This window comes from Balaenoptera musculus, chromosome 10 (genome assembly GCF_009873245.2).
Source record: "Balaenoptera musculus isolate JJ_BM4_2016_0621 chromosome 10, mBalMus1.pri.v3, whole genome shotgun sequence".
Classification (NCBI taxonomy): Eukaryota; Metazoa; Chordata; class Mammalia; order Artiodactyla; family Balaenopteridae; genus Balaenoptera; species Balaenoptera musculus.
This window is the reverse complement of record NC_045794.1, coordinates 34,299,433-34,561,647: the sequence shown is the minus strand read 5'-3', so window position 1 is coordinate 34,561,647 and position 262,215 is coordinate 34,299,433. Positions and strand designations below refer to the sequence as shown.

General features: G+C 36.3%; 1 protein-coding gene across 1 annotated transcript; it reads left to right on the top strand.

Annotated features, from left to right (window-relative positions):
- The first annotated feature begins 18,919 nt into the window (after positions 1-18,919).
- Positions 18,920-219,043, top strand: ADAMTS20 (ADAM metallopeptidase with thrombospondin type 1 motif 20). Its single transcript, XM_036866768.1, has 39 exons — positions 18,920-19,084; positions 19,660-20,021; positions 36,725-36,887; positions 75,329-75,588; positions 89,931-90,014; positions 90,538-90,662; positions 91,997-92,037; positions 105,551-105,656; positions 107,499-107,645; positions 109,501-109,642; positions 111,234-111,338; positions 115,926-116,071; positions 117,270-117,451; positions 117,550-117,686; positions 119,777-119,894; positions 122,231-122,326; positions 125,484-125,650; positions 125,806-125,935; positions 130,652-130,778; positions 132,638-132,848; positions 132,981-133,145; positions 133,646-133,810; positions 134,799-134,918; positions 135,657-135,764; positions 136,830-136,994; positions 137,090-137,380; positions 138,230-138,391; positions 139,836-140,012; positions 165,365-165,532; positions 175,149-175,322; positions 175,398-175,568; positions 182,808-183,008; positions 183,707-183,836; positions 184,049-184,143; positions 184,231-184,325; positions 184,868-185,001; positions 190,857-190,948; positions 215,080-215,184; positions 217,592-219,043. The coding sequence occupies exons 1-39, from the start codon at positions 18,994-18,996 to the stop codon at positions 217,679-217,681; spliced, it is 5,748 nt and encodes a 1,915-aa protein (XP_036722663.1). The 5' UTR covers positions 18,920-18,993; the 3' UTR covers positions 217,682-219,043.
- The last annotated feature ends 43,172 nt before the right edge of the window (positions 219,044-262,215 follow it).

The window sequence follows — 262,215 nt, the reverse complement described above, 5'->3', positions numbered from 1 at the left end:
TCACAACATGGTAACTGGTTTCCACTGGAGCGAGTAAGACAGCAAGAGAGGATGAGAGAGGAAAACAGAATCTTTTGTAATCTAATCACAGAGGATTAATCTATTTAAATCCTTTAAAGTGATAGGATATATCGCTTTTGCTGTATTCTGTTTGTGAGAAGCAAGTCACTAGGCTCAGCCCACATTCAGATGGAGGAGATTATCCAAGGCCTGGAACGCCCAGGCTGGGGTCACTGAGAATGCTCTGTGGTTGGCCGGTGGAGGCAATAACTCCACCCATAACTGGTTTGTATGTCCAGACTGATGACGCCACACATGCACCAAGATGGTACAACAGTATTTATTACTCACATAATGGGTCTTTCTGAAGAAAGTAGGGCAGGCATAAAAGCCAGTCTGGAATGTCTTGAGAGAAGAGAGAAGCCAGTGGCTTTAGCTTTTATTGTGGTGAGGAGGTGGGGCCTTGGTGTGGGTTCCCACGGGAATGGGGTTTGGATGGTCTAAACTTTTCCACCAGCACCAATGGATGGAGCCCCAAGGCTTTCTCACTGTCTTGGTCTGATATGGGGAAAAAGGAAAGGGGGAGTATAGGGCATGAGTGCTGTCAGGGGTCAACCAGCAAAATGAAATTGGAGTCAGACTCCTTGTTACAAGGGGCTATTTTAGAGGCGGTCTACCATATTCACTGTCATATAATTGCTTATTTACTTGTTTGCCTTTTACAAGATGAAGAATGTATTTTAATTTATCTTTATGCTCTCAGCCCTTAGTGCAGTGCCTGACATATCATGGTCACTCAATAAATGTTGGCTGAATGAATAACTGAATGACTGACTAGATGGTCTCTCCCTCCCCTCTTGATCATTATTTATCCCCTGTTGTATACCTATTGATTTGTCCTAGAACTGACACACTAAGTGGCATTTATTTCTTTTCAGAACTGTATCCTTTACTAGTCTGAAAGTTCACTGAAAACAAGAATTTGTCTTGTTATAAACATTTGTACCCTCAGTATCTAGTATGATATCACACACAAATGTTCAGTTACTGTTGCATGAAGAGTTCAGTCAATTCTACTAAGGAGAAAGGAGTAAGAAAAAGCTGAAAACAGAGTGAATATTTTAATCTGGATCTTGAAGAATAAATAAAAGCTTGACAGGAAGGGACACAGGGTTGGGGAGGCTTTAGACAGAGAATAATCTATACACACTAAGTAGCAGTAGCAAAGACAATGAGTTACAAAAAATCATGGTGTAGTAGTAAGGTTGAGCTGGTTGTAGATGTGGCTAAAAAGGAGGTTCACATCCAGGTTGTGAAACTTTGTAGGCTAGATTAAGTAGGGTGGAATGTCTCTCTAAGATAACGGGGAGTAATTTAAGATGTTTTAAAACTTGGGTGCAGTTTTTATTTTATTAAAAAAATTTTTTTTAATTAATTAATTTATTTATTATTGGCTGTATTGGATCTTCGTTGCTGCGCGGGCTTTTCTCTAGTTGTGGCGAGTGGGGGCTGCTCTTCCTTGCAGTGCGCGGGCTTCTCATTGCGGTGGCTTCTCTCGTTGCGGAGCACGGGCTCTAGGCGCATGGGCTTCAGTAGTTGTGGCACGTGGGCTCAGTAGTTGTGGCTCACGGGCCCTAGAGCGCAGGCTCAGTAGTTGTGGCGCACGGGCTTAGTTGCTCCGCGGCATGTAGGATCTTCCCGGACCAGGGCTTGAACCTGTGTCCCCTGCATTGGCAGGCGGATTCTTAACCACTGCACCACCCGGGAAGTCCCTGAAGTTTTTAATGTAAGCAAATCTATTTTAGAAAACAATTCTGATGGCGGAGTAGAATGGATTTGAGTAGGGAGTGATCTGGAATCAATCAGGGGTGGGAAATGGGTGGTTTCATTGGGACAAAATGAACTCTACCTGGAAGAAATCAGAGTGTAGGTAGAAGGTAAGCATCAGCATTCTGAGTGATGCTGAGAGGAATCCAGAGCGCTGAGATTTGCAAGGTATGGAAAGCTGAGAAAATTCCATTGAAAGGACTGTGAGGATATATAGACAATAGAGATAAAGACAATGGAAGAATCAACCAAAGAAAGACAGATTAACTCTGATTATCTTGATAATTGATCAGTTGGTATCCCCAATAAGAACTTTAGCTCACTTTCAGTTTTGGACACATATAAGACTAATGAAAGAAAAAAAAAAGCGAGAAAAAAAATACCATGCCCAAAGCATTACAATGGATACAGAAAATAGTTTTTCCTGTGTCTATGAGACTAACTTCATAGACGTATATTATCTCTCCAATACTCTTTCTTTTATTCTAAAGGAATTTTTTCATATTTCTCATGTGAAGTCTCAAAACTATTTTCTAATATGGAATTTCATAGCCTAAGCTTTGTGTTCAAAGAAGAATGTTGCAGTTGTTACAGGCTAGATTATTTTCCTGGGTAATTCTGAAAAGGAGAACTAGACATGTTTCCTGTCTTTGGTGTTCCTAGCTTAAGTTGGAGTCTGAAAGCATTGTGGTTAGAATCTGCGGTCCTATACACAGTAAGGGTCACCTTTGACTAGTGAGGCAGAAAACAGGCCACAGGACAAAGAGGTGCCCATAAGCTCTGTTTTTACATTACTACAGCCCTTCCAAAGAGCAGCCTAAGAATTCTGCATGGAATTTGTTTTCCACAGATGTTTAGTGTTTTAGAGCTGGCATAATTTCATATTTCACCATTTTAGTAGGACCTCTCACATAATTTCAGTTGTAATTTTATTATTGGATGATTAATATTACAAATGCTTTTCTGAATTCAGTAAGCCTTTTAAATGAATTTATATTTTATTAAGAGCAATAGTATCTGAACACATTTGAAGCATTAGTATCACATGTGTTAGTAGTATTTACTCAGTTGTACATATGATTTATCTGAATCTTTTTAGTAACTCCATTACCCTGAATAGGTTTTTGACCCACAGGTTAGAAACTGATTTGATCCCACTTCCTTACTTCACAGATGAGGGGACAAATGATTTAGAACAGGTCATTTACATGAATTGCTTAAGGTTACAAAGGGTTCTAAGGTCGGGGTAGAACCTATAACTCCTGACCTTTAGACCAATTAATATGAGTCCAAAATAGCCAAAAGCATTAGACTTATTAACACAAAGGCAAAATTCAGTTATAATGTGTATGCTAAATGGCCTGATGTATCAATTCTAATCTTCAGAAGGTGCTCCCAGACTCTGAATTTCCTGGCATATATGACATATCATATTGGGCCCTATATTGCTATTGAAAGTTAAAAATTATTTTCCTGATTTTCATTATTTGAAACAAACTACACACGGAGTTTAAAAATCTAGGTATGAGAGAGTCTATCTGCTTATCTATATATGCCCAAGCACTTGGTACTGTGGTTCAGTTTCTTTCACATTCATTTTTTCCCTTTGAGAGTAGGAAAGAGGGAATAAAAAAAGTAAAAGCCAGAATGGCTCAGCTTGCAGGAAGAGGAGCTAAAAAGGGTCAGAAGGGTAGACGTTTGAGATGCTCAACGTGTGTGCGGATAGCTGTGTCCCACTGATTCCGCTGGAGGAGTGTATTTGAAGTGGCATAATAATTAGGCTCAAAAATTTACCCTTAGTGTGTCCTTTAAAGAAAAGGCTTGGGTTGAACCTTGGGATAGTTCATTTCAATGATTTTTAGGCCTCTGTAGAATGCAGCTGCAGAAGAGAAAATCTCAAGAAAACTGGTTTCTCCCTTTTGAGACCTAAAATGCATATTTTCTGATTAACCAGAGTGTTGGTGAAAACCACTTCCCTTTAAATTTCATATCAGTTATTTATGCTTTATGATTAAACCATTACTATCAAAACCACAGCATAAAATTATAATTAGGCCTCATTTTTCTGAACTTACGCATGTCTTATATTATTATAAAATATAGTATCTGCAGACAGAAATGAAAGTTATCATACCCAGATTCTAAACTCTGTGTTATTTCTTTCAAATAACAAAAACCAGGAAACTGATAATGACATTGCAGAATTAAAAACAGATAGTTATCACTTCTTTCATTAAATATATCAAATATTTTTCTTGATTTGTGGATGGGTTTTGCAATAAGTATAAGTTTGATTCCGAAGAAATAAATGTTTGGATGCTATTTCTTTAGAGCAACATTAACATATAATCTAACGTATAACAGACACTCAGTACTGTCAATCAAAAAGATCTTAAATATTTTTAAGGGAGATGGATTTCAACAAACAGTCACTTGCTGACACTTAAGCACTTTAGAAGTGTATGAGAGTATAATGTTATGTTTTGGTATGGAGCCAGAATGTTTTATTTTCTTACCAACATTTTATTTCCCTGAACTCTAAAAGAAGTGACAGGTTATTTTGTCTGTAATGGTGGTTATTTTCAACTTCAAAAACTTTTCTGTGATCTTAAAACCTTATAATTTGTTCACAGTTACAAGTTAATACAGGCACGGAGCAGCATCTGTATGTAATTTTAGCTGAGAGAGTGGGAACTTTTAGTCCTTCCAAACTTATTTCATTAGACATGCATTGTCTAGGACAAGTCTGCTGCAAGCGTAATACTAAGTTAGCTTAAGTCCGATTTGTTGGAAATGTGGACATTTATGCATCTTTAGGAGGTGTCTTAGTGGTGTCCCCCATCAGGCTTGTTCTCTGTTATATGGACAACCAGGAATGAGGGCAGAAAGGAAGGAAACACTGTACAAAAGCTCCTTCTGCCAGGCTCTGTAGTAGTGCTTTCTCCTATTCTACATCGCTTAAGTCTGCAGAAAAACTCACCTCTCCACTACAACTTTTCAGGTATTCCTTTGCTGGGCATTGCCATGATACTCCGTTTTTGGGTCTACCCTTCCTAGACAGTGACTGGCCCACTCCGGCTTTCTCTCTTCCTCTCTCTCCCTTCAGGCATTTTCCAGCAGCTTATCTGTGGCTTTCTGGAGATGCAGGACTTAACAGAAAGTAGTCTGAGGAAAGAAAAAAAAAAAAAAGAGTATTGTGGGCAAGGTTCTTCAAATCACACAGAGACTAGTTCTGCTTTCATGTAAGAAATAAATCCCATGGATAGTCCTGTGGAAGTGAGGGGTAAAAAAATTTCAAAAAGAAAACAAAAAGGAGTTTATTTGAAAAGAAGGGAAAGAAGAAAAGGAGTGACTGCAGTGTTTTGTTGAAGTCTCAATTATAAAATATATGGAGTTAGGAGGCATCAAATTTTGTAATAAAGTTAAATTTGGAGACAGTCTATTATTTACATGATCTTAGGATAAATGTGGGCAATGTCAATTTAAAGACTACAAATTGGAGAGAAATGTAGGAATTGTATCCAGTTTTTAAAACTATTTGCCTTATTATATCCAGTCTTTACATTTGCAATTGTGCCCAACTTAAAAAAAAAAAATAAAGCAAGTCTTCCCTGATAGATGATTAGACAAATTGATTAGGTAAAACTTTGGATGGAGTAGCTTCTCTGTAGACGTCTAAAAGTGAGTCTTTATCTCTTAAAAACAAAACTAGGGACTCTGCATTTTATTTTCCATACAAGGTTCTTATCCTGGCAGTGAGGACAGGGACGGCGGTGCTTTCTGGTGGCAGCAGAAGGCTGGCAGTGAAAAATATGTAACAATGCCTCTGTTATCTGTTTCCAATTCTTGCAGCATAGAGCTGGAATCCAGAAAATGTGCCGCCTTGAATAATTCAACTTTCAAATCTCTTGGTGTTCATGACAATTTTGATTTACTTTTCCTTAACATTTTATTCTTTGCTTAGTTTTCATCCCCAGTTTTTCTTTTTTTTTTTTTTTCTTAAATTCCTCTGCCTTAAGTTCTTTGATTTTAAGAATCAGTATGATGATCTCCTTTAAAATATTAAGCAAGGCTATCTAGTCAGAAACAGGATATACAAGAAAGATAGATGAGAAAAATCAAAAACAACTTCTAAAATAAGAAGTCAGCCTGAATTTACAAAACTTTATGATTTTATAATGACTCTCTTACTCCACTCTAATGTTCTAGGAGAGCTTTAGAGCTCACTTCTTACCCGGAATCTCCTTTGTAGATAACAAGCTTGACATGCTTTAAATATTTATAGTGGGACCCCAGAGTGTTACAGAAAACAATGCAGCTTCCAGCATATGGACTAGGAAGCCAGAATCTTCATTAGTGTCACACATGGTGATAGAGTGGAAATAAACAGTCTAAAACAGGCAAGTCTGGCGGGGCTGGATCAGCTAAAAGATGATAAACATTCACATGTGTCCTCCCAATATGTGTTTGTGTTTTCTTCTGATTTAAAAAAATAATTTTTGTTTAAACAGCAGGAAAATGTTAATAAAGAAAATGTACACTGAAAAGTATAATTACTACCTTCCTAATAAAGCTTGTATTTTCTTTCTCTACTCTCTGTCTGCCTCTCTCTCTCTCTCTCTCTCTCTCACACACACACACACACACACACACACACACACACACACACATCCCCGAGCTTGTCTTTGCTGGCCTTCCTTCTCTCCTCCTCCCCACTGGCTTTGTCCACACGACCGTGATCATGGCTGGGAGCAGCAGCTCCAATGTTGTAAACATGGTAGTTTCATCACCGTGAGGAAAGACAGGGTCCCTGCTTCTCTATATAACATGTCTGTGGAAAAATGCTGATTAACCAGAGTTTGAGTCTTGTGCCAATCCTTCGCACCAGTCCCTGTTGCTAAAACAATGGGACCATTTGAATGGCAAGCCTGGTTCATGTGACCATGACTGGCAACCTCACTCATGTCAAAAGTTAGAGCAGGGGAGGACCAGGTCTGCCAAAGAAGAGGTTGCATTTACTAGAGGAAGGGAAAGGGGCATATTCAACCGACAGAGATACAGGTGTCTACTCTATGGAAATTAAGAATACAGTGAGAATCGCCAGACACACTGTTTTGCAAGAACTGATGAGGAGATCTTCCTCAGAAGACGGCAACGTCAGTATTGATGCAATAGACATTTATTAAGTGTCTCCAACTGTAACCCTTGACATGCAGTTTCTCCTGTCCTGGGACATAGGAGTGAGAAGTAGGTGATACTCAAATCCAAACCCCTTTCCCTGGTGGAGTGGTTTACATATGCTTCTTGTGACTTTAGAGTGTCCCCCTGCAGCCACAAGAGGTTGTTTCTCTAACTCCAAATTAATTCTCTAATTCGTCAGAGGCCACTGCTACTGACACTACACAATATCACAGTCAGGGCTGCCCTGCTGATCTCCTTTCCTCTGTGCCTGTGCACACACTGAGCCCACACACTTTGTTACCTGGCCTCTCACCACACCCATATGGACAGACCGAATCATGACTCAGGGTTTGTCATCTTCCCTCTGATACCATGCCCATATCCTCATGCTTGTCAATACTTTCTTTTTTTTTCCCCATCACTTTCATCTTCAGCTGAGGTAAGAAATAGCCTTCTTCCCTCCAATGAAATAACTCTTAACTGTCTCCGAAGTAGCATCCTTTGTACTACTCTAGAGATAAAAACCCTTTCTTAGGCTCAATGTCTTAAAATTCTTCACCTGAGGCTTCTAAACTCAGTTGTTGGGAACTGGTGCTGCTTACTATGAATCCCTCAAGTTCTGTCCCTGGCGCGCTTCTGCTGGTGCCTCAGGACTGAGTCCTACCACCTCTACCCTGCTCACTCAGGTTCAACTAAAGACCATACTCCTCATAGGTCAGGACGTTTGCTTGATCCTGGACTTGTTCAAGGGTCTCAGTCACTTCTCTTTCAGGCAGACTCCTTGAACTTGCATGCAACTAGCATCTTCCAAGTCCTTCTTGTTTTATTTCTTGATATATTGAAATTGAGAGTGGATGTACATTTTGGCCTTTTGTCATGCACCCTTGCTACATGGCTAACTATAATATGAAACAGAATGAAATAAGATCAAAACCAAAAGAATACAGAAAAGGTCAGGAGAATATAGACCAAGGACTAACTGATTCCAACTGGGGGAATCAGGTAACAATTTAAGAAGACGTGATATTTGAGCTGAGCTTTGAAGGGTGGGTTGGATTTTGATTGGGGATATGGAAGCATTTCAGCTTGAGAGACAGAGTTGTGACATCCATAGTGAGTTTAGGGAAATGAAAGTACACATCCACAGAACTTTGGGGGACTAAAATGTATTCTCAGAAATCAATTAAATTTTTTCCCTCCATAGTGGGTCCAAATATAAGTCAAACCACTCATATGTTGGAAAATGAATACAGAAAAAAGATGATTGAATCCCTTCCAGGAATACTGAAGAGTTCAGTCTTAACTGGGAGGGAGTGAGTATTATGAAAGGGCCAGAGCAAGGAAGTAATATTTTTTTGAAAAATATTTTTGAAAGCAATATTTTTGAAAGCAATGTAAATGTTGGATAAAGAACTGCTAGACTGAAGATAAGGTGACCAGTTAAGAAACTACTGTGGATTGAGAGTGACCAGTTTATTAAGTAGCCTGAATTCAGAGGGAATAAATCAGGAAATAATTTTGGAGGTCAGGGAGAGGGAAAGGGCTGCTCTTCCTTGACTGATGCCGCTGTTGTTACCTTGGCAGCTGGTGCTTCCTATAGGGCAGATGCCTGAATGCTTCTCTTCCTATTGGAGGCTCTTCTGTGGCTCCTCTGAGACCCACCCGACAAAGGTCTCAGGACCTCCATATTGTACCATCCCCTGTCATGGGTGATACTTTCTCCAGCTTACCCTTCAGGGCAACCTTCAGCTTTTCAAGCTTCTGTTCTGGAGGTAGACAACCCCCCCCCCCATAGTCTTTTCTGCTGGATCCTCTTCCCCCACCAGACAACTCTCTTAGGCTAGGATCTGGCTTACTTCAGTGACATTTGCTTGGCCCACCAGAACTGGGTTCTGCCTCCAGGTTCTGCCAAACTCTGGAAATGCAAGCTGCTTTTCCCACTACCCCTCCCTCTTCTCTCTACTCACCTAGCCGCCAAAGGCAACTGCAGCCAGACGCCACCTCCAAACTGTTCCAGGTGCATCTCATACCTAGACTCTCTGCCCTCCAAACACCAGGGGTTCATTAGGTTCTCTCAAGGACTCTTCTACTTCACTCCTGTATTATCCCTGGATGAGCCAAGGGGTTTATCCAGTTTATCCACTTAGAAAGAAGCATCCAGTTGGAGAATGAGATGCCTGTTGACTTTCCCTATGAGTATGCCACCCCCACCAATCTATCCAAAGATTCCTCTTTGCCCCATCACTAGGAATTCATTCTAATAACCCCCTTAGAGGGAACTTCTCTCTAATGAATCTCTATCCTTATCTTCCATAGACTATTGGAAGTGATGGCTTCTGGAACAGTTGGTAAGTCCTGATATGATAGGTCCTTTATAGAGGCCCTATTTAACATTCTTTTATATTCATAAATGTGAATACGAATGAAAGGTTCTCAGTAGGAATTGCCAAGATCCAAATTTGGAGTCTGCCATTTCCTAGATATATGATAGGAACACTCAGTACTTCACTTCCCTGAACTGGAAAAATGGGGTGCTAATTGTACCTATCTTCTGTGATACAATACTGTGAAAATTAAATGAATAATAAATCTAAAGAGCTTAGGTTATGGCTTGACCATAGTCTTATACAGCCTTTGCTTCTTGTTGCTCTCACATCACAATAGTGGGGTAATAGTGAAGATTCTTATGACAGGATTTCTCTCAAATATCTGAGTTAAAAATATGTTCTCTATTTAAGTGATGAGTTACAATATATCCACTTTAGTTTGGTTAAAAGTGTTAAGATAAAAAATGGATCCAGTCACTCAGCTAAGGGCAAATTTTGTTCATTGAGTCAATGAACAGGAGTCAGGTAAATTTTCAAATACTAGGAATTAATGTATCAGGGCTTATGGCTTTGAAGAATGGGTAACAGATTATTGGGCTGGAGATGAAGAGACCTGAGTTCTACTCATGGATCAACAATTAACAGTGTGTGAATACAGACAACTCACTTAATTCCCTGGGCCTTGGTTTTCACATTTGACAAATGAAGGGTTGCACTGGATGGGAAGATAGCACGGTGAAGAGAGTGGACTCTGGTGACAGAGAGAACTAAACCCATATGAGCTCTGCCGCTTACCAGATCTGTACTCATGAGCAAATTATTTCACCTCTCTAAGTGTTGTTCCTCTATGTGCAAAAAGAGGATGTTAATAGTGCCCATCTCCCAGGGTTGTCGTGAAGATTAGAGAATTCATCTAAGTGCTAAGCCCAGAACATGGCACAGAATAAGCATCCCAGAATATTATTTTAATAATGACTACCTACTATTATTTCTGGTTTCATGATTAAGTCCATGGATCATCAACTGAGGCTATGAAATTTGTATCTGTACTGACTATGTTTCCTGAGGTCAGCCTTCTGTCATTTGGCTACTGTCTCCTTCTACTGTTCTCCTGACACATGAATTAAATACAATGATCTCCTTTTAGTAAGTGTACTTGGGTCTCTTTTAAATACATAGTCTTTAGTAATAAACTAAAAGTACATTTATGTCTTTCCATATGCAATTTGCCAGTAAGCAATCTACCTTTCTTTTACTTTATACTGATTTCTTTTGGTCTGGAGGACAAGTGGCCAGTGTTTTATTTTCACAGTAGACTGAAGAAATCCATCCATTTAGCATTGATTTCAGTAAATATTTATCAACATTTATTGTCTGCTATGTGCTTGGCCCTGTTAGGTCCTTGGGACACAATGTCAGAAAGGCATGATCTCTGGCCTCAAATAGGTTTACAGTGATTAATACCTAGAAATATGACAGATCTTGGGTGCCCTGTGGAAGCTTGAGTATGCATGTATTTAAATTGGTCTTTAAGGCTGGCAAAAGTAATTTCTACTAGGTGGTGTAGTCTTAGGAATACTTTAGAAGGCTATTTTATTTTCCCTCAATATTTCTTCTACTAGGTGACTAGTAGGTCCTGCTGAAGAAAATGGGCTAAACATGGGTCTGGTGCCACTACAAACTCTCCAACCTTAGGTGGCTTCTCAATGCTTCTTGGCCATCCTTCAGTATTTCCCCCAGCATCTCCCTTTGTGGCTTCATCAGGACCAAAACCTTCCTTTCAGACCTTCTCAACTTACCTGACACCTCTCATCCGCTGCCCTGTCCTTCCTTTTCAGAAAGTGACTTACTTACCTCACAGAGAAAGTCGAAATCTGAAAGTGTAATTCCTCAACTTCCTGCCACTACACTGACATATTAACCTGGGTTGTAACCCACCCTTTAGCAGCCGGGTATCTCTTTCTGCCCAAGGCCAGGCCATCCACTGCTTCACAGGATCCCATCCTTGCCTCCTCTTTCTTCTCTCAATCTTCAACTGTTCACTGTCTCCCGGCTCCATCCTATCAGGTTTTAAATGTGCTCAAGACACTTGTCTTTAAAAAGTTTAGAAAACACAAGCCCTTTTCAAACATGCGTCTCTCAGATGCCACTCTCTCTTCATAACGAAGCTGTCTGAACTTCATTCTGAGCTCACTGTCTGCGCCCCCTCCCCGCTGGTTCACATTCATCCTACTCCCGTTTCATACCAATAGCTCCATGAAGGTTGTCGATGATTTCGTTTTTGTGAAATCCAATAGATACTTAACACTCATTTTATTTGACTTTCTCCCCTTCTTACTTGACTACACCTGTCTTTCTGGAAATACTTTGGTTCTTAAGTAATCTAATTTTGATTCATATTTCAACATTCTTTCTTGATTCTTTAAGACAGCATCTTGAAATGAACCATCCTAATAGCTCTTTTTCCAATTCCAGCTGTGACTAACCAATCCCACAGAGGTGGGCATATCTCTATCCTTGTTTCTATATTAAAAAGAGACATGGTGCAGAGGAGAGAGATTGAAAGAGAGAGACTGAAAGAGAGAGAGGGGAGAGAGAGAGAGAGAGAGGGAACGAGAGAGAGATGATAGATGTTTCCAATATGCTTTGAGAAATGCTGGGCCAAGTTTTGAGAGGAGAGGCTGGGGGGTATCTGTGGTTACATAGCACTCAGGGACTACTTCTGGAAAAAATAAAACCCTGAGTATTGTTTTAACGCAAAATAGAGACAAAGTGAGAGGGGATTTGAATAAGTTCACATGTGGGGCTTTGTCATAATAAGTGCAGAACGGTGCTTGCCAGTTCTCACTGATTAGTCATAGATGTGGTTTCCATTGTGATTTCACACATAGGCTTAGCTCCCCATCCTGCTCCTCCTACCTTCACTGTAGCTTACATTAGGTGAGACAAACCACTAACAAGAACAATTAATAAATATTTCAATGCTTTAAGGTCTGATCCAGATCCTGGAAAGCTACTGTCAAAAATAGATAACTTAGCTTACCATTCCTTATTTTGTATTCACTCAAGGAAATGGGGATCTAGGTATTTTCCAGATTTCCAACTTCGTATGGCTCATGTTCAGTGGGCATGTTAGAATTTTTGTTTCCTTCTGGAAGAATGGAGAAAACATGACAGTAAGAGATGATATCTGGTCCGCATTTCAGCAACTTTTCTATGTTGGATACTACAAATTTTGTGTGTTCTCAGCATCACCTCAAAGGTAGAGGAAAGTTAGAATGGCACCTATTGTATTTATCTAAGACCACATAAGTGAAAAAAGGCTATGTAAGGCATTCCTTAGGCAGATGTAGTATACGTTCAAAGTGATTTCTAAGAGTTCACTTAATTTAGCTATGCCAGACTGAAGATGGTTTTATCTTTTAATTATATACATTGAATAATTTTGGTCAAGCAAATCATGTGGTAGATAGATGGTTAGATAGAGAGGTTATGCTCACAGTTCCAAAAATAAGAATATTTTCATTTATAATATTAATTAAACAAAACAGTATATTTGTTTTACTGTACTGTGTGACAGGGACCATTACTTTTTCTTAAAACAGATTGAAATTCTTTTTAAGAATTTTTCTTAGAGTCACTAAAAAAAAAAAATTTAAGGTCCTCAGTGGAGACCTTGAAATGTATTTGAGTTTTGAATACATTCACTACGCAACTGAGAGTAAGTCTGCTAAATAAATATGCAGCTTGGGCAATGGGTTAACAAAAAGTATGCAGCAATAAAATAGGTAAAATGATTTTCTCATATGGCTTATAATTGGGCTCTGAAACACACTTTTCCAACCATTTTTCCTGCACCTGCAAATAAAATTAGGAAAAAGCAAACAATCGAAAAACAATATAAAATTATGCTTGCTTCAAAGTGTCTTTCTTACTTTAATTTTCTGTAAAAACTACATGCCTTTACATGAAATATATTTTTGGTCTCAGTTTACACAGTGAGTATATGAAGTAATGGAGACCCTGCATTTCTGTTGAGTTCATTTCAGTTTTTATCACCCTAATAGTTAAGGAATTCTTCCTATATTTGTGTGCAATGTAAAAGGATGGAACTAAAAAAATCAGTGTCCATAAATCTTACCTCTATAGAATATCTCAAAAATGGCCGTGCAATGCCTACTTTTCTCTCTAACCTGTTTGTGAAACTTGGTTGACTACATGCAATTCATTCGAGCTGCATAGATCTCCACTGGATGCCAAAATATTGATTTCAGCTTTTGGTTCCCACCCTATTTTGTCTCATAAAGGAATAAAGAATTTCTTCAAATTCCTGTATTACATCCCAAAGTGCATTGTCCATTTTTGCTACCCTCCCTTTAAAATGAAGATCCAATATCCATATTGACCTTTTTCAGTCCACAAGCTCTTCCACTCCCCGGTGATTGTGTGTTTTTTATACTTTATTTCAAATCATAAAATTACAGAGACATAAAATGTTAGGCTTGTAAATGGTCACAGAAATTATCCAGTCCAGTCTTCATAATTTATCAGTAAGAAAACACATTGAGACCTCAAAAGGCTAAGTAAGAGATTTGACGTATTTGTTTTTTGGTTGTGACAATGTCCTTGAGTATCAGTCTAACTAGTCCATATTTTTATAAAATAAATGGTTATAATATTTGAAAAATGTAATGTATGTGAAACCAAACAGCACAGGTGAATTTTTGTTGGTGTCATATTCTCCTGAGTGAAGGCACTTACTGGGCTCTTTGCAAACCACACCAGTAGAGGTCTTATATTTAAACCGCTCAGTCATCATCATGTTAGCCAGGGACCTCCCCAGCTAGAACAGAGTTGTATTATTAGCTCCTCCCATTGCTTCCAGAGTTTTGTAATTCAGCTGGACTGGGAAAGAGTACTCCTTTCTTCTTCTGTCTTGGGATGATGCCATCCTTCCCTTCATTGTTTGCTGAGGCTCCTTGCCCTTATTTTCACCCCATCCTGGTGGCATTCCCACCTTATTTCGCATTCAATCATGTCACTGGGGTAAACTTCCAAGAACTGGCTCCTGTGTTTTCTGATCTTCTGCCATTTTTTTGTTTCCTGGCGTAAAACTCTACTGGTTATATGCCACAGTGTCCAGTTCCAATTTAACACCCACCTTAGAGGAAGTTATTCTTGCTTTTTCTAAATGTATTATATCTTTGCCTTAGTGTAGAATTTTAAATAAATCTTAGTGATAATAATTTTTCCTGACCTTTCTATCCCTTAATACATTGCTAGAATTTTGTCTCATTAGCAAAATGAAATGAACAATATATTACTTATTTAATACTTTGTCTAGAAGGAAGCATTTTGTCTATATGGATCTTAGACCATAAACGATTCAAGAACTTCTTTTCAAGAATAGTTGATCAGAAAACCAATTTTCAGGAGCAAGACACATCAGTTCATTATATTTTGCAGAATTCCAAATATAAAGGCCATTTAAACAGAAACAATTGTGTAAATGTTTGGAAAACTTACATCCTTTTAAAGCAGTGATACTTCCAATTATATTTCATTTTTCATGGACTATTATCATTACTCTCTATGGAAACTCAATTGATGTATTCATTGTGAATCCATTGTGTCAAAAATACTTCTATCAAATAATCCTATAATATTTGTACAACCAACAGGTTATGAACCTTAATATGCAGATAGTATAAAAGGTAAAAAGTAACATTTAGATGTAAAATAATGATTAGATCCATCAGAATTCTACATTCTCTTGGGTAAACTTAGTACATCATGGTTTTAAAGAAACCTGTGAATTATTTACGAATTCCTCAAAATCAGAGGAAAGTTATAGATTTCCTTTTTTTTCCCTTCCCTCGGCCCCCCCCTCACTTCTCCATTTCTTTCTTTCTTCCCTTCTTCCTTCTCTTCTTTCTTTCTTTTCTCTGTTTTTCTTTATTTCTTTCTTTTCTCTTCTTATCTTTCTTTCTTTATTTCTTCTCTTTCTTTCTTCTTCTTCTTTTTTCTTTCTCCTTTCCTTCCTTCCTTCCTTCCTTCCTCCTTCCTTCCCTTCCCTCCTCTCCCTCCCTCCTTCCTTCTTCCTTCTTCTCCTTTCTTCTCTCTCTCTTTCTTTCTTTCTCTTCTTCTTTCTTTCTTCTCTTCTTCTCTTCTTTCTTCTTTCTTTCTTCTTTCTTTCTTTCTTTTCTTTCTTTCTTTCTTTCTTTCTTCTTTCTTTCTCTCCTTCTTTCTTTCCCTCCTTTCTTCCTTTTCTAAGTCATGAGTTAAATACCATGCAGTTAGCAATGTTTTAATAAATAAAAATGTTCTTCGGAAGGATGTATACCCCTCTTCCTTCCTTTTTTGTTGTTGTGTTGAACCTTTCTTTCCTTTCTTATTTTTAAAAGAAAAATCGAATAAGTAGTTAAGTGACTGACAATAGCCATGGAAGATATTTTGTTAGAATTTTCTTGACATTTTTGGCTCGTGAGATTCTAGTTATAGGTTCTGGTTATTGGATTAAATTGTGTCTGGAAATAAATATTTACCTCAAAAGATTATTTTAATATTTAATACCTGAAGTTCTCTTAAACTTTTTCCATATAGTAAAGAAATAGTGGTGTTTTTTTATAGCAAATATTTTACTTAAAAAGTTTATTATATTATTACATGCACATATACACAGAAAAATGATACATATCATTATGATATGAAAATACACAAGACTGCAGATGTAAGAAATTTCACATACCACCTCTTCAACTAGAACATAGATCGAGAAACAAAATGGTATCAGCATCTTAGAAGCTCACTCATATTTATTCCAATCTCTATTCTCCCCACACTAAGAATTAGCCACTTCTAATAAAATTGAGCAGTTTTGCCTGCTTTTGTATATTGCATATAGATTGAGTCATTTTATATGCACTATATTTGGGGGGGGCTCTAAGTCTTTCTCTAAATAATATTTTTTTGTGAGATTCATTTATGTTGTTGCATGCGGCTGTAGATTATATGTTCTCAGTCTGTCTAGCATTTCACTGTGTGCATATATCACAATCTATTGATCTATTTTACTGTTGATTGATGATTACGACTGTAATGAGATTTGAGCTAGTTTGAAGAATACAATCTACTCTTAAAAGTATGGAATTTGAGACCAAAGAGATTTGAGTCTAACTTGATGTGTGATCTGGGGTGATTTACTTAATTTCTCTGGGGGAATGCATAAATTAAACGAGGTACCTTTCTAAAGTCCCTTGTACAGTGCCTGGTATGTCAAAGGAATCCCATAAGTGGTAGCTATAATTACCCATGTGGAGAAATGCTTGATTTAAATGGCATAGATTAGCTTATTCATGACATTTTCACTTGGTAGGGAAGCAGAAAGGAAGAGAAACAAATAATGTGAATATCGTAATGGGCCTTAGTCTAGTATAATGAAAAAACTTGGTGTCAGAAAGGGTTTGTAGATATCCAGTTAGTTACTTAGATACTGGTAACATTTACCTTCTATAAAATGAAGGAAATAATGTTCTTTACTGAACACTGTAAAGATTATAATGACATAAAATACATATCCCGTACATTTTCCCGCTTCTTTAAAACAGGAAAAAACAGCCCTATTCTTAGACCATTGTTTCCAAAAAGAGCAGGTTGAAAATCAAATATCACATTGCAAATACTACTTTGAGTGACAAACATTCTGTGATGGAAATGAAGTATCTACTTTGCCTGCAGTCGGCAGTCAGATAGCCAGTTAAACAGGTGCAGATCTATTTTCTGTTATTTGTATGAAGGTAGGCATAGCTCCTAAGGTAAGGATGCATTCAGAGCTGCAGTGTAATTGGAATGACTCTAAATTACCGTGTACTGAAGGTAACCACTAAACAGACAAGTGTGGGTCAAGTCCATTTTTGTTTTGCTTAGAGTAACAGTAGGATTAATTTAGAAAAACAACATGAGAAGTTTGTAATTCTGTGATGAATAAAATGACACTTGTGAGCAAGGGGTACAAAAGAAGGGGATAGATTGTGGAAGAATTACCATTACAGAGCTGGGTAATTTCCTTGGCAAAAGTAAGAAACTCTCCTTCCTTGGACAAGACTGTTCCACATTTGATACAAAAGTAAGGCGGTCTGTCATGAGAGGTCAACTCAAAGCAAACAGAATTTTCATTGTTGTGAGCTCAGAGGAGAAAGGGCAGCCAGGGACTAAATTGAGAGTGTATTCCTTTGTGTTTGTGAAGAGTTACTCATATATTTCCTTTACTTCTTATACTCATATTCTTTCTCTCTCTTGGTTGGATTTCAACAATATCTGACCACTTCCACTTCATTTTTTGTTCATACTGGTTATAGGGAGAAACAATTATGGAACCTGCAAATCAAACAGGTGGATTTGGGAAATGAGAAAGGAGTTCTGAAATGATGACTGCTTTCTGCTGCTATTGAGGTTTATCCAATTTAACAGACACAAGATGACTCAACTGGATTCAGAGCTACAATAATTGCTGAGGAAGATAACTGTGGATACATGGGGTCATTTGGATATTATAAACAAAGGGACATATGAATACTGTGAAACTACCAGCAGAAAGTCTCATAAAAACAATGACCCACAGGCAGGGGCAGATCCAAGTTTTGTGGGGCTTGACATTTATATAATTTTGGGGGGCTCTTTATACAAAATTAAGTACAAAAATGAGTATTAAAATGAAAAAAAGTCACAGTAAGTTACTGGAACTTTGGAGACTGAGATCCTTTTTTCTCTGGCAACTGCCAGAAATTCTCACCCAGAAGTGTTTGCTGACTGCAAACTCACCTTTGCTTTCCCCTCCAACACTGAAACTCACAACAACCCCTCGGGTGCACAGGGGTCCTTGCAAATGAGGCCTGCCATCCTCTGCCTACAAGAATTTCCCGCTGTAGCTTACTTTATCTCGTTTGAGAAGTCTAAAATTACCGTGAAACATAAATAACAGAAACTTTCCTTCTGATGCTTGCCATTTCATTGTAAGAACTAAAACCTCACACACCTACCTATCCCCTATCTGGACCTCGGCCGCGCAGCTTGTATCAGTCCCAGGTTTTACGGGTACCGGGAGGGTGTCCAACTGGGCCTCGGGCTACTCACCACGCTGCACGCCCACAGCGGGAGCCTGCAGCGACCGCACTCCGCTTGCGGCTAGGGGCTGGGGGCGGGCAGCGCGCCGGAGGGCGAGCCCGGGCCGCGCCTCCAGCTGATTGGCCGGGCCCGGCCCCTGGGGGCGGGCTCTCCCCCCAGCTCGCCAGGCCCGGGGTGGCTATATTGGCACCGTTCCTGCTAGGTCGGGTCGCTTCCTCGCGCTAGGCTGGACGCAGGGAGAGGGCTTCTGAGGGCTGTGCGGGCGCAGGAAGCGGAGCGAGGCTGCCGACTGCGAGCCGGAGGCTGCGGGGCTGCAGTGCGATGAAGCAGTGGCTCAGCGAGCGGAGGCTGGCGGTGTGGCGCGACGGGCCGGCCCGGGGCCGGGGCTGCTGCTCCGGAGGCTGCTGAGGCGCCGCGGCTGCCGGCGCGGAGAGCGGCGGGCGAGAGGGAGGAGAGGCAGCGGAGCGCGGGGAAGCCGGCGGGGCGGCGGGCGTCTCTGGTTGGCCTCCCCGGTCGGAATCCCCCCGGTGGAACCATGCGGGTGGCCAAGTGGCTGACGGGGCTGCTCTACCAGCTCTCGCTCTTCATCACCAGGTCTTGGGAAGTTTACTTCCACCCCAGGCAGGGTAAGGTCACCGCGGGGCGCCTTCAGCAGCGAGGTGGGACGCGGGCCCGAGTGGGACGGGCGGACGGAGGCGAGGGGAGCCGCTCTGCCCGCTGGGGGACCCTGGCCCTGCCGGGGCTCTCGGGACTCCGGAATCAGTCAGCCCCAAGCATCCCCGGAGGTTGCGGCTGCGCGGTGTTTCGAGGAATCGCGCGCGGGGCACACGTCTCCCTCCGGGGACCACGCGGCGGGGACGCGTGGGGCAGGGTGGCGCGGGCGCCCGCGGGGCACGAGTTGGCGGCAGGGAGGCGAAGAGGGGCGCGAGAAGGAGGTGCTGCTGAGGGCCCTGAGTGTCAGGGTCCCTGCTTGGGGAGGGTGGAGCGAATCGGGGGTGTGGGAAAGCAGGCAGGCACACTCACAGAGCGCACGTGTGTTGTGCGCGCGCCGCTCGACAGCGTGTGTTCTTTCGTCGCGCCCGCCGGGGGTATGGGGACCTGGGGCCTCGGCCCTCTGGCTGGGACGTTTGGTTGAAGAAGTTCGGCGCTGGGGAGTTGGAAACGGGGTAGGGGCTCAACGGCCGTATCGCTGTGGTTGCAGAAGCCTTGGTGAGGACACTGGCCTCCTACGAAGTGGTGACCCCCGCGCGGGTCAATGAGTTCGGCGAAGTGTTCCCAAAGAGCCACCACTTCAGCCGGAGGAAGCGCAGCGCCGAGGCGCTGGAGCCCACGCCGTTCAGGACCCACTACCGAATCCGCGCCTACGGGCAGGTCTTCCAGCTGAACCTGAGCGCCGACGCGGCCTTCCTGGCTGCCGGCTACACAGAGGTGCACTTGGGAGCCCCTGCGCTCCGGGCTGAGGAGCGCCGCACGGCGCCCCCAGACCTGCGCCACTGCTTCTACCGCGGCCAGGTCAATGCTCGGGAGGATCACACAGCCGTCTTCAGCCTTTGTGGAGGCTTGGTAAGCGCCCTCGGGTCCCTTGGCATTTTCTGGGATCCGTCCTTGCTCGTTCAGGGAGCCGGGCATTGGCTTTTGCCGAATGGGCGGTTGGTTGACCCAAGAGATCAGAGTGGGCCACCAGAGGGATTAACACCTAGATGAACCCAAGCCAGAGGCCACTCCTTCCTTGCACTGGGAGAGAAGGGTTTGGAGGATCAGCGTGTCTCTCCCTGCTGGGCCAAATTGACCCTTCTGTGCAAGCTGCGAGAAAGAGTGTCAGATGCTGAGCTACTCAGGGAGGTGGGCAGTGGCTTTCTGCTACACAGGAAGTGTGATTCCAGCAGGATGACAGGCTCCTTCATTCAGACACACCCATTCTGGACCATCTATTAAGGCAGACTCCCCTGAATTACTTAAATTTCATTCCTTGAATGAAGAATGATAGAATGAAAAGAGAATGAATATACATAAAATGAAAAGGTTTGAAAAGAAGAGTTTTTGTGTTTTTTTGTGTTTTTTTTTTTTTTGCTACTATGGGGATGGCCATTAATCTGTGAAGTACAAGATAGGGAAAAGGTTGAATATGCCAGTTTTAAATGCACTGCACTTAAAATGTAGAGCATCTACAAAGATCTGGTGCCAGCAAATGAGAAATGATCATTAGAGTGACAAGAGTAAAAGATGTGGATTTTGTAAAAACCTCATTGCGGAGAGAGGAAATGAAATAAAATATTGGGTTCTATGTGTTTTATTTGTTTCTCTCCCTCTAAAACAGAGGTTCTAAACGTGTTTTTTTGTTTTTTTTTTTTTTGCCATCAACTTTTCAGCATTCTAGGGGAAACCCAGGACCTCTTCTCAGCATGATTTGAATGTGTAAAATAGCATACATGTTATTTAATTGGCTTCCTTTTAAATACTAACAGTAATCAAAATGTTACAAGTATTAGAATTTGTGGTGTCATAATACATCCTTTATTAATGTGTTAATATCTATTGGGGAGGGGACTACTTACTTCTATACTTCTGTAGTGGCAATGAGAATAAACAATCCAGATAGTTTTGTGTTACATTACATTAGAGTTGAAGTAGCTATTATTTTATTGCTAACAAAGTCACAATGTCTGTGGTTTTACCTACAATCATAATTGAAGGAAATGTTACGTATCAGAGGTTAGGGAAAATAAAGATGTCTTTCTCATCCAAGTTCATGGAACCTCTGGTTGAGAACACTTATGTTAAAACATACATGAACTCACTTCATCATTAACTCCTTGATAAATACGTGTTCAAGAAGAAACAACTAAGAATTTGGCTACAGGGTTCTTTCCAAGTATTCTAGCTTTTGTTGGGCAAATTTAGATGAGTTTCAGAACATCAACATTGTTTACTCTTTGATGAAGTAGAAAATTGATAACAGTTCTCTCTAGGCCAAATGTAATACTTCCTTTCAGGGTAATTGATGTAAGATGTCTTCCTGGGTGTGAGTATTGGTCATTACTAAGTAGATTTGGAACATCTCTTTATTCTTTTTTCTGCTATTATCTTGATATATATATGTACGTATACATATATATATATATATGCCTTGGACAGTTTTCTTTTTGGCTGTAGCTAAATGTAAAATACAACATCAGAATGGCAGAAACACACTAATATTTACACAGCCATCTACACATCAAAGGAAAGAAAAATATTCTCTTTTCTAGAACCTTTCAAAATGTTTAGTTTGTCTAGAAAATTCTAGATTTACTACCACAAATTTGTCATGGTCAGTATGTTTTCGTCATTTAGTATTTAAGGCATGGAAAAAATTCCAGATGGGAAGCATTAGGAGTGATGTTTCTGATCATGTTGACTCATAAGTTTTGTGCAGTTCAAATTATTATTCAATATCTCCTTTTTGAAATCAGAAAACAGTTGGAAATGTTTGTTTGTTTGTTTTTTTCCTAAGTATTTGTTTTATTGTATTTATTCATGGCTGTGTTGGGTCTTCATTTCTATGCGAGGGCTTCCTCTAGTTGTGGCAAGCGGGGGCCACTCTTCATCACGGTGTGCGGGCCTCTCACTGTCGCGGCCTCTCTTGTTGCGGAGCACAGGCTCCAGATGCGCATGCTCAATAGTTGTGGCGCACGGGCCTAGTTGCTCCGTGGCATGTGGGATCTTCCCAGACCAGGGCTCGAACCCATGTCCCCTGCATTGGCAGGCAGATTCTCAACCACTGCGCCACCAGGGAAGCCCCTGGAAATGTTTTTAAGTCATAACAGGAGTTCATCCTTTCCTGTCGCTGTGTCAATTTGGATATAATTGTCTAGTTATAATGCATTATTATGCATTATCATGCATAAGTCCATTTGATTTATGTATGTACTTTGCTTTTGATAGACTTACTGATATTATCAGAGTTTGATTTAACATCAAAAAAACATATTTTCATACCTATGTAACTCAGCTTTATCTCCATTTCTCTGTATGTGTAGGGCTGCGTTGAGGACATCAGTCACGGCAGAGATAGAAAGTTTCCCGTAATACAGCACATAGCTAGAGGTACCAGGATCTAAAAATCTTGTAGAAGTATGATCAGGACCAATTATAAGTCTAAATCACTGATGAGATTAGTGACATTTCTTTGATTTTTCTCCCTTGTGATATTAGCACTATAACGGATATTAGCTGTATATTTATGATTGTTTTATTTCTACCTCGACTCTATCCTTAGCACTCTTTAGAATAATAGTTTCATCAAATGGTGGAACTTCTGGTAGGTTTTAGAGTCCATTTATTATTATATCAGATTCCTGTTTTTTAGTCTCAGATTAATCTTTAGATCCACATAAAGTTGTGTTACCCACAACCTGGACCAGTTGAGTTTTTGGAGATCCTCCTTGATACAATGCCCAAGATGTCAGTAATGCTCACCTCCAGCCCTGCTCCTGCTACTTCCCAACTCATCTTCGTGACTTTGCATGTGTGCGGCTGTGGTGATTCAGCTTTGATTTTTGTCAGTCCATTAAACACTAAAGTTGAGATTTACTGAAGGATTTTTAGAGCCAGTCTTATTGAAGTTCTCTTTTGCTAGTTGCTCTTTGCTTTTAGTTTTGCTTTGAATCATGAATGAATGTTGTACTTAATCAAATGCTTTTCCCGAATATATTGAATGAGTGTGTGACTTCCTCATTTTTTTTCTGCTAATGTTCATTGTCATGGCTGGATTCAAGCAAATGTTGACCATTGATGAAAACTGACCTCATACAGGGCAGTAAAGTGTTCTGAGGCCTCTGTATTGTTTGGGAGGAAGGTGGGGAAATCATACTGTCCCTCAGTTTCTCTAGCCTCCGATGTCCTTTGTGCCTCAGTCTCCTTGCATTTTTTTGGCACCAGCCGCTGAATTCTGGGCCTGAGAACTTGTGGCTTTTCTTTGCTCAGTTGGGGCTCTCTGACTCTTTCCTACCTGGGCTCTCTCTGTTGCTGCGTATCCCTCTGAGTTCTGGATGCAGCACCTATTTGGCTTCTTGTCTGTCTGATGCATGTGCAGCCTTCAACACAGGGTCACTTAGCTCCTGCTGCAGTGCTCTCTCCACATAAGGTGGTTTGGTGATGCCATTGGTAATCTTCCAGACCCCTCTAAGGCTCTGAGACCCTCCATGGCATATGAAAGTCTAGGGGGACTTGATTCCTCCCTTCACCAAACTCTGCCACACCTCTTATTTCAGTGAGTGCATGTGTGTGTGTGGGGGGGGCGGGGCTTGTAGAGGTCCCTCCCTTGAGTCCCACATAGCATGCTAAAGCACTTCTCTTGGCAAGTCCTCCTAAACTATGTAACATGCCTTCTGCCTCCAGGGCCTTAAACCCCCAGTGGAGAAGTCAGTGCACATACATCTTCCCAGCCGTATCCTTTGCCTCCATCGTTCTTTTCTTCCTGGAATCCACTAAGTTCCCCTTTCACATCTCATTCATTTGAGCTGTTCCCCTTCCATCTTCCCATTTGAGGTAGCATCTACCTTTCCTTTCTCTGGTGGCTACTGAGGAATGTGACTTTTAAAGGTAGGGAATACAAACCAAGTTACTACTTTCCAAATATCTCTGTACATACAACCCTTTAAAAAAATTGACATCACAACATACTTATGATTTCATTCAGTTGCTAGTGTTGCATTAACCTCAAACATATAAACTAACGTTTTCTTTTAATTTCTACACAGCTCCTTTTTTTTTTTTAATTAATTAATTAATTTATTTATTTTTGGCTGTGTTGGGTCTTCGTTTCTGTGCGAGGGCTTTCTCTAGTTGCGGCAAGCGGGGGCCAGTCTTCATCGCGGTGCGCGGGCCTCTCACTATCGTGGCCTCTCTTGTTGCGGACCACAGGCTCCAGACGCGCATGCTCAGTAGTTGTGGCTCACGGGCCTAGTTGCTCCGTGGCATGTGGGATCTTCCCAGACCAGGGCTCGAACCCGTGTCCCCTCCATTGGCAGGCAGATTCTCAACCACTGCCCCACCAGGGAAGCCCTACACAGCTATTTTTTTTCCCCACTTCTAGACGTCTTAGTATTTACGTGTTTTTCTCTTTCACTAAACCACTGAACCATGACTTGTATTGTTTAGTTTTCTAAAGTGTTTTGGGCCCAAGAATCAGAGGGGCTATGAGCCTGCCAGAAAGTTTCTTTGTTTCATGTGGGTATAACTTTTGCTTTTCTAATCTTTCCTCCTCTAATTTTTCTTTCTTCTAAGTGTAAGTATTTATCACATAATTCAAACATTTCTGATTATTTATTTTGACATTTCTAAAATCTATATTAGATATGAAAATAGAGCCAAATCATAAAATTACCTATATGTAATATAATGGCTAATCAAACTCTGTTTTTAGTTCATTGATAAAGTCACAGAATATAGAGTTATCAGGTGTTAATATCTCTAGATTCAACTCTAAACTTTGTTTTCATGGTCATATTATCTATTTTCTCATGATGTTGATACACTCTTGCCAAAGTAGAGGTCAGTATTCCATAAGTTGTAATATTTGGGGCATATCCTTGTCAGAATGGCATGTGTAAATTGTATAGAGGCTATTCTCAACAACCCCTGTCCCTCTGTCAGCTCTCTTACATTACCTGGTGCGTTCCCTTCTTCCAAAGGCCCTCAGGGACTAACCCGACCGCCTAGACAATTAGCTTCACTGTTTCTTGGTGGGATTTGAATCAATGCAGTCTTTTTGGTTGAAAGAAACAGTTTCCAGATGTCATAAAACCAGACATTGCATCTGGCTTGTACAGTATTCTCACGGAGTAGCTTGCAGTGGCCGTGTGTACTTTTTTGAAGTTTCTCATGTGAACCATTCTGTGGCATGTCAGGCACTAAGGCCCTCTGATGACTGATTATTGACGTGCTGTAGTACCTCCATGTTCAGAAAGGAAATAAATGTATGGAAACTATCAATAGTGTCTTTACCGGTTTTTGTCTTCTTGGAAAACTTTATTTTTTAAACTTCCTATTTGCTCAGAAGTCACACAGCCTCAGGTCATTACACATGCCATTCTGTATTCATATTTTTTTGTTGGAAAATTCATAAGGACCCCTTTTAGTTACTCCTATACTTAGTCAAATACTCAGACAACACTAGGGAGAATTTCTTATGCCTCTACCTTTAACATTTCGAGTGTTAGCCTAGGTCCTCCACAAAGCAGATGGCAAGGTGGGATTAAATGTGCAGAGTTTAATAGGGGAAGTGTCTGTGTTAGAAAAAAGGAGCGAGCAGAGGAGTCTGAAACAGGTGAAGAGAGGATGAAAATGTTGGGTAGAAGCATCCCAGGCTGCTGGGCAGTCTAAGCAAGGTTCAGCAAAGCCCCCCTCAAACCAGATTTGCCTGGGAGAACGGTCCCTTGCCTCCTAAGAATGAATTTCCTCTTCATATCCTTGCCACACTCAGTTACTGGCTGGAGTGGTGCATGGGAGATATGGCTGGGGCACAAGCACAGATGGATCTCAAAGCCTGGAGTGGGGGTCCTTGGTCAATTATGCTCAGCATTCTCAGGGCCACCACATAGTGACACCAGGCACACGTACACACACTCAATGAAAATAGTCTGTTAAATACAGTTAACAGAGGAGTACAAGGAGTGCTGGGTGAACTTTGAGGAAGGAGGGAGTAAGAGTGTTATGAGACCTGGGCTGGAGGAGACTTCTCAGCTGGACTTTGAGGGATGAATAAACATTTGGGGATGTGAAAATTCAAGGGCTTCTTGTGGGTCTCTGCAGCTGAAGAGTAGGGTGGATTAGGAGGTGAGGGTGAAAGGTAAGGTTGAAGTCAGATTAAGGCCTGGAATGTACTGTGGAGGCATGAAGGCTTAGACTGTAGATGGTGGGTTAGTTTGATGTGTTGGGAGGGGTCTGCCCTTATGCACCACTGTGCCAGGAGCAGGGGAGGCAGTGAGGCACTGAGAAGACCACCACTGCAGTAAGGAAGACCACTGTAAAGGTAGGGAATGGGAGCCGCAGGAAGTAATGTGGTTGCAGTGGCGAGAAGAGTGCACCTGTGGAAGGTGCACTATGAGACCAGTGGTTCTCAACTGGGGCAGTTTTGTCCCCCGGGGAACATTTGGCAGAGTCTGGGGACACTCGGTTGTCACAGCTGTGCAGAGGGCAAGGGAAGCTACTGGCATCTGGTGGGTAGAGGCCAGGGATGTTGCTAAACATCCAACAGTGCCCAGAATAGCCTTCTACAATGAAGAATTATCAAAATGTCAGTAGTGCTGAAGTTAAGCCACCTTGTAGGAGAACCATTAGAATTTTGGACCAGAAGAGCAGACAACCAAAATGGTTCTAATGACTCTGACTTAAATGACTGAGTGATCCTGTAGCCATTAACCAGGAAAGTTAATAACAGGAGAGGTGGCAAGAAAGAGATACTTATTCTAGAAACATTTGTTTGATTCTGTCATAGGTTTACTTTAATCTTCATGATGGTTTGAATTTATATTTACTCTTCTTTTTGTCTAGAATGTCCTTTGCCTTAAACTCCTACTCATCTTTCCAGATCCATCCTGAGCCTTCCTTTCTTTGCCCCATCTTCTCTAGAAAGAGCTGACCAGGTCGTATACATATATCTTTGTTAAGTAATATTGCTTTATAACATTTTGACAATATATCATGAACATCTTTCCATTATCTACCTACAGAGTAGTTCTTTGTCATTTCTTACTGTTTTAAATTTCTAATTGTTATAATGACTTTGGGCTTTATGTCTTCGCAGACATTTTAGTAAGAGGATAGCAGAGGCTGTCCTGAGAACCACGACCTGGACCCCACCAGAGCGTGGCCATTTCTTTGACAGTTCTCTCCACTTTTAGTGAGTTCATGTGACTTCAAACATACCTCAGTGCCTACAAAAAAGAGAAATGTTACAGAATTTACTCCTTGTTAGTGATGTTGCGGGGACACTACTATTTATGTAGCTGAGTCATTTGGCTGCATGAATCTCGGGTAGATGAGTCCAGAGTCTGTCTTATTTTCTTGATCATCATGGGTAGGGACGTGGTGAGAGAGCAGTGTCTTTTTAGGCGAGTATCAGCAATGTTGCCTCTGGAAACATTTATACTGGAGATCTGGAATTGCCCTGTGGAATGGGGAATAAAGAATGCTACTAGAGGAGAGAAGACTCTCTTTTCAAAAACTTTGCAATGAATCTTCTGCTTTAGGCTTCTGCGGCCAATTACATATTCTTCATATCATCGATTCATTCGTTCAATGTGTGCTTATGTATAATACGCTATTTCCTAGGTATGATCAGTGGTGTTAAAATGAGGAGCTGTCAGGGGAAAAAATCTTTTGCATTGAACAGAGTACCCCAAAATAAAGATGAATCTCAGAGTTAATCTTCATGATCTTTTATTACATAACACTTACACTCTGCTTAGGGTAAAAAAGGGTAGCTGTAACATTTGTGTTTTTAGTGGAGACTCTTCCATCCTATATCAAAATATACTCACTTTCAAAACAGTTACTGACATCATTTTAACACACATTGTCTTTCTAAGGAAGTTAGGTAGATAGAATTATTTGTTTTGCTTTATAAGTCATGGAACTGAGGTTTGAGATATGAAGTGGCTTGCCCAAGATTCCATGAGTGCAGACCCAGGACTCATAGTCAGGCTTTCTTATTACAAATAGCATCAAACTGATTCTAATATGACTTATGATTAAAGATTGAGAAACTAAACATTTTAGTCTTCATGGTAGTAATTACCAGTGATTCAGGCCTTAAACGAAAATCCAACTTTATTAATAGTTGAGAGCAATCTGTTACTAAAATAAATTCTCAGTATTGGCTCTAATTAATTGCCTTGTTTAATAGTACCTTTATTTTGAACCAGTTCTATAGCTGCCAGTGCTAATGTGATAACTGTACATGATTTGGGAGAAGAGTCCAAATGGTTTACATTTTGTGCTTGTTGTTTTTACCCTTTAATAAAATCTGAGAGTACATTATTATTTGTGGCTATAATACATGTGTTTGCCATGTATTTAGGGAACAAATATATGAATGAATGTCAACATACTGAAATAAGAACATTTTGGAAAAACTATTGTATAGAAATTCTCTAAACATAAAAATTTTGACCTATGAGAGTAAATTGGAACCAGTTGCATAATCACTGGCTGCCTTGGCAAATAGAAGATCATTGCTTCAAGTAATTGGGAACCCCTTGCCCAAGTGAAAACTAGTTATGCTACTTTTAATAGTCATCAAAAGAAAGGCTTTGGAATTTGATTGGCATTTCTCATGAATCAAATTGCAGTGCCCCTCCGCAGATAGGCAGGTTGCTAAAAATATGGCATGATCTAAATATAATTCTACGAACCACCTGTTTTATTAAGTCCTCCGATGCCTTACGAGGTTCCTTTCCAAGTTGAAAAAAAAAATTAAGTGCTTCCTTAGGAGCCTTTAGGCAAAGCTCTAATATTTTTACTTTTTGAAGAGAAAGTCCTCTGCAGTGGGGTGGCTTATAGAAAAATTGCTGGAAGCAAAATGTTTTTAAGTCCTTCATTGATAAATACGGGCAAACCCCTTTGAGGACAAATTATTTTTTCTTGAAGTTACTCTTTTAAGCATAAGGTTTTGTTGAAGAAAAGGCCTCTGAGTTATAAAGGCAGTATTATTAGCAGGCTAGAGTGTTCTAGCATGACTAAAGTTAGTGCTGATGGACTCGATACAACTATATTCATCTTTCACATGAGAGTGCCGGTTGGACCCATGTGTGGGTTTATTGGAACATTATCATAGAAGTACCCCATAGTCAGATTTTCATCCAAAAGGTATATAAAAAAAGTTTCCCAAACAATACTGTAAATATCCATACCTTGAAGTGTGTGACATTTTTCAAAATACTTTTGGGATGAGTAACAAGCTGCCTAATTCCTATTTGTATCTTTTACCAGGATGCTATCACATTTCTTCTGCTCAGCATGCTTTTTAAAAAAGGTAGAAAGTGATTTTTTCCCATGGGTCCATTTACTCAGGTTTCAAAAGTAGTCTTTGTTACCTCTAAGTATAGTTAATTATTTTTTCTGGGAACGCAAAGAAAGCTGGAATTTTGGTATGTATTGAAAATAAGTGATTTGTAGTTATATTTGGAAAATAAGCACTGGTAGAATGAATGAAATATGCTAGAGTATAGTATACTAGAAAAGTATCTAAGAAATAGATGAATTCTTTATAAATTCTTCTATTTTACAGACTAGAATTTCAGTATATCTGATGGAATTTCCTTAATTTTTAGGCCTTTTAAAAATGTGTAATCCTAATATACTAGTACATTATGTAACCAAGAGCACCTACACATTTTACTTTTCAGCATTAAAAGAAAACAAAATCATGTAACTATATCTCAGACAAGTCCCTAAACTATTGTAACTTAAGAATATTAGAGGAAAAAAAATAAAGGATTACTAAAGGGTATATGGGGGGAAAATCAGGTACTTTACCATGTTACAAAAATGTTTATTTCGGGCTTCCCTGGTGGCGCAGTGGTTAAGAATCTGCCTGCCAATGCAGGGGACATGGGCTTGAGCCCTGGTCCGGGAAGATCCCACATGCCGCGGAGCAACTAAGCCCGTGAGCCACAACTACTGAAGCCCGTGTGCCTAGAGCCCGGGCTCCGCAACAAGAGAAACCACGGCAATAAGAAACCAGCGCACCGCAACGAAGAGTAGCCCCCGCTCGCCGCAACTAGAGAAAGCCCGCGTGCAGCAACGAAGACCCAACGCAGCCAAAAATAAAATAAATAGATAAATTTATTTAAAAAAATGTTTATTTCTACAGATATGTGTTGAGTGCCTGCTATGTCTCAGGCAATGTTTTAGGTTTAGGAACTGTAAAAATAGTAAAGGCTTTGGTACCTTTAAGGAGAGGTTGATGTGGTAATAATTATGAATGTAAAGAAGAATTTATGAGTATAATTGCCCTAATCATTTAAACAGCTTGCAGTGACTGTTCAGTTAAAATGGTGATTTACATATGCTCTTTACAATGGAATTTAAAGCAACAATTTCAAAGTTATTATCCCTAAATAATTTAAAGATAAGAAATGAAAATGAAGCCTCATTCACTAAAACTGTACTTATCATAGCATCCATAATTTAGTTATTCATTTCTGAATTGCTTTTTCACAGAAATATGCTTTTCTAAGTGGAAACTTGCCAAGTTTTACATGTAGGTAAATGTACATTTGTGTATTCGGAGGCGTGATGAGTGCTTTTCAGTGTCATGCATAATGAGAGCAGCCTGCCCCTACCTGCTGAGCTTCTGCTGCGTATCCCCTTGTTGGCAAAGTTTCAGCCTCACTGTTCTCTGTCACTTGAACCTGCCAAGCTTTTCCCCGTCACTGGGCTTTTCAGTCACCGCTCTTCTGTTTGCAGTGTTCTCCCAGAGTTTTCCATGGATACCCCCTCGTTATTCTAGCCTCAGCCTAGAGTGCCTCCCCCCACCCTCTGGGATTCTCTGTCTCCTTGCCTTATTTTATTTTCTTTATGGTACTTGTTACCACCAGGCATATTACATCTTTATTATCTGTCTTTTCCCATATAAGTATGAATTCTTTGAAGGCAGGGATTTCGTCATGCTCACCTCTGTATCTCTAGCCCCTAGAACTCTGCCTGCTCATTAAATATTTGTCAGCTGTCTTGTAGGATTTATCAGAATTGGTGTATGATCACTAGCACAGTGCATTGGGTTAAGGCACGAACTGTGGAGCCCGCCTAACTGGGTTCACATCTTGGTCCTGTCACTTACTAGGTGTAAGACTTGGACAAGGTACTTAACCTCACTGTTCCTCATTCATCTCACCTGTAAAGTGGGGATAATAATAACTTACCTCAGTTATTATTAGATGGAAATAAATTATAAGTGTATATGAATGATGTCTGCTGTATAGATCCGAGTTAGCTATTGAAATTATGATAAATGCCTACCCTCGATGATTTAGCCTCACCAAACTAGAGAAAGAGATTTATTGATCAGAGCTGACCATTCGAGGGATTCTTTCCACTCTCTTGACTACCAGTGGGTGCAAGTTCTTTCTGTTTCATCCCTTGCTGTCTTGGCAGCTGCACAAAGATATTATTGAATCTTCTGAAGTTATTGCTTTGACTCTCCTTCCTCCTCCCATTTCTCATCAAACCTGTTGATAATTCACCAATGGAGCCCTTCTCAGAATGTTTTCAAGTGCCTAAGATAAATTACAAAATAAACCAATTTTACTGAAATACAGTTATCAGGATATTAAAAAGTTATGTAAAATTTTACCTATTACCACATTAAATAAGATCTAATGGCAGATCTAATAACACAGTTGTTGAGCATAAACAATATTTTGAGACCTCAAACATCTTCATGTGATGAAAATATCTGCTCTCCACTGGCAACATCACTGGGATTTGTTTGCCTACATTCACAGTTGAAGAAAACTCTAACTTTCAGTTACAGGTTCACGGTAATAAAAATGCAATTTTTTTCTCACCTGCTTATGGACTCTTTTTATTATAACATCCCTACATTCAAGAGTTCATATTCTAGCTCCAGCTTGCGTGTCCAGATTTGTCCTACTTCTGCTCAACATAAGCTGAGTTTACAAAAAGTAGGAAATAATCTCTTCCTTGGTGTAACAGATATTTACTGTGTACCACGCTGGCTGTGAGTCAGATACTGTATAAGGCAATGTAAATTCAGGGCTAGGTCTGTTCCTGTATGAAGCCTGTCTGATGAGGGAGAACAGTTATACATAGCAAACGAATATATAAATACAACATCCTAAGTGCTCTGAAGAAATCAAACAGTAGTAAACTCTAAAAAAGTAATATATTTTCAGGATTGGGGTAGGGATGCGGTTACCTAGTTAGCTGGTAAAGGAAAAACTTTCTGGGTAGTTGCTATTTGAAGCTGAGACTTGAACGATGAGATGGAGTCCACCAGGCACAGGACTGTGGCAGGAATATGAGGTGAAGGGTGGGAATTGGGAACAGCGTATATGAAGTACCTGAAGTGAAAAGGACGCTATACCTCGTCCATCCTGAATCCATCTGCTTTCTCCCACCTCTACCTGTACTGTTTCTAATGAATCCTTCTAGCATTTCTTTAGTAGCAACCAGTGAAATAGAAATATTTAGTTTTCTTTCCTTCCTTTATTACACAAATGGTAGTATACTATACATCCTGTTTTACAGTTTTATATTTTGGTATAATAATTGTATTGGAGGTCTTTCCATATCACTACATAAAATGTTTATTCTTTTTTGTCTGTAACCACAAGATATTCCATTATATGGTTATACCATAGTTTATGTAAATATACTTTAACAGTGGACTTTTGAATTGGTTCCCATATTTTGCTGTTAAAAACAGTGCTGTAGTTAGTAACCTTAATTATGTTAGCTCAACATGTGTGGAAATGTACAATACCTGTAGGATAAATTTTCCAAAGGGGAATTGCTGTGTTAAAGAACAAACACATTTGTAATTGCAATAGATATTGCTAAATGCTTTGCATTGTGATTGCACTAATTTACATTTTCAACAGCTGTGTGTCAGAGTGCCCATTTTTCCACAGACACATTTGAAGTATGTTATAAAACTTTTAGAATTTTGCCAGTCTCATAGGTGAAAATGGTTTCTCAGTTTAGTATTAATTTCTGTTCTTCCTGAGTGAAGTTTAACATTTTTTTAATGGGTTTTGAGTCATGGTTAGAATGACCTTCCCTATTCCAAAGTTAAAGGGGTATTCTCTCATGTTACCTTCCAGTGCTGTTACAGTTTTATTTCAAAAGTTTACATCACTGACCCTTTGGAATTTATTCTGTGTGGGATGTATCCAAATTATTTTGTCCAGATGTCTGCCCACATGTCGCAATCTATTTATTAAATATACTCTTTCTTCATTGATTTGAGATGCAGTCTATGTACTAGTAATACTAAGTCCTATGGTTTAGGATTTATTGCTTGCCTTTCTTTTCAGTTCATTGGTCCGTTGGTCTCCTCATATGCCAGCATTGGAGTATTTAACTAATGTGGCTTTATAATATTTTAATATCTTGTAGTCTTAGTCCCACCTCACTGTTTTCTTATAATTATCTTGGTTATTTCTTTTTTCTGTATGTACTTTGGAAGCAGTTTACATGTTAAAAAATCTGTTGGTATTTTTTTGAGATCTTGTTATATTGAGGAACATGGCAAGTGGTTTCTAAGTTCTCTTCCTTTGTTCTCCAGTAGACCTTTGACATTTTACAGGAATCTGACAAATTTGTTTTATTCCTGGGCATTTAACATTTTTGTTGTAAATTGGATTGCTTCTTCCATAGTATCTTCTCACTGTTTTTTATACACATGAATATTATTGAAGCCTGTCTATTTTCTCACTGAATTCACTTAGTTTTTATAGTAGTTTTTCAGTTAGTTCTTATTTGTTAAGGTATACACTGATGTTACCTATGAAGATGAAAGTTTTAACTCTTCCTTTCCAATTTTATGTTTCTAATCTTTTATCTAATTCTGTTGTCTAGGACAGGTGATACTGGGCATCCTTATATTCCTGATCTAAGTGGGAATGCCTTGCATGTATCTTTGTTATGCATGATACTGTCTTTGGGCTGTGATAGAGTTTATCTTGTTAAGGGAGCATCTACCTATTTATATTTTATTGATGTTTTTAAGATCAAGAATGTTTGGTGATTTTTTTCAAAAGGAATGTGATTTTTTTTCCATTTGTGTAAGTGGTTATGATGAATTAAGATTTCCAATACTGAGCCATAGTTACATTCTTATGATAAACTCCATCTCGTCATGTATTTTTCACACATTACTGACTTTTGTTTGTTAATACAGTTTTGGACTTTTAGCTTGATATTCACATGTGAACTTGTCCTGTATTTGTTTTGTTTTACTGGGTTGTTGTTTTGTTTTGTGCTGTCTTTACCAGGCTTTGCTATATGTTTGCACTAGCTTCATAAAAATAACTTGGATTTTTTTCCATTTTTGGGAACAGTTCAAATAACAATGGAATTATCTGCTCTTTCAAGGTTTGGTGGAATTCCTCTATGAAATCATCAAGGCCAGGAGTTTTTGTGATGTAACTCTGACATCTTTTTCTGTTGTTTGGTAGAAAAGGGGTCTGTTTGGATTTTTAACATTTCTGGAGTCATTTTGGTAAATAATATTTTCCCAGAAAATTATCTCTATCATAAGTTCTCCCTCTCACTGTCTGTTTTTCTGCTTTCCTCAGGCATTCGCATCTTGTAATCTTTCTCTTCCAACTGCTATACCATCACTGTCACCATAATTCAGGTTTTGTTACCTCTCTTCTGGGCTATAGCCTCTATCTTATAACTGCTAGTATTCTACCATAGTGTCACTAGATTAAATTCCATGTCTTACAGTCTTATTCATTCCTTTAATATGTGTTATCCAATATCCGCTATGTGGTAGGCATGACAGGCATGCAGAGAAGAATACAGGCAAAGCTCTCCTCTAATGGACTTATATTTTAGTGGATGGTATCAGACAAGAAACAAATATAAATAATAATCTATCAGGTAGTGATAAGCGTTATGGAGAAAAATGAAACTGGATAGTGGGGATAGACGTAGGAGGCTGGGTAACATTTTTTTTTTTAACATCTTTATTGGAGTATAATTGCTTTACAATGGTGTGTTAGTTTCTGCTTTATAACAAAGTGAATCAGTAATACATATGCATATGTTCCCATATCTCTTCCCTCTTGCATCTCCCTCCCTCCCACCCTCCCTATCCCACCCCTCTAGGTGGTCACAAAGCACAGAGCTGATCTCCCTGTGCTATGCGGTTGCTTCCCACTGGCTATCTATTTTACGTTTGGTAGTGTATATATGTCCATGCCACTCTCTCACTTTGTCACATCTTACCCTTCCCCCTCCCTGTATCCTCAAGTCCATTCTCTAGTAGGCCTGTGTCTTTATTCCCATCTTGCCACTAGGTTCTTCATGACCTTTTTTTTAAATAGGGTCATGAATGTTGAGTAGGGACCTGAAACAAGTGATAGTGGGAGCGAGCAGGGAAAAGTGCTTGAGGCAGGTTTAGAAAGTGCAAAGGTCCTGAGGTGAGAGAATATTTGTCATGTTTGAGGAATAGCAAAGACATCAGGAATGGAGCTGTAGAATGAGCCAAGGTAGAATGGGAGAAGGTGAAGTCAGAACTGTTGGTCATCTGTGTGCTTGGAGGGACCGGGTGGTGCAAAGGGGTGGGCAGATCACGCAGGACATTGTGGACCATGGTAAGGAATTTGAATCTTACTGAATGACGTGAAAAGTCATGTTACTTTTTTGTTTTTGTTTGTTTTTTTTTTGATTTGAGAGCAACGTGATCTAGACTTAAAAATTACTGTGACTCCTCTGTAGAGACAATAGAGGGCTATTGATTTAGTTCAGAAAGGAGAGAAAGTTATGTTAGATCATGGATGTAGTGATAAAATTTGGGAGAAGTGGTTGGATTTCAGTTATACCTTGAAGGTTGAGCCATTTACATTTGCAGATGAATTGAATGTGGGATTTGAGAGAGACCCATCCTTGGTTTCTCTCTAAGGATTTTTGTCCTAAGCTATCTGAATAATACTGTTGCCATTTACTGAAAGAGGGAGCATTGAAGAAATAGCAGGTTTGGACTAAAAAGAAAGAGTTTGGCTTTGGACATGTTGAGGTTGAGAATGCTACTAGGAAGTGTCAAAAAGCAAGTTGGATGTTGGATTCTGGAATTCAGGAGACAGGTCTTTGAGAAAACTCTTCAATGGCTCTCCATTGCTTACAAATTCTAAATTGCTAGCGTCACATTCAAGATCTTTTATCTGACCCCAGCCTTCTTTTTAAGTCTTGTCTCACTCTATTACCTTACATAGACCAAGCCAAAGAGGCTTTCTTACTTCTAGAATATGCTAAGCTTTTGGCCATTTTAATGCCTTTGCCTATGCTATTCTTTATACCTGGAATACCTGTCATTTCACCTTGGTTTATTGGAATATTATCCAGTCTCCATGACTTTATACATAAGAGGGAGAAGTGAGCCAGGAAAGAAACATTATGTTTAGTTGATGGAGTTTAGTGAATGAACCCCTAGCTGTCTTGTTTCTGTGCGCTCATTTTAACCTGTGGCACAGCGTGCTTTCTCTGCTTAGTGACAGAAGAAAATTAATTTTTATTTTCTTTATTTCCAGATGGGAACATTTAAAGCACATGATGGTGAATATTTCTTAGAACCTATAATGAAGGCAGATGGGAGTGAACATGAAGATGATCATAACAAGCCACATCTTATATACAGACAGGAATTAAAGAGGAACTATTTTCTGCAGTCTCACAAGCCTTGTGAAGTTTCAGGTAAACTATGAAGTAAAACTCTTTACGGTAAAAATATGACACTATTTAAATCTTTTTCAGGTTAGAATTTACATATTTTCCTTAAATATTGATATATATGATATTTTAAATAAATTTTCTTGACCTGTAAGGATCCATTAGAAATTATCTGTAGGCAATTTTGTTGTAGACTAAATTTGAATCCAAAAATGTAATCAGTAGAGTTGACCCTTGAACAGCATGGTGGATAGGGGCACTGACACCCGCACAATTGAAAATACATGTATAACTTTACAGTCAGCCCTCCTTATATTCAGTTCTCCATCCATGGATTCAAACAACCATGATTGTGTAGTACTGTAGTACAAATTTAGTGAAAAAAACTCACATAAGTGGACCCGTGCAGTTCTAACCTGTGCTGTTCAAGGGTCCACTGTATACGAGATTTGTAGCAAAGAATCAGAAAACTTTTATTTCAGTCTGTTAGTCACAGTAGTATGATTTTTCTCAGCAGAATTTTACATGATTAAAAAATACTGAACCTAAGTAACAATAACATGTTGCTCGATTTTGCATGCTTTTAAATTTGCATGAAGTAAGCATTGCAGATCATCTTCTGGGACTTTTTTGCTTAGCATTGTTCCTGAGGTTCATCGACGTGGGTACATGTAGCAGCTGTTCATTTTCATTGCTCAGTATATCACAGTTCACATATCCATTTTCCTGTTGATGAGCTTTTGGGTTATTTGCAGTTTTTTGCTATTATAAACAATGCTGCTGTGAAATTTTTTGTCCTCATCTCCTGTGTTTGAGTTTTTCCAAAGTATACACATAGATACTAGAGAATTACACATTGTTTTGCAAAGTGGTTTTTTTTTTAACACTTTTTAAAAAAAATTACTTATTTATGTATTTATTTATGGCTGTGTTGGGTCTTCGTTTCTGTGCGAGGGCTTTCTCTAGTTGCGGCAAGCGGGGGGCCACCCTTCATCGCGGTGCGCGGGCCTCTCACTATCGCGGCCTCTCTTGTTGCGGAGCACAGGCTCCAGACGCGCAGGCTCAGTAACTGTGGCTCACGGGCCCAGTTGCTCCATGGCATGTGGGATCCTCCCAGACCAGGACTCGAACCCGCGTCCCCTGCATTGGCAGGCAGACTCTCAACCACTGCGCCACCAAGGAAGCCCGCAAAGTGGTTTTTATCAGTTTATATTTTCAGCAATATATGAGAGAGCTGTGTTTTTTTTCATTATTTCCTATAAAATTCAGACTAATGATTTATCATAGATTAGAACCTAGGAATTGCCAGTTTCTATAAAGTGTAAGTTTGTTGCTAGTAGAATACTTGTACATTGCATAGAAGTTGTATTAAGAGTTGTGTCCATATATGTACATGAATCTTCACTATATCATTTTGTCACTCTGTCACTCTATGAAGAATGGAGAAAAGAACCTGCAGTTATCATCAAAGTACAAAATCTAGACAAAAGAGTGGGATTAGAAAGGATTTATTTGAGATTGTAGGTGTCCATGAACTATAGTTCCAAACACTGCGATGCCATCTGTTTTGGGATATAATGATATGTAGGCCTTTGAAGGTTTTCCCTGGGAATGCACTTCTTAACCTTTGCTATTATAAGAGTGCCATTTTGGAGTGGTTCTCACTGTGTCTAAGGCCGTGTTTTAAATCTATTGACACAATAGATGCCTTTCTTATGCTTTTAATATGAGCATAAGGGTTTCATTTTTGTGGCTTCAAAGAAAACACAAATGGGTACAGCTCCACAATAGAACTCTACAGAAGGCAGCTTATGCTTGTTCTGATCTACCATTCAGGAGCAGCTTGTTTAATGAATTGTTTAGCTTCTTAAGAAGAAAGCCACCAAGTAGACACTCTGAATGCATAAATGTTTCACATAATGATATGCAAGGTTTTGCATTCACAATCAGTGTTCATTATCAGAAAGAGAATGGTTTAAGAAAAGCCAGGCCCTTTTGTTTAAAAAAACAAAAAACTTATACTAAGTTAGATTTATTATAAAGCTACAAATAACAAGCAAGTAGAAAGCTATGGGATTTACTTTTAATCGTGATATTATTTCCCACAACATTTATCTACTAAAATGTTAAAAGTAGTATCATTCTTTTCAGTTCTTAAATTACCTACATTTTTAGGTATAATTAACATGCATATTTTTAATCACTAAAAAAGGCAATCAATTAGTGGCCTAAATACTTAGCTGTTAATCATCATCTTGTTAGTAAAAATGGAGAGTTATAAATGTAATTAGTAAAATGTTATCAAAGGCTTTTTTCCTCTTCCCCAGTTCACACATTGTTGTTCAGAAATACTTGCAGAATCTTACATATTCTAAAGGTAAACCTTCACTCAGGAGAATTCTTCAAATAGGTAGGCCTAAAGATTTAGCGTGTGAACCAAAAGGATTAATTGGAAAAGGAAAGGTCATTTCCCCCCATATTTCTATTGATTTTAATTCATTACAACCCTAAAATGTGTAATTCATAATGACTTCAGCCTTGATGAATTAGATTAAGTTGTTTTTAACATCGGATTTCACCACATGCCTTGAGGCCATACGAATTATATTTGGTAGCCAAACCTAAGCCATTGTGGATGCCAGGTTCCCAGGTAGACATCAGGCTTAGTCTAAGTAAAATCCTGTGGAAATAGCAAAACAAGCCCATAAAACCCATGAAATGAACACACAACCACATAGTAACAAAATTAAAACCCAAGGGAGAGGGAAGCCCTGAAAAGCCTGACGGGAATGAAAATAAACCTCTGGATTCTGTTAAGTGTGGTTCTGCTGTTGTTTATCCCCCAAGGCGGATCAGAGCGGGTCTGTGTTCTTCAGGGGACCTGGTGAGCCTTGCTCCCTGTCTCCCATTGCAAATTTATTCACTGAGTCCTTAATATATATAAAGGAGGGAACTGGGTAAGACTTGAGTGCTTCTCTTCATTTAGGTTCTCCAAGCCCAATGGGTACAAATGAACACAAAAACAGAAAAATTGCAAAACTGAGTGAAGGCTGCCCTACCTGTATTAGGAGCAGATCAAGCGGCTGAGCAACAAAAACTGCCCTGGGTGTCACCAAGGAGGTGGCATTTAAACCATTTAATCTTCACTGTGAAGGATTTATCGGTATGGTCTAAGGAAAAAAAAAAAAGGAGGATGGTCTTATATTAAAACATCTGCGGGATTAGTTTTAGTTAAGTATGCTAAGAAGATAGACATAGAGATAACTGCCTTTGAAAGAAGAGTTTATTACTTACAGTCCCCAAGAGATGGGGACATGCCCCCCTGGGTCTCATGGAGAAGCACCCAGCTTGGTCAGGAGGCGAAGGAGGGAGGGAAAAGCATGGGCAAGGGCTTTGTTTCTGCAGTGATGGGAAGTTGTTACACAGGGTGTCTCCTGTTGGGCAGGAAGTGAAACATTGATCACAATTTTTGGTTTGCGGTCGGAAGGTTCGTAATACGGTTTCAGTGTGCTTGTTGAAAGCTGGACTGTGGGGGACATATAAACAACTTTGGCTGTTAGTTTGGTCCTGTGATTAATGCCATCTCATCAGTTACAAAAACTACAGCAGTTGGTTAGGACAGACCTCTAGATAAGGGGGAATAATATTTGTGTCTTCAGCGTCCTGATGTGTGTGAAGAAGGGTGTAGGAGGTAAGGGAAGATGAGGCCGTGAAGGCACACAGGCCGACCGGAAAGGGCTCCAAGGGTCTTGTAGGCTATTCCATGAGCCCTGGGGAAATGAAGAACTTCCAACACAGACACATCCTCTCTTATAACGTATTACTCAGCTGGCAGATTATTTTTAAAGATAACTTTGGATTTGAATAAGAAGAGACTGAAGGCAGAAAGACCGAATCCAAGAAAGCAGCTATCTTGTCAACAAAGGACATGTCAAACAAGTAAAGTGCACATAAAGAATAAATTAAAGATGATTTCCTTAAAGCATTTCCCTCAATTTTTTTTTTAATTAATTAATTAATTAATTTATTTATTTATTTATGGCTGTGTTGGGTCTCTGTTTCTGTGCGAGGGCTTTCTCTGGTTGCAGCAAGTGGGGGCCACTCTTCATCGCGGTGCGCGGGCCTCTCACTATCGCGGCCTCTCTGGCTGCAGAGCACAGGCTCCAGACGCGCAGGCTCAGCAATTGTGGCTCATGGGCCCAGTCGCTCCGCGGCATGTGGGATCTTCCCAGACCAGGGCTCGAACCCGTGTCCTCTGCATTGGCAGGCAGACTCTCAACCACTGCGCCACCAGGGAAGCCCTCCCTCAATTTTGATGATATAGTAAAGGTTTTTTTTTTTTTCTGTGAGTGATCAATTTGGATATTTCTGTGAATGTGTGAGAATTGTCTTCTTAATAAAATTATATTTAGATACAGATTATTTCCCTTTCCTTTAAAGATAATTAATCAGCATGTGTTTGGGGAAACCCAGAGGTCTTTAGTGTCAGCAGAAGCCACGGTTCACTTAGTAAGCTGGGAGTCAGGGAACAGAGTTCTACTTCTGGTTCTCTAACTGACTTTGAGACCTTAACCTCTCTGGGTCTTAACCTAGAGTAGGTAGTGAATGGCTAATGAATTTAATGGTTCCTATTTAAGTCAAGTTTAGGAGTTTCTATCTTAGATACCTCACAGATGCGGGGAACGCAGTTACCAGAAATGAGTGAAGTGAGGTGTCATTAGGATGTTGAGGTGTCCTTAGGGCAGTGGAATAGACATGCTTCTTGCAAAAGGTGCATTGGAAGTGTGGGACCATTATTACCAGATCCTTTGTATCTTACAGAGAAGCTGAAAATCTAAGATTTTTTTTAAGTGGGGGAAAAAGAAACATGAGAGCTGAATATGGCCTGTTGGCTGCCAGTTTGCAATCTTTTAATGATTTCTAAGGTTCCTGACATTTATTACATTTTATAAATTTGTGAGTAGAGAAGGAAATACCATTAATCTAGGAAGAGAGGATTGTAAATATGGCCATGACCATGGCCAATATTTTGAACTAATAACTTGTTAATGGTATTTTTAAGAGTCAGCTCAAGCTTCTAAATATTTATAGAAATGACTATAGAGATGTCACTCATTTGCCCACCCTTTATTAAAACTACTCTCTCAAAGATCTCTTATGAGCTTCTACTGGCCAAAAGCAGTCATCTCTCTCAGGCTTACTGTTACATCATTTGGGGGGATTATTTCTCACTCTTGATCAACTTTGGCTTCTCTGACACACTTTGCGTCCATCTTTGCTGCTTTTCTTTCTTACCTTTCTTCCCATTTCAGTTCCTGGTTGTTGTTACTTTACCATCTTCTAAGTTAAACATTTTTTAAAAGTGCTCTTCTTGGCCACCAGTTTACACCATTTCTTATATAGTCTGTGATTTTTTGTACTTCTCTAATTTTAACTACTAACTTAAATGTTAGAGAAGTTAAAAATGTTTATATTCAGCTTGTCTTGAGATGAAATCTCAGGTTTACAACTGCCTGATGCCGATGTTTTCTTGGATGTCCCAGTGGCATCTTTAGACTCAATACATCTAAATCCGAAGCCATTCTCTCTTCTATCTCGCTCTTCGCCTGCACCCCCAAAAGACACCTTTATTCTTTTGGTGTCCAAATTTATGTCTAAATCAAGCACATGCTATAGTGGAAACTTAACAAGTATTGCTTTTTAAAGCCTTAGTCAATTAACTAGAAAAGACTGATTTATATTTGAATAACAAATTATTTGCCTCACCCACTCAGGTTTTCCTGTTTTGCTTTATTTGTTCATCAGTATTCTAAAGTGCGTGAAAGTAGGTTATTATTTTCCTAAGTGGCTATTCTTCAGTCTTACTGTACTAGTAATGTTCTTAAGTTAAATTTCATCCCAAACCGAAGAAAAATCCTAAACTGTGAAATTTGACCTGTTAAGATTTTGAGACTGTTAATGCTATGGAATGGAAGATACATATATCTGGTTCTGTGCTTTTCAAAGCACTCTTCATAGTCATATGTCACTGATCCTTAGAGTAATTCTGAGCTATAATCATCCTCAACTTATGCATGTTTTCTGTGAGGGGAAGACCTTGTGGTGCTGTGACAATTGTTTGTTCCACACGTACAGGTTTATTTTATTAGCTGACCTGTTTTGCCAGTTGTGTGCTCTGCTTTGCCATAATTGTGAAATGTGCGTGTGTTTAAGAATGCATTCCAAAGAGAAGAATCAGTCTGCTATACTTGATGCTTATTTTGTGTTGCATTATTAGGCCTGTGGCAATTCCCAGAGCTTTGAAGTCCTATTTTATTTGTGAAGTCTTGTATTGTCTAGTTTTACTTATAGTGAAGTTAATGATTCCCACATTGGGTGAATTTTGTGAAATGGGCAAATGAGGAAGGGAACCAATAATGTTAGGAACCAGAAGGTATGTTTATCCAGTCTGTCAGGTGTATTTTGAAATGTATATATCACGATAGGTAACTGAAATCCTCTATATTTTAACTGTGGTAACAATAGTTCTTTCCAGGAAGGACTACCCGAAAACTACATACTCTTTAGAATTAAACAGTTTTTAAAAATCTTCCTTTCTCTGTATTGGGATTACATATTTCAAACTATATCCTTAAACTGGAGAATGTCTTTCTGGTAGAAATAATGATTCATTCTTCTAGTTTTGAAGCATTGTTTTTTTTTTCCTGATGTTGTTTCTGTACTAGCTTGGGAATGAATAGGGAGAATTGTGAATCTTGAGGTAGAAGAGAAACTATTATAGTTATAACCCCTGATTGGCGAGTAAGCTACATCAGAGTCTTAAATATAATAGTGCCAAACCACTTCTCATATTTCTGTTAAGATTTGATTACATCTCACTGTAAAATTTGAGCTTCTTGTTTGTTGCTAGGAATCCTGATGTCAACTTGTTCTGGTTCATGTGTTCATGAAATCTACTGTTGAGGTGGGAATGAGATTATTAATCCTTCTTTGAAATGTACTGTGTGTGTGTGTTTCCCTTCCACCTCCATTAAGAACTTTTCCGTCTTTGCTTTAGATTGGTCTACTTCTTGTTTTGAAATTCCTTGTAGGGATTTTAGTCACTTTGCAACTTGGTAAAGTTTCTATGTGTTTTAACTTGACAGTAATATAAGCCTCACTGCTAGAATTGGATACATCTCCATTTTCCCTTTCTTACAGCAGTGCTTGTTCTTCAGTGATCTGTCTACCACCTTGTATTTTCTTTGGCTTCTTTCATACTTAATCACTTGTTCTTTAAGAAGTTTTCTCCTTAATGTTTCCTCTACAATGAGATGTGTCTCCTCAAATTTTTTTTAAAAAATCCCTTTGCTCTAAGTAGAAGTTTATTTAGATGCTCTTCACTTACAGAGATAAAAATGTGAATGGAGTCATTAGTTTTTAGCTCTTTTACTAATTGTATCTTATTACAGGTTCTTGCTTTACTAAAAATTGCTATTCATTTTACTTATAATTAACATCTTATTCATTCTCCTGTGGTTAATGTACTACCTACTCATGATTTTGTAAGACTAAGAACACAGGCTTTTGAATGTCCCATAGAATGTCTCACAATTCAGGGGCTACTCTATTTATTCTGCACATAATTAACACTGTCTTGCATTGTTTTAAAATTTCTTATGTGCTCTGTTATCCTACCTCTCAGTTTTAAGATTCTTTGTTTATGCTCCATAAAGTAAAAGGTTACATTTTATTTCCTTATTTACATTCCTCACACAGCAACTAATACTATTGAAATATGTTATACATATAATAAATGCTGTGTAAATAGTTGAGGAATTGTTAATACTAAAATAACCGCTTACAGGTAGGCGTGTAAGATGAAGTTCATTCAGAAGATGATTTGGGGCCTCATAGAAAGAGAACCTAACTCAGATATGGAAGTCATAGAAGCTTACTGGAGAAAATAACTCATTATCTGAGACTCAAAAGAAGAGTAGGGATTAGTCAGGGAGAGAGTGAGAAGTATTTCATATGGAAGCAACAGCATGTATAAACACCTGGAGATGAGGCAGTACTAGAACCATGTGGGAACTAAAAGTAATTAGTAAAAACTGTGGGATGCCAGGAGATGGTGAGATGACCTGATGCTGGGGAGGTCAGCAGGGGAAAGCTCGTGAAGGTCAGGGTAAACCTGGATTAGGTGTTTGGGCTTTAACTCAGCACCCATCCATAGATATTGGGAGTCGTCTCCCCCAGTAGTTCAAACAAAGGTCCTGGTATAGGGTCTGATTATTTTGTTTGACTTGACTTGGCCTGAGTTAATTGCTGTTATTGGAGACAGAGATGTAATCAGCCACACCCACCCTGCTTGTGGGGTCAGATCACTGTAGCTGGAACTATAGACTAAGTGGATAGACAGGGATAGATACCCAAAGAGAAACTGGGGACTATTGTAAGAAGTTAGGTGAATAAATGCTGGGTAGAGAAAACCATAACATGCAGAAACATAGGATGGACAGTTGTGACACTGGGGTTAGAAAAATTGTGTTTGAAGCGCTTTTGAGCACTGCAAAAGGAGATGCCAGCAATTGATAAGTACAGAATGAAGGGGTTATTTCTGACATTAATAGGTTAGTAGCTGAACTTCATGTTGAAAGACATGGAATGGGTAGAGGACTGAGTTATTAATAGCTAAAATACAGGCTATGGTATAAGAAAGAGAACTGGTAATATTATTCTCAGTGTAACACTGTCCAGAATTTTCAGTTAACTCATTTTTTCCACTGTCAGAAAATTCAATAATTTCACATATATTCTAGCAAACTTGGATTATCTGACCACACCTCTGTTTTTTATTTTGGGGTTGGAGAGAATGCAAATAGAAAGACTAAGCTAATATCCAGGTTGTGACTTTCAAAATTTGTGCAACAAGAAAATAGAAGAAATTTCTGAATTCTTTATCTTTTACTGTAGTAGTATATCCACTGCTAGCCCTAGAGAACTCGGTTTATAGTTCAGCTGGAAAGAGAAAATGTATGGTGTAGGGTCAATAAATAAAAAGCCGGCCCTTTCTGTTTCCCATCTCGTGGTGTGCCAGGAGAAGAAAGGACAATGAAAAAGCAAGAAAAGTGTAGTGGTGAAGTGTGTGTGGGCAGGTTTTCCCTGCTCCACGTTCTGGGGTGGGGTTGAATTTAATAAGTGGAGAAGAAGGCGACTGCTAAGAGGAGACTCTGGTCCTTGTTCTACAGCAATAACTCTGGAGGATGAGGTCTCAGTTTTACCCTACACATGGGTTTGTTTATTCATTTATTCATTCATTTATAAAATATTTATTGAGTACCTCCTTCACTGAAGCTGCAAAGGTTCTGGGGCTGCATAACACGTACCATGACCAGCCTGTACAAGTACAGTTGCTGTGAGGGAGGGGGAGACGGTAGTAGGAGATGAAGTCAGCATGGTAGTGGGAGGCTAGATCCTATAGTTGTAGGTGGATCCAGGTTGTGGGGCCTGAAGATTAAACAAAGGGCGGGGGGGCTTCTTTAAGAAAAATAATAGAGAAATTATGAATACAAAATTTCTAGGGTTCCTTCAAGGTCTTTGAAAGGGACTTTGTAAGTGAGAGATCAGAAGTTAACCTGTTTTAGGTTCATGGTGAACCCACCTCAACCCATAGAACATTGTAAGTCACAGTAATGGCTTTGGCTATAACTTTAACACTGGAAACCATTGTAGGAGTTTGAACGTAGGAGTGACCTGACCAGCCTACATTTTAAAGGGATCACTCAGATTGTTGTAAGGAATACTGTAAGGCTAACAGAAGGGCAGAAGCAAAGAGGGTTAGAGGCTATTGCAGTAATCATGTTGATAAATGATGTCTTGAATTAGGGTGATAGCCATGAAGTTAGTGAGAAGTGGCCACATACTCTGTACCTTTTATTTAATTTATTAATTAATTTATTTATTAAACATCTTTATTGGAGTATAATTGCTTTACAATGGTGTGTTAGTTTCTGCTTTATAACAAAGTGAATCAGCTATGCATATACATATATCCCCATATCCCCTCCCTCTTGCATCTCTCTCTCCCTCCCACCCTCCCTATCCCACCCCTCTAGGTGGTCATAAAGCACCGAGCTGATCCCCCTGTGTTATGCGGCTGCTTCCCACTAGCTATCGATTTTACATTTGGTAGTGAAAATATGTCCATGCCACTCTCACTTTCTCCCAGCTTACCCTTCCTCCTCCCCGTGTCCTCAAGTCCATTCTCTAGTAGGCATGCGTCTTTATTCCCATCCTGCCCCTAGGTTCTTCGTGACCATTTTTTTTTTTTTTTTAGATTCCATATATATGTGTTAGCATACGGTATTTGTTTTTCTCTTTCTGACTTAACTTCACTCTGTATGACAGACTCTAGGTCCATCCACCTCACTACCGATAACTCAGTTTTGTTTCTTTTTATGGCTGAGTAATATTCCATTGTATACATGTGCCACATCTTCTTTATCCATTCATCTGTTGATGGACACTTAGGTTTCTTCCATGTCCTGGCTATTGTAAATAGAGCTGCAGTGAACACTGTGGTACGTGACTCTTTTTGAATTATGGTTTTCTCAGGGTATATGCCCAGTACTGGGATTGCTGGGTCGTATGGTAGTTCTATTTTTAATTTTTTAAGGAACCTCCATACTGTTCTCCATAGTGGCTGTATCAATTTACATTCCCACCAACAGTGCAAGAGGATTCCCTTTTCTCCACACCCTCTCCAGCATTTATTGTCTGTAGATTCTTTGATGATAGCCATTCTGACTGGTGTGAGATGATACCTCATTGAGTTTTGATTTGCTTTTCTCTAATGATTAATGCTGTTGAACATTCTTTCATGTGTTTATTGGCAATCTGTATATCTTCTTTGGAGAAATGTCTATTTACAACTTCTGCCCATTTTTGGATTGGGTTGTTTGTTTTTTGGATATTGAGCTGAATGAGCTGCTTGTAAATTTTGGATATTAATCCTTTGTCAGTTGCTTCATTTGCAAATATTTTCTCCCATTCTGAGGGTTGTCTTTTCATCTTGTTTATGGTTTCCTTTGCCGTGCAAAAGCTTTTAAGTTTCATTAGGTCCCATTTGTTTATTTTTGGTTTTATTTCCATTTCTGTAGGAGGTGGGTCAAAAAGGATCTTGCTGTGATTTATGTCATAGAGTGTTTTGCCTATGTTTTCCTCTAAGAGTTTGATAGTGTCTGGCCTTACATTTAGGTCTTTAATCCATTTTGAGTTTATTTTTGTGTATGGTGTTAGGGAGTGTTCTAATTTCATTCTTTTACATGAAGCCGTCCAGTTTTCACAGCACCACTTATTAAAGAGGCTGTCTTTTCTCCATTGTATATTCTTGCCTCCTTTATCAAAGATAAGGTGACCATATTTGCGTGGGTATATCTCTGGGCTTTCTATCCTGTTCCATTGATCTATATTTCTGTTTTTGTGCCAATACCATACTGTCTGGATTACTGTAGTTTTGTAGTATACTCTGAAGTCAGGGAGCCTGATTCCTCCAGCTCCGTTTTTCTTTCTCAAGATTGCTTTGGCTATTTGGGGTCTTTTGTGTTTCCATACAAATTGTGAAGTTTTTTGTTCTAGTTCTGAGAAAAATGCCAGTGGTAGTTTGATAGGGATTGCAATGAATCTGTAGATTGCTTTGGGTAGTATAGCCATTTTCACAATGTTGATTCTTCCAATCCAAGAACATGATATATCTCTCCATTTGTATCATCTTTAATTTCTTTCATCAGTGTCTTATAGTTTTCTGCATACAGGTCTTTTGTCTCCTTAGGTAGGTTTATTCCTAGGTATTTTATTCTTTTTGTTGCAATGGTAAATGGGAGTGTTTCCTTAATTTCACTTTCAGATTTTTCATCATTAGTGTATAGGAATGCAAGAGATTTCTGTGCATTAATTTTGTATCCTGCTACTTTACCAAATTCATTGATTAACTCTAGTAGATTTCTGGTAGCATCTTTAGGATTCTCTATGTATATCATGTCATCTGCAAACAGTGACAGCTTTACTTATTCTTTTTTGATTTGGATTCCTTTTATTTCTTTGTCTTCTCTGATTGCTGTGGCTAAAACTTCGAAACTATGTTGAATAATAGTGGTGAGAGTGGGCAGCCTTGTCTTGTTCCTGATCTTAGTGGAAATGGTTTCAGTTTTTCACCATTGAGGACAATGTTGGCTGTAGGTTTGTCATATATGGCCTTTATTATGTTGAGGTAACTTCCCTCTATGTCTACTTTCTGGAGGACTTTTATCATAAATCGGTGTTGAATTTTGTCGAAAGCTTTTTCTGCATCTATTGAGATGATCATATGGTTTTTATTCTTCAGTTTGTTAATATGGTGTATCACAATGATTGATTTACGTATATTGAAGAATCCTTGCATTCCTGGGATAAACCCCACTTGATTATGTTATGTGATACTTTTAATGTGCTATTGGATTCTGTTTGCTAGTATTTTGTTGAGGATTTTTGCATCTATGTTCATCAGTGATGTTGGCCTGTAGTTTTCTTTCTTTGTGACATCTTTATCTGGTTTTGGTATCAGGGTGGCCTCGTAGAATGACTTTGAGAGTGTTCCTCCCTCTGCTATATTTTGGAAGAGTTTGAGAAAGATAGGTGTTAGCTCTTCTCTAAATGTTTGATAGAATTTGCCTGTGAAACCATCTGGTCCTGGGCTTTTGTTTGTTGGAAGGTTTTTAATCACAGTTTCAATTTCAGTGCTTGTGATTGGTCTGTTTATATTTTCATTTCTTCCTGGCTCAGTCTCAGAAGGTTGTGCTTTTCTAAGAATTTGTCCATTTCTTCCAGGTTGTCCATTTTATTGGCATAGAGTTGCTTGTAGTAATCTCTCATGATCCTTTGTGTTTCTGACATGTCAGTTGTTACTTCTCCTTTTTCATTTCTAATTCTATTGATTTGAGTCTTCTCCTTTTTTTCTTGATGAGTCTGGTTAATGGTTTATCAACTTTGTTTATCTTCTCAAAGAACCAGCTTTTAGTTTTATTGATCTTTGCTATTGTTTCCTTCATTTCTTTTTCATTTATTTCTGCTCTGATCTTTATAATTTCTTTCCTTGTGCTAACTTTGGGGGGTTTTTTGTTTTTCTTTCTCTAATTGCTTTAGGTGTAAGGTTAGGTTGTTTATTTGAGATTTTTCTTGTTTCTTGAAGTACGATTGTATTTCTATAAACTTCCCTCATAGAACTGCTTTTGCTGCATCCCATAGGTTTTGGGTCGTTGTGTTTTCATTGTCATTTGTTTATAGGTATTTTTTGATTACCTCTTTGATTTCTTCAGTGATCTCTTGGTTATGAAGTAGTGTATTGTTTAGCCTCCATGTGTTTGTATTTTTTACAGATTTTTTTCCTGTAATTGATATTTAGTCTCATATCGTTGTGGTCGGAAGAGTTACTTGATACAATTTCAATTTTCTTAAATTTACCAAGGCTTGATTTGTGACCCAAGATATGATCTATCCCGGAGAATGTTCCATGAGCACTTGAGAAGAAAGTGTATTCTGTTGTTGTTGGATGGAGTGTCCTGTAAATATCAATTAAGTCCATCTTGTTTAATGTATCATTTAAAGCTTGTGTTTCCTTATTTATTTTCATTTTGGATGATCTGTCCATTGGTGAAAGTGGGGTGTTTAAAGTCCCCTACTATGACCGTGTTACTGTCGATTTCCCCTTTTATGGCTGTTAGCATTTGCCTTATGTATTGAGGTGCTCCTATGTTGGGAGCATAAATATTTACAATTGTTATATCTTCTTCTTGGATTGATCCCTTGATCATTATGTAGTTTCCTTCTTTTTCTCTTGTAATAGTCTTTGTTTTGAAGTCTATTTTGTCAGATATGAGAATTGCTACTCCAGGTTTCTTTTGATTTCCATTTGCATGGAATATCTTTTTTCATCCCCTCACTTTCAGTCTGTATGTGTCCCTATATCTGAAGTGGGTCTCTTGTAGACAGCATATATATGGGTATTGTTTTTGTATCCATTCAGCCAGTCTATGTCTTTTGGTTGGAACATTTAATCCATTTACATTTAAGGTAATTATTGATATGTATGTTCTTATTACCATTTTCTTAATTGTTTTGGGTTTGTTAATGTAGGTGTTTTCCTTCTCTTGTGTTTCCTGCCTAGAGTATTTCCTTTAGCATTTGTTGTAGAGCTGGTTTGGTGGTACTGAATTCTCTTAGCTTTTGCTGGTCTGTAAAGGTTTTAATTTCTCCGTCGAATCTGAATGAGTTCCTTGCTGGGTAGAGTAATCTTGGTTGTAGTTTTTTTCCTTTCATCCCTTTAAATATGTCCTGCCACTCCCTTCTGGCTTGCAGAGTTTCTGCTGAAAGATCAGCTGTTAACCTTATGGGGATTCCCTTGTATGTTATTTGTTGTTTTTCCCTTGCTGCTTTTAATATTTTTTCTTTCTGTTTAATTTTTGATAGTTTGATTAATATGTGTCTTGGCGTGTTTCTCCTTGGATTTATCCTGTATGGGACTCTCTGCACTTCCTGGACTTGATTAACTATTTCCTTTCCCATATTAGGGAAGTTTTCAACTCTAATTTCTTCAAATATTTTCTCATTCTCTTTGTTTTTCTCTTCTGGGACCCCTATGATTCGAATGTTGATGTGTTTAATATTGTCCCAGAATTCTCTGAGACTGTCCTCAATTCTTTTCATTCTTTTTTCTTTATTTTGCTCTGCAGTAGTTATTTCCACTATTTTTTCTTCCTAGTCACTTATCCATTTTTCTGCCTCAGTTATTCTGCTATTGATTCCTTCTAGAGAATTTTTAATTTCATTTATTGTGTTGTTCATCATTGTTTGCTCTTTAGTTCTTCTAGGTCCTTGTTAAACGTTTCTTGTATTTTCTCCATTCTGTTTCCAAGATTTTGGATCATCTTTACTATCATTACTCTGAATTCTTTTTCAGGTAGACTGCCTATTTCCTCTTCATTTGTTTGGTCTGGTGGGTTTTTACCTTGCTCCTTCATCTGCTGTGTGTTTCTCTGTCTTCTTATTTTGCTTAACATACTGTGTTTGGGGTCTCCTTTGCGCAGGCTGCAGGTTTGTAGTTCCCGTTGTTTTTGGTGTCTGCCCCCAGTGGCTAAGGTTGGTTCATTGGGTTGTATAGGCTTCTTGGTGGAGGGGACTAGTGCATGTGTTCTGGTGGATGAGGCTGGATCTTGTCTTTGTGGTGGGCAGGTCTGCGTCCAGTGGTGTGTTGTGTGGTGTCTGTGACCTTATTATGATTTTAGGCAGCCTTTGTTCTAATGGGTTGTGTTGTGTTCCTTTCTTGCTAGTTGTGTGTCAGTGCTTGCTAGTGTCCAGCATTGTAGCTTGCTGGTCATTGATTGGAGCTGGGTCTTGTTGTTGAGATGGAGATCTCTGGGAGATTTTCGCTGTTTGATATTACGTGGAGCCGGGAGGTCTCTGGTGGACCACTGTCCTGAACTCGGCTTTCCTACCTCAGAGGCACAGGCCTGACATTTGGCCGTAGCACCAAGACCCTGTCATCCACACAGCTCAGAATAAAAGGGAGAAAAAAAGAAATAAATAAAATAAAGTTATTAAAATAAAAAATAATTATTAAAAATTAAAAAATTAAAAAGTAAAAAAAAAAAAGAAAGAAAGAAGAGACCAACCAAACCAAAAAACAAATACAGCAATGATAACAAGCGCTAAAAACTATACAAAAAAAATAAAATAAAACGGACACTCAGAACCCTAAGACACATGGTAAAAGCAAAGCTATACAGACAAAATCACACAAAGAAGCATACACATACACACTCACAAAAAGAGAAAAAGGAAAAAAAAAATGTATATATCGTTGCTCCCAAATTCCACCACCTTAATTTGGGATTATTCATTGCGTATTCAGGTATTCCACAGATGGCAGGGTGCATCAAGTTGATTGTGGAGACTTAATCCACTGCTCCTGAGGCTGCTGGGAGAGATTTCCCTTTCCCTTCTTAGTTCACAGAGCTCCTGGGGTTCCGCTTTGGATTTGGTCCCTCCTCTGCGTGTAGGTCGCCTGAGGGTGTCTGTTCTTCACTCAGACAGGACGTGGTTAAAGGAGCAGCTGATTCGGGGGCTCTGGCTCACTCAGGCCGGGGGGAGGGAGGGGTACGGATGTGGGGCGAGCCTGCAGCAGCATAGGCTGGCGTGACGTTGCACCAGCCTGAGGCGTGCTGTGTGTTCTCCTGGGGAAGTTGTCCCCGGATCCCGGGACCCTGGCAGTGGCAGGCTGCACAGGCTCCCGGGAGGGGAGTTGTGGAGAGTGACCTGTGCTCGCACACAGGCTTCTTGGTGGCTGCAGCAGCAGCCTTAGTGTCTCATGCCTATCTCTGGGGTCCGCGCTGATAGCCGTGGCTCTCACCCATCTCTGGAGCTCCTTTAAGCGGCGCTCTTAATCCCCTCTCCTCGCGCACCAGAAAACAAAGAGGGAAGAAAAAGTCTCTTGCCTCTTCTGCAGTTCCGGACTTTTTCCCGGACTCCCTCCAGGCTAGCTGTGGCGCACTAGCCCCTTCAGGCTGTGTTCATGCAGCCAACCCCAGTCCTCTCGCTGCCATCCGACTGAAGCCCGAGCCTCAGCTCCCAGCCCCCGCCCGCCCCAGCGGGTGAGCAGACAAGCCTCTCCGGCTGGTGAGTGCTGGTTAGCAGCGATTCTCTGTGCAGGAATCTCTCCGCTTTGCCCTCTGCACCCCTGTTGCTGCACTCTTCTCCATGGCTCTGAAGCTTCCCCCCCAACTCCCTGTCTCCACCCGCGAAGGGGCTTCCTAGTGTGTGGAAACCTTTCCTCCTTCACAGCTCCCTCCCACTGGTGCAGGGCCCGTCCCTATTCTTTTGTCTTTGTTTTTTCTTTTTTCTTTTGCCCTACCCAGGTACGTGGGGAGTTTCTTGCCTTTTGGGATGTCTGAGTTCTTCTGCCAGCGTTCAGTAGGTGTTCTGTAGGAGTTGTTCCACATGCAGATGTATTTCTGATGTATTTGTGGGGAGGAAGGCGATCTCCACGTCTTACTCGTCCACCATCTTGAAGGTCTCACTCTGTAAATTTTAATTGTCAAGCTGATAGGTGGGTTGAGGGTGAGGGTTGACAGTAAAAATTGTCACAGATAATTCGAAGTTTTGTTTTGTTTTAAATGAAAGCTTCTTTCTTTCTTTCTTCTTTCTTTCTTTTTGGCTGTGTTGGGTCTTCGTTTTCTGTGCGAGGGCTTTCTCTAGTTGCGGCGAGCGGGGGCCACTCTTCATCGCAGTGCATGGGCCTCTCACTGTCATGGCCGCTCTTGTTGCAGAGCACAAGCTCCAGACGCACAGGCTCAGTAGTTGTGGGCCCAGTTGCACCGCGGCATGCGGGATCTTCCCAGACTAGGGCTCGAAGCCGTGTCCTCTGCATTGGCAGGCAGATTCTCAATCACTGTGCCACCAGGGAAGCCCCTAATTCTAAGTTTTATGTTTGTTTGTTTGTTTTGCCTGAACAAATGGAAGTTGTCACTTGCTAAGATGGGGAAGTCTGAAGGAACCACAGGTTAGGAGGGAATAACAGGAATTAGGTTTTAGACATTTTGAATTTAAGGTGCCAATTAGGTATCCAAAGGGAGAATAGTCAGGTAGGCAATAGAAAATATGAGTTGGGAGCTCAGTAGGGGAGTCTGAGCTTGGGATAATAATTTGGGAGTCAGACCGTAAGTGATATTTAAAGATAAGTTTGTATGAAATTGCATAGGGAATGGATTAGATAGAGAAGAGAAAACGTCCGAGGACTGTACTATGGGGCATGTCGATTTTTAACAGTTGGGGAGATGAGGAGAAAACTAGGAAGACTGAAAAGTAGAGGCCAGGGTGATAATTAAAGAGAACGCTGAGGAATGTGTACCCCAAAGCCAAGTGAAAAAAATTTTCAAAAAGGTAGGACTGATTAATTAGCTAAATGATGCTGAGAATTCAAAGAACATGAAGATTTAGAATTGATTATTGGATTTTGCAAAGTAGAGATGATTGGTGACCCTAACTGTTATGCTGACTGGAATGGGTTCCAGAATATTTTCAGGAATAAAACTCATAAAATTAAGGTATTATAAAGGAGACTTAGATGAACTATCTTTAGGCTTTCCTTGTTGAGGACTAATCCTGTCAATGGTGAAAACCTTCATAGAAAAGATGATATATTAAACTTTGGAATGTAGCATAAAATAAAATAAAAAATAAAATAAAATAAAATAAATCTTTGAAATTAAGAGCTCAATCTATCAATTTCAAATTTTGATTTATTCCTTTTGTCAAAATCCAGAAATAGTGGACTTACTAAAACTACGAAAAGCAGTGTAAATAAGTTTATTTTGTGTAAAAGTTAATTGAGGTATTTCATAGAAATTGAAAACATTTAGCATAACATTTATTCTGAAAAGTGTCCTTATATGTCGATCTGTTTCGCATAGTATTTTTTCTTTCATTGATCTATATATCTGTCGTTGTGCCAACACCAAAAACAATGTTGCTAAAAATAGTCCTAAAAATATTATAACTCTATTATAAGTCTTGAAATGTGGTAGGACAAGTCCTTGATATATGTAAATGACCCTTTACATTTACATATATGTATTTTAGAATCAACTTGTTGGTTTCCACAAAAGGAAAAAAAGGGATTTTGATTGGATTTAATTGCATCAGTAGATCAATTTGGAGCAGTGACATCTTTCTAATATCGTCTTCTATTCCATCAGTATGGCATATCCATATATTCTTGCTTAATTTCCCATTTAATATTTTATAGATTTCTTTGTAGAGGTCTTGTATCTTTGTTTTCTTCCTGGGTATTTGGTCAGTTTTGACACTATTGTAAATGGTATAATTTAAAAATTTTCATCTTTTAATTATTGTACATAAAAATACAGGCAAAGTTTATATTGATCTTTTTTTTATTTTTGAAATTTATTTTATTTTTGGCTGCGTTGGGTCTTTGTTGCTGCGTGTGGGGTTTCTCTAGTTGCGGCAAGTGGGGGCTGCTCTTCATTGCGGTGCGTGGGCTTCTCATTGTGGTGGCTTCTCTTGTTGCGGAGCATGGGTTCTAGACATGTGGGCTTCAGTAGTTGTGGCACGTGGGCTCAGTAGTTGTGGCTTGTAGGCTCTGGAGCACAGGCTCAGTAGTTGTGGCACACAGGCTTAGTTGCTCCACGGCATGTAGGATCTTCCCGGACCAGGGCTTGGACCCATGTCCCCTGCATTGGCAGGTGGATTCTTAACCACTGTGCCATGGGGGAAGTCCCTATATCGATCTTATATTTAGCAACTGTGCTCATATATTCTAATAGTTTATCTGTTCATACTTTTGGATTTTGTACATGAACAGTCATTTAAGACAGGCTTATTTCTTCCTTTGAAAGATTATTTCAACATTTTATTTCTTTTCTTGCTTCAATGCACTGGCTAGGATTTCTAGAACAGTGTTGAATGGAAATGGCAATGATGAAAATCCTTGCCTCATCACCAATTTTGGAATGAAAGCTTTTGACCTGTTCTGATGTGTACAGTGTCTACAACAAAATGTTGTATGTTTTTCTTAGGAAGAAAAATCAATTTTTATCTGATTAAGAAAGTTACCCTGAACACCTGCTTTATTAAGAACTTTTATTATGAATTGATATTGAATTTTATCAAAACATTTTATGCTGCATGTACCAAGGTGATCATATTTCCCCCCTTTGTTCAGTTATTTGATTCTCAAATGGCAAGTCTGGCTTGGGTTCTTATCAGACTAGGTTTGCTAATATTTTCTTTAGACTTTCTACATCTATGTTCATGAATGAATGTGGTTTGTAATTTTTTCCATTTTTGCATAGAAAAGAGCAAGGAATATGAGGGCCTATTGAAAAGAATGATTAAAATGATGGACCATGGAATATGAGCTGTATAATCATTTTTGTTTTATACACTTGATATTCTTTTAGATTTACTCAGCAGGTAAAGAGAGAAGTCAGTAAGTCAATAGGTTTGTGGAGAGCAATAAGTGTAAAATTTTCTATCTAAAGTATTAGATTACTAATCAGCCAGGTAGCTCATTTTACAGTTTTCTTTTGGTCTACCAAACACATGACTTAACTGCAAATGCTTAGTGAAGTAAATTTTTATCTTTGGCTTGCTACTGTTGAGTCACATTATGCTTTCCTCATGAAGAGGCTGCAAGATTCTAATTATTTGCAATTAAAATCCAATTCAGAATTGCAGCATTCAAAAGCAGCCCTGATTAAAGACATTGAGACATGAGACTGGGCTGCTCTCACAATGAGTACAAATGTAGGGGAAAATTGCACAAGGATGGGCCATGTTCTTGGCTGGTCTCAGCCTGTGTTCCACTATTTGTGAAGATCATTACTGCCGGAGTGAAAGTTGGGCCAATGGCCAGGTCAGTGACAGATACACTGTTACATGTGGAGAACATCCAGATCTCTGGATCTACCCCAAGAAGGCTTCTTCCTTGGGCTTTTCTTCCTTGGAAGAGAGCCAGAAAACTGAAGAGAAAAACTCCCTTCCCACTCTGATCTGTCGGGCTGCAGTTTGCAACTTCTTTTGCATAAATACAAATGTACCTGGATGTTACAGTCACTTCCTGGTGTAAGATTGATGGAAACATTCTTTCAGAAAGTGGTGATTTGTTAAATTCTGAGGTGTAGCATAAAATAAAATACCTGCTTGAAAATATGAGTTCAATCTATCTAATTTCAAAGTTGGATTTTTTTCCCACTTTTGTCAAAAACTAAAAATACTGGACTTAATAGAAGCTTTTACAAAAGCAATGTGAATAAGAACTGATTCCATAATATCTATTAAGATATCACATAAAATTTTAATTTTTAACATTTTATATTCATTTAATGACTATCTTTTAATTATATCTCTAAGTTTTTCAGTGTTATATTTACTTTGGAAAACACCTTTAATAGTCCTTATTTTAAAAAATCTTTCAAGCAAATATTAAAGGTTCAAAGAATATTTCATATAAGAATTCTATTTTCAGTCAAAGCTGTTTCAGGAATTTTAGTCAGGAGAAGTAGATATATATTTTAAGAAATAAACTGTAATGACCAGAGTAGCACTGGAATAAAGAATGAGTTAAAGTATAACCTTAGATTACATTTTAGATTTTTATGAGTTATAACTTTATTTTCCAAAAATATCCAAGACATAAATTATAGTTAATAACACAAAAGGAAGTGCTCATCTAAGATTTTAATGAGTTATTTAGTAATAGTGTAGAAAATAGTGTTATATCAATACTTGAATTGATAGAGCAAATAGGGCGTAATGCTTATATAAGTGCCTACTTTGAACTAACTTTGCACTTTGGGAGGTGTTTTAGAATGCTTAGTACTTAAAATTACCCCAAGGCAGTTCTGGAATGATTCCACATGAACCAGATTGTCAGATAATGTGGGAAAACCGAGCTCTAGGAGCAACTCATGCAAAGTTTGAAAAACAGAGGGAGTTATGTTATCTACTGTTAAATAATAGTAAGTGGATGTGGTTTAGGAGTGGCTTGCCATGAAGGCTCATCTGAAAACAAGAAGATAAGATTGATAAGGTAGAATTCCGTACTGGTGTCCATTTTAATAGCGTTATGCTATATTCTAATTTTAGCAGCCCTGCACCCTTGCTAAATAAGCTCACTACATATCAATGTGATATGTAGTGTTCAGCATGAATTCTGAATAACTAATTTTTCTTTAAAGAATGAAGTGATACATTTCATTTACATGTTCAGTTCCTAGGGTATAAATTTAACTCACTGATAAGATTTTCAAACACCTTTTCAAGCAGTAATGGAGTAGTAGTTTGGAATATCACATTGTTATATATGTAATTGTCCATCTAAATTCTTCTGATATTTGTGTTGGTTGGTTAGTTTGTCTTAGTCTCACTTTGCTTAGAATTTCTGATAAGGGATAGGATTTGAAGATGCGAAAAGGCATAAAATGCAAAGGGCAATACGAGTGTTCCTCTTTTATAACCATCAAGTGTAGAGGTTGGGATGCCAAAAGCTGAAAAGAGACAACTGGTGTGTATTCCTTTCCATTAAAAAAAACTTAAAGGTTTTGAATTTATGAATGAATATGTGCCTGTTTTCAACTCTTTAAAAAAAAATTATTTATTTATTTGACTGCACCAGGTCTTAGTTGCAGCATGTGGGATCTTTAGTTGCAGCATATGGGATCTTTAGTTGCAGCATGTGCAGGATCTTTAGCTGTGGAATGCGAACTCTTAGTTGCAGCATGTGGGATCTAATTCCCTGACCAGGGATTGAACCTGGGCCCCCTGCATTGGGAGTGCCAAGTCTTAGCCACTGGACCACCAGGGAAGTCCCTCAGCTCTTGATCTATGCAAGAATCCTTGATCAGCTTGTTAGGGAAATTGTCTTCTACACCTTTAGAGTAAGCCCCTAGGGTTGACTTCTTGAGAATATGGAAGAAGAAAGGGTATTTACTCTGTAATATTTGACCACTGTGCCCTTTGCCCTGTCAGCACACATAGCAGAAGGAACTAGAATTTCTTGCTGGATATAGGATTAATGGGAGTAATTTGGGGGTTTCTAGTGCCCTCTTTTCTTCTCTCTGAGGGCCAGTAGAGTAAGATGACAGTACCATGTCTGTCTCAAGTCTATGCAAGGTCGAGGTGAATCCCTTTATATCCAAATCTTGGCTCAACTCTATGATTCTGTAATGCAAAGAAGACTAGACCCCATATTTTCATTAATATGACTAGCTAGTTCCTCTTTTAATTTTGTAGGAGGCAGGATTTTCCATTATGACCTTGGTTACTAAATTCTTAACATTCTGCATGTATTACCCACATATGACTTTTAGAAGAGTCATGTGATGTGGAATTCAGATGTAATAATTGATATTGAGGAAATATGAATTCATCTCTTTGTTATGCCACTGATTTAGTTGGTGGCTGTTGAAATTTTATGTAACCTGTGTCACATCTCTGTCTTAAAAAGTGTACTGTAATAGTAGCTGATTCAGGGATGCAATGAGGACTAATGACGTAATGATTCTTTTATATTTCAGGTTTCAGCTGGCCACAGGCAAGTCCATAATCTTCTGCATATTTATTACTAGTAGGTGGCGTTCTAATTATTAACTTGTGAACTGCTTTTAAATAAAGCACTATAAAATATTTCATAATCTAAGTGCCATAATTCTATAATAGTGGTTGAGATTTCTAATATTGACAAATCAGAGAACTATAGATTTTTATAAGTTTTTATGTTATGGAATTACTAGTAGGTGGAGTTCTAATTATTAACTTGTGAACTGTTTTGAAATAAAGCACTATAAAATATTTCATAATCTAAGTGCCACAATTCTATAATAGTGGTTGAGATTTCTAATATTGACAAATCAGAGAGCTATAGATTTTTATAACTTTTTATGTTATGGAATACTACTATTAAAAAATATGTTCTGGAATTATATTTATAAGCTATGTTAGCCTGGGCAGTTTACTTGACCCTCCTGTTCCTCACTTTCTTCATATATAAAGTGAAGATAATCACAATACCTACCTTATAAAGTTATTGTTAATAATAAGATAATTTATGTGAAATGTATAAGTACCTGGTACATTGTAAGCAGTCATTGAGTATTATGTTTGCCATTATTGCTGCTAGTAGTATTAATAAGAAAACTCAATAGGGTTGCAACATAGGACATTTAATAGATCCAGAAAACAGTTTAAACCATGAGAAAATATAATTTAGATTTCACAGCATACCTGCTATGGTCATCCTTTATTTCAAGGCACACCCAGTTCTTTGAGCTGGGAGTGCTACTGGGTATTTAACAGGTAGTTTGAAATGTTGATGGTCTAGAATAAGCTTCATTTGATTTCATGCCATCATGTTTTAAATGGATGGTTAGGTGCTATTGGAGAAGTGTAAGATTTGTTTACTCATCTGGTCAAATACAGAGCATGAGTATCAATTCCAGCCTCAGCACAGAGACTGGAGTGAATGTTGTACTTGATATTAGGAAAGTCAAAGGCAATCCCTCTTGTCTTTGAATAGCTGCTGCTGTACATCATGATTATTATTACCCCTTCTCTGATGTTCTGGTCTGATAAATCTTTTGTCTTGTTCCTCAGCGTATTCCTTTCTTCTGTCTCTCTCCTTCTGTCTTCCTTTTTTCCATCTCACCCCCAACTTTCTATCATCCTCATTTTCTTTCTCCTAATCCTTTTCCCTTCTTTCCATGAACATTTGTTGAGCACATACAAAGGGCAGAACACATTACCCAGCAGTGTTCCCAGGCTTTAGGGAGGGTATAGCTTGATGATAGTGGGGATGACGGTGTTTAGTGGTAGGCTGATGGCGAGGGGCTTGGACTTCATCTTATGGGCGTTGAGGATCCATTGTAATTCCTTGAATAAGGGTGAGATAAAAGAGATGTTTCTAAAAATTAATCTTTTTGGATACCACTGAAGGATGAATGGGAGGGAGAAGAGATTGAAGATGGTGGGACCATTTGGAGACTCTTTGATTCTTATTTTGCATTTATGATTCCAGCAGTGTTGCTCTAAAGTGAGAAAGAACTGAATGAAGTTAGAGGCAACAATATTGTTGCCAACAGGAGCAATACAGGGAGCGTTTTGAAGGAGAAGTGGCAAAACTTGGTGACCAGATGCAAAGGGTAAAGGAAGGATAGGAAGAGCGCAATGGTGGTGTACAGTTTAGCGTCAGTATAGTATTTGGAAGTTATTGCTCACATTAATACAAATGGGGAAACCAGGAATGGGAAAAGAATATTAACTCATTTTTATATATTTTGAGTATGAGGTGCCAGTAAGACATTCAAGTCAAATTATGGGCTTCTAATTTCATTATTGTTTGACAAATTTTTTAGTAGTTTATATTCTTATAGATTATAACTTAATCTCCTTGCATTCTAGAATACACTATGCTGTTTTAAGGGTTATATTTACTGATGTAATTTTAAGTATTTTATGTTCTAGTAAGTAGATTATCATTGTTGGATGATGTTTGAGATGTGGTGGTTTGGTCTAAATTAGTTTTGGGTCACAATACACTTGTTATTAATAAAAGACAAGACATTGTTTAAACATTTGAGTCAATGGAACATAGATGAGCATTGCATAGAAATGATGTAATTGAATTGGCAAATGAGCTTTGAATAATGCCCATTTATTTAGGGTATTTGGAAAAGTTACATTATCATTGTTTGTTATACTGCTTAAGTATAAATATCAGAAAAAAGGTAATGAGATAAAACATTTAGCCTATAAAATAGTTACAGATACTGTTTTAAAAATAATATTGTAATTAAAATAAACAGTAAACAAATTCATTGTAATGATTTAAAGGGCACTGAGATTTAATGAAAGAATTTGATAGTTGTTCAGTCACACCTATCCAGATGACCAGTGCTAAAAGTTTGAGGTATATACTTCCATATCTTTTTGGCTCATTTTATAAAATTTTATGAGTATATATCAATATTTTGTGAAAGTTTGTTTTCACAGAAATGAGAACATACTATTCATATTGTTCTGCCACTTACACTTTTTACTTAAAAATGCATCATGAACATCCTTCCTTATAAAACCACATAGACCTCATTCTTTTTTTTTTTCACATCTGCATAACATTCTGTTGTTGAATTATTCCTGTGCTGAGGATTCTTGGTTTTAAAAGTTTTAAGTTGTGTCTCTTGGTTTTTTTAGTTACCAAAGCCATTTGTCTTTGCAAAATTATATTTGCAAAATCAAATCAAAACAATAGTGAAGAAAACTTTCTCCCTAATATTCATTCTGTATATTTCATTTTATTGTCTTACTGCTTTAGCATTACCGAAACAATACTGTATGATAGTGATGAGAGCTGTCCTATTATTTTAATGGCAGTTAGTTTTGTAAATTACTGTTTGTTAAGAACTTGTTAATAATATAATGCAAGTCATGAAGATATGAACCAATACGAAATATAGGACTTGCATAACAACTCATACATGGCCACACAGTTCCGCTGTCACCCACCCTCTCATTCATCCACCTACCTCCCCTCACTTGAGGCATCGTTCTGAATGTCATGTTTGTCATTGCTTTGCTTTTAATGTAGTGTTATTACATCCATAGATATTTCTTAAAGTATATATCTTTTAGCTTTTAAGCTATATAAAAACACGTTGTATTTAATTTTTTCCACTTTTCTCACTTATAGTGACAAAATAGATTCATACTGTTGTGTGTTGAACTATGAAATTAGATTTCTTCTAAATTATACAATGATTTTGACAGAGTCCTCTAGAATATTCTTTTTTTTCATTTTTGGACACAATTTACATTTTTTTAAAAATTTTATTTATTTATTTATTTATGGCTGTGTTGGGTCTTCGTTTCTGTGCGAGGGCTTCCTCTAGTTGCGGCAAGCGGGGGCCGCTCTTCATCACGGTGCGCGGGCCTCTCACTATCGCGGCCTCTCCCGTTGCAGAGCACAGGCTCCAGACGCGCAGGCTCAGTAGTTGTGGCTCACAGGCCCAGTTGCTCCGCGGCATGTGGGATCCTCCCAGACCAGGGCCCGAACCCGTGTCCCCTGCATCGGCAGGCAGATTCTCAACCACTGCGCCACCAGGGAAGCCCTAGAATATTCTTATCATTATTTCATTTGCTATAGAGATTAAACTCTTGAGATCTGTACTGATAACACTGTATTTGTTGTTCAATTATGGTTTTCTTTCTCTTTTCCTTTAACCTTCATCATCAAGCAGTATGTTTTAGTGGTTAAAACCGCTGACTCTAGAGCCAGATCCCCAGGATTTAAATCTTAGATGTGCTACTTATTAGTTAACATACGGCTGGATTTTACTAACCCAATTCTATAAAGCTTTTGCTTTTTGATAGGCAAATTTAAACTACCTTTAGTATGATATGAACTATTTAGTTAGTTTTATCTGTTTTCATTTTCAGCTTCATCAATGATTAACTGTATATGTGAGTTCTGTAATCTGTTTATATTGTAGATTCCTCATTTATAAAATGGGATTAACAATAGTACTTATTTTGTATGCCACTGTTAAATTAGTTAATACAAATAAATTTGTCAGAAATGTACAGCTGATCCTTGAACAAGGCGGGGGTTTGGGGTGCTGACCCCCACTCAGTGGAAAATCCGCATGTATCTTTATAGTTGGCTCTCCATATCTGTGGTTCTGCACCCATGGATTCAACCAACTGCAGGTCATAGTACTATAGTACCTATTTATTGAAAAACATCCACGTATAAGTGGACCCACACAGCTCATACCCATGTTGTTCAAGGGTCATCTGTACTCGGCTTATAATAACCAATGTATTGTGTTATTTGTATTTCATATTAATGATATTCTGATTTCTTTTTTCTCCATTTCCTTACTTTTGCTGAGTTTCCTTTTCTTAAGTCATCCCCCACCCTTTTGAAATTAGAAGTTCTACTGAGTATCTTTTTCCTTTGGTAATGTGGTTATTTTAACAGTTGTATATACACACACCTGATACTTGCTGATATTAAAAGTAAATAATAATTATATCCTTTTTTGCATGAAGCTATGTGACCTATCCCAGTTCCTTCTTGCCCCACTGAAATTTTCCAAAGTGAATATGCCACTTTTCACTGTCTCCAGCAGTATACGAGAGGTTCATGGTAATAACATTATATTACCATGCCTTGTTATTTTCAGTATTTTTCATTTTAGCCATTTGGGAGGGTAAATAGTCAAGTTTCATTGTGTTTTAATGTGCATTTCCCTGATTATCGATAATTTTTTGGCACTGTTTTCATATATTTATTGCCTTTGACTTTTGTCTTTTGTGAGATATTCAAGTCTCCCTTATTTTTGTCTTATTTCTTCTTTGCAGTGGTTAATTATATAATCTGCATATAAGCCCTTTATTTATTTTTAATAGATCTTTATTAGAGTATAATTGCTTTGCAATACTGTGTTAGCTTCTGTTGTACAACAAAGTGAATCAGCTATATGTATACTTATATCCCCATATCCCCTCCCTCTTGAGCGTCCCTCCCACCCTCCCTGTCCCACCCCTCTAGGTCATTGCAAAGCACCAATCTGATTTCCCTGTGCTATGCTGCTGCTTCCCACTAGCTAACTATTTTACATTTGGTAGTGTATATATGTCGATGCTACTCTCATTTTGCCCCAGCTTCCCCCTCCTCCCCTGTGTCCTCAGTCCATTCTCTATGTCTATGTCTTTATTCCTGTCCTGCCCCTAGGTTCTTCAGAACCATTTTTTTTTTTAGATTCCATATATATGTGTTAGCATATGGTATTCGTTTTTCTCTTTCTGACTTACTTCACTCTGTATGACAGAATCTAAGTACATCCACCTCACTACAAATAACTCAATTTTGTTTCTTTTTATGGCTGAGTAATATTCCATTGTATGTATGTGCCACATCTTCTTTATCCATTCATCTGTAGATGGACATTTAGGTTGCTTCCATGTCCTGGCTATTGTCAATAGTGCTGCAGTGAATATTGTGGTACATGTCTCTTTTTGAATTATGGTTATCTCAGGGTATATGCCCAGTAGTGGGATTGCTGGGTCCTATGGTAGTTCTATTTTTAGTTTTTTAAGGCACCTCCATACTGTTCTCCATAGTGGTTGTATCATTTTACATTCCCACCAACAGTCCAGGAGGGTTCCTTTTTTCACCACACCTTTTCCAGCATTTATTTTTTCTAGATTTTTTGATAATGGCCATTCTGACCGGTGTGAGGTGATACCTCATTGTAGTTTTGATTTGCATTTCTCTGATAATTAGTGATGTTGAGCATCTTTTCATGTGCCTCTTGGCCATCTGTATGTCTTCCTTGGTGAAATGTCTATTTAGGTCTTCCACCCATTTTTTAATTGAATTGTTTGTTTTTTTGATATTGAGCTCCATGAGCTGTTTGTATATTTTGGAGATTAATCCTTTGTCCGTTGTTTCATTTGCAAATATTTTCTCCCATTCTGAGGGTTGTCTTTTCATCTTGTTTATGGTTTCCTTTGCAGTGCAAAAGCTTTGAAGTTTCATTAGGTCCCATTTGTTTATTTTTGTTTTTATTTCCATTACTCTCGAAGGTGGGTCAAAAAAAATCTTGCTGTGGTTTATGTCAAAGAGTGTTTTTCCTATGTTTTTCTCTGAGGTTTATAGTGTCTGGCCTTACATTTAGGTCTGTAATCCATTTGGAGTTTATTTTTGTGTATGGTGTTAGGTAGTGTTCTAATTTCATTCTTTTACATGTAGCTGTCCAGTTTTCCCAGCACCAATTATTGAAGAGTCTGTCTTTTCTCCTTTGTATGTTCTTGCCTCCTTGTCATATATTAGGTGACCATATATGCGTAGGTTTATCTCTGGGCTTTCTATCCTGTACAATTGATCTATATTTCTGTTTTTGTGCCAGTACCATATTGTCTTGATTACTGTAGCTTTGTAGTATAGTTTGAGGTTGGGGAGCTTGATTCCTCCAGCTCCATTTTTCTTTATCAAAATTGTTTTGGCTATTCGGGGTCTTTTTTGTTTCCATACAAATTGTAAAATTTTTTGTTCTAGTCCTGTGAAAAATGCCGTTGGTAGTTTGATAGGGATTGCATTGAATCTGTAGATTGCTTTGGGTTGTATAGGGATTTTCACAATGTTGATTCTTCCAATCCAAGAACATGGTATATTTTTCCATCTGTTTATGTCATCTGGTGATTTCTTTCATCAGTGTTTTAGAGTTTTCTGAGTACAAGTCTTTCGCCTCCTTAGGTAGGTTTATTCCTAGGTATTTTATTATTTTTGTTGCAATGTTAAATGAGATTGTTTCCTTAATTTCTTTTTCTGATTTTTCATCATTAGTGTATAGGAATGCCAGAGATTTCTATGCATTAATTTTGTATCCTGAAACCTTATCAAATTCATTGTTTAGTTCTAGTAGTTTTCTGGTGGCATTGTTAAGATTATCCATGTATAATATCATGTCATCTGTGAACAGTGATAATTTTACTTCTTCTCTTCCAATTTGTATTCCTTTTATTTCTTTTTCTTCTCTGATTGCCATGGCTAGGACTTCCAAAACTATGTTGAATAAGAGTGGGGAGAGTGGACCTCCTTGTCTTCTTCCTGACCTTAGTGGAAATACTTTCAGTCTTTCACCATTGAGTATGGTGTTTGCTGTGGGTTTGTCATATATTGCCTTTATTATGTTGAGGTAGGTTCCCTCTGTGCCCATTTTCTGGAGAGTTTTTATCATAAATGGGTGTTGAATTTTGTCAAAAGCTTTGTCTGCATCTATTGAGATGATCATATTTTTTTTCCCTTAATTTGTTGATATGGTGTATCACATTGATCGATTTGCGTATACTGAAGAATCCTTGCATTCCTGGGATAAATCCCACTTGATCATGGTGTATGATCCTTTTAATATGTTGTTGGATTCTGTTTGCTAATATTTTGTTCAGGATTTTTGCGTCTATGTTCATAAGTGATATTGGTCTACAATTTTCTTTTTTTGTGATATCTTTTTCTGGTTTTGGTATCAGGGTGATGGTGGCTTCTTAGAATGAATTTGGGAGTGTTCCTCCCTCTGCAATTTTTGGAAGAGTTTGAGAGGGATCAGTGTTAGCTCTTCTCTAAATGTTTGATAGAATCCACCTGTGAAGCCATCTGGTCCTGGGAATAATTTTAATTACAGTTTCAATTTCATTACTTTTGATAGGTCTGTTTATATTTTCTAATTCTTCCTGGTTCAGTCTTGGAAAATTGTACCTTTCCAAGAATTTGTCCATTTCTTTGTGGTTGTCCATTTTATTGGCATGTAGTTGTTTGTAGTAGTCTCTTATAATCCTTTGTATTTCTGCGGTGTCAGTTGTGATTTCTCCTTTTCATTTCTAATTTTATTGATTTGTTCTCCCTTTTTTTCTTGATGAGTCTGGCTAAGGGTTTATCAATTTTTTTTATCTTCTCAAAGGACCAGCTTTTAGTTTTATTGATCTTTGCTATTGTTTTCTTTGTTTCTATTTCATTTATTCCTGCTCTGATCTTTATGATTTCTTTCCTTCTACTGACTTTGTGTTTTGTTTGTTCTTCTTTCTCTAGTTGCTTTAAGTGTAAGGTTAGATTGTTTATTTGAGATTTTTCTTGTTTCTTGTTGTGAGATTGAATTGCTATAAACTTCCCTCTTAGAACTGCTTTTGCTGTGTCTCATAGGTTTTGGGTCGTTGTGTTTTTGTTTCATTTGTTTCTAGGTATTTTTTTATTTCTTCTTTGATTTCTTCAGTGATCTCTTGGTTATTTAGTGGTGCACTGTTTAACCTCCATGTATTTGTGGTTTTTACAGTGTTTTTCCTCTAATTAATTTCAAATCTCATAGCGTTGTGGTCAGAAAAGATGCTTGATATGATTTCAATTTTCTTAAATTTTTCAGGGCTTGATTTGTGGCCTAAGATATGATCTATCCTGGAGAATGTTCCATGAGCACTTGAGAAGAAAGTGTATTCTGTTGTTTTTGGATGGAATGTCCTATAAATATCAATTAAGTCCATCTGGTCTAATGTGTCACTTAAAGCTTGTGTTTCCTTATTTATTTTCTGTTTGGATGATCTGCACGTTGGTGAAAGTGGGGTGTTAAAGTCCCCTACTATTATTGTGTTACTGTCGATTTCCCCTTTCATGGTTGTTAGCATTTGCCTTATGTTGAGGTGCTCCTATGTTGGGTGCATAAACACTTATTACTGTTATATCTTCTTCTTGGATTGATCCCTTGATCATTATGTAGTGTCCTTTCTTATCTCTTATAATATTGTAAAGTCTATTTTATCTGATATGAGTATTGCTACTGCAGCTTTCTTTTGATTTCCATTTGCATGGAATATCTTTTTCCATCCTTTCACTTTGAAGTGGGTCTCTTGTAGACAGCATATATGTGGGTCTTCTTTTTGTATCCATTCAGCTAGTCTGTGTCTTTTGGTTGGGGCATTTAATCCGTTTACATTCAAGGTTATTATCAATATGTATGTTCCTCTTTCCATTTTCTTGATTGTTTTGGGTTTGTTTTTGTGAGTCTTTTTCTTCTCTTATGTTTCCCGCCTAGAGAAGTTTCTTTAGCATTTGTTGTAAAGCTGGTTTGGTGGTGCTGAATTCTCTTAACTTTTGCTTGTCTGAAAATCTTTTGCTTTCTCCGTCGAATCTGAGTGAGATTCTTGACGGGTAGAGTAATATTGGTTGTAGGTTTTTTCCCTTTCATCACTTTAAGTATATCCTGCCACTCCCTTCTGGCCTGCAGAGTTTCTTCTGAAAAATCAGCTGATACCTTATGGGGATTCTCTTGTATGTTATTTTTTGTTTTTCCCTTGCTGCTTTTAATATTTTTTCTTTTAATTTAATTTTTGTTAGTTTGATTAATATGTGCTTTGGTGTGTTTCTCCTAGGGTTTATCCTGTATGGGACTCTCTGTGTTTCCTGCACTTGGGTGACTATTTCCTTTCCCATGTTAGGGAAGTTTTCTACTATAATCTCTTCAAATATTTTCTCAGGCCCTTTCTTTTTCTCTTCTTCTTCTGGGACCCCATAATTCGAATGTTGGTGCGTTTAGTGTTGTCCCAGAGGTCTCTGAGATTGTCTTCAATTCTTTCTCTTTTTTTCTTTGTTCTGCTCCTCACCAGATATTTCCACCATTTTGTCTTCCAGCTCACTTATTCGTTCTTCTGCCTCAGTTATTCTGTTATTGATTCCTTCTAGTGTATTTTTCATTTCAGTTATTGTGTTGTTCATCTCTGTTTGCTTGTTCTTTAGTTCTTCTAGATCTTTGTTAAACATTTCTTGTATTTTCTCAATCCGTGCCTTCATTCTTTTTCCGAGATTCTGGATCATCTTTACTATCATTACTCTGAATTCTTTTTCAGGCAGATTGCCTATTTCTTCTTCATTTATTTTGTCTTGCAGATTTTTACCTTGCTCCTTCATCTGTGACATATTTTTTTGCTGTCTAATTTTATTTTTTTCCTTTTTTTTATGAGTGGGATTGTGTTCCTGTCCTAATGGTTGTTTGGCCTGAGGCTTCGAACCCTGGAGTGTGTAGGCTGTTGGGTAGAGCTGGATCTTGGTGCTGAGATGAGGACCTCCAGGAGACCTCACTCCGATGAATATTCCCTGGGATCTGAGGTTCTCTGGTAGTCCAGTGGTTTGGACTTGGAGCTCCCACCACAGGAGCTTCTGCCTGACCCCCAGCTCATGAATCAAGATCCCACAAGCCACGCGGGGGTGCAAAAAAATACCCAGCTATGTTAGAAAAAATATAAAAATAAAAATATAGATGAAACAACAATTGGAAGGTAAAACAGAACCGCAATAGTAAAAAAGAAGAGGAGGAAAATGAAAAAGTCAAAAAGGCCTTGGCTGTGGAGGGCAGGGCCTAAGCAGGGGTGAGGTTTGGGCAGTGGGCGGGGCATATGCTTAGTACCCACAAGGCTGGAAATGGCAGGGGTGGGTTGGGGTGTGGGGGGTGGGGCTTAGGCTCAACAGAACAGAAGAGGCCCAGGTGTGCCCCCCACCTCTGGTCTCAGAGGGTGGGGGACCCCACCAGGGAGCTCAGTAGGCTTCCTGGGCTCGAGTGGGTGGGGCAAATGCCCTCCGCTCCTTTCCTGCTCCTCTGGTTCTGGAGGGCCCCTCCCTCCTGCCTCTCCTGTTCTCTCCTGTCCTCCCTTCTATGCCCCCAGGACCAACCCAGGCCGGAGGGGACCTCTGAGGGCGTAGGGCCAGGCCCGAGAGCTGGGCAGACTTCCCCAGCCGATTGGGCAGGGGAGACGCCTGGTCTGTTCCCCCCAATCCGAGCCCCTGAGGGTCCCTCCAGGCGTGGGAACCCCTCCCCCCTCTCAGTCACCCCTCAGAGGCACCGGTTCTGTCCAGCCTCCACTTCTCCTCCCTGCTCAGTGCCCCCACGTCCTATCAGTTTGCTTGGGGGTTCTTCCTGTCTCTTTGGGCGTTGGGGTCCCCTACCAGCATCCGGCAGGCACCCTAATTGTGGGGAGATACAAACTCTGCGTCTTTCCACACTGCCATCTTGACTCCTCAAGCCCTTTATTTATATTTATTGCAGATACCTTCTCCTACTCCCATAGTGGTAAACACAAATTCAAAGTCTTACTCAGATGAATAGTCTTTATGGTTAATATTTTTTGTGTCCTAAAGAGTCCTTTTTTAAAAATAAAAACCAAGATCTTGAAGATATTCCGATATATCGTAATTTAAAATCCTCATAAAACAAGTTTGGGATCTTTCTCCCTTTTTTTTTTAATTCTTAGAAAAATATTTGAGAAAGTAGAGCTATTTCTTCTTTAAATGTTTAATCATATTTACTGGTGAAGTCCTTTGAGACTGGATATTGATTAGAGTTCAATTTTTTTAACTTATGTGGCTATTAGGCTTTCTAATTCTTTATGGGTCAGTTTTGATAAGTTGTACTTTTTTCAGAAATGTTCTAGAAAACATTTCTGAATTTTTTTGCATCAAGTTGTTTATAATATCTTCTTAATGTTTATAGGATCCTGATATTGGCTATTTTTTCCTTTTTTAATTGATTAATTACTCCAGAATTGAATTTAAATTAAAATTTATATATTCTTTTGTTCTAGAGACTTTTTTTTTTCTGTGCTATATTACTATATCCAGTGTTTTCATTCCAGTTTGGAATTCTATTTGTTTCTTTCATTATTTCAGCCTGCACAGACCACCTATTCTAACTTACTATCAGTCTGACTCCTTCAAGACATAGTGCTTCATCAAATGTGTTGTTTAACTTACTATTAGCCAGTGAGATGTTTGATTTCTTAGCACCCAGGCTGGACAGACTTTGGGAGCTATCTCAGGTAGTGAGATATTGACAGGGCCTGGTAACTAACCATTCAACTTTGTTTCTATGATTTTGACTATTTTAGATACCTTGTAAGTGGAATTATACAGGATTTATATTTTTGTGACTGGCTCATTTTTAGTTAGCATACTATCCTCAAGGTTCATCCATGTCAGAGCATGAAATAATTTCCTTTTTTAAGGCTGAATAATCCATTTTATACATATACCACATTTCATTTATGCATTTATCTATCAATAGGTATTTGGGTTGCTTCCACCCTTTGGCTGTTGTGAATAATGCTGCAATGAACATGGATGTGCAACTGTTACTTCAAGACCCTGCTTTTAATTTGTTTGGATATATACTGAGATGTAGAATTGCTGGATCATATGGTAGTTCTATATGTAAAATTTTTAGGTACTTTTATACTGTTACCCATAGCGGTTGCACCATTTTATAATCTTACCAACAGTTCACAAAGGTTCCAATTTCTCCATATCCTCACTGACACTTATTTTCTTTTTTTTTTTAATAGTTGCCATCCTAATGGGGTGTGAAATGATATCTGTTTGTAGTTTTGATTTGCATTTCTCTAATGATAAGTGATGTTGAGCATCTCTTTTTGTATGCTTGTTGTCCATTTTTATATTCTCTTCAGTAAAATGTCTGTTCAAGTCCTTTTACCATTCAAGAAATCAGGTTATTTTTATTGAGTTGTAAGAGTTTATATATATATATATATTTTTTTTTTCTGTATATTACCTGCTTAACTCCTTATCAGATATGATTTGCAAATATCTTCTCCCATTCAATAGGTTGCATTTTCACTCTGTGGATTGTGTTCTTTAATGCACATACATTTTTAAGTTTGTAGTCACATTTGTCTATTTTTTGCATTTATTGCCTGTGCTTTGGTGTCACATCCAAATCATCATTGCCAAACCCACTGTCATGAAGCTTTTCCTCTGTTTTCTTTTAGGAGTTTCAAAGTTTTAGGTCTTTCTTTTAGATCTTAATCCATTCTGAGTTAATTTTTATATATGTTGTAAGATAAGGTCAAATTTCATTCTTCTGCATGGAGATATCTAGTTTTCCCAACACCATTTGTTGAGGAGCCTGTTCTTTCCCCATGGAGTGTCCTTGGCACCCTTGTCAAAGATCATTTGACCATATATGTGAGGGTTTATTTCTTGGTTCTTTATTCTGTTCCATTGGTCTCTATGCTGGTCATGCTATGGACATTCTTATACAAGTGTTTTGTGGACATATATTTTCCTTCTCTTAGGTATGTATCTAGGATTGTAATTGCAGGGCCGTGGGGTACACGTGTAACTTAACTTAGAAATTGCCAGATCGTTTTCCAAAGTGGCTGTACCAACACTTGGTATTATCAGTCTTTTAAGTTTTAGCCATTTTGGTAAGGTTGAGTCACTTTTTTTGTCTTTTGGCTGAATTGTTATTTAAAAACAAATTTGAGGTAACTTTAAGTGCTTCAATATGTGTTCATTAATTTTTTTCTCTTCCCACGAGAGTATAAGCCTTATTAGATGCTGTTTGCTCCTCAGTTTCTAAATGTTTGCTGACATAGAGTAGGTACTCAATGAAAGTTTATTTTGAATGGATGAAAAAATAAATCAAAACATGAATATTTAGCTTCTTTCTGATAAATCTGAGATTTGTATTCATCAGATATATCTGGTATCTTCTCCAGGGTCTAATAATTAGTCATGGATATTTTGGTGGTTAAATCTCCCTAGGAAAAATATGGCAGGGCAAAGTTTTAGGAATGTATCTTCAGTTTACCAGGTTCCCACAATCTCCCATTGAGATAAATTTTAAAACTTAAGAGCATAGTAACATTAAAAGGCAGGATGGTTTTAAGAATTAGAAAAAGTAGTTCATCTGTGGAAACACTGTTCAAGGACTTTTGTTTCTTTTTTTTTTTTAATTTAATAATTTATTTTTTATGGCTGTGTTGGGTCTTCGTTTCTATGCGAGGGCTTTCTTTAGTTGCGGCAAGCGGGGGTCACTCTTCATCGCGGTGCGTGGGCCTCTCACTATGGCGGCCTCTCTTGTTGCGGAGCACAAGCTCCAGATGCGCAGGCTCAGTAGTTGTGGCTCATGGACCTAGTTGCTCCGCGGCATGTGGGATCTTCCCAGACCAGGGCTCGAACCTGTGTCCCCTGCATCGGCAGGCAGACTCCCAACCACTGCGCCACCAGGGAAGCCCCTTTTGTTTCTTTTTTTACAACCATAGGAGTGCTGCTAATTTTAAGTGAAATGAATTATTTCTGTAATATAGTTGTTTTTTTTAAAATTTTATCTATTTATTTATTTATTTGTGGCTGTGTTGGGTCTTCGTTTCTGTGTGAGGGCTTTCTCTAGTTGCGGCAAGTGGGGGCCACTCTTCATCGTGGTGTGCGGGCCTCTCACTATCGCGGCCTCTCTTGTTGCGGAGCACAGGCTCTATATGCGCAGGCTCAGTAATTGTGGCTCATGGGCCTAGTTGCTCCGTGGCATGTGGGATCTTCCCAGACCAGGGCTCGAACCCGTGTCCCCTAGCATTGGGAGGCAGATTCTCAACCACTGTGCCACCAGGGAAGCCCCTGTAATTTAGTTTTATATTTTGTATAATCTTTATAATACAACTACATCTTGATTGTTGTGGTATTGATGATTTTCCTTATGAGCTATTCAGGACCTTTTATTTCTTCTTACCTGATTTCTTTGGTCCACTTTTCTGTTCTAAATAGTTTCACTAAACAATTATCAGAGAAAAATAAGAAAGAGAGTAGAGGAATAAATTTAAAGAGAAGGAAATAGGACAAACACTCATGCTGCCCATGAATTTTTTTCCATTAGCACAAGTAAAAATTTAGAAGTGACTTTTATAAATGCATAGGACTTCAAGTAGTTGCCATTATAATCCCTAATGTTTCAGCAGTTTTAATACTGTATTTATATATAAACAAATGTAATAAAAGTAATCAGGTATCTTATATAATCAAGTATTATACAATTTATATCAACATTTGACTTTCTGGGTTTGAAAAGCCGTCTATTGTTATATGGGTTCATTTTCTGTTGGTGCTCTTCACATGTTGTATAAAAAAAAATGTTTCTTTTCTGTATTTTATGAAGTTTCATCCTACAAAATATTTCTCTGTAATGAGATTAGATGCAATCAATGGCTTGAGGACCCAATTTACCTACTGAAAAAAACATAAGTTCTCCTTGATTTGTTTTTATTTTCTGCCCAGTGGTTAATATATGTTTTGAATAGTCATAGCTGTTAAAATAAGACTTATAAACAGTTTTGTTAGTGCAATCTATGAAAATGTGAACATTATAGTACTGTGAGTAGTAATGCTTATGATAATATGGTATAACACTTAAAAATAATTTCTTTTTGTCCTTTTATTTCATATTGGAAGCAGGTGTGTAAGTATTCAATATTTTTGGTTATTCTATTCTGTGTAGTATTTTGAGTCACCTCCAACTTAATGACTCCACGTTATTGTATTCTTCCCCCACCAGAAAGTCAACTAAAGAAAACCACTTTACCCTTTCATAACTACAGCGACATGAATGAAGATCTTAATATAAAGGAGGAAATAGTTTTAGGATACTCTTCAAAAAATATATCATTGGAAGATGAAAGAAGTCAATTACATTCCAGGAAAAAACGTTTTTTATCGTATCCAAGATACGTGGAAGTTATGGTTACAGCTGATGCTAAAATGGTTCATCATCATGGACAAAATTTGCAGCACTACGTACTAACTCTAATGTCAATTGTAAGTAAACTTAACAGGTCCTTTGTATTTCCTAAAATGTTTAACATAATATTTTTCACATTTAATTAAAATGTTTCCCCAAACTTTAGATGTAAGCAAATTGTCTATATTTAAGCCAAAAATATTTCATTGAAATTTAGTTTAAATAGATGTATATAGCAAGTATCCCATTCTGTTACTTGGACAGTTTTCTAAAAAATCTAAAATCTTTGAAACAAACCACTTACAGAAATTGCTTGAATCTTAACTTCATCACATGAATGGCTTCTGCCCCCTAGTGACAGGGAAGATCTTAGTGGAATTGATCTTTTGCCCTTTGAATCTGAATTTTTAAACCTTATCTTATTTATGCACAGAAGGAGGGGATACTAATTTTACTACTACTGCATTTGCCAAATCAAATTGGGACACATGATATTTTAAGTTATAAAAGTATTTATGGCAATAAAAGGATAACCTATTACTAATAGAGCTGCTTTAGCAAATTTAGGGTGTAAGATCACAGTAGCTATAAGAGCTTTTGAGCTGATGTTAATATCTCTGAGCAATGGTGGTGCCAGTATCATTAGAACAGAATTCTAGTGCCAGTAAAGAACACCGGTTCTGTGTTAGTGGTAGCACTCTATGTCCTATACATGCATGTATATAGGCACCCATATACATATATACACACATATACCTACTGTCTGGGACATTGCTGGATTAAGTCCTGCTGTTTTGAAGTAATTACTAAAAGTACCTCTTTCATTCTCAGGAGTATCTTGGTTTAGTTGATGAATTATATGTCCCCTATTTATACACATCCAGGATATTGGGACATATCTCATGGCTAGAAGTATCTCTATTCACAGGTAGGGAATTCAGGCCTACTTGGTGGAAAAAACTTGACCAGGACGCATATATAGGCTATTATAAATTTCCTTTAACAAGAACTCGCCAGTTAAGTTCATTGTGACTTAAAGATCCTAAGACCTTATTTTCCTTACGTGTAACATTTCATCTTAAATTCTTATAAGTGCTAAGAATACATGATCTCTGCTGCCTAAACACAGTATCTGGTATGAAATGGGCACTCATTAGTTAGTTAAAGAATGAGTAAATAAGTGATTAAAGTAATACTTTTTTCGGAATAAATGACATTGTAACAGACAAAAACCAGAGATGATCCAAAATGATTTTCCTAAATTTGTACAGTATAGATGTCTTTTGTTTACTTGAATTGGATTTTTTAAATGGCAACAGAGCTATACATACAGATTTATTCTGATGACTTTTTAACTTCCGAATCTGAAGTAATTATCTAGATGTATAATTATCTAGATATGGGTGTGGCATGCTCATTATGAAGGGATTCTAATGAGAACATTGACATGGAGGATGTCCATTGATATGTAGGAAATTATATCAATTATATGGAACAGTGTGGGATAAGCTTGGCAATTTTAAATGGTTAAAGGAGATACTCATTAAGAAAACTGGGGAGGGGATAGAGATACTGAAGGAAAATATTAGATTTTATAAATGCAACAGGTTTTGTAGCATGTTAAGTGACAACTCTCATATCAGTGCTTTGGAAGTAATGACTAGAAGAAGTCAAGGAACACAAGAGTAATTTTCAAATAGCTCTCAGTAATACAGTTTTGGTGATGATGCCATCCTCTGAAAAGTTTTGTCATCTTTATTTTATATAAAAATCAATGTAATCACTATTTAGAAGTTATTGTGATGTACCTTGTGTCCATGGGAGTTTTAAAGCCAGAGTTCATCAAGGACAAAGCCGACCTTCTGACTTCATGGAAAGTAAATCTGCTTCTGAGATTGCTTGAAACAGAAGACCAGTGCATGCACATACCATTTCCTAGATTTTTAGACCCACTAGGAGAGCCAATTTCAGTTAAGACGAGATGTTTGTAGATGTAGTCAGTTGGTTTGTGTTAAGCTTTCATTCACAGGGAGATACTGCGACAGGTTGAGGAATAGAGGAACATTCCAAGTACAGATGGGGCAGGAGGAAAAATTCAGGAGGGTAAATCTCTCTTTTGAGGTAGTCTTGGTTTTATACATACTTTCTTTCCTCCTCAGAGGCCGAATTTCAAATGACTTCAAATTACCTGGGGTTTTTGCTCTCTTTATTCTTTTTCTCTTTTGTTGAATGTTTAGATAAGGATGCAGGAAAGCAGACTTTATGGTTCTGGAGAGTTATTGTTATTTTATTAGTGAAAAAACGTGGTCATAACTATATTTGTAGATGTAAACCATGTTAAAGGTGAATGGAAACTTGGAGAAAGAGTCGACAGACTCTTGTTTTGCCTGGGACTTTCTTAGTTTTAGTATTAAAAGTCTCATGTCTCTGGAAATCCCTTAGTCCTGAGCAAACTGGGACAGTTGGTCACACTACATAGAGATTGTCAAATCTAATCCAACTTGTTTTATCTCCACTTGTGAAGTCCATTTCCAAAATTGCTCTAAAGAAGTAAGAGGAATACTATCTCCACATAAATGTCCCCAGATGTTTCCAGTTGAAGAAGAAGGCATTCAAGTTTTGCATTTTTTTTTTTTTTTTTAGTTTTTTAAATTATTTATTTATTTTATTTATGTTTTGGCTGTGTTGGGTCTTCCTATCTATGCGAGGGCTTTCTCTAGTTACAGCAAGCGGGGGCCACTCTTCATCGCGGTGCGTGGGCCTCTTACTATTGTGGCCTCTCTTGTTGAGGAACACAGGCTCCAGACGTGCAGGCTCAGTAGTTGTGGCTCACGGGCCTAGTTGCTCCGCGGCATGTGGGATCTTCCCAGACCAGGGCTCAAACCCGTGTCCCCTGCATTGGCAGGCAGATTCTCAACCACTGCACCACCAGGGAAGCCCCTGTCCTAATTTTTAAAAAGGCATTAACTTCATTTCAAGCACACACTCGAGATATTGGTAATATTTTTTGGTCATAGTAATTTAAGAAAAAGACATGAATATGTGATTTGGACTTGGAATATGATTGAGTGCCATTTAAAGAGAAGTTCAAAGTGATGAAAGAGTTTCTGTGTTGAGCTCCAGATATAGTGGGGGAAACTGCTGAATGCTTTCAGCATTGAGCAGATGGATTATATACATAATTTAGAAAGAGCATTACCTACACTTACTCATCCTGTACAAAGTAAACAATTATGCTCTCAAACTTTTCCTTTGCTTTCAACAGTTTAACAATATCTGAGTGCAGTGATATAGAAATAATGTGTGTGATTTAATTCACCTTTTAGAGTGCTTTACTCATGTTGTAAAAATAGCTTAGTGATCTCTATTCAAAGAGTTTCTGGAAATAACATTAAAATTAGCTGGGAAGAGCACATATGTGGTATATAGTATATCTAATGAAAAAAGTGTGTGTTAAATGAGCAGAGATGTTCAATTATTTGCTATTCCAAAACTTTTATCCTTAGAGAATTTGGGTGACATGATCAGGTTAAAATGTAATTTTACATGCATTATTATTTTTTCAACAGATTTATTTTGATATGCAATGACTTACTGTTTAATTAATCTTGGAAATACTTACTGTGTCAGAAAGCTCCACATTCCTTTGGGTTTACAAAGGTTTGACTTGTTGCTATTCACCTTGCTACAGATTTAATAATGTAAATTTCAAGAGCATCATTTGGTTCTCAGGAATTAGCCCTATTTATTAAAACACAGTTGCTATTAGAGACACTTATCAACTAGAAAGCCTAACCTACATTACACTGACTTAATATCATTGCTTTCAATTCTTTGAGTTGCTTTTACTGATGTTATTTAGGATGGGGAAAATTTTCGACCACACTAAAATAAAAACTAATGATTTACTTTCGTACTTTATGTTCAACCATTTATGTTACCTTTCCCTTCAACTCAGTGCTCTACCTGTTCTTAATTCTTTGCACATGTTTACTTTGTGCATATGCAGAATGTCATTTTCTAACTTAAAATCGAAAACATCTTTCTGGTAAGAGTAATGGTCTCTGCAAGCAAAATGTGTTCACTTTGTTAAAATCAGTTCTTTACAGATGACTTTGAAGGTGAAGGTGGTCAGAGGGTACAAATATACAGTTATAAGATAAATTACTCCTGGGGATGTAATGTACAGCATGGTGACTACAGTTAACAATACTGTATTGTATTTTTGAAAGTTGCTAAGAGAGTAGATCTGAAAAGTTATCATAACAAAAAAAATTGCAACTATATATGGTGATAGATGTTAACCAAACTTATTGTAGTGGTTATTTTGCAATATGTACATATAGCAAATCATTGTACACCTAAAACTAATACAATGATATATGTCAATTATCTTAATTTTAAAAAATGGCTAAAATAATAAAGAAGGTGGTCTCTAAACATGCCATGTATGAACATTTGCTGAAGCACTATTTGGAAATTATTTCAAAATAGTTGGTCAGTTACTAGCGACATAATTTGTTTCATGCTTTGCATGAGCTTTATTTTGCCTAGGATTTTCTTAAACTATTTAAACAATTCATACCATTTCTTTTCCTTTTGCTAATTATCTATGAAGTAATGTTTACTATTTTATGAGACCTACGGTAAAGCAATATGAATTCTATATGCCAGGGAAACAAATGCTTAAAGAATAAAAGATTGGGGGATTGGTTCAAGATGTCGGAGTAGAAGGATGTGCGCTCACTCCCTCTTGTGGGAGCACTAGAATCACAACTAACTGCTGAACAATCATCGACAGGAAGACACTGGAACTCACCAAAAGAGATATGCCACATCCAAAGACAAAGGAGAAGCCACAATGAGACAGTAAAAGGGGCACAATCAAAATAAAACTGCTGGGTGGGTGACTCACAAACTGGAGAACACTTATACCACAGAAGTCCACCAACTGGAGTCAAGGCTCTGAGCCCCACATCAGGCTTCCCAACCTGGGGGTCTGGAAATGGGAGAAGAATTCCTAGAGAATCAGACTTTGAAGCCTAGTGGGATTTGATTGCAGGACTGTGACAGGACTGGGGAAAACAGAGACTCCACTCTTGGAAAGCACACACAAAGTAGTGTGCACATCGGGACCCAGGGGAAGGAGCAGTGACCCCAGGGGAGACTGAACTAGACCTACCTGCTAGTGTTGGAGGGTCTCCTGCAGAGGTGGTGGTTGGCTGTGGCTCACCATGAGGACAAGGACACTGGCAACAGAAGTTCTGGGAAGTACTCCTTGGCGTGAGCCCACCCAGAGTCCGCCATTAGCCCCACCAAAGAGCCGGGTAGGCTCCAGTGTTGGGTCGCCTCAGGCCAAACAACCAACAGGGAGGGAACCCAGCCCCACCCATCAGCAGACAAGCGGATTAAACTTTTACTGAGCTCCACCCACCAGAGCAACAGCCAGCTCTACCCACCACCAGTAGCTCCCATCAGGAAACTTGGACAAGCCTCTTAGATAGCCTCATCCACCAGAGGGCAGACAGCAGAAGCAAGAAGAACTACAGTCCTGCAGCATGTGGAACAAAAACCACATTCATAAAAAGATAGACAAGATGAAAAGGCAGAGGGCTACGTACCAGACAAAGGAACAAGATGAAACTCCAGAAAAACAACTAAATGGAGTGGAGATAGGCAACCTTCCAGAAAAAGAATTCAGAATAATGATAGTCAAGATGATCCAGGACCTCGGAAAAAGAATGGAGGCAAAGATCGAGAAGATGCAAGAAATGTTTAACAAAGACCTAGAAGAATTAAAGAACAAACGCCTAGAAGAATTAAAGAACAAACAAACAGAGATGAACAATACAATAACTGAAATGAAAACTACACTAGAAGGAATCAATAGCAGAATAACTGAGGCAGAAGAACGGAGAAGTGACCTGGAAGGCAAAATGGTGGAATTCACTGCCGCGGAACAGAATAAGGAAAAAAGAATGAAAAGAAATGAAGACAGCCTAAGAGACCTTTGGGACAACATTAAACGCAACAACATTCGCATTATAGGGGTCCCAGAAGGAGAAGAGAGAGAGAAAGGACCCGAGAAAATATTTGAAGAGATTATAGTTGAAAACTTTCCTAACGTGGGAAAGGAAATAGCCACCGAAGTCCTGGAAGTGCAGAGAGTCCCAGGCAGGATAAACCCAGGGAGAAACACACGGAGACACATAGTAATCAAATTGACAGAAATTAAAGACAAAGAAAAATTATTCAAAGCAACAAGGGAAAAATGACAAATAACATACAAGGGAACTCCTATAAAATTAACAGCTGATTTCTCAGCAGAAACTCTACAAGCCAGAAGGGAGTGGCATGATATATTTAAAATGATGAAAGGGAAGAACGTACAACCGAGGTTACTCTACCCGGCAAGGACCTCATTCAGATTCGACAGAGAAATCAAAAGCTTTACAGACAAGCAAAAGCTAAGAGAATTCAGCACCACCAAACCAGCTCTACAACAAATGCTAAAGGAACTTCTGTAAGTGGGAAACACAAGAGAAGAAAAGGACCTACAAAAACAAACCCATAACAATTAAGAAAATGGTCATAGGAACATACATGTCGATAATTACCTTAAACATGAATGGATTAAGTGCTCCAACCAAAAGACACAGACTCGCTGAATGGATACACAAACAAGACCCATATATATGCTGTCTACAAGAGACCCACTTCAGACCTAGGGACGCATACAGACTGAAAGTGAGGGGATGGAAAAAGATATTCCATGCAAATGGAAATCAAAAGAAACCTGGAGTAGCAATACTCATGTCAGATAAAATCGACTTTAAAATAAAGAATGTTACAAGAGACAAGGAAGGACACTACATAATGATCAAGAGATCAATCCAAGAAGAAGATATAACAATTATAAATATATATGCACCCAACATAGGAGCACCTCAATACATAAGGCAACTGCTAACAGCTATAAAAGAGGAAATCGACAGTAACACAATAATAGTGGGGGACTTAAACACCTCACTTACACCAGTGGACAGATCATCCAAACAGAAAATTAATAAGGAAACACAAGCTTTAAATGACACAATAGATCAGCTAGATGTAATTGATATTTATAGGACATTCCATCCAAAAACAGCAGATTACATTTTCTTTTCAAGTGCACATGGAACATTCTCCAGGATAGATCACATCTCGGATCACAAATCAAACCTCAGTAAATTAAGAAAACTGAAATCATATCAAGCATCTTTTCGGACCACAACACTCTGAGATTAGAAATGAATTACAGGGAAAAAAAACGTAAAAAAACATAAAGACATGGAGGCTAAACAGTACGTTACTAAATACCCAAGCTCACTGAAGAAATCAAAGAGGAAATAAAAAAATACCTGGAGACAAATTACAATGAAAACACGATGATCCAAAACCTATGGGATGCAGCAAAAACAGTTCTAAGAGGGAAGTTTATAGCAATAGAAGCCTACCTCAAGAAACAAGAAAAATCTCAAACAATCTAACCTTACACCTAAAGGAACTAGAGAAAGAAGAACAAACAAAACCCAAAGTTAGCTGAAGGAAAGAAATCATAAAGATCAGAGCAGAAATAAATGAAATAGAAACAAAGAAAACAATAGATCAATAAAACTAAAAGCTTGTTCTTGGAGAAGATAAACAAAATTGATAAACCCTTAGCCAGACTCATCAAGAAAAAGAGGGAGAGGACTCAAATCAAGAAAATTAGAAATGAAAAGGAGAAGTTACAACAGACACCACAGAAATACAAACCATCCTGAGACTACTACAAGCAACTCTATGCCAATAAAATGGACAACCTGGAAGAAATGGACAAATTCTTAGAGGGGTATAACCTTCCAAGACTGAACCAGGAAGAAATAGAAAATATGAACAGACCAATCACCAGTAATGAAATTGAAACTGTGATTAAAAATCTTCCAACAAACAAAAGTCCAGGACCAGTTGACTTCACAGGTGACTTCTATCAAACATTTAGAGAAGAGCTAACACCTATCTTTCTCAAACTCTTCCAAAATATAACAGAGGGAGGAACACTCCCAAACTCATTCTACGAGGCCACCCTGATACCAAAACCAGACAAAGATGTCACAAAGAAAGAAAACTACAGGCCAACATCACTGATGAACATAGATGCAAAAATCCTCAACAAAATACTAGCAAACAGAATACAACAGCACATTAAAAGGATCACATACCATGATCAAGTGGGGTTTATCCCAGGAATGCAAGAATTCTTCAATATATGCAAATCAATCATTGTGATACACCATATTAACAAACTGAAGAATAAAAACCATATGATCATCTCAATAGATGCAGAAAAAGCTTTGGACAAAATTCAACACCGATTTATGATAAAAACCCTCCAGAAAGTAGACATAGAGGGAAGTTACCTCAACATATTAAAGGCCGTGTACGACAAACCCACAGCCAACATCATTCTCAATGGTGAAAAACTGAAAACATTTCCTTGAAGATCAGTAACAAGGCAAAGGTGCCCACTCTCACCACTATTATTCAACATAGTTTTGGAAGTTTTAGCCACAGCAATCAGAGAAGAAAAAGAAATAAAAGGAATACAAATTGGAAAAGAAGAAGGAAAACTGTCACTGTTTGCAGATGACATGATACTATACATAGAGAATCCGAAAGATGCCACCAGAAAACTACTAGAGCTAATCAATGAATTTGGTAAAGTTGCAGGATACAAAATTAATGCACAGAAATAAATCTCTTGCATTCCTATACACAAATGGTGAAAAATCTGAAAGAGAAATTAAGGAAACACTCCCATTTACCATTGCAACAAAAAGAATAAAATACCTAGGAATAAACCTACCTACAGAGACAAAAGACCTGTATGCAGAAAACTATAAGACACTGATGAAAGAAATTAAAGATGATACAAACAGATGGACAGATATACCATGTTCTTGGATTGGAAGAATCAATACTGTGAAAATGACTATACTACCCAAAGCAGTCTACAGATTCAATGCAATCCCTATCAAATTACCAATGGCATTTTTTACAGAACTAGAACAAAAAATCTTAAAATTTGTATCGAGACACAAAAGACCCCGAATAGCCAAAGCAGTCTTGAGGGGAAAAAACGGAGCTGGGGGATCATACTCCCTGACTTCAGACTATACTACAAAGCTACAGTGATCAAGACAATATGGTACTGGCACAAAAACAGAAATATAGATTATTGGAACAGGATAGAAAGCCCAGAGAGAAACCCACGCTCCTATGGTCAACTAATCTATGACAAAGGAGGCAAGGATATACAATGGAGAAAAGACAGTCTCTTCAATAAGTGGTGCCGGGTGTTAGAACACTCCCTAACACCATACACAAAAATAAACTCAAAATGGATTCGAGACCTAAATGTAAGAATGGATAGTATAAAACTCTTAAAGGAAAACATAGGAAGAACACTCTTTGACATAAATCACAGCAAGGTCTTTTTTTTGATCCACCAGCTAGAGTAATGGAAATAAAAGCAAAAATAAACAAATGGGATCTAATGATACTTAAAGGCTTTTACACAGCAAAGGAAACCATAAACAAGATGAAAAGACAACCCTCAGAATGGGAGAAAATATTTGCAGACGAATCAACAGACAAAATATATAAACAGCTCATGCAGTTCAAACAACCCAGTCAAAAAATGGACAGAAGACCTAAATAGACATTTCTCCAAAGAAGACATACAGATGGCCAAGAAGCACATGAAAACCTGCTCAACATCACTAATTATTAGAGAAATGCAAATCAAAACTACAGGGAGGTATCACCTCACACCAGTTAGAATGGGCATCATCAGAAAATCTACAAACAACAAATGCTGGAGAGGGTGTGGGGAAAAGGGAACCCTCTTGCACTGTTGGTGAGAAAGTAAATTGATACAGCCACTATGGAGAACAGTATGGAGGTTCCTTAAAAAACTAAAAATAGAATTACCATATGACCCAGCAATCCCACTACTGGGCATATACCCAGAAAAAACCATAATTCAAAAAGACACATGCACCCCAATGTTCATTGCAGCACTATTGACAATAGCCAGGTCATGGAAACAACCTAAGTGTCCATCGACAGATGAATGGATACGGAAGATGTGGTACATATATACAATGGAATATTACTCAGCCAAAAAAAACAGAACGAAACTGGGTCATTTGTAGAGATGTGGATGGATCTAGAGACTATCATGCAGAGTGAAGTAAGTCAGAAAGAGAAAAACAAATATCGTATATTAACGCATATATGTGGAACCTATAGAAAAATAGAACCTATAGAAAAATGGTACAGATGAACTGGTTTGCAGGACAGAAATAGAGACACAGATGTAGAGAACAAAAGTATGGACACCAAGGGGGGGAAAGTGGCGGTGGGGGTGGTGGTGGGATGAATTGGGAGATTGGGATTGACATATATACACTAATATGTATAAAATGGATAACTAATAAGGACCTGCTGTATAAAAAATAAATAAAATTTTTAAAAAAGATAAAAAAAGAATAAAAGATTGAATACATTTTAACTGGATCAATAAAAGTTCTAATATATAGCACTCTAAAGTGGAGTGATTACAGTAATATTTAACAACATTACATGGTTTTATAAAGCAGAAAGGGTACCTTAGAAATCTAATCTAGCAGTTCCTACAGTGTAGTCTGGGATGGGATACTCGTCCCTTGGCATGTTCCATGAAGGGGAAAAGAGGACTTGGCCAAGTAGTTGTGTGAGATGTTGCATGTAATACCTCTCTTGTAGATTTAATATTTGTGCGTATATGTTAGCCTATTCAAGACTCCATGAAGGCATCTGTTTAATTTTTTTACTCAACTTTTCTCAAACTGTGGAATGATTTTGTTCTTTAAAACCAATGTTCTCACACCCCTTCCCCAACAACATCTGGTAAATACTAATCCAGCACACCAGGGCACTGTGACCAAGGTTGCTCAATGCCTCAATGTTGTTGTGGTATTGAGACAAAAAGTAGATACATCCATTTCTAGAGTTAGACAACTGGCTTGTAACTAGTAAGAGCTAGAACTAAAACCCAGGTCTCCTGACTGTGTAGGACTTCTGAGGCCATGCTCAAGTGACTATAGCAGGACAGTGTCAGGGGCTAGGGCATGAACCACATCAGGGTTCTGAAATAACTTTTGTACCAAGAGCTAATTAGGAAATACTTAGGGTAGAATGCTGAAGTTCTATAAGATCAGATAAAGTAATCAGAGCTGAAGCTAGACTGCCTTGGATGGAAATTGTTCCGTTGCTTACCAGCCACCTAACCTTGAATGTGTTACTTAACTTCTCTGTACCTTAGTTTTCTCATCTGTAAAATGGATACAATAGTTTCTAGCTCATAGGATTTGTTGTGAGAATTACTAAATGAATTAATACATTTAAACTTAGATCACATCACACACATAGTAAACATTCAATAAATATTATTTCTAGTTATGTATTTATAAGGAAGTAGCAAACATGGATACTCTACTATTATGGTGACCTAATATGGTGTCATAGTTTTAGGGATAAGAGAAGCATGTTGTGCATGCTAATTGGAAAATCCTCTGAAGTAACAAGTGGGCCTTCTGGTCATTCATCTGCTTGATTCACAATTCAGCTTAATTGAATAGTTATTCAATAACAGCACCTCTAAATATCCAAATATTGTAAAAGGTATGTATGTATAGAGTGTGAGCACATAGATTATAAAGGTCAATACATAAAACAATAGGAGGTGCATACAATTAAATGAGCAACATGACCTTATTGAAGACACAAGCCATTTTAGGGTAAAAGCAAAATACCAACCTGAGGGGCTTTTTTGGGTGTATATGAATAATTATTTAAACTGAGCCATCTGTTTTTATACCTTTTACCCCTGGAAGACTGAATTTTTTAAGGGTAGAGATGATGCTCTTTATTCATTTGTGCATTAGGCAAGCAACACAGTATTTGACAGGCAACAGATAATTCAATAAATATTGAAAGAAAGTATGAAACTGTGCTCTTGGATCCTTTGTTTTCAGTTTGCCATTCTATGATAACTATTGAAATTTGAAACAAATGAACTAGAATTAGCATTATATGTAACATATGCCTTTTCTTCTGAAAGTAGTAATAATAGCTATCATAGATCACTATGACCCAGGCCCTGATCTAAATGCTTTTTGTACACCATCTCATTTAATCTTTATAGCAGCTTGGTAAGTAGGTGTTATCAACAAGTGGCAGTTAGAATTTGAACCTGGGCCTGTTTAATTTGAAGGACCCTGCTTCATAACATTGCCCATCTTACAAAATAATTTGAATTATCTTTTCCCTAATGTTACATTTTAAAGAAATTTTGTTGTAGTAATATATTTAAAAACATACTGTCAGAACACTGGGAGGATATGTTTCCAAATTCCAGCTGGTAGGTTGGTCACTTTTCAATAAAGGTGCCATGTCTGTTTCCTTCTGAAACTGAAAACATTTTTGTGGTTATATATTTTATAGCTAATATTACAATATCCAGATTGTCATTTGTAGTCAACATATTTCAGGCAATGAGTAGAGAAATTAGCCATTTAGATACTTTATAGCACCCAAGCTCTTTTCTCTGAGCTACTGGCAATGCGTGATGGCCTGTGACAAGTCTTCACAACTGGTTTTCATTTTTAGAGGAAAAGAGCCTTTGTGCATACCTTTGAGGTACTTTGTTTACCTTGTAATTTGACTTGGTTAAAGCATCTACTGTTAACTTCACATGATCAGAGGATAACTCTGAAGTCACAAATATGGGTGTACTTTGTTTTCTACAATATATTTTCATTTTCCATGCAACTTTTAAAGTATATATTAATCAATTCAGCCAAAGATTTCCACAGCTCTGATTTTAAAGTGAGCAATACTGCAGTGCTGGCAGACCAGCTTGAAATGGCCAGTCATCTGCCTGTCCCTGTCTTAACTGTACTTACTCTCAACTCCACTGTGGTGACCATCACTCTTGCCAAAAAATGCTAGAACCAAAGGCATCACTGCAGATAAAGACAGCAAACCTGTATTTGTGGCTGCACAGCTAAAACAATAGGAAAGGTGCTGGAATGTGTATTTAAGTTCACGCTGACCCTATAGGGTCAGAGATGCTTTTGGCTCTGGTTCTGGTGCTTCTCCATGTGGCATTAGAATCAACAGTAGCAGTCATATTATTCATTGTGTTGAAGCAACTTTGGCTGATAGGGTGATGGCTCCACTGGTACTTCTAGGAAACTTAAGCTCCACAAGGTCAGGGACCATGTCCTCTTCCCTATCTCTGGGTCTATAGCCAGCGAAGGAAGGAATAGTTGCTGAACATTATTTAAATAAACGAGAGAAGTAGCACCTCCAATTCTGCTGTCTTGGTTTGGGCAGTGGTTCAGGAGACGGTGATCCACATTTCAGAAGCAATTTTCATGGCATAGGTGGCCCAGGTCCAGAAGGTTATATCTAAAGGATATAAGGAGTGCAAGACAGAGGTGTTGGCCATGGAATACACTCCTGTTATCTGGAAGCCTCTATGGTGGCTACAAGATGAGGATATCAATTAGTGAATTGGATGGCACCTTCACTATAAACCCATGCAGAGTGCCTCCTAGAATTGCATTCTCCAGTTTTGGAGAATGAAAGACCAGATTGTGATGCATGACCTCTCATATGGCTCTTTGTGTGATTCTGGATGAATTTGTCTCCATGGATTCTAGTGTGCTAAACAATTAAAAACCATAAGCATATTCAGAGTTGAAAATATGCAATCATGTCAGAAAGATTAGGTAAAACTGCCAGAAAAGAACAGGTAAACCTTATATATTTATTTTTATGGTGTATTGTGGACACATAAATTGTGGATTGTGACACAGAATGTAGTGAATTTTTTGCTGAATCATCTAGAACAGTATTTTCCAAGCTCTAATGCGTGTTCAGATCACTTGAGGATCTTGTTAAAATATAGATTCTGACTCACCAGTCCAGGGTGAGGCCTGAGATTCCTTATTTCTAATCAGCTCTAGGTGATACGGATGCTGCTGATGAATGAGTGAATCTCAGTAGCAAGATTTAGGATACTATTTCTCAAACTTGGCTTCACATTGGAATCATTAAAAAGCCAGGAAATTTTAAAAGATGCTGATGCCTGGGTCTCAACCCTTCAGATTCTGATTTAATTGATAAGGGATGTGGCCTGAGCTTAGGGATTTGTGAAAAGCTCCCTAGGAGATTCCAGTGTGCAGCTAAATTGGAGAATTGATGCTCTGGCTCAGACTAGTTTCAATCTACTTTTGAGAAAAGGTATTCATTTTAGGCATCTAATCTTAAATTTTTTTCCTTGCAGGTTGCAGCAATCTACAAGGACTCAAGTATTGGAAATCTTATAAACATAGTAATTGTAAAATTAGTTATAATTCATGATGAACAGGTAAGAAACAGTTCTAAAAGTAGTAATCCTAGCTGTAGTAGGCTCTTAGCGGGAATATAGAGAGAGATCATGAAACTCTTATTAGAAATGAGATATTTTAAAAATGTATATTACAAAACTTGATTTGAAAAGGAGTGAGGTTAACTTTTTCTGTCGTGATGGAAACAAAATGGAATGACAACAGAGGAAGTAACAAAAATTAATAAACAATTAAAAAATTTAAGGTTGAAAACATTCAGGTATTCACTTTTATAATCCTACTGTTGAAAGATTGAAAATATAGTAATTTTCAGAAGTTAGTTTTTCAATGCCAAATACCGGAAGGTCTAGTTTGATTCTGTTTTGATCCCAGTGTTTTAAGTATTGCTGAAATATGTTTTAGATATGAGGGGGAGATGATACCACTTCTTCATTTGCCTGTGAAAATGCTATTTAATGAATTGCATAAACATTGACAGGCTTGGAAGGAAAAAGGCCATGAATGTTTTGACGTAATGTTGAATTGCTGATTTTTTGTGTGTAGGAAGGACCAGTCATCAGTTTTAATGCAGCTACCACGTTACGCAACTTCTGTTTATGGCAGCAAACTCAGAATGTTCTTGACGATGCCCACCCATCCCACCATGATACTGCTGTTCTTATCACTAGGTATGGTTCTAGAAATAACCCTTGCAATGCAATTGTTTACCCTTTATCTCCTGCGTGATCACCAGTACTTATTCTTACATTAATTCTTTATCGATAATACATAGAAATGTTCTATGAGAACTTGTATTACAAAAGATACCATTGAATGAAAGCATTCTTCTGTTTTTTTCAGACCAGAACACTGGCCTGATTCCTTAGGAAATTAGCAATGTTAGGTTGCTAAGTAATGGTTTGACATAAACAAGATAATTTCCTTATTATATTAGTGACAGAGTAAGAATTAGGAAGATTACTTGGAAATTAATATAGTTATGGAACTGAGAACACGTTTTGTTTCTTCCCTAACTTGACCTTTCAATCGCTTGGAAAAGAAAGCCTTTGAATTTATTTTGGACTCGCTATACTTAAAAATATCTATCTGCTCCTTGTTTTGATGCTAAATGCATGACTTAATTACTGGGCTGCTTTTGCTAGGGTTTTTCTCAAACCTATTTATTTATATGCAGCTGCTGCTATTATAAAATGAGTATCCACTTTACATGTACCACTATACATTGTTAATTCACATCTTTGTTTCAGCAGCAGTCATGCTACCAGAATATTTAGATCCTGAGTTTGTTGTTTGTTTTGGTTGGTTGCTTGGCCAAGGGGGAAAAATCTTTTGCTTGAGGGTCAGACTCAGAGAAATTTTGGCTTTCTAGAACCCTGAAATGAAAACCTTTAGTCCATATGCACAGCTGGCATATAGTCCATGTGCTTTATTTCTTTCCTAAACTAAAACAGAATTGACTCAAATTTATACAGAGTATTCTATTACCAATCCACGGTTCTGCCCTGGGTTATAGTTAGAGGCCAAGCAGCAAAGACTGAAGATAACAGATAAATGATGGGAGGGAGGAAAAGGGCTGTAAGAGGAGACCATGAGGAAGGAGACTAGAGAACTGTCATATTGAATGTTTAGGGACTAAGTAATTTAAGAAGGAAAAAATTTAAGCAACTTGGTAACATCTGAGAACATCATTATTTTGCAGCTGAGAATAATAGCTGAAGTTCATAAAGGCATTGAAACATCAAGAGTATATTACATATACTACTGCATAAATAAAGGCAGAGAGGAGAAAAATACACTTAGAAAACTTTTCATTGAACTTGGTTAAGCTTCAGCTGTTCACAGCAATCACTTTTATATAGCACCTATTGCTTATTGATATGCAAAAATGGTGCATTACTCTAGGTTTAGGGTAATAGTCATGTCATAGTTAAAGCTTCTTTATCTCTGTTTTGCATGTTGCAAAAATATTTTCTGAAAATGCTTCAAAATCTTTTGTTTTAAGGGAAGACATTTGTGGAGCTAGAGAGAAATGTGACACATTAGGTAAGTTATTTGGTAAATAAAATATAGCTTATATAATTGTTTATTGAATTATTTAAAATGATGTTTTGATTATCTTCCTTTTAATTTACACATTAATCATTTTGATTATTAATTAATGGGTAGTGTCAGTATTATTTGATTCTGCTGTAAGTTTTAAAGAATAATAAGAACTAATATTTATGTACCAATTAATTTCTAAATATCAAGTGCTATGCAGAGCTTGACATATTTAAAGTGTTTTATTGTGTAATATTTGATCCATACAAAATAGTACATAAAAACTTATATGCAAATTTAAAGCAAAAAAAAAAAAAAAAAGAGTAGTCATGAATCCACCACCTGATTTAAGAATGAGAAATTTATCGGTACTGTTCTATGGCCTGTGCTAAGTCCTTATTCTCTTCCTTGCGCTTCCCCAAGAGGTAACCAATAGCATAAATTTTGTGGCAGTTCCTTCCATCTTTTGAAAAATAGTTTTATTGTATATGTATATATTCCTAAAAGAAATTGCTTGATTATGCTTATTTTTGAGCTTTAGTTCATGCATTTTCACTGCTGTACAATATTTCATCCACAGTTCACATATCTATATCCTGTCAGTGAATATTTGGGCTGATTCCAGCTGTTTTCTATTATGAACTTTATTATAAGAGCTAAGGTATATTCCTACGGTTAGAATTGCATGCCATTACATGTGCCCATGTTTAACTTTATAAGATATACCAAATTATTTTCTAAAGTGGTACCAATTTATACCTTTAATCAATAGTGTATAAGCATTCATTTTTATTATATCACTATTAATACCAGGATCTTCAAATTTCTCATTTTTGCCAATCTAAATTTAATATATTTCATTATAGCAATAATTTTCAGTTCCCTGGTCACTAATGAGTTTGGACATCTTTTTATATATTTACCGGCCATTTATATTTCCTTTTTGGAGAGGAATGAAATAAATGAAAAAAACATTGCCTATTTTTCTGCTGTGGTATTTTTCATTTTCTTACTGCCTTTTAGTGTTCTTATAACTTCTTGAAACCAAACCCTTTTTGGTTTATATGTATTGTAAATATCTGTTAATAATTTGTTCCTTAGTGTTAATTGTTTTGTGTGTGTGAAAATGTATGCTGTAGCTGAGTTTATAATTTTAGGTTTAGCAATTTTGTATCTTATTAAAGAAATTATAGCCTTCTGAGCCTTCTGTAGCTCAAAAGTCTGAGTGTATTATCCTGTTTTCTTGTAAATATTTAAAAATTTGTCTTTTCACATTTAAATCTCTAAACCATTTGGCATAATTTTTTTGATGTGGTATCAAATAGGGGTCTAATTTTGTAAGTTCCTTTTCTCTGGATGTCCACTTTCCTCAGATCACACATTGACTAGTTCACCTCCTTTCATTAGAATCTGCAATGCCATATATAAAGTTTCTGTTTGCACTGGCACGTGCAAATCATCCCGCTGCTTCATTAATCAATACTTTTTATTTAGTCCATGTACCAATTTCATATTAGTTCAAATTTTATAGCTATATAATAAATCATCATAATTCATAGGATATATAACTCCATCCAGTTTTCTTCAAGAGTATTTTGGCTATTCTTGGACCTTTGCTCTTCCATAAAAATTTTAGACCAGCATGTCAAGTCATTATAAAACAATTATCTGTCTATTTATGAAGGTCTTTTTAAAATTTCTTTCAGTAGTATATAATATTTTCTTTCAAAGCTGATCATGCACAACTTTCATTTACCTCTTTTATTAGTGTATGGTCTGTGATGTTGATTGATAGAAATGCATTAGATTATTTGGATTATTGATTTTAAATCTAGCCACCTGATTCATTACTCTAATTAATCCTTATAATCTACCTGTGGATGTTTATATCACTTGTGAATTATGGCTATTATTCTTCCTCTTCTTCAATCCTTATAACTTTCTTTCATTTTTCTCTTTTTCTTTCTTTTGTCTTAAAGCAAGACAAAAACCTTGTTGAATGTTGAATAGAAATGATGATGGTAGCCTTTTTTCCTGGATTTTAAAAGGAATACTTGTGCAGTTTCACCATTAGGAATAATATTTGACATAGATTCTTGGCAGATAAACTTATCATCATAGTTTTCTGAGACTTAAAAAATGTATGCTTTTTTATTTAAAAAATTTTGCGGATATTGAAATGATCATACGATTAATTTAATCCTGTGAATTCCTTTTATGAGTTTTGTAACACTAAACCAAACTTGATCAAGGTTTTTCCTTTTTTTTTTTAAACACACTGCTAGATTCCATTCCATGCATATATTTTCAAGAGTGAAATGATCTTCCTTTGATTATATTTGTCTAATTTTGATACCAAGGTTTTATTCACCATACAGAATTTGTTGGAAGTGTATTATTTCTTTTCCCATTCTCTGGAAGATTTTATATAATGTTGGAATGATCTATATCTTGAAAGCATGGGAGATCCCACCTAGAAAAACATCTGGGTTTCATCTTTCCTTTGTGGAAAGATATTTAACTATTTAATTTTTCCAACGGTAATCAGACTTCTAAAAAAATCTTTTTGAAGGTATTTTAAAAAGTGTGTTTCTCTAGATATCTGACCATTTCTTTTAGTAGTAGTAAAATTAATTAGCTTAAATTATTCTCATAGCATTTTCTTTTAAGTTCTGTCAATAGCTATACTTCTGCCTTGTTTTATTTCTGATATTATCTATTTGCACTTCTTTATAATGGCCCAGTTTCACTGGAATATTGTCTATTGCATTTGTCTTTTTAAAGGATCAACTCTTTGCTTTCAATCTCATTTTTATTTCATTAATTTCTGCTCTCTCTCTCCTTTTCTTTCCAATTTACTCATGCTGTTCTATTTATAATGTAAACTGACTGCTAGCTCAATAACATCCAGGATTTTTTCTTTTCTAATTTTATTGTTTAAGACTATCGATTTACTTCAAGGTATCATTTTATTGTGTCCCACAAATTTTGATAGTTATTTTTCATGTCATTTAAAGTTCTAAATTCTAAGTATGTATAAATTCATCATGATTTCTTTTTTGACTTATTAATTTAGAAATGCATTTAAAATTTTATGAATATATTGAGACTTACTGTTTTTTGTTTATTAAATTCTAATTTAATTTCACTGTAGTTGGAGAACATGATCTATACAATACCCATTCTTTGAAATCTTTTGGTATTACCTGTATGGTCTATTATGTTAAAAAAAGTGTTTCATGTATGTTTAAACAGAATGTATATTCATTAACTATGGTATACAGGTTTCTATATGCCTGTTAAATCAAACTTGCCAATTATGTTGCTCAAATCAACTATATATTTACTAATTTTTTGCTTACTAGGTCACTTACTTGAAACATGAATATATCTGTCACTCTCTCCATTTTCAATTTTACATTATAATTTTTACAATTACAGTATTCAAATTTTTTGTTTCATCTATTTTCAGTCTAACTTATTAGGCATATATAAGTTTGAATTGAACCTTTTACAATTGTGTAGTGACTTTTTTTTATCTCTAATAATGCTTTTTAAAGAAAATAAAGTCAGTATAGCTTTATGTTTAAAGTACTGTGTCTGGCAATACTATAGCTAGCCCAGCTTTTTCTTGTTTAGTATTTGCTGGATATCTTTTCCTTCAATTTTCCAATGTCCTGTTACTTCAGGTGTTTTTATTGGAAAGAACATATAATTGGATTTTAAAAGTAACATCCATAGTAATCTCTGCTTAACTACCAAAGTTAGTCCATGTACATTTATTATAATTGTTTTCCATGCTTTTATTTCTTTTTATCTTCATGCTTTATTCAAGCAGCTCTAACATGCATTTTATTATTTTTCTCTTTGGCTGCATCTAATCTGATATTTCACCTGTCCTCTGAATTTTCCAGTTCAACATATGTTTTTCAATTTAAAATATCCTAGTTAGTTCTTATTCAAAATCTGTGTGTTCATTTTGTTTACATTCTTTTTATATTTGCTTATATTTGTAATTGCCTTTCATGTTTACTGACACATTTCATTTGGAGTAATTTTATATATCATCTTTGACACTTCCCATATCCTAAATATTTGATAGCCAAATATGTGGTTTCTGCTAACTTTCTCATATGCTGACTTGTTGGTTTGTATGTTTGGTGACCTCTGATCATAAGCTCATGTTTACTTAATATTAATCCATAAGATTAGTGGTGGACCACTTAAAAAGTGTGTTCTTTCCTCTAGAGAGGATTTTCAGTTGTTTTTGCTGTAATCCAAAGGGTGTTACTAACCAAGGTCCCTGACTTAAGGCAGAGAATTCAGAATCAGATCCTCTACCTTGAAACTTCCTATAGGAAGCTCTGGATCATATTGCTTTTATCAGTATTTTCCCTCAGAGTAATTCTTATCCCTACTATTCATTGCTTACCAATTAGAATTTAGCCCATGGTATAAATGTTTATATGTATGCGTGCATGCATGCATAGGTATGAGACGGGCAGGAAGAGAATATATGTTAGGTTTTGGAGGTGTGGGGATTTGATAGTTCTTGTACACTGTGAGGTCAGTATTCATTAAAAAAGTACTTTTTAATACTGGTCTAGTTTCTTTGTGGTAGGAGGACTGTCTAGAAACTCTAATCTTCCACAAATGTGGAAACAGACACCTGCTACTCTAATTTTTACAACAGACCCCATTCTCTTCTCCTTGCAAACTATTCTCTGACTTTGTAGACATATTTTATGAGTCAATCATCTAAGAAGAATCCATTGAATATGTTATATTTCTTACATTATCTATGCCTTGTTGTCACATCTTTATACTAAAAGTTAAGTATGAATATGTCAGCCATATCTTACTATTTTGTAATGATTTAATGCTAGATATTCGGGGCTATTCATGTAGAAGTGGGTGGTCTCCTGGTCCCCATTCTTTTTTTGCAGTTTTCAGCCACTCCTGTGCACATAAATCATAGTGATATCTAGAAACATAGACTGTGAAAATAAAAGTATTCCTATTATCCTTTAAGTCAAGAGTAATGGTGATGATAATGATAGCTGATATATTTGAGTGCCTACTATGTATCATACACTATATTAAGGTTAACATTATTGGACTTATTTAATCTTCACAACAAACCTATGAAGTAAGACCTATAATTTCAATTTTATAAATGAGGATAAATAATTTGCCCAAGGCTACATAGTGTGTATTAATACAAGATTTAGTATTTTATTTTCCCATCTAAAATATGTGGAAAAAAATAAACTAAGAATAGTTTTTTTTTAACATCCTTATTGTAATATAATTTCTTTACAATGTTGTGTTAGTTTCTGCTGTATACAAAGTGAATCAGCTATATGTATACATATATCCCCATTTCCTCTCCTTCTTGCATCTCTCTCCCACCCTCCCTATCCCACCCCACCAGGTGGTCACAAAACATCGAGCTGATCTCCCTGTGCAATGCAGCTGCTTCCCACTAGCTATCTATTTTACATTGGGTAGTGTATATATGTCAATGCTACTCTCTCACTTCATCCCAGCTTACCCTACCCACTCGCTGTGTCCTCAAGTCCATTCTCTACGTCTGCATCTTTATGCCTGTCCTGCCTCTAGGTACATCAGAACCATTTTTTTTTTTTTTTTAGATTCCATATATATGTGTTAGCATATGGTATTTGTTTTTCTCTTTCTGACTTACTTCACTCTGTATGACAGACTCTAGGTCCATCCACCTCACTACAAATAACTCAATTTCGTTTCTTTTATGGCTGAGTAATATTCCATTGTGAATATGTGCCGCATCTTCTTTATCCATTCATCTGTCGATGGACACTCAGGTTGCTTCCATGTATTGGCTATTGTAGATAGTGCTTCAGTGAACATTGGGGTACATGTCTCTTTTGGAATTATGGTTTTCTCAGGGTATATGCCCAGTAGTGGGATTGCTGGGTCATATGGTAATTCTATTTTTAGTTTTTTAAGGAACCTCCATACTGTTCTCCATAGTGGCTGTATCAATTTACATTCCCACCAACAGTACAAGAGGGTTGCCTTTTCTCCACACCCTCTGCAGCATTTATTGTTTGTAGATTTTTTGATAATGGCCATTCTGACCAGTGTGAGGTGATACCTCATTGTAGTTTTGATTTGCATTTCTCTAATGATTAGTGATGTTGAGCATCTTTTCATGTGTTTGTTGGCAATCTGTATATCTTCTTTGGGGAAATGTATATTTAGGTCTTCTGCCCATTTTGGATTGTGTTTTTTTTTTTGATATTGAGCTGCATGAGCTGCTTGTATATTTTGGAGATTAATCCTTTGTCAGTTGCTTCATTTCCAAATATTTTCTCCCATTCTGAGATTTGTCTTTTGGTCTTTTTTATGGTTTCCTTTGCTGTGCAAAACTTTTTTTTTTTTTTAATATTTTAATGAGATTCTTGTCTGCTTACATTCTTTTTTTTAATTTATGTATGTATGTGTGTATGTATGGCTGTGTTGGGTCTTTGTTTCTGTGCGAGGGCTCTCTCCAGTTGCGGCAAGCGGGGGCCACTCTTCATCGCGGTGCGCGGGCCTCTCACTATCGCGGCCTCTCATTGCGGAGCACAGGCTCCAGACGCGCAGGCTCAGTAATTGTGGCTCACGGGCCGAGTTGCTCCGCGACATGTGGGATCCTCCCAGACCAGGGCTCAAACCCGCGTCCCCTGCATTGGCAGGCAGATTCTCAACCACTGCGCCACCAGGGAAGCCCTGTGCAAAACTTTTAAGTTTCATTAGGTCCCATTTGTTTATTTTTGTTTTTATTTCCATTTCTCTAGGAGGTGGGTCAAAAAGAATCTTGCTGTGATTTATGTCATAGAGTGTTCTGCCTGTGTTTCCTCTAAGAGTTTGATAGTGTCTGGCCTTACATTTAGGTCTTTAATCCATTTTGAGTTTATTTTTGTATATGGTGTTAGGGAGTGTTCTAATTTCATTCTTTTACATGTAGCTGTCCAGTTTTCCCAGCACCATGTATTGAAGAGGCTATCTTTTCTCCACTGTATATTCTTGCCTCCTTTATCAAAGATAAGGTGACCATATGTGCGTGGGGTTATCTCTGGGCTTTCTATCCTGTTCCATTGATCTATATTTCTATTTTTGTGCTGGTACCATACTGTCTTGATTACTGTCTCTTTGTAGTATAGTCTGAAGTCAGGGAGCCTGAATCCTCCCGCTCCGTTTTTCTTTCTCAAGATTGCTTTGGCTATTCGCAGTCTTTTGTGTTTTCATACAAATTGTGAAATTTATTGTTCTAGTTCTGTGAAAAATGCCATTGGTAGTTTGATAGGGATTGAGTTGAATCTGTAGATTGCTATGGGTACTGTAGTCATTTTCACAATGTTGATTCTTCCAATCCAAGAACATGGTATATCTCTCCATCTGTTTGTATCGTGTTTAATTTCTTTCTTCAGTGTCTTATAGTTTTCTGCATACAGGTCTTTTGTCTCCTTAGGTAGGTTTATTTCTAGGTATTTTATTCTTTTGTTGCAGTGGTAAATGGGAGTGTTCCCTTAATTTCACTTTCAGATTTTTTATCATTAGTGTATAGGAATGCAAGAGATTTCTGTGCATTAATTTTGTATCCCGCTACTTTACCAAATTCATTGATTAGCTCTAGTAGTTTTCTGGTAGCATCTTTAGGATTCTCTATGTATAGTATTATGTCATTTGCAAACAGTGACAGTTTTACTTCTTCTTTTCTGATTTGGATTCCTTTTATTTCTTTTTCTTCTCTGATTGCTGCTGCTAAAACTTCCAAACTATGTTGAATAATATTTCTGAGAGTGGGCAACCTAGTTTTGTTGCTGATCTTAGAGGAAATGGTTTCAGTTTTTCACCATTGTGAACAATGTTGGCTGTGGGTTTGTCATATATGGCCTTTATTATGTTGAGGTGGGTTCCCTCTATGCCTACTTTCTGGAGAGTTTTTATCATAAATGGTTGTTGAATTTTGTCAAAAGCTTTTTCTGCATCTATTGAGATTATCATATATTTTTTAGCATCTTTATTGGAGTGTAATTGCTTTACAATGGTGTGTTATTTTCTTTTATGGTTTTTATCCTTCAATTTGTCAATATGGTGTATCACGTTGATTGATTTGCGTATATTGAAGAATCCTGCCTTCCTGGGATAAACCCCACTTGATCATTATGTATGATCCTTTTAATGTGCTGTTGGATTCTGTTTGCTAGTATTTTGTTGAGAATTTTTGCATCTATGTTCATCAGTGATATTGGCCTGTAGTTTTCTTTTTTTGTGACATCTTTGTCTGGTTTTGATATCAGGATGATGTTGGCCTTGTAGAACGAGTTTGGGAGTGTTCCTTCCTCTGCTATATTTTGGAAGAGATTGAGAATGATAGGTGTTAGCTCTTCTCTAAATGTTTGATAGAATTCGCCTGTGAAGCCATCTGGTCCTGGGCTTTTGTTTGTTGGAAGATTTTTAATCACAGTTTCAATTTCAGTGCTTGTGATTGGTCTCGTTATAGTTTCTATTTCTTCCTGGTTCAGTCTCAGAAGGTTGTGCTTTTCTAAGGATTTGTCTGTTTCTTCCAGGTTGTCCATTTTATTGGCATATAGTTGCTGGTGGTAATTTCTCATGATCCTTTGTATTTGTGCAGTGTCAGTTGCTACTTCTTTTTCATTTCTAATTCTGTTCATTTGAGTCTTCTCCCTTTTTTTCTTGATGAGTCTGGCTAATGGTTTATCAAGTTTGTTTATCTTCTCAAAGAACCAGCTTTTAGTTTTATTGATCTTTGCTATTGTTTCCTTCATTTCTTTTTCATTTATTTCTGATCTGATCTTTATGATTTCTTTCCTTGTGCTAACTTTGGGGTTTTTTTTGTTCTTCTTTCTCTAATTGCTTTAGGTGTAAGGTTAGGTTGTTTATTTGAGATTTTTCTTGTTTCTTGAAGTACGATTGTATTTCTATAAACTTCTCTCTTAGAACTGCTTTTGCTGCATCCTATAGGTTTTGGGTCCTCGTGTTTTCATTGTCATTTGTTTCTAGGTATTTTTTGATTTCCTCTTTGATTTCTTCAGTGATCTCTTGGTTATTTAATAGCATATCATTTAGCCTCCACGTGTTTGTGTTTTTTACAGTTTTTTTCCTGTGATTAATATCTAGTCTCATAGTGTTGTGGTTGGAAAAGGTAGTTGGTATGATTTCAGTTTTTTAAAATTCATCAAGGCTTGATTTGTGACCCAGGATATGATCTATCCTAGAGAATGTTCCATGAGCACTTGAATAGAAAGTGTATTCTGTTGTTTTTGGATGGAATGTCCTATTAATATCAATTAAGCCCATCTTGTTTAATGTGTCATTTAAAGCTTGTGTTTCCTTATTTATTTTCCTTTTGGATGATCTGTCCTTGGTGAAAGTGGGGTGTTAAAGTCCCCTACTATTATTGTGTTACTGTCGATTTCCTCTTTTATGGCTGTTAGCATTTGCCTTATGTATTGAGGTGCTCCTATGTTGAGTGCATAAATATTTACAATTGTTATATCTTCTCTTGGATTGATCCCTTGATCATTATGTAGTGTCCTTCTTTGTCTCTTATTATAGTCTTTACTTAAAGTTGACTTTGTCTGATATGAGAATTGCTACTCACGCTTTCTTTTGATTTCAATTTGCATGGAATATATTTTTCCATCCCCTCACTTTCAGTCTATATGCGTCCCTAGGTCTGAAGTGGGTCTGTTGTAGGCAGCATATATATGGATATTGTTTTTGTATCTATTCAGCCAGTCTGTGTCTTTGGTTGGAGCATTTAATCCATTTACATTTAAGGTAATTATTAATATATACGTTCCTATTACCATTTTCTTAATTGTTTTGGGTTTGTTTTTGTAGGTGTTTTCCTTCTCTTGTGTTTCCTGCCTAGAGAAGTTCCTATAGCATTTGGTGTAAAGCTGGTTTGGGGGTGCTGAATTCTCTTAACTTTTGCTTGTCTCTAAAGGTTTTAATTTCTCCATCGAATCTGAATAAGAACCTTGCTGGGTAGAGTAATCTTGGTTTTAGTTTTTTCCCTTTCATCACTTTAGATATGTCCTGCCACTCCCTTCTGGTTTGCAGAGTTTCTGCTGAAAGATCAGCTCTTAACCTTATGGGGATTCCCTTGTATGTTATTAGTTGCTTTTCCCTTGCTGCTTTTAATATTTTTTCTTTCTATTTAATTTTTGATAGTTTGATTAATATGTGTCTTGGCATGTTTCTCCTTGGATTTATCCTTTATGGGACTCTCTGTGCTTCCAGGACTTGATTGACTATTTCCTTTCCCATGTTAGGGAAGTTTTCAACTATAATCTCTTCAAATATTTCCTCAGACCCTTTCTTTTTCTCTTCTTCTTCCGGGACCCCTATAATTCGAATGTTGGTGCATTTAATATTGTCCCAGAGGTCTCTGAGACTGTCCTCAATTTTTTTCATTCTTTTTTCTTTATTCTTCTCTGTGGTAGTTATTTCCACTCTTTTATCTTCCAGGTCACTTATCCGTTCTTCTGCCTCAGTTATTCTGCTATTGATTCCTTCTAGAGAATTTTTAATTTCATTTATTGTGTTGTTCATCATTGTTTGTTTGCTCTTTAGTTCTTCTAGGTCCTTTTTAAGTGTTTCTTGTATTTTCTCCATTCTATTTCCAAGATTTTGGATCATCCTTACTATCATTACCCTGAATTCTTTTTCAGATAGACTGCTTATTTCCTCTTCATTTGTTTGGTCTAGTGGGTTTTTACCTTGCTCCTTCATCTGCTGCATATTTCTCTGTCTTCTCATTTTGTTTAATTTACTGTGTTTGGGGTCTCCTTTTTGCAGGCTACAGGTTCGTAGTTCCTGTTGTTTTTGGTATCTGCCCCCAGTGGGTGAGGTTGGTTCAGTGGCTTGTGTAGGCTTGGTGGAGAGGACTGGTGCCTGTGTTCTGGTGGGTGGGGCTGGATGTTTTCTTTCTGGTGGGCAGGTCCACATCTGGTGGTGTGTTTTGGGGTGTCTGTGAACTTAGTATGATTTTAGGGAGCCTCTTTGCTAATGGGTGGGGTTGTGTTCCTGTCTTGCTAGTTGATTGGCATGGGGCCTCCATCACTGGAGCTTGCTGGCTGTTGGGTGGAGCTGGGTCTTAGCGTTGAGATGGAGATCTCTGGGAGAGCTCTCACTGATTGATATTACATGGGGCCAGGAGGTCTCTGGTGGTCCAGTATCCTGAACTCGGCTCTCGCACATCAGAGGCTCAGCCCTGACCCCAGGCTGGAGCACCAAGTCCCTGTCAGCCACACGGATGTTTTACAGGGTCTTTCTCCACCCAGGGACTCGGCCAGGATTTTAGACAATGGGTTCTGAGTCCAAAAAGTGCCTCTATTTGGGAACTTGCAGAACACGACATAGGAGAGGATTTAGTGTTTTCTTGGAGTTGGATTTGCTTCCTTATACTTCTCCCATTGCCCCAAAATTCCTCCCCTGAGTAGCTGCTGCTCCTTTATTCTTGACTCCTCCATTGAACACACCCTAAGGATAGCTCTTAATGACAAATACAAGATGTTGGTAATAATTACTAGGTTTCTTGCTTGTATATCCTTTTGCAAGTACTGTTGCCTTAGTCTCTGAGCATGTTTTATAAAGTATGTTAAAAAATGGTTTTTATTCTTTAACATGATGGATTGGTGACTCTGTGTAGCTTCTTGCACTTCCAAACATGGGGAATCTGTGTCATATTTGGGCCTCTGCTACTTTATTCTATCTCTGCCCAGTTTTAGAGAACCCTTAATCAACATGAGTGAATCTAGGCACAAACCCTCAGCCAGCTGCTTGGTATCATAAGGCTATACATTCACTTTGATTTTTGTTGGTCTTGCCTATGGAGATATTTGATCATGGTCTCTAACCATATGCAATGCATATTTTTACAGATATGTCATGTGACTAAAATGTTCACTTTAGAATATATCTATCTTTAAGCATGTAACATAAAGTTTAGGTGGTAATGGAGTCAATATTGTGTTCCAGATACACAGCCCTGAAAATGAATACACTGGAATTGAGCCACTAGGCAAATTGAAAATACTAATGAAGGCAAGGGAACACCAGCATATTCATGAAAGAAATGTGTTCAGTTTATTCTGACATTTATGACTAAACATTTATGACTAAAAGAATACATAGGAAGAGGGAGCTAAAACACAGTAGGTAATATAAATATTTATTTTATATTAAGAAATTTCTAAATGCAAAACTTTACAGTAAGAAACTGATTGGGCTTCCCTGGTGGCGCAGTGGTTGAGAGTCTGCCTGCCGATGCAGGGCACACGGGTTTGAGCCCTGGTTTGGGAAGATCCCACATGCCGCGGAGCAACTAGGCCCGTGAGCCACAATTACTGAGCCTGCGCGTCTGGAGCCTGTGCTCCGCAACAGGAGAGGCTGCGATAGTGAGAGGCCCGCGCACCGCGATGAAGAGTGGCCCCCACTTGCCACAACTGGAGAAAGCCCTCGCACAGAAACGAAGACCCAACACAGCCATAAATAAATAAATAAATAAATAAAATTAAACTTTAAAAAAAAAAAAAAGAAACTGATTATTTATATATGATAATCTTTTTTTAATGAAAGGAATCATTGTAGGAGAGCAGATAAATTTGCAGGCAAATATTGAAGGCTAGCAATAGCAAAAACCATTGTATTATGTTAAAAAGTAAAATGAAATGCTAACTTGGTTGATGGTGGAGTAGGATTATTATAATGAACATTTATTTTGAATTTCTTTTTCTAGACTAAAAGACTATATCAACTGTAACTATTGCTGTCTTTGGTGTCCAACCAGTTCATGCTGTCTTCTTCTTTCAGCAGCAATTCGAGTTGCAGAGTTGCACGTTGTTATTTAAATGAGTGACTAGATCTTGACATGTGATACATTTCCCATTGCTGAAGTGGTTACAAAATCAAGTGCTTCCAGTGATTATATCATTATCATGTTTTATTTAACACATATTAAATTCAGGCACTATTCTAAGCTTTTAACATATTTTTACTCTTTTAATTATCATATGGTAATTGAATAATTGTATGCTGCTTCAAAACTTTAAAAAATAAAAGATAATTTATATTTTTCTGTGCTCTTTTCTTTATTATTGCTATTACCAATTTAAACATTTATTACCTTTCCTATTATGCACACTAATGTGGCCTAAAACTTCATTCTTCCTGTAATAAATGTTCTTTTCATTTTTCTGTTTTTTAAAAAATTGTTTGCCTATCCCATATTTTGGATTATTTTCTTTAGTAAAAGAATCCAAGAATTTGCTAAAAAGATTTCAACTACAGACAAATCATTCTGTTCTTTTTTCTTCACCTTACAAAACGTTCATGCAATATTAACAGTCAACTGCATTCATTTCTAAGTAGTAATACCAATGATAAATGCTTTAGTGCTTTCTTTATGATTCTGGTATTTCCCATTTTGTTGAAATACAAACGTGAACTTTTTCAGGTTTAGCAGAATTAGGTACCCTGTGTGATCCTTTACGGAGCTGCTCTATTAGTGAAGAAAATGGACTCAGTGCTGCCTTTACCATAGCCCATGAGCTTGGGCATGTGTAAGTACCTTCTGTCACCTCAGTAACGTGCCTTCTATATACCATTGCACAAATGTCTAAAATTCCATCTTCAATTGAGTAATTAGCACCTTTATATCTTTATAAAGTATTAGTAGTTTAATTTTCACCCCTGAAATTCTAACTCTGGCTCTTTTGTGATCTATGTTAGGTCAGACAGGCTGCACAGATCAACAGACTAAGCAAAGAACTAGAGCTTGGGAATTCTTTTATTTCATTTACTGTATTGGATTACATGACAAGCACTTCTGGCCTCTATCCCTTGTTATCCTATACATGACCAGGTACTGTGCTCTACCATCTTATGGGAGGGCCTGCAGGGGCCCCTGGTTCTGGGGAACTCCCCAAAATATTTGTAGTACCAATTCATTTCTTGCTTTTATAGCTCAGAGCCCCAGCAGAAGATGTGGCCTGTGGGAATTTCTTAATTACTAAAAGATTAAAAAAAAAATTTCCTCCCAGTTCCATAATCTTTTGTTTTTTTGTTTTTTTAAATTTGAGATTCTCCTATCTGTTCCTGCATTATTAAAAATTCTACTGGGGTTTTATGCTCTAAGAATGTGGAGGCCGTGATTTCCCATGATACCCTTGCAGCTCCCAGAGAAAATCAGAAACCCCTCTGAAACTCATCCCCTGAAAAATGACCCCAAATGTACCCCCAGTACTCCTTTGATTTCTTGGTTATCTGCTAATAAGGAATTGAGGCTAGAGTTGCCTCTCTTGACTACATTTTCTTTTCCTGGTCATGGCTTAACGTCATTAGAGTATTCAGCTGGAATAATTTCAAGTGGAGATCATTTTTATTAAACTAGTGCCTCTTCAGTTCCCTTTAGCATGGTTATATCTCATGACCATCCACAAGATACACACTCAGATTTTTATATTGTTTGTTGAAGTGGGGGCAGATCAGGAACCTGCCTGAGGTACCTCATGCATTGCAACATCTGGAAAGCACTGATTTCTGGTTACTACTGGTGCTAACTAGGAGAAGAGTGTTCTTGCAGAGGGTACCATCTTAGACATTTATTTTCTTCCTGAGAAACTCTTTACGTGTCTTTAGAATATAGGTAAGTAGTTTAATTAAAATACTGATTTAAGTACAAATTTCAACAGGCAAGGATCTGAATCAAGAGGTTTCTTCTAAATGTGAGTTTTTACTGGGGTCCTCAAAAGAATGTGTAGGATTTGTTGCTGACCAGCTAATCATTTAATATCATTGCTCTTGTTGTGAAGATTTGGTTGCCCTTTAGGAATATTTTTATTATTCCAGTTCAATCAAATCATCACTTATTGATTATAAACCAGAAAGAGCACTTAGGCTGTTTCATATGAAATAGATGGAAAATATAGAGTGATACAAAATTAAATAAGTGTTTTTTGTGTGTTTTTTTTTTTTTTTTTTTGATACTGTAGCGATAGTCAATGGTCTGGAATTTAGTGTGGTAGAGCCTTCACCTAATCTTTCCACACACATCTCCTAGGGTATGTGTGTTGGAAACTACAGTTATTTTTATGTTAATGCTAAGTCCATATTGTGATGAAGTGAGCCAGAATCCAAATATTTTGATTGTTTAAATTCAAATACCAAATCAACAGACTGTGCTACTGATCAAAGTTATAATCTACTGTTTCTCAGACATCATGTGCTTCTAAACATGAAGGTAACCCTAGCATTACAATACTTTATGGAGAGGTCAAGAGTACAAATCCTGATGTAATCAGATTTATCTGAATTTTAGATTATACTTTAAATACAAGAGATCTGTTTCTAATGTTGTATACATATTTTAGTGTTCTTTTTTAAGTGTTTATTTTTATTTTTAGATTTAATGTTCCACACGATGATAGTTTTAAATGTAAGGAAACTGGAATTAAACATCAATATCATGTAATGGCTCCAACTTTAAATTACCACACAAGTCCTTGGACCTGGTCAAAATGTAGTCAGAAATATATCACTGAATTCCTAGAGTAAGTGATTTTGTGTAACTTTAGTTAAATAATTGAACATTTATTAGATTATGAAATTTGAAACTTGTATGTTCTTTTAGAGTGGTTCAATCTCTGTTGAGTTTTTGATTGTTTAAGCTTACTTTCACTGTACAAATGGATGTTTAAAAACAAGAAAAGAATTTTATTATTTCATTCTTAACTAATATTTTTGGTGTGTGGGGGGGCAGTTCAGATCTAGCTATCATTTTTTTTTCATTATTTGGGCTCTCTGTTATGGGAAAAACTTCTTTTAGGGGGAGTCAGTGGGAATCAAAGCTTCCTTGTGTGTGTTTGAATTTTTTCAGACACTACTAGGTAATAGTTTAAGAGGAGTTTAGCTCAAGTTTAAGGTGCCCTTGAAGGGCAGAGAATAGCTAAATTCAAACTATGAATATTACAAATAGTTCTCTGAAGGGATATGGAATCTCTAGGTTTACCTGTTCTTTGGAGGCTCTTCCCAGCTCTGAAGACAGGAGGCAAATCCAGATTGTTCTTGCCTTGCCTCTTCAACTCCTACCAGGTTTCTCTGCTTCCCAACTTCTTATCCAAATGGTGTTTCTGTCCTACTTACTGAAACTTGTTCAAAAGGCAAGGCCAAGCTCTTATAAACACAATACTGTTTGATTTTTTTCTACTACATATTCTAATCACCAATTTGTGCGGTTTTAGTTACCTATCTTTACGAGAACTACAGGAATAAATGAAACCATGTTTTGGAATATATGTGTATAAATATATCCCTTAATTATAATCAGCAGTGATTATTTATCCTTGTATGGGAACTTGATTTGAAAGCACAATACACAGTTGCTGATCTATACATGATAGCATATAGCTTTGTTCAATTGCTGACCGAGGTATTGATTAAAAATACCAGTGGGTGTGCTTATTTTTGGAAGGGGGTAATATGATTCTAGCCAATGGGTATTTTAAAAATTACATGTTCATTTTTGGGACAAAATTTAATATGCCCTCTAGCCGTAAAAAATCCCCCCCAAGATATTTCTTCTAATTATTTCAATTGAATAAATTGCTGCTTTTAACCCAATTAGAATGGCTGAACATTTTCACAAAGTTTTCTGCAGACTATCTATCGTGTGACAAACTAGGAATAGCAAATACACATTTTCACCACTATCTACCACTTTTCTAACTCCTTAAAGATGTTATATCATATACTTTAATAGCAATTTGCAAAGTAGACACTACCACTCTCAATTTACAGATGAGGAGACTTAGGCTCAGGGAGACTAAATAACTTGTTCACACCATGCATTATGGGAAATGATGAGACCCAAATGCAAACTCCCAAAGCTGACATTATTGACTCTGCTTTACATTCTTTTCCTAAAAAAACCTCTTTGAGATGGAGACCACATAACACTTTTGGGAATTCCTTTGTTTTGTTGTCACTTAGAGCTATCAATGTTCTTTCAGATGATCTGAAAACTTTACTTTTTACATTTTGACAATTTGGACATTAGATATAGGGCATTGCTATTGGATAGCAAAGCAGACCAAAAGTGTAGTCTGATCAAAATAGGAATGTATGTTTCAAACATGATATTGTGATGAATTTTTGTTTATTTGTTATTCTTTTTAAAAAATGTTTACCTTTAAGGCAGTTGTGGGGATCAAATGAGAACAAACACATAAAATGTCCTTTATAAACTGAGGTTTTCATACTGACTTTCATGTGAGTTGGTTTTTAAATTATGAAAAAATACTGATAGTCTCTTTGAAAGTGCAGAGCTATAGAAAATGTGATAAAGCATCTTATACTGAAATGCATCCATATGTATTCACAATACTTTGTTTTCTGTCACTGTTACAGTACTGGTCATGGGGAATGCCTCCTTGACAAACCAAATGGAAGAATATATGATCTGTCTTCACAACTTCCTGGATCAGTGTATGATGTAAACAAGCAATGTGAACTTATGTTTGGTCCTGGATCACAAGTATGTCCCTATTTGGTAAGAAAAATTATGTCCTTTTGTTTGAAAACTACCATAAAGTTGTAGTTTGACTACATTTCGAAATGTACATTTATTCTCTTGGACAGGCAGTGTGCTGAATATATCTTAAAAATTTTTAAGTATTAGAAAAATTTAGTATTTGTCAGGAAGAGGTTTAAAAAAGTATCCCCAGTCAGAAAACAGAGTCACAGAGAGGTTACTGAAAATTAAAAGCATTCAAATAGTTATTTTCAAATGATGTTGTTTTGCGGGTGGGAGAAGAAAATATAAGTGTTTTGATAATGAATTGTATTAAAGGCCCCAGGAATCTCAGAGACTACATTTTAATTTATACAGATTTGAATCCAAAGGAATGAAATTTGAGTCTTGTTTAGTTTTCATTAAACCATTACTCTATAATTTATTTTGAGGATTTTTCACAGGTTAGATGCTTTAAATTTCCACCGAAATAGCTGAGTTAACATTTTTACTGAATCTATAACCAAGATTTTACCTTATTTTGAGGGTAAATTAAATTTAAGATTTAGTTTGAATAAATGTCACTACTTTGGTGAATCCATGCCTTACTTTTCCAAGCAGAATACTCATTCCACTTTCTTCATTCCTGTATAAAACTTTGCTAAATTGCTTACTATACTACTCGATAGTGAGGATCATTGGACCAGGAATCCAGCATTATTTATTCATTTAAATATCCCCAGGGTGCAGTTCAGGGTCTGCCACATAATAGGCACCAGAAAATAAATGCTTACTGCATGTTGAATGAATGAATAAATGAATGTGTGAATGAATGAAGGAATGTATGAATAAATGAATGAATGAAAGTTACTTAACAGTGAGCACAGGGACATACAAAGCATGTTCCGTACAGTGAATATTATTCCTAAAATCTTAAATTTATAATCACAAATTTTATAAGCTTTTAAACATCTACTTTGGAGGGGGGAAGATTTACCTTAATTTTTTGTTATAAAAGATACATTTCTTTCCTGCCTGACTTAGGTACTGAATGAACTTTGAATTTAAATTCAGAAACAGAAAGAGATTATCTTGGGTATAGCTCCTGTGAGCCTCTGTGAATTTTCCTATCTTGTGAAAACTTCAGAACTCTTTGTTCAAAAGTTGAAAGTATGCATTATATTCACAAAATAGGAAACCAGTATACATTATACAATATTTCTGTGCACATTATTCATACATTCCACTGTTGGATCAAAAGGGACTTTTGGAAACTCCTTGTGAATAACATTTAACAACAAAAAGTCCTTTAGAAAAATGTCTCGCAAAGAGAGAAAAATGTCTCACATAATTTTGAATACTTCTACTTCAAGACATCTCTTCCATTGTTCAGTGTTTTATGATAATCCAAAAGTTTTAAAACATGAAATGTTGCCATTTTATGTGTTTAGAGGAAAATCGATGACTAGGACTGACTTAGCAAAGGTTTGTTTACTGATTATTTCCCGCTCTGACCATGAAACCAGGAAGTACCTAAGATCAGCTTATAAACCAATGCATGATACTGAATTGATTCCGTGGTTATAATGTTATTTTCACTCTTGCTTGCCTGCCTTTTCTTACTCTGCAGAAACAATGCAGGCGTCTCTGGTGCACGAGTGCAGAAGGAGTTCACAAGGGCTGTCGCACTCAACACATGCCACTGGCAGATGGAACAAACTGTGGTCCTGGGATGGTAGGTTTTCTCGAAGGGTGAGTCTTGTATCAAGAGATTATCCAAGGATGCGATTGCTCTACGTTTCAGCATTCTTCCTTTTCGCTGTCAACTTTTGTTCTGCAAGTTGAATTAATGTTTTTGCCATATTTGTTTGATGTAGTATGTTGTCAAGTGAATTAAAATGTTAATTTTACCCTTTTTTTCAAGATCTAGCAGATGGATATTATAGTTACATAATAACATGGATATTTAGTTATCTAAGCATATTATAGTCTTGTTATTAAAAATGAGTCTAGCCATAGATATTACAGCAAATCCCCCAAATTCAAGGATGTTACCATTGTATACGTTTTATCCTAAAAATTCAGATAAGTATAATTGAAAGTTTTAAGTGGCTTCTTCAGATCTTTATTGGTGTTAATGTTTAAAATACATTGTACTGCGAGATAAACTGCCTACCATACTACATCTTTGCCATTCTAGCATCAGTCATGAACTTATCTAAATCTGCCAACATGATGTCAAGTGATAGGGTTCACCAAGATAATGAAATGTGGTATATTACATTGATTGATTTGCGGATATTGAATGATTAAATCCTTGGGATAAATCCCACTTGATCATGGTGTATGATCCTTTTAATGTATTGTTGAATTCAGTTTGCTAATATTTTGTTGAAGATTTTTGCATCTATGTTCATCAGTGATACTGGTCTGTAATTCTTTTTTTGTGATATCTTTGTCTGGTTTTGGTATCAGTGTGATGCTGGCCTTGTAGAATGAATTCGGAAGCATTCCTTCCTCTGTAATTTTTTGGAATAGTGTGAGAAGAATAAGTGTTAACTCTTCTCTAAATGTTTGGTAGAATTCATTTGTGAAGCCCTCTGGCCCTGGACTTTCATTAGTTGGGAGTTTTTTAAATTACTGATTCAATTTCATTACTAGTGAACTTCATGAACTGGTGTTTTTATATTTTATTTTTCATCCTGGGATTTAGTCTTGAGAGATTGTATATTTCTAGGAATTTGTCCATTTCTTCTAGGTTGTCCATTTTATTGGCATATAATCATTTATAGTAATTTCTTAGGATCCCTTGTGTTTCTGTGGTGTCAGTTGTAACTTCTCCTTTTTCATTTCTGATTTTATTGATTTTAGCCCTTTCTCTTTTTTTTCTTGATGGGTCTGAATAAATCAATTTTGTTTATCTTTTCAAAGAACCAGCTCTTAGTTTCATTGATCTTTTCTATTATTTTTTTGTAACTACTTTATTAATTTCTTCTCTGGCCTTTATGATTTCTTTCCTTCTATTAACATTGAGCTTTGTTTGTTCTTTTTACCCTAGTTCCTTTAGGTATAAGGTTAAGTTGTTTACTTGAGATTTTCCTTGTTTCCTGAGGTAGGCCTTTGTCGCTACAAACGTTCCCCTTAGAATTGCATTTGCTACGTTCCATAGATTTTGGATTGTTGTGTTTTTATTTTCATTTGTCTCTAGGTATTTTTTATTTCTTCAGTGACCCATTGGTTGTCTAGTAGCATGTTGTTTAGCCTCCACATGTTTGTGTATTTTGCAATATTTTTCTTGTAGTTGATTTCAGGTCTCATAGGATTGTGGTCAGAAAAGATGCTTGATATGATTTGAGTCGTCTTGGTCTTGTTGGTTGCCAGGTTCTGCCTTGTGTGGAGGCTGCTGGCCACTTGTGGGTATGGCTGGGTCCTGGTGCGGCTGGCTGCATGGTTAGGAGAGGCTTGTTCCTGGTGCTAGCTCACTGGTGGGTGGGCCTGGATCCCAGGACAGCTGTGGGGCCATGGTGCTTCCCAGGGATGGTGTCCGTGGGGTCCAGGGAGTCCAGGCACTGGTACCTGCCCATTAGTGGGTGAATCTGGTCCCAGGGCTAGTGGTGGCCCATGGTGGGTGGAGCTGGGTTCTGGGGTCTCTAACTGTGGGGCCTGGGGGTCCTAGAGCTGGTCAGTTTGCTGGTAGGTGGGCTAAGGCCCAGGACATCCCAGGGCTAGTGCTGGTCCACTGATGTGCTGAATCTGGTCCAGGTCCATGGCTGCAGGGCCCTGTTCGTCCCAGAGTCCATGTAGGCCAGCTGGTGGTGGGGCCAGGGCCCAGGGGGTACCAGGGCTGATTCCCGCCCCCTGGTGGGTGGAGCTCTGTCTGGTGGCTGGCTGCAAGTCTCTGGGGATCTAGGGACTGGGCGTTCCAGGACTGGTGCCAGCAGCCTGGTGAGTGGGGCCAGGTCCTGATGCTAATAAGCTAGCAGGAGGATTAAAAATGGTGCTTGCCAGTACCAGTGTCCTTGTGGTAGGATGAGCTCCCTAAAATGTCTCCTGCCAGAGTCTGTGTTTCCAGGTTGAGTCCCAGTTGCTTTCTCCCTCTCTGGGAGTCTCTCCAAGGTCAGCAAGTGGGTCTGAACCAGGCTTCTTTCAAATTCCTCTTTCTTCCCTGGGTCTTGGAGCATATGAGATTTTTTGTGTGCCTTTTAAGAGTGGAGTCTCTGTTTCCTACAGCCCTGTAACTCTCCTGCAAGTAAGCCTTGCTGGCCTTCAAAGCCAGACATTGTGGGGCTCGTCTGCCTAGTGCAGAACTCCCAGTCCGGGGAGCCTGATGTGGGTTTTGGACCTCTGGGTCCTTGGGGAGAACCTCTGCAATTGTAATTATCCTCTTGATTGTGGGTTGCCTACCCAGGGGTGTGGGTCTTAACTGTACTATGTTCTCTCCTACCCATCTCGTTGTGGTTCCTTCTTTATATCTGTAGTTATAGATCTTTTCTGCTAGTCTTCAGGTCATTCTCATTGATAGTTGCTCTGTAAATAGTTGCAATTTTTGTGTGCCCATGGAAGGAGGTGAGCTCAGGGTCTACCATCTTTGCCCCATCTCCTGTGTGTTCTTGATTTTAAGTAAATGAAAGTATACAGTATACTCTGTCTTGGCAAGGAGCGAGTGGGTCAAGCTGCTTTTTTTCAACATAATGTTTTGGAGTTTCATTCAAATTGTTGTGTGCATCAGTACTTCATTCCTTTATGTTGCAGTGTAATTCAGCTGCACCATAATTTGTTTGCCATTTTCCTGTTGATGGATATTTGGGTCATTACCAGTTTTTAGCTTTTATGAATAAAGCTGCTGTGAGCATCCTTGTATAAGTCTTCTTGTGAACATATGTTTGCATTTCTCTTGAGTAAATACCTAGAGTAGAATTTCTGGGTCATAAGGTAGGTGTGTGTTTAACTTCATAAGAAAGTACCAAACAATTTTCCAAAATATGTGAACCATTTTAGACTTACCAAGCAATGTAAACATGAAAGTTTGAGTCGCTTTGCATTCCTTGCCAATTTTTGATAGTGTTAGCCTTAACAAAATTTTAGCCATTCTAGATGGGTGCAAAATAGAATTTCATTGTGATTTTAACTTGCCTTATCCTGATTATTATCAATTTTGAGCATCTTTTCATTTGCTTATTAGCCACTTAAATATTCCCCCGGTGATATGGTATGGAGGGCATGGGTTTGCTGGAATTCAGGTAAATATGATGAGATACTGAAACCTACTATAAAGCCCATGTAGATTAAAGGTAGAGATGGCATTTGGGATAAAATGTGGATCATGATAGGTATAAATTCCCTTTTTAAAAAAATCAATTAAAAATAGTGAGCCCCTATGCATTAGCCATTTTCAGTATTAAATGGACCTGTTATTAAAGGAAAATTTAAACAAATATCCTATAATTTGGCCTTAACACTCTCCTCTAGTTCCTTTATCTTGTGACTATCTTACATGTGAGATGTCTGTTAAATGCTTTTGGTAGTAAATCTATTTGCATGAAGACATGCTGAACCCATCTGATGATGAGTTAATTTTACTACATGGTGAATAGTATAACATTCTTTTTCATGCTTTGATGTCTCAGAAATACATAAATAAATAAGGAACATACAAGGAATCTTTAAATGTTTCTGTAAGATGCCCACAAAATTTACATGCACGTAGTATATTCTATTCTGAGAGTTTGTTTTTGTTCACTTTTATAATGGCTTTCTCATATTGAATGATTTGTTCCTATGGAGGGCACAAAGGGTGGGTAGAAGGGATGGTGGGAGATTTTGGGCAGGTTCTTTTGTACATTTCCACTTTCTTGATGAAAGCAAGGGATGAAGTGATCTTTGAGACTTTGAACAAGATAGAGCAGAAAGTTAGCTTAAGGCATGGGAGAGTGATAGATATCTTTGCATAAAAAATAGAAACATGGACAAATACCATATTAACAAATATTTGTTTGCTTCTTTTTTAAAAATATTTTTCATTATACTATTTAAGTTTTCCCCATATGTGTAGGTCTTCCCTCTCCAATGAGACTCTAGATCTCATAGGCAAGGTAAATTTCCTATTCTTTTTTGCCTTCTGTCGATCATTTTACAGTTACTCAGTAGATACTCAGGAAATATTCACAAAGTGGTGTCACATGTAATCTCATTTCTGAATTGATAACATTTTGCTTAAAATTGTGTACCTTTTTTTCTACTGATCTTCGTGCTATTGTTATTATTACTGCGATGTCCTAATTAGATAATGCATGAATCATTTCTTTTTGTTTTATTTTTATAGCATTGCCACCATGGGCTATGTGTAAACAAAGAAATGGACACACGTCCTGTAGATGGCGATTGGGGACCGTGGGGACCTTACAGTTCTTGTTCAAGAACATGTGGAGGTGGAATCAAAAGCACAACCAGGCTCTGTAATCGGCCCGAGTATGTCTTTTTTATGTCACTGTAAATTAAGATTATCTCAAGGCACCAGAAAGTAAACATCAATTTCATTCACTTCTAAAACTGGAGGTCAGTCTGTAAGTTTCTGAGATTCAGAAAACTTCTGGAGTACTTTAAGCCATGTTACTTTATATCTTGGTAGATTCAGACCTTAAACAAAAAAGTAAATTAAAATAGTCTTGAGAATTTGAATCAAGACCAAGCCATTTTCTTTCTTTTCTGATTTGGTATAAATTTGAGAAATAGTTGTCAATAATGATGGTAATATAATGGCATTTTTACTTTTACTGTGCTTCTATTGAAAGATCCTGGCCCCTTTCAACTATGTTTTGGCTTTCCTGGATAAAATATGTAGTTTTGTTACCATATTTTTACTGTTTGGTATAATGTCATGTCATATTTTCTTTCTCTTCTTTTCATGTTATAGATGCTTCAGTGTCTTTAGTTTGAATAAGTACTGAAGCATAGGTCCTGCTCACCAAACTATTTAAAAGAATTTAGGGATTCCATAAAAATTTTAAAATAATGTTTCTGTTGTTATATGTTATATATATAAAGACTTTTTAATGCAGAAATGTGACATACTTTGAATAAAATCCGACTTAGTTTATTTGAATTTTTGAAAAGCTAAATTATGCTGAAAGTCTTCATATTAAAAGAAAAACACTGACAAAAGAGTTTTTACGTTCCAGCATAAGTTGACATAGACATAGATGGCTATAGATTGATACCATGAAACTCTTTGAACTGAGTGATAAGTAGGATATACACAACAAAGAGGCATATATACTTCTTTTAAAATTTAACATGTTATCATCTTCCTTTCTGATCGTCTTTGGCTCACTCTATGTGTCCCCCCACCTCCAAAATGAAGAAACCCTTTTTTGAGGTTTTAAAACAAATCCCCATCATTAGTTAGGTCCTTGTTAGTTAATCTAGTCGTGAATAAGACATCATTTCTGCCCTCCAGGCCACAGTGTCCATGTTAAAATGTATTTTCTACAGTTCATTAGCCACAGAATTGCTTCACAACCATGTTACATACTTCTGTTAAAAACAAAAAGTGTTAGTGGGACATCAGTGGTTTTCCAGATCCTGGAAAGGAATGGAAGAGTTTTAGAAGTAAATGGCAGAAATAATCTTGTACTGATGTGCTTTACAATGTAATGAATTTGACTAGGCCAAGAAACGGAGGAATGTACTGTGTGGGCCGCAGGATGAAATTTCGATCATGTAACACTGATTCATGTCCAAAAGGCAAGCAGGACTTTCGTGAGAAGCAGTGCTCTGATTTTGATGGTAAACATTTCAACATCCATGGTCTGTCCCCTAATGTGAGGTGGCTTCCAAAGTATAGTGGGAGTAAGTAATTAGAGTATTTTTTTTAATGTAAAAATTTTTGAGACGTAGGAACACATAGCTGTGTTATCGTACACCCAGAATTTGACTTTTTCTTACAGTTGCCATGAAAGATCGTTGTAAACTGTATTGTCGGGTGGCTGGAACCACTAACTTCTACCAGTTGAAGGACAGGGTTGCTGACGGTACTCCTTGTGGAACTGAAACAAATGACATCTGTGTTCAAGGTCTGTGTCGGGTAAGTAAACTTACTACATTTTAAATGACTTTCAGAGTACTATTTTCCTTCTGTAAGTCTAACCAAATATTACTTCTATGACTTCAGATACATTCTTGCGAATTCAGTGCAGCATCCTTGGTTGCTACTGGGCTGTCTATAGGAACATGGTTAGGAGGCTGTTACTAGGCCATTCTCCGTCATTAGTAGTGACTCACGAAGCAGTAAGATGAGTTTGCTGATTTTGTTTTGCCTGTGGCACTTAAAATCAAGATGAAAGATGAGGTCAGCTTCCTAAAAAGATAGAACGTATTAGGACCCAAGGGTTGTAAAGTCCTTTTGCTACTTCGAGCGTGACCCTTCTGTGGTGACATTTTTCCCCTCAGTGTTAGAAGCAGTGATATCCTCCCTCCCTCTCTCCATTCTCTTACTTCTTACGTACATTCAGCAAACTTTTACCGAATACCTGCTAGATGTCACATACCGTTCTAGTCACCAAGATGAAAGAATGGAACAGAGCACCTACTGCCAACGTGGACACAGATTTGTGGGGGAGATAGGCACACACACAGTTAGAATGCAGTGCTATGGGCTCATCTGCAAGGTGGCATGGGGACGATGTAGGAGGAGTGTCTTGTTCTGTGGGGAAGTGGGTAAAGGATTTGGGGAATGCTCTTGGAGGGTGTGAGTCTGGAGCTAATTATCAGGGTAAGTAGGTTTAGAAAGGTGAAGAAGTAAGGCGCCAGGGTTGGAGGTAGCTACCAGCTGATGGTTGTTATATGAAATTTTTTCCTGAAGTCCTTGGAAATCCAAGGATTTAGAGTTAAGCAAGAGATGTGATTCGATTTGCATGTCAGAATCGTCAGAATATACTGGGTTGTTAGGAAATTGGAGTTAGGTAGGCCATTTAGCAGGATTCTAGGTGAGAGCAGATGAGCCCCTGAATTAAAGCATGCAAATTGCAGATGGTGATCTTAAAAATGGATGGTGAGTTTGAGAACTAGGATAGTGAATGCTGTTTAAAGAATACAAATGTCATCTTGTGAACTCATTCCTTTCATTAAGTGGAACTTAATAGGACCAATTTCTTCTCCCTATAACCAAGCATCTATTACCAGTTACCTAGGTGAGAAAGGCCTTGCACCTAAAGGGCTAATGAGATGTTCAGAGAAACTTAAATTACACTTTGGGAATAGACTAAATACTAGAAAAAGGGTACTTGGTGGCCTGAAAAACTTGTTTTATCTAAATTAACAGCAGGAAGTCAGATACCATGAAAAAATATGACAAGTATCTGAACATAAAGATGCATGTTACTTTCAGAAAATATCTGGATGAAATTCTCATTTTGGAAATATTTGCCTTGTGAATAAAAAGTCATGAGGCTTATGAATTTTTCTTACTTTCCTAATCACTAAATTTAAAGGAATATTCCAAAGAACTAAACATTACTGCAATGTGTGCAGAAGACACCATCTGTGTGGAGAAGGGCTTCACTTGTTCTTTCAAAGCCCTAGAACAAACCATGTATACTTTCACCTTTATTTATTTATTCATTCTTTTTCATAATCACTGTTTATTATGCTAGGTATTAATTTTAAAGAAGTAAATTGTTTCTTTCAAACGTGCTCATTTAATTCCCGGAGTTCTAAGGTCAGAGTGAAAAAAGTGAATCATGAAAGACATCTTTTTGGAGTTATTGTAATGGGTTACTTTTTGTCCCTTTTGAATTACGTGTATTTAAAGAGTGATTTTCAAATGACGGATGTCTGAATCACTGTCGGTGTTTGTTACAATGTGGATTCCTAGGTTTTTACCTCCAAGGATTTTAATTCAGAAAATCTGGGAATCTGTCTTTTTAAATCCCACGCCATGTGATTTTGATGCAGGAAGTATGTGGATGACCCTTTAAAAAACACTGCTTTTTCAACCATGTGAACAGATGTGTGAAAATACTGGTGTACAAACAAGATCAGTATTCTGAAAAAACCCTGTTGTATTGAATCTCCTATTAACTGAAAGAATATTTTTGAAAAGAACTTTGTTTTTAAAGCACCATGCTTTTCATTAGTCCTTTTTATGATGTTCATTGTAATTATTGTATTTTGAAGCAAGCTGGCTGTGATCACGTATTAAACTCCAAGGCCAGGAGAGACAGATGTGGAGTGTGTGGTGGGGATAACTCCTCATGCAGGACAATGGCAGGCGCCTTCAACAGTGCCCATTATGGTGAGCTGTGTAGTTCTTTCTAATTTTCTCTTTGGGTATAATAGTGGAGTATATAATGAAGGAATAATAGTAATGGCTTGTTATTGTTTTGTCTATTCTGTACCTTAGTTCATAATGATTAATTAAATCTTATACCAGATGTATCATTGAATTAATGAATTTACCTGCTTTAAGACAAATCTGATCCTTAAAAATTTGTTAGGTGCATTTATTAGAGTAAATGCGGTGCAGTTTGACAATGGTGTGTGAATAGTCCCCCAGTTAAAGAAATGTTTTTACTGCTCTTCCTGTAATTTGTATTGTATTTATTTATAATTTTTCCAGGAAATTTGCTTTCAATTATTTTTAATCATTTGAACCACATTTTTTCGTGCATGACCTGGCCTATCTATTGTGTTTCATATTGATGATATATTGAAACGGATTGAAGGTGAAGGATGAAACCATTAACTTCAATGCTAATTTGGAATTAGTGTTACATTTGATTTTTCGGGAAGTATCTGGATTACAGATATAATTGATGTTTGGCCATGGTTTCATTTTTCTTCAAAATTATTATGAGAATACAATATGTCAGACATTTTCCGTTAAACTTTCTGAGAAAACATTTTTTCTTTTTATGGTAATAAAAAGCAGCCTTTTTAAACTTTCCTTGCAAAGTAAAAATGTATTTTTTATTACAGCTTTATTGTTCAGCTTTAAATTGCATTCACCTATTTTTGAAAGTAGTTTAAGTTAGTAAGAATTGCTTCAATTAAAGCAGTATAGTTTAAAACACAATTTATATTTTTATCTATATGAGAAGCATAGTACATTTCATAGTCTGGTCGTGCTTATGAATCTGAGTTACTAGATAATTTGACATTATTTTTCTAGTTATTATGATTCATTATTTCACGGGAGCCGTAAATATTTGATCCCCTTTTATAACCAATGGCACACATTTATCAAAGTCTGGTCTGTATTCACTGAAAAACTTTTTTTTTTCTTTGTAAAACCACATGCGCCAAATTAGGATCATATATTTAACCTTGACAAAATTGTACTATGAATTAATCAGTTTGCAAACGGAAAAAGATCTTAAACTCATGTGTAGGGTCTGAATAGCGTTTGTCACATTACTGCCCCCTGGTGGTAGCCTTCATTTTGTCACATTTGCAATGCCCAGGAATGCTTTCTTGAAAAAATAGCAAAGACATAAATAGTGGAGCTGGTAGGGATATTTTATAGTGAAAAAATCATGAGTCAAAATTATTTTTGTAGGCTTATAACCTACACCCAATATGCATATAGTGTATACAGAATCATCAGACCATTTGTTACTTTAAATGTGATATCTTAAAGAGATATAAATAAATAAGGCTGCTCTAAAAACATGCAAGGTAATCTCATATCATGGTTTCAAACGTAAGCTCTTTTAAAACTTCCTTTTCTTAAGTTCATTCTATATTTATCAAGTCAGTACATACGAAAAATTCTATCTCCTTTTGTTTATGTATTAAATAAAAGAGGAAAATCCTAAAAAGGGAAAGGAAAAACTTAGAATAATATCACTAGAGCAAAATTAATTGTTGACTTAAAACCTGAGAGTATTTGGAAAACTGACATGAGTGGTTTTAGTGCAGGAAAAACGTTGCTTCTTGTTTAATGTATATTTGATATAGTGTTTCCTCATCTTTTGAGAAGTGCCAGTGTTGTTGAATTTGGTCTCATAAAACAGAAATATTTTCATTTCTCTTGAGTAAGCTTTTTACTTTTCTCTTGATAATTTGTTAGTAGACTTTACAAAATAATGTAAAATTTGGGGGTTAGCTATAGGGATTCTTGCTTACACTAGAACCTAAAAGCTTAAGAAAAATGTTTCTCTTCAACTTTCATTATTTTGCTGTTCACTGAGTCTGTGTACACATATAGCAGTGACCAACTATTTTTATATCTCCTGGGCTTGTGAATAGCATTTAGAATTTTTTTCCCCATTAGGAAGTATAAGATATAAAAGTATTGGTCAAATTTTAAAATGAATATGTGTACTAAATAGTTCAGGAGCTAAAATACTAGTTTCATTCTTATTCTATATTCAGAATTTTAGAAGTAAGAGAAATTAAGAAATGCACTTTAAGAACCCCAGGCTGTGTATTTCCAGACAACAACCACTTTTTCTTAATCCTTAGTAATTTATATAAGGCATTGATTCAAAAAGAATAAGCATGATATCATCTTTCAAAGATAAAATGAAATTAAGTCTGCTATGCTATTCAGATTTTTCTTTCAGCAGTACTAGCCTCCTGGCCGTTCTGCTTTTTGTGAAAGTTAACATGTGTAAACTTCTATTGCAGGTTATAATGTCGTTGTAAAGATTCCCCCAGGAGCAACAAACATTGATATTCTTCAGCACAGCTATTCTGGAAAACCAGAAGATGACAATTACCTGGGTAAACATTTTTAGTTAAACAACAGCAGCCAGTATGTGGTTCGTGTGCAATTTCACGGAGGTCTGTGGGTGTTGTAAATTCTTGGAAGGCAAGAAGAGCCCCTTGAACAAACATGCAATTTCAGTTCACACTGAGTTTAAGTCATCTGACTCCCTATGCGTGATTTCTTTTTGAGCTACATACCATATCCTATTTTAAAAATCCTGAACTAAATTCTGGAAAGTAAATTAAACTTTTTTTCCCATGAGGGCGTTTTAGAAAACCAGAGGTTATATTCAGTTAAAGTTGTGTGTGTATTTAGAATAAAATCCTCTTCTATCTTTATCTAAAATTAATTATAGACCTCTTCGGGGTTAAATGTTTTAAAGAATTTTCTTAAATGTCTTTACCATGTAGCAAAAGTCTTTAAATACAACTTTTACAAAGCTCTTAGGTTACAGAAAGGCAGAAAGAGAACTATGGTTTCATATTTTTAGATGTTAATGAGTATAATCATAGTGTATTGTCCTTTAGCTAATTCTAGAGTATAAATTTCAGTTGTTGTTTATTTTTGGAAATTAGCTTTTAGGGTCAAAGAATTTCACTTAGGCCCAGAGATGAAAAGAATGCTTTACAAACCTTTTCTTTGTGTCTGATAAACACCTTAATATTGACTAATTCGTAATTCACCAAACTGGTGATGCAAAGCTGATAATGAGAAAGTACCTGCTTCGCATTAATGAAATGTGAAATATTGGCTCAAGTAATCAACGCTTCTAACTTGGAATCTGAATATATGATGAACAATTTATCTCAAGAATTATATTTGGCATTATAGAGTCAATTGTAAAGAGAACGACTGCTGAATGGATGCAGGTTTTCCTTTTGGGATGATGAAAAAGTTTTAGTACTAAGTAGAGGTGGTGGTTATACAACATTGTGAATGTACTAAGTATTATCAAATTCTGCAGTTTAAAATGGTTAATTCTATGTTATGTCAATTTCACCTCTATAAAAAATGCAAAAAATTTCCCAAAGAAAATCAAATGTAAATGTTTTAACTTTTTACATTTAGTTGCAATTCTTTTTCTTTTGCATATACATAGATATATGCTACCGTATTGTAGATAACTTAATATGTCGCTCTTAGGATCCAAATATAGATATTTGGTTCTGCCCAAGTTTAAAAATTGGAAATGTTCACCAATGAAGTATCACTATACTTTGTAAAAGAACTACTAATGGAAATATCAAAATCTAAATTGGAATGAGCAAAGTAAACATGTGAAGTCATTAGAAAGGACTTGTAAAATATTTATATTTATGAAATTTGCTTTGGTAACTAAAAATAATGAAATGTATACAATTTTTCTCAGTAAAGGTTTGTTTATTTCCCTTAGTTTTAATGTAACTGATAGTCCCTTAAATAGGCCTATCCACTTCTGATAATGTCCAGATTTTCATTTTATAGGATAAATATGGAACTTTATTGGTTCTTCACTGAATTCAGTGTAATGTATAAAGACAATCACAATAGTCCATACAGACACAGAAACACCAAATGTCTTTGGCAGTAATCCCTTCATGGTTGCTTTGAGGTGTGTAGTATTTAGTAAGTTTAATCATAGGTAATTTGTATGCTTTGGGTGGGGTTCCCTGGAAGACCAAACAAATGTTTTCCAAAACAATTATTCCACTGAGAAGTAAAGCAACAAAAAATATATTTTATTAATATGGAGTTTTTATTAGTGCAAAATTTAAAATATCATATATCCTCTTGAAAGTTAAAAAAAAAGCACAGTGCTTTTTTATAGTTTATACACTTTTTTTTTTTTTTTAGATTTTATTTTATTTTTTTTATTTTTTATTTTTTTTCACACACACACACTGTATTTTATTTTTACAACAGATAAATAGACTGACACCAAGCATTGTCCATGGATGACCACAACAAAAGCAACAATGATTGCAATTACCAAACATGAAACACACTCATACTATGTCATAATATTGACATTCAGTCCAGTAATCCTCCACTGTAACAGCTCCTTTACTTTGCAGTGAAAATTGATTTGTATATTCTTTGCCTCTGAGTCCTTGTGGGATTTTTTTTTTTTTTAATTCAGACAGAAAGTCACAAAAATTATACTCATCCTCATCAGTTCACTCAGTCCCATGTAATTAATTTTTTTTTTCATCTTGATCTTTTGTTAGCACTTTTATGAGTTCAGTTTTATAGTTTATACACTTTTACAAACACTTTCCAAATTTGATTCCGATTAAAAGCCTGTGAGGTAAGAATTTTTATTATTCCTGTTATTCAATTAGGAAGCAAGTAGTTTATCCAAGATCACATAGTAATTAATTGGAACAACTTGAATTTAAACCAGTTGTTGTAATACCAAATTCTGTGGTCTTTTTACTACCACACCACTGTGGACACCATGTATTTTTTGCATTTAAAAAGTAACAAATCGTGAATACATACTGTTACATACTCTATTATATACATATGTAAATATTAGTATATAGATAGACATACGGATACATATTTGATAGGCTGATATTAATACCTGTCACTGGGGAAAAAGAGAGAATAAGAAGGGGTAAGAACAGAGAGGGAGGTAGGAGGATTCTGAAAAGCAGTCACTCACGTATGCGTGAGCAGTGATGAGTGCCTTGCCATGAAGAAGATCCAGATGTTTACAGAGAGAAGAGTGGAGAGGCATGGCCTTTTAGAACATTGACCCTAGAGTGTTGAAGCTTTGTACATTTTTTCCAAGATAAGCATTAACGGAATGCAGTCTGGCTGCCCTTTCTTTCCTCACCATGGATGACCAGGATTGATTTAGCTGATCTGTCTGCAGGCCCGTGCATGACTTCTTTCTGTTTTCCCGCTTCTTGTGTGTCTCTCCCAGAGCTGCACGCCTTGTGGAAGATGATCTTCTCAGAAAGAAAAATTATAGGGTGAATTTATTTTCATGTCTTTGGCTGATGTGCTGAAGTTTCCCTGCTTATGGCTTAGATACCACTTTACAGTAAAATAAAGTTTGTTTCCTCCATATTAATTTACGTTTATATTCTCTAATTTCAAAAAAAGGATGTGAATTGTAAAAGTTAAAAATGTTTCTGTACCATTGACTGGTTTTGCTATTTCATGAGCACTATCCTTTTACAGCATTATCGGACACTCAAGGGAATTTTCTTTTGAATGGGAATTTTGTTGTAAGTATGTCCAAAAAGGAAATCAACGTACAAGGAGCTATTTTTGAATACAGTGGTTCAAACAACTCGATTGAAAGAATTAATAGTACTGATCGGCTGGAAGAAGAACTTGTTTTGCAGGTAAATTCTCAGTAGTTGTTAATAAGACAGTTTTAATCATGTTAGTAAAGTATGATGCTTAAGTGCTTTGCATTTATTATTAAACACAAAAATGATATCTTTTAAGAATATATCTTTTATGAATTAATGGTGTGCTCCTTTGTATTTTTATTGAGGTTTTATGTGTGGGTAATTTGTACAACCCTGATGTACGTTATTCCTTCAATATCCCCATGGAAGAGAAGAGCGATCTGTTCACATGGGACCCATATGGACCATGGCAAGACTGTACAAAAATGTGTCAAGGTACACTGGTATTAAATAAAAGAGACAAAAGTTCAGTTCTGCATGCTGGTATAATTTGGGGTACTCTTGAGTCTGGCTGCCTGTGGAATCCACGCATGTACACCACACAGACATACAGAGGTTTTCTGTCTTTTTTCTCTTCCTGCTTTTCTCCCCACTTATTCTTTGGTTCTTATACTTAACAGCCTCCCTTATCTCTACCCTTTTCAACGTTCTCCATCACTGCTTCTTCCCTATCACGTCCTCGTTCTCTTTCTCGCCGTCACAGAAGGGTTCTCTAACTGGGACTCTGTTTCCCAGTGAAATACCCGCCCTCTTGTCCTTTCCCCTCAACACACTTTCCCAGCCACCCATCTCCCTCTTTTAGTGTTGGGGTGTCAACATTCTCTCATTCTCTTATTTCCCTTCCCTGACCACAAGGAAATGTGTTTGTACTGATGGATGGATAACTGAAAGGAATACAGAGGGAGATGGAAAAACAGCGAAATTTGTAGTAGAGAGAGCAAATGAAGAGACTGGTGGTGTCTTTGGGCAACCTGTAATTATGAATACCTAGCTGTGTGATGCTACATTTGTGCAAATCAGTAAATGTTTATTGAGGGGCTACTTTGATTTGGATTATTAGGACCCTGATTTTGCATTAAAGCTTTAAAGTCATATGGATGAAACAGAGGCATGCGTAGGTCATCTTAGTTTTAAATGGTAAATGCAATGCTACAGGTATGCACAGAGAAGACCCCAGGAAAGATGGAGGGGGCAGTTTGAGGAGGTGAAATGGGAAGATATAGGGAAGTTTGTGTAGAATGGAAAGGTAGTTCTGATGGGGACTAGAGACAAGTTTTGGCAATTAGGGGAGCAGTGAGTCAGAAGAGAGACAGATCAGAACAGTATGGAAAAGAGCTGAGAGAAGGTAGGTGGCCAGAGACAGTGATCACAGACGATGGGAACATGCGGTACATTTTAACAAACTGACCTCAAGGTGCCAAAGAAATTGTGGTATCCCGTTCAGAAAAAGGCACAGACTTGGTCCTGTGGTGTCGGGAGAGGGGTGCCGGATGATAGCGTGGAAACAGGCATTCCTGTTTGAGCAGTGTCTCCAGGGAGGGAGACTGAAGTAGATGATGCCAGGCTGACTGGGACAACGCTAGAAGTAGGAACAAAGCTTTGGTAACACAGAAGATGGAGGAATTCATTTTGACGAAAGACCCTGGTTATGCTTTATAGAAGAGAATTCCGGTTTGGGGAGCTGGGACAAGCATTCCAGCATAACTGGGTAAGCTGGTCTGTGGCAGTGGATATGGGGAGCTAGAAGAAATCTAAGTAACAGTTGAGTGAAAGAACATTCTACAATGTGGGGAACACAGCAAATAAAAAATAACAAGATCCAAATGAAAGGTGGGACGAGGCATTTGGAGATAGTTTGGAAGTCTGAACCAGGAGAGCTCTCTTGTGTGCAGGAGGAAAGGAGCTATTAATTCAATTGCCACAACGTATACTATGATTATAGTTCCTTTGATGTGTGTGTGTAACTTTTGGGTTTCTTTAAAGTGAAGTTTCTTCAGTTTTGTTTACTTGTTTCCCTGTGTACTGAAAATGATCAGTACCCCAACTTTTTGTGAGTGCTATAAATTGTGTCTTAATATTTTGAAGCACATTATTCAATGTATCAGTTGCAATTTTCCTTTATTTTTCCTCATCTGTTGCTCCTGTGGCCCTCTTCTCTCCTGCTCTAACTTGGCCGTGTTGCTTTTCAGGCCTGTTACACGGCTGTCATCATGCACTTTCCCTTTTTTATGTATTTGATTCCCTGTGTTCTAAATGCTATGAATTCCTCTTTTTATTTCCTCCATTGCGGGGAACATATCTGTCAGTACTTTCCTGAGAAAGAGAGGCAGGTTTTTGAAATTTTTTTCTCTCTGAAAATAGCATTATTCTATTCACGCATTGGATTGATAGCTTGGCTCATATAAAATTCTAAACTAGATTACTTTCCTTTAGAATGTTGAAAATCTTGTTTTCTGGCTCATTTTCTGATTTCCCGTGCTTGGATATGACACTTCCTGGTGTGGAAGTTTTGTTTCTCCCCACCTTAATTCTGGTGGTGTGGAATATCAGGACCATGTGCGTTGGTGCGGCTTTTTTATTCGTCTATTTTCCTAGGTAATTAGGATGCATTCCAATTGGGAAACATAGATTCTTTGACTTGAGAAGTTTTGTTCATGATTTCTTTGATAATTTCTTCACGCTAAATTTTCTCTTCTATCTTTGTAAAATTTGTATTGTCTGGATATCCAACCTCCTGGACTGATCTCTTATCTCCTAATTTCCTCTCCAAATGTACATTGTTTTCTTAATGTTTCTTCTCAACAGCTTGCTTTTGTTTCATGGATGCAATCCCCATGTCCTTGAGAGTATTAATCTTAGTCTTGTAAGTTTCTTCTGCTCCCTGACGTATCTATTTCGTCTTAGTTCTATTTTGCTTCTGCTTCTTTTGGTCTCTTTTGTGTGAGTGACTTTCCTAAAGTGTCCGCTCATCCTTTGCTGTTTGTTCATATTTAAGACTAAAATGCTAACTGAAAGTCCTGTGTGGGTTAGATAAGTCAACCCTCATTATAGAGTAATTGGATCTCTAAGTAGCCCTTTCTTGTGTCACTGGGGGAGAAGCCCCAGATGTCATTGTCATTTGACCTTTTTTCTTGGGCTGAAGAGTTTTCCAAGAGAGGAATTCTCCCATCTTCTGATGGTCAGTTAGGGGACAGGAGAAACCATAAAAATTGGCTTGGAGCCAGAGGGAAATGGAGGGAGAGCCCAGTGGGCCTGGGTCTCATCATTCAGTATGGGACTTTTACTGAATACCCCTATTTTTAGTACAACGTCCCTTTTTAGTACAACTCCCCAACTTCCCTCAGCTGCTGTGTCTGTGCCCTCACGTTCACCCTCTCTAGAGCTTTGCTGTCCAATATGGTAGCCACTAGCCACATGTGGCTAGCCCATTGAAATGTGGTAGAAGTGTGAAATGCACAATGAATTCTATAGACTTAGTATGAAAAAAAGAATGTAAAATACATCATCAATAATGTTTATATTGCTATCAGGTGGAAATAATCCTATTTGGATATTTGGATATTTTGGATTCTTCTATCTTTTTCCTTCTTAATGTCACTACGAGACAATGTAAAATTACATGTGGTTCACGTTATGTTTTATTGGACAGTGTTGCTCTCAACGAGAAGGTAGGAGTCTGACTGATCTTCATAAATAGTATTCAGTCACTTCTCCATTTTTTCAGGCCTACCCCTCACACATTCACCTCTTTAGAGACACCTGGTGTTTTTGATTCCTGGACTTTGCTTGGATTCTGTGGCATGAATGGTTTGTTTCTTACTTTCTTCCTCCACAGCCTTAGATTTCAGCTTCCTTGGCTCTATTAAAATAGTTATTTCCATCTTCTTTTCATATTCAGAATTTCCTTTTCTTGCCTACTGTGTTTCCTTCTTTATTCTTTTTGTTCCTTCTGGTTTTTGCCTTGTCAAAATTCTTTATAGTTACCTCAGATGGTATTTAGGAAGGAGCAGAGATAAACATGCATGTTCATGTTTAACTAACTGAAAGTATACAGTTGAACTTGGATAAAACAGAAATTTGATCATGGCACTGATGGCTTAAACTTTTTCCTGTCTCCTCATTGCAGAAAGTGCAAAGTTCAGTCTACTCTGGCCCCTGTGGCTTCTCTTAGTTTGCTTTTGCTGTGGTTATTCCCCATACAAACAACCACCAAATCTCAATGACTTAGAACAACAAAGGTTTATTTCTCGCTCATACTATGTGTTGGCTGCTAATTGGCTCTGACTCTTCTCCAGCTTGGTATCTGCATCCATGTCATTTTTCAAAAAAATTAATAGACTTTATTTTTTTAAAGCAGTTTTAGGTTTATAGAAAAGTTAACAGAAAGTACAGAAAATTTTCATATTGCCCCTTCTTCCATACCCTCCCTCCCCAGTTCCCCTATTCTTGTCATCTTGCATTTGTGTGGCACATTTATTACAATTGATCCATTATTATTAACTAAAGTCTGTCCGTGCTGCCTTTTTCATTCATGATTCCAGGCTGAAAGATCAGCCCCATCTGGGAAAGGCTGTTTTAGAGACGGAGGGAAAAGGGAAGGAGAGTTGGCAGAAGCATACAGTGGCTTTTAGAGCTTCTGCTTGGAACTGGAATAGGTCACATCCCCTTACAGGTGGTTGGCATAAGTCTGCTCCTCCTATAGGAAGTTATAGTAACACTGTAGCAAGTGGAGATGTGTAATCTTGTTACAGGGAAAAGGGAAGCAAATAATGGGGAACGGGGGTGTAGTGTATCGAGTATTGTGTATCCTGTATCATGTGTCGTCAGCACTGACCCTGGCCACTCAGTTCTCTGCTAGCAACCCTTCTATACAGCTGTAATAAATTTCTTTCTACTCCACACCTGTCCCACCTTCCCTTATGTCTCTCTACTAAGCAAACTCCTCAGTGTTTCAGGGTTCAGCTTGCTTATTGCAGAAAGTCATTCCTGACTAGATCAATATGCTAGCCTATTTGTATGCTATGTTGGAATTTTGTTTTTTTTTCTTTCTTAGCTTAATCCTTCAGGCTATTAGCAGAAGTAAATGATTATGCAACATCTCCTTATGTGAATTTTCCTTTAATTTTAAATTTTCATTTGGCTTTGGCCAAGGTCTTCATAGAAGAAAAATTACCTGTGTACGTAAAAGTGATCATATGGTAGTGTCTGATCAAAGATGTGACCACTTACCACTTCCATTGTTGGTGACTGAAAGGTGCAATACAGACTGTGAACTAAGGTAAGTAAAAGAGAAATAATGTATAATGTAACCAGATTAAAATCAGTAAGTGAGGTAAGATGTAAACATCTAGTGCAGTGCCTCTCACAGAGTAGACATGTAATTAATGTCTATCCTTTGACCCTTCAGTTAAAAAACTTTAGACTCATTAACTTATTATGAAACTCGGCAATTGGTTTGAATTTTGTTTTTTTTTTAAAGTTTAATTTTTTTAAATTTATATATGTCTGTGTTGGGTCTTCGTTTCTGTGCGAGGGCTTTCTCTAGTTGCGGCAAGCGGGGGCCACTCTTCATCGCGGTGCGCGGGCCTCTCATTATTGCGGCCTCTCTTGTTGCGGAGCACAGGCTCCAGACGCGCAGGCTCAGTAGTTGTGGCTCACGGGTCTAGTTGCTCCGCGGTATGTGGGATCTTCCCAGACCAGGGCTCGAACCCGTGTCCCCTGCGTTGGCAGGCAGATTCTCAACCACTGCGCCACCAGGGAAGCCCCGGTTTGAGTTTTTTATTCATAGTATTTGCTGAATTCCAGAATAGAGGCCTCAATATTTTGCATAAGAAATTGAATAAAATTTGTCTGTAAAATAAATACAGGAAAACTCTAATCTGAAAACCTATGGTTTAAAGATCTGAAACAATACATTTTGTAGCACTATCCTATAATTCCCATTGAACTCATGAACCAATAAACTTTTAAAGTTTGAGGATTAGAGAATCAATAAATTGATTTCTATATCTTATCAGTATTTTGTCCATTAAACATTAGGAACATGATCCTAGATCATGGCAGGAAAGTTTGTTCTTCTAAAATTCTTGTTATTTGATTATCTGTGATGGGTCTTAGAGTGACGCTAAGAGCAATAACCCGCATGTAGCAGGTGACAGTCAACTTTCAGGGATGGCCAGAGCCTCTTTCACTCAGCAAGCATGAGAATTTTTATATATTTATGGTGTTGTTTGAAGGCCTGTAGTGAAAGGCTAATGACAGAACAGCCTGTACAAGGTGCATCCTCTACATTGCAGTAGAGTGAAGCACAGTGAAAACCTTGAGATGCAGGTGGGATGGAAAGGAACTCCATGAATTCTCTGCTCTGCTGTACTAGGGCACTCATATTGTCTGAGAGATTGCTAGACTGTAATTGGGATAATGTGGCTCAAACTGGCAGATTTTACTTGTGGAAAAAAAATGTTTTCCTTGGAAACATGTCTAAAAATAGATTACTTGAGTTAATGAGAAAATGTGATATGCCTTACAAAAACCAAGTTTACCAACTTGTAAAGGCTTTATCTTTATTGATGTAGTCATATTCCCAGATATTCCCTGATCCTCAGTCAAATAAAGGTTGCATAGGGAGGCACTCCCTGATGATGAGTCAAGTATATTCAGTTCTAGTCTTAAATCTTCCACTACATAATTGAGCAATCTTGATCTCAACTAGTTGTTTTCAAAGGTCTAGCAGGAGGCTTGGGGTTCCTAGGACCTCCAAAGCTGCCCCTAAGTGCCTGTATAGCTGGTTCCCTACCTCCATCTTTAACCAGACACTCCATGTTTATGTATTTGGAGTGCAAGATAGATTTTATTTGGAAAAAAGTAAGATTTCTGACAACTCAGGCGTTCATACCATTTGAATGTACAGCACCTCTGGTCTTCATTTTCTCATCTATAAAATGAAAGTTTGGGACCTGTGATGTCTAAGGAGTTTTCATCCCTAAATCAATGATACATCAAATATTTTTAGGTGGCTTGTCCATTAATTGCAACAGAATTTTAAAGATGAATGATACGCGTGAGTTTCTCTGAATCCGTTTTTTAAATTGTGTTCATTGGCACACCTCCTAAGTGTAATAACCTCATTTTTTGAAGGTGGCACATCATTGGCAAAAGTGAATGTTCATCCCTTTGTGGTCAAGGATATAAGTCATTGGACATCCACTGTATGAAGTATTCCATTCATAAAGGACATACTGTTCCAATAGATGACCACTACTGTGGTGACCAGCTTAAACCTCCGACCCGAGAACCCTGCCATGGTGACTGTGTCTTAACAAGGTGGCATTATTCAGAATGGTCCCAGGTACAAAGAAAAAGATTGCTTAAGAAAAGTTGCTCCTTTTTTTTTACCTCTAATTAAATAGTTGTCACTCTAGAGTTTTGTTAAAATTTTTATTTTGTGTCCATTTTTCACCACTTTTCTTTTTTTAATCAGTGTTCCAGGAGTTGTGGAGGAGGGGAGAGGTCTCGAGAATCTTACTGTATAAATAACTTTGGCCACCGTCTTGCTGACAGAGAATGCCAGGAACTTCCCCGAGTGACAACTGAGAATTGCAATGAATTTTCCTGTCCCAGTTGGGCCACTAGTGAGTGGAGTGAGGTAACATTAAACCCATGAGGCTTAGAACTGTTATAACATTGTGTAGGAGAGCTTTACAATCGAAGGCTATATAATTCAAAAAAATAATTTCAATTTATTTTATCATGTGGTAAATAACTTTATCAAGGTAGTAAAACATTAAAAAATGGTTTGTTCTTTAACTGTTTACAATATCTGGCCAACAATGACATACTGGTGTTTAATCTATAACCACTTTCATAGTGTCCACAGTAGGCTGAGATATGCACTTGTTCTAAGGTTAGTTTTGTACTTTTGTTTCTGGAACAAATGGATGTTGCACTGGGATTTGGGCAGCAGAAGTTTGGGATGGCTGATTTTACCCCATGAATATCTCTGATTTTTCTGAGGAGTGAAGGGAAAATGTCCTTAGGAATGGTCTTTCAACTGTATTTGAATATGCAAATTGATCATTCATTATATATTTTGTAGGTATATGTGCTGACTAATACTGAAAATAATGGTCAATTGTATTCTTACAGTGTCTTGTTACATGTGGAAAAGGAACAAGGCAGCGGCAGGTGTGGTGTCAACTGAATGAAGATCACTTGAGTGATGGCTTTTGTGATCCAAGCACCAAACCTGAGTCTCTGAGACCATGTGAGCTTCATGCATGTGCTTCCTGGCAAGTAGGACCATGGGGTTCTGTGAGTATATGATAAGGGTTTTTCTGCTCTAATCCATCATTACAGAATAACACAGAAGTTGTGGTATATTCACTCTTTAGTGGCTGCATCTAAATTTGGGTGTTTTTTTGGAAAAAGATTCCTGAAATGTAAATCCCTACCTGCACAATTTTGTCAGTACTGCTAATGTTGCTGTGGTAAATATTCTAGCTTTGCTTTTTAATTCAGTTTTGTTAAGCAAAATGCTACAAATTTTATGCTTTCACGAGGAACCATATTCAATATCCTGTAATAAATCGTAATGGAAAATAATATGAAAAAGAATATATATATATAAATAACTGAATCACTTTGCTATACACCAGAAACTAACATAACGTTGTAAATCAACTCTACTTCAATAAAAATTTTTTTATGCTTTCATCAGCTTTATTTAAACTATAGACATTTTCATGTTCGGTGTCTAAATTATTATCTTTACTGTATTTAGAGTAGGCATTGTTGGGAAGTTTTGCCAAACAGGCGGCTAGGAATCTGCTGGATGAGAGCGGGCAGCTTATTATCCTACGCAGGTTGCCACAGTTGCTGGGAAACCTTCTCTCATCTGCCCTTTAACTCTGTCCTATGCCCTTCCTTCTTTATCTCTTTGAAATTTACTTAGCATATTAAATGACATGCATACACCAGGTCGATTTTGAAAAGTATTTAGTTTCTCTAAACTGTATTGACTCTGCTTCCAAAATATCAGGCTTCTATTGATATTTTTACATGATAACTTTTTAAAGATATAATAACTGTCCATTTTAACTTCACTATTTTATTAGTATCTCCATAAATTTGAATAAAGATGTATGTTGATTCAATTTGCTCATTTTAAGTCTAGAATCTGGTATAAAGGACTAATAAGAATATCTACTGAAAGTATATTCTTAACTGTCTATGCACTAAGAAAATTAAGTTTATGGAATTTTTGAACAGTGGTGTTTGGTATCTGCTTATATTCTTTCAGTGCACAGCCACGTGTGGACAGGGGTACCAGATGCGTGCTGTGAAATGTGTCAATGAGCTACTTAGTGCGGTGCTAGATGATAGACTGTGCCATGGAGCTAGTCGCCCAAGTGACAGGCAGGTAAAGGACACCTCTTCATGGGTTATAAACAAAAATGTTTGATACAGGAGGATTATTGATATGTTAAAATTATTTCCATATGTATTTTTTCCACTTAAACTTCTATGCCTTAAAAATGTATGTGGGGGACTTCCCTGGTGGTCCAGTGGCAAAGGCTCCACGTTCCCAATGCAGGGGGCCTGGGTTCCATCCCTGGTTAGGGAACTAGATCCCTCATGCTGCAACTAAGACCTGGCGCAGCCAAATAAATAAATAAATATTTTTTTAAAAAGGTATGTGGGCATCAGAAAGTATATTGTTCTTGGTTTTGCCAGCTTTATTGATGCATTTTTTTTACTCTTTATCTGCCATTGGATCACTCATTTAACTTATATTTCCGTCCTTTGAACTGCAGAAGGCTGAACCTCTAAAGCGTGTCGTACTGCTTAAGGTAGCATCCTGTGTTCATTCAGGAGGTTTCAGCTTAGTGGTATTTTTGAAGGACTATTACTCTTTTCTTTTCAACCATCAGGCATGATCCAAACTTTAGCCTTCAGAGTCATACTCTCCACTTCTAGCCCTTGATAGTATTTTGTACTTTTGAAAAATATAAACCTTTACATCACTTCTTAGTAGTTTAGTATGCAAATGTTCTTTACTTATATATGTGGAGGATGAAATGAAGTATAGGATTTAGTATAAAGCAAAATGTTAATTAATTCATTGATGTTTTGTGAGACCCATTTTTCTTCTGGACAGGACTGTATTGTTACACCTTGCCCAATTATCCCTAAAATTGGGGCCACTTCATTACCAGCTCTTCCCATGGGAAAGATAGCACAATGGCGATACGGTTCTTGGACCCCAGTAAGTGAATTCCTTTAAGAGGTACAGTGTTTCTACTATGGAGCTTTTCAGACATCCACAAAATAGTTGCTACAGATTTGCCAAATTAATGTATGCATTCATTCTCAGGTATTTTGATGAATATAAGGTTTAGAATTAGATAATTTAATGACTAAATCCTGTTCTGCCTTTCAAGAGCTCTGTGTCTCTGGGAAGAAATTTAAGTTTTCTAGCTCTATTTTTCTGATCTACCAAATGGGGATGATAATATTTATTGATTATTTTTTTAACTTTTATTTTATTTATTTATTTTTTTACAGCAGGTTCTTATTAGTTATCTATTTTATACATATGAGCGTATACATGTCAATCCAAATCTCCCAATTCATCCCACCACCACCCCCTCACTTTCCCCCCTTGGTATCCATACGTTTGTTCTCTACATCTGTGTCTCTATTTCTGCCTTGCAAACCAGTTCAGGGGATGATAATATTTATGTCCCAGGTAGTTATGAGAAGCAGATGTGATAGGCTTTTTATCAGCCTTTATTTAAACTACCACATATTCATGTTGTTTTTCTAAACTGAAGGCTTTAATCTATTTGGAGTATATATTTGCTTTAGTATTATGAAAATATATAACAAATATATGAAAGATATATGAAAGATATATGAAAATATATGAAAGATATATTTTTAAATTTCATATATTCTCTGAATATTTTAATTATGAGAGCCTATCTACTCTATTACCTAGGTCTTTAAAAGTTATCTTAAATGATATCTTAAGATTCTCTTATATAAAATATTTTCTTTTCTTTTTTAAATTTTGGCAATCAACTAATCAATATTCCAAAAAGTTGAGTGTTTTGTTTCATTATCACAAATATCTGATTTGTGAAATTTATTTTCTAAACTCATTGGGATATTCACTGCCCTGTCTTTGACTCAGAACTGATGCCAGGTGATAGTATTTATAATTTAACTTTTTTCAGTAAACTTGAGGTTTAGAAATTTGAGCAACAGCCAAGTGTAAGGGATGTGGAAATGTCCTGTATAACTCCTTGGTATTATTCAATTTTTTTAGTGCTCTGTGTCTTGTGGAAGAGGGAATCAAGCCCGCTATGTGAGCTGTCGTGATGCTCACGATGGAATAGCAGATGAATCATATTGTGCCCACTTACCCCGACCAGCTGAAATAGCTGTCTGTTTTAGCCCTTGTGGAGAGTGGCAAACAGGGAATTGGGCACCTGTAAGTATTTTTATGTGAAGAAAATGAAATGAAAAATTTAAATATAATACTTGCTATTTAAGATAATGTAGTTTATGGGCTGAATTTGTGATCAGTGTTCAGCTTCCTGTGGCCATGGAAAAACAACTCGACAAGTTTTATGCATCAACTATCATCAGCCAATTAATGAGAATTACTGTGACCCTGAAGTCCGCCCTGTGACAGAACAAGAATGTAACCTGGCAGCCTGCCCTCCCACATACAGCCACTTTCCGAGTTCCTCTGAGCAGCCAAGCCATTTTCCAGGCAGGAATTTTCCATTAACTCACAAACCAGAAGATAATCAAAATCAGGGGGTCCATCCATCCATCAGAGGAAACCAGTGGAGAACAGGACCATGGGGATCAGTAAGCCCTCTTTATTGAGTTATACTAATTCTGTAATTTTGTTATGTTATATGGCCTTTTAACAGATACGTATGTAATGACATCAAATGCTTTTAATGCTAAATTTTTCTGAAGATCAGTAGTTTAAATCTTAAAAGGATTAAGCAATTTTTGATGCAGATTACAAATCCCCAGAGTTCTTATTGAATTATACAGTAATGTGATATTATGATGACAGAGGAATGCACTTGAAAACAATCTCAGAGTTTATTATAGTAAAAATAAAAGAAAATCTTTTAAGTGTTAAGACTACCAGTGTTTATGAAGAAAAAAAAAACAAAAAACCCCGAAATTACTCTGATAGCAGTGCAGTAAGCTGGAATAAAATCATGATTACTAGAAAAGGTACAACTGTGGTTCATACTTTATATGAGAGTAAAGATACCAAATAAAGAAAAACAATGTGACAGTTTAGTAACTTAACATTATCTTTTGGTTTTTTTCCTTCCTAGTGAGACCTGAAAACTTTAATTCCTTTCTACTTAACACTTAGGACAAGGATGAGTTTCCTTTTGCAAGCTTTAAAACTTCACCTTTCCATCAACAAATTCTAATGAAACCCCTAGTTAAAACCCAAGTGTTGGTTATGTTGGGTTAAATAAAACACATTATGTATTAAAAAAAAAAAGACATCCAAGTGTTTTTTGACAGATATTCTCGATTCAAATTATGATTCCAATGAGGGGGGTTTTAACGTGGAGAGCTTGAATTTGAGTCAAAGTACTGTTTGATTTTTGTGGGGTTTTTTTTGATGTAATTTCGTGCCGTGGGATCTGCAGTTTGTGTGTTCCTGTGTTCCATCCTTTTCAGTGCTCTAGCAGTTGTGCTGGAGGTATTCAGCGTAGAGTTGTGGTTTGCCAGGATGAAAATGGACAAAGTGCCGGTTACTGCGATGCAGCCTCCAAACCCCCAGAGTCAAAGCACTGTGATTCGGGGCCTTGTCCACGGTGGAGCTACGGAAGCTGGGGAGAAGTAAGTCATACGATCTCCTAAACTTGTGGAGATTATGACATCTCCCAAGACTGAAAGTTAAGCACTTAATATTGTTACCATTGGATAATCTTACTTCACTGTACTACAGAGATAAGATTTCTTTTTTTTAATTGAGTCAGTAAAAATATGTTCTTTTAATAGACATTGTGTCATGGTATAAATCACTCATTCATGATAGGAAATATATACTCCAGATTTTTAACAGAATCCTTTGTGCTAGCCAGTAGGTCTGTGACCTTCTAAAACCTCTCTTAAACTAGTATATTATTGTTTTAATTTCTTAGAAAATTAGACTGATATAAAGATAGAAAATTAGAGTGATATATAGGCATGTTTATATCCTTATATCCATATCAAATGAAGGCTGAACCATTCATTTGGTGAACCTTTTAAATGGAGAGCTGTCAATTATTGAGTGCTTTCTTCATGTCCTGGCATTCTTTTAGGCACTGGGATTATGAAGATAGTTTTAAAAATGGTTATAATGAATACTAATTCCACCTATATTATGCATGAGAAAGAAGAAAGACTTACATTGACTTTGGATGAATAAAACAAACCACCTAATTTAATTAGTCAAATTTTTTTTTGGGGGGGGATTTTTTTTTTTTTTAATTCAAACAGAAGGTCACAAAAATTATAATCATCATCAGTTCACTCAGTCCCATGTAATTAATTTTTCTTTTCATCTTGATCTTTTGTTAGCACTTTTATGAGTTCATCAGTTTTTCATTAGAGTTTTTCATTAGTCAAATATTTTTGCTGAATGATTTTAGTACATATTTTCTCTCCATAAGCAGTTTGGAAATCATTGTTTAAAGATACACTCTGACCAGGTGCTAATAACTAGCAAGTACCTCTTTAAAATGTACTTTTACTATTTTCCAAAATGAAAGTAACTTTTTCATTTCTGAGTTAAATCTCATCGTGAAAATTCAAATAAAATGAAAGATTGTGAAAAGATAAGAACTTTTAACATTTGATACATTTCCTGCCAGACTTTTTTTTCTTTGTGGGTTCCAGAAATAGGTTCATACTATACATGCCACTTTGCCATCTGCTGTTTTCATGTAATATATATATACTGAACATCTTTCTATGTTTATAAATTTAGATCTCCCTTATTAGCTTTCATGGCTACATCTTTTGATAGGATACCATACATTATGTAGTTAATACCTATTACAGTACCAATTCTCAAAACTTTGTCTTTTTAAAAAAAATTATAGAACTAAAACTTTGATTTATTTTTTACCCAGGAAGAAATGTTGAGAATTATAAGGATTCTTATATATTTCTTATAAGATTATAAGAAAGGATAACTTTAAACTCTAGCAATACTGATTATGTACTCAACATTGAATAAAGCAATATAATATTCTTTTTGAAGCCACATAGTTTTGATTTTTCTTCTTATTTTTAGTGTACACAAACATGTGGAGGAGGAATAAAATCACGATTCGTAATATGTCAATTTCCCAATGGCCAAATGTCACGAGAGCAAAACTGTGAAATCTTAAACAAGCCACCTAGTGTGGTACAATGTCATGTGCACGCTTGCCCTGATGATGTATCATGGCATCGGGGACCATGGAAATCGGTACGATAGTATTCTTATTTTTATCCTTCTGTTTTGTTTTGTTTTTCTATGTTCCTTTTACTTTAATTTCCTCTCTTCATAAATTGTGATGCACACATTTTATCTTCTGATTTTTTTTTAAAGCAGACCATTGGCCCTCTTGGCTTGATAGTTTGAAAGAAGAATCATTCAATTTCAAGTACTGTAATATATACATATATATAATAGTTTTATATGTATTTATTTTTTTATAAGTGAATTTTGAACCATAGCACTATTCTAATGGAAGTATCCTTCTCCAGTACATCTTTGGCTTGCCCACAAATTAATTGGAAATGTTTTATTATTTACATTTGTACATAATGTTAACATTGTGCTTATAACAATGGCGAGTTAAGGCTGTGTCTTGTTTGAGTATATAACTGTTTGTGGCTTTTGTCTGTCAATGTCCAATAACTGATTTAAAAGCAAATAACATTCTTGTTTTTATCATTGTTAAACTTAGTATTTTGTTTGGAAATGTGAAAATATTGTATTAAAAAATATAGAGAAATTTACTTACACAAAGTAAATTAATTGTTTACAGTTTGTCACATACATCATGGAAAAGTATGATTTATATAGTAGTTTATGAGAATATTCATTTCTTCCACTGTGTGGAGTTACTGTGTATTGAGCTGTTTTAATTTTTTTTTTTTTTTTGGAGCCATAGACAAAGTTCATAAATAGTTATGAATGATTAATTTCCTCTAGTATTTTTCAAATACCCAGGCTTTGAAGAATAATTAATATATAAATATATTGAAATTAGCATTTTGGTCACTTTTGATATTTTAAATCATGAACAACTAAGTATACTTATCTCGGGTGAAAAACTGATTGGAGTCTATAATCTATTTATAATTAAATTTATAAAGTTAAACAGTTCTTTATTTGGAAAATAATTATAACTCTGGTTTTATATCCAACCCTGATGTGTACACTTGTTTTACTTCACCCAAGTCAAAGCTTTATGATGAAATGTAAACCTGTTTCAATTCATGCTATTTGAAGAACAGGTCAAGTTCCAGTTCAGGCTGAAATTCATCTTTAGAGTCAGTGTGACTGATAAAAAAAAAGAACATTTTAACTTTATAGGAGGATCTTAAAGTTAAATTGCTACATTAGAAGTAGAGAGCCATTACTTTTCAGGAACTAACAAAAAACATATTTTGCTATGGAAAGCATTCACATATTTACTTAATAAAATGTTCACTGACCATCTGCTATATCCTAGGTACTGTGCTACAGTAATAATAAAGACATATTTCTTACCCCTATGGAGTTTACAGTTTAGTTGGAGAGATGTGAAATACTGTAGGAACTCACTATAAATATATTTTTTGTTAGTCATTTTAGATTGGAAATTTACTTTCTCCTTACTATATCTCTGTTACATTTTCTTTCATTTTATTAGTTTAATTTGCAAGCCTAGTTCTTAATAAGACTTAATCCATAGATTGCCTTCTTGGAATTTTGCCTCAATTAGGAAAGCAGACACAAAGGTTTTATTTTCCCCACTCGTTCATGAATTCATTAATTCATGAAGCATTAGACATTTACTTATGTCTCCTGCTTTGTGCTAGATATTGAAGTTCCTAAAATTAAGTGCTTTTGAATCAGATTTTCTATTTCAGAGGTCAGCAAACTATGAAATCTGGCCCATTGCCTATTTTTGTAAATAAGTTTTATTGGAACACAGTCATGCACAATTTTTTATGTATTATCTAGGGCTGCTTTTGCACTACAAAGCAGAGTTGATTAGTTGCAATAGAGACTGGCCCTCAAAGCCTGAAATATTTACTATTTGGTCCTTTCTGGGGAAAGCTTGTTGACTCCTGTTCTATTTAATAACATTATAAAACTTTTTAAATTTAATGTAAAATGTACTTAAAGTTATAGCATATTAGAATTGCAAATATTCATTTGGGGTCAATAGATGTCTAAAACCAAATATTCGTTTGGTTTTAGATGTTTTTGATCCTTTGTTTAACATTTTTAAATATCTTAATGTTTATCAATCTTCTCTGCATATTCACTGTAGTATTCACATAATTTTTCCCCAGTTTACTGAGATATATATGATCATATTGTATAAGTTTAAGGTGTACAACATCACACAATGTTTCTTGTATTGGAATATATCTAATACTACATTCCAATATGTTTGTGTCATGTTATTTTTTTGTATGTAAATGATGTCATGAGTGAAAAACCTGAATGTTCATTAAAGACCCTGTGTAGAGGTAACTTTTTTCAACCTCACAAAAAACAAATGACCAAGAAAACAATAACCACAAATTATAAAATAGTAAGACAGAAATATAAAAGTCTTCAATTGTTTAATACGTGTCTGTTCCACAAAGGAGTTCATTGACTAATTCAGTCTTTGCACTAGGAAAGAACTATAATTTTTTTGATAAATTGAAGATAAAAATTTAAAAATCACAGTAGATGTATATATCAGAATTTTTATAAACTTTATTTATTAACTTTTTATAGGTATAAAGTAAATATATATCATTAGAGTGCCTGGATTTCTTATTATATGAAGAATTTTATTCCTTAAATTAGCCTTTTATATTAAAAGGGTTTAAGGAATCTGAAGTTTTGTTGTTAAAACCAGATATAACCCTTTACCTCTTTCAGTGTTGTTACATATTAGCCAAATTTCAGAATACCTCTAATTAACATATCAGGTTGATATTCTTTCATGTATAACTTTAATTTCAGATCCTATTTACTAGGCTAGAAAATTAAGAAATGTATGTGTATGTATATATATACATGTGTGTGTATATATATATATATATATATATATATATATATATACACACACATATATGAATGACATGAAATCTTAAACACTTTTCATTTTAAAGCAAAATTAAAATACCAAGTGCTAAATCATTAAAATGTAACTAGGAAAAAAGTTGTAAATATACATTTAAATTTTCTCCATGTTGGAAACCTTGTGTTGTAATAATTTATAAGCATGATTAAAGAAAGGAATAAATAAATCTTAACGTATGTCTGTTAATTTAATGACTGCATTTTTGTGCTGAGTCAATGTGAAATGATTATATTTTAACCCTTGCTTATTAATGATGTGTTGTGGCTTTGTGTTTTGCATAATTCACATGTATGTTATATTTTTATTCCTTGGATCAATACCTAAAATGTTTTAAGTCACTGAACAGATCCTGTATTGTAATGAATGCCTCTTTTCTTTTGATGTATTTTTCTTAAATAACAAATTGTTAATTTTTCTTATTAAACGTTTAATTGTTGAATAGTATATGTTTTCATAACTTTACTGAGTATATGTATAAGCTACTGCTATTTTTCAGATAATCCTATTAGAAACTAACATTGGTATTTAAAAATAAGATTTATTGTTGGCTATCAATTTTTAAATACTAGAAATTTTAATATTCTTTTCATATATTATAAATAATGAATAAAAATTTGTGATGTAAGCAAATTTATTTAGTAAGTTAACAATAGATGTGCTCATGCCCAGGGCAGTCTTTAAAAGATGAGTAAAAGTTTTATTTTTCCTTTATATTGTAAGGGACACTACATGTAACATAAACTATTCTAGCAAATGCTCTTTAAATAAATTTGTATTAACTTATCTTTATTTCCCCCTAAACCTCATTTAAGTGACTTATTTTCCTAGAATATTCCTACATAAAATGAATACTTTTTTATTCCCTACATAAAATGAATTCATGTTTGGTAAGAAAATAATGTGTATTCCATTGTGTTCCGGGGTTAATAATGATCACACAGAGGTAAAGAGAATATTTTTCCCATTCAAGTTTGTTTTTTCCTCTAAAAATGAGAAAATTATTTTTAAAAAAGGAAAGCTTGATACTTGAACCCTCTTGATGCTAGTCCTTTTCCCCAAGTGTCTCTTTTTAAAATAATACCCTCCTGTAGCATTGTGTTAAAAAATGTATATATGTGTATATATATGGAGAGAGAGCACTAAATTTCTAATACGATACAATGGAATGTGACAAATAGAGGCACTTTCAGAAATGAGCATGGGGTAGCCGTACACACCTAGTAAATCTGCAGTTTGTCAATTTAACAGTTTTGTGTAACAAAAGAACACTGAGGGACTGAGCAGAGGGGTCGGGCAGCCTCTTAAACTGTAGCTCCCACTCAAGGTGGAATGTACTCGGGAAGGAACTTGTTACTGGCTCCAGTGCTCCTAAGACCAGAATCAGCCAGGGGAACAAGGTAATGTGTGGGGAAATGGTTTCAAGAAACTGTCAATTCTTTGTGAAGTGGAGTGCTCAGTAAAACAATTTATAGTAATCGGTTATTTTCGTAAATTTGGAAAAGACACACGCAAGTATAGCAACAGACTGGAAATCTATTTTATTTCCAATTTATCATAGAAATCTGTTGAAATAATGTTTCCATTTATTATATTGCCATATCATTCTATGGTACATTCATCAACTCTCCCCCAAATTATGAGCATCCCCTACATGTTCGGCATTGTGTTAGTCACTAGAGGTAAATCAGGTACAATCCCTGTGTACAAGGAGTTTGCAGTTTAGTGGTGAATGTACCAGATAAACAGATGATCAGAAGTAGAATGGGATGCCTATCTTATTTCAGTAACAACTTTGTGATTTATAATATTGAAGGCTCATAATATTGGAGGCTCAATAGATTATAATTATCCAAGAATTGGTAATAAGGATTGTATTTGACAACATAGTAATTATTCCAGTAGATCCTTCTAGAAAGCCTTAACTAGCAGGAGGTATTCCATTAGAAATAGAAGATGCCACTAGAGATGAGTGGCGTCCAAGTCTCTGTGCTAGAAGAATAGGTTAGTTTTTGCCTAATCGCAGCATCTTTTTCTTTTGTCTGTGTGTGTGCATAGATTTCATGAATCACTGAAAGGGAGAATATAGACTGATTTATAGTTTGCCCTAGATATGATGCTTTGAAAATAATTTTGGAGATACAAATGGACCTTGCAGGTTTGAAATGTGTGACTTCTTAGGAAAAATTTAAGGAGATAATCTAATGATGAGAATGTAAAAAAAGATACTTGTAAGTGTGTTTGGTTGAGTGAAGTTAGAATGTAGAGTTTAAAATAACTCTAAAAAACATGTCAACGTGAAATGGTGATAATGCTATATTTTTCTTTATATGAAGAAAATGGATGGTCATGTTTCCATTGTAATTCTATTTTCCCAGGCATAATGCTTCAGAATGTTTAAGAATTTCTGGAAATAGATTTTTAGATGTTTTAGAAGAACAGTCTCAGTATTCTACAATATCTATGTGCTGTATGAGATATATAGGCATTGTTAATATTAGTGCATTTATTAGATCCCTAATTTTTTGTTATAATTTTGTGTCAACTTGCGGTAGACTGAGAATCAGAATTTAGTTCCTATATAATTACAACAGAGTCAAACATTAACACTTTACAGAGTCTATTTGACATTTTCTAGACAATTAATTTCTAATTTTTAATCATACGTGCATTACTCAGTAAAATATTTTGATCACATACCCTTATATATTATTATATATCTATACATTGCAAACATAAACTAATATATAAATGTGATTTATAGAACATATACATTTAAAAGGATAAGATGAATATTTAATATTAAATATATTTTTAATTTTATGGATAATAAAATTTTTCTCTCAGTGAACTATTATTGTACTCATCTCATTTTTAAAAAGTGGGAGAATGTTTCATTATTTTGAAAATCTTGTTTCAGTACTGTTAGAGGAATTCAGAAGTCTGGTTTATTCCAATATGTGATTTCAGTAGCTTCCATAGCTGAAAAAATTACTTTGCTAAATGCATACCTCCATATAGCAAAGTTTATCACTGGATGTTCCTGTTATAAACTAGTCATTGATTTTAAATCATTGGATCATACCAGTTATTTTAAAAAATTTTATTGAAAATTGACAAATTTCCATTTTCCATTCTGTCATTTGCCTCTTGAAAAGTACTGGAAGGGGTTATATCTTTATATTTTAACAAATACTGTTAAAACAGTGAAACTTTGAAAGATTTGGAAGCAAGTTAAACATATTAGAAAATCTTGCTCCGAAGTTTTAAAAATACACTGGAGAATTTTTATCGTTGGCATACTTATGGTAACAAAGTCCCGTAACACTAGAAACACCTCCAAACATTTCAAAATGTTCTCTCCTTAGAAGGATTTTCCAAAAGCAGTTGCTTTCTCATTCAATCTTAAATGTCTCCTTTATCTTAAAGGAGAGATTATAAGTCTATTTGTTTAAGTGACAGGTATAACACTTTAATCCTTATCATAGAAAAAATCAGCAAATTTGGAACAAGCCTCTTTTCATAATAGAAAAATTAGTAATTCATCTTCACAATCCCATTTGGTAATTTGAACACGATCGGCAAAACTCTGTGGCTTAAAACTGAAAAACCAACAGGAGCAGTGTGTCATGGCACTCATCTGATTAGAATATGAGTTTATACATGTACTATAATCTGTTCATCTTCCTAAGTGGGTGTGTGTGAAGTGTGGTGGGCACACTGAAAGTGAATGGCAAGTGATGATCTCCCTGCCAGGATACCTAATGTATTATATGCATTACACATCAGGCTGACATATAACCCCATATAGTAAAGCTTATTTTCTTACTTTAGATTAAAACAAATGTGAACAGAGACTATTAAAAAATGTTTTTGGTACTCCATTGAATCACCTTGCCTCTGAGATATACTTGAGACTTAAAGGTTCAGTAACATCTCTAAAACCTTGTATGTTACACAGTAAAGATTGGAATTATATAATTTGTTTTCATAGACACCATCATCTGCTTCCTGGTTGTACTCCCCTACCCACATGATTGGGTAAACTTAAACTCACCAATGTACCTAAATCTAGTAGGCTATATCTAGGAAGGTACTCTATCATGTCCTATTGTGATATGACCTTTGCACTAAAACCCTGGTATCATATAATATACTTCATATGACATTCATATATTTGTGAAAGTTAAATGATATATTACAAAGCTTTTGGTAGATCACATAACAAATTCTTCTCTGTCAGTTGTAACTGAGCTCTAAGGTGATCCTCTAAGAGAGCTCTGAGCTATTTTCAATCTCCCTGAACTTTTGACATTTTGCAGTTGTGACCCAGGGAAACTCAGAGACTTTGGAGGTAACTATGAAGGGAATGGTGGCCACTGAGCTGCCAAAAATTAATCCCCATCAATCCATTCAAGATTATGAAGAGCCCATCTATAACAGGCACTGGGCTAAGAAAGCTAAAGATGAATAAGAATGACATACTGTACTCAAAGGACTCACAATCCAGGGAAAAATAAATATATACACAAATAACAAGGCAGAAATGGATGTCATGGAAAGTCAGAAAATGTGTATCCAGTTGGAGAAACGTAAGGCTTTATGAAGAAGGCATAAGCCTTGATAGGTAGATAGGATTTGAGTGGGAACCAGGTTGGAGACCACCCTGAGCAAAACCAGAGGCCAGAAAAAGTAGTTATTTGACTAGTGTAGTTTGGTTTGTGAGAGATAAGGGGCAAGAATAAAGTTAGAAATGTGAAATATGAATTGGGCCATAGCGAGGAGGACCAATAAGTATCATGCTTAAGAGAATTTAAAAATGGAAAAATTCTTAAATTTATTAAAAAACATTGAATTTTTTGGAGTGGGAACACAGCAGTGTTTTAGGAAGATTAATAGGCAATTCTCATCATAAAGTATAAACACATTGAAAATATGAGAGACTGGAGATGAGAAGTCCAAGAGGGGACTCTTCTAAAAGTTTAGAGTGATGATTTAGGGACCGTTCAGTTACTCATCACGTATTTATGGATTACTCACAACACTCAAATTGTAGTGGAGTAGAAGAAGCTGGTAGAGGAGAGATTCATGGGACTGTTTTTTGCAAATGGGAGGAAAAGATGTGTAAGAGAACATCTTGTCAAGTACTGTATTGTCAAGATAATAAAGTTGAGAAAAGTCATGTTGGATAATTTTGAGATAAGCTTGGGCTTGAAGAGAGTAAAAAGTTTGGGCAATGAGTCAAGAATTTACTATGATTACAAACTGCACATTGAGCGGCCCGTTTGATGGTGTATAACTTGGCTTTGTATTAGTTTCACGTAAGAGAATATAATCTTGACTTCACCAAGAGAAATGTAAATTTTCATTTACCAAAAGAGTTTGAAGCAATATCATTATTCCTAAGCCTACTGAAACTTTTAGTAGTAAGTCTATTCTAGATCTTGTGATTAAGAGTTGTGGTGTTAGAATGCCTACGTTTGTGTTAAAACTGCTATTATTTAACTGAGTGACTTTTGGAAAGTTACTGAACATTTCGAAGATTTTGTTTCATAGAATATAATAATAGTGCCTACCGAAAGAGGACACTTTTTAGTATTAAATGGACAATGGGTAAAGTGATTAGCATAGGGCCTGTTACTTAAAGACTCAATGTATTTTGCTTTTTATTATCACTTATCCAATAATAAGTACTAATTCTCCTTCCTCAAAAAGCTAAAAATCCAAATGCAGTAGATAAGTATAACACATTGAACAATCTGAAACAAGACCTACTGAAGCAAAAATACTCTAGTGTAAGAAAGAAATCAATTTGGACTAGAGTTTGGCTTCTTCTTCAAACTTTTAGGAAATGTGACATTCAGCAATACTTTCAATCATAAAGGTACAATTCAGTGAATTTTAGTGAACACACCTGAGTAGCCAGCACCCAGACCAAGAACAGCACCCCAGAAATTTCCCCACATACCCCTTGCAATCACTATACCCCCAAAGCTATCCCTATTCTGACATCAAATATCACTGATAAGTCTGCCTGTCTTTGGACTTTATATAAATGGAACTGAGAGAATTTGTTTGTGAGAGTCACAATATTACATTTGTGTGATTCATCCATGCTGCATGTAATTGTAGTTTCTTATTACATTCTAGTATTGTATGAATAAATTTGTTGTGTGAATAAATTAATGAATTTATATGAATATTCTCCAGTTGACAAGCAATTGGAGTTGTTTTTAATTTGGGATTTACAAATAATGCTGTTATGAACATCTCTCACACATGTTTTTGGTGAACATGTATATGCACATCTGTTGGGTAGGTAGACAGGAGTTGAATCTTGGTTAATGCTTAGGTTCTGGTTTAGTAAATACTGGCAGACAGCTTTCTGAAGGGTTGTATGGGAATTACAGTTGCTCCACATCCTTCTCAACACTTGATATTATCAGACTTTAAAATTTATAATCTTATAAATTGGATTTCTCTTAAATCCAATTTATGGATGGGCTTCATGGATTTCTCTTAAGTTATTCATTCAGTAGATACTTACATAGCAGTTAGTGTGTGTTAACGATGGTTGCATAGTACTAGGTGTGGAGGATAAAAACACAAAGGTATCAGGAGATAGAAGATGTTACATATTACAGCTGGATAAAAAAAAGACTAAAGCAATAACAAATTAATACATTTAAAGAGATGACTATCATAATTTTTGAGACAAAAGTTTCTTTTAATGTGATATTTGTTAATAGCAGGAAATATGACTCTAACCTAGTTCCAAAATATAAATAAAAACAGAATTGAAAATACTGTGGCAAGCAGTCAGACTTCTGGGGAAGAGAACTTTGGTGAAATTATTAAAATTGTCAGAAAAAGGCTTGCCCAAAGTAGAATCATTTTTATTTCTGGCCTGTAATTTTTTCAGGGCATAAACATATTCACAAAAGTTTTTTTTTTTCTTATAGTAGACTGTACCCATCATAAACAAATGCAAATATAATAATATTCAATAGGTAGAACCAGAAAGCATTTTGTGTGATTAAAGATTAATCACTCTGGGATATCATTAAATATAGTGTGAGAATTAAAATGTGCAAATTGTACCGTGTAAATGGTGATGTGTGCTCTGTGAGAATATATTCTTTATATAAAAAGAAATAAAAGAAAAAATAAAAGAAAATAAAAGAATATATTCTATATGAAAGAATAAAAGGAACTTTTTACTGCCACACTAATAAAAAATGACTCCATATTCTACCACCAGAGTTTGCATCCTTCCATCTGAGGGAAGCTTTTTTACTGTTTATTCATGGGCCTGAGGAACATTTTCAGATCTAGGAATAGGGAAGATAATCAGGCCTGGCTCCTCTCACATCAGTGGACATTTCTTCAGCATCCAGGCTCAAAAGAACAGTAGGAGCTCATATGGGCTCCAGTCTCCAAGTCAGCATTTCATTGCTAAAATTGGCAAGATCTTAATTTTAGATGAAACCAGGAGACACTGCTCATCTCTGCTGATCCACAAGGCACCCCCATAGAATCAGTAAGACAACAACAAAAGTCTTGGAGAAAGAGATCTAAATTACATGAAGCTTTCTTTTCTGTGTAATTTTTGTAGAATTAAAGGCCATTCAACTCTACCTCATTCAGATAACATAAACTGCATATTTAAGTGATATTTGTTTGTATGTATTTGCTCATTTTTTTCCTACATAGCATTTATTCATTCATTTATTCAGTAAACATTTATAGATGTGGTTTCTGGCCTTATTAAGTTTAGAATTCTCATTTATTTTTTATTTCAGCATCTTTAATGTGGGCATATTTTGGTAGAAAGTCTAGTTATTTTTATTGATGCACAATTTATACATGAAAATCATCCTAATATCCAAATTTCTATTATGTTAACAAGGATATGGTATTTATTTAGATATAATTAAATAGGCCATTTAAGATTATGGTTTATATTGAGGAGAGCTTTGGAGACATTTTTTGTATTTTATGAAATTAAACATTGTCTTCAAGATTTTATGCCTGTGTCACTCTCAAACTATGAAGATTTTTACAGTTATTTTTAAGTCAAAATGTGGAGAAAACTTGTAAATAAAACTCCCTTATCGACTGGGAAAATGTTTCCATGTATATATATTTTAATGCTTAGGAAAACTCTAGAGAAGTTTTTAAAAGAGAAATTAGTTGGAAAGATTTTAGCTTGTGACTATGATAATAAAAAGCAGACTCTTTTTTTGAAAACTACTTTATCAGAAACTAAAATTTAAAATCTGGGAATAACTTCATGATTTCATTCAGATACTTATGTCATAGTAAATGAGGCAATATAAAACTATAAGATTTATTTGAAATTTCTTAAGAAGTAAAGGATGGCATATTCTCCTACCAACGGATGTCCCATAATTCAGGTGTGCAGAAATTTGCATTTTCTCGTTTGAGTAAATAATACAACTTTAAAAATAAACTCATAAATATATATCTAAAAAGTTAAATTATTGTGATTCTTGAAATGTTTTAAAAATACTGTTTTCTTACAGTTTTTGGTATTATACCTTTAAAATTGGGAGAGACTTTCAATTTCCTCTTTCCTATCCTTCTACACAAAGCATACATTATTTACTAAGTTTCTCATCTGAATTATGCACAGTTTCTATGTTGATGAACCTTTCTAAAGTTGGAGACCATACATAACACAACATAATCCACTTCTTTTTAGGAAAATTATATGATTGCTCTTCTGTATTTTGAGGTAAAATTGATATATATGGAATATTCCTCTGTAACTCTCATTCTGCACCCTGAAGTAGGAATACATCAAATTCCTCCTCTACAGGGCAAATACTTGAAGGCAGCTATTTTTCTGTTTTCCTGGTTAAATATATTTGTTCAACTCTTTAATCATCGCAATCGCCTTTTTTTACTTCTCTCTCAAAATCTAACATCTAGAATTTCATTCATTAGCAAAAATGGTCTAACTGTAAAAAGAATATTGCCACCCTTGTTATGAACACTGAGCCCAATATAATCAATATTGCATCAAATTTCAGTTCCTAGTGGTCACCTAGTTTTTTTATACTGATCTTACATCAGTATAAGCCTAATATGTATAGTATATGATACTGTTATTAATCATTTTAATTTTCCTTAGCAGTAGATATTTTTAAGTAAAAGTATAGAACTTCTATTTTTTTCTCTAATAGTTTGCATTCATATAGTTTTTATTTAAATTCTCATATTTGACTTTTAAATAAATCCTTCCAACTTTATGTCACAAGTAAATTGGGAAGCATGCATTTCATGTCTTCATAAAGTAATTAATAGTCTCCTCCATACCCAGGTGGATCCAAAGCTCAAGCACATACCTCTAGAGAGAGCTCACCCAGTTTGGCACTGATCTCCATTAATGAACTAAATATCATCGATTACAGTTTTGAATATAGTCTTACTAATGTAATACATGTACATAGTTAAAAAAATAAGTGGTGCTAAAATGCTGATAAAGAAAAAAAGCGGTCTCCTGTTGCAGTCTTTCCTAACCCAGAATTAATCTTTAAATCCTTTTATCTATGTCTTCTGATATGTACTTCCTTATTTCCAAACAGGCTTACTCTGCTATTTCTTGATGCATCAAAAAAAAAAAATTACCTATTGACTTCCTTTTATAGAGGTTGACTATTTAATTCCTAAATGGACTGCTAATTCTACAATCCTATCTTCAAAATAAATCTTGATTCAGTCAACAGTTAGTGTTCCTTACGTCACTGTGAAGCCAAGTAGTGTACTTTGAAGCACTGCTCCTTTTTTAAAAATTAATTAATTTATTTATTTTTTGCCTGCATTGGGTCTTCGTTGCTGCGCGCGGGCTTTCTCTAGTTGCAGTGAACGGGGGCTACTCTTCATTGTGGTGCGTGGGCTTCTCCTTGCGGTGGCTTCTCTTGCTGCAGAGCACAGGCTTTAGGCGCACGGGCTCAGTAGTTGTTGCGCACGGGGCTTAGTTGCTTTGCAGCATGTGGGATCTTTCTGGACCAGGGCTCGAACCTGTGTCCCCTGCATTGGCAGGCGGATTCTTAACCACTGTGCCACCAGGGAAGTCCCTAAGCACTACTCCTTTCTTGCACAACTCTTTGATTTTCCTAGAGTTAATAATTGCTTCCTTTAAAAATTTGCTTAGTTTTTCTTTGAATGTTCCAATTATTATTTTTTCTCTCAAGTGCTTGAACAGGTATATAAAATCTCTATGAATGTTTTTTTCTAAATGCTCAGATATTTCTCTTTCCTAGACTCCTCCCAGAACCCCTTGACCCCCATTCGTCCTCCTCTGATCTGGCCAGGACAAACAACCTTGCTGACCATTCTCTAATCCTGTGAAGTCTTTTCACTCAATTTCGATTTTGATGACTTTTTCTTGCATCACATGTTTTTTTTTTTTTTTTAAATTTACTCTTGCATATGAAAACACTTTTCCCTGTATCTTCTGGAAAGATGAAAAATGGGAGATACATTTTTCCTTTTGTGCAAATCTGAAAATGTCTTTGGTCAGTCATCATATTTCATTGATAATTTGGCTGGTTTTAGAATTCTGGCTTGAAAATAATTTCCCTCAGAATTTTTAAGGGATTACCTTATCCTCTAGCATTCTGAGATGTCTGGTGATTCTGAATCCTGATTTGTTGTAGGTGTCTTTGTCTCCATGTCTATGCCACTGAAGCTTTTGGTATCCTTGTCCCTGTTGTTCTGATATTGCGTGATAAAGTGACAGTGTTTGTGTGTGTTTAAAATTCAGTTAGGCATTCTATAGGCCCTTTCATTAAGGAGACTTGTGCTGAGAAAATCAATTTTATTATTTCTTGGATAATATCTATGCAACTATTTTCATTGTTCTTTCTTGAACTCTTTCTAGTTGAATATTAGAATTCTTGAATTGATCCTCTAATTCTCTTGTTTTTATTCTCTTATGTTCTGTCTCTGTCATTTGGTTTTACTTGATGGGAAACTTTGTCAGTGTATAAACCATCTTTTGAATTATTTATGTTATTACATATTTAATTATCCAAAGCCTTTTCTTGCATTCTAATTGCCTTGGGGTCATAGTAGTCTATTCTTCTTTTGTCCATACAACATATAGGCTCTCTTTCTCTCTCATATTAATTACTGTTTTTTGAGGGGGAGATTCTCTCTTGATGGTCTCCTTATCCTTTGGACCCTTTCTTTGGGTAAGGGTGGGAATGGTTTTCTGGTTTTCCTATGGAAGTCTTTTTTTTCAAAAGTTGATAATTTTCTGCAGCTCATTCATATTTAAGAGTAAGGCACTAGAGAATTGATATGAAACTGCATTTGGATAGCGTCTGGTGGCTGATGATATTCCCTGTAAGTCAATAGTTTAAGGTCTTTTCTCTTGGAGACCCTGTTTCTCAGAGGAGGACCCTTGAACGCCCTGCCAGTGAGCAAGAGTACTCTGGGCAGAGAGACTAAAGGTCAAGAGTTCAATGTGTAGAATTCCCTTATTCTCCCTCCAGCATCCCCAACTCTGGAACTCCCGCAATTTAATTTCTCCAAAGAATAAACCCCCTCATCTGCCTAAAGAGGAGTTGAGGAGCCGTAGCCCTTCTTGTTGCATCCAGGTGCTAAGTGGCTCAGAGGTCTTGTAGGTACAAGGTTGTCTTGCTTCACATTGGTCTTTTCTCTTCTTTGCATCTTCCAGTCTGTTTTATTTGCTTTGACTTTGTGGGTTGAAAAAAAAATCAAGGAGGGAGGGGGAAATGAACACATATGGTCACTCCATCATTTTTAACTGAAGCTGGTTAGGTTTTTGTTGTTGTTTTCTTTTTTTTGACCATATGTCTATTCACCTCCTATTCTACTTTTTCTTCCTTCTCTCCACTCTGAAATAACTTGAAGTATGTCTGATGTGTTTTTCAGCATCTTGGTAAACAGAATTTTTTTTACAGGGGGAACAAGATAGGGTCTTACCTGAATTCCCTTGAGGTGGTTACCCTCCTTCTCTCACCACAAATAAGCTACAAATGTATGAGTGTTGAACCATGCCCCTGTTCCATTCAAGTGTTTAATAGAGAAACCCACACCATGGATTGTATTTTCACTACCTTTCTTTTTTATTTACTGAGGATTTGGGAAAGGAAGAAAAAGACAGGGGAATGGAGGTTTAATATGACTTTAGAGTATTGTGTCAAGCACTGGTTTAAGTTCATTCATCCATTATCACCTTTAATCTCACAACTACCCTGAGGTGTAGGTGTTATCATTGCCACTTTATGATGAGAAAACTGAAGACCAGGAAGGTTAAGCATCTAGCCCAAGGCTGTTCAACTGCTGACAATTGAGGTTCAAGTGTAGGTCTCTGATTCCAAATCCCAAGCCCCTTTTATTATTCTATCTTCCACTCCCCAGTAGTAAAAACTATAAAACCCTGCCTTAAATTTTAACATAAATAATCTTTATCTGATTAATATAATTTTAAAATTAGCTTAAGTTCACTGAAAGATTAATCCCGAAAACATTTTTGCCTCACAACTTTTATTGCATATGATAAATAGACATAAATAGGTGCAGTGGGTATCGCTCCTTTAATTTCAACTCAGACTTTTCCCTTATCAAAGCCTTCATAGAGCTCATTTTTTATTTCTCATCTGAGAGTTCTCTGTGCATATTCCTTTTCAGATCTTTATAACCCTACTTGAAAGCAAACTTCTTGGCTTTACTTCTGTTAACTCCCACAGCTAGCATGAAAACATTTGTAGAAACTTGAAATGGTAAATCCTGCTATTCTGTTGGCACTTGATTTTAAGAATTTTGTAAATGTTACCATAGTAAGTAATGCCTTGAAAGTCAATCTATTTTTTTAAAGGTATGCTTTAGTTATTTTTCTGATCTCTTTACCTTTTTATGGTCTACCCACACTGAATAGTTTTCTGCTTTGTTCCATCCAGGAAAGCAGATGCTCATGGTTCTGAATGCAGCTCCCAGGGGTTAAAATGTGGGTTTTTATCACGGAACGTGCCATACCGTCTAACAAAAGTAACGTCCCAGTTGTTGTGATTTGTATAAAGGCATCAAGAAAAAGTAAATGCATAATAATGGCCCCTAAAGAATTGTTAAAATTAGACAAGAGTTATATTATTCTTATATTGACAGTAACAATTTTTTTCCTGATACCATGTAATTGTTAAGATTTGTGTTAGTGAGTCAATAAAATCTCTGAACAGGAACTCTTTAGATGAGATTTTACAGAGGAGTCTGAAATGTTCATTACTCCTTTGTAATGCACACACACTATACTATTAGACAGAAAGTTAAAAGAATAATCTACAAGCTTTAAACTAATGCCAGTTTTTCCTGAGTAATTTTATTTACTACAAATAATGCTTACATTTTGAATTAGAATTACATTTACTGTTGCTTCTAGCAAAATAAACCTGAGTTCAGTAACTCATGTTTGCAGGTTTATAAGGATCGTTTATCAAATCTTATTATTGAAGAAAATGAATCCAATAATTGAGTATTTTAGTTATCATATACTGGGGTAATTTTTATCCCAATTTCCTAATATTGATGTGTGGAAAACAGTATATGGTAAGTGAAATTTTCTGTATAAAGTACTTGCATGAGTTATTGCAATTTTGCTTCAGGTTTTATATTTGAAAGTGAAAATAATCACAAAATTTTTCCATAGCCATAATTATATTATAGTAAATTATCTTTAAATATTACTTGCAATTGAATTAGCCAGATAAATTATACATGAGATAATTGTGTTGCATTGATTAGCTTAGAACTGTAAATCCATTTTGTGTGTGTATGTAAATATATACATATATACCCCCCCAAAAAATTTTAGAACATGAAATAGAAATTAAAATATTATAATTTTTACAATAATATAAATGTAGTGAAAGTTTACTGGATATGTTTGTTATTAAGCATATATTTCTTTGTCCTTTAAGTTGAGACTCAAACATCTTTGCAAATGAATCTGACATGAAAAATTTTAAATGTCTAAATTTGCAGATTTTAAATATAATCAGATACAATGCAACTGAATGAAATATTTCAGTAGTACATATTTTAAAAACCAAATGCTGTCTTGGATTATTAAAGCTGCATAGTCAAAGGGTATCTGTAACAGGTTAAAAAGGAAATATTCAAACTCCATTAAACTTTAAAACTCTAAGTATAATCTTTCAGGAAATACTATGAATGGGGTCCCTGTTGATAAGATTTAGTATCTTACTCCTTACTGCACATATGCATTGAATTAAAGGAACAGTAGCAGTACTATATTTACAGAATTGACACTCTACTCTTAATATGAATATTTTTGTCATTTTTTTGCTTCTCTTTAAACAGAGAGATACCCTACTCTACTATACTCTGGCTGTTTTGCTCTAACTACATTAATGTTTTACCTCTCTAATAATTTTGGAGCTCAATTTAAAATAGTATTCCACCATTGTAAGGAATGCCCTTAATTACAAAGTATTAATAGTTGTATAAAACTCATAGCTAAGATTTTTCTATAGTGGGGCTTTTCTCTTAGATAGAAAGTTATTGTTGTCTTCCTGAAATTTAAAAATCCATGCTGTTCCTGGGGTTTAGATGTGGCCTGTTTGTTTGATTAGCCTCTTTATTTTATTTAAAGAATGTTATAATAGGCTTCTTAAAAATCAGAAAGAAAAAATGAAACATATATATCCATGGATGCATACACACAATAGTGTTTTATTACATAGACTATCTAATTTCTGGACTGTTTTGGCCTGAAACTCTATCATTTCCCTTTGTAATATGTCATTTAATAGACATTTTTTTTGTTTCATAAGAGTGTTGTAAAGACATTTAACATAATCACCAAAACATCGTTTAAAAAAATTCTCTGGCAAAATAGCTATGATCAAAAATTTTCCTTGAAAAATTTAAAATTTCACTTTACTATAGAAGCATACAATTGTTTAGTTTTGAAAAGTTCAAAACAAAGATAAGTAATACATGTTCCTATAGTGAGAAATTCATTGATACCTTTGGAATTGCCATAAAGACAAAGAAAACCACAACTAATCCTCTCGAATTATTTCCACAGAGACACTTCAAATACCTGATTATGTTTTAGCTACTATGATACATTTGTGTTTAAATCAAAACCTCTCCATTTTATTCATTGTAAATTTATGCTTCTTATTCAGTTGCACCTGTCTTGATAGAAAGCATTTCTGGTTTGTAGTGAGAAGGTATATCTGGACTTAAATTTATAATGTGTAATGATTGCATTTCTATGAGTTTAGCTCTCCTAAAACAAAAAGACTGTGTGAACCCCTTTGTCACTTGGTAGCAAGTTTTCCTTGGTTGTCTTAGCTAATACCTGTCATACAGTAAGCAATAGGATAGACATGACTCCCAGCCATCCAGTTGTGAGCTTTTACATTTTCAACAGATGACTGTGGACCTTGCTGTCAGGAAACAGAGATAATGTGACATCTAGAAATAAAGTAAAAATTCGTTTCTTCATTAGATTGTTTGATGACTTAACGATTATGTTTCGAAAAACAACCAGAAAATTCCAAAGATTCTGAAAAGCAAAGTGAAATTGATTAATAGTAACTGATTTTTATTCAGTTTTGTATTTTTTTGTTAGTCATTTTTGCATAATAACAACATTGGAAAACTAAAATTAAGTCAAATTATGCTATTTCTTATAGCTGAAAAACTAAATGTCATTATTTTTAACTATCCCTGAAATGGTTTGTGATAAACCATAATATAGAATAAAATGTTTACAATAGTATTATCAAATTTTGATAATACTTGTTTAATGTTAAATATTTTCCTTATCAGCAAATGAAGAGGAATGTTAAGGAAGCTGTAGTTTTATTGTTACAAGATACTTCTAGTTCTGACTAATTGACTTTGAACTACTAACTGACCCTGCTTACTTTAAACAATGGGGTCATTGCCAAATTTACTGATTGAAGTCCATTTAGAGAACTAGAAATTATTTAGGCTATATATTGAATTAATTAGGAAATTTTAAATGACAAACCGAGAATCTATGTGAATTGCTAAGTTTTTCTGTAAAACCTGTGCTTTCACTGATTGGTTGCTTATCTTGATAATCATTAAAAATATTTAATGTAGAACTTATAGTTGATGTTATAGCTCTTTTCTAATATTAAGTGTTTCTAATAATAATTTTCTAATATAAAATGTCAAATATTAGTTTTAGTACTTATTCTTAGAGTTATTTAGCTAAAGTTTACGTGAGGAACATAGAAACAAAAATATACTCCTTCATCCATAGATGACACTATGCAGTGGCAAGTGAAATAGACATTTCTAGCCAAATTTCTACTTCAGCTACTTTTTTTTTGCCTAGCTACTTTTCTAGTCAAACTTAATTAAAATAGATCCCATGAATAATTAATTTTTACTCTTAACTTTGACTTCACTTGTTTTTCAGTAGACCAAACTTTAGGTTATTTTCTTTTTCTTTTTTCTTTTTTTCTCTGGTTTTCAAAGAGCTAGCTAAGGGATCTTTACAGCTAAAATTGAGGCTGACCATTACTATGTGATTTAAACATTAAATTTAAAACATACCATCTAAAGTCAGCTAAGGTAACACCAGTGGAATAGTTATTATTTTAGGAGAACTATGGTTCATGGTACAATGGAATTATTTCTTCTTTTGAGAAGAAGAATGGTTCATAACACATTAAATTAGGAACAAGCGATTCTGGGGTTCTTTCTACTTTTCATGATTTCCTGCAATAAGTCTGTTCCCAGTAGAATTTATAGTCTAGCAGGGATAAGAGGGGAAGAGGTAACCAGGTATTGAGGTATAAAATCTCTGTAAGAGCCACATCTAATCTAGCCTGGACTGATATCCTCCAGCAGCCAAAGGAGGCTTTGCAGAGGGAATGAGATTTAAAACTCAGCACTGAAAAATATGTAGGGATTGAAATGGGAGAAGGGTGCTGGGACTGGAGGACGTGACATGCGCAAATGTCGTGAGCTGGGAATAAGCAGAGTGTTTTCCAGGAAAGAATATTCTCTCTCTATGTCATCTTCCCATTCGCTTTTACATTATGGGAGACATTTTCAAGATTGTCCTTCATATAATTAACATTAAGTTTTGCAGGATTCTTTTTATTCTTTATTAATTGTAATTTTTTTTACATTTTGCTATAGCATTATAAATTCTTTAGAGTTTTTTTAAGTTTGGCCCCTTCTCTCGTTTAAAAAATTCCTTTCTCCTTACCTTTACCCAGACATTTATATGAAATAGTTATTCTTTTACTAATATTACATATGAAAAATAGAGGTTGAGTGAGATTAAAGAAATTACATACAGTTACCCAGTTTGTTGTCAGTAAAAGGCAGTTTATACATGACAAGGATATAGTGTAACAGTTACTTTTCAGGTCTATTTTATTGTTAATTAGGGTACATACTAATTCTCCCAATATCAGTATGTTTCCCACTACTTTCAGAGAGGATAGAGACCCAATCACCATTACAGTTTATGAAAGTCTAATACACACACACACACCCCCCACAGTTTTCCATTTCCTAGAACTGGAGCTAGGTAAACTTCATTTCCTTGTTTTATTTTGTCTTGCAATTTAAGTTTCTAGAATTAAATTAACAACAAGTTTCTCACAAATTGTCAATTCATTCATTCTTCTATAGTATCCTAATATGCAAACAAAGCAATAATCCACACTTCCAATATCAGAAGTAATCATTCTGTAATTATGTACAACTTCATTTGAAAAAGAAGAATAGACTTGTTCCAAAGTTAATCATGTGAAAATGGACTCATTAATTCCAACTGTCCATCTTGAGACTGAATGTGCCAGTCAACCTGCACAAGTCTGGATATTCTGTTTTATTTTTAGGGCTTGCAAATTCTACATTTGCTTTGAATGCCCTGTTTTCCTTAAATAGGCATGTGTCTTCACCTAATTTATAAGAATAGTCAATTCAGATTACTTACATTTAATGTCACCACTTCCTATAGCTATTGCTCCTTAGTATTCATGGAAAAATCTCAGAAAGAGTTAGTTAGTAAAACTGTCAACTACGGATGACAGAGATGATTTTAAAGAAAAAAAATTTTTGATGAGAATGCTGGAAATAAATTATACAGTTAATCAAAAAATGGTACAGATGAACCGGTTTGCAAGGCAGAAATAGAGACACAGATATAGCGAACAAATGTATGGACACCAAGGGGGGAAAGAGGGGTGGGATGGTGGTGGTGGTGGGATGAACTGGGAGATTGAGATTGACATATATACACTACTATGTATAAAACAGATTAATAAGGACCTGCTGTGTAAAAAATAAAATAAAGTTCAAAAAAAATTATACAGTTAATAAAACCTCAAGGGAATAGGATGGTATCAGGGATATAAAATAGAGAAAAACAAAAATGAAAATAATTACTGGGGTCCCAGAGCAAAGAATGACCATGTTTGGGTTTTTCTACCAAATAAGCTATTTTGTGGAAACTTTACAACTCAGAATGTATTGTAGTTTGAGAGAAGGAAGGTAACATTTCACTAGTTATTTACTCTATGACTGCTTCGTTCCAACCAAAACATAATTCTTTGCATAATGTGTTCTCTTTTACTTAAATCCCCACATGGAATTCATCAGACATGATAAAATAATGTACTTATTCCTTTTCAGATCTTGGGGAAAGAGAGCGCTACTTTAAAAGTGTAATGAAAGCATAATTTACTTTGCAATTCTTTGATTTTATACATTTTGTCTATCTTTCCTAGAGGACTTTGAGTTTAATATCCAATAAATATATTTCATGGAAAAGTAAACTGTTTTAATAAATTATTTTAGAGTTTAATAAAAACAAATAACTGCTTTCACCAAGGATCAACATCAATTAATCAGCTGATATTTATCGTACCTTCCACTTTGTGGGCGACGTGGGTGATCTAAAAGGTCCTTTACCTCTAGAAGTTTGGATAAAGTATGTGACAGAAATAGAAAATGATGAAGTGCCAAAAACAGAGACAGAAGAGTTCAGAGAAGTGAAAGATTGATATGTGTTCACCTTAGACATGGGGTGGACTTAGAGCTTTAAGGATAAGTACTATTTAGAAAGCACCAGGGCAAGTGATTAGTCGAAGTACAAGGAAATAATAGGAATCAGGCACTGTGGTGAGTGAAGATGTCACCTTAAAGAGAAAGTAATTATGTTATACGTAAGTAGAGCAAAGGTTGCGTGTTGAAAAGAAACAGAATATCATGCTGGAAAGGGATGTTGACTGAAATTTGGTGGATCAAGAAAGCAGGGAAGGGGTTTGGTTTTGTATTGTATTAAAGACAACAGAGATTCATAATCAGTTCTTGAAAAAAATAAAGAAGCAATATGTTTAAAATTATGTTTAACACTAGTCTTGGTTACAGATTAGAATAACAAAGAAGAGAAAGAATAAAAGGTGACTTCCAGTTAGATGAGGAGAGGCTATTCAGTTTTGTGAGAAACAGTCCTCACTTTGGTTGTGAACTGTAATGTCCCAGTTTACATTCCACTCACAAATGCTGCTTATAGAGGAAATGCATTGTTCAATTCTAAAGTAGAATCTTTAATGTCACTTCTTGTGTTACTTAGTTTCGTAAATGAATTGGTCATTCTTATCAGAAATATCAACAATTTACTGCATGTTTACTGCGTGATTCTTGGATTCTTGGCACTGATAAAAGAACTATGAGAATTTTGCAAAACAGAGACACATGGGCACTAGGTAAGGCACATCAGACAAATATACAAGACCACCTGTCTTTGTCCATCAACAAACCTACGTCTTCAAGACTGAGTTTAAATATCACCTCTCCCTGAGTGCTCACCAAATATCCCATAAAGAAATGACTATTTTTCACTATTTTCTTAATTCAATAATATTTTTATTGTATTATCTTAATGGTTTTTACTGTCTTGTAGTATTTTTATTCTGATCTTTATTGAATTTAATATTATTTAAGATGTACTCTGGCATTATTCATTTAATAGATGGTGTCATTTAGATTATAAGCACTTTGAGGATAAGTCAAGGTAAAAGATGGTTAATGAATCTATATTTATATGCTACTCTTGGTATACGGCAGAAACTCAATAATATTCATAGAGTGAATAAAATAGTAAATATTTTTCCATCTTCCATAAGTACTACTGGGCTCATATCATGAGTATTCACAATAATGATTACTTTTTACAAGGGACTATCAGGGAAAGTAAAAAATCCTCCTTTGTTCAAAAAGTCACAGTTTAAAAGTTAGAAAAAATAATACACAACCAAGGAGAAAAACATTCTTGTATGTGTGAACATGTATGTATACTCCCAGATAATATACACCTGGTACTCCATAGTATGTGATGTTTTTAGTATAAACTATGTTATACTCTTTGAAAAATAAACAATGTAGTCAAGAAACAGGCAGGGAAGTGCCCAAGATAAGCGGCCAAGAGGAGTAGAGCATAAAGGTAGATCTGAAAGAGAAGGTCAGTAGTAGGAAAGATGAGATCGGGCACATTCAGAATGAAACAATGCCATTTGCAGCAACATGGATGGACCTAGAGATTATCATATTAAGTGAAGTAAGCCAGACAAAGACAAATATCATATGATATTGCTTATATGTGGAATCTGAAAAAAAAAAAAAAAAGATACAAATGAACTTATTTCCAAAAAGAAATAGACTCACAGACATAGAAAACAAATTTATGGTTACCAAAGGGGGAAGTGGGGGGAGGGATAAATTAGGAGGTTGCGATTAATGTATACATGCTACTATATATAACATAGATAACCAACAGGACTGTATAGCACAGGGAATTATACTCAATATTTCATAATATCCTATAAGGGAAAAGAATCTGAAAAAGAAAATATATATATATACATATATGTGTGTGTATATCTATATCTATATCTATATCTATATCTATATCTATATCTATATCTATATCTATATCTGAATTGCTGTGCTATACACCTGAAACTAACACAGTGTTGTAAATCAACTACACTTCAATACAAAAATAAAGAATAAAAAAAAATAGCAGGAAAGAATGTACATCTAATACAGTTTATCAAGACCCGTTAGTGATTCACACCGAATTAAAGTGTGTTCTAAGTGGTATGTAAAGCTGTAGGTGTTAATGGGAAGAGAACATCTGAGATATGGTAATGTGTTAATAATCAAGACACCAAGTTAAATTAATTGCCTACACAAATGGGATATAGTATTGCAGATAACATATAAAGGTAAATTATCTCCAAACTATTCATTTTTTTAATTTAAAATATTTTAAGCATCTATTAGTCTATATTAGTCAGTCTTTGAACTCATAATATACATAAAATGCATAATATATTATCTAATGTTCTCAGAACTCAGTATATGTTTCTAAATGAAACCATATGTAACCAGCTGTCTCAGAGGAATGAGAGGAGTTATCTGGAATCCGTGTCTTCTTTGCTTAACTTTTCGCTGGTACATATATCATGCTGAAAATTGTCAACATCCTCAGAGTATATGAAGGAAAATGGTAGAAGAGGAAGCTAATATTCACCGAAGATGTACCCTGTGTAAAAGGATTGGATTAGATATCTCATATTCTTTATCTCATGTTAATCTTCATAATAAACCACTAATATTGGGGTCATTATCATTATTTTATAATGAAGAAACCGAGGCTTGGCCAGGGCATGAAATATGCTTAAAGTCACCCAAATAGTAAGTGGCAGAGCTGGTATTCAATGCCAGAGCCCAAGCCCTTCCTCTCCTCTGCACTGGCCTTGCTCATAAAATGGCAACTGGCTGAAAAACGAAGTCCGATCATTGTTTTACATATATCCTTACAGAGATTTTAGGTAATTTGTTTTTCACTAAATATTTTGGAGGGTTGATGATGGGGACATACAGTTGCCAGATGGATGCGAAAAACAAACCTGAACTGAATTGCGCTTAAAAAAATAAATTTTCTGCTTTCTCATAGTTTCCTACATTGAGAGATTTTTGTTTTGTTTTTGACATCCAAAGCATAGTTTGCACTGTGGCAAGACATATGGGGTTAAAAATTGAATAGGTGGCGACCATACAAAATTGAAAGCAAGTTTTATTGAAAAATGTGTGATAACAGGAGTTAGGTGCAGATAGTCTTTAACCTCAAAAGATCTAAAGCATTTATGTGCCAGAAGAGTGCTTAGTATATGGTAGACAATCAATACTCTTTTGAAGAATAAATGGATACCTTATGATATCAATATCAGTGATGGTCGAGGGCAGACTGGCAAATTTTAAATTCTCTCATTAGAAATATCAAAGTATATCTTGATGAAATATCAAATGTTTTGATTGCTTCATTTTACACTTCTTGCAGATAAACTTAAATTAGTAAAGATAAAATGAATCAAGTGCTTTCATATTTATTTTCCAGTGCTCAGCTCCTTGTGGTAAAGGTTTAAAGTACCGTGAGGTGATTTGCGTTGACCAATTCCACGGGAAATTAGAAGAAAAATATTGCAGTCATCTACAGAAACCTCGAACTCATAAAGCTTGTAGATCTGCCAGATGCCCTTCATGGAAAGCCAAAAGATGGAAGGAGGTATGTAAGATGTTTTATGATTATCTATGTATTTTTGCATTTACAAAGGAAATCTTAATTCATTCTGTATGCTTTCAATAACCTTGAAAGTTTTACTCCACTAAATGTGTTTTATTCTATTACACAATTTTTTTGCACTATGCTCTGAATTAATATTGCACAGTGTTAACACGTTTGCTAAGTTCATAGCTTAATAACAAATTAGTCTTTTGATTTTTTTTTTTTTTTGTGGTCGTAAACTTTACAAGAAATTCTGTTACTGAATACTAGGGAGGCTACTTATGATTATAATATTATTCCAGGTGGCCTAACAGTAAAATATACATGATGAGATGTTTAGTAACTGCCTTGTTTCCACACTAAAGTCTTGGATTTGAGATGAGTTTGCAACTTGGAAAAGGGACTGGTTAGTTCCAGATGGATCATAATTGGAGATGGTTTAAGAGTCAGGGACATGACAGAACTAGGGAGCCCAGCTGGTCTAAGGCCAGAGTGGACACACTTGGAAAGACTCAGCAAAAATGAAGCTGATGCAGAGATGTGACCAAGGCTGAAAACTCAGTTTATAAAAGAAGGGTGATGGATACTTGCTCTGGCACACTCAGGGAAGTAAGCTCCAGATCTAAACTGGGAAAGCCATATATTTGAATGTGGTTGTCCAGCAAAGACCAGCCTGGGAAATGTTAAAGAGGAAAAAGCCATAAATGAAGCCAGAAATGTTAACTAGAATAATGTCCTGAGGCCTGATTTCAGTGGGGCTAGGCTTTCAGCAAAGCTATCGGGCTGCTCTCAGCAGTATCTCAGGATACTTATCCATGTCTTAGAGGAGCTAGTCCTACGATGGGAAAAATAACCTCATCTGCTGATGGAACTTCCTTGTCTCTGTCTGATGTTGGAGCTATGCTAGGAAGATAGGGGTTCAGACAGGAGCTAGAAGTGGGGTTTCCCTGGGCCTCTAAGTTTTCATCCTTCACTCCGTGCGATCAGATCCTTGGTGGCAGAGCACCAGCTTTTACAGTGACGGTGTCAACGCATCATTATTTTTGAATAAAAAGCTCCCAAATTGAGTGAGCTTCTCAGGTTTCTGTGTAGAAGAGTTGGCCTCTGTCAAGTGTTAGGGTGCTGAGAATTGTGGTTCATCTTTGACTGAAAACTAGGGGCAAACATGTCTCTGTTTTTCTTCTCAAAACAAAAAATATATATATATGGGCATTTACTTCTACCCTGAATTTTGGTACAGTAAATAAAATTAATTTTGTGGTTTAGCAGAGGCCATTATTTAAAAGATATCCCATTAACCTGTTTTATTTAGCGAATGCCACTACTACCTACTAAGTCGTTCAAAAAAGAAACACTGGGTCCATCCTGTCTCCCTTGACCCCTCAGTTAGTTATTCCCTAGCTTCTCTCAATTCTCCCATCAAAGTAACTCTTGAGCAGCTCATGCAGCTCAATAACAAAAAAACAAACAACCCAATCCAAAAGTGGGCAGAAGACCTAAATAGACATTTCTCCAAAGAAGATATACAGATTGCCAATAAACACATGAAAGAATGCTCAACATCATTGATCATTAGAGAAATGCAAATCAAAACTACAATGAGATATCATCTCACACCAGTCAGAATGGCCATCATCAAAAAATCTAGAAACAGTAAGTGCTGGAGAGGGTGTGGAGAAAAGGGAACACTCTTGCACTGTTGGTGGGAATGTAAATTGATACAGCCACTATGGAGAACAGTATGGAGGTTCCTTAAAAAACTAAAAATAGAACTACCATATGACCCAGCAATCCCACTACTGGGCGTATACCCTGAGAAAACCATAATTCAAAAAGAGTCATGCACCAAAATGTTCATTGCAGCTCTATTTACAATAGCCAGGACATGGAAGCAACCTAAGTGTCCATCATCGGATGAATGGATAAAGAAGATGTGGCACATATATACAATGGAATATTACTCAGCCATAAAAAGAAACAAAATGGAGGTATTTGTAGTGAGGTGGATGGAGTTAGAGTCTGTCATACAGAGTGAAGTAAGTCAGAAAGAGAAAAACAAATACAGTATGCTAACACATATATATGGAATCTAAGGGGGAAAAAAAAAAAGTCATGAAGAACCTAGTGGCAAGACGGGAATAAAGACACAGACCTACTAGAGAATGGACTTGAGGATATGGGGAGGGGGAGGGGTAAGATGTGACAGGGTGAGAGAGTGGCATGGACATATACACTACCAAATGTAAAATAGATAGCTAGTGGGAAGCAGCCGCATAGCACAGGGAGATCAGCTCAGTGCTTTGTGACCACCTAGAGGGGTGGGATAGGGAGGGTGGGAGGGAGTGAGATGCAAGAGAGAAGGGATATGGGAACATATGTATATATATAACTGATTTACTTTGTTATAAAGCAGAAACTAACACACCATTGTAAAGCAATTATACTCCAATAAAGATGTTAAAAAAAAAAAAAAAAGTAACTCTTGAATCTCCATGGCAATCATCCCAGTCTAGTTCATCATCATCTGTTTCCAGGTGTATGATGACCTCCCAACATATATATTTGCCATTATTTGCTTACATTTAGTGTGAGCTCTAGAAGAACTCATATTATCGTGTCTCTTAATTCTTCCATGACTTACCGTTGTGTTTAGGAGGTAAGTCTAAAGCCTAACCATGTCTATTTCTTCAGCATTATCTCAGGCCACAGAATCTTAGATACAATGGATATCTTGTTCACTAAGCACCCAGCTTGGTATCTGGCTAAATACTTCTTATTTTGAATACTGTAATTTAGTTGAAAAAAAACCCTGCTGTCTCTTAATTTATATATTTGTCATATTGCGGTTTTGCTTAAAGTGGGAGTTTGCCTTAGTTTATCCGGACCACGATATGACAGAATAACAGCAAAGTAGCTTTCCCTGGGAGGGGAAAACACTCTAAAAGCACTGCATCCAGCACATGGCAGATACCTTCTAAACCTGACAACAGGCAGGAGCCGCTGGTGGAAGTGGGAGAGACTCTGCTTTTCGGCCACCAGCATCCCTGTTGATCCCCAGGATTCTTTTGCTGCCTTGCAGCTGCTGCAGCTGCTGCGGTTGCTATTCATGAGGGACACTTCCTGACCCTTGACCTCCAGCTCCACAACAGTGAATCAATCATCGGTGCTAACAACTTGTCCTTGGCTTGCCACCAACTCTGAAATTATATAAGATTCACTAAAGGAATGTATTTCAGGGGTTTCTAAGATACAGATATGAATATGTAAAGACGATAAAAAACACAGATGCTTTTGTACGAGTCAGCTTTTCTTCTTTGAATTGGTTTTCCTTGTCATAGAAATTAGCTTCATACACCCACACAGTCCCCAAAACTCTGCCAGAAGCAAATGACCACTAGTGAAGTCGCTGGCTTTGATTTATTCTATAAAAAGTACCCACATGAAGTTAACAATTGCAGACTGTCAGTGAGCTGCATATAATAATATATTCAACAGAAGTGTAATTTCAGAGGTAGTTACAAGATAATCACTGGTTGCTACTTTGTTCCAACTGCATAAATTGTAACATTGCTTTACTAGAATCCCTCACTATAATTTCATTTTATTACTATTTTACATTGTACCTCTAATGGAAAGACTTATTTGGCAAACTGTGACCACAGAGGTGCTCAAATGAGTTTTGAAGTTAACACTCTTCATTTGGTATTTGATATCCTTTTTTTTAATGAAAGGATTTAGTAATGCATTTTAATGACTGCAGCCAAACAGGAACAAACATTGCTATATAGATTCCTTTGTCCCTAGGGTCCAGATGTATACGTTTAGAGGCAAAATAAATACTGGAATCATTTAAAAAGAAAAAAGCCTCATCCTCTTATTTCTGGAACCAGGCTTTTTGTTTTTGTTTTCACCTAATTTTACCCATTTGGGAATACCAGCTTCACTTGTAAATTCAAGTTTTTAAGGCTAGCATGCGGTGTTAGTATCCTCATGGTCTCGTGCTTAGTTCAGTGCCATCCAAACGTAGTTTTTTTTATATATATATATATAAATGGAAGTGTGCCCTCTAGTAGACTGGGATTTGGGCTGCTTTTTTTTTTTTTTTTTTTTTAAACCTGTGGGTTCTGCTTACTTTTTTTTTTTTTGATTCATTTATTTATCCATTGACTGATTGATTGCTATGCTGGGTCTTCGCTTCCGCGCTAGGGCCCTCCCCAGTCCCGGTAAGCGGGGGCCACCCTTCATCGCGGCGCGCGGGCCTCCCACCACCGCGGCCTCTCCCGTTGCAGAGCACAGGCTCCAGACGCGCAGGCTCAGTAGTTGTGGCTCACGGGCCCAGTTGCTCCGCGGCACGCGGGATCCTCCCAGACCAGGGCTCGAACCCGTGTTCCCTGCATCAGCAGGCAGATTCCCAACCACTGCGCCACCAGGGAAGCCCCCAAACGTAGTTTTTATACTCAGAAAAAAAAAAAAAAAATCATCCAGAATTCTCACCTCCCCTTGATCATGGCAAACCTGCCGGACAGCTTAGAAAGATACTTGAAGAATCTCAGGCAACCCTATTGAATCTAGAGCCTCGTGATAGCAGCCACTTACTTGGTCCCTCTTTTCAGGGAACCCGTTATTTTCTTTGTAGTATTTTAAGATCAGAGCTGGAACTAAATGTGATATGAGTTCCAAAATCTCACAAGTCTACCGGCTAGTGCCCCCCTTTCCCAAAACACCTAATCTGAAAAAATATTTTTTTGGAAACTATTTGCTAAATGCTGACATGGTTAAGTGATTTTGTATTTCTGTAATTCCATATTTTCTATATTTCCAAAATACATATATAAATCATATTTGATTTCAAATATAGTCATATTTGAAAAAATTGTGATGTATACATATATATCTTTTATAATCTAAAAAGATGGTAAATCTTAAGTCCCCACAGTCCCTGACCAAGAATACAGAGCCTCTTCATCTTTACACCCAGGTTAAGTGAGTTTTCTTCCAGGAAGACAGGCTGAGGCCAAGGCCAGAGAGGATGTCTTTTTGCTCTGGGACTGGGTGAACTATGCTTCTCAATCTTTTCTAGCTAGTGCCAGCAATTCTGTTTTCGAATTTCTATGCTGCCTGTTAACTCTCTTCCTTTATCATCTTTCTTGATACTTAAGATGGTCTATCTTTGAGTGGGCTGAGACGACTAATACTCTTTGGTTTGAGGCATGTGTTGAGAAACTTTTCAAGGCAAAAATATTTGTATCTCTGTAAGAAAAGTGAATAAAATGGGAATAGGAAGGAAGCAGCAAGGGACAGTCACTTCCTGACACTGCTGAGAGACTTCTGTATTCTTCCCAACTGTAGGTATTATTCATTATGCAGACGAGGAAACAATGGCTTATAGGAGTTAAGTACTGAATAGCTTGTGCAGGTCACAGGCCAGGAAGTGATGGGGGGGGGTGAGCCTTTGAACACTTGTCTGAGTCTTACCTACTGTAGTTGTTGTCATAATTATTTTATAATTATCATTTTACCTGAGCTCATCTTTATACTTCCTTAGCAATGTCTTTTACTTCCTTAGCAATGTATCTCCCCTCTTACAAGGCACCTGAAGTCAACAATTGCAGAATGTCACTGGATGATACATTAACAATGCATTCAACAGAAACGTAATTTCTATGTTGTGTTGAGTTCATTACAGGCTTATTTATATATAAAAAGTCTGTTGCATAAATTTAAGATATATATGGATTTTACATATCTTTTAGGAAAATAACTGAGGGTTTAATTGATCATGTATTGAATATGGTGTAGTTGCTTAAATCATTAGCAGCATATTAGGCTATATTAATACATGAAGAGTGTTCAAAACTTTGCACTAATAAATTCTGGTCAGATTTTTGGAGCAGTACCTATTCTGAGACCCACATTGTAAGAAAAGTCTTGACAAATTACCAAATCCCCAGAGAAGCACAATCGAATTGTTATAACTATCCTGTATCAGTTCCACTGTGTTCTGTTGCAAGTAGGAAAAGCACTGATTATTAGTGGCTTGAACTCAAAGTCATTTATTCTTTACTTAACAAGACCAGAAGGTCACTAGATTTAAGTTTGATTCAGTAGCTCCACAATGGCAGGGTGCTGGATGGGCATTTCTGTGATTCTGTTGATCAACTCCTAATGGTCATAAAATAGCTGCTCCCTTTCCAGGCCTCACACATTTATACTTTCTCACATGAAAGTAAGTATGTATTTGTTCTATGCTGATAAGGAGGACAGGTTCTAGACAGTGGGTAAAGTTTATGGAAGAATATTTCAGCTCAATATAGGAGAGTATTTGCTAAAACTGCAGAGTCACCCAAAAATGAAATGACTGCTTTCAGGATATAGTGAACTTACTCATACTGAGGCTATGGAAGTATGGGTAGGTTTGATATTCATTCATTCACTACTGCTGTAAAATGGATTTCAGGATGGAAGAGGAATTGGAATTAGATATTCCTAGAGTCTTTTCTAACTCAAAATCCTGTACTACTGCTAATACTACTGCTACAATATTGATTCATTTGAAATAAACTACAGTTACAAATAACTGACTATAATAAAATCAAAACCTTAATCCATTAACAAGAAATTATAAATAATGCATCAAGAAAGGACTTTACTATTACATTTTAAATAATTGTTTGTTAAATAGCAGAGTGAGTTAGCCTTAATGAACCCATTTTGGCAATGCATGTTCTAACATTTCTTCATCTCTGCTCTACAGTAGCTAAAACAGCTACAGTACCTGTGGATTGGCTAAAACTTACCTTCTCCATTTCCACTGTCAAGTCTTTAAAGCGCCAGGCTATGCAGTGTTGTAGTACATGTACGCATGAATAGGAAATTTGGCTGATTTTTCCTCTCTGAGTTAAATTATGCAGTGGCGGTCAGTTAGTGCCTTCCAATCAATTATTTGTGTCATACTCGTAATGATAAACTCGCATTGCTTTCATATGAGTTACTTGGATTTTTAAAGAAAGATAAAATTTAACATGCTTATAAAAATGTGGTTCAATAAAGCTGTTGAATAAGGGTGACTACTCTGGAGTTACAGCTGTACCTTGGGAGGTCATTCTAATACATCGCTGGACGTAAGAGTGAGTTATCATATCTTTGCAGCATCCACAGCCCAGAAGAGGAACTGATGGGCAAAGGCGATAAGTTAGGCTTTGGAAATGTTGGATTTGAGGTGCCTTTGACATATCTATGTAGAAAATACATGAAAATTCTTGTCAATACATGAAAAATTCCTTGTAAATACATGAAAATATAAATGGAGAGCTCAGAATTATGATCAAGGCTGGAGAGAACAGATTTAGAAATTATTGGGACATAGAAGAAATTGCTCAGAGAGAGCTCAGAGGGTATAAAGAGAAGCAAGTTATAAAGAGAACCCTGGGAGACGCTAACATTAAAAGGCTAAACAGAGAAAATAGAGTCAGTTAAGGACTCCAAGAGGAGAGTACCTGGAACCAGAGGGGATTTCAATCACAGAGGCCAGAAAGGCTCAACAGAATGTGGTCACTGGTGCTGAAGGTGTCAGTGAGATTAACTAAGAAAAGACTTGAAAAGTGTCTCTTGGACTTGGCAGTTAGGGTTATTGATGACATGAGGCTAAGAAGTACTTCATTTAAGCAATGAATTCTCTCCTCTATTCAAATCTGAAATCACATCAGTTTAGTTTTTTGTACTCTTAACTCTAAAAAATGCTGAAAAACAAAAGTTACTTGTGTCCTTCCAAGCAGTAGTCCAGTTTTTTTTTTCCTTTGAGGGTGAGGTCCATTATAGTAGCTCGCTATGGTGTCAGTGGATTCTTCTGAATGAATGCTGTGGTCAAAGGATCAGTCAGCCACTGTGGATTACTTAACTGTAGAAAACAATATTTATCTGAAAGAACTTCTTGCTAAATTGTGCTTCGTGAAATTTGTTTTCAGGAATTTTTTTTCAGGTTTAGAAGTAGGAAGTTTTCCGAATATGGTTTGTATTTGTGAAATTATCACTGGAAAATGTTTGCAGGAGCCTTATTTTATAGACTAAACATTTTCAGCAGAGGTTCAGATAAGTTAAGCTACATCCTGACATCTTAGTCTGCTTAATATTGTGCCCTGCACAAAATACACATTAAGTTATTATTATCTCCATACAAAGGAGCCATGTCTTTTTTGTGAAAACGTTCAATGAGTTGTCAAAATTCAACTGCTAAAGCATAAAATGAAGGTCAATATAAGTAAGTGATGTAGATATGCATAATGTTCTTTGTAAGTTAAAAAAATATAAAAATCCTCTTTTAAGTCAGTGGTTGCCGCTTATACACACAAGACAGAAAACTAAATTTAAAGGTGCCACTAGAGTAAAATTGTTGCAAGAGTTTATAAGAGGAACTTGACTCTAACAGGTGAACTATGTTCTTAGCTTTTGTGGGCTTTAAGTGTTTTAAAATTCATGATGAAACCATATTCTGCAGAGACATATTTACTGTTAGAGAAAAAAGCAACCACTGACTCTGTGAATCCTGCAGAAATAGAGACCTTAATGAAAAACCTGAATTTTTACCCGTACACTGTCACAGTTGCGAACAGCCATGAGGCCCCATGTAACACTCAATGTGACCTCCAATCCCTTCTGGAATAACAAAGAGTATAAAAACCAAGCTCACAAATTAAATAAATACCCTTAGATGTTCTCCCCACTTTATTAATGTTGGCATCCCAGCTCTTGGTTGTGGTCAGGCCCTGCTGTTTTATGGTTTGGCCTTGCGGTGTTGAGAAAGCCCTGAGAAGTTGCCAAGTCCTTCTCCATCCCGTGGAGGCAGCACGGGGAGAGCTCAAAGGCTGCAGTCAGAAAGAAGCGGACTTAAACCTGCTTCGCCACTGACTTCGCGTAGCAGCTCAGGCAAATGACTTAGCATCTCTTAGCTAAGTCCTGGGCCCTTAGCCCTGGTGCCTCCTTTGTAGAGCTGTTACGAGGAATAAATGTGTGGGACATGTTCTGTGAAATTTTACAAATAACACAAAATCTTCTTTGTACAGATAAGACAAGTGAGAGGAGAGGCTAAGACAAGGTTGTCTAAGTAAACTGTAAGCTTACACGATCAGTTTCCCAAAACACCTCTCCACTGAAATATAATCACGAGTCAACAAATCAGCAAATGTTTGGATCCCCAAGCTGTAGTAGGGACGGCAGGTATAAAGATGGATAGAACCCAAACTTGGAAATTATTGTTGCTTTGAGGGAGATTATGCATACAGCGTAATTTCAATATTTAAATAATGTTCAAAAGCAATGTAGTAGTAGAACAGTTTGTGTGGTAAATTTTATAGATATTAAGTATGTTTAAATCAGAAGAGAGAGCTATCAATTCGGATGGAGTATCTGATCATAGTTTCTACAAGACTTGAATAGGTATTGCAAAATAAAGAACAACTATTTGTATACTTGTATAGGCGCTCCAGACCAGGCAATGTTAAAAATACTTCTTGCGTGTATTTTCTATCTAATGCATGGTATAATTTTGCTCTACTTTGCGATTTTTACATAATCTGATATTTGTTAGTTAATTATTCCAATCGTTTGGGCTTCTTCGTAGTGCTCTGTGACCTGTGGCTCTGGAGTTCAGCAAAGGGATGTGTACTGCAGACTGCGAGGCGTTGGTCGGGTGGTGGAAGAAAAGTGTGATCAGTCCACGCGGCCTTCTTTTCAGAGACAATGTTGGCGTCAGGACTGCATAGAGTACCATTGGGTGGCGGGAGAGTGGCTGGATGTGAGTATTGTCAAGTAAACTTTGACAGCCGTTCAGTGAAAGAATGTGCTCTTCATTTCGTCATTGTATTTCTAGTGTTCTACGTCATGTAAGAAAAGAGAGACACATCGGCAAGTGAAGTGCGTGGGTGCACAAAACATGCAAGTGAATGAAAGTTTCTGCGATCCTTCAACCAGACCTCTTGCAATCAGAAAGTGCAGAAACCCTCCCTGCAAGTATATTGTGGTAACGGGAGACTCATCACAGGTAAGGCAAAGGAAGGAAGTTGAGAATTTTCCCTCCTGGAAAACACAACTGAGTTTCAAATTTGACCCAGTTGAAACTGGGTCTAAATTTGAACATGGGAGCAGATGATGGTGTGCATATCAATCTAAGGGATAAAATCGCTGGCAGTTGGATGGTGCAAATAGAGTAATAGTGACATGTATGTTAAACTCTGGTGCAGTTCTGAAGCGGTGACAACTTTGAAACCTACTACCAGGAATGGTTGGGCATCTGTCGCTGCATAGTTGGCTGCTTTAAAAAATTTTTCTCTTCCGGTTTTATTGAGATATAATTGACGCACAGCCCTGTATAAGTTTAAGGGGTACAGCATATATCTATCTCTGTCTATCATCCATCTATCTATCTGTCTGTCTATCTATATCTATCTATCTATCTATCTATCTATCTATCTATCTATCTATCTATCTATCTATCTATCTATCTATCTATCTATCATCATCATCATCTATCTATATCTATCACCTATCTATCTATCTATCTATCATCTATCGCTTCTTTATTCATCTATTTATGGAAACTTAGGTTGCTTCCATATCTTGAATGTTGTAATCAATGCTGCAATAAATATTGGCATGCATATATCTTTTTGAGTTAGTGTTTTTGTTTTCTTCAGGAAAATATCCAGAAGTGGAATTTTGCTGGATCATATGGTAATTCCCATTCACAATTTTTTGAGGAAATGCTATAATATTTTCCATAGTGGCTGTACCAATTTATACACCCACCAGCAGTGCAGGAGGTTTCCCTTTTCTCCATATCCTTGCCAGCACTTGTTTGTTTGTTGTCTTTTTGATTATAGCCATTCTGACAGGTATGAGGTGATATCACAGTTTTTATTTGAAATTCCTTGATGATTAGTAATGTTGAGCATTTTTACATGTGTCTGTTGGCCATCTGTATGTCTTCCTTGGAAAAATATCTATTCAGATCCTCTGCCCATTTTTAAACTGAATTGTTTGCTTTTTTCTGATATTCAGTTGTGTGAGTTCTTTATATATTTTGGATATTAACCCCTTACCCGATATATCATTGCAAATATATTGTCCCATTCAGTAGGCTGTCTTTTCACTTTTTTGATAGTTTCCTTTGCTGTGCCAAAGGTTTTTATTGTGATGTGGTCCCATTTGTTTGTTTTCGCTTTTGTTGCCCTTGCCTGAGGAGATGTATACTAGAAAATACTGCTAAGATTGGTGTGAAAGAGCGTATTACTTATGTTTTCTTCCAGGAGTTTTAGGGTTTCAGATCTTACATTTAAATCTTTAGTCATTTTGAGTTTATTTTTGTATGTGGTGTAAGGAAATCATCCAGTTTTATTCTTTAGCACGTAGCTATCAAGTTTTCCGAATGCCATTTAGCAATGAGACTCTCTTTTCCCCATTGTATATTCCTAGCTTTGTGTTGTAGATTAATTGACCATATAAGCATGGGTTTATTTCTGGGATCTCTGTTCTGTACCATTCAGCTATGTGTCTGTTTTTGTGCCAGTATCATATAGTTTTGATTACTACAGATTTATAATACAGTTTGAAATCCAAGAGATGGTAACTCCAGCTTTGGGTTTTTTGGGGGCTTTTATTGTTTGTTTGTTTTCTTAAGATTGTTTGGCTATTCCAGGCCTTTTGTGGTTCCATTCAAATTTTTGGATTCTTTGTTCTAGTTCTGTGAAAAATGCCACTGGTATTTTGATAGGTTGCATTAAATCTATAGATTGCTTTGAGTAGTGTGGACATTTTAACAATATTAATTCTTCCAATCCATGAGCATGATGTATCTTTCCATTTACTTGTGTCATCTTCAATTCTTTCATCAATGTCTTATAGTTTGCAGAGTACAGGTCTTTCACCTCCTTGGTTAAATTTATTCCTAGGTGTTTTATTCCTTTTGATGCAATTGTAAATGGAATGGTTTTTAACATTTTTCTTTCTGATAGTTTGTTGTTAGTGTATAGAAATGCAACAGATTTCTGTGTATTGATTTTGTATCCTACAACTTTAGCGAATTCATTCGTTAGTTTCAATAGTTTTTTTGGTAGAGTCTTTAGGGTTTTCTATATATAATATCCTGTAATCTGCAAATGGTTACAGTTTTGCTTCTTCCTTTCCAATTTGAATGTCTTTTATCTCTTTTTCTTATCTGACTGCTGTAGCTAGAACTTCCAAAACTATGTTGAATAAAAGTGGTGAGAGTGGGATCTTTGACTTGTTCTTGATCTTAGAGGAAGGCTTAGAGGAAAAGCTTTCAACTTGTCATCACTGAGTGTGATGTTAGCTGTGGGTTTGTCATATATAACCTTTATTATATTGAGGTATGTTCCCTGTACAATTGAAATAATCATATGATTTTTATCCTTCATTTTCTTAATGTGGTATATCATGTTGATTGATTTGTGGATATTGAACCATCCTTGCATCCCTGGACTAAATCCCACTTAAATTTGGTTTGCTAATATTTTGTTGAGGATTTTTGCATCTATGTTCATCGGTGATATTGACCTGTATTTGTGTGTGTGTGTGTGTGTGTGTGTGTGTGTGTGTGTGTGTGTGATATCTTTGTCTAGTTTTGGTATCAGGGTAATGCTGGCCTTGTAGAATGAATTTGAAAGTGTTCCTTCATTGGCAATTTTTTGGAATATTTTGAGAAGGATAGGTGTTGACTTTTCTCTAAATTTTTGATAGAACTCGCCTGTGAAGCCATCAGGTCCTGGACTTTTGTTTGTTGGGAGTTTTTAAATCACAGTTTCAATTTCAGTGCATGTGATTGGTCTGTTCATATTTTCTATTTCTTCCTGATTCAGTCTTGGGAGATTGAACATTTCTAGAAATTTATCCATGTCTTCTAGGTTGTCTAATTTGTGCATTTCTAGAAATTTATACATGTCTTCTAGGTTATCTAATTAGTTGGCATATAGTTGTTTGCAGTAATCTTTTATGATCCTTGTATTTCTGTAGTGTCACTTGTAACTTTTTCTTTTGCATTTTCACTTTCTTGATAGTGTCTTTTGTGCACAAATGTATTTAATTTTGATGAGGTCAAATTTATTTTTTTTGTTCACTTGTACTTTAGGTATCATTTCTAAGAAACTATTGCCCATCCAAGGTTACAAAGATTCACACTTATATTTTGTTCTAAGAATTTTATAATTTTAGCTGATACGTTTAGGTCTGTAATCCACTTTGTATTAGTTTTTGTATATGATGTGAAGGGTCCAACTTTATCCTTTTGCATGTGGCTATCCAGATGTTCCAACACAATTTTTGGAAAAAACTGTTCTTTCCTCATTGAATTATCTATTACTGAAGAGTTATTTTTGAACTCTGAATTCAGTTCCCTGATCTATGTGCCTATCCTTATATCGGTACCACATAGTCTTGGTCTTATATTAAGGTAGTTTTATAGTAAGTTTTGAAATCAGGAAGTGTGAGAGAACCAATTTTGTTTTTCCTTTTCAAGATTATTTGCTTATGCTGTGTCCCTTACATTCCTATATAAATTTTAGGATCAACTTGTCATATTCTGTGTTAACTCCAGCTAGGGTTTTGTTAGAGATTACATTGAATCTTGATCAGTTTGGGGAATGTTGCCATCTTAATACTGTCTTGCAATCCATGAATTGACATGTCTTTCCATTTATTTAGGTCTTATTAATTTCTTTCAAGGATGCTTTATAGTTTATAGTTTTCATTGTACAAATCTTACACTTTTTTGGTTAATTTTGTTCCTAAAAATTTTATTAATTGTTTATGCTCCTGAAAATGGAATTATACTCTTAATTTCATTTTCTACTTGTCCATTCATAATGTGTAGAGATAGAATTGATTTTTGTATGTTAAACACATTTATTGAGCCCAGTTCTTTTTTTATGTGGATTACTTAGCATTTTCTATGTACAGAAGTATATCATTTGCAAATCCAGGTAGTTTTATTTCTTCCTTTAAATCTGGGTGCCTTTTACTTCTTTTTCTTGCCTAGTTTCCCTGGCTAGAAACTCCAAAACAATGTTGTGTAGAAGTGGTAAAAACAGATATCCTTCTCTTTAGAGGAAAACTTTCAATTTTCATAATTGAATAGGTTAGCTATGGATTTTTTTGTAAATTCTCTTTATCATACCCTCCTATTCTTAGTTTGCTTGGTGTTTGTATCATGAAAATGTGTTAGAATTTGTCAAATGCTTTTTTTGCATCTATTGAGATGCTCATGTGGTCTTTATGAGTCTATTTGTATGATGTATTCCATTGATTGATTTCACATGTTGAAACAATGTTACATTCCTGGGATACATCTTACTTTGTCATGGTGTATGATCCTTTTTAGATGCTTCTGGGATTGTTTTGCTAGTGTTTTGTTGAGGATTTTTGCATCTATATTCATAAGAGATATTGGTCTGTAGTTTTCGTTCCTTGTTATGTCTGCCTAGTTTTGGTATGAGGGAAATACTGGCCTCATATGACAAATTAGGAAGTGTTCTTTTCTATTCTATCTTTTGGAAGTGTTTTGCAGGGGGAGGGTGCTAATTCTTCTTTAAACTTTTGGGGGAATTCACCAATGAAGGCTCTGGTCCTGGGTTTCTATTTGTGTGAAGTTTTTTATTTATTAATTCAATCTCTTTACTTGTTATAGGTCTACACAGATTTCTACACACAGATTTCTACACAGGTTCTCCCGTCTTCCCAGAGTTTGTTGTTACTGCTGTTTGTTGTTGTTTGTTTGTTTGGTCAGTGACTTTTCTGAACTAACTGTAAAGTCTGTATTCTTTGTCTCATGTGGTCACTAAAGTCTCTATTTGATTAGTTTTCAACTAATGACTGAATAGTGATTTCCTGAGATACTTGGAACCAGTAATCTCCAGTCTTTGCCAAGGGGCTGTGTGTGCATGTGTGGGCTCTTCAACACTAGATGAGGCAGTTGACAACTCTTCCTTAACCTTAACTTCCTGCTTGAGTAGAGCCTTGACATCAGCCAGAAATGAGAGTGTTGGTACTTCTCAGATATTTCCTAAGCTTGCACACAGCCCTAGACATGTGCACAACCTTATGTATGTCCATGGCCTTCTAGTTATCTATGACTCTGTTGGAGCTTTTAAAGCCCCTGTGGACATCTCCTTTCCCAGCTTTTCCTTTTAAGCTTTTTTTGGTAGCCCATTGCTTGCCTGACTGTTATCCACTTCCTCTGGAAGCTGCAAAGTTAAACAGTAGCCTTTAATTGTGTTCAAAAATGCCTCCAAGGAGAAGACTTTTAGCACTGGGCAAGCGCTGGGTAAAGTCAAATAGAGAATTGCAAGTGAGGTCTTTCAGAAAACCACAAAACAGTTCAAATAATGACAGTTCTCTGGAAATGAGGCTTAGACAGATGTCCAATCCCTCTGGTGGCTTCCACGCTTTTGTTTTTCACTATGTTTACAGGGCTATTGATTTTCAAGCCCCCTATAGAGCTGAAGAGGGAGAATGGGTATAGGGCAAACTAAAACACACAAAGCTCACTCTTCTTACTGAGATTTAGCCTTATTTCTTTAATAAATGCTTCCTGGATTGCTGCAAGCCTTTGGTTAATTTACAGAGCTCTGAAAAAGTTGATTTTCACAAGTTTTGTCAGTTTTCTCATTGCCTTTATAGAAGAGAACATTTTCAGATGTCCTTGCTCTACTGTTTTCACCGATGTCACTCACCCCTTGGGGTCTGCTTTGATAGATAGATATTTCTCCTCATCATAGGTTATATTTTCCTGCCTCTTTGCATGCCAGTTAATTTTTTATTGCATGCCAGGCATTATGAATTTTACTTTGTTGGCTACTGGATAGTTATTATTCCTATATGTATATTTTGAGCTTTGTCCAGAATGCAGTTATTTTGTCTGTAAGAAGTGTGATCTTTTCTTGTCTTGCTCTTAAGATTTTTTTATGGGAGACCAGTGCATTGTTTAGTCTAGGGTTAGCTATTCCTCTCTACTGTGGCAAGAGTACCTTTTGAGTACTCTATCTATTGCTGCATGTATATAAGGTTTTCCAGTCTGAATGAAGGGAACAGACACTATATTTTGTCTTGTGTGGGTGCCAGATACAGTGATTCATATGTCATTTATTTATTTAAAATTATTTATTTATTTATTTATTTATTTATTTATTTATTTATGTTGCACCAGGTCTTAGTTGAGGCACACGATATCTTTGTTGTGGCATGCGGGATCTTTAGTTGCGGCATATGGGATCTTTCAGTTGTGGCATGCGGACTTCTTAGTTGCAGCATGTGGACTTTCATTTGTAGCATGCATGTGAGATATAGTTCCCCGACCAGTGCTCGAACCCAGGCCCCCTGCATGGGAGCATGGAGTCTTACCTACTGGACCACCAGGGACGTCCCCATATGTCTTTTAATCGGTTCATCCGTTGGCCTCAGTTGGTGTTCTCATATGTTGGCACTGGTCAGAACTCTGCTGTCCCCTTGAGATCCCTTTCCTTGTTTCAAAACCTGGAAACTCTCTCAAAACATTAAGCTGGAGCAATTATAGGGTCACTTTGTTTGTTTCCATCTCCCAGGGATCACTGTCCTTTATTGCCTAATGTCCAGTGTCTTAAGAACCATTGTTTTATCAATACATATTTTGTTCAGGTGTTTTTGTTGTTTTAGGTCAGATGGTAACTCTATTCCTTGTCATTCCTTTTTGCTGAAGTCAGAAATCTATTTGCCCATTTTTTTCTCTGGATCGTTAATTTATATCTAAATCACTTACCTATTCTAGTCAAATGGTAGTACACATCACATTGTATGTATAGAGATAAATATATGCTAAACTTATATAGAGTTACAAGTACATTAAGACTAATAAATGTCCTTTATTTCAGGTAAGAACCCTTGATATGTTTCATTTCTCTAAAACTGTGCTTATCAGGAGATAAATTTTCATTCAGTTAAGCTATTCTTTGTAGTGTGACCAAGAAAACAAACAAATGAACAAACAGAAAAAACATAGGCACTACAAATAGACAATCTATCCTGAATCTGGATCCTTTCCATACTGGTACAACTCTGCGAAAGTTGCCTAATACCTCTGAACTTTGTTTACCCATCTGTAAATGAGGCTAATAAATAGGATTGTTGTGGGGATACCATAACATAGTATATATTAAGCACCTGGAAAGTAGTGGTGCTTAACCTGGGTTAAGTTTAAGGGCATCTTCTTCTCCCTTCATAACATTGTATTTTTCAGTGTGCAGGTAACTGTGGATTTAGTTACCAACAAAGGATTACATATTGCATTGGTATCCGATCTACTGAGAAATACAAGCTTCATGAGCTGTGGCCTATAGACTATCAAGAATGCCCTGTGCTGCCTTCCCCTCAGGTTTACAAATGCAATTTTAGAACCTGTTTGCATATGGCCACTTGGAAAGTTGGAAAATGGAGCAAGGTCAGTATATAATTATGTATTTAAAATCTTCTGAATGAGACTTTCTAGTTGTGGGATGCCTAGTATTCTGCACGTCTAACTAGATATCAGAGTTGTCTCATACCCCTATTGTCTGTCACTTTATTTATCAGTTATCATCTCTTTTTCTATGTTTGCTATAACCTGCCTTAAGCAGAGACCATAACTAATACTCGTTTCTGTTCCTCAGAGAGCCTGGCACAGTGGCTTGCATTTTGAATAGATGCTTAAGCAATACTTATTAGTTAAGTGAAAAAGTAAATAAATCTAATGTATGAGTAATACAGGTTATTTGCACCATATTCCATTTCCAATTTAATTGATAGAAAGCAAGTAAATATTGCTTTGCAAACTTAGCATACAGCAATGAGTAAAAACTCAGTAGTCTGAATAACTGTCATTAATTAATATTTATCAAGTATTTACAATATACTGCTGAGCTAACTTTACAAAATAAATGGAAAGAAGCCAGTAACTGAGAAAGAATAGATTCAGTTTCTTAAGGATTAGCCCCACCTGTGACTCTCTAGCCTCCAGGATATTTTTGTGTCTGCAGTAATTCTAGCCATTATTGATCATCAGTTTGTTCCAAAAGGACCTAGTTTGAAAAGAGGAGATATGTATTTACTGGCCTTATTATCCATTATATACTTTACCTTCAAATTTTACTCTGTTCACAGTGCTCTGTGACTTGTGGAGTTGGGATAATGGAGAGAAGAGTGGAATGCCTAACTGACAATGGTTGGTCCAGTGACTTATGTTTAAAGAGTTTAAAACCAGATGCTCAAAAGAAATGTTATGTCCATGACTGTAAGTACTAGACTTCAAAAATCTAGAACCTAAGCATTCCTAAGAAGTTTTAATTAAAATCTGAAAATAAATATTTAGAGTAGTCATACACTCCACAAAATGAAAGGTCTGTTTTTTTTCAGACTATAACAATATTGGTGTAAGTGAGTTAAATTCATGTTGTGTCTGTAATTTGTTCATTGTTGATAAGTTGTACTCACTTGTCCTTGAAGGTAAAATATTTACCAGCTGTAAAGAAATCCAAGTGAAAAACAACATTACCAAGGATGGTGACTATTACCTTAACATTAAAGGAAGAATAATAAAGGTATTATGAAGACAGTTCCTATTTGATTTTAACATTGACTGTTGACTTTGAAAAAAGCTTTTCTAGATCTTTGCATTTCCTCTTTAGATCTATTGTGCTGGCATGCACTTGCAGAACCCCAAGGAATATATATCATTGGTCAAAGGTGAAGAAGACAACTTTTCTGAAGTGTATGGCTTTAGGTATATGCTGTGTTTTGCCTTATCTGTGCATTTTTATGGTCCTTCAAGAGAATTAGAAGTTCCAGGGTTCAGAGTGGTACTTGAATAGCTCCCAGTGGGACAAGTAATTTAGGAACACGTGGACATATTAGGACCTAAGCCAGATGTTGTCCATGCCTGTTCAATAATAAAGATTTGGGCATTAACATGTACTCACAGAGAGACTGACTAAGAAGGATACTATGGGTGAGCAGTGAGACAACAGGGGAGGGAAGAATTTAAGACCTGTGTGTATTTTCATAGAAATCAAATTAATTCCAGTAACAAAAGCTAGGAGAACTACAGCTGAATTATTTTTCCACAAACTGGTCTTGAATTTCCCATTGATCATTTTTTATTTCTTTGACATTTAAGTTGTTGAGTGATTTTTACTTCTTTCACATTTAACTTGTTAAAATATTGAAGAGTGTGTCTTTTACCTTCCCACTTGCAAAGTTTACCATTTATCTGCATTATGGTCTAATAACGGTATCTAATACTAAAATATTTTAATGTTGTTACAGACTGCAAAATCCATATGAATGTCCTTTTAATGGAAGCAGGAGGCAAGACTGTGAGTGTAAAAATGACTACTTGGCCGCTGGACACACTGTTTTCAGCAAAATAAGAATTGATCTTAATTCCATGCAAATTAAAAGTAAGTGCTGAATCTCTATTTGTAAAATGAAAAGTATCTGTTTGCTAATGCAAGTCTAACAATATACTATATGGTATATGTGGTAGCTAGGGTATAGAGAAGGGCCTAGCATTGTACAATAATTACTTAGAATTTTTAAAAAAATGTTATTAGCTACATAGTTCCAGTGCAATGACACGGACCATGGGAACCCTTAATAAAAATGTAGTGGTAATGACACTGTCATTAGTAAAGACAGTAAGGATACTGTCATAGTAAAGATACTGCCCTTCCAAGATATAACCCTCTACCTTAAAATCCTCAATTACATTAAAAATAAGGAAGTTAATATCCTCAATATAGTTGTATAAGCTTTTTTGCAAGGGCTTAAAGTAATAATTAACATTAGTTTCAGGTGACAGTTTGTCTAGTATTTTCTTACACTGTATCTCATTTGATCTTTTTAACAACCCTATACTAGATAAGGCAAAATTTCATCACATTGTTGCAAGTGATGAAATTAAGATGCACTTATAGAATTAAGTGATTGGCCCAATTCATACAGTTAGTAACTGGCATTGTAGGGAGATAAAGTCCCACTCACAGATCCCAGATTATGGACCTGCTGCCTTTCTAGGAAGTAATTTATAGTACAGTCAAGTTAAAGTAAATATACTTTATGAAACCTAATGTACACTGAGCATCAGGCAGTCTGCCCTCCTGAAAATTACATAGTGACATGAAAAGGCAAAGAAGCTCATTTCAGAAGCAGAAACTCTAAATCACAATTGAATCACCAGTGCCTAGCACAGTACCTAAACCACAAAAAGAAACAAAACAATGTTTGTTGAGAAAGTGAATGCATGAATACATAATCTCTAAATCAGTCATATGATGGTGAACTATTATTGTCAGTAATAGTGGCTACCATTTACTGAACACCCACAATTACTGCAGTAGGGAAGTATTATACTGCTTTGGTTATGATCATAGACTCTGGAGTTAGATTGCTGGGTGTAAATTCTCTGCATCCAATTACCAGTCATGTGACCTTGGGCATCTCTCTCTTCAAGCCTAAATTCCCTCATCTCTAAAATAAGATGCTTCTCAGGTTTTTTTCTTTCTTTTTTTTCTGCTTTCTTTTTCTTTTTTCTTTTTGGTTAGGATTAAGAGATAATACTTGTAACATATCTAGTAAATGCCTTGCAAGTAGTAGGTGTTCTATAAACAATGGTTATTATTTAATAATATATGTTGTGTCAGCATTACTGAGTACATAATGGGCATTTGGGAACTTACTTGCTGTTTAGTAAGCTTTTATCTTTCATTAATTTATCAAACCTGCCATTTTGCCAGGCATTGGAGTGGGCACTGAAGATACAATGTTAAATGTATACATTTTCCACTTGCTCTCTCTTTTCCTTCCTCATACTTGTGTGCCAAAAGCCCAGCCTTGATTAAATTAAACCTTTCACCTACTCTGCACTTGCACCATGAATCTTGCATGTGGCAAGTTAATACACAGCCCTCCTGACTGATCTTACTTTAAATGCATGACTCCTGAGCTTGCACAGACCCTGGTCCATTCCTCCCCAACTCTTCTCAATGTCTGACTCACAGCTTCTCCTCTGGCTTCAAACTTCTAAATTTTCTAATACTTCCACTCCAGTCACTCATTGCTGATGATCTTGTTTCCTAGCTCACCGAGAAAATAAAAACAACCAGAAGGGAATTTCCACAAACTACCACCGCCCCATCTAACCTACCTAAACCTTGACCTATAGACTTTGCCTTCTCTCCTGGTCACTGTGGATGAACTATTTCTGCTGCCATCTGAGGCAACCCCTTCTACTTGTGCTCTGAGCTCCTTGCTTTGTACCAAGTCAGGAACGTTATTTCAGCAAACTTTCCTTTTTCTCTTACATCACCAATTCTTCTTCCATTTCTCTAACTCCAATGACAAATTCTTGATTTTCATTTCACTTGATCCATCAGCAGTCTTTGGTTTCCAGGACTTCTCACTGTCATCATTTGGCTCCTGTCTTGGTCACTCTTTCTCCCATCTTTCTCACTGTTTCTCAGCTTGGCTAGTTACTCTTCATCTTATACAACACTGAGTATTGAAGAACTTCAGGACTCAGTCATTCCCTTAAGGATCTCTTTCAACTTATAGATTTCAAATACCATCTATTAAATGACAGTCCCAAATGTTTATCTCTAATTCAAACTGCTGCCCTGAATTCCAAGATTCAATTCCCTACTCTGCATAGCCACATGAATGTCTAATATGCGTCTGACAATGTATCCAAGACTGAACTTTCTTTTTTTTTTAATTGGAGTATAATTGCTTTGCAATGTTGTGTAGTTTCTGCTGTACAATGAAGTGAATCAGTGATATGTATACATATATCCCCTCCCTCTTGGACCTCCCTCCCACCCCACCCCCCATCCCACCCATCTAGGTCATCACAGAGCACCGAGCTGAGCTTCCTGTGCTTTATAGCAGGTTCCCACTAGCTATCTATTTTACACATGGTAGTGTAAATGACATATGTCATTCCTAATCTCACAGTTTGTCCCACCCTCCCCTTCCCCCACTGCATCCACATGTTCATTTTCTATGTCTGCGTCTCTATTCCTGCCCTGGAAATAGGTTCATCTGTACCCTTTTTCTAGATTCTACATATATGCGTTAATATACGATATTTGTTTTTCTCTTTCTGACTTACTTCACTCCGTATGACAGACTCTAGGTCCATTCACATCTCTACAAAGGAACCAGTCCTTGTACCCAAATTTTTACCATTTCAGTAAATGGCAACTATCAACTTCTAGTTACTCTTGCTAAAACATAGCAATGTCTTTAACTCCTCCCTTTATCTCACACCTACATGCCATCCATCATCAAATTCTGTCAGGTGAATCTTTAACATACATGCTGCTATGCACTGTATTGTGTCCTGCATAATTCATATGATGAAGCCCTAATCCTCAATGTGACAGTGTTTGGTCCTGGGGAGATAATTAGGTCTAGATTAGTTCATGAGGGTGGGGCCATAATTGTAAGATGAATGCCCTTATAAAAAAAGAGGAAAAAACACCAGGACTCTCTTTCTCTGCCATGTGAGGACACAGCAAGAAGACGATCTCCAAGCCAGGAAGGGGGGCTCTCACCAGAACTTGACCATGTTTACACCTGCACTTCTTTCGTTTAAGCCCCCCAGTCTGTGATAGTTTGTTAGGGCAGCTTGAGCTAAGGTAAGACACATGCCAAATCCCACTTTGACATTATCTCATTTGCTATCACTGTGGGCCAAGTCCATATCATTTTTTTCACCTGGATTCTTATGCTTACTGACTGGTATTCCTGTTTACTCTGGTAGCACTCAGGTTCCTTTTCACCTTTCCCCCAACTCTTGACCTAGATTCTCTTCTCAATAGAGAATCCAGAGTGATCCCATAAAACGTAAGCCATGTCTTGTCTTATACATTATCTCATTTCATCTTTTTAATAACACCAACCTCTGCTCAAAACTCTCCAAACATCTCCCATCTAACTCATAACAGAATTAAAAATCCTGCCAATGGTCAATAAAACTCAATAAGACCTTCCCACCCCCATTACCTTTCTGCTCCTTCCCTCCACACTCCTCCCTTGCACGATCTGGTTCAGACACATTTGTCCCTTTGCTGTTTCTTGAATACATCAAGCATGCCCTCCACCCCTCCTTAAGGCCTTTGCACTTTCTATTCTATCTGCCTAGAACAATTGTCTGTCGGGTTTACCCCTCAGTTTCTTTCTGGTCTCTGCTTAAATACACCTTCCCAATAAGTTCATCCTGGACCCTCTCCATTCCTAAGCTCCCTTTCTTCTCATTCTTTTCCTGCTTTATTTTTTATTTTTTTCTATAGCAATGATCACCTATAATATATGATAGTATCTACTCTATTACTTGTTTCTCTCTGGTAGCACTCAGGTCCCATCGGCCCCTATGTCATCCACTACTATGCTCTTACAGTACTTATAATAATGCCCAATACGCAATAGGTTCTAAAGAAATATTTGCTGAATAAAAGTCAACTTCCTTCAAGAAGCTATCTTAAGGAAATCTTGAAGACAAATTTGAATTAACCAAAGTGAGGAGAAGGAGTTTGAGGAGGAGGCATCGTGAACACAGCATGAAATAGTGAAGCATTTTGGTTCTGCTAGAGACTAAGGAGTAGTCCAGTTTTGTCTAAACATAAATTGAATGGAGGTTGGGGAATAGCAGCTTATTAGAGAAGTTCCCAGAAAGCAGATCATGAAGAACAACGTGTACTAAACTATACAACTGAATTTATCTTTTAAGTTATGGGGATCTTTGGGGTAAAAGTATAAGCAGGGGAGGGAACAGGCTCAGTTGGAGAGAGAACAAATTGTATCCATGAAGATATTTAGGAAGCTAATATAATAGTTCAGATAGAAGGTGATAAGGACCTAAATTAGGGACTTAGTTCAGAATAGAGAGCCTGAGAGAAATATTAAAGAGGTACACTCTATGATTTTCCAACAGATGGAATATGGGGATTTGTGGCATGGAATATTTAGAAAGAGTTCCAAAATAACTGGGTAGATGCTGATATAGTTCAATGAGATGAGAAATATAGCAGGGGGAATATGTTTGGAGAAAAAGATAATGCATTTAGCTTTGGACATGTTAAGCGAGAGCTCTCTGTGGGTTATCCAGGGAATGATGGAGGAGATAGTAGCAAAGGCTAATTTGAAAATTGTGTCAGTTTGCCCAGCCTAACCCTAAGTACCATGCATAAGCAATGGTGTGTGGATAAATGTTTAACAACCAGCTCTTAACAATCAGGGAAAAAAAGCTTGATTTGTAGGTTTTGCCAGTTTCCATGGGGTATATATTCCCACCATGGCCAATTTTAAGCTACCAACATGAGCTCATTATGCATGGAGTTGGGAAGAGACACACACAATTGGTTCTCATGATTTGGTACAAGCTGACTCTGGCACACCACGGAAGGCCTGCTGGCTTTGGAAACTGCCCTTGGAGATATGATAAATATTTCCAGAAATGCTACCTTTGGGGATTGCCTCTAGGGGACTGGCGTCATCATGGGGGCATGCAGTGATCTTGCAGTCCTCCTGAAAGATATTTGAAACAACATTAGCAGAGGTGAGAGCCACCGACTGCATGAGCATTAGTTGGGATGTTATTTAAGTGATTCAAGCATGAATAAGTGATTGGACCAGCTAACTTTTAGGGTTCCTCCCAACCTATTTTTGAGCCAATGACTCTTTCTTTCTTATACTTCATATGGAATCCCCAGCATTGTTGCCAGTCAAGAAATTTTGCTAACAACGTTAGCAAAAGTAAGATTAGAAAGAATGAAATAGTAATATAAGAAATCAAAGAAAATGGCACACTTTTTATCTTCGTGTTTTTGAATTCTCTGAATGAATTGATATGCATACTCTCTATAAGCATGTATATGTTGCTTTATCATAATTTATCTTTAAATAATGTTTTTTCCTCTGTAATTTTGCTCCTTGATGCCACTTTATCTATTTTAGATATTCACTGTGATGTAAAATATGATAGAGCATTTATTTAGTTTTTAAAACATCTGGATTAGTTACAGATGTCCCTGTCATATTTTAGGGCAATTTATGAGGTGAACATTTTTATATTAAATAAAAATTTGAGACCCTGATCTATATTATGTACTACAATTGTGTAACATTTTTGCTTAAAATTTTGGATTAGTTATATGAATGTATTTAAGAATGTAATATGAAGACTGCGTGTTTTGCAGTGAAGATGTGAAAACATACAATGTCTCAGTGCTAAAGAGTTTCATTTATTATTTTCTAGCTACAGACCTTCTTTTTGCCCAGACAATATTTGGAAACGCAGTTCCATTTGCCACAGCTGGAGATTGCTATAGTGCTGCCAGATGCCCACAGGTATTTCATAGTTGATTATTTTTTCTCACTGAGTAAAGTTAATACTGTTTCTCTTCATTCACTTTCTTGACCAAAATACTGCAAGAAACATAAGTAAATAGAAAATGCAAACTTCTGACATGAAATTTATTTCAAAGGTTATAGATAAACTTTGGAGGAAAAGCATTTTTGCCAGTACTGGGTTTGTTTGAAGGGTGTAATAATAAGAATTTTAAATTGTTTAGATCCTGTTTCTCCTTCCATGATGCTTTATCACTTTCAATCTTTCGACTTAGTCCATAGAAATGAATGGACATAAGTTACAAGGTAAAGGAATGGATCACAAACATGTGACTTTCATACCCTGCTGCTAACATCAGTTATATTAGCTGTCTGGGCCTGTAACATTCTCAGAATACCTTTCTATTACTTGTGAAATAATACATTTCCATGTCTTTATTCTTGTTTTTATCCTTTCTTTTGCAGAGTTGTCTTTGCACACCCTTTTTTGTCATCTTTGAGCTTTCCAGTACAAAGTGTGCTTCCTAGAAGAAATTTGCTATCTCATTTTTTTAACATAGGATTTTATAAAGTCTGTGTGAATAACATTTTTTATGATAAGATACAGAGACATAAGCTAGGTGAATATACCATTATTAGGTAGATTTATAGATTAATGAAAATCCTGCCCAGGAGATAGTAATTATAATAACGATTTCATTTTAAAGAGAACTAGCTAAAGGGTTTGCCATAGCCCTCTCTTCTAAGAATTTCTCATTCACAGTTTTCATCCTATGACATAGAAAGTATGCTTATGCTAAAAAGAGAGGGTATTTTCTGTATTAGAGAAGGGCACTTAAAGGAGTTCAAAAGACACTAGAACTACAGGCTGAAATGAATATGAAAAAAGTTAACTGGAATAAATATATAAATCTTAAGTCCAGAAATGCAACTAGAACCTGGCAATGTCATATAAAAAGACCTAGGTGTTTTATTCAACCACCATGAGTTCAATATAACTCGTGTAGACCAAGTAGTAATTTCTTTTTCTTTTTCTTTTTTTTTTTTCATATTGAGTTGTTTTTATTGGCTGGCATAATACATGGATTATATTCCTCTTAATGGAACAAAATGTGATACCACATTTCTTTACAATTAAATTAAGGCTAAAGAACAACAAAGACATTATAGTTCATATGATGCATTGGAAAGATATTGTCTGTGCTCCACTTGAGCAGAGGGTAGAATGCTTTTACTTTGTTACTTTATGAAATGCCAGGTTTTCAGGACAAATCCTATTAAGGGCTTTTAGTTCCTGCCTGATATTTTGCTTTCTTCTCTGCCAGCTGCCACTGAATTGGAGATGCCTCGGGATTGTTCAGCCCATGGTTGGACTTGATTTAGAAATTAAAACTACCAAATTGGGGAAATGTGTCCATTCATTCTTTCTCATCTATTTATCCATCCAATATCTATCATATCTATAATAAGCTTATTATAATCATCTGCTTACTTGTCATTTCCCTCCACTAGTCTGTAAGCATCTGGTGAAACTGGTTCCTAGGTATATCTTCAATGCCTGATGTATTTACTGACTAAATAGTAAATATTTATTCAGTGTTTGAACTCTCAATGAGCTTTTACTCTAGGAGAGAAGATAAGACATGTAAATTAAAAAAAAGAATATGTTGTGTTGGGTGTGTGTGTGGGGGGCCATAAGAGATTTATTGGAATTTTGAAGATAGAGATCCTAAATAGTACACTCATTAATGTTTTGGGGGGAAATGATCTATCTGCCGACCATCTATTTCTCCATCTACCTATCTAGTTACTTAGGTAGCACTTCTTATTCATAAGCCATAAACAAACCAAGCAAATCAATTTTTTTTTGTTTGTTTGTTTGTCTGTTTTGTTACTCAGATCACTCTGTTATTGGTCAAATCAGTCATACAATCAACTGGGTCATTCCATCATTGGATGACTTGAATAATATAAATATATATTTTTAAACAACAGGTTCTTATTAGTCATCAATATACACACAGTGTATACATGTCAATCCCAATCACTCAGTTCATCACACCCCCACCCCCACCCCCTGCCGCTTTCCCCCCTTGGTGTCCATACATTTGTTCTCTACATCTGTGTCTCAATTTCTGCCCTGCAAACCGGTTCATCTGTACCATTTTTCTAGGTCCCACATATATGCGTTAATATACGATATTTTTCTCTTTCTGACTTACTTCACTCTGTATGACAGTCTCTAGATCCATCCACGTCTCAACAAATGACCCAATTTCGTTCCTTTTTATGGCTGAATAATATTCCATTGTATATATGTACCACTACTTCTTTATCCATTCGTCTGTCGATGGGCATTTAGGTTGCTTCCATGACCTGGCTATTGTAAATAGTGCTGCAATGAACATTGGGGTGCATGTGTCTTTTTGAATCATGGTTTTCTCAGGGTATATGCCCAGTAGTGGGATTGCTGGGTCATATGGTAATTCTATTTTTAGTTTTTTAAGGAACCTCCATACTGTTCTCCATAGTGGCTATATCAATTTACATTCCCACCAACAGTGCAAGAGGGTTCCCTTTTCTCCACACCCTCTCTAGCATTTGTTGTTTGTAGATTTTCTGGTGATGCCCATTCTGACTGGTGTGAGGTGATACTTCATTGTAGTTTTGATTTACCTTTCTCTAATAATTAGTGGTGTTGAGCAGCTTTTCATGTGCTTCTTGGCCATCTGTATGTCTTCTTTGGAGAAATGTCTATTTAGGTCTTCTGCCCATTTTTGGATTGGGTTGTTTGTTTTTTTAATATTGAGCTGCATGAGCTGTTTATATATTTTGGAGATTAATCCTTTGTCCATTGATTCGTTTGCAAGTATTGTCTCCCATTCTGAGGGTTGTCTTTTTGTCTTGTTTATGGTTTCCTTTGCTGTGCAAAAGCTTTGAAGTTTCATTAGGTCCCATTTGTTTATTTTTGTTTTTATTTCCATTACTCTAGGAGATGGATCAAAAAAGATCTTGCTGTGATTTATGTCAAAGAGTGTCCTTCCTATGTTTTCCTCTAAGAGTTTTAGAGTGTCCAGTCTTACATTTAGGTCTCTAATCCATTTTGAGTTTATTTTGTGTATGGTGTTAGGGAGTGTTCTAATTTCATTCTTTTACATGTAGCTGTCCAGTTTTCCCAGCTCCACTTATAGAAGAGACTGTCTTTTCTCCACTGTATATCCTTGCCTCCTTTGTCATAGATTAGTTGACCATAGGTACGTGGGTTTACCTCTGGGCTTTCTATCTTGTTCCATTGATCTATGTTTCTGTTTGTTGCCAGTACCATATTGTCTTGATTACTGTAGCTTTGTAGTATAGTCTGAAGTCAGGGAGTCTGATTCCTCCAGCTCCATTTTTTTCCCTCAAGACTGCTTTGGCTATTCGGGGTCTTTTTTGTCTCCATACAAATTTTAAGATTTTTAGTTCTATTTCCGTAAAAAATGCCATTGGTAATTTGATAGGGATTGCATTGAATCTGTAGATTGCTTTGGGTAATATAGTCATTTTCACAATATTGATTCTTCCAATCCAAGAACATGGTGTATCTCTCCATCTGTTGGTATCATCTTTAATGTCTTTCATCAGTGTCTTATTGTTTTCTGCATACAGGTCTTTTGTCTCCCTAGGTAGGTTTATTCCTAGGTATTTTATTCTTTTTGTCACAGTGGTAAATGAGAGTGTTTCCTTAATTTCTCTTTCAGATTTTTCAACATTAGTGTATAGGAATGCAAGAGATTTCTGTGCATTAATTTTGTATCCTGCAACTTTACCAAATTCATTCGTTAGCTTTAGTAGTTTTCTGGTGGCATCTTTAGGATTCTCTACGTATAGTATCATGTCATCTGCAAACAGTGACAGTTTTACTTCTTCTTTTCTACTTTGTATTCCTTTTATTTCTTTTTCTTCTCTGATTGCTGTGGCTAGGACTTCCAAAACTATGTTGAATAATAGTGGCGAGAGTGGACATCCTTGCCTTGTTCCTGATCTTAGAGGAAATGCTTTCAGTTTTTCACCATTGAGAATGATGTTGGCTGTGGGTTTGTCATATATGGCCTTTATTATGTTGAGGTAGGTTCCCTCTATACCCACTTTCTGGAGAGTTTTATCATAAATGGGTGTTGAATTTTTTCATAAGCTTTTTCTGCATCTATTGAGAGATCATATGGTTTTTCTTCTTCAATTTGTTAATATGGTGTATCACATTGATTGATTTGCATATATTGAAGAATCGTTTCATCCCTGGGATAAATCCCACTTGATCGTGGTGTATGATCCTTTTAATGTGTTGTTGGATTCCGTTGGCTAGTATTATGTTGAGGATTTTTGCATCTATATTCATCAGTGATATTGGTCTGTAATTTTCTTTTTTTGTAGTGTCTTTGTCTGGTTTTGGTATCAGGGTGACAGTGGCCTCATAGAATGAGTTTGGGAGTGTCCCTTCCTCTGCAATTTTTTGGAAGAGTTTGAGAAGGATGGGTGTTAGCTCTTCTCTAAATGTTTGATAGAATTCACCTGTGAAACCATCTGGTCCTGGACTTTTGTTTGTTGGAAGATTTTTAATCACAGTTTCAATTTCATTACTTGTGATTGGTCTGTTCATATTTTCTGTTTCTTCCTGGTTCAGTCTTGGAAGGTTATACCTTTCTAAAAATTTGTCCATTTCTTCCAGGTTGTCCATTTTATTGGCATAAAGTTGCTTGTAGTAGTCTCTTAGGATGCTTTGTACTTCTGCAGTGTCTGTTGTAAGTTCTCCTTTTTCATTTCTGATTTTATTGATTTGAGTCCTCTCCCTCTTTTTCTTGATGAGTCTGGCTAATGGCTTATCAATTTTGTTTATCTTCTCAAAGAACCAACTTTTAGTTTTATTGATCTTTGCTATTGTTTTCTTTGTTTCTATTTCATTTATTTCTGCTCTGATCTTTATGATTTCTTTCCTTCTGCTAACTTTGGGTTTTGTTTGTTCTTCTTTCTCTAGTTTCTTTAGGTGTAAGGTTAGATTGTTTACTTGAGATTTTTCTTGTTTCTTGAGGTAGGCTTGTATAGCTATAAACTTCCCTCTTAGAACTGCTTTTGCTGCATCCCATAGGTTTTGGGTTGTCGTGTTTTCATCGTCATTTGTCTCTAGGTATTTTTTGATTTCCTCTCTGATTTCTTCAGTGATCTCTTGGTTATTTAGTAACGTATTGTTTAGCCTCCATGTGTTTGTCTGTTTTACGTTTTTTTCCCTGTAATTCATTTCTAATCTCATAGTGTTGTGGTCTGAAAAGATGCTTGATATGATTTCAGTTTTCTTAAATTTACTGAGGCTTGATTTGTGACCCAAGATGTGATCTATCCTGGAGAATGTTCTGTGCGCACTTGAGAAGAACGTGTAATCTGCTGTTTTTGGATGGAATGTCCTATATATATCAATTAAATCTAACTGGTCTATTGTGTCATTTAAAGCTTCTGTTTCCTTATTCATTTTCATTTTGGATGATCTGTCCATTGGTGTAAGTGAGGTGTTAAAGTCCCCCACTAGTATTGTGTTACTGTCGATCTCCTCTTTTATAGCTGTTAGCAGTTGCCTTATGTATTGAGGTGCTCCTATGTTGGGTGCATATATATTTATAATTGTTATATCTTCTTCTTGGATTGATCCCTTGATCATTATGTAGTGTCCTTCCTTGTCTCTTGTAACATTCTTTATTTTAAAGTCTATTTTATCTGATATGAGTATTGCTACTCCAGCTTTCGATTTCCATTTGCATGGAATATCTTTTTCCATCCCCTCACTTTCAGTCTGTATGTGTCCCTAGGTCTGAAGTGGGTCTCTTGTAGACAGCATATATATGGGTCTTGTTTTTGTATCCATTCAGTAAACCTATGTTTTTGCTTGGAGCATTTAATCCATTCACGTTTAAGGTAATTATCGATATGTATGTTCCTATGACCATTTTCTTAATTGTTTTGGGTTTGTTTTTGTAGGTCCTTTTCTTCTCTTGTGTTTCCCACTTAGAGAAGTTCCTTTAGCATTTGTTGTAGAGCTGGTTTGGTGGTGCTGAATTCTCGTAGCTTTTGCTTGTCTGTAAAGCTTTTGATTTCTCCATCAAATCTAAATGAGATCCTTGCCGGGTAGAGTAATCTTGGTTGTAGGTTCTTCCCTTTCATCACTTTAAGTATATCATGCCACTCCCTTCTGGCTTGTAGAGTTTCTGCTGAGAAATCAGCTGTTAACCTTATGGGAGTTCCCTTGTATGTTATTGTCATTTTTCCCTTGCTGCTTTCAATAATTTTTCTTTGTCTTTAATTTTTGCCACTTTGATTACTATGTGTCTCGGCTTGTTTCTCCTTGGGTTTATCCTGTATGGGACTCTCTGCGCTTCCTGGACTTGGGTGGCTATTTCCTTTCCCATGTTAGGGAAGTTTTCGACTATAATCCTTCAAATATTTTCTCTGGTCCTTTCTCTCTCTCTTCTCCTTCTGGGACCCCTATAATGTGAATGTTGTTTCATTTAATGTTGTCCCAGAGGTCTCTTAGGCTGTCTTCATTTCTTTTCATTCTTTTTTCTTTATTCTGTTCCACAGCAGTGAATTCCACCATTCTGTCTTCCAGACCACTTATCCGTTCTTCTGCCTCAGTTATTCTGCTATTGATTCCTTCTAGTGTAGTTTTCATTTCAGTTATTGTATTGGTCATCTCTGTTTGTTTGTTCTTTAATTCTTCTAGGTCTTTGTTAATCATTTTTTGCATCTTCTCAATCTTTGCCTCCATTCTTATTCTGAGGTCCTGGATCATCTTCACTATCATTATTCTGAATTCTTTTTCTGGAAGGTTGCCTATCTCCACTTCATTTAGTTGTTTTTCTGGGGTTTTTTCTTGTTCCTTCATCTGGTATATAGCCCTCTGCCTTTTCATCTTGTCTATCTTTCTGTAACTGTGGTTTTTGGTCCACAGGCTGCAGGATTGTAGTTTTTCTTGCTTCTGCTGTCTGCCCTCTGGTCTGTTGGAAGATTTTAAATCACAGTTTCAGTTTCATTGCTTGTGATTGGTCTGTTCATATTTTCTCTTTGTTCCTGGTTCAGTCTTGGAAGGTTATACCTTTCTAAGAATTTGTCCATTTCTTCCAGGTTGTCCATTTTATTAGCATAGAGTTGCTTGTAGTAGTCTCTTAGGATGCTTTGTATTTCTGCAGTGTCTGTTGTAACTTCTCCTTTTTCATTTCTAATTTTATTGATTTGAGTCCTCTCCCTCTTTTTCTTGATGAGTCTGGCTAATGGTTTATCAATTTTGTTTATCTTCTCAAAGAACCAACTTTTAGTTTTATTGATCTTTGCTATAGTTTGTTTCTATTTCATTTATTTCTGCTCTGATCTTTATGATTTCCTTGCTTCTACTAACTTTGGGTTCTGTTTGTTCTTCTTTCTGTAGTTCCTTTAGGTGTAAGGTTAGATTGTTTATTTGAGATTTTTCTTGTTTCTTGAGGTAGGCTTGTATAGCTATAAACTTCCCTCTTAGAACTGCTTTTGCTGCATCCCATAGGTTTTGGGTTGTCGTGTTTTCATTGTCATTTGTCTCTAGGTATTTTTTGATTTCCTCTTTGATTTCTTCAGTGATCTCTTGGTTATTTAGTAATGTATTGTTTAGCCCTCCATGTGTTTGCGTCTTTTTACGTTTTTTTCCCTGTAATTCATTTCTAATCTCATACCATTGTGGTCAGAAAAGATGCTTGATATGATTTCAATTTTCTTAAATTTACTGAAGCTTGATTTGTGACCCAATATGTGATCTATCCTGGGGAATGTTCTGTGCACACTTGAAAGTGTAATATGCTGTTTTTGGATGGAATGTCCTATATATATCAATTAAATCTATCTGGTCTATTGTGTCATTTAAAGCTTCTGTTTCCTTATTTATTTTCATTTTGGATGATCTGTCAATTGGTGTAAGTGAGGTTTAAAGTCCCCCACTATTATTGTGTTACTTTCGATTTCCCCTTTTATAGCTGTTAGCAGTTGCCTTGTGTATTGCGGTGCTCCTTTGTTGGGTGCATATATATTTATAATTGTTGCATCTTCTTCTTGGATTTATCCTCTGATCATTTTGTAATGTCCTTCCTTGTCTCTTGTAACATTCTGTACTTTAAAGTCTATTTTATCTGATATGAGTATTGCTACTCCAGCTTTCTTTTGATTTCCATTTGCATGGAATATCTTTTTCCATCCCCTCACTTTCAGTCTGAATGTGTCCCTAGGTCTGAAGTGGGCCTCTTGTAGACAGCATATAGATGGGTCTTGTTTTTGTATCCCTTCAGTAAACTTGTGTCTTTTGGTTGGAGCATTTAATCCGTTCACATTTAGGGTAATTATCAATATGTATGTTCCTATTACCATTTTCTTAATTGTTATGGGTTTGTTTTCGTAGGTCCTTTTCTTCTCTTGTGTTTCCCACTGAGAGAAGTTCCTTTAGCATTTGTTGTAGAGCTGGATTGGTCGTGCTGAATTCTCGTAGCTTTTGCTTGCCTGTAAAGCTTTTGATTTCTCCATCAAATCTGAATGAGATCCTTGCCGCATAGAGTAATCTTGGTTGTAGATTTTTCCCTTTCATCACTTTAAGTATATCATGCCACTTCCTTCTGGCTTGTAGAGCTTGTGCTGAGAAATCAGCTGTTAACCTTATGGGAGTTCCCTTGTATGTTATTTTTCATTTTTCCCTTGCTACTTTTAATAATTTTTCTTTGTCTTTAATTTTTGCCAATTTAATTACTATGTGTCTCAGCGTGTTTCTCCTTGGGTTTATCCTGTATGGAACTCTCTGCCGTTCTTGGACTTGGGTGGCTATTTCCTTTCCCATGTTAGGGAAGTTATTGACTATAAAGTCTTCAAATATTTTCTCGGGTCCTTTCTCTCTCTCTTCTCCTTCTGGGACCCCTATAATGTGAATGTTGTTGTGTTTAATGTTATCTCAGAGGTCTCTTATGCTGTCTTCATTTCTTTTCATTCTTTTTTCTTTATTCTGTTCCACAGCAGTGAATTCCACCATTCTGTCTTCCAGACCACTTATCCGTTCTTCTGCCTCAGTTATTCTGCTATTGATTCCTTCTAGTGTAGTTTTCATTTCAGTTATTGTATTGGTCATCTCTGTTTGTTTGTTCTTTAATTCTTCTAGGTCTTTGTTAAACATTTCTTGCATCGTCTCGATGTTTGCCTCCATTCTTTTTCCGAGGTCCTGGATCATCTTCACTATCATTATTCTGAATTCATTTTCTGGAAGGTTGCCTGTGTCCACTTCACTTAGTTGTTTTTCTGGGGTTTTATCTTGTTCCTTCATCTGGTACATAGCCCTCTGCCTTTTCATCTTGTCTATCTTTCTGTGAATGTGGTTTTTGTTCCACAGGCTGCAGGATTGTAGTTCTTCTTGTTCCTGTTCTTTGCCCTCTAGTGGATGAGTCTATCTAAGAGACTTTTGCAAGTTTCCTGATGGGAGGGACTGTTGGTGGGTAGACCTGACTCTTCCCCTGTGGGTGGAGCTCACTAAAACTTTAATCCACTTGACTGCTGATAGGTGAGGCTGTGTTCCCTCCCTGTTGCTTGTTTGGCCTGAGGCAACCCAACAATGGAGCCTACCTGGGCTATTTGGTGGGGCTAATGGTGGACTCTGGGAGGGCTCATGCCAAGGAGTACTTCCCAGAACTTCCACTGCCAGTGTCCTTGTCCCCACAGTGAGCCACAGCCACCCCTCACCTCCGCAGGAGACCCTCCAACACTAGCAGGTAGGTCTGGTTCAGTCTCCCCTGGGGTCACTGCTCTTTCCCCTGGGTCCCGATGCACACACCACTTTGTGTCTGCCCTCCACAAGTGGAGTCTCTGTTTCCCCCAGTCCTGTCAAAGTCCTGCAATCAAATCCCAGTAGCCTTCAAAGTCTGATTCTCTATGAATTCCTCCTCCCGTTGCCGGACCCCCAGGTTGGGAAGCCTGACATGGGTCTCAGAACCTTCACTCCAGTGGGCAAACTTCTGTGGTATAAGTGTTCTCCAGTCTGTGAGTCACCTATCCAGCAGTTACGGGACTTGATTTTACTGTGATTGCACCCCTCCTACCATCTCACTGTGGCTTCTCCTTTGTCCTTGGATGTGGGGTATCATTTTTGGTGAGTTCCAGTGTCTTCCTGTCGATGATTGTCCAGCAGCTATTTGTGATCCTGGTGCTCTCGCAAGAGGGAGTGAGAGCACATCCTTCTACTCCACCATCTTGGTTCCCAAATCCCCAAGTAGTAATTTCTAAATGGCCCAGTATAATCATAAGGTACCAAAACACAATATCGAGACCAAAAGTTTTATTTGTACTTGACACTGGAATATTATACTTATTTAAAAATTTCTGTCTGGGAATGATAAATTTTTAATCTATCTAGGAGTAGAAGGTGACAATCAGGAAAAAAAGGAAGGTTTAAATTTCGTTATGTTAGGAAAATGAAGAAGGTAGCCAGGAAAATAGTGGGAGGTTATGATAACTACTATTAAATATGTAAGGAGCTCCATGAAAGAGGAGTGACATCAGTATGTGTTACTCAAGGAGACATTAATGGGGCAGAAGATTCCAGCTCAAGATAAAGAAGACTTTTGACAAGGAGAGTTGCCCAATAAAGAGACCACCCCCCCAAAAAAAATCCAAAGCCTCAATAAATCACTAATTTTTGCCAATATTTTTGTAAATTGATCTTGTATTCTGCAACCTTGCTGAATTAATTTATTAGTTGTAATAGTTTTTTAATGGATTCCCCGGGATATTCTATATACATAATAATGTCACGCACAAATAATTTTACTTCTTCCTTTGCATTCTGGATGCCCTTTATTTCTTTACCTTACCTCATTACACTAGCTAAAACTTCCAGGATAGTGTTGAGTAGAAGTGACAAGAGTGGACATCCTTGTCCTATTCTTGATTTCAGAGGGAAAGCATTCAGTCCTTCATCACTGAATGTGTTAGCTATGAGTTTTGTAGATGCCTTTGATCAGATTGAGGAAGTGCCCTTCTATTCCTAATTGAAGTGGTTTTATCATGACTGTTGGATTTTGTCAAATGCTCCTTCTGCATCTGTTGAGATGATCCTGTGGTTCTTGTCCATTACCATAGTGATATGGTATATCACACTCATTGATTTTTGTATGTTGAAACCATCTTGCATTCCTGGGGAAATCGCACTTGGTCATGAGGTCTAATCCTTTTTATATGTTGCTAGATTTTCATCTGTATTCAGAAGAGATATTGGCCTATCATTTTCTTTTTTTGTGATGTCCTTGTCTGGTTTTGGTATCAGGGAAGTACTGGCTCCATAGAATAAATTGGGAAGTGTTCCCTCCTCTTCTCCTTTTTTGGAAGAGTTTGTGAAAAATTAATATTTGGTAGGATTCATCAGCAAAGCCATCTGAGCTCGGGCTTTTCTTTGTGAAAGTTGTTTTATTTACTAATTCAATCTCTTTACTTACTGTAGATCTTTTCAGATTTTCTAGTTCTTCTTGAGTCTGTTTTGGTAAGCTTATGTTTTTTGTTTTTGCTTTTAGGAATTTGTCCATTTCACCAAAGTTATCTAATTGGTTGGCATGTAATTGTTTGTAATATTCCATATAATCCTTTATATTCCTGTGAGATTCACAATCATGTCCCCTCTTTCATTCCTGATTTCAGAGTTTTGAGTCTCCTCTCTCTTTTCTTGGTTTGTCAATTTTGTTCTTTTCAAACATCCAACTTTTGATTTTGTTGATTTTCTGTTATTTTTCTCTTCTTTGTTTCATCAATGTCCACTCTATTCATTATCATTTCTTTCCTTCTGCTTGCTTTAGATTTAATTTGTTCTCCTTTTTTTCAGTGCTTAAGGTGGAAGGTTAGGTCATTGGTATGAGATCTTTTATCTCTTTTAATATAGGCATTTGCAGCTGTAAATTTTCCTTTAAGCACTTCTTTTGCAGCATCCCTGAAGTTTTGGTATGTTGTGCATTCATTTTCATTCATCTTAAAGTATTTTCTAGTATCACTTGTGGTGTCTCATTTGACTCACTGGTTATTTAGGAGTGTGGTGTTTAAGTCCCATGTATTTGTGAATTTCCCACATTTCCTTCTGTTATTGATTTCTACTTTCATTCCATTGTGGTTGGAAAACACACTTTGTATTATTCAATCTTTTAAAATTTATTGAGGCTTGTTTTATACATAGCATATGGCTATCCTGGAAAATGTTCAATATGTGCCTGGAAAGAATGTGTGTTCTGTTGTTGTTGGGTGAAGTGTTCTGTAGATGTCTGTGGCCTTGTTGGTTGAAAGTATTGTTCAACTCTTCCATTTCCTTGTTGATCTTCTGCCTAGTTATTCTATCTACTGAAACTTTGCAGCTATTATTGTTGAATTGTCTTCTTCTCACTTCAATCCTTTTGTTTCATTTACTTTGTATTAGATTTATTTACCTCGTGATTTTGTTGTACATGACTGTATGCTTGTAATTGTCATAATATCCTGATATAGTGACCCTTATATCATTATAAAATGTTCTTCTTTATCTGTAGTACCATTTTTTTTTGTTTTGTTTTAAGGTCTAATTTATCTGATATTAGAATGGCTACTCAGGCTGCTTATAGTACATGGTATATATGTTTTCATCCCATTTGCTTTTAACCTATATGTATTTTTGGATCTTAAAAGTGTCTCCTACAGGGAGCACTTTGTTGAATCTCTGCCTTTTGAGTGGATTGCTTAATGTTATAATTGACATGTCTGGATTTATCTTTTCCATTTTACTTTTTGTTTTTATATGTCTTATATTGTTTTTGTCTCTTCTTTACTGGTTTTTTTATTCAGTGAACGTTTTCTAGTGTAACATTTTAATTTCCTTAATAATTTTCTCACTATATTTTTAATTGCTTTCTTAATGGTCGCTCTAGGGCTTACAATGTACATCTTAACTCTACTCCAGAATCTTCTCCAGAATTATACTACCTAATTGAAGTGACATATAGAAACATTACTCCTATATATACTCTTTTTCCTCTTCCCTTTTTTTGTTGTTATATTTGTTATCCATACACCTACCTGTGTAACAAACCACAATACATTTTTATAGTGTTACTTTATAGAATTTTATATCTTTTACAGATAAGAAATAAGAGAACTTATATTTCATTGAGTTTTTTACATGAGCCTTTTTATTTAGCATTTCTGGTTCTCTTCATTTCTTCCTGTGGTTCTGAGTTATTAGCTGCTGTCATTTAATTACTGCAAAACAGCTTTGCTTCCATCTGCTTTATTTGTGGCATTTTTATCAAATATACTACATTTCTATATTATACTGGTCAGTAGTATAATTACATACATATTGGTTTATACAATTGCTTTTTAAACAAGAGAATAAAGAAAAAGAAATATGCAATTATAGTGTCTTTTATAATTACTACAATCAACTCTACTAGTACACTTTGGTTGCTTTGTATTGTCTGATGTCACTTGACTTCAGCCTGAAAAACTTCCTTTAGTATGTCTAATAATAACTAGCATGTCTGCTAATAACAAATCCTCTCAGTTTTGTTTATCTGGGAATGTCTTTATTTTGCATTCATTCTTGAAAGATTGATTTCCTAGGAAATTATTGTTTTACAGTTTTTATTTTTCAGCACTTTAAACATGCCATCCCACTGTCCTCTGGCTTCTAGAACTCAGCTATTTATCTTACTGGGATTCCCACGTATGTGGTCATTTTTCTCTTGATGCTTTCAGATTTTTTTTTTTTTTTTTGACTTTCAACGTCTTTACTGTGACATATCTGGATGTAGATCTCTTTGTGTCTACTCAACTTGGAGTCTATTGAGCTTCTTAATTGTGTAGATTAATGCATTTCATGAAATTTAGACAGTTTTCAGCCATTATTTCTTCAAATATATTCTCTACTCTATTTGGTACTTCCATCATGCATATGTTGGTGCACTTAATGGCGTCCCTTTATTTCTCTGAGGCTTTATTCATTTTTTCTTCATTCTTTTTTCTATTTTTCAGATTGTTTCATCACTATCGATATCTTTTCAAGTTTGCTGATTCTTCTGCCAGCTCAAATCTACTGGTTGATCTACTCTAGTGAATTTATTATTTTGGTTATTGTACTTTTCAACTCCTGAAATTGTCCTTTGGCTCTTTTTATGAATATAATTTTTATTTCTTTATTGATAGTCTCTATTTGATGAGACATTATTATCATACCTTCTTTTACTTTTTTAAACACAGTTTTCTGTAGTTCTTTGGGCATATTTATAATAGGTACTTTGAAGTCTTTATCTGCTTAGCCTGACATCTGAAACCTCTCAAAGGCAGTTTCTGTTGCCTTTTCCCCTGTATATGAGTCATCCTTTCCAGTTTCTTTGCATGTTTCACAATTTTTTGTTGAAAACTGGGCATTTTAGATAAGATATTTTAGCAACTGTGGATACTAAGTTTCCCCTTCCCTCTAGGACTTGTTGTTTGCTTGCTTATTTATTTGTTTAGCTCTTTGGCTGGGCTATTTCAGGGACATCTATTTCCCCAGTGGTGTGCAGCCTTTAATGTCACTCCTCAGAGAGCTCAGCCTTGGACATGTACACTGTCACCCCGATCCTCCTGGAATGACAGTGTTTTTAGTTGGCCTGTCTTTGATGAAGTTTCTAGATGGTCTGCCTCTACTGATATCACACTCAGCTCGTAGCCTCCACTAATTAGTATATGATCACTCTGTTCTTTCAATAACATCCTGGAGGCATAAATTACTACACGGTCTGATCCAATTAAACTCAGGCCCCTTGGCCAGGGTAGTCTTATAGGTCAGTCTTTGAGGTCAGGTCAGACTTCAAGAGGAGCCCTTCTTGGCTGTCTCTTTCCCTGCTTTTCTCTGTTAAACTGAGCTTTGACCTACCATTTGGCTTGTTGCTCTCATCCAGTTACCCCCCATCCTCCTTTTAACTGCACACCACTAAAGTCTTATTTTCAATGCACCCTTTAGGCTTAAATTTCCCCATGTTTGGTCCCAAATAAGCTCAGTCTCCTTAGGAAAAGCTATGGAACTTTCTGTTCTTACAGCTTGATTTTCCCCCAAGGAAGAACCTTTGCACCAATTCTGTGGATTGAGTGGGTAGAACCCACTTTGCAGAGTAACATCCCCAGTCTATAAGCAGAATGCTGGGTAATGGCAACATCCCCTGGTCTTCTTGGCTTGCCTTGCTCAGCATGGAACTTCTGTCCTACCAGTGATTTTGAGTGAGACTGATTTAGGCCTTGTGTTCTTGGCCTGCCATGCCTGGGGCAGATCTTCTGATCTATGAGTAGGGACTGAGTGGTGGAAGGGAGCTTCAGACTCTCTGCCATTCTTGCCTCTAAGACAGCTTCAGCAACACAGAGCTGGGTGAGATGAGGAGTGCTGGTGTCCCCTGCCCCCCGCTGCCCCCCACACACCCTAGGAGGAAGCTTAGCCCTAGCAGAGAGCTGGGGGAAATATAGTCCTGTGTTCATAGCTGCACCCACGAAGAGTAGAACTATCATCTTGCTGAGGTGGGGGAAGAGAGGATAGGTCATGGTTCAGATGTCACAGATGCTTACTGTTCTTACCTAGATTTCATAGATTTTCCTGAATAAATGTTTCTCCATTTTTTTGTATAGCCTTAGGACAATTTCAAGAGACTTGAAATGGTTTTGTATTTTATATTTTTTTATATTTGAAATTAAACATTTTATTTTGAGGTAACTGTTGACTGACATGTAGTTCTAAGAAATAATACAGAGATCCCATGTACCCAGTTTCCCCAAATGGTAACATCTTGCATGATTATAGTATAATATCGCAACTAGGATATTGACATCTCTACATCAATATACAGAACATTTTTATCACCACAAGAACTTTATTTTTTTAAATTTAATTTAATTTAATTTTTGGCTGTGTTGGGTCTTCGTTGCTGTGTGCAGGCTTTCTCTAGTTGCGGCAAGTGGGGGCTACTCTTCATTGCGTTGCACGGGCTTCTCATTGTGGTGGCTTCTCTTGTTGCGGAGCACAGGCTCTAGGCACACAGGCTTCAGTAATTGTGGCATGCAGCTCAGTAGTTGTGGCTCGCAGGCTCTAGAGCACAGGCTCAGTAGTTGTGGCGCATGGGCTTAGTTGCTCCACGGCATGTGCGATCTTCCCGGACCAGGGATCGAACCCGTGTCCCCTGCACTGGCAGGTGGATTCTTAACCACTGCGCCATCAGGGAAGCCCCACAAGAACTTTTATAATGACAACTACTTCCCTCCTACCACCAGCCTCACCTTATCCCCTAGCAACCACTAATCTAGGCTTCATTTCCATAATTTTTGTCTTTTCAAAGATGTTATATAGGTGGAATCATACTAGTACGTATGTCTAGAACTTCTAGCATTATTTTGAAGAGTGGTGATAGTGGACATGCTTTAATTGCTTCTGATCTTAGGGGGAAAGCATTCAGTCTTTCACCATTAACTCTAATGTTAGCTATAGATTTTTGGTAAGTGTTCTTTATCAAGTTGAGGAAGTTCCTCTCTATTCCTATTTTTCTCTATTGTTTCACTGAAGAAAGAGTCCACAGGTCTCCTCAAAAGCCATTCCAAATGTGCTCCCTCTATTGGCTATATTTTTTAAGGTACATAGCTTTGCATAGGAATCTCAGGTTCTCATTCAATCTTTGAGCCTGGTTAGCTCTATTCATGTCCATTCTTCTCCTTCCCTGCTTCACTCATGTTGGCCTACCAGATGATTGGTTTCCCTCCAAAATGGTGACTCTCTGACCTACATCTTTTATTTAGTTCTCTTCCCAGGACTGTGCTTTTCCTGATGAACTCCCCCTTCTGAAGTCTTACACTGTGTCTCTTTGAACACTTGTTCTCAGGTCAAGGATATGTAATCTAAAACTTTTAGCACTTTAAACAATCTTTTCTTTCACATATGGATATTTAAAATAACTTTTCCATTTTGACCCTTTTAAATGGAGACTATTCAGTCTCCAATGACCAACCCACGTCAAGACTGGTCAACTTTGTCCAACAATCCATATTCCTTCTAATAAATGCCTTCTGGTCATATACTTGATATGATTAGAAAGAAGTAAATTGAGGATGCCACCTAGAGATGTGAAGAGTGTGCTACAAGGTACCATTACCTCGGAAAGGTCATGAAATGCTGGGAATCTGGTCCTTTTCATTACATGTTGAATTGAATAAATCTGGTCAATGAGACATCAACAAAGTTCACAGGAGACTGATATACAAATAAGTAATATAACCGTCAAGTGGAATCAAAACTCCTTTTATCTCATTAGTAAACTTCCTTGTAGAAAATACCTTAACAGCAAATTATTATAAACAGTATATTTCTCAATGAGCATGAAATCAGAATAAGAGATCTTAGAAAAATCAAGTTTTTAAATGATAAAACAAATATTTTCATTAATTTCTAACTCCATTATTCCAATTTTTATGTAACGCCATTTTTCCCTACAATATCTTGAGAAAGTTACATAGTTATAAACTGGGTAACCCCAGTTTACAGTTGGAGAAACAGACACTCTGTGTCAACAACCTGTACAAGATCCTTGAGGAAGTCAGAGGTAACCCCAGTGTAGTAATAAATTGCTCCTCTCTGCTAGTCAAGGTGAGATGGCTCCCCCACTTAGGTGGCATTTCTGGAATGCAAAGCTCTATTTCCAAAATTAGATGTTATTGGGCATAGGTATGTGCTGTCAAAAAAAGGTATGCCCATTTTTTTCAGTCTGTATTCAAGTGCCTGAGGTTACTGTTACCAAAAATACAAACTGCCCAGTATTCTTGAAGCTATTCTGTCAAATATATAAACCAGATTCTGTGTTAAGTTATACAAGATTTACATGAATACTCTCCAGATGTTTAATGTCACAGAAAGAACTTATTCTGTTGTTTGGGATTCCTCAAAACCATATCCTCTGTGTTTGCATATGACAGGACACCCCGGGACATGAATGCTAAAAAGAGAATGGACACATATGGCATTCTCTAGGGAAAATAAACTTTGCCACATTGTAATATAAGATGAAGTTAAGGAGTGTGATGTGACTTTAGAATATATATATATACATATGTATATATATATGTATATATATGTATATATATATATATATATATTTCATCAAAAGTGAAGTAAAATTTTTGGTACTTTTCACAGAGCCATAAAAAAAAATCACAATGTGTATCTCTTTAGCTGTTTCATAATTAATATTGATTACATGAGAGCAAGAGAAATAACCAATGCCAGAGGATCATGGCCAGCATCCATTTTGAGTATTCAGAGCCAGTTTTTAAATATTTTGAAAGTGTATTCTTTATTATCAGAGTGTAGAGTTTGATATATATGCATAAGATCTACCCTTTTATTTATATTGTTTAGATCATCTCTCTCCTTATTTTTGCCTGCTTGATCTATTTTGTTATTAAAAGTGGTATATTAAAATTTCCTATTATTAGGGTGTTTCTACCTATGTCCCCTTTCATCTCCTGTAGTTTTGTTTCATAAAAGTTGCTGTGTTATTTGATGCATAATACTCACATGTTATGTCTTCATTGTGGATTATGGTTTTTAGCACTTCTTTGTCATGTTTTCCTGATTTCGTACTTGAATTCTACTCTACCTTATCAGGATTTGCTACCCCTGTTCTCTTTTTATGTCCATTTTCCTGGTATACTCTTGCACATGCTTTTAATTTTGGCCTTTATGAGTCACTTTAAGTGTGTCTCTTACATATAGCATGTACTTTGGTTTTGTTTGCAAGTCAATTGGAAATTTTTTTCTTTAAATAGGTGTTATATTCATTCACATCTTAAGTTAAAAAAAACAATAAAATTGCCTTTATTAGTATACAGTTTTAACATACATACAGATTCATGTTACTATTACCATGATCTGAATATAGAACAGCTCCCTCACACTTCCTCCATGGAGTCAATTCCTCCCTCCCACCTAACTCCTGGGACACACTGATCTTTTTTCTGTTGCTTTAGTTTTGCATTTTCTGGGATGACATAGAAATGTGGTATAAATGGAATCACACAATATGTAACCTTTTGAGATTGACTTCCTTCACTCAACATAATGCCTTTGAGGTCCATCTGTGTTTTTGCATGTGTCAATAATTTGTTCTTCCTTATTGCTTATTCCATCAAATGGATGTCATACAGTTGTCCTACAGTTTGTTCATTTGTTGGAAGAAAATGAGTTGTTTATAGTTTTTGGAGATTATGAATAGAGCTGAGATGCACATTTGCGTACAGGTTTTTGTGTGAACGTACATTTTCATTTCTCTGGGATAAATGCCTATGAGTGAGATTGTAGGGTCACATGATATGTGTATGTTTAACTTTATAGGAAACTGCTAAACTGCTTGATACAGTGGCTGTACCGTTTTTTATTCCCACCAGCAAAGATTAAATTTCTAGTTGATTAGCTTCCTTGTCAGCACTTAGTATTGTCAAGTTTTTTGTTTGTTTTCCCATCTTCTGTGGTAGCTCAATGTAGTTTTAATTTACATTTCACTAATGGATAATAATGTTAAGCATCTTTCATGTGCTTATTTGCCATCTGTGTATATTGTTTGGTGAAGTGTATGCCCAAGTCTTTTGCTCATTTTTAAAATTAAGTTGTTTGTTTCCTTATTGTTCCTTACTGTTTAGTTTTGAGAGTTCTTTATATAGTCTGGATACAAGTCTTTTGCTGTATATAACATTTCCAAGTCTTTTTCTCCTGGTCTGGACCTTATCTTTTCTTTCTCTTAATTGTCTTACACAGAGCTGAAGTTTTAAATTTTAATGAAGTCAAATTTATCATTTTTTTTCCTTTGTGGGTTGTACATTTAGTGTCATATTTAAGAACCTTTGACTTACTCCAGGTTACAAAGATTTTCTTCTATGTGTTCTTAAATTTTTTTTTATAGTTCTACGCTTTACATCTAGACCTATGACTGATTTTGAACTAATTTTTTATGAAGTCGGAAGGGTTTTGCCTATAGACATCCAGTTGTCCTAACACCATTTTTTGAAACGACAGTGCTTTCTCCAGTAAATTGCCTTTCCGCCTTTGTCAAAAATCAATTGGACGGGACTTTTCTGGTGGTCCAGTGGTTAAGAATCTACACTTCCAATGCAGGGGCATGGTTTCAATTCCTGGTCGGGGAACTAAGATCCCATATGCCGCGTGGTGAGGCCAAAAATATATATATATATATATATTGCACATATTTATGTGGGTCTATTTCTGACTCTGTCTTCTGTTCTATTGATCTACATGTCTCTCTCTTCACCAACACAGCACTGTCTTGGTTATGATAACCTTATTATAATAAGTGTTAAAACAAGGTAGTGTGGGTCCTTCAAATTTATTTTTTTTCAAACTTGTTTTAATTATTTTAATTTCTTTGTCTTTTGATATAAATTTTAGAATCAGTTCTCTTATTGGAATTGCATTAGATCTATAGATCCCATTCATAATAAAATATGTGGAACAAACTTTAAAATTGTAAAACCTAATGATATAATGGGCACATATGAACCAACCAGTCAATCAAAGAAGTGGAACATTAAAACTTGCATCTATTTCTGTGCTTTCCCTCTGTCTTGTATCCATAACTACTTTTTCCTTTGATGAAGCTAATTACTCAAGGGCAAACATTCGAATTTGTTGAATTCTTAGGTCTTCTGAATCACTTTACCTTCCACTTGTGATTTGGCTGTTAGAATTTTACTTCTTATGATGGCCTCTTCTAAAAAATGTCGAGAGTACAAGAGGAGATACACTTCATACTACTTCAAAAAACCATATTTTTTAGTTTCTACTATGTTGAACTAATTTTTCAAGTTAAACATTAGGTTTAAAGAGGTTTAAATTTTAATCTTAAATAAAGTAATGGAATTGAAATAAGTAATTAATACAATTATTCAGTCATTTATTACTTCTAAAGTTCCATAGGAATGTACCAGTACCTTTCTTATGGCACCTATAATTCTCTACATTGCATCACATTTATTTATGTGTATATCAGATTTAGTTTCCTCCATTTTATTAAAATATAATTGTCATTAAACATTGTATTAAAGGTGTACAACATAATTATTTGACTATGTATATATTGAAAAGTTATCACCACAATGGTTTTAGTTAACATCCATCACCTCACGTAGTTACAATTTTGTCTTTCTTGTGATGAGAACTTTTAAGATCTACTCTCTTAGCAACTTTCAAATATACAATACAGTATACTTAACTATAGTTACCATATTGCACATTAATCCCCAGATTTATTTATCTTGTAACACCCTCACCCATTTCCCCCTCCAACTCCTACCTCTGGCAACCACCAATCTGTGCTTCACTTCTCAAACCTGGAACAAGACCTCTCTCTGTATTGCAGTAGTGCTTCATACCAAGTCTGCCACTCAGTTAATTTCGAACAAATGAGTGAAGTGTATTTTTACCTCTGTCAATATCATCCCAGATCTCAGTTGAATTGTTTTGCCATTTCTTTGAGATTGTATTATGTAGCTTTTGAACAAGGACTAAAGATGTAAGCAAAGCTCATGAAAATTAGTCTGGAGAAATGAAGCAGCAGATATTTCTAGATCCAACTCATTGTTAATGACCACCTAAGTCTCTCAGTACTGTAGTCAGTTGGATTTTTGTCTTTCCTTTCCAGCTGAATGCTTCCAAGCAACCTTGAGCAGGGAGGTAAAGAATAAATGGAAGTGTAGACTATTAGGTTGTGAAAACATTGCATTCCCCCAACTGGGGCACTCAATAAGTGGCTAGTCACAGGAAACCTACACCACAGAATATAGTTCCATTTCTTTTATTTGGTGAGAAGCCTATTTATGAGTTAATGTGGGATGAAGGTATTCAGTGCAAAACCTGTATCAGATGGCTAAGTATTAACCAGTAGAATATATCCTTAGAATTACTCCTTCTCATTCAAATATTTACTAATATAAAATTCTGGGCTTCCCTGGTGGCGCAATGGTTGAGAATCTGCCTGCCAATGCGGAGGACACGGGTTCGAGCCCTGGTCTGGGAGGATCCCACATGCCGCGGAGCAGCTGGGCCCGTGAGCCACAATTACTGAGCCTGTGCGTCTGGAGCCTGTGCTCCACAACAAGAGAGGCCAAGATAGTGAGAGGCCCGCGCACCGCGATGAAGAGTGGCCCCCGCTTGCCACAACTAGAGAAAGCCCTCGCACAGAAACGAAGACCCAACACAGTCATAAATAAATAAAATAAATAAATAAATAAAGCATGACACAAATTAAGCAATGTGAATACCATCAAGCTTTAAAAAAAAGAAAAAATTCTGATGTGTCTAGCATTAGTGTCATTCATTATCACGAGCATGAAGGGTTTAGCTGTATTTGTGTATTAACTTTTACAATGTTAAAATTTAATATTTATAATGTTGCACTTAATTCACCCATTTAAAAACATTTACTGAGTGCCTAGGCCTTCTTTTGGACTCTAGGAATACAACAATGAAGCAAACATACAGGTCATATTCTAAATTTCATAACCAAATGATGTCTATAGCAATTAATTTTCTTTGAAATTTATCTAAAACAAATTATTTCTGTTTTGGGGAAAATTCTCCATATATTATCATTGTATTATAAATATATTTGAATCTCTATTTTGATTTTAAGTAAGAAATATATAAGATTGCTAAGAAATCTAACTTAATAAACTAAACTGATACATAATTTTTTAGCAGTTGTAATAATTCATATTATAAATATATTTGAAATCTATTTAGCCTTTGCTTTCATGACAAGATAATATTTTCATTGACATAACATAATCTTTAATGTTTTATCACAGTCTTGCTCAAGATTCCTGAGTCTTAGGCCATAGGATATTGTGATGTGATCTAAGATTGTCCTAATATCACTCTAAATCTGTATGTATATTAAATATTGGCAGTAGGTTTAATTAGCTTTCATTAAGTACTTCAGCTTTTCAGTGTATAATTCTGTACTGCAAGATCATATACATGTGCCACAAATTTTACCAATTTTAGTCAGGCACTTTCTTAATTAACAGATATTTAAAGTTTATTTTTTTAAAAATAAATTTATTTATTTAATTTATTTATTTTTGGCTGTGTTGGGTCTTCGTTGCTGCATACGGGCTTCTCATTGTAGTGGCTTCTCTTGCTGCAGTGCACGGGCTCTAGGCATGCGGGCTCAGTAGTTGTGGCACACGGGCTTAGTTGCTCCGCGGCATGTGGGATCTTCCCGGACCAGGGATTGAACCCGTGTACCCTGCATTGGCAGGCGGATTCTCAACCACTGCGCCACCAGGGAAGCCCTAAAGTTTAATTTTTAGCAGAGATAGTCTGGACTATTTTGACATGAAACTGGTTCTTGTGTCTTGAAAATAATTAGATCATAAAGCCACTAGGGGGCTCACATACCATGTGTGTAAATCATGTGGCATCAGACGTCCACATAAGTACTTCTGGGTACTTAAAAGCACATGATAACTGGGGCAATAATATCACATTCAGTAGTTTTGTGTGGTAGGTTAAAAAGTAACATTCTTAACACAAAAGGTAAGGGCACAGTAACAGAAGATTCTAGGAAATACATTAAACAGGTGTAACTTAGGGAAATTAGCAACGAGGGGTCAAAAATTGAAACTGGAGAAATGTTAAGTCTGGTTGGTATCAATCCCCGTGAACACCCCTTCTGACTGGACTTGCTGTTGCTACAGGAGCATAAGCTCTAACTGTCAACCCTAGAGTCCCTGTGTTGGACAGAATTACTTTTGCACAAATAACATTATCTGGTATTATTTCAGTTGTCTCTTGTAATTGAGAAGACTTATTTGTAATCAATTTAAAAAGTCTTTAGCCTGTTCATTTTCTTTAGTGTAAGATTGTATCAATATTCTTTCATTTTCTAAAGAAAGAATCTTGAAAATCAATTCGAGTCCTTTCTTATATAATTCCAATTCAGGTGTTTCCAGCCAAGTGCATGCTTAAATATTTTATGAATTCTATCTATTTTTATTTTGTTTTGTTTTCAATCCAGGGACAATTCAGCATTAATTTGGCTGGAACTGGGATGAAGATATCCAGTACAGCAAAGTGGCTTGCTCAGGGCAGTTATGCCTCTGTCATCATTCACAGATCACAAGTAAGTCCTGCTGGACCAAAAAACCTGTCTGAAATACTTCTGTGCTGTGAACTAGCATTAAAGGTCCTCTACTTTAAATTTAGAGTTATATGAAGTTAATGACTAATGCGTTATTGCATATGATGGGCTATATTACATATAATGAAATATAACATTAATTTATGAAATTATGGAATTGGGTTCATTTTTATTCATGTGCTTATGCAGATTTTATATACATACACATTCATGTTTAGCCTATAGATATCTGAACATGAAATCAAATGCCAGAGCATATAGATTGAAGTAGCTCAAGTTTGGGGTTGATGGCTTGAAATGAAGGTACTTCAAAAAGAGGTAGTGCTTTTAGCTATACTCTAATTATTAAAGGTTTGTAGGTTTTAATATTTCAAAGTGAGAGGTAACTTTTTGGTTTATTTACCTCACTACTTTGATTTAGTGATAGAGCTGAGGTTGGAGCCATTTGTCATTTAACAAATATCCTTCATAGGTTCTTCAAGAATTAGGAACATTTTTTATGGCTGTATGCATATTTTCCTCTGTCTACCTTTATCTAGAGAACATTGGTATTTGGTTTTTACCTATAGCATATGTATTATCTAAAGTAGAATCCATTTAATTTTGATGCTGGTATGGTGTACTAGCACATACTCTTTATGAGATGTCTCCTAGTACTTGGAGTTACCACGTCTTAGATAGCATGATTCTATCTATAGTAAATCAGGATCTACATTATAAGTGTCCTCACCTATATTGCACATAAATCAGCACCATCAACAACCCCCTGCCCACTCTAAGGTTTTATAATTTTTCTTTCTTTTGATAAAAGTGACTTCTGTTACACTCCTATTTATATGAATACTACTTGTAAATGAAATTCAATTTTCTAATAATCAGAGACTAAAACATTATATTTCTGAATATTATGCAATTGTGTTTCAATTTATAATTAAGGAATTTAAATTTTTATTATTTCTATCATATGGGCAAGCAGTAGGCTTTTTAAAAATGGCTATTTCTAAATATTTATTTGGCAAATTTTGGTCTAATCCCTCTTGGTAGAAGAATGGAAATAAATTAATTACCTAGTTAAAGTATATTCTGAGCAAGTGGAAAATTTAGAGAGTGCAATGAGATATTCTGATTTTATCCAGCTTTTAGGTATCTTTTGGTTAAATGAGATCTGGCTGAGGGCAGCAGTAAAAATGAATATTTAGTACAGTCATTCCTTTTGCTTCTATTTAAGTTCTATTCTAAAGATTATTTGTTTATTTAATTGAGAATTTCTCCCTCAATCAAAAATTTTGCACATGAAGGTATTTCCTGAGATCTGTTGCCTGGTGTGAAACTGAGACTTGTGAAACCCGAATGTACTTATGGAAATGCACGCATATTTTCATTTCCCAGTAAATTTAAGCAAGATTAAGGGTTTACTTATACAATCCGTTTGCGAACAGGAATGTATATAAATTGGAATTTTTACTGCCATTCCTTTCTCTGTTTACTCAGACTCTCTAGAGTTTAGAAATCTTCTGAAAGGAGAGGCAACTTCAAAAGCCCCTGATCTCAAAACATTCTTCATCCTCAAAAGTTCCAGGAACCCAAAGTTTCCTTCTCTACTCTCCCTCCTTAGATTAAAAAAACAAAAACAAAGCAAAACTTACCTTTTCTAGAAACTACAGGAGTTCAAGCTATTTTTGCTTTATCCTATTAAAATGCCTTTTGACTTTTGGACCTAAAGATGGAAGACAGTTTGGAAAGAAAATCTAGCATGTCCTGACCACCTCCTTCACCATCCTCTGCCCACCCATTCCTCAATGAGCAGCTCTGATTTCCTAAAAAAAGAAGAATCTCCCTTTTTAGTCCTTGTCTAATTATAATTCCTGCTTTCAGTCCAGTTTTATTACCCACCCCCCCATTTTATCACCTTCTAAATATTTTCTTCAGGCTGTGTTTCTAATGCTTCCAGGAGATATTTGAGGTTAATATGGCTTGGATTCAGTTAAGGTCAAGTTTGCATAATATCTTTCTTTTAGTTAGTCTGTGAGAATCTTATATAAAATCATGGCAATGCTAGACAACAGATTGGGAGAGGTTTTAATAAACTCACTGAAGCAAATAGATATCTTGTTGAAAAATAAGTGGGTTGAGATGAATTGTCTAAATTAGAGTGTGGTTTATAATCATTAAGTAGATAATATGAATCTCACATTATCTAATTCCCATGACCACAAATTTCAACTAATCCTGAAATGGCATGATCTTTGACCTCAAGTGTAATTGTTGTATGAAACCTTGGCTAATTATTTCAACCTCATGATTCAAAGCATTTGCTTTTTCTGCCTTGTGCACGCAGATACTAGCTTGTAACAGATTCTCCTGTATCTCTGCCTCTTCCTATTTTCAGGATGGAACCAAAGTCTACGGTAGATGTGGAGGGTTCTGTGGAAAGTGTATTCCTCACATGACTACTGGTCTCCCAATTCAAGTAATATGAACATTCAGAAGTGGGAAGTGTGTCCCAAAGAGGAGACATTTTCTGGAACCTGCAAATAGCTGGTGCTTGTTTCTTTACTCTTCCCTTCCTGAGATTTCCATGTCTAAAATGTCTGTGCCTTTTTTTCAGGGCGCTCATCAGGGAGTCACGTCACTGCTTAATTTTTCAAGGCCTTCAAAATAAACTGAACGATATGTGATTCTAATCTGGATCCTTAAAAAGATATAGTAATTTATGGTAGGGTATACAGGGATGCTTGAATTATACCAAGATAATATTGCTGTTAACAGCTTGGACTGGACCACAATTACGTTATGCCTATAAACACACATGTAAATCTCTGCTCTGGTATCCTACTGTACAATGAATGTTTATTCTACTTGTTAAAATGGAGCAAGTAAAAATTAGGAAAATGAACTTATTTAAAACTGCCATAAACATATTGAATCTGTCAGGTGAATAGCAAATCAATAGTCACATCAAAAAAGTACATAGCCATTATACTTTCTACTGATACAGCTTAGATACCTTGTTTTATGTTTCCTTTAATTTTTAGTTGTGCATTATGGTGCTTGAAAAAAATTATCCTAAATTATGGTATAATTTTGTATTTAAAATATATGCTTTGGTTAAATACTAAATATGAAATTTTGTGGGAATAATACAGAAGAAGATATGATATAGTAGAATTTGACTTAAAACACCTACCTCTAATTTGATTGTACTTATAAGAGCAATACATTGTTTTTATAATGTTTATATTCTATCATGTCTTTATAGATCTTATATATGTATATGTCTACTCTTAAAAAATTAATTTTCTCACAGTTAAGTACTGTATTTTACTAATCAAGTAGAAAAGTAAGAATTATTGACATGTTGAAGATACTATTTTGGTAAACATAAAATTATGTTTACATTAGCAAAATTTTTATTAGAGATGTTCAAGTTATTTCATATCTGAGGTGTCTCAAAGCCAGAACATAAAAGATAGTATAAAAATTAACTATTCATGGACAAATTCTCAGGTATTAAGAGATTTTTTTCAGGTGAATAATTTGTGTATTATATAATAATGTGATTTTAAAAGAATCATAGACAAATAATATTTTTCTATGGCAACCTACTTTATAAACCAAGAAAACTGAATCTACTAATAGATTTTTGCCAGTAAATAGTAGTGTACTAGTTTTACCCACAGAGTTTTTCTTTTTCAAAGATTTATTAGGGGTATATTGTACCATATAAGGTACTAAAGCAATTTTGTGCCAATGTGGTTAGATAAACATTTAGGGATCTCTGTATCAGAAAAGAAGTATTTTGCACTATGTGCCTGAAACCAGTTACAAACATTATTACAAACTGTGTAACATTTTCTAGAAATGTTTTTATTCATAAGTAAAATCTTATAATTTATAAACATTTAAGTAATAAACATATTTGTGTGATACATTAGGACTTTGTTTTCATTTTCCTTACAGGTTAAAAAAAAAAAAAAAGGATTCTTCACCAAAAGGTCTATAACTCTAAAATCACTTCAGAAATTCTAAAAAGATTTTATTCAAATTGTTGCAGCTGGGATGGAAACAGCTCCTGTCCAGTGTATACCCTTCTCATGGAAATATGGGCAGGAGGCTGACAAAAATTTGCAATGACTTCAAAAGCTTCTGTTCATAGAAGGGGTACCCATGTATACTCATATTCAATTGGTCAAATTAAATCACATGACCAAATCCTAGTCAATGGGGCAGGGAAATATACTACCTCTACAATGCAGGATGGCCAGACATATGGAAATGAGTGAGGACTCACAATGCTCTCCCAAGAGAGGGAGTAGATCCTTTTGAACAATAATATGTTACATCCATCCATCTTCAACTTCCCTAGAAATTGCCAAATTACTACTTTCTAAAGGGGTTAAATCAATTTAAATTACCACTGGCAGGGTGTAAAAATTTTAGAGTATCCACATCCTCAGTGACATGTGAAATTTTTTTCTGATCTTATGGGGCAGAGCATAGTATTTCATTGTTTGAATTTATATTTATTTAATTACTAGGTTGGATGAAGATCCTTTCATATATTTTTTTGCTATTAGGTTCCTTTTTCTGAGAATTGCTTATTTATTTTTTGTTCACTTTACCTCTCCTGTCCTCCACCTTTCCTGCCTTTCCCCACCCTCTAAACTCCACCCCCCAATAAAAAAAAAATAAAAAAGGAAAGAAACAAACATATAAGGGAGTCAAGCAGTTTTATGTGAATGTGATTTAAAACATTTGAGAATCTCTTATCACAAAGCATGCTTTTTGCACTGTACCTTAGTTACAAATATTACTATGCAGTGTATAGTGATTTTCTATACCTGTTTATCATTTAAAGTGAAGCACTCTCTACATCTATTTTGTCTATTTTTCCTACTCCTTAAGGGGAAAAGATTTCCCTGATCATATCAAAGGCCAATCTGCCCATCTCTGCTCTTGATTTCCTCCCACTCTGAATTACCCAGGACCTTTCTCCGCAGATTATTCTCTCTCTTTTTCCTTTCTCTCTCTACTGGCTCCTTTTTTTCAGCCAAAAACCGTGTTCACCTCTCTTATATTTTAAAACAAAAATATGTCCTCCTCTGCCACCCCTATTCACTCTCGACACAAAACCTTTCTTTTTATTCTACTGTATTCTTTGCTTAAGAACAGAAACTATGTTTATTCTCTTCTGAATCCCTCACAGCTACTTAACAGAGTGTTGACTACAGCATAGATTTAATATTTTCTTGTCAATTAATTAAAATATGCAGGAATTCAAATCCACATGAAAATATAAGAACAAATCTATTTGAACTATAATTTACAGATTTTTGGTGGGATTGATGTTTTTAAAAAAGTGAAGAGTCATCCCAAAAATATGTTCAGGAAGATACAGGGATTCCAGGAGTTATAAATCTTGTTCCACTGTGGAATTTGGGAAGCCAGCCTAGAAGTAAACAATAGCCATCATATTTTTTCTCATGGAATAGGCCATGTAGGTCTGCTTTAATTTATATGTTTTAAATTATTTTAAAAATACTTAACACTATGAATATTGATGGAAATATAAGAGAGTAACATAATTAACAGTCAATTTTGTAGTAACAGCTTATTCACCATTGAGTGTAGGCTTGAGAAATACAAAACTATTTTTATAATGTCTCAATAGTAAAAAAAAAAGAATAGAATTGACGTTTTATTTTACTCTTCCTTGATGTCACTCATCAGTGTAGGCTATATCTTGGCTATTAAATATAGCTATTAATCAACACTGGTGATTGCATCAGCTTCTAATTTTTAAGCATGATTATTCTTTTCAAACATAGAAGACTTACAGTTTTCCTTGTTAATTTTTTTCTAACAATTTAGTTCATATCTTTTAGCTACCAAGTGTATAATTAAATGTTTTGCTTAAAGGTAAATAATAAGATCCAATTATGCATTATTTTGTTACTTTTTTTTTAAGATAACATGATTATTTTTGTTACACTTATCCTATTTCCTTCTGTAATGACTCATCTCCTTTATTTGAAATATGAAAAATTATTTACAACTGACAACAGTGGCATCTGCTGGCCACTCTTAACTATTTCTCAGCGTGATAAAGAAAAAATGTCAAATTAATTTTCCTCTGCAATTTTCTGAAGAGCTTGAGAAGCAAATGCTTGCAATGGAGTAGGTGAACTGTCTTTGAGTTCTCTTTAACCCAGTTGAACACTGTTACCTATATCCTTATCAGATCCATATCTGTATCTCTGTCATACAAACATACATGTGTTCTTTTCACTACTTCAATCTGAGAATATTCTTAACAATATAGAATCTTCCTTGGCTCCCAGGAGCCAAAGAAATTGTTTTTAATGCAATAATTTTTTTGGAGAAACTTTATGCTACAAAAAGAGGAAACTCAGCAAGGGTTCGGGGACACCTCAGATTTCTAGACCAGGCTCTAATATTAACAAATAGCGTTAACATTAAACTTTAGGTTTGTTTCGTCAGCTGTAAAATAAGGGATTTAAAATAATTTCCAAGGTACTTTTCAACTCTAAAAGTTTATATGTGTAAATTGTGTCTGGTGCCTTAGTTGGCAGTTTATTCACTTTGCGTTTATCTGACTATACCTTCATATTTTTAAACTTCATCTATAAAAATTTACAGAATTAAAACTTACAAAAACCTGCAAGAATAGTACAAGTAGCTATCATATGTCCTTTAGCTGGATTCACTAATTTTTAACATTTTACCACGTTTGTTATATAAATAAAACTATTTGATATTTAATTGTGAGTAAAAAACACAGTTCTAGAAGGGGGTAGATCACTACTCTTTCACTTTTACTACACAGAAACTGTTCAGTTTACAAAACAAAGCAAAGATAGGTTCTGTTCACAGTGTTTCATAGTTAAGAAGATCTGAGTTTTTAATGTACTCTGCCATTTTGTATCTTTCCGGTATCATAACAAAACACATAATCTCAACCTCAGTATTGTAAATCGTAAAATGGATAGAAGAAAAATTGCATTGCTTGCCCTCCTAACATAAAAATTGTGAGAGTAAATGAGTTTATGTTTGTGAATATTCTTTGAATGGTAGAAAGTGCCAAATTAGCTACATTCCCTCATTTTAAATACAGAAAATAGCCTCGAAAGCACTATAGTGAGTAGATGGCAGGTTCTGAGGGTCTACACTCCAGTTCTGCTGCTTATGTAAGCTCTGTGACCTTGGAAAAATCACTAGATCTTCCTGAACATCATGGTTGCAACTATAAATCTGAGCTGTTTATAGTATCTTTCTCACTTTGTGGCTGAAAATATTAATCTGTAAAATTTTGCTACAAGGTCAGGCTCTTAAATTGGGTTAAATTTTTTTTGCTTAAAATTTTTTTATCATGGTAAAATACACATTACACAATATTTACCACCTTAACCATTAAAAAAATACACAGTTTAGTGATACTCAGTGCATTCATATTTTGTGCAACCAGTGCCACCATTCATCTCCAGAACCCTTTTCATCTTGCAAAACTGAAACATTGTACCCATTAAACAATAACTCCCTATTTAACGTTCATCCATGTTGTAGCATGTGTCAGAATTTCCTTCCCTTTTTAAGGCTAATGATATTCCATTGTATATACCATATATTGCTTATCCATTCAGCTGTCAATGGACATTGGGTTACTATCATGTTTTAGCTATTGTGAATAATGCTGCTATCAACATGGATGTACAAGAATTTCTCTGAGACCCTGCTTTCAATTCTTTTGGTGTGTACCCAGAAGTGGAATTGCTGATAATATGGTTGTTCTGTGTTTATTTTTTTGAGGACCCATCATATTGTTTCATACTGTTTTCCATGAACAGTACAAATGTCCAATATTTCCAAATTTCCAATTTCTCCATATCTTCTTCAACAGTGGTTATTTTTAATGTTTTTGATAGTAGCCATACTAATGGGTGTCAGGTGCTATCTCATTGTGGTTTTGATTTGTTTTCCTAATGGTTAGTAATTTTGGCAGTTTTTTCATGTGCTTATTAGCCATTCATATATCTTCTTTGGAGAAATGTCTATTCAAGTCCTTTGCCCATTTGTTAATTAGGTTATTTGTTTTTGTTGTTGTTGAGTTTTATTCTGGATATTAGTCCTTTATTTGCAAATATTTTTTCTTGTTGCATAGTTTGCATCAATGTTCATAAGTGTATTTGTCTATAGTTTTCTTTTCTCGTAGAGTCTTTGGCTTTGGTGTCAGAAGAATGCTGGCCTTAGAGAATGAGGAGTTAGAAGTTAGGAAGTGTTCTCTCTCTTCAAATATTTTTTTGAAGTTTGAGAAAGATTGGTGTTTGTTAGTTCTTCTTTAAATGTTTGATGGAATTCACAAGTGAAGCCATTAGGTTCAGGGATTTTATTTGTTGGAATGTTTATGATTACTGATTCAATCTCCTAACTGGTTATCAGTCTAATCAGGTTTTCTACATCTTTGTGACTCAGTCTTGTTTAGTTTTGTGTTTCTCAGATTTGTCTGTTTCATCTAAGTTATCCAAGTTATCCAAGTCTGATCCACAGTTGTTCATGTTACTCTTTTATAATCATTTTTATTGTCTGTATTTCTTATTGGTTGTAGTGTCTCCACTTTCATTTCTGATTTTAGTTATTTGATTCTACTCTCTTTTTCTTAGTCAATCTAACTAAAAGTTTTCAATTTCGTTCATATTTTCAAAGAATCAACTTTTGATTTTATTGATTTTTCTCTATTGTTTTTCTGTTATTTATTTCATTTATCTCTGCTCTAATCCTTATTATTTTCTTCCTTCTGCTAGTTTTATTTTTAGTTGGTTCTTCTTTTTCTAGTTCTTTAAGTTGCAAAGTTAGGTTGTTGATTTGAGATATTTCTTCTTTTCTAATGTGTTTATAAATTTCCTCCTTAGCATTGCTTTTGCTATGTCCTATAAGTTTTGATATATTGTGTCTTCATTTTAATTCATCTCTAAGTATTTTCTAATTTCCCTTGTGATTTCTTCTTTGATACATTTGTTGTTTAAGAGTGTGTTGTCTAATTTCCACGAATTTGTGCATTTTCCAGTTTTAGTTCTATTTTGATTTCTAACTTCATCTATTGTGGTCATAAAAGATATTCTGTATGATATCTATCTTATTAAACCTATGTAGACTTAATTTGTGGCCTAACATATGGTCCTTGCTGGAAGATGTCCCATGTGAAGTTGAGAAGAATGTGTGTTCTGTTGTTGTTAGATAGAGTGTTCTGTATATGTCTGTTAGATTTAGTCAGTTTATTGTGTAATAAATCCTCTATTTCCTTACTTCTGTCTGATTGTTCTATCTGCTATTGAGAGTAGAGCATTGGAGTCTCCAGCTATTATTGCGGAAATGTCTATTTCTCCCTTCAATTTTGTCCATTTATGCTTCATATATATTGATTGTCATTAGGTGTATAAATGTTTCTAATTATTATATTTTTGATGTATTGAAACATTAATATATAATGTTTTTCTTTGTCTCATACCTTTTTTTTTTAAATTTTTATTTATTTATTTATATTTATTTTTGGCTGTGTTGGGTCTTCATTTCTGTGTGAGGGCTTTCTCTAGTCGTGGCAAGTGGGAGCCACTCTTCATCGCGGTGCGCGGGCCTCTCACTATCGTGGCCTCTCTTGTTGTGGAGCACAAGCTCCAGACGTGCAGGCTCAGTAGTTGTGGCTCACGGGCCTAGTTGCTCCACGGCATGTGGGATCTTCCCAGACCAGGGCTCGAACCCATGTCCCCTGCATTGGCAGGCGGATTCTTAACCACTGTGCCACCAGGGAAGCCCTCTTATACTTTTTTTTGATTTAAAGTCTATTTTGTCTATTAGTATAGCTTTTCCTGCTGTCTTTTGTTTAGTATTTGCATGAAATATTATTTTCCATCCTTTTACTTTCAACCTATTTGTGTCTTCAGACTAAAGTGAGTCTCTTATAGACAGCATATAGTTGACATGACAGCATATCATGTTTTTTAATCTATTCTTCCAATCTCTATCTTTTGATTGGAGAGTTTAATTCATGTACATTTAGAGTAATTACTGATAAGTACTTACTTCTGTTATTTGCTATTTGTTTTCTATATGCCTTATGGTGCTTTTTGTGTCCCTTATTTCCTGAATTCCTGTCTTCTTTTGTGTTTAGTCAATTTTTTAAATAAAATGTTTTAATTCCGTCCTTATTTCCTTTTTTTGATATTCTATAACTATTTTCTTTGTGGTTACCATGGGGATTACATTTAATATTCTAAAGTTTTAACACTCTCATTTGAATTTATACTAGCTTAACTTCAATAACGTTCAAACACTCTGTTCCTTTACAGCTCCTTCCCATGTCTTTCAGTTATTGGTGTCACAAAAGTACATCTTATACCTTGTGTGACCTAAAACATAAACCAGTAATTGATTTTCATAATGCATTAGTCTTAAATCATGTAGAAAACAAAATGTGGAGTTACAAACTAATTGTACAGTAATACAAACTTTTATAATGAATCATTTATTTACCTTTATTGACATCTTTATTTCTTCTTATAGCTAAGTTACTAGCTAGTGTTCTTTCATTTCAATCTTCAGGACTACTCGTAGCGTTTTTTTGCAGGGCAGATCTAGTGGTAACAAACTCCCTTATCTTTTGTTTATCTGGAAATGTCTTAATCTGCCTCACTTTAGAAGGACAGTTTTGCCAGGTATAGGATTCTTGGCTGACAGCTTTTTTTTCCTCAACACTTTGAATATATTAGCCCACTGCCTTCTGAACTTCAAAGTTTCTGATGACAAATCTGTCCAAAATCTTATCAAGGATCACTTGAATGTGATGAGTTGATTCTCTCTTGCTGCTTTCAATATTCTCTCCTTGTTTTTCGCATTGGACAGTTTGATTATAATGTGTGTCAGTGTGGGTCTCTTTTAGTTCATCTTACTTGGAGTTCATTGAGCTTATTGTATACTTTTGTTCATGTCTCTCATCAGATTTGGGAAGTTTCTGGCCATTATTTCTTCAGATAACTTCTCTGTCCCTTTCTCTCTTCTTCTTCTGGGACTCCCACAGTTCATATGGTTGTCTGTTTGATGGTGTGCCACAGGTCCCTTAGGCTCTGTTCACATTTTTTCAAGCGTTTTTCCTTCTGTTTCTCAGACTTGATAATTTCAATTGTCCTGTCTTTAAGTTCATGGGTTATTTTGCCTACTTAAATCTGCCTTTGAATTTCCCTCGTGTATTTTACTTTTCAATTGTTGTATTTTCAACTCCAGAATTTCTTTTAAATTTTCTTTTCAGGTTTTCTCTGTCTTTATTGATATTTCCATTTTGTCATACATCATTTTCTTGACTTTATGTCTTCCTTTAGTTCTTTGAGCATCTTTCAGACAGTTGTTCTAAAGTCTTTATCTAGTAGATCTGCCATCTAGTCTTTTTCAGGGGCAGTTTTGTTGGTTTATTTTCCCCCAATGAATCGTTCATACCTTCCTGTGTTTTTTGGTGTGTTTTGTGACTTTTTGTTGAAAATGGGACATTTACATTTAATCATGTGGAAATTCTGGTAGTCAGATTCTCCCCTTTTCACAGGGTTTGCTTTTTGTTGTTTCTCTCTTGGTTTTGACTGTTATAGGCTGTCTCTGTGCCAATGATAAACCTGGGTATAAGTTTAAAGTCTTCTCAGATCTTTCTTGAGCCTGTGCCTTTCCCTAACCATGCACAGTGACTTTATAAATTCGAAAGCAATTGCTCTTGAATGTCTTTGTCTTTAATGTCTGGCTTCTAAAAGGAGAAAAGTAAAGGAGGGAAAAAGATCTGGCCTTTTAAATCTCCTGGAAGTTGCTTCAGCCTGAAGGTGAGGGGCTTGCAACGTTGGGTGTGTATGTGGAGATGTGTTTAACAGCGACTGCCTGCTTCCATGTCTGTATTGTCATGATCAGAGGCAGCTCTCAGTGAACAGAACATAGATCGCCAAATTTTCAGGACAGGTCCTTATTGCCCACCCTGGATTCCTCAAGCTGAGTGCAAGCTGTTCCAGGAACATATCCATGGCTGTCTGCCTTGGGGCTGGGGAGTGGGTACAGGTAGCTGCTGTTGAGCTAAAAGGTGAAATTGACTAAAATTCATCACAATTTACTGTCCAAGCCTTCCCCTGGAAGTTGCAAATCTTCAATAGATGCCAGAGATCCAAAATGGTTCTGCCAGTACAATTGTTTTCTAGGAGGGGAAACAGATTCTTGATGATTCCTACTCTGCCATTTTCCCAGAATCCTCTCTCCAATAAGTTTTTAAAATGTTAGCTGTAATTACCACTTTTATCATGACCCATGGGATCATGTATAATACTTTTGTGAACTAGTTTTAAAGTATACAAACATGTTATATGTGTTGAGAGATGGGGGCGAGTACTTCTTTGGAAACCTAGGGTCTCAGGGATAGTGGAGAGGTTTTTTTACTTTAAAATTTTTTATTCAGTTTTTAAAGGTTACTTTCCATTTACAGTTATTACAAAATGTTAGCTATATTTCCTGTATTGTGCAATACATCAATGAGCCTATCTTACACCCAATAGTTGTACTTCCCACTCCCCTAACCACTATATTGCCCCTCTCCCCTCCCTACTGGTAACCACTAGTTTGTTCTCTATATCTGTGAGTCTGCTTGTTTTTTGGTATATTCACTAACATGTATTTTTTTAGATTCCACATATGAGTGATATCATACAGTTTTTGTCTTTCTCTGACTTATTTCACTTAGCATAATGCCCTCCAAGTCCATCTATATTGCTGCAAATGGCAAAATTTCATTCTTTTTTATGGCTAAGTAGTATATATATACCACAGCTTCTTTATCCATTCACCTGTAGATTGGCACTTAGGTTGCTTCCATATCTCGGCAATTGTAAATAATGTTGCTATGAACATTGGGGTGCATGTATCTTTTTAAATTAGTGTTTTTGTTGTTTTCAGATATATACCCAGGAGTGAAATTGCTGGGTCAGGTGGTAGTTCTATTTTCAGTTTTTTGAGAAACCTCCATACTGTTTTCCACAGTGGCTACACCAATTTACATTCCCACCAACAGTGTATGATGGTTCAAGAGGGCAGATCTTATGTTAAACATTCTTATCACAAATAATAATAATAATAATAATAAAGAGAGCAGAAGGAAACTTTTGGATCTGATGGGTATGTTTATGGCATAGATTGGGGTGATGATTTCACTGACGTATTCTTATTTCCAAACTCAACAAGTTGCATACATTAAATGTGTACAGCTTTTTCTATGTCAGTCATACACCTCAATAAAGTGGTTTTAAAAATTAGTTTAAGCACCAAGGTTTTATTTTCATTACAAAACAGCCTAAAATAAGAAAATAAAAAGCACTGATAAATGCACTAAAGAATGATCCAAATCACACTAAAGTGGATTGTTTCCTCTTTGACATAGTAAGCCACAGTCAGTAGAGGATGCTGTTGCATCTTTTATAAAGTGCTCTTTCAAAGACAGCTGTGACCCTCTACTTAGGGCAGGAAGGGAAAATGAAAGTGAGTTGCAGAGATGGGGACTGTCTGGTGAAAACGATTCACCCAATTTGACTTCCTGCTGGGCAAAACAGCAAGGACTGAAAAAGCCAAGAAAATGCAAGGGAAATTATAAGCAGATGGAGGCTTTGCTGCCAAAGCTGTCCTGAGAACAATACTCAAAGGTGATTTCAAAGACCAGGAAACTATATAATTGAGCAGTGTACACCGCTATCTCCCTCAATATGTGATTTAGTCATCATGAGAGTTGACCATTCCTGGATTTCTGGAAGCTTGACCTTAATTAAACAAAGCTGCTTTAACGTAGGACATGGGTTAGGACTATTTTGATTTACTTCATTGCTTTTTGACTTTTGGCAAGGTCAAGTGTGTGCACTATGGTTTGCAGCATTTACCCTACTGGCCCAGACTGTAGATTTCTTTCATTTATGCATGGAGATGTATTTTGGAATATGATTGCAAAAAATAATAGAAGCCACCAACACAGGCATTTGAATAGGGCTGAAAGACCCTCAAGGTGGCACAATTATATGGTCATAAAAAGTACAGGAGCAGGTAACTACTGGCCAGGACTGTGTACCAGTTCGACTCTTCTCTAGTTGGCAATGTGATTCCCAACAAGTTGTTTTGCCTCTCTGAAACTCAGTCTCTTTATTTGTAAATTATTTGCCATAATTGTTTGCATATAGTAAACCTTCAATATGTGTTAGTGTTATTTATAAATTGTTTCCATTGTCACATTTGATTTTCATAACAGTTATGAGGTGGGTGAACAAAGTATTCTTGTCCCCACTTTAGAGATGAAAAAAAGGGGATTTGGAGAGCTTGAGTTGCATTCAGACATCCCCGTGCCTAATGAGAGAGGGATTCCAATTCTACTTTGTCTGAAGTCAAAGGTCACACTCCTTTTTTGTAATCTACTTCAGTGCTTCTGGTGTAATCATTAATGGGCATGAGGGTCATCCATGGATCCTGGTGAAATGCAGCTTCCAATTCAGTGGGACTGCAGGCTGGGGCCTGAGGTCCTGCATTTCAGACCTGCTCTGAGGTGGCCAGTGGGCCAGCAGCATCTCCTGGGAGCTGATTAGAAATAAGAATCTTGACTCCAGATCCACCAAATCTGAATCTGCATTTTAACAAGATCCCTGAAAGATTAATTTGTTAAAGTTTAAAAAGCACTGATTTAGAGCAGGAGACAGCAAATTTTTTCTGTAAATGATCAGATAATAAATATTTTAGGCTTTGCAATCTTTGGTGATTCTCTTGTATCTTAAAGTCTCAGAAGCTCAGGTTTAATCCACACTTTCCTCTTCCATGAGGGCAGAGTGGTGTCTGATGAATTTAGGTCTCACTAGGGACCCATGAGTAATTCTTTTTCTCTGGACAAGTTCTGTAAACGTGAGGGTTTCTCAATTTTTGCCTGAAAACAAGATACCTTCTAGTGGAAAAACACCTATGTCAGTGGCGACTGAAATTCCAGCTGAGTGAAATGTCTGACTCCATGTGTGTTTTAACCACCATTTTTTGATGCTTCTTTGTAAACTTGTTAAGTACACCATAAATATCCTGAAACAAGAATTTTAAATGGCAGTGCTCCTAAGAACAATGTGGGACTCTTGATTGAATGCAGATGGGATCTTCCACAAAAGATGATTGGAAGTTCTGGGTAAGAGCCAGGAATCTTCCTTAGAAGCCTGTTGCCCAGGTAATTTGAAGCAGGGAGACTTCGGGACACCCTGGCCCGAGCCAACCAAGCTGCACCTGGATATGGCACCTCTGATAGAAGAGCTTCAGTGAAGTCTCAAGAAGAATTGACGGTGGAATTTCAAATGATGTTCACTTGAATTCATGATATCTCAACAAGTTTTACATTGATTACATGTTGAAATGATATTCTTGGATTTACTGGGCTATTAAAATTTTTTTTAAATCATGTCCTTTTATTTTGGTGACTGAATCAGATTTCCCCACATTTACGACATGGCTGGATGTGTCCTCTAGAGGCCATGATAAAATCTGTATCAAGTCCAAGTTACTGTTACAGCAATGGTTCTCAAACCTTTTGTTTCAGGACCTCTTTAAACTCTTAAAAATTGGTGAAGACTCCAAAGAGCTTTTATTTAGATGAGTTATATCTACTGAGACTATATATTTATATATCAGAAATAAAACTGAGAACTTTAAAAATATTTATTAATTTATTATAAAATAAGTTTAATAAGCCATTACCTGTTAATGTAAGTTATATAGTCTTATAAAAAATAACTATATTCTCCAAAACAAAGCACTGTTATTGAGAAAAATGGCATGGGTTTATGTTTTATAAACCTCTTTAATGTCTGGCTCAAGAGAAGACACCTGGATTCTTACAGCTGCTTCTGCATTTAATCTTTTGTGATGTGACACATCATGGGACACTCCACAGTAAACTTGTGAGGCGATGAGAATGATATTAATATCTTAGTATTATTATGAAGATAGTTTTGACCTCATGGACTCTATAAACCCATGGAGGCTCCCCGGGGTTCCCTAGACAACACTTTGAGAATCACTGCTTAGAACAATGTTAAAACCAGGATTTCAGAGGCTGGGGAATAAAAGTCCAAACTCTTATCTTAGCATTCTCAGACCTTCAAAATCTGGCTCCAACCATCCTTTCAGATACTTATCTCCCATTTCTCTACTACCTGAACTGTGTAGTTAAACCAATTGCTATTAATCTTCTTGTTTATTTTTCTACCCTTGGGTTTCTGCTCCTGTGTTCTTGTGTCTCTGCTTATTTTAGTTCCTCTCTCCAGGTCACCCTCTGTTAAATCTACCATATCCTTATTGTATCAAAGATAAGATTTTCCAATCTGAACTTTCTCTATTTAGAATAAGTTACCTTTTCAGAAATATGTTTCTTGCTTTGCTCCCATTGCTCTTGGGTTAAACGGTGTCCTTAAATATTGATTTTTATGATAGTCACTTCAGTGTAAATTCTGTTTCCCCTCACTAAACTGAAAGTTCTTTGAGGATGCCTTTGTATACCAATCACAGAGCAGGTTTTTTCTTTCTGAATGTGATTGCTAGTAGTATTTTAATGAATGAATAAAGGAAGCATAATGATTTTTTTATATTAAGATGAGCTATATAAAAAGTATTTTAAATGACGTTTCCCCAAAAACAGTCAAACCTTTTACATAATTTCTATAAAATGTTAGAATTTCAAAAAATAGAACGAATCATAAGATATGAATGAATGCACAATACTTATATAGAATCAAAGTTGATGGTTTATTATTTAAAATGTTACTTAATTCTTAAGATCACATTCATCATATGGTAAGAGGTGATGAGCTAAAAAGTGGAGCTAACTTCACCTGTGCTTTAGCAGATATTTGGAAACACTTTTTATAGAAATATTTTATATAGGAATTATAAATAATTTTAGATGAAACCTACAATGTGTCATTTGGAAAGCCACCATATAGTTCATGGTGGTTTTCTTTTTATTCAAACCATATAACCAACATGTTTGCAGCCAATTTCATATGTTTATGTGTATTTCTCCACATACCTGAGGAAGAAATAGAGTCTCTTTATCTGTTTGGTAGTATCGTCCATTAGGCTGTCAGTCTGAAAAGTACCAGTTCTAAACATATTTGAAACAATGAAATATTCCCTTAGCAGGTAGCAGAAAGGAAGAACGAAGTTCCCATCTTCCATAATGTTACTACCCTTCCCTATTATACCCTATTATAAGATTTACAATTGTAAACTTTCAAACTAAAATTTTCTGTGAACAGAATATTTTAAACTAAAATGTTTGAAACTTTGAGCTCTTTTCCCATGGTTAAACTACAAGATAAAACAGAATCTACACTTTACTGTTCATTTAATCCAGCTAAACTTCCTTTAAAAAGTCCACACTGTAATTTTCTCTTAGAGTGGAGAAGACTCTGACCTTCAGCGGGCCAAGATTTAATGCTCTGCTTCAAATATTTGGCAAGTTAGTACACATTTCTAGACTGTTCCTTCATTAGTTCAAAACAAAAAAGGGCAGCAATATTTACCTTGCAAAATTTTGATCACTTATTCAAATGATAATAGTTATGATTTCTGTGGCATTTTGTATGCAGTCTTATTTAATCCATACGACAAACATATGTGATAAGCAGAGTGATTTTTTCCCCTTCTTATAGAAATGCTTTTTAAACAATTTTGTTCCCTTTTAATTGAGATGTAATTTATATAAAATAAAATCCACAGATTTTTAAGTGTTCAGTTAAATGGGGTTTGACAAATTTTTACACCCAATAACCAACACTCCTATCAAGGTAAGCAATCTATGGGAAACTTGATTTTAATTAACTTGTTTAAGGCTACATAATTAATTGTTGAGCTGGGATTTGAACCTAGGCTGTCTGGTTTCAGAGTTCATACCCTTGACTTTGCTGTTTATCCTCAGTTGCTTTTCAATTTAATCCTGGAGTATAGAGATAGAGAGTGCTGGATTTAAAATTATGCATATCACAACATATATATTGTTTTATTTACATAATTTACATGTATTAAGTACAGACTACACAGCTTCAATTAGCTATTCATTTGCCCATTTAAAAAATCAGATTTACTGATTTAAATAGTTTTATTTTTTTCTTATGTAGATACAACCAAAATAGCTTATATCAGATTATCCAATGATGCGAGAAGGACCTCCTGCTATAATTTCTTTCAACTATATTATTAATATTTCAAGCTTGAGACCTTTATGCTTGTTTTCCCCAATTTCAAGTCCACATCAGTCGATGACAGCCAATGATAAGTGCTTGTTGGAAACTCATATGACTCACAGAGTTTTATAGAACATGACAGTTGATCCTTTGCAGGCGATAGAGAAAGGAGTTTAGCTGATGCAGAAATAAATGTTTCTCTGCATCATTTATAAAATTTCTCATTGATGCTCTTTTGTTCCAAATGGGGTTTAAAAGATCATTTTACCAAGTTTCATCATTTACTTATTTATACTTTAAAACTAAGGGTCTTCACTTTGAACAGTTTTATTTAGGGTGAGGCTGTTTCTGGGAAGGATTTGTAAGACATGTAAAGTATCCAACTACATGAGTAATAAGCATGACCTCATAACGTGAGAAACTGAAGATAACAACACAATGGCACTTTGGATCTGGGTTATGTTATCCTTCTCAGGTGCTGAAAGCACTTTGTGGGCAAATACTGAATTTTTTTACTTTAAGATTGACTGTAAATTAAGACAAACATTTTATGCTGCTTTGTGGAATATTTTGTACTTGCCCCAAATTATCTCTCTCTGTACAATGGCTTTGGAGCTAACAAAGAAAAGGCAAGGAGGAGGTTGACTTTGGTCCAAGCAATCATTACAGGTAATCTGAATATATCCCCCCCCACCAAATATTGCAGAAATATGGTGAAGAACAAAGTGAAAAAGGGAGAGAAAAGGTCCCTACACTAGAAAATCTGTATACAATTTGTCATCAGCTTATTTTTGATCATTTATGTGACTCACTCTTTTGTTCATTTACCAATGTTTATTTTATTATTCTTTGTTGAGCAAAATGTGATTAATAAGTGTATATTTTACCAGGTAGTACAAATAGGTCCCTGACTTCGAAATTTTATGTTTTAGCAGTGGTGATACCCAAATCAATATAATGTTGGACAGAATTTAGGAAACACCAAAAGACAAGTTAACTCTACATAACAGGAAGATGTAGAGGAGGCAAACTCATGAGATCTTGTTGGAGCATAAAAGAAGTTTTCATGAAAGAGGCAGCATTTAAATGGTGACTCAAATCACGGGTAGGATTTCTAAAGCATATGTTTAAAGGGAAAATGACTAAGTATAACTTGGACAAAGGGCAAGTAGTGCCGATTTTCGGGGTATGTTAATGGAGCACTAAATAGTCTGGTTTGTGTGAAGCATAAGCAATAGGAATCATAAAACAAGAAATATCTTGGGACAAAAATTTGACATTCAATTGTGGCAAAAAGACATGGAAAAATTCTAGCTGGAAATTAGTATCATTAGAGTTATGCCTAACAATGTTTAGTCTACAGAGAAGTCTAGTGGGATGTGCAGGAGAGACTAGTGACGTTGGAATCACCCTGGGGAAACCAAACAAAAGTGGTGGACATGGAAAGAAAAAGACAGAAGATCCAAGCAAACTGCAGAAATGGAATCAATGGGATGTGTCAGTTGAATGCACAAAGAAGGAGAAGACTAAAAGAAGGTTTAAGAGATAATTGAGTCTCCCACTTTGGTGGGATGCTATGGCAAACCAATGCCCCTACCGTAACAACTAGAAAAGCAGGATAATTTTTTTTAATCCTATTTTTCAAGGCGTCAGAACAGCTATCTAAGTAAGGCTTATTAGAACAACTGAAATCCCAAAGAGCAGGAAGCTTCCTGAGCTGAGAGAAGATCTCCAGCTGTTTTCTTTGTTTCTGCTTGGAGATTTTGCTGATTCTGAGCATGGCCACAGGCAAACTTTGGGGTTTCCCAAGCAAAGAGAGCCCCCGCTGGGGAAAATAGAGATCAGCAAAGCTGTTGGCTTAGGGGTCTGGTGTGACAAGTTAGAAAATTGAGATGACTCAAATTCAGGTTTTCTTTTTTTTTCCCCAGAGCAGATTTGCTAAATTCTGCTCTGTTTAGAAGGCCAGGAGCTAGTCCTAAAGGCCTTAAAGGCAGAATGAATGTATCCTAGTGTTGTAGGGCTGAGGAAACAGAGACCAGCCTCCAAGAATTCCACAGGCCTCCCCCTCAAGACATTTGATGGATTTAGAAGGATGTCTGGAAACTCTGAAGAGCAGAGCTAGATCTCAGTCAGGATTGAGGTGACAGAGGTCTGTCAGGCTTCCATCCTAGGCCATGCCTTAGGAAAAAGGAAAGACCCAAAGGGAGGAGAATGGGGCAGAGGAACAGGAGTTGTCTTATGTTGTCTTGAAATGGCCAGGCCTTTACAACTTGCTCAATCCCCAGATACATGCAGCATTAGACAAAGCAGGGAGACGTGGGGTGCAGTGCTCCCCTGCAGTTGAGGCAGACCCTGAGGGAGCTGACAGTGGAGGCAGTCTGCTGGTAACGCGCCCTGCAGCAGGGCAACAGGCCTTTCTTGAAGATGTGGGAGATACATCTGCATGTCTATCAGCAAATGGACTACATAGTTCAAGTGAAAGAATAAGCTTGTCAGACTGGATAAAGAGCCAAAAGATTATTACAGGCAGCTTACAAGAGGCCACTTAAATACAAGTACACAGAAAGTTCAAAAAGACAATGAGAGGGAAAAAAAAAAACTATACCTTACAAACACTAACCAAAAGAAAGCTGATGTGACTATTCCTATAAAAGAAAATGTAAACTTTAAGGCACGGAGCATTATTGAAGATTAAGAAGAATATTTCATAATGATATCGGCCAGTAAAATCTGAATGCATCCAATTATAGTTTCAAAAGAAAGGAACAGACAAATTTGCAATCGTAGTGGAAGACTCTAACACACCTTTCTCAACTGGATCTGGAAGATAAGGAAGATGTAATGAACACGTGAAGAACATAACTTCCAACAGCAACATAACCACATTTTTTTCAAGAACACATGGTACATTTATCAAAATAAAATCAAATGGAAACTCTAGCAATGAAAAGCATGATAACAGGAAAGAGGAATGCCTTTGATGGGCCCACTGGTAGACTCAACAATCTAAGGAAAGCATAAGAAAACATGAAGATAGGTCAAAAGATATTACCCAAACTGAAACACAAAGAGAAAAAAAAGTGAAAAGAATAGAATAGAGCATTCAAAAGCTGTAGGACATTATCAGTCAGTCTAATAAATATAGAATTGGTATGCCAGAAGCAGAAGAGAGAATTGAACTAAAATTGTATTCCTTGACAAACTATTCTTCGTCAGTTGAATGGTAATTTTGTGAGTTACTAATTAGATTTTTAAACTAATGTTGTGTTTATGAATTTCACTGTGTATTTAATAGTGAGATTGGCCTATAGTTTTCTCTCTCTTCCCTCCCCTTTCTCTCTCTGCCTCTCTCTATTTATATCTCTTTCACTGTCTGTCTCTTCCTCCTTTATTGGTATTATATCAAGTTTTGGTAATAAGTGTCTGGTTTGATAAATGAACTAAGAATCTTTACATCCTTTTACTATAGTCAGGGAAAGATCCAATATATCCTGAAATTACCTGTTCTTAAGATAAGAGAAAAATCAGCTGTGAAACCTTCTTGTATTTGTGCCCTAATTATGATGGAAGAACTTTCATAACATTGGTATGTGCTTGCTTTTACTCAGGATTGTTTGCATAATAAACCAACCTAAAACTCAAAGATTTAACAACCGTGTTTTATTCCTACAGGTCTGCAGATTATCTGGAACAGCTCTGCTCATCTGCACTGACCTTGCTTACTTGTCTACAGACTGATTGCTGCTGGCCTTGGCTGGCACCTCTGTACCGTCTTCCTTGGGGAGGTGACTATAGAGGGTATATCCTTTTTTTTTCCAAGAATAATTTTTATTTTATTTCAAATACCTTCTAAACAAATGGAATATGACATAACAGAACTTGTTTTTATATGAGTATGTCTGCATCAGAACCTATATATACATGATAAAATCAAAGAATATGCAGACAAATCAGAAATTCTAACTTTGAAACAAAACTAGAACTTGCTATCATTACACTGTAAATTCTTAAACAACTGAAAAAATGATCTCCCCTAAGTTATCAAATAAGAGGAATTATTTAAAAATTAACGAGCCAAAGAAAAATATTTGGAACTAGCTTATAATTATTTTTCTTATTTTTCTCCATATCCTTTTCATGGCTGTGTCAGAGGCAAAGAGAGAGGGCAGAAACACCTGAAGCCTCTGAAAGGTTAAACTCAGACAGGCATACTTGCCCTTCACCCATATATTATTGGTTAAAGAAAGTCTTATGGTCAAGTGCAAAGTCAAGAGGTAAAAAAATACATAATGACCAGGGTATAGATATACGTAGAGTAAGAAAACTGCCACACATTTTAACTCCTTTCAGTTTATGCAAGCATTCTACCTCTTCTTTGGTCAATTTTGATATTTTGCAAAGAAATCATCAATTTCCTCTGGGTCTTAAAAATGCCTATTATAGATTGTAGATGATATTCTTTCATAACTCTCATAGTATTAACTGTATTATGTCTTCTCATTTCTAAACTTGTATGATTTTTCTTTCTGCATATTTCCCTTAATCAAGCTTGCTAGAAATTGTTGTTTTCTAATTGGCCTTCTCAAATAATGCAATTGAGTATATCTATACTTTCTTAAATATTTTCATTCCTATTTCTCATTTTCCAAGTTTTGATATTGATTTTTGTCTACGTATTTTCTTTTGGTTAATTTTGCCAGTCTTTCCCTAATTTTTACATTGTATTCCTTCCTTAAATTTGATACAGTTTTAGCTGTCTCTGGAGAGTTTGGTATAATGTTTTCTTTTTTCTGTGTATAGTTTTGTAATTTTTGTTTTTAGCTTGTGATTTAGAGTTTCTTTAGAAAGATAATTCTTAATTTCCAGATTGTTCCATATAATCAAGTTTCCCCATTACCTGTTTATATTTTATTTAATTGATTTATGATAAAAAAATGTAGCCTGTAAAATCTCTACTATTTTGATTTCATCTAGGTTTGTTTGTGGCGAAATAATGAATTGATTTTGCATCTATACCAGTAAAGTTTTAAAACTGTCAATTGTCTAATATTTGCAAGCAACATCTTTCTCTCTCATGCTCACTCTCTTCATACACATGCATGCACACATACACGTGCACCTATACATTAAAGGGAGTAGGTTGGTTTTTAAAAAAATATTTTGTTATAACTTTTTTCCTACTCTCCTACTTTTTTCCTAATCTCCTACTCTCAAGTCTTTTAAGAGAGGAATTAATCTTGATCACTTTTAATTTTCTAAATAATATATTTGATTTTATTTCTGCTCTCTGTGTATTCTGTATACTTGACTTTGCTATTTAAAAAAAATTTCCAGTTGTTAATTTAGAAGTGTCTATTCTACTAACAGTTACAATTTATCATGCTTGTTACAATGAGGTAATGGTGTTATTGACTGAGAGATGTCAAATGAAGAGGATGTAAAATGTCTTCAATGACAAAAGCTAAGGAATGTGAATGATATCACTCACAACGAGTGAAGATTCTACCAGCCAGGAGAAGCTCCTTTTGTAATTCTCACGAGGGCTTTCTTCCTTGATCTCCCTCACATCTGGCTGTTCTGAAAACTGGCCTGCTCATCAGAAGAAAATGGCTGATATAAACAATTCCAGCACATTCCAGAATGTTTACTGAGATATTGGGCAAAACAAAGATCAATTTCCCCAAAACCCAGAGTACTCCTCAACAGACTCAGGCTTCAGTTTGTCTGAAGACTGTTCTTGTTACCCATTCCAGGACCCCAATCGCCATCTGTGTCAACTCAGCAAGACTTTTCTTCTCTTTTTCTTTTCTTCTTTTCCTTTTTCTTTCTTTCCTTCTTTGGTTCTTAGTTTCCATATTATCTTTCACTTCTCAACCAGAATTATAAGGAAGAGGATATATCAATTAAACATATCAAAATGTTTGATCATTGTTTTTTTTTTTTGATCATTGTTATTAATGAAATGATTTGTTCTCTGAACCTTCTCTACTTTTAGTAGACATTGGGCATTGATCCCTTCAATCTCATCAGTAGGTATGACTTTTCTTGAGTGTACTTTATATTTTTTGTTTTTGTAAAGCATCCTCACTAACATGTAGCCTATCACAAGCTGAATCGATTCCAAGTAGCTCCCTTTTCCCAGAAGTTCATAAGTCATGCTGCTACTTCCAATTCAAGTGTCTTTTTTACTTTGCGATAATGTAAGAACGTATTAATACATTTCCCCTCTTTCCACTAAATATGCCTATCTTAAAATAGACATATCAAACAATGTGTTCAAATTAGTGTTTTCCCCAATTTTGAATTCTCCATTTCCCTGTACAATAACGCTGGAGTTGCACGTAAGTGTGCTGTTTCCATTAAGGGTGCTAATTTTGTATGAAAAGTAAAAAGGAAATCCCAACCCTCTCCAAGGGCACTCCAAACACTACACAAGAACAGAATGCATGATAGCTCAGAGAGCATCCAGTTCAATAGGCAAGGGATATGAAATGGACATTAGAGACAAATAAAACTCTTCAGATTTTACCTAAAACTCTCTCCTTCTAGCTTTTCATGTTCATAGTTATTAAAGTCATTTTTAACTTTTATCTCAAGCAGTTTTAGTAGTGTGCTCTAGTTTCTTAAAGACTTTTAGACAATTGTAGACATAATTATTAAGATTACTGTAATCATCAGTATGTCTCAGTCCAGTCAAAACCAATTAAGAAAGAATGCTAGAAAGCATAATCCAATTGACATCAAGAAATGTCAGCAATGTTTACAACTTTGCCCAGAGTTCAAAGCAAGGCAATTTCTTTAGGTCACGATATTTTTATGTTCTTGTGTTCCACCAGAGGCAGCTCATAAAAGATGCTAGCATATTTAGATTGTGTACAGCTGTGAATGATACCACCCACAGAGAGCAAGGCTCTAACCAGGTGTGAGAAATTCCTTGTAAAGGGTTGGGTCCTGAACGCCCACCACCCTTCCTGACAAGCCTGTTCTGCAGACTCTGGCTACATGCCTGCAGTGAAGGTCAATTTCCCAGAAACACCTTTCCTTTTTTGATGCTTGTGATCAAACACATATTTCTCCACCCTTCAACAAAAATAAGACACTGACCCACTGCCCAACACACGAAGGCATTCTTATTCCCAGCTGTGCATCTCTTCACCGAGATAAGACCTTTAGTGCATTTTTATTTTCCCACACTCCCTCATTGAGGGAGGAGAACTTTATTTTACTTTTGCCATCTTACCCAGCCCCCCCTCACTAATTCCCAGATCTTACTAAAACAGCCCAAGTTTTTAATTCCAACCTACTATTAGGTTTCCCCTTTGAGTATATATTTCAAGTATCATTAGTAAAGTGCTTGAACAGTGTCTAACATGAGTAAGTACTGTAGAACTGTCTTACATTTGTATAGAACTGCAAATTATCTTTATTTTAACCTACAGGTAAAAAAAAATTAAAAATAATTATTGATGGCTGATTTGCATCTTGTCTGACCTCTCTGATTACCTGTGGGATTTTGGATACTCCAGGATAATGGCCCTGGCAGTGACCTGTTTCATTCTGAAACTGTTGGGAAATCTAGAGTATGTCTAAGAGGTATACTCCATTTGTTACTCATACTCAAGGGAAAATGACTTTTCTGATGAGGTCTAGTCAAGAATTCAAGGCATCATCAGCGTAAAGGAAATGGAAATGCAAATAAAGGCCCTGAGAAATTCAGCGTTTTTTATGAGTGGAAATAAGACAGATAAAAAATTTTAATTAAATAAAGATTCCCTTTAGTTGTTAAGTTGTAGAATGTAGAAAATTCTCTGTGACATGTCCCTGCTGCATTATCAGCACGAATGTCTCATAGAGTGGGATATTAGGATAAAACCCTAAGCAAATATTTACACTATTTCAAGAACAACTCTAAGTCAGTTGTTGGAGGAAAATGGATGACATCAAGGAAGGAAAGAAATGTAGACTTTTGTAACCTGTCTCTGCCATAATGGGTAGAGATTTGAGAATGAAAGAGGGATTCAAAAACTGCTCAGTTAGGAAGTTATACCACAGGTAGGCTACTGGCTTTGTGGGTGGCCCATTAAAAGAGAAGAAAACAGGGGAAATAGAGATAAGTAGCAGAGAAAAAAATACATTTAGGAGGGAGAAGTAAAAGTTTAGAAAATAAATATGCAATGAGTAAGTTGGTTGAATCCACCAAATAAAAAGAGAGATTAAAATTGACTCCAAGAGGAAACTTGTCAGAGCAGGCTCTACACCTAAATCAGAGCTAAAGGTTAAGGGCAGCAAGAAAAAATAGATCCTGTGCAACTTCCTAAATCTCACTACAGTCAAACCTATACAGCTTTCCTCCTATTCTTTTTTGAGTCTTCTGAAAACAATGACCAGGAGTTTATTACTTTGAACTTTACCATTTGATGACCATACTGATGAAGGAAAGAACGTAATATCATGACAACATAAATAATTATTGGAATCTAGATGTTCAGGAATGACCATCACTGAATAATTGGGAGAATGTAGTCATGTCGGACTCACCAGAAATTAAGGGAGTTGTCTTTAGTGGGGTAGAGATGGTATGTCAAACAAATCCAAGATGAATTCGTGGATTCAATGGTGTCTTTGTAGTTTGGAAGAACAGATTTTTAGGTAGGGAGTTCTATTTCTTGGAGTGATGGACTAAGACCCTACGAGAAAAAAAATCTGCAGGAAAATTTAAAACCTGGAAGTAACACATAAAACAGTTACCTGAAGATACTGGGCAGTGAGGGGAAGACAGACCTGATGGGGAGTCTATGCTCGCTTGAAGGAGGGAACAGAGGAACAGAGGGCTTTCTCTTTAAGTAAATTCCCCTCTCTGCAGCTCTTATCCTGGGCTAAGTGCAGTCCAGGAAATACACACAGAAGGAGTCGGGGCTCATGTGGAAAGACCCAGACCTTCTGACCAGTGAAATTAGAAACATGTAGCCACAAAAGCTGATCCACTGAAGAGACTGGGTAAACCTCACAAGGATAAGAGCCAAAATGTGGATCCCCAAATTCTGTCTGCCTACATTTTTGACTGACACCTGAGCAATGCATGCATGAAGCAAAGCCAAAGGCAGCCCAGCTAAAGGCAAAAGAACTGAACTGAGATGAGAGAGGCCATTCAAGAAATCCAGCAGCGTTTGAAGTTCAAGCCTAGTGGAGAAAATTATTTGCTAAAAGCAAATGTTCATCAGGGAAAAAGAATAGAATTCAGAATCCCCACAACTTAAAATTCATAAAGCCCAGGATACACTGAAGATTACCCAAAATATGAAAAACCAAGAAAAAAACACATTCTCAAGAGAAAAAAAAATTCATCCAGTCTGAACCTAAGATGAATTCCATGTTGAAATTTTCAGACAAGGATTTTAAAGTGATATTATAACTATCCTCAATAAAGTAAAACGAAACAAAACCCAAAACAGAAAAAAACCTGAAAGACATGTTTTCAGGGGGTAAAAGTATCAATGGAGAAATGGAAATTCAGCCAAAAAAAAAAAAAAAGAGAGAACCAAGTGGAAATTTTAGAACTGAAAAATAAACTATGAAATAAAGATGACTTAAACAAGTGGAGGGATATTTTCAGGAATTGCAAGACCATGTTTATGAATTGGAAGATTCAATTTTGTTAACCTGGCAATCTTCCTTAAACCAATATGTAGATTCAATGCAATCTTACTCAAAATCTGAACAAGCATTTTTAAAGAAATTGATAAACCAATTAAAAAATTCATGTGGAAATTCAAAGAACCCAGAATTCTCTAGGTCGGTGGGATTACACATGTTATCTACTGATGGAAGTATATAATTCCTAGCAAAAACAGAATAGCACCATGCCGTTTACCCAGCAACTCAGCTATCCAGAAAAAAGCAGATGACATATAACAAAATGTCTTTGTGGAGGAATAAAACAGCTATGCAAGTCTCCTGCTGTTAAGTCCGAAACATGTTGACATAAACAGAATACATAGTTTTAAGTGAGTGTGTGTGTGTGTGTGTATTTGATGGAACATCAAGTCCATGACAAGATCCTCAGAAAAAAAAGGGTTTCAGTGTCCACTATGTTTGGGAAATAATTCACACCTCATCATCTCTGGAGATTCGCTGTGCCTAGTTACCTGAGCCACGGCTCTGAGACTTACTGCAAGTCCAAGCCTATTTAACATTATCTTTCAGTATACACAACTTGAGAAAATTATTTGGATAATATAGAAAAGTAAGATTACTCATGTAAATGTCTTGATCAATTATTGTCTACTGGTGGCATTCAGTTCTTCTTAGGAGGGATAAAACAGCAAAACAGGGGCAGTGGGACTGTTGCTGGAAGTGAACATCTTAAAAGAATAGCCATCCGCTAATTAAAGAAAAAAAGAAAATGAATTCTTCACAGTCCAATAGATACCAAGAACATGCATGTCATACTACTTAGCAAGATAGAATTACTAATAAAATGATCATAATGGCCATAATAGAGAAAAATTGATATTGTACTCATTCTACATATTGAATAAATTTCCAAGTGCTATTAATTCTACCATTAAAATGTCTTTAGTATTTGCTCTTTCCTCTCCATGTTTAACATGTCTTCTCTGCTTCTTGCCCTCATTGTTATTACCTTACTGAAATAATGAAAAGGGTTAAAAAGATAGATACTAGAATGCCTGCAGGCAACATTTAAAAGAATGTGGACAGATGAAATCTTAAAGTAATTTAATGATATCTTTCTAAGATTTCTTGGGATTTGAGCTCCTTTATAACATTTAGCAGAAAAACATTTAATGGCACTCATTTACTTAAATTGGTTCTCATTTTAATTTCTTAATCTGCATGAAGGTTCTCAGGATCAGTAAGTAATTCAAAATCTGGAAGAAGGTCAGAATGATTGAATCATCTGCCTTGAATGGCCCACCTAAATAGAGAAGACTTTGCACGGAAATGAGTAATTTAGTAGTGGAGAAAAGGAAATATTAAATTTTGATATATATTGCATGTTCAAGGATATCAGCCTTAATTCCCATGGCCAGTGTCCAGAAGAACAGTAGTAGCCTATCAAACGCACATTGGGTTTAATTGGTTACTCCATTAAAAAAATATTATTGACTGCTGCGTGTCCTGACAACATGATGTTCAATTACATCTTTCTTCAGCATATATTTTTTCAGACTGCATTTCTAATAATTTTAGTCAGACTTCATAGGGTGGCCCACCTTGCCCCTAAAATGATTTTTACTTTTTCTAGCACATTTTCCAGTATCATTACATTTTTCTTGAGTAAGCCAGCTATTTCACTGTTTCTCAGGGAACAAGCCAAGGACTGCCTACATCAGAAACATCTGGAGTCTTGTTAATATTGTACACTTCTAGGCCTAGCCAAAGGCTGTTGGAGAATGCGTATTTACAATAAACACATTAGGTGGTATTTACACCCACTAAAATTTGGGAACCACTGAACTATTGTATGATGCTGAAGGGGCAATGAGACCCAGACCACTGACCTTCACTTGTCTAGACAAGCAAAACAGTGGCCGTCCTTTTCTTCATCCAAGGCAGACTTTCTAGTTCTTGAGAGTCAAATTACAGAGAGTTAAGACTCTGGATCAGTTTTAGAGTAAGGCTGTCAGTTAAAACACAGGATGCCAGGTAAATATAATTTCAGATAAACAGCAAATAATTAGTATATGTAGGTCCCAAATTCTGCATGGGATGTACTTATATTAAAAATTATTTGTTGTTTATCTGAAATTCAAAATACTGGTTGTCTTATATATGTATCAGTTAAATTTTTATTTTATTTATTTTTTTAATTAATTTATTTTTGACTGCATTGGGTCTTCACTGCTGCATGTGGGCTTTCTCTAGTTGCGGGGAGCGGGGGCTACTCTTCGTTGCATTGTGTGGGCTTCTATTGTGGTGGCTTCTCTTGTTGCAGAGCACAAGCTCTAGTGCGCGTGGGCTTCAGTACTTGTGGCTCAAGGGCTTGGTTGTTCCGCGGCATATGGGATCTTCCTGGAACCAGAGCTCGAACCCATGGCCCCTGCATTAGCAGGCGGATTCTTAACCACTGCACCACCAGGGAACCCCTCATGTGTATACTATCAGGCACTATCTATAGTGTCTGGCATATATTAAAAGCTCAATAAGATGTAGCTTTTATTGTTATTGCTGTTGCTAATAGTATATTGATATAATATAGTAATATACAAGTTAAAGGGAGGGTCTAAGCCTATTTAACAAATATTGTCGGTTAGAAATTGACAGTATGTTTTTAGACAGCACATTAATGGAGCTTACAAATCAGCATGTTCGATATTCCACTTTCTGTTCACTACCATCTTCTTATGTTTGGTTCTTTACCATCATTGTATCACTAATTTAGGAACAAAGTGTGTGACTCGATGTATTTTTCACTCAAGGCTCCCTCTTGTGGTTGTTTTACAATTGATTCAGAAAATCTAAGCAGTATGCTACATATTTTTTTAAAAAAATAATATTTGATATAATCTTTAACATAAATTGAGGGAAGTTCATTATATTTTTCTGTATCAGACAGCATTTCAATAATTAAAATTAATATTGTCAATGTATTTCATTCCAACTATTAATAGCATAAACGTGTATGCATATGTTTGTAGTTTCTCCTTTTCCTCCTGTTTGCTTAAAAAATCATTTTTGTTGAAATAATTTTGTTTATAAATCATTCTGATGAATATTGGAAGTTATACAGAATCTTGGTATCTTATAAGTAAGGAATGAGTATGCCATGCAGTCTCATATGTCAACTAATTTGTTCATTTTTGAGGAAGTTTCGTACAAAGTAATTGTTTGTCTACTGGCAAATGGGTAAACGTGGGGTTTAATTTTGCAATAAGACATACTTTTGAAGTGCTTTTGTAGGCCTATGCAATATTTTTGGGATTTAGTTATTTACAATGAGTGTATTTTTTCTAGAATGCATAAACATTATAAAAAGCACATTTTAGGTTCTAAATTATTATATATTTCTGAGTATAGACATAGAAATAACTCAAAATCAATATAAATCTCAAACATATAATGTTGAAAGAAATAAGAGTTGCAGAATTAAATGTAAAAAATGATACTAATATATGTGTGTAAAACAAGCAAGTCAATACTACACAATATTTATGGATGTATTTAGGATATAGTAAGGGTACAAAGCCATGCAAGGAAATGATACCCACCAAACGTGGAATAATGTTGACCTTCATATATGTCATAAGCAGAGGTGGATTGAGTTCAAAGTGGGTGGCATGATGAGCTTAATCATATCTGTTCTACTTTATGTTTCAAAAAAAAGAGAGATCTGAAGCAGATATGGCAAAATATTGAGATTTAATAAGGCTAGTGTTGATTATATACAGATATTCATTACGTCATTATCTACAATTTTCTCCATGCTTGGAATATTCCATTTATAATGAGATGGGCGGAACTCTTGGTCACTCTCTCCCATACACTCACATCTCATTGGCCAGGAGCTGGATAACCAAGCCACTGAGGGGTCATGGTGGGGAAGTAGCCCCTTGACGGGAGTCTAGAGACAAACGCACCAACGCGTGGGCTTCAGAGAGGCTGCTCAGGCACAGTGGGGGGAAGTCTGTGCCTAATCTAGTTATTCTGCTTGATGACTCAGAAATCTTAGAGTGAATGGTGTGTGTGTGTGTGTGTGTGTGTGTGTGTGTGTGTGTGTGTGTGTGTTGGGGTGGACCAAAGAAGAGAATTTGGGACACATGTTTATGGAAGCAGGATGAAGTGATGATGGTCCTGTGATACCAAGAAGAAGTTAAGACTGCCTGGGCCTAAAATTTCCACATGGAACCCCGTTGGGAATGGTGACACCATCAGATGGAATATGATGTATTGTTCTTATTTTTCACGTGGGAGAACTGGCTCTTTCGTCTACAAAACTAACGTTGTCCAAGTGGGTAGTGTAAAAGGATGACTTAAGATATGATCCTGTTTTCCCTGGTGGAGCTCACAGTTCAAGGTTAGGGACTGACAAGAAAACAAGCCATTGTCATCCAGTTCTGTAGGTGTTATGTTGGCGGGCATGGCAACAAGCAGGTGTTGGGAAAAATCTTTGCATCACCATATAGTGCATGATTTTTCCTGTGACTCACAACAGTATTTTACTTCGTAAATCTGTAAATTTTATTTCTCTGCTAGTAGCCTTCAGTCTTTATTCTTAACACTATACTCCAAGTAAAAATAGACTGAGAATAAAATAATCAAGTCAGAAAATTTGAATAGACACTTTTAAGAAGTTTATACAAAATATGATTTAACTTAAAAAGTTTCCTCTTGAGAATATATAACTCTTCAGGTAATTTTTACCCCTTCAAATTATGATGTTACCATCTATCCATGGCAATAAAAAACACATTTTGTTTTACAGTATGAACTTCTTTCTAACACTGCTTCTTGTATTAATTTCAAGTCTATGAGATAAATGAAAAGGACTTTTCACTTCTTCATAATTTTATTCTCTTTTCATTGTTTTCCTGTTATATTTCTCTGTACATACGATGACACAAAATATGTAATTCTCAAAATTATGTTAAACAAGTGCTGCATATATGTATTAGAGAGATTTTACAATTTTTGAAGACATGTAAAAATCTTAGAAAAGGTATCTGCTTTTAGACACAGTGTAAAGTACTTTAATTACATAGGCAAAAATTCTAACAGCCAATTCTACCTTTTAATCTCCTGCTTTCATCATATGGCTTAAGCTAATGATGGCCAAGTTATCAGAGCAGAGGTTAAAAGGACGGACTACTCCAAGTTGTCTTCTTTGGGTCTTGAACATTGTAAGTCACCCATGATTCTCAATATGATTTATTGGGTTGACAAGAAAACAAAACAAAACATTTCTTCAGAGTCCACACTTGTGTAAATAAAGTGTAGCATTTCAGTCCTACGGGTATCTCTGCATCTTGGATTCTTTTAAACAAACCCTTTAAAGGAGTTGTTTTAGGATTTTCATCAAAACAAGAGTACCTTCTAAACAAAGTGTGTAGTTACTTTGAAGGGCTGCTCTAAGCTTTTAAAGGGATTTTCTTGAAGGGAAGACCTGGGGAGAGGAAAGGGAGCATTTGAGATGCAAAAATCTTGGCAGATATAGTGTGAAAATAAGTATTATTTATACCACCTATTAGAAAAATTTATTTGAATGAATTTTGCTTTAAAAGTAAATTATTTTATCCAGGTAGCACATAATGTGAATGATGTTTCTTACTTGGATTAAGCTAAAGAGTTAGAATAAAAATAAAGAAATGAAATAGCAAAATTCCCTGTTAGCCTTTTTCCTGAGGCACACTTCCCAAACTTCAGGGTCATCATCCCCATAAAACAAATTATAGGAATCTCTAGAAATCTCTGTGACCTTGAGCCTCAGATTTGTCATTTTATATTCTGTGCTTTTTGTATCATGCAGAGGAAAACATCTTTTGGGAATCATTTGGCCATTGATATATACTATAGAAGTGTCAGTTTTGGAACTTCCCTGGTGGCGCAGTGGTTAAGAATCCGCCTGCCAATGCAGGGGACATGGGTTTGATCCCTGGTCCAGGAAGATCCCACAAGCAGGGGATCAACTAAGCCTATGCGCCACAACTACTGAGCCTGCATACCACAACTGTTGAAGCCCTTGAGCCTAGAGCTCATGTTCCACAACAAGAGAAGCCACCTCAATGAGAAGCCCTCGCACCGCAATGAAGAGTAGCCCCTGCTTGCCACAACTAGAGAAAGCCCATGCGCAGCAACGAAGACCCAACGCAGCCAAAAAAAAAAAGTGCCAGTTTTGTTTCAATACAAACTTTTTTTTATAGGAAAAGAAAATGATGTTAGTCTGTCTTAGCCGAGGAAGTAAACTTAATGACAAAGACAGCAGTGGTGTTCTTTCATGGAGCTTTCTTTTCTAGTTTTATTAGCTTTACACATAATAGCAATTTTGATAGCTACAGACAATCCAGAAAAATGTACCTCTAGTCTTTAATTTCACAAAAGACAGTATTACCTGACAATATTTTTATGAATAAATAAGGTGGTTTTCTTTTGTACAATGAAGTTTATTTTATAAGACCATAGCTTCATAGGCCCATATTGGTTTTGTTTATCCTGGCTCTGGGGAAGGGGTCTGTGCTCTGTTCCTGATAAATTTCCCCTTGTTTTCAGTTATGACAGATATTCCTTTGAATATGGTGTATGAAAATGTTCTAGCATCAAACCAAGGATATCTAACCTTATTTATGTCTGTATTCTGTCCTTAAACACAAACAGCTGTGCACACATACATCTGTCTCACGTCTGACCAAGTACTGCTGTCCAGGACTTCATATACACAAATAAATGTTCCCTGTTTTATGGGAAATTGTGGCTGGCACAGCAGGAGTTTCAAAACCCATATGCATTTTTCAAATCTTACTTGCACAAACAAAAAGAGGAAAAATACAGACAAGCCAGGTTTGGAATTGCTGACTTTTAGTGTCAGTACAGAATGGCTGAAGAATCCCTATTTTGACCAAAAAAAAAAGAAAAAAAGTAAAGAGAGCATGTATAAAAAAATTACAGTTTGTCAAATCTTCTAGAGCCTAAGTTATGCCTTGGTAAAGAAAAAGTAATTCTAAAGTCTTCATTAGGGTTGCTTTCTGTATGACCCTGGAAAAGCAACTTACTGACTGATCATTAGTAAGAGCAGATGAGAAAAATCTTTGATAAATTTCTTGGTTCCATTATTAAATACTTTGAGAAGTCACAGGCCAAGCAGAGATTTAAGAAGTTCCTCATTCTGATGATAAGATTAGGAGATATGTTTACTTTATTTCATTCATTATGCTTGTGTGTGTTCCCCAATTTTCTATAATGAACACGAACCACTTTTATAATCAGTTTAAAAAGTTATTAAAAAATAATTTCCCATTTTGCCTTGAGGTTGATAAGTCAAACTATATTAAAGGCTATCAATAGATTTAAAAATATATATATATTATAATATTAGTATACTTTTAAAAAATGTTTTGTTCATTGTTTCACCTTATCTGGAAAAAAAAGTCACCCTACCCTGGAGAATTCATTTTAAAATGAAATGAAAATGAAAGCAAGTGGCAGAATATATTGCCACCAATGGAGAAGCCAAGAAAACCTCCTGTAAAATACTACCAAGTTTGTGATCTTTGGCATACTTCCAGTTACGTGATAGAATATGGCTCTGTTTTGTTTGGGATACTCATTTATAAATTAATTTGTCTATACCTGTAAAAGTCAAGTAACATATCTAGGGAAATTTGAAGTCTTTCTTAAGAATTCATAAACTTTTTCTATTCTGATTGCCAGTTCAAGATGGCAGAGAGAAAACATGTGTTAAACTTACCTTCCTCTTCAACCCAATTAAATTACAGAAAAAGGGGTACTAAAGAAAATAATTCCATAACAGCACAGGGCCATCCGTGGTCCAGAGACTATGAGGAATCCCAGCTGAAGGATGGATGTGAAACTGAAATTTTTCTGAAGAATTAACCAGTGGGAACTCACTCTTCCTGATAGAGCCTCTAGCATGTCTGTTTGGGACAGTCATGGGAAGGATGAGAAGGCTGTAATTTGGTTAAAGGACTGCCTGCTTAAGAACAGGGAATGATTAAAGACAAGCCAATCTGACTCCAACCCCAACTTTCATGGGTGCAAAGATCTTAAGAGCAAGCTAAACAAACCTCTTTTAAAAGAGATTAAAAGCTATGTGAGGGGAGGGCAAGGTGGTTAGTGGGGTCGGTGGGCGTTGCTGATTCCGCTCCTTCCACTTGCCAGCTCCCAGCCCATACCATGCAGAAGAAAGCTTGCCAGTCGAACACTCGAGAACGTCCAACTCTGGAGAAAACAGAGATAATTCGGAAGAAAGGGTAATGTGCATCTGTGCATGTGTAGTGATAATTTGTAATATATAGATCCTGAAAGAGGAAGAATCTTCTTCCTTTAAAATTTCAAACCATAACTAAGCAGGCTTGGAGAGACCAGCTCCACAGCTTCCACCAGTGAAGCAAGACCCAACGTCGAATATCCCCCTTATGTAATTAATGTTATCTTTATGAAAATAATTTGATCAGAAATACATTTCAAAGCAGAAATAAAGACACAGACGTAGAGAACAAACGTCTCTACCAAGGGGGAAGGGAGGGTGGTGGGATTAATTGGGAGGCTGGGATTGACATATATACACTACATAGATAATTAATGAGAACCTACTGTATAGCACAGGGAACTCTACTCGGTGCTCTGTGGTGACTTAAATGGGAAGGAAATCCAAAAAAGAGGGGATATAGGTATATGTATATGTATGGCTGATTCACTTTGCTGCACAGCAGAAACTGACACAGCAGTGTAAAACGACTATACTCCAATTAAAAAAAAACAACAAAAAACAACCAAAAAAGCAAAACCAAAATAGATAATTGACAATGTCTATATAAAATAAGCTATGAACACGAGCATTTATGTTCTCTCCTTCCCCAAGAGCACGAACCTTAAAGCAAGACTGCCTGAGTTCAAATCCTGTTTTAACCACATACTAGCTGAGTGACCTTAGGGAAGCAGCTTCAACTCTCTGTCCTTAGTGTCCTCATCTTTGATTAGCTGTAATAAGTACACACACAACATGGGTATTTGTGAGGATTGGATGAGCTAATATAAAGTACTTATAGATCAGACCCTGGCCGATAGTACTCACTATGTAAGCATCTACTATTGAGATTATTATTATGAAAAAAAGGAAGAAGTTGATACAAATATTGGGGAAATTTTTGAAGGATATGAAATACAAAACAAAATCTTCACTTGCATGAAACTTTAAGTATTTCTTTTTGATAAAATACAGGTGGGGTGAGATCAAAATACAACAGTAAGAACTAACTTGCAACTCTTTTCTCTGAGGAATAGCAAAACAAGGAAGAAATAAATCAAGAAGATCTTTTTATATAGAACCTGAGTCATCTGCCTAAATTAGATGAGTTGAGACCTGGACATGCAGGAGGCCACAGGCAGTTGAAAGCCAGATCATTTGGCTTAGTATTATGGTTATATTCTAACGTTATTTATTCTTCCACTCATTCATCCATTCATTCAGCAAATGTATGGTGAGTCTCTACAGTGTGTTAGGCACTATGCAAAACACTGAGCTTACCACACAGAACTTACAGTCTAATGAGGGAGTTAGACATTACAGAAAACATACTTATTACAAATAAGTATTATGAAGGAAAGAATAGGACCTAGTAGTAATGAAAACTGTGTTTACTGGTGCAGGGATAGACAAAACAGTGGGACGACATAGAATAAAAAACCAAATCCACACATCTTTGGAAACTTGATAAATATCAGGTCTAGCTTTATAAATGGATGGATAAAGGAAAGACTGTTCAATATATTTTATCAGAATAGTTTGTTATCCAGATTGGAAAAAAATGAAATCATATTAGTACCTCTTACCATATATAAAATAAATTCTAGGAGATTAGTGGCCAAAGTGTGAAAAAAGCAAAACTTTGATACTAGAAATAGAATAGAAATTTAAAAAAATATATATATATGACCTTTATATAGGAGGCATTTCTTAGGTCAGAAAGATCATAGATCATAAAAAAATCAATAAAGATGACAATATAAAAACACGAATTTTTAGTACAATCTATAAAGTTTTTATATCTAGAAAATATAAATACATAACAAAAAAACTATAAATACATAAAAAAATGAAAAACAATGCAATAAAAAATGGTCAAATTGCACTAATAGACAATTTAGAAAAAAAACGAAAGAACAACCCAAAAGGAGATCCTAGAGAGCTTTGGCATCTTCTGATTATCTTGTAAACAAAGTCATCTCTCACCATCAATGGTTACCAACATACGTGGGAAAAGATGTTTAACCTCATTAGTGTCTCTCTAGCCTCAGGCCACCAGGAACATACCTAAAGTTGAATGATTTGGGTTTCTTACTTGTTGCACTGGGGGAGAACACTCACTATGGTGAACTGAGAGGCATCTCAGTGAGAGAGGGTCAGAAAGAACTTGTTATGGATTGGGGCTTCTGTAGGTGCTATGGGGGAGGATGTAAGAAGTGGAGCTTTGCTCTGAATGGGATATTATCCGGAAGTGGAGTAATTGTATGATTATTTTGTTAAATCTTATATAGAAAGAGGGAAGTCTAGGATGAGTCTAAAGCTGTAAATGGTAAAGGAGAAGCAGTCATTCATATTAGCCATGAGAGAGGAATGTTTGGTCATTTTTGTTGCTTGAACAATGTTCATGTTTCTGTCTATATTCAGAGACAATTACATAGTACTCCTGGTTTTTGTCCTGATCTATCACAGTCACAGAACGGCCTTGTTTGATGTTGATGTTCTGTGAAATTGTTATTGTTTAACTTGAGAGCACCACCAAGTTCTAACTATTTACAATAGGAAAAAATTGAAAACAACCTAAATGTCCATCAGCAGGAGAAAATGAGCTTAAAACAATAAGGAACATTAAAGAACATAACAACCCAAAATGGGGATCTTCAAGATGGCAGCAGAGTAAGACATGGAGATCACCTCCTCCCCACAAATACATCAAAAATACATCTACATGTGGAACAGCTCCTACAGAACACCTACTGAATGTTGGCAGAAGACTTCAGACTTCCCAAAAGGCAAGAAAATACCCACGTACCTGGGTAGGGCAAAAGAAAAAAGAAAAAACAAAGACAAAAGAGTAGGGATGGGACCTGCACCAGTGGGAGGGAGCTGTGAAGGAGGAAAAGTTTCCACACACTAGGAAGCCCCTTCACTGGCGGAGACAGGAGGGTGGCGGGGGAGAAGCTTCAGAGCCATGGAGAAGAGTGCAGCAACAGGTGTGCAGAGGGCAAAGCGGAGAGATTCCCGCACAGAGAATCAGTGCCAACCAGCATTCACCTGCGTGAGAGGATTGTCTACTCACCCACCGGGGCAGGTGGGGGCTGGGAGCTGAATCTTGGGCTTCGGAAGTCAGATCCCAGGGAGAGGACTGACGTTGGCTGCGTTAACACAGCCTGAAGGGGGCTAGTGCGTCACAGGTAGCCAGGAGGGAGTCCAGGAAAAAGTATGGACCTGCCTAAGAGGCAAGAGACCATTGTTCTGGGGTGTGTGAGGAGAGGGCATTCCTTCCCTGTCTGCCCACAGAAGGCAGAGCACCGCCTAAACAAGCTCCAGAGACAGGTGTGAGCTGTGGCTATCAGCTCAGACACCAGAGACGGGCATGAAACACTAATGCTACTGCTGCAGCCACCAAGAATCCTGTGTGCAAGCAGAGGTCACTATCCACAGGCACCTCCCCCACCCCACCCCCCGGAGTCTGTGCAGCTTGCCACTGCCAGGGTCCTGTGATCCAGGGACAACTTCCCCTGGAGAACACACAGCGTGCCTCAGGCTGTTGCAAATTCATGCCAGGCTCTGCCACCGCAGGCTCACCCAGCATTCCAATTATAACTGCTATACCCTTCCCTCCCCCTGGCATGAGTGAGCCAGAGCCCCCTAATCAACTGCTGCTTTAAACCCATCCTGTCTGGGTGGGAACAGAAGGCTGAGGGCAACCTACATGCAGAGGTGGGGCCAAAACCAAAGCTGAACCCCAGGAGCTGTGCAAACAAAGAAGAGAAAGGGAAATCTCTCTGTGCAGCCTCAGGAGCAGTGGATTAAATCTCCACAATCAACTTGATGCACCCTGCATCTGAGGAATACCTGAATAGGCAACGAATGTTCCCAAATTGAGGCGGTGGACTTTGGGAACAATTGCAAACTGGGGTTTGCTGCCTGCGACTGAATGTTTCTGATTTTAATGTTTATCTTAGTATAGTTTTTAGTGCTTGTTATCATTGGTGGATTTGTTTATCGGTTTAGTTGCTCTCCTTTTTTTTATTACTTTTTTATTTTAATATATTTTTAATTTTAATTATTTTATTTATTTATTTTTTAAAATGTATTCATTTTTTATTTTTTAATTTTTTTTCTTTCTTTTCTTCTCCCTTTTCTTCTGAGCTGTGTGGTGGACAAGGTCTGGGTGCTCTGGCCTGGTATCAGGCCTGAGACTCTGAGGTGGGAGAGCGAAGTTAAGGACATTGGACCACCAGAGACCTCCCAGCACCACATAATATCAATCGGTGTGACATCTCCCAGAGATCTCTGTTTCAGCACTAAGACCCAACTCCACCCAACTGCCAGCAAGCTCTAGTGCTAGATGCCTCATGCCAAACAACTAGCAAGACAGGAACACCACCCCACCCATTAGCAGAAAGGCTGCCTAAAATCATACTAAGTTCACAGGCACCACAAAACACACCATCGGATGCAGCCCTGCCCACCAGAAAGACAAGTTCTGGCCCCATCGACCAGAACACAGGCACCAGTCTCCTCCACCAAGAAGCCTACACAAGCCACTGAACCAACCTTACCCATGGAGGCAGAAACCAAAAACAATGGGAACTATGAACCTGCAGCCTGTGAAAAGGAGACCCCAAACACAGTAAGTTAAGCAAAATGAGAAGACAGAGAAACACACAGCAGATGAAGGAGCAAAGTAAAAACCCATCAGATCAAACAAATGAAGAGGAAATAGGCAGTCTACCTGAGAAAGAATTCAGAGTAATGATAGTAAAGATGATCCAAAATCTTGGAAATAGAATGGAGAAAATACAAGAAACGTTTAACAAGGACCTAGAAGAACTAAAGAGCAAACAAACACTGATGAACAACACAATAAATGAAATTAAAAATTCTCTAGAAGGAATCAATAGCTGAATAAATGAGGCAGAAGAACAGATAAGTGACTTGGAACATAAAGTAGTGGAAATAACTACTGCAGAGCAGAATAAAGAAAAAAGAATGAAAAGAATTGAGGACAGTCTCAGAGACCTCTGGGACAACATTAAACGCACCAACATTCGAATTATAGGGGTCCCAGAAAAAGAAGAGAAAAAGAAAGGGTCTGAGAAAATATTTGAAGAGATTATAGTTGAAAACTTCCCTAACATGGGAAAGGAAATAGTCAGTCAAGTCCAGGAAGTGCAGAGAGTCCCATACAGGATAAATCCCAGGAAAAACAAGCCAAGACACATCTTAATCAAACTATCAAAAATTAAATACAAAGAAAAAATATTAAAAGCAACAAGGGAAAAGCAACAAATAACATACCAGGGAATCCCAATAAGGTTAACAGCTGATCTTTCAGCAGAAATGCTGAAACCCAGAAGGGAATGGCAGGACATATTTAAAGTGATGAAAGGGAAAAACCTACAACCAAGATTACTGTACATAGCAAGGATCTCATTCAGATTCAACAGAGAAATTAAGACCTTTACAGACAAGCCAAAGTTAAGGGAATTCAGCAGCACCAAACCAGCTTTACAACAAATGCTAAAGGAACTTCTCTAAGCAGGAAACACAAGAGAAGGAAAAGACCTACAAAAACACACCCAAAACAATTGAGAAAATGGTAATAGGAACATACATATCGATAATTACCTTAAATGTAAATGGATTAAATGCTCCAACCAAAAGACAAAGACTGGCTGAATGGATACAAAAACAAGACCCATATATGTGCTGTCTACAAGATACCCACTTCAGACCTAAGAACACATACAGACTGTGTGAAAACATAAAGAAAACATAAAGGTCAGATCAGAAATAAATGAAAAAGTGAGGGAAACAATAGCAAAGATCAATAAAACTAAATGCTGCTTCTTTGAGAAGATAAACAAAATTGATAAACCACTGGCCAGACTCATTAATAAAAAAAGGGAGAAGACTCAAATCAACAGAATTAGAAATGAAAAAGGAGAAGTAACAACTGACACTGCAGAAATACAAAGAATCATGAGAGATTACTAGAAGCAACAATATGCCAATAAAATGGACAACCTGGAAAAAATGGACAAATTCTAAGAAAAGCACACCCTTCCACAACTGAACCAGGAAGAAACAGAAAATATAAACAGACTAATCACAAGCACTGAAATTGAAACTCTGATTAAAAATCTTCCAACACACAAAAGCCTAGGGCCAGATGGCTTCACAGACGAATTCTATCAAACATTTAGAGAAGAGTTAACACTTATCCTTCTCAAACTCTTCCAGAATATAGCAGAGGGAGGAACACTACCAAACTCATTCTACAATGCCACCATCACCTTGATACTAAAACCAAAGACGTCATAAAAAAAGAAAACTACAGGCCTATATCACTGAAAAATATAGATGCAAAAGTCCTCAACAAAATACTGGCAAACAGAATCCAACAGCAAATTAAAAGGATCATACACCATGATCAAGAGGGGTTTATCCCAGGAATGCAAGGATTCTTCAATATACACAAATCAAACAATGTGTTACACTATATTAACAAGTTGAAGGATAAAAACCACATGATAATCTCAACAGATGCAGAAAAAGCTTTTGACAAAATTCAGCATCCATTTATGATAACAACTCTCCAGAAAGTAGGCATAGAGGGAACTTACCTCAACATAATAAAGGCCATATATGACAAACCTCCAGCCAACATCATTCTCCATGGTGAAAAACTGAAACCATTTCCTCCAAAATCAGGAACAAGACAATGTTGCCCACTCTCACCACTTTTATTCAACACAGTTTTGGAAGTTTTAGCTACAGCAATCAGAGAAGAAAAAGAAATAAAATGAATCCAAATCGGAAAAGAAGAAGTAAAGCTGTCACTGTTTGCAGATGACATGATACTATACATAGAGAATCCTAAAGATTCTCTACCAGAGAATCTTCTCTACCATGTGCTACCAGAATACTACTAGAGCTAATCAGTGCATTTGGTAAAGTAGCAGGATACAAAATTAATGCACAGAAATCTATTGCATTCCTATACACTAATGATGAAAAATCTGAAAGAGAAATTAAGGAAACACTCCCATTTACCATTACAACAAAAAGAATAAAATACCTCGGAATAAGCCTACCTAAGCAGACAAAAGACCTGTATGGAGAAAAGTATAAGACACTCAGGAAAAAAATTAAAGATGGTACATATAGATGGAGAGATATACCATGTTCTTGGATTGGAAGAATCAACATTGTGAAAATGACTGTACTGCCCAAAGCAATCTACAGATTCAATGCAATCCCTATCAAACTACCAATGGCATTTTTCACAGAACTACAACAAAAAAATTTCACAATTTGTATGGAAACACAAAAAACCCCAAATAGGCAAAGCAATCCTGCAAAAAAAAACTGAGCTGGAGGAATAAGGCTCCCTGATTTCAGACTATACTACAAAGCTATAGTAATCAAGACAGTATGGTACTGGCACAAAAACAGAGAGATAGATCAATGGAACTAGATGGAAAGCCCAGAGATAAACCCACACACATGTGGCCACCTTATCTTTGACAAAGGAGGCAAGAATATACAATGGAGAAAAGACAGCCTCTTCTATAAGGGGTGCTGGGAAAACTGAACAGCTACATGTAAAGGAATGAAATTAGAACACTTTCTAACACCATACACAAAAATAAACTCAAAATGGATTAAAGACCTAAATGTAAGGCCAGACACTCTAAAACTCTTAGAGGAAAACATAGGCAGAACACTCTAAGACATAAATCACAGCAAGATCCTTTTTGACCCACTTCCTAGAATAATGGAAATAAAAACAAAAATAAATGGGACCTAATGAAAGTTAAAAGCTTTTGCATAACAAAGGAAACTATAAATAACATGAAAAGACAACCCTCAGAATGGGAGAAAATATTTGCAAACGAAGCAATGGACAAAGGATTAATCTCCAAAATATACAAGCAGCTCAATATCAAAAAACAAACAACCCAATCCAAAAATGCTCAGAAGATCTAAATAGACCTTTCTCTAAAGAAGCTATACAGATTTCCAACAAACACATGAAAGGATGCCCAACATCACTAATCATTACAGAAATGCAAATCAAAACTACAATGAGGTATCACCTCACAACAGTCAGAATGGCCATCATCAAAAAATCTACAAACAATAAATGCTGGAGAGGGTGTGGAGAAAAGGGAACCCTCTTGCACTGTTGGTGGGAATATAAATCGATACAGCCACTATGGAGAACATTATGGAGGTTCCTTAAAAAACTAAAAATAGAACTACCATATGACCCAGCAATCCCACTACTGGGCATATACCCTGAGAAAACCATAATTCAAAAAGAGTCATGAACCACAATGTTCATTGCAGCTCTATTTACAATAGCCAGGACATGGAAGCAACCTAAGTGTCCATCGACAGATGAATGGATAAAGAAGATGTGGCACATATATACAATGGAATATTACTCAGCCATAAAAAGGAACAAAACTGAGTTATTTGTAGTGAGGTGGATGGACTTAGAGACTGCTATACAGAGTGAAGTAAGTCAGAAAGAGAAAAACAAATACCATATGCTAACACATATATATGGAATCTAAAAAAAAAAAAAAATGGTTCTGATGAACCTAGGGGAAGGACAGGAATAAAGACACAGAGTAGAGAATGGGCTTGAGGCAATGGGGAGGGGGAAGGGTAAGCTGGGGCGAAGTGAGAGAGTAGCATTGACATATACACACTACCAAATGTAAAATAGACAGCTAGTGGGAAGCAGCCACATAGCACAGGGAGATCAGCTCAGTGCTTTGTGACCACCTAGAGGGGTGGGATAGGGAGGGTGGGAGGGAGACACAAGAGGGAGGGGATATGGGGATATATGTATACATATAGCTGATTCACTTTGTTATACAGCAGCAACTAACACAACATTGTAAAGCAATTATACTCCAATAAAGACGTTAAAAAAAAACACATCAATAAAAAAAAAGAACATACTAACCAAATTATACATTCAGTATAAAATTTTTTTAATGTACAAAAATTATATATACAGAAGAGACTTTTTCAAAACATGCAAAAGATACAATGTATTTTTAATGAATATACCATTTGTAATGAAAGTATAATGTATTTATGGATATAGTAAGCTACAAATTTCAGATAGTAGTTACATCTGTGACGGAAAGAAAGTGAACTGAAGAAAGTATACACTGTGGCCTTGAACAATCTGAAACACTTTATTTAAAAAAAACTTTAACAATTACAGTGAAAATGCCAAAATTTGATGAATTTGGGTTATAGGTGAATGGGTGTTTATTTATTATTCTTTATATTTGATGCTTGATATTTTTCATAATTATAGAAAATCAAACCATAGTTTCAGAAACTTACATGCCAAAATTTTTTGGAATTTTTCTTTTTCATTCTTTGCTTGCCTGGAGAAAATCCACTCACATCTGCCTGTTGTGAAAGTTGGAATCACTCAGAAAATATCCTTGTGAGAGGGGTCTGTCCAATTTATGCCAGCATTAAACGCAGACTTTAGAAAGAGATTATATAGAATGAGTTTGCTGCTATTTTTTGAAGTTCTTGAAGGAAAAAAACGAACAAGAAGGGGAGGAGGAGGAGGAGGCAAAAGGGAGGAATGTTGGGGGAAAATCCTATAATCTAAAAACTGTTTGGTAAACTAACTGACAGAAATCATAGTTGAGTTATGCAAGCCTTTTAGAATTACAACTAACACATCCTGTTTATTTCATTACCAGTTAGAAATGCCCCCCAGGGAGAATTTTAATGTGGTTTAGGACCCTTGTAAGAATGATCTGAGTGATCAGATTCAGGCAGGAAGATGGAATGTTAACAATTCATCTGGTCTTCTCTACTTGCTGGGTTTGGTCCATCTGGTAATAACCTACCAACATGTATTTTCAGAAAGCGGGAAAAGACATGAAAATCAGCTCTAGTGACAGAAAACAGTATTTTAAAAGTACTAATGAAAAGTTTTCCATGAAATTTGTTAAAGATGGTAAGGAAAAGTTTCTTCAAGAGGGGCAACTGCAGTGGGAGTTTTGCAGTTGGAAAGAGAGATGGGGCTCAACTCAATTTGAGAAGAGTGAATGGAGATTTACAGCCAAGGAGCAGGGTGGGGGAGGGTCAGTGGATGGAAAATTACTAAGTAAATATCAAGGCTAAGGTGATTCTGGCTAACATGACTTGACAAAATTCTTGCCGAAGATAGTCCAGATTAATAAAATATTAAGGGTAGGGATTTTCATTAATTTGACTCAGCAGGATTTTTGCTAAAACTGGACTAAGCAGACCAAAGGCATAGCCCAAGGGCAGGACCTAGACAAAAAGACAACTCAGAGGAGACTGACTGAAGGTTGGTTAAGGAGAACGTCTTTATCAAATGTTAGTATGGATAAGAGTGTGGCTAGATCTTGGGAAGAAATCATGTTAGGACTTGGAGCATTTGGGGTAGAATAAAATAAATTATCAAGTCTAAACTTTGCAGCATGGCCATCAAGGCTGTTTATTGTCTGGCCATGATTCCAGGATTTAACCTTCTAGCCAACAGCTCCAATAACTGAAAAGGAATAAAAACATTACCAATGAAGGACCTTACTGCCCAGTAGTCTGTAACCACCTGCATCTTAGGTAGAACTTTTAAAATTAAGGTGACATTCTGTTGTGAACCTCTCATGGTAAAACACTGATGGGAGAAGAAATAATTTGCAACTCTAGACTTCAGCATTTGCAGTGGGAAACAAGCAAACAACAGCCATTGTTTCTTTCACTTTGTGGCTCTAG

Excerpts from the sequence above, each read along its gene's own strand:
- ADAMTS20 (XM_036866768.1), top strand. The coding sequence starts at position 18,994 with ATGCGGGTGGCCAAGTGGCTGACGGGGCTGCTCTACCAGCTCTCGCTC. Across the intron at positions 19,085-19,659 it reads TTACTTCCACCCCAGGCAGG|AAGCCTTGGTGAGGACACTG; the intron begins GTAAGGTCACCG and ends CTGTGGTTGCAG. Across the intron at positions 184,326-184,867 it reads TCTGAAGTGTATGGCTTTAG|ACTGCAAAATCCATATGAAT; the intron begins GTATATGCTGTG and ends ATGTTGTTACAG.